This window comes from Emys orbicularis, chromosome 1, assembly GCF_028017835.1.
Source record: "Emys orbicularis isolate rEmyOrb1 chromosome 1, rEmyOrb1.hap1, whole genome shotgun sequence".
Taxonomy (NCBI): Eukaryota; Metazoa; Chordata; order Testudines; family Emydidae; genus Emys; species Emys orbicularis.
The window spans coordinates 329366708-329655065 of record NC_088683.1 but is presented as its reverse complement, the minus strand read 5'-3'; the positions used below and the strand labels follow the sequence as shown (position 1 = coordinate 329655065).

General features: G+C 44.3%; 3 protein-coding genes across 3 annotated transcripts; 2 read left to right on the top strand and 1 right to left on the bottom strand.

The window, feature by feature from the left end:
• Nucleotides 1–65081: 65081 nt before the first annotated feature.
• CRYL1 (crystallin lambda 1) lies at nt 65082–139157 on the bottom strand. Its single transcript, XM_065421525.1, has 8 exons — nt 139038–139157; nt 136212–136319; nt 114012–114138; nt 96352–96513; nt 94543–94737; nt 77166–77271; nt 68218–68324; nt 65082–65195 (listed from the first exon to the last, which is right to left on the bottom strand). Exons 1-8 carry the CDS (start codon nt 139076–139078, stop codon nt 65082–65084), a joined length of 960 nt encoding a protein of 319 aa, XP_065277597.1. The 5' UTR covers nt 139079–139157.
• Nucleotides 139158–160046: 20889 nt separating this feature from the next.
• On the top strand, nt 160047–260635 carry IFT88 (intraflagellar transport 88). Its single transcript, XM_065414192.1, has 26 exons — nt 160047–160088; nt 160798–160893; nt 163681–163743; nt 165746–165802; nt 168774–168827; nt 169920–169983; nt 170071–170140; nt 173055–173145; nt 178179–178283; nt 179823–179925; nt 180825–180939; nt 181061–181292; nt 184175–184245; nt 186554–186640; nt 191847–191946; nt 201720–201806; nt 203303–203489; nt 204549–204657; nt 206669–206819; nt 213244–213359; nt 223037–223089; nt 230493–230558; nt 239168–239274; nt 244501–244561; nt 259571–259669; nt 260514–260635. Exons 2-26 carry the CDS (start codon nt 160804–160806, stop codon nt 260633–260635), a joined length of 2460 nt encoding a protein of 819 aa, XP_065270264.1. The 5' UTR covers nt 160047–160088; nt 160798–160803.
• A 6982-nt stretch (nt 260636–267617) lies between these two features.
• Nucleotides 267618–288085, top strand: IL17D (interleukin 17D). The gene is made up of 3 exons (XM_065423693.1): nt 267618–267632; nt 268217–268515; nt 287767–288085. The coding sequence occupies exons 1-3, from the start codon at nt 267618–267620 to the stop codon at nt 288083–288085; spliced, it is 633 nt and encodes a 210-aa protein (XP_065279765.1).
• The last annotated feature ends 273 nt before the right edge of the window (nt 288086–288358 follow it).

The window sequence follows — 288358 nt, the reverse complement described above, 5'->3', positions numbered from 1 at the left end:
GAAATGAGGAGCAGCTGGAGCTGTCATCACTAATACAAGGTTGTCTCTGTGATATTTTGAATGAAGCAGCCAGCTGTAGCATTCATTCCTTTACTCTGTGGCAGCAAGCCAGTCTTCAAATGTACCCATGGAGGCTCCAAGCTACTGTAATTGGTTAATTGTTCCCCACTTTGATTTAACTGAGACATTGTTACCTGATTTAACTGACGGATTGCTGCCTCCCTGGACTGACTCGACTGACTGTCACTTTAATTCACTGTTCCCCTCCAAATTTGTTGCTAATCACTGCCCCACCATGTTTCTAACATTCCTATCTTGGTGCCTTTCCTCTATCATCCTGCTCCCTTCCCTTATCTCTCTCTATTCCACCAATATTCTCTGCTCTCTTTGTGGTGCTCTGCTTTGCCGCAACAGCTCTCTCCCCACCCCATCCTCCAAGTACTCAGCACATCTCTACCTCTGTCTCATACTTGCCTAGTTCCAATCCTCCCTCTTCCTATAGCTCTCTCCATTTTCTACCATGGCCCACAGTAACGGGTCACATCAGCTTCCTTCCCTTCTCCTGTGCACTCTAGAACTCCCTCTCCAGCTTCAGCAAGCTGTCTTACAGTTCACTCCCCCCATATCGAAACCTAGCTCTCCTCTCTGCTTTGGTGGCTGCCCTCTGCTAGTGGTATCCCCTCCTCTCTCACATTGCAGCAGCACCAGCCTGGTGCTTTCCTGTCCCTCCTGCTTCCAACGCTTCTCTGCAGCCACTCTTTTGCCTCCTTCAAAGCACACTCCACCCAGCTTTTCTCTCCCCTTTCCCACTGTATAGCTGTTAGCTACTATTCTCCAGGCTCCTCTTCTGATTTCAGCTCCTGGCTCCTCTTTCTTCCTTTCCTTCGTGTGCTCCACTCATTCTTTGGGATTTCAACTCCCATGTTAAAGATCCCTCCAACTCTGCTGCCTGGCAATTTTTCTCCCTAACTTACCCATTCAACCTACAGCTCTGAAACAGCTCCCCATCCAAGTCCATGCTTGGGCTTCTGACCTTTAGTTCACACCCCAAAATGCTCTCTGGACGACCCTTCCCGCACTGAATTTCCACTCTTTGGCCATTCCTTATCTCCCTCTGTGTTACATACTCTCCTCTTCCACTTTCCTCCCACCCCATCTCATCTCCTACTTTTGTGATCTCCAAGACACAACATCTCTGATCATCCTGATTCTCTCCACCTCCTACCTTTCTCACTACTCTCCCTCTTCTCTGCTGAGTCCATGGCCTCTGATTACAGCTCAACCCTCTTTCTCTTCTCCACTTGAACTCCTTTTCTTCTCCACTCTCTTAAGCCATATCTAAACTGTAAATAAATGTATGTTGTTACAATAAGATACGTAACATGTTGTAAAGTCTGTCCTCTATGTAGCTGGTCAAGATGAATTCTAGGCTCCGTTCTATGGCTCACCTCAACCAGCTGCATCAAGATAAAAACAAACATCTTGCCCTGTCTACACTATTATTCTACAATGTGCTAGCAATCACTAGCTATGTCTGTGTAAAACCAGATCATTTCTCCTAGTGTGGACATGTCCATTTTATAGTCCTATTGTTCCAACAATCCTGGTTCACACTTTATAGCCTCCTCTTGCTCCATGTTGCTGAGCAACTCTGGAGAAAGTCCAAGAGGCATTGGGACTTCTTGTAGTGCAAGTCTATGCTTACACAGAACCCTATATTGCTCAGAAGGTAGGCTGGTGACTGTCTTCTGTGACCCCTGGAGCGCTTTTAGAGTGTGTGGCTTCATTCCCGATTGCCTCTCCTTCATCTTTGATTCTCTTTAAGCCACTTCCCCCAGTGGTAGCTCTTTCTGCCCAGGATCTTAATTTTTTTCAAATTGAAAATTGACTAGCTGCCCTGTGCTTTCATCTCCCCCTTCCTCTCATTCATTCCTTCATCTATTCTATTCCACCAGCTTCTGATTTGGAAGAACTCCTCCACCTGCTACACAGCCCCAACTCCTCATCTTCCCCTCATCTGCCTCCGACATCTTCACCCACTCCCTTTCATCTGGCTCCTTCCCCACAGTCTTCAAACATACCATTGTCTCCCATCCTCATTAGCTAATGACAATACATGGTCCTTGTCCCTTTTATAATATCCCTTTTTGTATGCATAAACAGTTATCTTCCCTCCCTGCTGTCTTAATTTCCCTTACACTGAGCATGCCCTGTCTTAGTCTTTCCTAAATCAGGATTTCCTAAATCTTTTCAATGCGGGACTTGTGCTCCTAAGTCACTTAGGCACTTTTGAAACTCCCACGCATAGGCCTCATTTTTGCCAAACCTTTTATAATTCTTTTTTTCTCCTCTGAATTCTCTCCAATTTGTCTCTCTTTTTAAAAAATGTGGGGCCCGAACGTGAACACAGTTCTGTAATGGAGGCCTCTCTGATGGTGAGTAAAGCAGAATAATGAACCTCGTTACGCCTAATTAATATAACCTATTATGCCAGCTGCCTGTTTGTGCCAGTATCAGTATACTGACTCCACCCTGTCGTTTGTCATCCATTCTAACACCCAGTCTCTTTCCCACAGTCAGGCTCTGCCTCGACAGTATTTCCCCATTCTCAGGTGTTGCATAATATTCATGCCTATGTGTAGCACTTTGCATTTATCTTTATGGAACCTCACCTTATTGATTTCAGCCCATTTCTTCAATTTATTGGGATCATATGTTAGTCCTCTCCTTTGCAATCCCTCTCACTTCAGTAGTGTTCACAGATATAAGGCTTGATCCTTCACTCATTGAAGGCAAACTTTCATAGACTTTTGTGGGAACAAGATTGGGGCCCATATTCTTCACTCCATTCTCCAAGATACTAATGAAAATAGTAATTAACGCTGGTTCTAGAACTAGCCACTGCTAGACATGACTTGATTTCTTCTCCCAGTTTGATATTGTAGCATTTACATAGTGGTTGCCATTAAAAAGTCACCATTTGCCAACCGTTACTGCACTGTTACAGCTAAGGCAGGGGTTCTCAATAGAGATTGCTGTGTTGACACCTCCTGTCCTAGGCTTGACTGTGTAGACAAGCTCCCTTCACACTTACATAACATCCCTGTTATAGGCAACAACAGCAATTGCTCCCACAGATAAGAAACACTGGAAAAGTATTTATGGCCTGCTAGCTCTATTGAGTGCAATAGGTGTTTTGATGTTTTTTTAAAATGTTAATGACACAGACCACTTTTGTTGTTCATTTCAACTCCTCCTCCCCATGCTCCAGAGACCAGCATGGTACATGGATCACAGTGTGGGAACCTCTCATCTAAGGCCTTATAGATTTATTTCCTGAACTACCACATAAATCTGTGAGAGACAAGGTGGGTGAAGCTTTTAAGCTAACTAGAGCTTTTTTTTTTAAGGTATAAGCCCCACTTCACACCACTGTAATGCCTCTATATTAATGGTTTTCTCTAGAGTAATTAAATCAATTTAATTATACCAGTGCAGATATTCCTAATATAGACAATGCCACAGAAAGGTAGAATAAAAACTGCTAAATCAGGGAGCCTGTTACTCGATAACATGTTATAACAGTTGATCTTGCCAATGTAGATAGGATCATACTGTGTTATAATCATATTAACAAATTGTGTTTCAATTCTGAACATGATTAAGGTAAGACCAACTCATTTTATATCAAAGTTGGAGTCAATGTTCTAAAACATGATCCATCAATGCAGATAGGGCCTTACAGTTGTATGTGTTCCCTGATTGTTAAAACAATATTACAGCAGGGCTGCCCAGAGGGGGTGACAAGTAGGGCAATTTGCCCCAGGCCCCGGGCCCCACAGGGGCCCGCACGAGTATGTCGGAGGCTCCCCCTGCCTCCGTCTTCCCCCATCCCCTGGCGTCTCAGCGCGCCGCGTCCGGGAGCGGCCCTGGCCAGTGCTGCAGCGCCGTGGCTCCAGCGCTGTCCGGGGCCGCTCCTGGACGCAGCGGGGGTAAGCGGCATGGTAAGGGGCCGGGCACCCCCCCACCCCATCCCCCACAGCCCTGACCCCCAGCTCCGAGCCCAGCCCCTCAGAGCCGGACACCCCCCGACCCCAACCTCCCCACAGCCCTGACCCCCAGCTCCGAGCCCAGCCCCTCTGAGCAGGACAACCCCCCGGCCCCATTCCCCCCACAGCCTTGACCCCCAGCTCCGAGCCCAGCCCCTCTGAGCCGGACCCCCCGACCCCATCCCCCCCACAGCCCTGACCCCTAGCTCCGAGCCCAGCTCCTCTGAGCCGGACACCCTCCTGACCCCATCTCCCCACAGCCCTGAGCCCAGCCCCTGTGAGTTGGACACCCCCCTGACCCCATCTCCCCACAGCCCTGAGCCCAGCCCCTCTGAGCCAGACACCCCCCTGACCCCATCCCCCCACAGCCCTGACCCCCAGCTCTGAGCCCAGCCCCTCTGAGCTGGACACCCCCCTGACCCCATCTCCCCACATCCCTGAGCCCAGCCCCTGTGAGCCGGGCACTCCCCAACCCAGAGCCCAGCTCCCCACCCAGCCCTGGGCAACAGCAGCACCACCCCCAGGCAGCAACAGCCCATTGGCACCAACCATCACCATCACCCAGCAACAGCCCATTATGTAATTGCAAATGTATACATACTATTAAAGCATTTAATATTTTTAAATAATGTATTGTGACAGACCCAGACCAGTGGGGTACAGGAGTCTGGTAGAGGGCAAATATACTGGTCACTGGATGAGTAGTTTTCTGTTCCCTGAGTGACCAGAGAAGGGGCTGCACTAGAGGAATCAGGAACCTGCTAGAACCAGTTAAGGCAGGCAGGCTAATTAGGACACCTGGAGCCAATTAAGAAGAAGCTGCTAGAATCAATTAAGGCAGGCTAATCAGGGCACCTGGGTTTTAAAAAGGAGATCACTTCAGTTTGTGGTGCGAGTGTGAGGAGCTGGGAGCAAGAGGCGCAAGGAGCTGAGAGTGAGAGTGAGAGTGAGAGTGAGAGTGAGAGTGAGAGTGAGAGTGAGAGGTGAGGGTGAGGGTGAGGGTGAGGTGTGCTGCTGGAGGACTGAGGAGTTATCAGACACCAGGAGGAAGGTCCTGTGGTGAGACTAAGGAAGGTGTTTGGAGGAGGCCATGGGGACGTAGCCCAGGGAGTTGTAGCTGTCATGCAGTTGTTACAGGAGGCACTATAGACAGCTGCAGTCCACAGGGCCCTGGGCTGGAACCCGGAGTAGAGGGCGGGCCTGGGTTCCCCCCAAACCTCCCAATTTACCTGGACTGTGGGTTCTTCCAGAGGGGAAGGTTTCTGGGCTGTTCCCCAACCCACATGGTGAATCTCTGAGGCAAGAAAATCCGCCAATAAGCGCAGGACCCACCAAGATAGAGGAGGAACTTTGTCACAGTATTTAGTGTATTTTCAAATTATTACAAATTAATTTTTGAATGTATTTCACTAGTTATTTTTTTACATTTCCAAATATTTGTTACTATAGTATTGCAACTTTTTTTTATGGAAGGGGCCCCTGAAATTGCTTTGCCCAAGGCCCCCTGAATCCTCTGGGCAGCCCTGTATTACATAATTGAACTATGCTGCATTTAGGCAATGTTCTACCTTTATTTACTTGTTAATGAAGTTCTATGTAAAGTATGACTCTTCTGTTTTGCATATTTATGAATTTTGCTTATAAGGTTTTGAATGCAAGCTTTAAAAATACAACAAGCTAGAAGGTTAATTTGCTCTGGGACAATGAAGATATTTGAAGTGGACCCAAACATATTAATTTAATTTTAAGAAATTAATTAAACCTGAAGATATGTTGTTTTAGCATAAACAAATACCAGCAAGGAAGAAATGACAATTTTTACCTCAACTTACTTAGGGGCCAGAGGATTATTATTAATACAAAAATGTAATAGGCCAGACTCTCACCTAATTTAAATTGGCATGGTTCCATTGAGTTCAATGGAGCTTTGCTGATTTGCATGAGCTGAGGATCTAAACCAGCATACTCAGTGCTAGTGACCTAACACTCAGTTGTGTATTGGCCTAAGTTCAAGGGATATCATTGTTGTATAAAAGATTTAGAACCCAGATGTTCAAAAGGTAATTAAGTACCTAACTCCATTGAAATCAATGGGAGTTACATGCCTAAATACCTTTGAAGAGCTAGGCCCAGGACCCTATGTAAAGGAGGAGTCCCATTCCCTTTAATGTGCACATAATGCCTAGTGGGGCCTCTTGGGACTAAAATGAAGGGTGCTCTACCATTAGTGGCAGAATCCAGCTGGGAATCATGCCATGTAGCAATCGGTTGTACCCACATTTCTGGACAAGCCTGTGCCATGGGTTTATCCATGACATAGCATCTGATATATGTGAAGGGGGCAAAGAGCTTATAGAAGTTGCGGTAGAGGTTCTACTGAATCCATTTCCAAAGGGGGTGCCAAGTTCTAGTACCAACACTCCAGCCGCTGAAAAACAAAAGTGGCCTTAGCCAGGAGCCAAGCAACATAAATGCCAAGCAGCTCAGCAGTTCAGCACCCAGCTGGAAGTTGGCACCCAGGGCGACAGCCCTCCTTGCCCACTCCTAGAAATGGCCCTGGCTGCACATCTAAGGGAGGACCTCCACTTCCAGTCCCAAACCCCATCTGTGGCCCACAAACCACTCAATGCCAGCTGGCAATAGGCTTACCAGAATATCCTGATATGTACATTTTGCTTCCCCAAAAAATATCATGTGAGGTCTTCAATAAAAGCCAGGGTCACACTGGTCATTAACGTGGTTGTAAAATGTATGTACAGATAGTATGTAAGGAGTTATGTATGAAGTGAAAATATGATCATAAAGTCTGTATCAAGGCAGCGCTGATAAACAGGTTTCTGACAGACAAAAGATGTTTATTCACCTGTCTTTCTCAGTCTGCAGGCAATCAAGCATTCTAAGCCATTTACATACAAAGTCAACAGGGGGGATGTGAAATCAACAGGGAGGCAGCACACTGGAGAATAAGCTCCAGGAGGTTATCCTGACTCTGAAGTACAGACAATGAAGTTTGGGGAAGGAGAACGCAAGGATACACTGATTTATCCTGCAGCTAGGAAGTAATTGAGCAATGTGATTACACTGATGAAAACGAGATCATAACTTGCCCTGATTGGAAACTCTGCAAAGGACATTTGCGTGAGATAAACTTCTTTAGACAGAAGGTTAGTCTGTTAAAATCATAATGATTTCTAGACACTAAACTTATTTTATATGTAACCTTTCTGTTTCTATTATCCCTTCTCACTAGATCTTGAATCTTTGATAATCAGTGTATTGCTATTTTCACTATAAATATATCTCAGTGCTCTGGTATTATACAAAGTGCTGATCCTGAGTTGAATCATTGCACATTGTTCCTTTGTGGATAGCAGACCTGTTATTACTGTGAGTGTTCAGTCGATAAGGACCTGGACTCCACAGGGGGACATTTCAAAGGGGCTCAGGTGCTGTGGTACACCTGTTGTTAACTTGCAAGGCAAAGTAAGGGCTGGCATAGCCCAGAGGAGATTGTTTGGGTGGCTGACAGGCTGGTGATGTCAGGGAGCTAGCACCCAGCTAAGCACAAGTAATTCTCCTTCTCACTGGAAACCAGAAGGGGGGGGGTACACAAGGTGATTCACAGTCCTGGGTACCCCGAGGAGCATCACACCATCACAGTGATCTAATGGTGGTGCTCGCCAGCAGGCAATGGCTGTGGCCATATGTAGATCTTATTTACTGAGCTGCCCTCCAGTGCTTAACTTGTATTCTGTGCCTGTGTCAGAAGGATAAACTTCAGGCTCTTCAATGTATTTTTCCACACATTTCCAATAGGCCTGAATCAGACAATATGGATAGTAAAGAAATGGAAAAAAATCAACCTATAGTCCATCTAAAACTGTAAAACCTAGTTATGGCTATAGTACATCAGAACACTGTCCTTGGAAAATTTAACGTTGTAGAGACCCTCATAAGTATCACTCATTATGGGCTTGAAGCTGCATCCATTGAACAATCTAGTGCAGTGATACTCAGACATCAGCGGTTCAGGAGCCAAATTAGCGATCAACATTACCCAAAAGAGCCACAGTAGTGTGAATTCATTGTTTCATTTACTATAGTACTATATATTCATATTCAAACAGTATGATGGGGAAATATTTAATTTTATATATTATTCTCACAGCAAATAGGTTAATAACTTAGTGCAAGTTGATACCTTAATTGGTTAATAACAGTAAAAGCATCCTGATTAGTTAATAACTTTAATATCATGTGCTGCAAAGAGCCGCATGAGAGACATTAAAGAGCCACTTGCAGCTCATGACTCTCAGCCTGAGTATCACTGATCTAGTGCAATACAGATAAATTTCAAAAATACTAATAATACTGATTGATGTCTGTGACGTTACACCCCATAAGACTTTATGCAAATATGCTTATGAATGTATATATGCTGGAATATGTTTTAAATAGTCTTAGTAAGCCATTTGGTCAGCTTCTTGAGAAAGGAATGTGCAAGTCCATTGTGACGGGTTGGATCACAGAAACCCCCTTGGGGCTGCCAACTGATGTGCCAAGAATACTTCTGCCCCTGATTTCCTGCCCTGGCAGCTTGGGACTTCAGTGCCCTGCCTGGTTTGAGCCAGACCCGCTAGCCTGCTGCAAACCCAGACCCAGGTCTGAACCACTTCCCCTAACAGCTGTAGACTTAATTGAAAGCAGCTTAAGAAGTGTTCCTGTCTTTAACACTCAGATACCCAGCTCCCAATGGGGTCCAAACCCCAAATAAAGCTTCTACAGGGTAAACTCATAAATTGTTCGCCCTCTATAACACTGATAGAGAGATATGCACAGCTGTTTGCCCCCCCCCCCAGGTATTAATACATACTCTGGGTTAATTAATAAGTAAAAAGTGATTTTATTAAATACAGAAAGTAGGATTTAAGTGGTTCCAAGTAACAGCAGACAGAACAAAGTGAATTACCAAGCAAAATAAAATAAAACACACAAGTCTATGCCTAATACAGTAAGAAAACTGAATACAGATAAAACCTCACCCTCAGAGGTGCTCCAGTAAGCTTCCTTTTACAAACTAGTCTCCTTCTAGTCCGGGTCCAGCAATCACTTACACCCCCCTGTAGTTACTGTCCTTTGTTCCAGTTTCTCTCAGGTATCCTTGGGGATGGAGAGGCTATCTCTTGAGCCAGCTGAAGACAAAATGGAGGGGTCTCCCAGGGGTTTAAATAGGCTTTCTCTTGTGGGTGGACACCCCTCCCTCCTCCTGTGTAGAATTCCAGCTACAAGATGGAGTTTTGGAATCACATGGGCAAGTCACATGTCCATGCATGACTCAGAACTTACAGGTAGCAGCCATGGTTCACATGCTACCTTGAACATCCTCATGTAGACTTCTTATGTGGACTGGAGCCTTCCAAGATCCATTGTCCGTTAAGTCCTTCTTGATTGGGCACTTAACTTGCAAATTCCTTTCTAAAGAAGCTGACCAAATGCCTTACTAAAGCTATTTAAAATCAAGCAAGTATACAGCCAATATTCATAACTTTGAATACAACAATGACACATGCATACAAATAGGATGAATATATTCAGTAGATCATAACCTTTACATAGATATGTTACATGGCATATGTAGCATAAAACACATTCCAGTTATGTCATATATACATTCATAAGCATATTTCCATAAAGTCTTATGGGGTGCAACGTCACAATGTCAATGTGAAAAGTTCCACTGACTGCAATGGCTCAGGATCAGTTGTTCTCTGTGAGTACATGGTAGAATTTTGTTGTTAGGGAATGATTATGAAGATTAAAAAACCTGTTCCTTACCGGTGGAAAAGTAGTGTCTAGTTCCCTGTCACTTTTCAAACCTGGCGACAGCTGTAGCACTATCAGCTTTTATTTCTCCAGTCCTAGGTTTTTCTTAGGATCTTATCAATAGACACCTGTTGTCCAGATAACCTACCTTCCAAATTACCAATCTCTAAACACAACTCATTCAAGGAGGCTCTTTCAAAGAGGTTTGTCCTTAGCTTTGGGATATTTTAAGAGTTGAGCAGTACTGAGCAGTATTTTTAAACAAGAGTGTCTCGTAATTTTTATGGGGTTTTACAATATTTAGAGCTTTTCTGCCGAAGCATCACATTCAGAAGTATCACAACTGGGTGATCATTCATGTTTTGAGGCTTAACACTGGAAACCCATGTATCAAAGGGAGAATAGTCCCATAGCTTTCTAAAGCCCCACTATTGATATTTTTCAAACTGCAAAAATTTAACCTGGGGAATCTCCCTGTTTTCACTCTAAGTCTTGTCTTAGGATCAAAAGCAGAGATTTGAGAATTAAAATAATAATACTGGCCTATCTCAGAGGCGTACTGTGAGTATTGGACTCTGAGTAACATGCTAATTGTTAATTAACTTACAAAACAGTTTGAAAATGCCAAATGCTACAAATGTTGTTATTAACAATATAAATAAGCTTGACAGAATTAGATTTTTTTTGGACAAATAATATCAATGTTTATTTGTAAGCTTTATTTTTATCTATTTAAATTTTCACAGTTGTGCAAAATTATGGGTTGTAAGCATTTTTATTTCTATTTTTCTCAATTTAAATGTTCACAGTTGTAGGAAATTGCGGGGGGAGGGTCAGACAATTATTTAATGACAGAAGACATTGAGATTAAAAAGTGAAAGCTTTATAACCATTAATACACAAATTGTCAACGTTACATGTCAACGTATACAAATTAAACAGCCTTAAATCAAACTCTACATTCTCTAGCAGCATTTTTGTTACTTTGCCTGTCTGTAAACTTCAATTATTATCAATGGAAACATTTTGTCAGATTGTGCATGTACGGTGAAATCAATGTTTATTGACATTTACCAATAAAAATCTAATCCTTTCAAAGCTAAGCTGTAACTGGGGAAGCCTGATTCCTCCTATGCATGTGCACTATACCAGGGGTTCTCAACCTTTTTCTTTCTGAGGCCCTCCCAACATGCTATAAAAACTCCACAGCCAACCTGTGCCACAACAATGGGTTTTCTGCATATAAAAGCCAGGGCCGACGTTAGGGGGTAGCAAGCAGGGCAATTGCCATATCACAGGGGCTCCCGTGAAGCTAAGTTGCTCAGGACCCCAGGGTTCAGCCTATCTAACGCTGGCCCTGCTTGGTGGCCCCCCTGAAACCTGCTCGTGGCCTCCCAGGGGGCCCCGGAACCTGGTTGAGAACCGCTGCACTATACCATCTTCAAATGTCACCAGAGTATGTTTATTTTCTGAAACTTTTCCAGGTAATTAGTGCTGGGAAATACCCACTCTGAATCTATCCAGGTGTGATTCAATACCCCCCGTTTGGAATTCATTGCTTTATTCTATTGAAATGGAAGGATTTTTTGTCTTGGCAATTTAAGCCTTCCAGGTTAAATATTAGTTTAAGTATGTTTGCTTCATTATCCACCACAGCACTCAAAGGTAGTTTGCTGTTGGGATCATGGGGACCACAGAACTAAAAAGAAAATGTTACTTTGTACTAACAGTCACAGGACCTGATCGTACAACCCTTCCACACGTGCATAATCCTGACTAGTGCAAATAAGGGTTGTGGGATCAGGCCCATAACTAGTGACCCACATACAAGAGCAATTTTAAAAGAAACAAATGTTATAATAACAAAATAAGGATAAAAACTGTACATCGCACACACACAGAGTCAGTTACGCTAGATTTACCTTGATGTAAGCCAGAGCAGAAATTTGGCCCAAGAACTTTAAACATTTCTATCTGTCAAAAAAAAGACAGCTCTGGTAGAGGAGTTTGATCAAGGACACACACTTCCGATACAGATAGGCTATCTGTTGTCTTCACTGGTTCAGTCAGGTGCAGTTACTATCAGCTTTTTCAAAACTGAAGTGAATGCTTAGCTCTGTGAGTTAGCGAAACTATTTATAGCTTTATTTTGAACATGCTGTTTGTGTTACTGTGATTAGGCTCCATTCTGTGGAGGGAGAAAAATGACTGCTTTAGACTTGATCATATGTAAAAAAAGAAAACAAATTAGTTTAAAATAAATTAAGCCATCTTAAGATATGAAACAAAAGCCATGTTAGGTATGAGAGCCATTTTCCAATGGTCAAGTTTAACAGAACAATTGCTGCATCTTAATTGCAGACATCCCCTATTCAGAACTCCAACCTAATTGTTATCTTAGATTTTATAGCACTCACCACCATAGTATCTAATCACTCTATTAAAAGCAGATCTTTCTTCCAAGGCCTACTAATTTTCATTTTTCTCCCTCCGCAGGGAGCATATTATTAAATGCTCGTCACTGTGCTCATGAGCTATAGTCTGCAGGACAGATGCTATACAAAGCATGGACTGATTGTTAACTCTTAAACAGTTGCTGGATCAAGTCCTAGACTTGGTCAGAAAAAGATGATTATGGTGAGATGTATTGATGACTTGCCCCTGCTCCCCCTGCGTCCATGTTTACTGATGAAACTATAATTTATTCACAACAAAATAATCTTAACTATTACGGGGAGTAGATGGGGCACTAACTCTGTAAGTGATCACTTCTAACTTCTAACTTCCCCAACGTCCTGGAGGACAGATAAGGAAAAAACAAAAGACTAAGAGACAGATCCTCAGCTGGCATCAGTTGTCATTTCTCCTTTGACTTCAAATGGGGCTCTGGTACAATCTACACCAGCTGGGTATCTTCCCCTTAATACCTGAGGGCCTGATCCTGCAAAGTCATGTAGACTTAGGTGAGCAGCCATCGAAACTACTGGTATAAGTAAATGTATTTACATATAGAAGTATTTGCAGAATCGAGCCTTAACTATGGAATGCCACCTATCCTGAGTCATGGTGATTTCATGGTGCATTAACAAAAGTTACAACTGTCCTAATATATGAAATCTTCACTAACATCCACTAAGTGAGCACAAGACAGAGTAGCCAGTAATCTCCCTGTCAGAAAGTGGCTCTAGTAGTCAAGAAAAGAAAATCTAGCTGAGATCCCACTTTTTCTCATTAACTAAAGCAAATATTTACCAGTGCTTAACTTGTTGCTTACTCTTATTTTTTTCAGGATAAAGAGCAAAAAAACTGTCCCGTATCAGTTCCCAGCTTTCCTGCAATGCTCAGGTTGAGTTAGTTCTGTGTTCTATTTCTACTCTTACGGACTGTCAGGATTCCAAAATGTTGCAATAGTAAAGAAAAAACTATCTGTTTTTCAAGGAACAAAAATTACACAATAATCTCACTTTTGGCATCTCACTGGAGGGAACAGTAACAACCCCCAAAGAAAACAATGAACAAAACCTTGAAGATGTGTACATTCCTGAGCTACCACATGGTCTTCTTACTGTCGCCCTTGCTCTTCCTTCTCCACATCACCCCATGTCTGTTTATGCCCATTGTGGTATCATGTCAAATCTAGATAGTGCACTTTTCAGGGCAAGGATCATATTTTTTACTTGTTTTTGTGAAGAATTTGTTAAAATTAGTTACCACTAATTATGATACTAGATTTTTTGATTCCCCAGTTTTACATCAACTGCAAGACTTTGTAACGTGCCACATTTTATCATGAGCTATTTCCAGCATATACACATTGTGCTGCCAACTTCTATTCACAGAAACATCATGGAAGTTTTAAGGGGGGAAAAAAGCACTTTTGTGTGAAAAGTACAGTATAGAAAAGATATGTAAAGAGAGAAAATATTGCAATATATAGCCCAGAATATGCCTTTCTTATTACTACTTCTTATTACTAATTTTTCAGAGAAGTTTTCCCTTGTAAAATAACTCTGAAAAGTACAGATCCATGTTTCCAGGTTCAACTATCACATTTTTTTTTTCAAGTTGGCAAGGTTGAACTCTGTCACAAAACAGAAAATTGAGCCAAAACACCAGCTATATTTTCCAGCTCTTGGAGATATATCGTCCCAATCCTACACATACTGTGCCTAACTTTAAACATGAGTAGTCCTATTGACTCAATGGGATTACTCATCAGATTAAGGTTAAATTTGAAGGATTGGAATTTATATCAGCGGAACAAAAATGAGTTGTAAAAAGATTGCAGTGCAGTCTTGAATACATAGGACTGCATTGTAAAGTGATTGCTATATGCACATTTTTGTGGCCATGTAAGGTGTTATGACTGCATTGCCAAGGAACTTGATTGGCAACCTAAGAAGGATTTTGTCAGTGTGGTAAACAGCATAGATTTTACCCTAAAGCAATAAGTAACACACTATTTCCAGAGAGTAGTATCTTATTCTTGCTAGGATTTGTGTTTTCATTAACTTTTTTTGCTGCCTTTCATCATCAACCTGTGTATATCTGATAGGCATTATTATTATTTTGTTTTTTATATCAATGGTCTTAGTACCAAACAGCCCAAAACAAGGATCAGGGCCCCACTGTACTAGGTACTATACAAACAAATATCATAAAGATAATCCATACTCGAGGGATCACAATCTAGGATTTAGGCTAGCGTTTCTCAGATGTGGCCACCAGGGGCTTTTCTTGTGGCCACAGCCTCCGGGGCTGGGAGGGGAGGGCAAAGTAGCGCCCCCTCCCCCTCTAGGGGTGCCAGGTTTTCGACCGGAACGCCCAGTCATAAAGGGATCCTGGTGGCTCTAGTCAGCACCGGTGACCGGGCCATTAAAAGTCCAGTTGGTGTGGGGCTGGCAGGCTCCCTATCTGGCTCCACACGGCTCCCCAGAAGTGGCGACATGTCCCTTGGATCCTAGGCAGAGGGACAGCCACAGGGGCTTCGTGTGCTGCCCCGTCCCGCCTCGAGCGCTGGCTCCACAGCTCCCATTGGCCGCGGGCAGAGGCAGCATGCAGAACTGTCTGGCCGTGCCTCCACCTATGAGCCAAGGGATATGTCACCGCTTCCCAGGAGTCACATGAGGTAAGCCCCGCCTGGACCTCACACCCCTTCCTATGCCCCAGCCCCCTCCCCTGAGCCCCCTCCCCCACCCCACCCCAAATTCCCTCCCAGAGCCCACACCCCTCACCCCCTCCTGTGCCCCAACCCCCAGCCCTGAGTTCCCTCCTGCACCCAAACACCCTCCCTGAGCCCATACCCCTCACCCCCTCCTGTGCCCCAACCCCCTGCCCCAGCTCAGAACCCCTTTCCGCACCCCAAACACCTCATCCTCGGCCCCACCTGAGTCCACACCCCCAGCCAGAGCCCTCACCCCCCCTTGCACCTCAACACCCTGCCCCAGCCCAGATCCCCCTCATTTCTGGTCCCACCACACAGCCCACACCCCCAGCCCAGAGCCCGTACCTCTTCACACATCCCAACCCCCTGCCTCAGCCTGGAACCCACTTTTTTTTAGGAAAAAGTGTGAGAGCAACCACCAGCAAGAGTTGGTGGCCGCACTCTGAGGCCACCAAAACATGGGTCCTGAGAACCCCTGATTTAGGCACTGCACAAAAAGGCACGGCTCAATCCTGCAAGATGCTGAGCACTCTGTGCAGTTCAGAGAAACACCTAAGCACATGCTTAACTTTAAGCAGATGAGTAATCCCTGACCATCTAAAATTGAGCTAAAGCTGTTATCCAACATCTACAGTAGAAAAGAGTTGAGTAATAATAAAATAATAGGTACAGTATTAACTTTTCCTTGTCATGAAACTTGCTTCCTGATAAAGTGGTCCCCTCAATGAGAAGGCTAGAGCACCCTTGTCCCTAGAACATATGATGAAATGGGGAGGCCAAGAAAACTATCTAATTTTCTGAACAGACTGTTTATATGTCACAACAGTACTGATGAGTGGGAGGAGTCATGTGTCATAATAAAAACAATGAGGCATGCCAACTATGATCTACTCCCATTGTATGTCCTGTGTGAGCTTTATTATACATCAGTGAAGTGGAACCACAGACAGGTCACCAGGGCCACCCAGAGGATTCAGGGGGCCTGGGGCAACGCAATTTCGGAGGCCCCTTCCATAAGAAAAAGTTGCAATACTATAGAATACTATTCTCGTGGGGGCCCCTGCAGGGCCTGGGACAAATTGCCCCACTTGCCCCCCCTCCTCTGGGCGGCCCTGCAGGTCACTAGTACAGTTGAAGAAGTGGGTATTTACCCACGAAAGCTCATGCTCCTATACGTCTGTTAGTCTACTAGTCTATAAAGTGCCACAGGACTCTTTGCTGCTAGTACAGCTGAAGAGGTCATGCAGGAGGGCAGCTAGTGATGGGGGAAACTAAAGATTCAGAGTCTGTTAGGTTTGGGCTGCCAATTTAGCACTATTCACACAAAATATTTTTTAAAAAATCAGGGGGGGGAAGTGTAATAGAAGGGGCTGTAAAACTGGGAGAACAAGGGTTGAGACACTGCCTGAGTCCCATGACAGATACAGAATATGGGTGGCAAAAATGGCAATGACAGAATATTTTATTAAGCTGCTAAAACTGCAGCATGGTTCTGAGGATACAGCACTAGACTGGGAGTCTGGAGACTTGGGTTCGAGGGTTAGCTCCGCCACCAAACTTTTATGTGATCTTGGGCAAGTAACTGTGGCTCAGCTTCCCCATCTGTAAAATGGGTGTGATGGTACTTGCTTCCTTTTATAAAGTGCTTTGAGATCTATGGCTCAAAAGTACTACATAAGAGCTAAGCATGGATACCATTCTTCCCAGATCGCAGGGACACCCGGCTGATGGACACATTGGAAATGGGTTCAAATAAATACACAGACGTACTGAAACTTTCAGAACACCCATGGCTCTCAGTTTAACTCTGTGCTTACCATTTAGAATGGAACCATCAGGCAGCTGGGTGAACTTTGACATTTTTATATTTTTTTTCTTAGTTAAATTGCAGCAGGTTGGACTAATGGAGTATATAGCCACATGTGAACATAAGGAAAGGGATAAGAGAAAATATTAGCTTCTTCTTTAGCACTATATGATACTCTTCCTCCATGAATGGACAATGCTCCTTGTCATGTTACTGTATTGTATAGATTTGCTGTCAGAGCAGGCAATGGCCTCCTTAGAGGAAATGCCAAATTTGAATGCATCTCCTTTATCAATGTCATCGTTCTATGACTAAAAAGACAACAGCATTTTGCATGCACTGTGGAGCAAGGATAATCTGTATTCCGGTTTTTCTAGGTATTAATTTTATAAACGTGGAAGCTCATGCACTATGGTGATGGGAAGGTTGGGGGAGGGAGAGAGAGAGATTCTTCCCTTTGCACAAAACTGCAGAGAGATTTAACAGGATGGAATCGGTAAGTTTCCTCTTTAAAAATTCAGCATTCATTAGCATCTGCTGAACAAAGGCAAAAATGTCAATTGAAAGGGAGTGTCAGTAATAACATACCTGCTCTCCCACTGCTGTGCTTTCACAGAGTTGTAAAGAAAGAAAACTGCAATTTTGCCTGATGTGAGTATAATGCTTAACCCAATGGCTGCAAGAAAACAGTCAGAGAAGAACTCCAGGAAAACTTCTGAGGCTTCATCTTCAGAAGAAGAGACTGGAGACATGGAAGACCAGGAGGACAAATAAGCAGAGAGTAACTTGGGCAGGTTTTGCTCTCAAGAATGTCTACATGGGGCTACTTACATGTCCCTCTTAGGCAGAAGAGTCCTGGTTTTTCAAAAGCTGCATCCTTCACATTCCAACATTATTGAATGCAATTTTTTGCTAAATTTGCTGGGCCTGAACCTGTCTCCTCTGCCCACTCTTTGTTATCTTACAATCCAAACAAAAATAGAGCAGTATTAACAAGGTGTGAGCTAAACTTCACAATTCAGTCAAACTTCCCCTCCCTTTCTTGCATTGGCATCATGTCTGTTCAGACTGTAAGCTCTTAAAGGAAGAGATTTTGTCTTCTTGTCTTTCAGGAGGGTGCCTAATGCACTGTTGGCTTTATACAAAAGATAACTAATAATTATGTAATATTCGATTGCCCTTTTGTTAGAAGGAGAGACTGGTGCAATCCAACTTACTTACAAAGACTGTACACAAAGTCCTGCTTCCTTGAACACAGTAGGAACAAACAACACCAGGTAGTTTCCTTGCTCACAACTTCAAAACCCGCCTTTACAGCCAATCCTGTGCTCCAAGGAACTATGTCTTTTGCTCACCCTCAGGACCACTCTGACAACTACCTCTCTTGCTGTCTGCAGCTAGCTTTCTTTTGGTTTTCTCATTGCTTTTGGCCTCTCACACACACAGCTGCAACCAATCAATCCACAAGCTCCTGCATTTGTAATCAGTCCCCAGGAAAACCCAAGGCTTATCTTCTGCTCAGGACTTGCCATACTGGCCAGTGACTTCTATTGCTTCAGCTATCACTACACTAAAGAAGCTAAATTGTTCCCTCCCTTTAGCCTGAATGAAGGGTACTTAGTACATCCATTGACTTTAACCATGTCTGAGGTAATATATTTTATTGGACCAACTTCTGTTGGTGAGAGGCAAGTTTTCTAGCTACACAGAGCTCTTCTTCAGGTCTGGAGACCAGGGTCTGGAGTCCTGAAGAAGAGCTGTGTGTAGCTCAAAAGCTTCTTTCTTTCATCAGCAGAAGTTGGTCCAATAAAAAGATATTACCTCACCCACTTCGTCTCTCTAATATCCTGGAACTAACACAGCTACAATAACACTGTATTTAACAGGTCTGTAATTTATCTATAGATCAAAGACATGCCTGATGGCAGCCATTAGCACCTTCCAGCATAACAATAATATATTTGCATTTGCCCTTCTCCCGCTTACTTTTGCACTGCACAGTGAAACCCGTACAAGCAATTACCTTTATGAGGCAAATACCTGAATTAAGAGACAGCCCAAAAATCTGAATTCAGTTCGGCTACACCAGGGGTGGCCAAACGTACTGACCCTCTGAGCCGCATCTGACAATCTTCAGAAGTTTGAGAGCTGGGGCACAACTGCAAGGGCTTGGGGCTTCAACCCCACTCCTGCTGAAGCCTCGAGGCCCAGCAGGCACGCCCTGCGGGGCTGAAGCCCCAAGACACCCCCCCCACACACACAAACACTGGGCAGAAGTTACTACCCCACCATCCCCCTGCAAGGCAGAGATCCCAAGCTCTCTTGCCCCTCCCCCCCGGTCTGGTAGGTGGAGAATGGGAGGAATGTGGGGGGCTCTGCAAGCTGAACTTTAACTGTAAAAGAGCCGCATGTGGCTCGCAAGCCACAGTTTGGCCATCCCTGTGCTACACCTTTATTAGGTGGCCACGTTGGTGGAGCAGCCAATTTTTGTTGGTCCCTTGTATGAAATGTAACTATTCCTGCTCTTCCCTTTCTTTCTTCTCACCCCCTCCATTTCATGCCCAAATATTGATGCCAGGGAGGGAGAGGAGGTGTTTAGGGTGGCTCATGAGTGTAGAACTAAAGATCAATGGGATGAAACTGAGCGCAAGAAAATGTGGGCTTGAGAAAGAAGACAGGGAGATCTAACGGTGAGTTTTACGAGGCTCTTACTGAGAGTGGTGGAAGTTCTATAACAAGAGTAATTTAAAACTAGACTTAGCAAAGCCCTGGAGAATATACCACAATAGACCCTTTCCCTGGGAATCAGCAAATTAACAAAATAAGTCCTGGTCTACCCTTAAAAATTAGATTGACCTACCTATGTCACTCAGGGCTGTGAAAAATGTCATGCCTCTAGTGCAGTGGTTAGGTCAACCTAACCCCTGGTGCAGACACAGCTAGGTGGATGGAAGAAATTTCCCCTCAACCTAGCTCCCTTCTTCTCCCAAACTAGCTACCTCCTCTTGGAGAGGTGGATTTACTACATGGGCAGAGCTGGAGCTGAGCCACTGGAGCGCTTGTAGTGTAGACATAACCCCACAGAGCAAACACAATAATACAGACGGTGATACAACATCACAGAACTGTCTCTGTTCATTCAGTAACCATTTATGATAATTCGGCTTGTTCTGTGACCATTAGTAAACTCTTGGTAATATGAGATCTCACTTACATACTTGGCTCTTAAATCTCTGTGGCAGGAGCAAACCTACACCACGGAGGGAATGGACTAGCTGAGCTAACACCTGCAGCAGTACTATGGAGCACAGAAGTGCCGCATCGATGGAAACCCAAAGCTGCTCTGCACAGCAGCATCTTACAGAATAAACTGCCCGTTGTCGTCACATGCAATGGGATTAAACTGATCGCTGATGAATTGTAAAGAGGGGAAAGTTAATGGGTTTGTAAACATTGCTTATTGTGAGCTTGCCAGACTTGAAGGGTCAATGGGAATACTAGCTAGCAAAGACAACCAGCTGATTCGTACTGTACAGTGATTTGGAGGGATTAATCTGAAGCACGTAGCAGCCAACCAGAGTCTGTGCATGAGCATGTGCCCCAAGGAAATGTGTTTGTAAAAAGGGGGGGGTGGCTTTGACAGCCGAGCCTGGTAAAAACCAAACAGTAACAGACAGAAATTATTTCAGAGTAGCTGGCAATGCCAACATGAAAACGTGACAATGCAAACACAGCCAGTCGCTGCCTCAGTTACCTTTGTGACCTAAAACCAAGGCAGTTTAACCTACGCTCACATTCTCACCACTTCCTGGCACCCTGGCCCATCTCATTCTTCCCCTCCCACAACCACTCACCACACACACACACCATCCAATCCGCTCCTCTTCCCCAACCCAACCACAGGGAGGGTGAGAGGGACTTGGCCGCTGGTCCCAGGATTCTTACAGCCTGGGGAGCAGCACTAGGCTCTTCCCTGGCCCCTTCAGGGAATGAGAGGGGCTCCAGCCAGGAAAATCAGCTCAAGCCTTCTCTCCTCTTTCCCACACGAGAAGGTGGCCAAAGCCACAGGCATCTTCTCTTCCTCTCCAAGCCCAGGAAGGCCTCTACGGAAGTAGGCAATCCTTTGTTCTCATTCCCCTTTCGGAGGCCAGAGAACACGAAACTGCTAGGACATTTTCTCACCCCTCATGGCAGGGGCAGGGGTTTTCCAGTACCAGGGAGACAAGTGTACAATGGTTCTGGGGGTTCAGCATAGAACTGTATGCAGGATGAGTAGGAGCACTACTTGGTACTTCCCTCTGCTCAGGCTCACATGCCACTGAGCTGGCCACACATCTGGTCTTGTGGTTCAGAAAAGGGGCTAGCTCATCAGGTGAAGGCCTGGCTGCCCAATCAGTAGGAAAGATGACCTGTTTTCCCTTTCCCTAGTGTCCCCAGTCTGTGACCATGATCAGTCTCAGGAAAACTTGAACACAATAGCTTTGGTTTAGACAGCCAAGCCTTGGGAAAGATCCAGCGCTTTGTGATCACTGAGGGAAGGAAAAGTCTGTCACTACAGAAGACCCTGGTCCTGGGTTCCTCAAGAAGGGGCAAATCCTGCTTCCTCATTCATGGAAGACCCTGAACACAGAGGAAATTGAACAATTCTGCTGCATGGGGGCAAGGAGAGCGGGATGAGGACAGTTTGCCAAGGGGCTTACATGCTTTGGGTCCCATAAAATACACCGCCTGTGTCCCAGTGTGGAGGGCGACGTGAGGGGCAGGCTGGGGGAAAGGTTTGGCTGGTGGATCTGTGACCATACTGATTTCTTGACCCAACTCTCCCATGTCTCTGATGGGGGGAATATCAGGCACAGGGGCTACTATAATTCTGAGGTTGCAGTAGTTACACAAAGTGGCCTGGTAGGGAAGATTCCTCAGGATTTACTTGAGCTGTACAATGGGTCCAGGCCAGTACACTGTGGTTCTAGTCTGAAAAGCGATTCCGTAAGACTGGCAGCTTTTTACTCACCAGATGTGTATGTTCAGAGTCACATCTGCTGACAGCAGCGACTTCAGATAACTCTATACCACTTCTTACTCTTTCTAGCTAACTCTGTAGATCCAAAAGAGCTGACTGCCAGAAGCTGAGCCTGGATGACAGGGGATGGATATCCACTTGATAATGGCCCTGTTCTGGTCATTAGCTCTGACGCATCAGGCACTGGCCACTGTCAGAAGACAGGATACTGGGCTAAATGGACCAGTGGTGTGACCCAATATGGCTGTTCTTATGAGAGAGAGTGTCAGATTCAATTCCTTCTTGTACATCATCATCAGAATTCTAATTACGGGCCCCATCATTTACATCATTTATAGTGCAAGCCCACTATAGGCAATAGAGTTACACAAGTGTCACCAAGGGCATAATCTGGAGACAATGAGGTTACAGAGACACAACAGGAATTCCTATGAAACATTGGAAGAATTTACCAAGAGTTGTGAGGGATTCTCCATCACCAGCAATTTTTAAATCAAGATTGGATGTTTTTCTAAAAGATTTCTTCTAGAAATTATTTGGGTGAAGTCCCATGGCCTGTGTTACACAGGAGGTCAGACTAGATGTTCACAATTGGCCCTTCTGGCGCCTTGAAATCTATGAAATGGAGGGCATAGTGTGGCCTGCAGAACATTTATTACCGTGGTAATGATGACGTACGAATTGGAAAGCTCTCAGACCCCAGATGACATTGCAGGGCTGGGTGTTAGAAAAAACATCCATTTACTTGTCAACTGAGCACATTGTATCTGGAGCCACAATAAACAGAGAACTCCACAGTGCCACTGGGACATGGATCTGAGGACTATCTGTGCGTCATGAGAGAACAAGTGTCAACCTTCATGTAACCTGAGTCTGTTTGGCAATCCTGACGTTCTACTTTCTGGAAGGATTAGATTGCTACACAGAGATGCATGCAAAGGAGCAGAAAAGGTTGGGGAACATTCCCTGTGGGCCAGTAAAGCACATGTTCCCAACTCTTCCTGCTATTTCAACTGCAGCAGAACAACAACAAAAGGTGTGGCTTTCCCATATTGCAAAATGCCTGCCCACTCAGGGGTGTGTTGGTTTGAAGGCTCCGCCCCAAAGGTCTGGGGTCACTTCACTCTTGTGCTAGGGAAAAGACTTCAGGAGTTTTTATTGTGAACAATTACTGCACAGTGGTGATTTTCTACAAGGTGAATTATCTACAAAGCATGTCCCTGGTTTACGTGTATGATTACACTGGCCTACAATTTTTGAGAAGTCGTCTGCTTCAGAGATAAAATGTGCTATTTATTATGTATTTTGATGTGCTGAATTCAAATATGACAATTAAAACAACTGATTGGCTACTGTTTCTAAGATATTTAAGTTTTTACATTTTATGTCTATGTATATTGTGTAGATAGTAGAGTTTTAATCATAAATTGTAAACCTAGGTCTTTTCATGTGTTTATGGTTGCTTTACATGATAATATTTCACCTGTCCTGTTTATGTAACACTTTAAAAATCAGCAAAAGGGTTATATAAATAAAATTTATTATGAAACAAAAGGCAAAAAACTATTCTGTACATAGTTTAGTTCTATTCAGTGTCTACTTGGCGCTTCTTGGCTTGTCTCTTGTATTCATTAAATGGAGCATCTCTTGTCACTGTCCAGCAATAGTCCGCAAGCATTGATGGGCTCCATTTGCCCTGATAGCGTTTCTCCATTGTTGCAATGTCCTGGTGAAATCGCTCGCCGTGCTCGTCGCTCACTGCTCCGCAGTTCGGTGGAAAAAAATCTAGATGAGAGTGCAAAAAATGTATCTTTATTGACATGTTGCAACCAAGGCTTTTGTATGCCTTGAGGAGGTTTTCCACCAACAACCTGTAGTTGTCTGCCTTGTTGTTTCCGAGAAAATTTATTGCCACTAACTGGAAGGCTTTCCATGCCGTCTTTTCCTTGCCACGCAGTGCATGGTCAAATGCATCATCTCGAAGAAGTTCACGAATCTGAGGACCAACAAAGACACCTTCCTTTATCTTAGCTTCACTTAACCTTGGAAATTTTCCACGGAGGTACTTGAAAGCTGCTTGTGTTTTGTCAATGGCCTTGACAAAGTTCTTCATCAGACCCAGCTTGATGTGTAAGGGTGGTAACAAAATCTTCCTTGATTCAACAAGTGGTGGATGCTCAACACTTTTCCTCCCAGGCTCCAATGACTGTCGGAGTGGCCAATCTTTCTTGATGTAGTGGGAATCTCTTGCACGACTATCCCATTCGCAGAGAAACAATACTGACAGGTACATAAGCATTGCAAAACCTTTTCAGACCCGTGATTCATCTAGTCCAGTATCCTCTGTCTGACAGTGACCAACATCGGATGCTTCAGAGGAAGATGCAAGAAACCCTGCAGTAGGCGGTTATGGGATAACTTGCTCATAGGGGTGTGGAGTATGGTATACTCTATTAAAATTGTAAGCTACCTTTTAAATGCTCAGGGATTTCCTGGCCTTGCTTGCAGGCAGGAGGCTCTATGTAGGGAAGCATGCAATCATATCCAGAGTCAGTTTTCAGAAAGCCAGCATAGAGTAAGATGGGGTGCATTGTGCCGCTGGTTTAGGGAGCAGCCTGCTTTGTCTCTTTCTGGTTTGGGGTTCTTGTGTGTTATTGTCCTGAATTCTAAGCAATACAGTAATATTACATTGCAACCTTCCTGCAAGAGTATTTGATATTTGTATCTAATTTCTCTGTTTGACTGCCATGAACATAACAAGGAGATGTGCTGAGGATCAGTTAGAGGTTGGCTATTGCCCTGAAACATGCAGGTTTAACTGAACAAGTTAATAAGAAGACAAGATTTTTGCATTTTTGTATCCAAGGGCTTGTCTACACTACAAAATTAGGTCGGATTTATAGAAGCCGGTTTTATAGAAACCGGTTTTATGCAGCCGACTGTGTGTGTCCCCACATAAAATGCTCTAAGTGCATGAAGTCGGCGGACCGCGTCCACAGTACCGAGGCTAGCGTCGACTTCCGGCGCATTGCACTATGGGTGCCTATGGGTACCTATCCCACAGTTCCCGGAGTCTCCGGCGCCCATTGGAATTATGGGTTGAGATCGCAATGCCCGAATGATGCAAAGCAGTGCCGCGGGGGGTTCTGGGTACATTGCGTCACGCCCCTCCCCCGCCGTCACAGCAACGGCAGACAATAGATTCGCGCCTTTTTACCTGGGTTACCTGTGCAGACAACATACCACGCCAAGCATGGAGCCCGCTCAGCTCAGCTCACCGTCACCATATGTCTTCCGGGTGCCGGCAAACGTGGGACTGCATTGCTAAACAGCAGCAGCAGCTTACTGCCTTTTGGCGGTAGACGGTGCAGCATGAGTAGTAGCCTTCATCGGCGCTCGGGATGCTGGTAGCTGTGGGGCTGGCAGCCGTAGGGCTGCATTGCACCAGCCCCTTGCCTTTTGGCAGTAGATGGTTTATTACGACTGGTAACCGTCCTGTCAGTATTGTCTGCTGAGCATCCAGAAGAGGCCGAGGGCGATCTGGGTGCTCAGCAGATCTGAAAGAAGAGCTTTCCTCAGGTCTGAAAGCAAGTAAATTTACAGGTTGCCTGAAATGCTCATAGATGTCCTCGTTGGACAATGATGGTTACCAGTCGTAGTATACTATTTGCTGCCAAGTATTGTCTGCTAAGCACCCAGAAAAGGCCGAGGGCGATCTGGGTGCTGGCAGACAATACTTGCCTTTAACCGTCCTCGTTGGACAATGATGGTTACCAGTCGTAGTATACTATTTGCTGCCAAGTATTTGCTGCCAAGCACCCAGAAAATGCCGAGGGCTATCAGTCATGCTGCACTGTCGTCTTAAGATGTAAAAAATAGATTTGTTCTGTATTCATTTCCTTCCCCCCTCCCTCCGTCAAATCAACGGCCCGCTAAACCCAGGCTTAGGAGTTCAATCTCTGAGGGGGGGGGGCATTCTGTGTGACAGTTGTTTGTATTCCTCCCTGATGCACAGCCACCTTTCTTGATTTTAATTCCCTGTACCTGTACGCCATGTCGTCAGTCGCCCGCCCCTCCCTCCCTCCCTTCTTCCCCTGGTCTTTAGATACTAGTTTCGCGCCTTTTTTCAGACCAGACGCCATAGCTAGCACTGGGATCATGGAGCCCGCTCAGATCACCGTGGCAATTATGAGCACTATGAACACCACGCGCATTGTCCTGGAGTATATGCAGAGCCTGGACATGCCAAAGCAAAACCAGGAGGACCAGCTGAGGAGGAGGAGGCGATTGCAGCGCGGCGACGATAGTGATGAGGAAATTGACATGGACCTCTCACAAGGCACAGGCCCCAGCAATGTGGAAATCATGGTGTTACTGGGGCAGGTTCATGCCATGGAACGCCGATTCTGGGCCCGGGAAACAAGCACAGACTGGTGGGACCGCATCGTGTTGCAGGTCTGGGACGATTCCCAGTGGCTGCGAAACTTTCGCATGCGAAAGGGCACTTTCATGGAACTTTGTGACTTGCTTTCCCCTGCCCTGAAGCGCCAGAATACCAGGATGAGAGCAGCCCTCACAGTTGAGAAGCGAGTGGCGATAGCCCTGTGGAAGCTTGCAACGCCAGACAGCTACCGGTCAGTCGGGAATCAATTTGGAGTGGGCAAATCTACTGTGGGGGCTGCTGTGATCCAAGTTGCCAGGGCAATGAGAGACCTGGTGATATCAAGGGTAGTGACTCTGGGAAACGTGCAGGACATAGTGGATGGCTTTGCTGCAATGGGATTCCCAAACTGTGGTGGGGCGATAGACGGAACACATATCCCTATCTTGGCACCGGCGCACCAAGCCACCGAGTACATAAACCGCAAGGGGTACTTTTCAATGCTGCTGCAAGCCCTGGTGGATCACAAGGGACGTTTCACCGACATCAACGTGGGCTGGCCGGGAAGGGTACATGATGCTCGCGTCTTCAGGCACTCTCTTCTGTTTCGAAAGCTGGAGGAAGGGACTTTCTTCCCGGACCAGAAAATAACCATTGGGGATGTTGAAATGCCTATCGTGATCCTTGGGGACCCAGCCTACCCCTTAATGCCATGGCTCATGAAGCCATACACAGGCAGCCTGGACAGGAGTCAGGACCTGTTCAACTACAGGCTGAGCAAGTGCCGAATGGTGGTGGAATGTGCATTTGGGCGTTTAAAAGCGCGCTGGCGCAGCTTACTGACTCGCTGTGACCTCAGCGAAAAGAATATCCCCATTGTTATTGCTACTTGCTGTGCGCTCCACAATATCTGTGAGAGTAAGGGGGAGACATTTATGGCGGGGTGGGAGGTAGAGGCAAATCGCCTGGCCGCTGATTACGCGCAGCCAGACACCAGGTCGGTTAGAGCAGCACAGCAGGGCGCGGTGCGCATCAGAGAGGCTTTGAAAACTAGTTTTGTGACTGGGCAGGATATGGTGTGAAACTTCTGTTTGTTTCTCCTTGATGAAATCGCAGCCCCCCCCCCACGCACCCGGTTAACTCTACTACCCTGTAAACCAAGCACCCCAACCTCCCCTACCCTCCCCTCTTCAAGCACCACTTGCAGAGGCAATAAAGTCATTGTTACTTCACATTCATGCATTCTTTATTAATTGAGCACACAACTAGGGCGATAATTGCAAAGGTAGCCCGGGATGGGTGGGGGAGGAGGGAAGCAGCACACAACTAGGGGGATAATTGCAAAGGTAGCCCGGGATGGGTGGGGGAGGAGGGAAGGAAAAGGACACACTGCACTTTAAAACTTTAAAACTTATTGCTGTGGAAATCATCTAGGGTGGAGTGATTGGGTGGCCGGAGGCCCCCCCACCGTGTTCTTGGGCGTCTGGGTGAGGAGGCAATGGGACTTGGGGAGGAGGGCTGGTGGTTACAGAGGGGCTGTAGCGGCGGTCTCTGCTCCTGCTGTTGGTTACAGAGGGGCTGTAGCGGTGGTCTCTGCTCCTGCTGTTGGTTACAGAGGGGCTGCAGCGGCGGTCTCTGCTCCTGCTGTTGGTTACAGAGGGGCTGTAGCGGCGGTCTCTGCTCCTGCTGTTGGTTACAGAGGGGCTGCAGTGGCGGTCTCTGCTCCTGCTGCCTTTCCTGCAGCTCAACCATACGCAGGAGCATATCACTTTGATGCTCCAGCAGCCGGAGCATCGACTCTTGCTTTCTGAGTACAAGTTGACGCCACTTCTCCTCTTCAGCCCGCGTTTCAGCACGCAAACTCTGCTCTTCAGCCCGCCACCTCTCCTCTCGCTCATATTGGGCTTTTTTAAAATCAGTCATTGACTGCCTCCACGCATTCTGCTGTGCTCTGTCAGCGTGGGAGGCAGTCTGTAGTTCAGTGAACATTTTGTCACGCGTCCTTCGCTTCCTTCTTCGAATATTCACTAGCCTCTGTGAAGGTGAAACATTTGCAGCTGGTGGAGGAGAAGGGAGAGTTGTTTAAAAAAGATACATTTTTGAGAACAATGGGTACACTCTTTCACTTTAGATTTTGCCGTGCATCACACAGCACATGTGCTTTCGTTACAAGGTCGCATTTTTCCTCTTATATTGAGGGCCTGCCTGTTTGGTGTGAGAGATCACTCACGCAGTTCCAGGCCACAGATTTCAGCTTGCAGGCAGCCATGGTAAGACACAGTCTTTTGGCTTTTTTAACCTTGTTAACAAGTGGGGATGGTTTAAAACAGTACTGCTCTCATTACCCATACCAAGCACCCGCTGGGTTGGCCATTTAAAATGGGTTTGCAATGTAAAAGGAGGGGCTGCGGTTTCAGGTTTAACATGCAGCACAAACCCAACTAACTCCCCTCCCCCACACACCCAATTCTCTGGGATGGTCACTTCACCCCTCCCCCCCCACCGCGTGGTTAACAGCGGGGAATATTTCTGTTCAGCAGAGCAGGAAGGGGCACCTCTGAATGTCCCCTTAATAAAATCACCCCATTTCAACCAGGTGACCGTGAATGATATCACTCTCCTGAGGATAACAAAGAGAGATAAGGAATGGATGTTGTCTGCATGCCAGCAAACACCGGGACCATACGCTGCCATGCTTTGTTATGCAATGATTCCAGACTACGTGCTACTGGCCTGGCGTGGTAAAGTGTCCTACCATGGCGGACGGGATAAGGCAGCCCTCCCCAGAAACCTTTTGCAAAGGCTTTGGGAGTACATGAAGGAGAGCTTTCTGGAGATGTCCCTGGAGGATTTCCGCTCCATCCCCATACACGTTAACAGACTTTTCCAGTAGCTGTACTGGCCGCGATTGCCAGGGCAAATTAATCATTAATCATTAAACACGCTTGTTTTTAAACCATGTGTAATATTTACAAAGGTACACTCACCAGAGGTCCCCTGTGTGCCCACAGGGTCTTGGGTGAGTTCGGGGGTTACTGGTTCCAGGTCCAGGGTGACAAACATATCCTGGCTGTTGGGGAAACTGGTTTCTCCGCTTCCTTGCTGCTGTGAGCTATCTATGATGTTCTCTCCATCCTCATCTTCCTCGTCCGCCGAACCCGCTTCCCTGTCTCCAGAGAGGGACTGATAGCACACGCTTGGGCTACTGGTGGCTGCACCCCCTAGAATGGCATGCAGCTCCTCGTAGTAGCGGCATGTTTGCGGCTCAGCCCCGGACCTTCCGTTTGCGTCTCTGGCTTTGTGGTAGGCTTGCCTTAGCTCCTTAATTTTCACGCGGCACTGCTGTGCGTCCCTGTTATGGCCTCTGTCCTTCATGGCCTTGGAGATCTTTTCTAATGTTTTGCCATTTCTTTTACTGTTTCGGAGTTCGGCCAGCACTGCTTCATCTCCCCAGATGGCGATCAGATCCCGTACCTCCCGTTCGGTCCAGGCTGGAGCTCTTTTGCGATCCTGGGACTGGGACTGGGACTCCATCACGGTTACCTGTGCTGATGAGCTCTGCGTGGTCACCTGTGCTCTCCACGCTGAGCAAACAGGAAATGAAATTCAAACGTTCGCGGGGCTTTTCCTGTCTACCTGGCCAGTGCATCTGAGATGAGAGTGCTGTCCAGAGCGGTCACAATGAAGCACTGTGGGATAGCTCCCGGAGGCCACTAATGTCGAATTCCGTCCTCACTACCCAATTCCGACCCCCATAAGGCCGATTTTATCGCTAATCCCCTCGTCGAGGTGGTGTAAAGAAACCGGTTTAAAGGGCCCTTTAAGTCGAAAGAAAGGGCTTCGTCGTGTAAACGTGTCCAGGTTTAAGTCGACTTAACGCAGCTAAAGTCGACCTAAACTCGTAGTGTAGACCAGGCCATAGATTCATTTTAACTAAGAATGTTCTCTAGAGTTTCCATCTTTGGGGAGGATTTCAGGAGGGAGGAAAGGTCTCATTCCACATAAAACAGAAAAAAAAGAAAAGCAGCTTTTATCCTTGTGGGTAGAGAGTTCTTCCAGAGAAAGATCAGCATTCTTTGGATCCTCCCCTCCTACTTTCTCACCCTGAAGGACCCACGCTGCAACCGCAACTCCTTTAAGCAGGAGAGAGGGTGGGATGCCCAACACCTCTTTAATCAGTCACTGGGGGGTGACTGTCAAGTGACATCAGTTGGACTGTATCCAGAAGGGCTGAACATGTGACCTCTGGATACAGTGCCAGCTTGAACACTCCTTGGCACTGCAGAACACTAATGAAAACACTATGTTTATGGAGCCCTTTCCACTTAAGGATCTCAAAGCCCTCTACAAACATTAATGAAAGGGCCCTCTCACCCAGGGAAGTGTTCTTTCCTGGAGGCACAATGAAGCCCAGGGAGGTTAGATAACTTGCCTGAGGTCATAGAGGAGATCTGTAACAAGGCCAGGAAAAGACCCTAAGTCTATTGACCCATGGACCTGTGTTTTAACCCAAGACCATCCTGCCTCTAGGCCAATTCCATGTAGTTTTAAACACTCTTTCCTCTGTCTCTCCCAAGTACTGGGGAAGAATGTGATTATGATTAATAGACAGGGCTCATATTCAGCCCTGAGTTGCATGAATGCAGCAAAGCTGTCTTCAGTGGGACTGCATGGATGCAAGTGAGAGCACAGGTCGACCCACTGTGTCTTCTTTACACCAGGACTCTTTGCCTATCATACTAAGATGCCTCTTATAGCGTGGGAGCTGAGGGGAATCAGAATGCAGAGAGAGGCAAACTGAATATAAAAATGCGTTAAACAGCACGAATATTGGTTCTGTTGGCCCATCTCAGGTTCAGCCCAGCAATTTTCAGCTGCATTTGGATGGCTGAGAGTTTGACTGGCCCATCCCATGGCTGCTGACAGTGCATTGCTGGCAGCAGAAGCTGTTTTGCTTTCCCTGGAGGCCAATGATTCCCCCTCTCCCCTCAGCTGTGTGAGGGCAGAGAGAGATTAAAAATGAGACCAGTGATCATGGCCCCCTTTCCCACTTTCCCTGGAATAGAGATAGGAGTGAAGAATCTCCTGCCAATAGTGCCTCTGAGCTAGGGTGACCAGATAGCAAGTGTGAAAAATTGGGACAGGGGGTGGGGGGGGGGGGGTAATAGGTGCCTATATAAGACAAAGCCCCAAATATCAGGACTGTCCCTATAAAATTGGGACATCTGGTCACCCTACTCTGGGCTGGCCTCCTGGAAACAAGAAAGAAAAGAACCCCTCCTCCACCGGCCTCATAGGGGTGAGCTAGGTTAACCCACATGCACACACAGAGCACACACAGAGAGACAATGCTCTCTCTTGTTCCCTCCAATAGACACCTAATTGTTGGTCATTACTTTTGACCACATTCTAGAGAGGGGTATTTCGTGGTCCAATAGGCCAATACTTGGCTGTGAATAGTACTTGAGGGCCTACATACAGGGGCATCCAAATATGCTGTATCATCTGAATATAGCAACTCAAATCCAATTTTCAGTCATTCCCTATTATGGATCTGTAACTAAAACAATGTCCTGTAAGAGATAACCCTATGAAATGTGTAGCGCCAGTTAACACACCACAATGAAAAGGATACCTAACAGCCTAAACTCAACCCTTCATGCCCAGCACCTCCTGCATATAAAATTCTCAACTGTCCTCTCAGAGTGCACAAGCCACTTCCCTTAACATGCAGGGCAGCTGCACATGCACAAAAAGAAGGGAACAGCAAATAGGCAACATCCCTCAAAACAAATAGCTCAGTAAAGTCTGATTCTTACATGCAATGTCCCAGAATACATTGCAGTAGTGATCTTATTCTATATAAACCAGCCAATGTATTTAAAGAAATACAATTTCTTTTTTAATGAACATCAGTGCATTGTTAGAATGAACCTTTATTTACAAGACAGGACATTTCAAGTAAGTAGGTTTCTATTTATTTTTTTTAATAGGGACTCATATTTCTCTCTTCTGTTGCTCAGCTAACCGTATCTGATCATGCAGGCTTAGCCTAATTTATGATGAAAGAGTATCTGAGTGATATTGAAATGCACATGCCATGTGGGTGTGGGCTTAAATCCCTGAAGTATGCCAGCTCTATGGACTGAGTAGTCCGACCTGTAGGGTCAGGATAGGAACTTGCTTTTTTGCTCTACAGTGAGTAAGTCAGCTGGTGAATAAGAGCAAACTACAATCCTGCACTTTAAAAAAAAAAAACTACTCGTAAGACTGCATTTTAGTAAAAATTGAATTGAAATGAGGAGTGAAATTGAAATGTCATGTGGCAATCTCATTACTGAGCACGAACCAGCTTATAAACAGAAATGTTGTGACCCAGGATTGCTATACTGAAAGGAATACATTTTAAGATAGATTAAAGTTTAAAGTAATTGTTATCTTCCTTTAGTTGGCTTTTGTCACACCTGAAAGGACACGTTAAAATACTGTTCTACACTGAAGTCAGTCTTTAAAGTCACCTAAGGCTTCCTCTCTTCTAAATGACATTGCCAGGGCATAAAATCATGGGCAAGGAAAGGGTGTGGTCGCTGCATGCTGGCACCAGCTGCCCCTTCAGAGATATTTTAAATAAGGTGAGTCAAACATGTCTTCAGAGCATAGTTACAAAACAAGGAAACCGCTGATGAGTAATGGCTTCAGACAGACCTAATTAACTTTACTTTTTTTTTTTTCATATGTGCTTCCATTCAGGCAGTAATAATGATGAAATTCCTGCAGGTCTATGCAACACCTGCAGCCACAGTGTATGCAGAGGCTCCATTACAGCTGGTTGGAATGGCCCCCACCCTGCTTGGAGCTCCTGTGGTCTCTAGGATACCAGCCTCAATATCCTCATCACCCCGCATTGGCATAAAACATGAGTATTTTGTATGAGCTGCAGTGGAGAAAGAGGACAGTCAGGTGGGCGTGGCTAGTCCACAGCCATCTGCAGCAAGGGGGGGGGCTGGTGACATGGTCCTCCTTGCAGCCCCCTTTCTCTGGTGCCTGATGGTTTTTGTCTGGTTATTATTTCTGCAGGGCCTTAGGTAGAGGGAAGACAACACAGCACCAGAGAAAAGGGAACTCTGTACTTGGGGAGCATTATTTACCATAATTCAGGCCGTGACTGCTGCTTCACCCTGATTAGGTTTGGTAAATTACAAGTATGCTTTGAGGCAGCAGTTCTTTAAGGTTTGATAGTCTAGGAAATAGCTAATGCTGAGGAATCCATGAAGTCCTACCATTGTGTTTTACCCTGTGTCCAGCCACGGTCCTCTGATAATGCTTCAAGATAAGCACCTGGCGTTGCATCCACGAAGGGACTTAAGTGTTGCAACGCTGACTGTCACAATGCTTAACTTTTAGCCATCTAGAAAAACAGTCACAACGCTGAGATCCACAAAGCCGAGTTAGATGCCTAGGCACCCTATACAATGGATGGGGGGAGAGGCACCTGAGATCATAGAATATCAGGGTTGGAAGGGACCTCAGGAGGTCATCTAGTCCAACCCCCTGCTCAAAGCAGGACCAATCCCCAGACAGATTTTTGCCCCAGATCCCTAAATGGCCCCCTCAAGGATTGAACTCACAATGCTGGGTTTAGCAGGCCGATGCGCAAACCACTGAGCTATTCCTCCCCCAAAATGGGACCTTTAGCATTGAAAGTATCTGCCTCTACTACTTGAGCTAACTCCGTAGCTGGTATTAACTCCATAGCTGGTAGATTGCGATCCACAAAAGCCAGCACGCTAGGTGAGCAGTGGCCGACACTACGTAATGGGATATGCTGATGAGAAGGGTGTGTGCTAGGCCCTGCCCCTGCTTGGGGCATAGATAGGTGCCTAATTCCAGGCTGCAGGGAGGCACCTATCTTTGCTTGAGATCTATGACCATGAACCTGCTGCCTGGAGTCAGGTGGCTGAGACACGTAAGCCACTTCCCTATGGGAATGAGGTAGGTGCCTGCAATACTCCATGCAGAACTCGGGGGTGGGGGTGGTGTCATCTACTTTGTAACTTGTAGCCCAGCAGTTAGAGCACCCACCTAGGATGTGGGAGACCAATTCCCCTCCTCTCTGCCAAAGGAGGAGAAAGCTTTTCAATTGGGGTCTCCCACCTTTCAGGAAAGTTCTGGGACCACTGAGGTGGGGTTTCCTCAGTCTCTGCTCTTGAAGCTGTTCCACTGTGGCTAAATAATGAAAGTGTCACTGGAGCAGGGGGACTGGCCCCATGGTCTCCCCCTTCCCAAGTGGCTGTCCTAACAATAGAGCTAGAGTCATTCCCTCACTCTCTACTTCTCTGGCCCAACAACAGCTCTGTTGTGGATACTTACATAGTCACTGGGCTAGAAATGCCTCTGTAGCTCAAGTGTTAGGACATCTACCTGGGAGGTGGGAGACCGTCGGGCCAATCCCCCTGCTCCAATGACTCTTTCATTATTTAGCCCCATTCTAATCCTTTCTCCCCCTTTTGCAGAGAAGGGGGAATTGAACTTGGGTCTCCCACACCCAGGTGAGGGCTCTAACCACTGGGCTAAAATTTATAATGTGGGTGGCACCACTACCTCCTCTGCCTCAGTTTTGAATGGGACCCAATCCGGCAGGTGTGCTCAGAAGCGCCTACCAGCTCGGGGCCCACATGCGAGCTAAATGGCTGAATGCCTATCTCCCCACAGTTTGAGAGTTGCTTTGTGGTGTAGGCGGGAGATAGATATCCGGACGCCTACAGTGGGGCAGCAGTGTGCATGCCTCACGGGCTAAACTTAGGCAGATAGGGAACTTTTACTGCAGAAAGCCAGGTGCCAGGTGAGTTTAGGCATCAGCCAAGAGGGAGTTTTGTGGATCACAGTGGTGCTGTGCATAGGGACTTAGGCACCTAACTGTGGAATTCAGGCACCTACATTGCTTCATGGACCACCCTTGGCTCTTTGGGGAATGGGGGAATCTCCTTGACTGCTGCTGCTGCCCCTGACCCTCTGTATTTTCAGAGTATCAGCTGATGACGAAACTCAGATGCCATAAAATGAGGCACAACAAAGCAGCAGTGCCCAGGCAGTAGGCAGGGAGGGAATTCTGCATGGTGGGAGGAGCAGCCAAGAGGAGTGTGAGTCTCTGACAGGAATACACAGAGATATGGGACCTCTGATAGCTCCTACCATCACTGCCGAGGATCAAATTGTGAGGAAGGATTACAAGTAAAATGAACAATAATCAGAAAGCAGGGGATTCTGAGCATGCAAAAGGCCCGGGGACACTTACTGGCAAAGTCAAATTGATCCAGAGAATAGCAGGGAGGGAGGTTGTTCAGATTTTGTTTACCAGGCTCAGAGAGAGCACAATAAATACTGTCACTCCTTCCAAGACACTGAGTAAAGATGGCTCCCGCCCACCCTCCTGACAAGGTGGGGTAGGCTCGGCCATTCAGAAGTAACATGTGACTTGTTAATTTTTTACAGAGTCATGGAACAGGATCAGCGGCATGACATGAAAGAAGAGCCAGTTCAACTCATGCCTTTAATTTAACTGAGGGACATGTAACATGCTGCAAAATAGCATCACCATAACTGCAAAATGCTGCAATACATATACACGGCCAAGTATATCACTGCGGTCTAGATATAATTTGCAGTTGCAACAACCACAGATAGGGCATGAAGAATGGAGGCAAGTGTTACATTTACTCTAGTCCTAATCATAGCCAAACATTTCATGTTCACCTCATTCTGATCTCAGGTACTGAGAGCGTCTAGGCTATGCAAATACTGTCTTTGTATTTGCATAGCACTTTCTCTCAAATGATCTCAAACCGATTTACAAACAGCAAGTAAATCACACAACACTATTATGGAACTTTGTTCAGAAATTTGTAGGGCCGATAAAGTTTACAATGTTGCCAACTTTCACATTTTATCAGGAGTCTTGTCATACTTGGTGATTTTCTTAAAGCCACAGTCTCTGGGGTTATGTGACTAGGTGAGAATCTCAGCTTTAATTAAAAAAAAAAAAAAAAAAGTAAATTTATGGCCCTCACAGCTGAGATAAAAGCTGGAAACTGTGACCTGAATATACCACAAAGACTCAAAACCAGAAAGCAAATATAAAGAACCTGACCAGGTCTTTATTTTTAATCTAAGCCAATCACATGATTTTTCAATGCTTGCGGTTGGCATTACTGAAGTTATCGTGGTGCACTGCAAATGGCTTCCTGATTACACAGCTCTTAATAGGAGGAGCCCATTCCTATCACACAAAGGGATTATAAGGAGACAGCTGGAGCTTGGGATTCAATAGATGACCTATGGGGCCTGGAGTAAGAGTCCTGAAGAGGGACCTCAGATGGACTGGTATATTCATACTTATATTTTTAGTACTATTAATACATTTAATAAAGTTTATGGTTTAATTCCTCCTTAAATCCATTCACATGCCCGTCCTCATTCTCTGTCCTGCTAGCATTAATGCCAATTATCCTCACACAAAAAATCCATCCATTATTGATTAGACTGCTTATTATTATTATTAGACTGTAAGCTCTCTGAGGCAGGGACTCTCCTACTCCATGTTTGTACAGTGCTCAGACAATGGTCATTACAACCCAATTCCAACTAGGCTCTTGGGGCAATACAACTAATGATTATTTCTCTTCAGACTACTTCGTTCATTCTTAATGTTGCAACACATCGGCAAAGTCTACACAGTGAATCCTATTGCTTATTAAGTGCCATTTAGGCTCATCAGGGCAGGGACACTCTCTCTCTCTTCTGCCTAGCACAATAATAGAATCATAGCAATGTAGGGCTGGAAGGGACTCCGAGATATCACTAAGTCCAGCCCCCTGTGCTGAGACAGGACCAAGTAAACCTAGACCATCCCTGACAGGTGTTTGTCTAACCAGTTCCTAAAAATCTCCAAGGATGGGGATTCCAAACCTCCCTTGGAAGCCTGTTCCAGAGTTTAAAGAAAATTTTTCCTCATATCGAACCCTTTCTGCAGATTAATTCCATTACTTCTTGTCCTACCTCCAGTTAACATGAGAACAATTGGTCACAGTCCTCTTTATAACAGGCTTTAACATATTTGAAGAAAGTTATCAGGTCCCCCATCAGTCTTTTTTTTCCTCAAGCCTAAAGATGCCCAGGTTTTTTAATCTTTTCTCAGAGGTCAGGTTTTCCAAACCTTTGAGCATTTTTGTTGCTCTCCTCTGGACTCTCTCATTTGGTCACATCTTTTCCAGAGTCTGATACAGCTGCACTGCCCCAAGAGCAAGGCAGGAAGCAGGGTTCCTGCTTCCCCTGCTATGCTGGCTCAGCTGGCCAGCACCTTGTGAATGCCAGCCCAGGCTCTCCCCTGCCCACTCACTCCCTGCTCACCTGCACTGGACAGGGACTAGAACAGGGGTTCTCACAACACAGACACCAACTCTTGCTGGTGACGAATCTGAATTTTTCCTAAAATACTTTATTAACATGAAGAAAAACAAATAAAGATGCACATATACATGTCCAAATCATTGTAATTTATTTATGTAGAGGGTTTTTTTTTTTGCAGACTCAATACTAAAAATAATGTATAGTTGTCTCTATTCTTTACTGAACCTAAACAGAACAGAAACACAAATAAGGTGCTTTGCAGGTTTTGCTTTTTTGGTTGATTTTCCCCCCAGACTTGCTAGCTAGTAAGTCTGCTACTGTGAAAACTGATGGTTGTATGATTGTTAATATCACTTTTCATAGCAGACTTACTCAGCCCCGACAAGCTGGGGGACAAATTAAGCCCTTGATGGGGAGGTAGATAGGGAGGTAGGGGGGGGCAGTAGGGAGGATGGGGGGATGGGTGGAACTCTGGAAGAGGCAGTGGGGTCAGGGGCGGCGTGGGGGTGGGGGTGAGCATGGGGCCAGAGCCTGGTGTCCTGCTGCACAGCTGGGGACTGGAAGAGGCAGTGGGGTCAGGAGCGGCATGGGGTGGGGGTGAGCCGGGGGGCTGGAGCCTGGGATCTTGCTGCATAGCTAGGGCCTGGAGGAGGCAGTGCAGTCGGGGCAACGTGGAGGGGGGTGGGGTCAGGGCCAGAGCCCACTGCTGCACGGCTAGAGCCTGCCGCCCACCACCCCAGCGCTGAAGCCCAAGCCCCATCGCCCATGGGAAGGTGGAGAACTCACACTGGTTGCCTGATGCTACAGTGTTTGGGGCTCCAGAAGGGGGTAGGGACCAACTTCTGCTGGCAGTCCTGGGAGAGGGGCCACTGCTTCCCCCGAACCTGTGGCTGCAAGAAAAGCCCCTGGTGGCCACAAGAAAAGTCGCTGGTGGCCACATGCAGCCACAGTGGCCGCATTTGAGAAATGCTGTACTCATGGGCATCGCGTCGCATAGGCTGGGAGAGGCTGTGCCTCCCCAAACAGCCAGGCATGGCCCCGCCCCCCTGCTCCCTGCGTGCGGCAGCTCCAGTCCAATCCTGCTCCAGCCCCCCAGTGCTCCGGCTTGGGCTGCGTGCTGGTGGGGAGGGGGCGGAGAGCTGGGGGCTAGCCTCCCTCAGCTGGCTGTTCATGCACCGCCCATGGCTGGACTAGAAACAGTAGCTTGCTAGTGCAGGCACAGGCGCCAACTCTGTGGGTGCTCTGGGACTGGAGCACCCACAGGAAAAAAAATGTTGGGGGTTTAGCCATTGGGCTCTGCCAGTCAGCTCCTCCCCCTCCCTCCAAGCACTTACTGACTGCCGCAGATCAGCTGTTTCGCAGCATCAGGAGGTGCTGGGGGTGGGGAGGAGTGAGGGTGCAGTGCGCTCAGGGGAGGGGCAGAACAGGGCAGGAAGAGGCAGGGCGGGGGTGGGAAGAGGTAGGGAAGAGGCAGGGTGGGGAAGAGGTAGGGAAGAGGCAGGGTGGGGGCGGGAGGAAGCAGGGCAGGGGTGGGGCATTGGGGGAAGGGGTGGAGTGGGGGTAGGGCCTGGGCAGAGCCAGGGGAAGCATCCCCCGTCTGATTAGAAACTCGGTGCCTACGAGTGCAGGGTCTGGCAATCCAGAAGGCCTGTGCAGGGGAATAAGGGCCTTCTTATGTTCCCTTAATCCCCTGCACAGGTGCTCAGTGGCACATAATTGAGCCTAATGTGAGTAATTTTGTAAGTTAACTAAAAATCAGTAAGAAACAAACTAGATGAAGACTAGTGTTCTTCTACCTCAAAATGGGATGGCAAGATTGCTTGGTTACAGTCTAATATGAATTAAGGTCTTTGCCATACATGAGATGGAAATTGTGCCTAGGAAAGAACTCTCACAAATGGTTTCTAACTTTGATACAATAAAGTGGTATCACACTTTTGACTGGAAGACCCACTGCAGGTCATGGACTTTTAAATAAATGAGTAATGGCCTACTCCAACACCCATTGAGGTCAATGGAAAGACACTCACATTGGTGAGAGCTGAATCTGGCCTGAAGGAAGTAACACAAGAAAAAAAGTAATTATAATGAATTGTATAATTACGGGAGACTAATTTCCCAGATATGGACTGGAGAACAACTGCTACTAATAATGGTAGGGCCCAGATATTCATGGATGTGATGGCTGACAAATTTCTTCCCTAGTCACTGAATCAGCAAGAGGTGATGCCATTTTAGATTTAGCATTGGTAAGTACTGAGGACCTCATAGATTAACTGGGAACAACCTTGGTTGAGTGATCATGAGGGCCAGAGCCCACTGCTCTTCAGTTTAAACTAAATGGAAGGATAAAAAAAATAGGTCTGAAAGTGAGGTTCTTGATTTCAAAAAGGCAAACTTTAAAAAATTAAGGAAATTAGATAGGGAAGTGGACTGGCCTGAAGAACTCAAAGATCTGAGGAGGCTAGGAACTACTTTAAGTCAAAGTTGCAAAAACGATCTGAAGCCTGCATCCCAAGCAAGGGGGAAAAATTGTAGGGAAGGGTTGCAGACCAAGCTGGATGAACAAGCATCTCAAATAGGTGATTCAGAGAAAGCAGAAAACCTGCAAGGAATGGAAGGTGGGAGGGATCAGCAAGGAAAGCTTCCTCTTGGAGGTCAGAAAGTGCAGGGACAGTGAGAGTTGCCAAAAGCCAAGCAGAGCTGGACTTTGCAAAGGAAATTAAAACCAATAGCAAAAGGTTCTTTAGCCATATAAATAAAAAGAAAACAAGGAAAGAAGAAGTGGGACTGCCAAACTCTGAGGATGGGGTGGAGATTAAATATAACCTAAGTATGGCCCAACACCAAAATGAATACTTTGCCTCAGTTTTTAATAAGGGTACCAAGGAGCTGGGGAGCAGTGGCTAATGGGAACAAGGACATGGAAACAGAAATGACCACATCCGAGGTGGAAGCCAAACTCAAACAGCTTAATGGGACCAAATCAGGGGATCCGGATAATCTCCATCCAAGAATATTAAAGGAACTGGCAATGAAATTGCAAGTCCACTAGCAGGAATTTTTAAGGAATCCATACTTTTGGGGATCATACCATATGACTGGAGAATTACAAATATAGTTCCTATATTTAAGAAAGGGAAAAAAAGGAATCTTGGAAAATACAGACCTATCTGTTGGACCTCAATTGTATGCAAGGTCTTCGAACAAATAAGTAGTTAAGGATATAGAGGTAAATGGTAATTGGGATAAGATACAACATGGTTTTACAAAAGGTAGATCAGGCCAGACCTACCTGATCTCTTTCTTTGAGAAGATACCTGATTTTCTAGACAAAGGAAATGCTGTAGATCTAATCTACTTGGATTTCAGAAGCGCATTTGATACAGTTCCACATGGGAAATTATTAGTTACATTGAAAAACATGGGGATTAATGAGAGAATCAAAAGGTGGGCAAGGAACTGGTTAAAGGGGAAACTACAATGGGTCAGGCTGAAAGGAGGTTACTAGTGAAGTTCCTCAAGGATTGGTCTTGGGACCAATCTTATTTAACATTTTTATTAATGAACAAGGCATGCTAATAAAATTTGTAAACGACACAAAGTTAAGAGGTGTTGCCAATGCAAAGATGACCGGAATATCATACAAGAAGATTTGGATGACCTTGAAAACTAGAGTAATAGAAATGGGATGAAATTTGTTAGTACAAAGGTTATGCATTTAAGGACAAACAGCAAGAAGTTTTGCTATAAGCTAGGGATGTATCAGTTGGAAGTGACAAAGGAGGAAAAAGACTAGGTGTACTGGTCAATCACATGATAACTATGAGGTGCCAATGTGATGCTAACATGAAAAAGGCTAATGCAATCCTAGGATGCATCAGGCGAGGTATTTCCAGTAGAAATAGGGAAGTGTTATCATTATATAAAGGCACTGATGAGACCTCATCTGGAATACTGTGTGCAATTCTGGTCTCCCATGTTTAAGAAAGATGAATTCAATCTGCAACAGGTGCACAGAAGGAGTACTAACATGATCAGAAGACTGAAGAACCTTTCTAACAAGAGAAGACTTAAGGAGCTTGGCTTATTTAGCCTGACAAGATGAAGGCGGCTGAAGGGAGATATGATTGCTCTCTATAAATACATCAGAGGAATAACTCATTCCCCTCCCTAGTGTTTATTTAAGTTAAGGGCCAGTGATGACAAGAACAAATGGATATAAACTGGTCATCAACAAGTTTAGGCTTGAAATTAGACAAAGGTTTTTAACTATCAGAGGAGTGAAGTTCTGGAACTTTCAAGAGGAGTAATGGAGGGGAAAAAACCTAACTTGTTTTAAGATGGAGCTTGATAAGTTTATGGCGGGGATGGCAGGATGAGGTTGCCTACAATGGCATATGGCCCATCTACAACTGCTATTAGCAAATATCTCTACCAGCCAGAGATGGGATATTAGCGGGGAGGGCTGTGAGTTACTAAAGAGAATTATTTCCCAGGTGTCTGGCTGGTAGGTTTTGCTGACATCATGTCTAACCATATTTGGGGTCAGGAAATAATTTTCCACCAGGTCAGATTGGAAGAGACCCTGGTGGATTTTTGTTTTTTTTTGTCTTCCTCTGCAGCATGGGGCACAGGTCACTTGCTGGTTTGAACTAGAATAAATGGCAGATTCTCTGTAACTTGAAGTCTTTAAATTAAGATTTGAGGACTTCAATAACTCAGCCAGAGCTTATGGGCTTACTACAGGCAGGGCCGGATCCAGGCACCAGCACAGGAAGCAGGTGCTTGGGGCAGCCAATGGAAAGGGGCGGCACATCCGGGTCTCATAGACTCATAGACTTTAAGGTCAGAAGGGACCAATATGGTCATCTAGTCTGACCTCCTGCATGATGCAGGCCACAAAAGCTGACCCACCCACAACAGAATCCTCCAGGCTGCGACCCCTGCCCTAAGCTGCGGAGGAAGGCGAAAAACCTCCAGGGCCTCTGCCAATCTACCCTGGAGGAAAATTCCTTCCCGACCCCAAATATGGCGATCAGTAGAACCCCGAGCATACAGGCAAGATTCTACAGCCGGACCCTCATTTTACCCGCGATGGCACATTAATGCCTAATTGACTAAAATCACGTTATCCCGTCAAACCATTCCCTCCATAAACTTATCAAGCCTAATCTTGAAGCCAGAGAGGTCTTTCGCCCCCACCGTTTCCCTCGGAAGGCTGTTCCAAAATTTCACCCCTCTGACGGTTAGAAACCTTCGTCTAATTTCAAGCCTAAACTTCCCCACGGCCAGTTTATATCCATTCGTTCTCGTGTCCACATTAGTACTGAGCTGAAATAATTCCTCTCCCTCCTTGGTATTAATCCCTTTGATATATTTAAAGAGAGCAATCATATCCCCCCTCAGCCTTCTTTTGGTTAGGCTAAACAAACCGAGCTCCGCGAGTCTCCTTTCATAGGAAAGGTTTTCCATTCCTCGGATCATCCTAGTGGCCCTTCTCTGTACCCGTTCCAGTTTGAGTTCATCCTTTTTAAACATAGGAGACCAGAACTGCACACAGTACTCCAAATGAGGTCTCACCAGCGCCTTGTATAACGGAAGCAGCTCCTCCCTGTCCCTACTAGAAATACCTCGCCTAACGCATCCCAAGATCGCATTAGCTTTTTTCACAGCCACGTCACATTGCCGACTCATAGTCATCCTGCGATCAACCAGGACTCCGAGGTCCTTCTCCTCCTCCGTCACTTCCAACCTATGCGTCCCTAACTTATAACTAAAATTCTTGTTAGTCATCCCTAAATGCATCACCTTACACTTCTCACTATTAAATCTCATCCTATTAATGTTACTCCAATTTACAAGGTCATCCAAGTCTCCCTGCAGAATATCCTGATCCTTCTCCGAATTGGCAATACCTCCCAACTTTGTGTCATCCGCAAACTTTATCAGCCCACTTCTACATTCGGTTCCGAGGTCAGTAATGAATAGATTAAATAAAATCGGACCCAAAACCGAACCTTGAGGAACCCCACTGGTGACCTCCCTCCAACCCGACAGTTCACCTTTCAGTACTACCCTCTGCAGTCTCCCCTTTAACCAGTTCTTTATCCACCTCTGGATTTTCATATCGATCCCCATCTTTTCTATTTTAACCAATAATTCCTCGTGCGGCACAGTATCAAACGCTTTACTAAAATCTAGGTAAATTAGATCCACCGCATTTCCTTTATCTAGAAGGTCTGTTACTTTCTCAAAGAAGGAGATCAAGTTGGTTTGGCACGATCTGCCTTTCGTAAACCCATGTTGTAATTTGTCCCAATTCCCATTCACCTCAAGGTCCTTAACTACTTTTTCCCTCAAAATTTTTTCCAAGACCTTGCATACTACAGAAGTTAAACTAACAGGCCTGTAGTTATCCGGGTCACTTTTTTTCCCCTTCTTGAAAATAGGAACCACATTAGCTATTTTCCAGTCCAACGGTACCACCCCCGAGTTAACAGATTCATTAAAAATTATCGCTAAAGGGCTTGCAATTTCTCGCGCCAGCTCCTTCAATATTCTAGGATGAAGATCATCCGGTCCGCCCGATTTAGTCTCATTTAGCTGGTCAAGTTTGGCTTCCACCTCTGATACTGTAATGTCAATCGCCCCTCCTTTATTCCCCTCTGTCCCGCTCCCTCTATTCCTAAGCCCTTCATTAGCCTTATTAAAGACCGACGCAAAATATTCATTTAGATATTGTGCCATGCCTAGATTATCCTTAATCTCCACTCCATCTACATGCTTCAGCGGTCCCACTTCCTCTTTCTTTGTTTTCTTCCTATTTATATGGCTATAAAACCTCTTACTATTGGATTTAATTCCCCTCGCGAGGTCCAACTCTACACAGCTTTTAGCCTTTCTCACTGCATCCCTACATGCTCTGACCTCAATAAGGTAGGTTTCCTTGCCGATCTCTCCCCTCTTCCATTCTTTGTACGCTTTCTGTTTTTTCCTAATCGCCCCTTTGAGACGCCCGCTCATCCAGCTAGGTCTAATTCTCCTGCCTACTAACCGTTTCCCCTTTCTCGGGATACAGGCCTCGGACAGCTCGTGCAACTTCAACTTGAAATAATCCCAGGCCTCATCTACCTTTAGCTCTCTAAGTATGTTAGCCCAATCCACTTCCCTAAGTAGTTGCCTTAATTTATTAAAGTTGGCCTAAAGTTGGGTCTTTGGCGGCAATTCAGCGGCGGGTCCCTCAGTCCCTCTCGGAGGGAAGGACCGGCCGCCAAATTGCTGCCAAAGAATGAAGCTGTGCGGTAGAGCTGCTGCCGAAGTGCCGCTGATCGCGGCTTTATCTTTTTTTTTTTTCTTCGCCGCTTGGGGCGGCAAAAAAGCTGGAGCTGGCCCTGACTACAGGAATGGGTGGGTGAGGTTCTGTGGCCTGCAGTGTGCAGGAGCACAGATTAGATGATCATGAAGGTCCTTAAACACTCTGAGTCTATCACATAATACACTTTGTTTATTTAGACAAATTTAGTTTCATTTGATTGTCTAGGATATTACTTCATAGAATGCTAGAAGCAGCACTTGGTATTTTGAGACCACAGTAGAAGACTCTGTTATGTGAGTGGAGAGAATCCCATGTTTTGTGTGTGAATTATTGAAGTGTTGTTTAGCAAGAATCCACTGTAACGCACACTGTGATTCATAAGACACTACACAGTGGGGGAGCGGGAAATCACAATTTTGCTTGTATAAACATTTGGTAAGATATGAAAAGAAAATCAAGGATTATTGCACAGTCAGAAAACACTGAACATTAAGTAAATACAACTTTATATTTTCTAAACTACATGAATAAATGCAAATATTGTAAATGTAATTTATAATGTATCTGGATCAAGCTATTGCAACAAGCTTGTACGGAGTATCAAATAAAAGATATCAAAATATTGTTGTATCTGTCTTTCTTATGAAATGTTTGTTTCAAAAACCAGCTAGTGTTGTTAAGTGATAACAAACATTCACACAACCCACAAACTTAAAAGAAAGGAATTGATTGGTTAAGGACATCATAAATCTTACATTGCCAACATAACATTCATGCACACTATTATTATCAAGTACAACAAAATGCATGTTTCATCACACATATCCTTTCCGTTGACAAAATATACCATATAAACCATTTCTGTAAAAGGGATATAACAATTGTATATGGACACACACATTGATCAGTCTCAAGCCCACATATATACATGCTGTAATTTTACCATACATTGACAATGTTATTCACTTTTCCTGTTAAAACAGTGTGATACAGAGGCCCATTTGTGGCTCACTATTCTGTGTCAGCAACTCTTGTCAGGTCTGACATACTCACTACACCTCCCGCACGGGTGTCATGACGTTTATTTAAACGGTGACATGTAATAGATCATTTGAAATCTAATAACACATTGGTCATTAATGTCACTGTGTAATGTTTGTAACAACTAGGTACGTGAAATTATGAATACGCTCTGATATTATGTTCTGAAGACTGTAAACAGACAAAAGTGACAAAATGGGTTTCTTCTATATGACGGGGAAAGAAAATACGGTGGCGGATGCCGTCTAGGAAAGAGGGCTCTGACCAGCTGCCTCCGGGTCAGCCAGGGGGTAACCCTCCTGAACCTTTGTGAGGGGAGGGGGCTGTGACCCTAATGCCTGAGGGGAAGGGGCTCACTGGTATCAGGTAGAGAGTTCCAGCTGGCCTGACCAATTCAGTGTGCCCCAACTCACTATGGTCATAATCTGTATTTAAAAGGTGTCATGTAAGAGATCATTGGAAAACTAATAATTCACTGATCATTAATTATGAACATATGCTGGAATTATGACTAAAGTGTGTTTAAACGAGGTATGTCAGGGAGAGCTGGTAAACAGGTCTGTCTTAGACAAAGGAATGTGTACTTGATTCTCTGACCAGCCCAGTCTTCAGGCAAAAACAATTAAGGTCCATTTTTACATATTAGGTAAACAAAGCTATTAAGCAAACAAGTGGGAAAAGAAAGAGCATGGAACTTTCTTCACCACCAAACTCCATGTTGCCTTCCTCAGAGTGTGAATAAGCTTTACTTGGAGGGGTAACCCTCATAAGAATTCATTTCAAAGATGTATTGGTCTATAAAGACAGGGGGACTGAACCTCAAGTGAAACGCAATTGAATCAACTGATTGTATACAATATTACTGCATCATAAAAGTGTAGAGAGTGAGGTCTTTTCTGGAAGCTAACACCACACTGGTGATTAATATCGCTGTGCAATGTATGTACTAACACTATATGAGGAAATATGGATACTTAATGATATTATGCTTTAAAGTATGTGGCCACACAGGGAGAAACAGGTTCCCTCTCAGACAGGAAAGAAGGCAGTTATTTATCCGTCTCCTATGTAAATTAAGCATGATGGAATCAAAACAACAGAAGCTCCATTTACATGATGGGAAGCCCACAGGAAGGGAAAAAGCAGCATGAAGTCATCCTGCCTCTTGAAACAAAAGTCACTGAACATTTGAAGATATAAGCAAAGACAGAAGCCATCTTTGGCATCCATCAATAGACAGACACAAGGGAACAGAGCTCTTGCAAGCTGAGAAAGATAGGTCCTTCCCGAAGTCTCTGGAAACCAAATATAGGTGAGAAAACATCTTGAGCAAACCCTGTAACTTGCTAGATTAAGTTTTATACTCTCAGATACGTGTTTTCACTTTTATTTGCTTGTAACCCTTTCTAACTTTACTCATTTTACTTGGCATCACTTAACCTATGTCCTGTTATTAATACATTTGTTTTATTTTTACTATAAACCAACTCAGTGCTGTGTTTAAATGGAAAGTTATATGTACCCAGTTAAGTTAATAAGCTGTGATGTGTTTTTGTGTCTTTAGGGCAGTGGTTCTCAACCCACAGCTCCTGGCTGCTTGCAGCCCAATCAGCACATGGCTGGGCCCATGTGACATTCTCAGGGCCATACAGGTAGTATATATATTGTGTGGATGTGGCCCACATAACAGATAGAGAGCTGCATATGCAGCCCACAATGGTAAATAGGTTGAGTACCACTGCTTTAGGGGAACAAACAAACCTTATTATTTCTCTGAACTGTCCAGAAATGGGCTGGACACTGCAGAGCACACAGTTTTGGGAAATTCAGGACCAGGAGTGTGCTGGGGTCACCCGGCAAGTAGTAATCGAGTCTGGTGCAAGCCAGAGTGGGGCTGTGGAGCTGTACACAGATTGCTGGGTCAGAGCTGCTGAACCAGGGCCGGCTAGCACACAGACACTCAGGCTGTGACTTGCATGCATGTAGGCTGGTTGTGAGCAACCCAGTTTGGGAACTGCAGCGGCTAAGCATGGTGAGGCACGCTGGGTTGCAGGGCAAGTAACGACACAACCACTCACTGGTCTGGATTGCATACCTCAAACATGGTAACAGACAGCTTTATATCATATATATATAAAAACAGTATTCTCAGAAAACCACAATTACAACTAGCTTGTGTGGCTATTAGGGATAGGTAATTTTATTTATTCATTGTTAAAAAACATGTCAGATTTAAAACCATCAAGTTGTGTAATAAGTCTATGTAAATCCATGTAAGGCCCCAGTGCAGCAAAGCACATGCTGAACTTGAGTTATCTCATTCATAGCCCATCTGAGCAATCTCATTCATATCAAAAAAATTGCTCATGTGCTTAAAGTTAAGTACATACTAACATTCTTTACCAGATCAAAGCCTAATTGTGTGATGTCACTCCTCCATTCCCTAGTCCCTTTTGGTTTTTTAATCACATGTTGCATCCTGGGAACTCTTCAAGGCAGAGTTTTTATATGGGTATTGGTACAATGCCTGCCCTAGCACAATGGGACGCCAATCCTGAGAGAGGACTTGTGTACTACTTCAACATAAATAACTACAATCATAATCAATAATAATAAAAGAACCAAAAATTTTATGATCAGTTGATAAATATATTAATGGATTATTTCCCTTTAACATAAAGTAATAAAAATAATATATAAGAATAATCCAGGGGTCAAAGGTAAGGTTGTGCTGTTGTGATGAAATATGTTTATCTTTGCAGTGGATAAGAATAATGTATTGATGTGGGGACTGTACCATTTATGATGTCCTTAACTATTAATTTCCTTGCCTTTAATAGCTATATTTTGCAAAAGAAGTAATGGGTAACTACATTGTTGTCATTTAGCAACCTTAACTTTTTCAAAATTAATGTTTTAGGTTTTAATATACATATATATATAAAGTCATCCTTAACCACTGATACGTATTGGGGGGTGGAGCTGTTGCTTTTAATTCCTTTTTCCTAATGAAAAAAAATGAAGACATAGTTCTGATTTACAGAATTATGCAATTCTGTTTTACATAACACCATTAACTGCAGAACTCTGGGTTACACATAAACCCTTCCCACAAACCCATGTAGTGTATTTTTCCACAGTATTGTGGGTTTTAAATGACGTTGCACTGTAGATATAGGAAAAACCTAGTTCTGATATGATAACGTGGCAGATACAGAGCTGTGCCGCTCCAGAGAACCGCAGACTATACTGTAATGGAAGCCAAAAGAGAATTTGTTTTTAACAGCACATGAAGATTTTTTAATTATCACTTTAGAATATTTTCTTTCCAACTTAACAAACAGCTATCTATACCTCAAGGAGGATTATCCACATGTGATGTTTTAAAAACTCAGCCATTTGAGCTATCTGTGTGTATAAAAAAAAGTCTTAAAAATACGTGAAATATGGGGAAAGTATGTATGGTTCCTGCTTGCCTAATTCAAAAACAGCTGAATGGACCCAACTTCCCCCACACAAATAACTTTTTAGTGGGGACCAGGTATATAAAGTTTCAGTACAAAAAGAGACATTTAAGAAAAAGTGACAAGAGGAGGTTATAATGAAAGTTGAGTTGTAGCTTTACTATGCAGTTTCTCCCCATTTGGTATCCATGTGCAACGTACAACCTGTGCTTTCACAAGCCAACATGCCCCATATGAAAATGCCCAAGGTTTCCACTGCGTGGGCTGCATGAATGAAGCACAGGGAAACTGTAACACACATTTTCATTAATGCTAACAATTCAAATTCAAGTATTAACAAACAGTTCTTGGGAAACAAAAAATGGATTTGTTCCTTCTTTATAATAACTCTTAATCTTTACCCAGCTCCCTGGAACACCTCACCAAAGGCCAGTCCCATTTCATAAGAAACAAAACCTTATGAGTAATGCAGGACACATGACAAAGCTTTCACTTGGAGGTGGCTCAGTCCCAGAGTGCGTGACTCATCATATCGCTGGGCTGCGAGAAGTGTGACCCACACTATTATTTTTATTTACTCTTTATGGCAGCACTCACAATGTGCTGGTACTTTCCAGACAGACAAGATGGCATGATCCCACATGGCAAACATTTACGGTTATAACTTTGCCAGAAGGCAAACAAAATCTGATGTTAAAGTTTTAACAGATCCCATGATAAAAAATAGGATTATCACCAGGGGATTTACTAAAGCTATGTCTACACTAGAGAGCTTACAGGAGCACAACTGTCAGGGCCAGCTCCAGGCACCAGCTTACCAAGCAGGTGCTTGGGGCGGCCACTTCGGAGAGGAGCGGCACGTCCAGCTGTTCGACGGCAATTCGGCGGACGGTCCCTCACTCCTGCTCAGAGCAAAGGACCTCCCGCCGAATTGCCGCTGCAGATCGCGATCGCGGCTTTTTGTTTTGTTTTGTTTTGTTTTTTGTTTGGCTGCTTGGGGCTGCCAAAACCCTGGAGCCGGCCCTGACAACTGTACTGATGCAGCTGCGCTGCTGTAAGATCGCTGGTGTAGCCACTCTGAGTTGACGGGAGAGAGCTCTCCCATCATCATAATTAATCCACCCCCAACAAGCAGCGGTAGGTGAAGGTGCTGTGGATACACAAGACCTCTGTAAAATCATAACCTAGGTAGCTACAGATGGCCACTCAAAAACCGAGGCGTCCAAAATCAGAGGCCACTTTTGAAAATTTGGTCCCCAGTCACTTGCCCCTGGTCACCAATAAGCTAGTTGAAGAGATGGGAATAGAATCCTGGTATCCCCACTAACCAGAGCAATACTGAGTGCAGGAGCAATACTGAGGTCTTGCTTACACTACACAGGCTCTGCTGATACAACTATATTGGTATAGCGCTACTGGCAGAGCCCTTTAATGTAGACCCAGTGCATGTCAACAGGAGAAGGAACGCTGCCAGTAAAGTAATGCCACCTCCTCCCTGAATGACATAAGCTATGCCGGTAGAAGCCCTGTTATACTGGCATAGCTGGGTCTACACTGGGGGTTTTACTACCACAGCTGTGTCAGCTAGGGGTGTGGCTTTTTCTCACCCCCTGACGGACACAGCGATGCCAACAAAACTTTGTACTGCACACCTGGCCTCAGTGATTGCCACTGCTTGCAATGCAGTCTTACCAATGAGGCACGTAACCACCACAACCTTTCTTGCTCTTTTGAACTATATTGTATAGGCCCAACGTTACACCTCTTCTGAAGCACAGTATGTCACCATCACTGCAGAGGAGAGGGCTTTCTGGGACCGATATTACCAGAATGTGCTCTTCTGTGATGCCACAGCAATATGAAAGGAGGAGGACTGAGAAGGAGGCAACGTTGCAGAGCAATTTTCTGAATTTAAAGGGATATTAAGAAAATGCTTCATACAGATGAACAGCCCCATGTGCAAAACCCCAAAAAAACTAAACTGTTTGATGCATTTGCAGAACAACCCATTGAATCGTACAGAGATGCACCTTTACCCGCAGTGCAAGAGGCAGAATGAGACATGCCTTTCCCACACTATAAAAAGTGTAACCAGCCAATTTTTGGTGTGCTGTATACACTGGGCTGTCAACCCACCTGCATTGGTCAAGGCTTCACCTGCAGCTGCCCTCCAGTCACCCACAATCAGATCAGAGCCAGAAACTGTTTTAAGAGTGGCTCAAGATAACATATCAGAGTATGTAAATCATGAATGCAAAAACAAATTCTTGGTTTCAGCTCATTCAAGGTCATCTTGTTTTGCCTCTAATGTGCCCTGATGCAGGACACCGACATATTTTTCTCCAATTTTTTTGTCAAACTACCAGTGTTGTCCTGTTTTACACTTAATATGCAGATTATTTTCTGATCTCCAGTTTATACAAGAAATCCGGAGTCTCATTCTCCATTGTGCTGTACCTTGTGCATAGTGTGTGTACCTACTCTTCACTATATGCACCCGTGGAAAGTGTGTGTATCTACTTTTCGGATTTGATAGCATTGTACAATACAAGGGACAAGGCAGTGGAGACTCAGGCCTTCGTAACACCTTCCCCAATGGAATTCTGTAGGTAACATTTCATTCCTTACTAATATCAGGATATCCAGCTAAGTCTTGTCTCTGGAGTTTTGCTCTTGTGCAGTTTGGTTATCTACATTTAAGTGCACATACTTGAGTTCAGATTGTTCCTCTCTCTCCTATACATAGACAATCAATTATAAGGATCAATACAAACTCTTCCCATTTGATCCTCACATCTAAAATGAGCTGTCTGTGAGACTTACTAAAGTGTCAGTTTTCCAAATCAGAGAGACATAAAGGAAAACCTCCCTCTTGGAAGGGTGGAGCAAAATTGAATCAATAATTTTCAGGACAAGAAACACTGATCAAGCTAAAACTAGCTTTAATTGGTAGCCTATCAAGCTGTACCATCGTCTAAGTCTTATTAGTGGCCACTCAAAGCTGGGAGGATTTTTTTCCTACCTTTGAAATTACTGAAGAAACCTGAAAGAAATCCTTATCAAATGACTTGATCCAAAACCCACTGAAGTCAATGGGAGCCTTCCCATTGATTCCAGTGTATGTCTTTCCATTGTCTTCAATGGACTTTGGATTAGGACCCACATCTCTACAATGGAAAAACCCACTGAGCAGTATAAATGAGGGGCAAATATGTTAGCACAAAATGTGAACTGGATCTTGTAAAGCAAGAGTTAACCCACACAGCCAAATGACCACTTCAAGTGGTAGGCAGTCAAACCAAATTCCACTGCATATTTATTTAGTTTAGTTAACGGGACTTCTGTAAGGGCTCTGTAGTCCTGGCACTGGTTCATAACAACATATCATAAAGCTTAAATGACATTAGCAAAGACAAATTATTCATGCTTAAATTTCCAGATCTTTGTCCCTATGGAAACTAGTGCATACAACATTATACACCTCTACCCCGATACAACGCTGTCCTTGGGAGCCAAAAAATCTTACCGCGTTATAGGTGAAACTGCGTTATATCGAACTTGCTTTGATCCACCGGAGTGCGCAGCCCCGCCCCCCCAACCCCCCCGGAGCACTGCTTTACCGCATTATATCCAAATTCGTGTTATATCGGGTCACGTTATATCGGGGTAGAGGTGTATCTCCATTTATGTAAGGTTACTGCAATTACATGCACTAGGGAAATTTACGTGATTACATGCCACCATGAAATGTAAGCATGACATGTCCTTGCACACACAACTGGGGTTGACCAGGGCTTCTACCCACTGAAAATCTGAACCTTAAGCATATCTTGTTTTGACTCAAATTATTTTTTAAAAGTTTTATAAACCATAACTATAGTTCTGGTTTCTAATGTATACAGGACATCAGGTACACCACCCCCTGGCCTACAAGAAGAGGTGCATAAGGTAACACATCATTTATTAACATTAGGACAACCAAATTCATCACAATCACCAGGTGCTCATAACATAACTGTCAAATTACAACTATGATGCAACACTAATTACACACATTTACGTTTGTGTGCTTGTTTTTTTAAATAATACTACCCCAAGTTGAATAAGAATCACTCGCCTAGTTTCTTGCACTTACAAAAAAAAGACGTATGGTGGCAATTGGGACATTTATAATAGTTTGTTTGTTTGTTGTGATTGTTCAGAAAAAAGAACTGGGAGTATCATTTTGTTTTGGTGGTAGTAGACTGTAAGTGATTGAGACAATTGTTATCTACTTACATAATACTCACTAATATTACACAGCCATATTAGGTTTGTTAAACATGAATTGTTATGTAGGCATATGGATTACACTCAATACACAGATCGGGTACAATTTATAAACACATCTGTATATTACCTTAATGAAATTGATTCCCTCCACCAGAGTTAATTTCAGAGCCAGGATTCTTACCCCAGACACACAATCCAGGCCTCACCACTTGCTTTTCCTCCAACTGGGGCACCCTGGTGTGCTGTCCCAGCAGGGAATTGCTAGTACTATTAACATTAGATACTAGCAGTTCTATCAACATTTAGTTTTGGAAGCACTTGATGGTGGAGAGAACGGGAAAGAGGGAAAGGAATGGGAAAAAGGAAAAGAAAACAGGGTCAAGAGAAAAATCAGAAGAAAATGTTTCCTGGCAGAGGAAGGAGCTCATCAGCTTGAGCCCTGAAAAGCCACTTCAGACACTGGGAATCGGCAGGGGTGACAAGCGATTTGATTCAAGGTAAGAAAATAAATGGAGCCTGAATGTTACTTTTAGAATTTGTTCCCTACCTTTAGCCACTTATGTGATATAGCCCCATGCTGACAAATCTCTGAAAGGAAAGTAACCCTGCTCTATGATGGAAGTTAGTTTGGTTATTTCCATACAAAAGCCCACCTTTAAACAAAGTTTCCCTAGAAGCAGAGAAGTCCTACCTCATAGAAGATCCTCTCTTCTCCACAGCAGTCTTCGGGTGTCTCTGGAAAGATGCGTCTTCCAATGGGGTAGTGACAATACGATATCTCTTCTCCTTCCTCTGACTTTCTCCCAGTGCTCTGGCTGATAGGGGAAGGGAGGAGAAAGGGGAGATGCTAATCCCAATGTGAATACAGCATTTATCACTTAGCAGCCGGTTGCACTCTCAGGGGATTACCACAGCATGGTGGAGGGGCGCTTACTACAAGGGCTTTCCTTTTGAGAAAAGTTGCAAGAGTTTAACTAACTCAATTCAAAATCTATCTAGTAAATGCTCTTAACCCAGTTTATCCTGTCCCAAAATCAGTTTGTCTTGCATTGATAATTGACCAACTTAAGTAAAACTAGTAAAAGCGAGGGTTAAAATGGTGTAAGTGCATCTACAGGAATGCATCTCAGTTGATTTAGTTAAACCAGTGACACTTTTCTAATATAAACCAGGCCTAAATCAGGTGAAGCTTTGCTATGAGTGGAGTGAAAATCCCAGGGAATGGGAATAGAACAATTCTCAAAATTCATTTCATTCCCCTCTAAGGCAAGTTTCATTAAATCCAGGCTTCTATAAGGGGCTGGAAGAAAATAAAGACCCTAAATGAGATGTACCAGCTTTGTTTTGCAGGCATGTCCTTGCACACAGCTCCATCCTCCCTGAATCACTCCAAGGAGGATTCTTGTGTACTTAAATACCCTGTCTGCACATGAAAACAGAAAAGACAGACAGTTCCTGTCTACAGTAGGCAAAATGGAGGTCAAGCAACGGTTGGCTGTAGCACTGGGCATTTGCATCACTTATAAAACTGTGTCCACACCCCAATGCCATCCTAGGAGTTTTACTAGCATTGGGACCATTGATTGGTAGTGTAAGGGTACGTCACCACTACTGAGGCCATGTCTACTCTACACCCACTAAAGCGGCACAGCTACAGTGCTACAGCTGTGCCACTGTAATGTAAATGCTTCTCTCCCAGAGGCAATAGCTAGGTCGATGGAGGAGTTCTTCCATCGACCTAGCCATGTCTACACCAGTGGTTAGGTCAACCTAACTATGTTGCACAGGGTGTGAACTTTTTTTAACAGCCCTGGGTGATGTGGCTAGGTTATTCTAATTTTTAAGCGTAGATCAGGCCTGGGACTATACCTGCATAGTTATGTCAGTGTAGTTATGCCCAGGGGCACCAAAACAGAGGGGGCCAGGACAGGGCCAGCTCCAAATTTTTTGCGGCCCCAAGCAAAAAAATTTTCTTGCGCCCGCCTCGCCCCAACTCCGCCCCTTCCCTGCCCCATTCCAACCCCTTCCTCAAGGAGGAGGAAGGGGGGGAGGGATAGCTCAGTGGTTTGAGCATTGGCCTGCTAAACCCAGGGTTGTGAGTTCAATCCTTGAGGGGGCCACTTAGGGATCTGGGGCAAAATCAGTACTTGGTCCTGCTAGTGAAGGCAGGGGGCTGGACTCAATGACCTTTCAAGGTCCCTTCCAGTTCTAGGAGATGGGATATCTCCATTAATTTATTTTATTTAATTTAAATCCCTGGCCCCGCCTCCTCCCCCGGGCGCGCCACATTTCCCCTCCTACCCCTCCCTCCCGGGCTTGTAACCCGGGGGGGGGGGCAGAGGAACTGCCCCCTACCGCAGCAGCTCACCTCCGCTCCGCCTGCTCCCCTGAGCGCACCGCCTCCGCTCCGCTTCTCCCCCATCCCTCCCTCCCTCCCAGGCTTGCCGCGTGAATCAGCTGTTTTGCGGCAAGCCTGGGAGGGAGGGGGGAGAAGCGGAGCGGCGGCGCGCTCGGGGGAGGAGGCAGAGGTGAGTTGGGGGGGAGCGGTTCCTCTGCCCCCCCCAGGGTTACTTCCTGCGGCCCTCCCCACATCCCCCACCGCCGCAGCTCTCCTCTGCTCTGCCTGCTTCCCTGAGTGCACCGCTGCCACTCCGCTTCTCCCCCCTCCCTCCCAGGCTTGCTGCAAAACAGCTGATTCGCGCGGCAAGCCTGGGAGGGGGGAGAAGCAGAGCGGCGGCGGTGCGCTCAGGGGAGCAGGCGGAGCGGAGGTGAGCTGCAGCGGTGGGGGGCAGTTCCTCTTCCCCCCCCGGGTTACTTCCTGTGGCCCTCCCTGCACCCCCCACCGCTGCAGCTCACCTCCGCTCAGGGCCGGCTCCCAGTTTTTTGCGCCCCAAGCAAAAAAAAAAAAAAGGAGCCGGAGTGCCGCCCCTTGGAAAGTGCCGCCCCAAGCACATGCTTGGAGCGCTGGTGCCTAGAGCTGGCCCTGGGCCAGGAGGCCATGGTTCCACCACTTTTTACCAGCTATAAGGGCGAGCAATAGGAGGAAAGGGGTGGCGGGATCTTGGGGAAGAGGCAGCGCAGGTGCAGGGCCTTGGGGGAAGGATGAGTGCGGGGGGCAGGGCCACGGTTCAGGTGCCAGTGGCCCCCCTACTTTTAGGGAGCTTCCATCACTCCTGGCTATGCCGTCATAGATCCATTCCATTCTAGGTGAGTGCGCGCCCAAGTGTACAGTTGTCGGAGATTTTTTGCCTTATCAGTATCCGTAGTTCAGCTCTGGTGCCCTCTGGAGTGCTGTGCACTCATGTGTCGGTATATCAGGGTGTAGGGCCGGCAGCGCCTCTCAGTTCCTTCTTACCGGCAACTCCGACAGAGGGGCAGGAGGGCGGGTAATGGAATGGACATGAGCAACACATCCTGAAGAACAACAGTTACAAAAGGCAGGTAACCATTTTTTCTTCTTCCAGTGCTTGCTCATGTCGATTCCATTCTATTCATAATCAATATCCATGGAGATGGATCAGAGTTCAGAAGTGCAGCTTGTAATACTGCTCTACCAAAGCCAGCGTTGTCTCGGGCTTGCTGGATAAGCTGGGTAAGAGCGTAGTGAGATGTGAATGTGTGAATGGATGACCAGGTAGCAGCCCTGCAGATATCTTGAATTGCACCTGGGCCAGGAAGGTCGCAGAGGAGGCTTGCGTCCTAGTCGAGTGGGTGGTTACAATCACCGGTGGAGGCACTTTTGCCTGTTCATAACAAAACCTGATCCATGATGAAATCCTCTGGGTGGACACCAGATGACCTTTCATTCTGTCCATCACCGTGACGAACAGCTGCATTGACTTGCAGAACGGTTTGGTCCTTTCGATGTAAAAGGCTAGCACTCTCCTGACGTCCAGAGAGTGCAATCTATGCTTCCTCCTGAGACTTATGAGGCTTTGGGAAGAAGACAAGCAAAAATATGTCCTGGTTCATGTGAAATTGTGAAACAACCTTGGGCAGGAAAGCTGGGTGTGGTTGCAACTGGACCTTGTCCTTGAAAAACACTGTATAGGGCGGCTCCGAGGTAAGCACCCTAATCTAAGAAACCCTAAGGGCAGACGTTATCGCCACCAGGAAGGACACCTTCCAGGAAAATAGAAGCAGGGAGGAGAAAGACAATGGCTCGAAGGGGGCCCCTCCATGAGCTGCACCAGCACTAGATTCAGGTCCCAAGGAGGGATGGGGTCCTGGACTTAGGGGTAGAGTTGTTCCAGACCTTTTAGAAACCGGACTGTCATGCCGTGAGTGAAGACCAACCTGCCCTGAAATGGAGGGTGAAAGGCGGATATAGCGGCCAAGTGGGCCTTAATTGATGAAAGGGACAAGCCCTGGAGCTTGAGATGCAGTAGGTAGCCCAGAATCGACTGCAATGAGGCCTGTTCAGGCCTAATACCCTGGTCCGATGCCCAGCACGTGAACCGTTTCCATTTGGCCAGGTAGGTTTCCCTGGTGGAAGGCTTCCTGCTGCCCAACAGGACCTAATGGACATGGGCCGAGCATTCCTGCTCTTCCGCATTTAACCATGCAGCAGCCAAGCTGTCAGGTGCAGTGCTGCCAGGTTCAGGTGCAGAAGATTGCCGTGGTTCTGGGACAGCAGATCTGACCAGAGAGGCAGCTGCAGTGGGGCTGCCACTGAGAAGTCCAGCAGCATGCCGAACCAGTGCTGGCGAGGCCAAGCCGGGGCTATCAGGATTACCTTCACCCTGTCCTGTTTGATCTTCATGAGGACTCTGTGGATTATCGGCACTGGCGGGAAGGCATACATCAGAGCCCCCGACCACGGGAGTAAGAAGGCATCTGACAGGGAGTCCCTGTCAAGCCCCTGAATCAAACGGAACACGTGGCATTTCCTGTTCTGACGAGTTGTGAACAAGTCCACTCAGGGAGTTCCTTTGGAAGATCACACTGACCACCTCGGGATGGAGTGACTGTGATGTTCTGTACCTCGGTGGAATACCCTGCACCCCCACGTTCATCCTTATAATAGGATTGTGTGGTATCCAATGCAAAGTTTGTCATGTCGGGTGTCTTCGGAAGGCTCATGATGCACTGTGTATTGTTGTTATAGTAATGTTATAGGTTTTAATTTCATGTATATAGTTATGAGGCTGAAAATGTGTCCTCATTGCTTAAAACAAGCTCAGGCAAAAACTCTTCAAGAGCCGAGGGGCAGTTCACACCTCATCAGGGCATGTATAAGGCAAACCCAGCCCAGCCTCACAGGAACAAAGGACACTGGCCTAGGCAGCAACAAAGGATCTGTTGGACTCTCGAGTGAGTCACCCCTCTTCCCTTGGTCAGTTTAGGACTAATGAGGTAATACTCACCTGTCTCTGAAGGGGGGGGGGGGAAAGCCAAGAGGGAAGAAAGAACATGATAAAAGGGAGAGACGTTTGCCATGCTCTTCCTCTCTCTTCCACCTCCATCTACAGACATCACCACCAAGCGACTGAAGCGCTGATCAAAGGGGAGAGCCTGGCTGAAGGGCAACCAGCCAGCCTATGGTGAGAAGCATCTAAGTTTGTAAGGGCATTGAAAGTGTTAAGATCAGCTTAGAATGCATTTTGCTTTTATTTCATTTGACCAAATCGGACTTGTTGTGCTTTGACTTATAATCACATAAAATCTATCTTTCTAGTTAATAAATTTGTTTGTTTATTCTACCTGAAGCAGTGCGTTTGGTTTGAAGCATGTCAGAGACTCCCCTTGGGATAACAAGCCTGGTACATATCAATTTCTTTGTTAAATTGATGAACTCATATAAGCTTGCAGTGGGCATAACTGGACACTGCAAGACAGAGGTTCCTAGGGTTGTGTCTGGGACCGGAGATATTGGCTAGTGTCATTCGGTTGCACAATCCAAGCAGCTTACATGCCAGAGGCTGTGCGTGAATAGCCCAGGAGTGGGGGTTCTAACAGCAGAGCAGGGTAAGGCTGGCTCCCAGAGTCAAGGATTGGAGTGACCTAGCAGATCACCTGTCCAGATAATACCAGGGGAACATCACAGTGAGCATTAATGGCAAGACGAGAAGGTTCTGCTGAGGCAATCTGCTAGTACAGTTCTAGTCCCCGGAAGATGCACGGCCACGTGATGAATGGCATGCTGCACACAGAAGTCCCAGAGCCAGAGAGCTTACTGGCAAAGGGCCGACGACCTGGCTCTGCCTTGCTTGTTGATATAAAACATCATGGTGGTGTTGTCCATCAGGACTTGTATCACTTTGCCTTTCAAGTGGGACCGGAAAGCCTGGCAGGCCAACCGATCCACTCTGAGCTCCCTGACATTTATGTGGAGTGAGTGATCGTCCCGCAACCAGCGGCCTTGCATACTGAGCTCGCCCAGATGGGCTCCTCAACCCAGGTCTGAGGCGTTGGAAACCAGGGTCAGCGACAGGGATGGGACTGCAATGGGAACTCCCTCCAACACTGACCTGGGGTCCAACCACCATTCCAGTGATGACCGGATGTGGTCCGGTACTCTGACTGCCAGGTCCAGATTGTGCTTGTTTGGGATATAGACAGGTCATGTAGACCGACGCCAATCACGCTTGCAGAGGTTGGAGATGGAGCCGGGCAGGACAGATCATGTAAGTGCAAGCTGCAATGTGCCTAATAACCTTAGGCAGGTGCGTGACATGGTGAGCAGATGGCCTTTTATACAAGCGATCAAGTCCAACGTGGCTTGAAAACGGGCCTCCAAAAGGAAGGCTCTGGCCTGCATAGAGTCGAAGACTGCCCCTATGAATTCTATTCGTTGCACTGGTATGAGGGTCGATTTCTTTTTGTTTACTAATAGGCCAAGGTCATGACAGGTAGAACGCACCAGATCAAGATTCCTCTGGACTTGATCCCGCGATCTGCCTTTGATGAGCCAATTGTCGAGATAAGGATAGACCTGGACCCCTTGATGTTTCCGCGGGGACGACGAGAGACCAAAGGGCAGCACCTTAAATTGAAAGTGGTGCAGGCCCACCATAAAACAAAGGAACCATCTGTGTCCATGGAAGATGGAAATATGAAAATAAGCGTCCTTGAGATCGAGAGCGGTGTACCAGTCTCCTGGATCCAGGGAGGGGTGATGGAGGCCAGGAAGACCATGCAAAACTTCAACTTCTTGAGATATTTGGTGAGTCGCTGCAAGTCCAGAATGGGTCTTAGGCCCCCTTTTGCTTTCGGGATTAGAAAGCAGCAGGAGTAGAACCCTTTCCCCCTCATTTCCCGAGGGACCTCTTCCACCACCCCCAGCTGCAGGTGGTTTTCGACCTCCTGAACAAGGAGTTGCTCATCAGAAGGGTCCCTGAAGAGGGACAGGGAAAGGGGATGGGTGGGGGGCATAGCAGAGAATTGCAGGATGTAGCCCAGAGATATGATTTCTAACACCCAGAGGTCTGATGTGACTCGCAACCAGGCCGGTTGGAAGGGACGTAAATAGTTGAGAAAGGCATAAGGTGGATGCACAGTGACAGGGGCGTCGCTCTCGAGTGCACCATCAAAAAGAGCGTTTCTAGCCCCCCAGGTGTTTTGCCAGGCCAGGCTGAGCTGGTGAGTGGGAGGTGAAGGGACGGCGACGACTGAAACTTGTGTCTCTGTCCTTTCTCCTAGCGGAGCCCTGCAGAGGCGGCCACAAGGTGGGGGGTGGCCTGAATTGTTTCCTCGACAACTGCAGAGTATGCATGCCCAGCTAAAGGAGTGTGGCCCACGTGTCTTTGAGCCCATTCAGCCTCCCATCCGTCTGCTCTGCAAAGAGTCCATTCCCATCAAACAGAGGTCCTGGATGGAAGACTGCATTTCCTGGGACAGGCCTGCGGTTTGAAGCCATGAACTGCGCCTCACAACTACTGCCGACGCGACCACCCTGGCCACCGAATCGGCTGCATCCCAGGCCATCTGGAGGGAACATCTAGCCACTGTCGTACCCTCCTCTACTACTACTACAAACTCTTGGGACAAGTCCTGGGGCAGAGAGTCCTTAAATTTCCTGAGGGAGTCCCATAGATTAAAGTTATATCTCCCCACTAGCTCCTGGTGGTTCCTTCTGGGTTCTCAGATGACAGTTTTTACAAATCCGACACTTGTCCTTCACGTGTGATTCCCCCAAGCACTTCAGGCAGCTGCTATGGGTGTCACTCACAGGCATAGGCCTGTTGCAGGCAGAACAGGGCTTAAAACCTGGAGACCGGGGCATGCCCTGCCTGGGGCAAAGTCCCCGCTGGGACTCTAACTCACTAACTACACTATTTAACAACAACTTGTTAACTAACTGTAAACAAACTATTTACAGGGCATTGAGAAACGAAGACGGGAAGAACTGCTATCCACTTGCCAGGCAAGGGGAAGGTGCTCCGACCAACCGTCACGGGTGGTCAGAAGGAACTGAGAGGGTGTAGGGCCGGTGGTGCCTGATGTAATGGTGCATGAGCGCGGCACTACAGAGGACGCCACAACTAACCCTACGGATACCGCTAAGGCAAAAAATCTCCGACAACTGTGCACGTGAGCACGCACACACTAAGAATGGAATCAACATGAGCAAGCACTTGAAGAATGGTATTTTCAGAGTGGATGGGAATCCGGCAGAGGTATTGGAATCACACTGATACTGTCACTCTCGAGAGCTCTATCCTACAGCATAGTACCTCCCTTTTTGGCCACTATTCTGCACTGTGTCCCTCCTTCCCAGGCTTTCCATGAGGCAATTTGACAGGAAGTCACTCACTGCTATTAAATCCCTCGCACTTGCACTAGGCGACAATAGTGCATACATGGTGACTGGCATCCATATCTGAGAGACTGTGCATTATTTCTTGATGATTTGATTCCAAACTGACCTCGGCAACATTTTTAATCAGCACACTTACACCCCTAACAGAGTGCACCATCTCAAACCAATGTTCAGTGTAACCAGAGCTGTAACTAGACATTTCAGCGCCCAGGGTGAGCAACCATATTTGCACCCCCTAGGCGACGCATGGGGGGACACCAGGACCGGCTCCAGGGTTTTTGCCGCCCCAAGCGGCGGAAAAAAAAAAAAGAAGAAAAAAAAAGCCGCGATCGCAATTGGCACTCCAGCGGCGGCTCCACCGCGCTGCTTTCTTCTTCGGCGGGAATTCAGCGGCAGGTGCTTCCCTCGACGTGCTGTCCCTTCCCCTTGGCCGCCCCAAGCACCTGCTTGCTGGGCTGGTGCCTGGAGCCGGCCCTGGGGGACACGCTGGGTCACGTGCCCCACTGATTTTTTGGTTGTGCCCCCGCCCAACCCAGACAGGATGGGTGGCCCGTTGAGGTGAGTCAGGAGGTGAAGGTGGCATTCCCACCCCGAGCCTCACCATGCAGGGCTAGCCCCACCGAGTCCCGTTGTGGCTGGTGTCGACAGCCCGAGTTGCCCCCTGGCTTTGCGCTTTAGGTGGCTGCCCCACTTGCCCCACCGTGGTTACAGCTCTGAGTGTAACCAGTAAAATATCACACAGGACCTTTGTGGAAGTCAGTATATTTCATTACAACCTTTTATTCATGAGCAAAGAACAGAAATGGAGGCAGATATTTTTGATATATTTTCAAAGATTTCAAACAAGCTAACGCAGAGCAACTAACCAGCTAAGACATAATGAGACTGTTACTGTGGACATGCACATAGCAAAAAGGAACTAATCTTATGTTTAAAAAGAGTTATTAAAACCTTCTATGATCTTGTCTAGAATAGAGAGAAAGGTGTTTTTAAAATTATATTCGCTAACAGGATTTGAAGGACCACGTAGCATAGCCACTGCTTCACACCTTATACATTATGTGGTAACCTAGGTTACAATATGACCAGCTATTGGAATCTGAAAGATGTTAAGCAGTGGCTACATTAAGTTCAAATCATTCTTCTCTATTATTTATATTACACTGGTGCCCAAAGGTTCAAATCAAGATCAGGGCCCTACCATGCCAGGCATTATATAGACCCATAACAAGAGACAGTCCCTGGCCCAAAGAATGAACCATCTAAACAGACAATGGGTGAGAGAAGACACAGAGGCACAGAGAGGAGATGTGACTTGCCCAAGGTCACACAGCATGTCAGTGGCACAGTTGGAAAGAGAACCCAAGTCTCAGATCAAGGCCCTGTCCACTAGACCCTACTGCCTCTTAAGTTAGCTAACTCAATTTAAAAATAACTCTAACCACCTTTTTAGCTCTTCTAGAGAAGGCCTGAATGGGACACACTTATTTTGAGTAGCAATAAACCACTGGTGACATCAAACTGCTCACTTTGGTCAGGACAAAGTCATGGGCTGTCAAGCGCATAGCCTGAAAAACTGGGTGAGGCTCTGATGAATTCTATAGGAGCTGGGGGGCAAGGAGAGATTCTGCTCTAGTCTGTTCAGGTACTTATGCCTTGTCTATCACCATGGTATCTAAGTGCCTAAGGGAGGGGGGGAGGGAAGGAAAAAGTAATTCTCTCACCAAGATTGTGGAACAGCTACAGAGCTGGGTTGCAGCAACCCCTGAAGCTATTGTGCTCCTACTCTGTGGGGAGAATGGCGAGTGGACCCCTCCCCTAGTCTCCCTGGGAGGGGTGCAAGGAGGTTCCCTGTGTGCATTCCACACATTCTCCTCTCACCCCAATGCAGTCGAATTAGTCAGAGCTCACCATGCCCACAGAAGGTTCTGGAGAGCAGAATTTGTCCCATAATGACAAATAGCTGATGTTTGCCTGTTCCTGGACCCCAGCAAATGCAAGCGCTGCTGAGGCTACATATCTCCAAGCAAGATTATAAAATGTATAATTTTAAAAACTATTGTGTGCCTGTCTATTAAACAGTATTAATAATATTGATGCTAGCTAGTATTAAAGAGACAAGGAATGTGAGTTAATATCTTTTATTGGACCAACTTCTGTTGGTGAGAGAGAAGTTTTTTGCGCTTACACAGAGCTCTTCTTCAGGTCTCTCTCACCAACAGAAGTTGGTCCAATAAAAGATATTATATCACTCACTCACCTTGTCTCACTAATATCCTGGGACTGACAGGGCTACAACAAATCTGCATAAGCTAGTATTAAAGCATTTAGAATAATCATATAAAAAGTTTTTCATGCATTAGTTTCTTACGCAGTTCCTGTCACTAATTAATAATGTAATGACAATTGGATTACATTTTGAATCACCCTCTGCATTCGCACATGGGCAAAAATCATTGCTTGCATATTGAGTCACCTGTTCTGCAAATACAGATTTTTGCCTGTGGAAATGGAAGCACCCACTTTTGTGGAGATATGCCGATAATTTGCCCTTGTGTATTACAGAGAATGCAACTCAGTTGGATTTCATTTGTTTTTTCAACTTGGCAAGACCCATAAGACATTCATCTCTCCATGCTCTCCTGGCATTTAGATGTTCTGGATCAGCTGGAGTTTTTTCACTCATGGCCTGAAATAAAGAAAATAGAAAATTAAACCTCATGTTGAATGTTGGAAATTTCTTACCAAAGATTGTTTTTGACGTTTTTCTCCCCTCTTCTGGTTAACATTCATGCTGGTAATTGTCATATGGGTTCTGATTCTGTTGACAACAGACAGTAGGGTCACAAGGACCACTAGTTGCCTGTTTAAATCCCTTGCCTGTTTAAGGCCAACATGCTTCTTTTCCATGGAAAGGAGGATACCATTAATTCACACCTTTTTTTCTTTTTGCAGGCTGTCTGATCCACTAGTTAGAAGTTAGTTAATCTCTACGGTGTACAGTGAGGATCTGTACTTGGAGGTGGGAGCTCTCACCTTTCACAGTAGTTTGGAGAACATTCTGGCCTAACATTGGTAGTGGTATGTCTACACTAGAAATGCTAGAGTGGCACAGCAGCTGCGCCACCATAGTGCTGTAATGTAAACACTTCTTATGGCGATGGAAGAGGTTCTTCCGTTACTCTAGTAAATCCATCTCGCGGAGAGGCGGCAGCGAGGTTGATGGAGGAATTCATCTGGTAACCTAGCGCTGTCTACATCTGGGGCTTAGGTTATATAATTATCTTAACTCCATCTCTCAGGGATTTGACCTTCTCACACCCCTGAGCAACACAGCTAGGTCAACCTAACATTCTAGTGTACACCAGCTCTCACACAGGGTCATGTAAGTCTATCAGCAGCAACTCAGCATTAACCTGTCTGCTTGGTTTGCCCATGAGGCAGCTGTCAAGTCCTTCTGACAAAACTCTTATTATTAACTACGAAGGAGGAGACCCAGCCTTGGCCTTTTAGGCAGCTAGATACGTGCTCTAATCCAAGTACACATGTAGGAGTTTGAAGACTTGATTTTTTTTTTACTCCTCATAAACCATGTTTATGAAGGTGTCATTTTTTAGGAGTGCAGCCTTAGAGAGATAAAATTATAAGGTGAGGCACATCCAAGAAATGAAGCTATCACTTTTTGCAAAGGTGGAGTCTGGCTTTAAGATTAAGCTTGATAAGTTTATGGAGGGGATGGTTTGATGGGATAACGTGATTTTAGTCAATAGGTCAATAACGTGCCATCGCTGGTAATTACTATCAATGGTCAATGTGGGTCTGGCTGGAGAATCTTGCCCGCATGCTCGGGGTTCTGCTGATCGCCATATTTGGGGTCGGGAAGGAATTTTCCTCCAGGGTAGATTGGCAGAGGCACTGGAGGTTTTTCGCCTTCCTCCGCAGCATGGGGCAGGGGTCGCTTGCTGGAGGATTCTCTGCGACTTGAAGTCTTTAAATCATGATTTGGGGACTTCAACAGCTGAGTCAAGGGAGAAAATTATTCCAGGAGTGGGTGGGTCAGCTTTTGTGGCCTGCATCATGCGGGAGGTCAGACTAGATGATCATAATGGTCCCTTCTGACCTTAAAGTCTATGAGTCTATGAGTCTATGAGGAGCAGGCTGAAGTTATTCAATGGGCTTCCAGTGCTAGAAACCATGACAAGGTGGCAGGCTGCATCTAGAGGCAAAAAACAACACCTAAAACAACATGCAGGAAAGTGGACCCTAGTGTTTGAGTGCAAGGATTAAGGACCTGAAGATCTATATGTTAAATGGATCACTGCAAGAAGAGCAACAGTAGGTAACATGCTCATGCCAGTTGCATGTTACTGACTGATGTGCTCTTAGAGAGGGAAGTATTTCTCAAAGTGCAGAGATAGACCCAAGGCCATCTTTGCCAAAAGGAGCAGCCCATAGTGCAGAACTGTAAAAGATAAACAATGAGCAATATAACAAAAGCTGCATAAAACTTGGGCCCATGTCATTTGCAGCACTGTAATAATAATTCACAAGTTGCAGTTATTCTAGAGCAACACAGGGGGCAGAAAGCAGCATAAAAAGTGTTTAAAGTTTTGCCGTTGGGGAAGGTTCCTTGTAAGCCTAGTTTTGTCAATGTCTTTGATGGAGCCCAAGGAAAAAGGAGACAGAATCAGCATGAGGCCAAAAGGGAATATCGCACTCCGAAAAGATCACAAAACTCAGTTGCTATGCTTCCATTTATTGAGGCATTAAGAAGGATGATAGATGGAAAGGCATAGTTTGCTATCTATTGTTGTTTCCTGATTTATATTGATTCAGCAATAAACCCATGTGGTGATTTTATATTTGAACTCACACTGGTGGAGAACTCAGATGCAAGACAAACAACCTGGGCCCAATCCAGCAATGCACATAAGGGGATGCTTTACTTTAAGCATGTGAGTAATCAAGTTAGCCATGTGTCTAAATGCTTTGCAGATTAGGGTTTTAGTTTGTAGAATATATAAATACAGGAGTAAAAAGAAGAAACTGTTATCAAATATTATTCATAACTTGTCACATAGGTATGCCAACAACCAGACCTCCAAGTTCAGCTCATCAGAACAGATAGACAGGAACAAAACATACGAAGGCATATCTCTTACTGTTGTGTACAACCACTAATTGTCTATGAACACTGTGAGATACATCTACACTAGCTCTCAGAGTTCTACCAAGGCATAGTGAAAAGCTTATAATAATGCTACATAGCTCTTAGATAGCATTTAAGGGTAAGCATGTCAGGGTAGTTAAGCACTGGAACAAATTACCTAGAGAGGTTGTGGAATCTCCATTATTGGAGGTTTTTAAGAACATATTAGACAAACACCTGTGAGGGATGGTCCAGAGATAATACTTAGGCCTGCTTCAGTGCAGGGGACTAGACCAGATGACCTATCTAGGTCCCTTCTAGTCCTAAATTTCTATGATTTTTCATCCATAGATCTCAAAGCGCTTTACAAAGGGATTTATGTTATGTCAATTCTATTTTAGCATTTTCAATCAGTCCAAGTGCATACCCTCACTGAGAAATACAGATCAGAGGTACTTCCAAGAGTCACTCAAACAAGTGATCACTGCAAAGAAATTAAAGCCAACATTTGTTATTTTGATGGTCCTTATGAAATCACATCAATCCAGTCTTGTACACTCACCTGGCTGATTTGCTGCTCAATTTCACCTGAAAAATCCGGTACTGGCCCAAAGGTTTTCAGAACATGTATCATTCCTTCACGGTATCTCTCACAATAATTTGTCATTCCTAAAACAGGAGTGAAAAAATGTATTTGGTTTGTTCCAAAATAGAAATTCCCACAGTTTATTTCAATAATATAACCTTGTGCTTAAGGGCTGTCCTGAATAGCTATAAAGTACTTTCAGCACTAGTAGTTTATGAGGCTGTTGCCTGTAGGACCCCGGTGTCATTTGCTACAGAAGTTGACAGGTACGTATGTAGTGAAGGAAACAGGAGAGAACTGATGTACAGTCTTTGCTGTTGCAGTTGAATTGGTTACCAGTAGCTTGTGGATTTCTACAATGTGATTTGCAAAGCTGGAGTTTCAGGAGTAAGTTGGTGGGGGGAGGTTCGGCAGATTGGGGCAAAGCATGGCAGGAAGCCATGAGACAGAGAGACACTGCCACTGGGGAGTGGGGTTGGGAAACAGTGACACTGGACAAAGATGGAAAGGACGGTCTTTTGAAAGCCACCCAGGAGAACTGGATTCTATCCCAGCCACTCTCACTAAATTCCTATATAATGCTGGACAAGTCACTTAGGCTATGTTTTCAGTTTTCACTGCAAAAAAAGGACTATTTTTATACTGAGATAGCTAACTTGAGATGTCTCCACTAGGACTGCACATCGAGAGAGCTAAGGCACTGTAATTTCTACCTCGAGGTAGTTAGTTAAGGTCAACCCTATACCGCCTGCCTCATGAAGGCACCTTACCAAAGGGTGTCCACTACTGGCAGATCAGTTTGCTCCCTTTTCCCAGACACAAACAGGCGAGTGTTTGACTCACAGTGGAGAGATTCATTTGTCCTCCTGTACTTCGTTTATGAAAACCCAGGGAGCTGTGTGGTGTAAACCTGGATATCTATGGTGAAGGTGGAATTGATGCAGGATTGAGGCAGGGGTGTCTGGGAAAGGAATGTCTGACACAGATCTTTAAAACAATTAAAAGGACTTGTACTTTTTTCTTCAGTCACCCCAAAGTGAGATGTTTCACAAAAATATGTATAAACCTGGTTCCTGCCCCAAGAAGCACGGAATCTACAATCATCACAGCACCACGAGTAAGGGTCACAAATAGAGCTGGCCGAAAAGGGGGAACACTTTTCCACAATACTTTTCATTTTTTTTAAGAAAAGGTTAAATCCCAAAAAGAGAAGAAACATTAAAAACATGAAACTTTTTGCAGAAAGGGATTTTAAGAAAAATTCCATTTCAGGAGAGCCTAAACAGAATTTTTCAGCTTTACTGATCCTACTAAAGTGAGAAATAAATGATTGGCCGACGAGAGGATATTTCATGCCATGATCAGATAACATTAGTACTCAAATCATTCATTAGGTACTGCCATAACAGAGGCACAAAGTTCTTCCTCACCCTAGAGTAGACCATATTAAGTTTGGGAAGCTCTCACCTTTTGCTTGCTTGCCTATAGAGCAAACGTCTAGAACTTGATGAAAACTAATTCCCTACATGGTAGCACAAAACACTTCACCATTGAACCAGTGGGCATGACAATATAAATCATCTATACTGTTGAGTGAAATGTATTAATAACAAGCATACGTTTCAACTATAGTTGAGTATATAAAAGCCACACCCAGCTATATTTTATGAAGCCCAGCAAAGAAAGTGACTCTGAATCATTGTTTGTGGTTGATGTCTCTTTCATTTTGATATTTAGTTCTTTTTACATTTCACACCCTGTTCACCACAACCCTGCCCATCTTGGAGAGATTTCTAAAATGAGCAAGAATGCCCACTAGTGGTAGAAAAATCATAAGTTTCACCATAAAAGTAAGGCCATGTGCTGCTCTTAATCTCCATCCAACTCTTGCTGATACCAGTGGAAATCCCCACAGTGGATGGTGGACAGCACGTAACCCTAAAACTGCATATTATTATTTGTACTCTCACACTACACCTCTACCCCGATATAATGCGACCCGATATAACACGAATTCAGATATAACGTGGTAAAGCAGCGCTCCGGGGGGGAGTGGGGCTGTGCGCTCCGGCGGATCAAAGCAAATTCGATATAACGCGGTTTCACCTATAACACGGTAAGGTTTTTTGGCTCCCGAGGACAGCGTTATATCGGGGTAGAGGTGTATTTAGAAGTCCCTCGTAGTCTCAATATCCAGCACATGTGCTAGAGCACTGCTTCCCAAATGATAGGTCCCGACCCACCAGTAGGTTGCGGGAAGGGTCTAGGTGGGTCACACATGCTCTGGAGCTACTCTCTACAGCCCCCTTTCCCACTACTCTTACATCCCCTGGGCAGCAGATAGCACTATGGGGAGCGGGATCTGGGTGGCAGCATCAGCAACATGGAGGAAGCGCCTCTGGGACATAGGTGGGACAGGGAGAGAATGCTGACTGTCTGCTCGCTGCTGCCTGGATCCTGCTCTGACTTTCCCTGGGCAATAGGCAGCAGTGCGGAGAATTGGAGCCAGGCAAGGTTAGCAGCAGCGTGGGCGGAAGCAGCTGGGCCAGCAAGCAGATTAGTCACCAGCCTGTTCTCGCCCCAGAAGAACTCCCACATGCTCTCATGCAGAGGCAGCAGTGTGGGGAGCAGGATCCAGGCAGCAGCTAGAGGAAGATAGGGAGTGGCAGGGGTTGGCAGGGGTAATGGCTGATCCCCCAAAAAGAGAGAAAATGCAGTTGGTGTGTCACCTTCGTAAAAAGTTTGGAAACCACTGTGCGAGAGTTAGCAGTTTTAGGGCCAGATTCTGATTTTGGTTTCACATTTCACTAGTATAAATTTGGAATAACTACACTGAAGCAACTGAGATCAAAAGAGCACATATCCCCTCAAACCCCTTTTACAGATTTAAGCATTTAAAAAATTATATTTATGATCGCTTATTCTCTTGTTTGACAGCTTATTTTTCACAGAGATTGAAGTAACTCTGAAAGCTTAAAAACAAACATATAATCTTACAGAGTCTGGACAAACTTCAACAGATTAACAGATAGTTCATTACACATACAAGGAGGTACTGTGTGTATTAAAAATAATACTGTGATAGATAAATGAGAAAAGACTCTAAAGTACTATATTGATGTTTACTGCCAGGTAAAGGGCTGATGGCATTTCTGTGTGGTGGTACCATGCCAAATCTTAAAATAACCAAGTCAGTGGTAAGGAACTTATTGGATCTGAAATCAACATTCACCATCATCACGTTAAGTTGGATGTCCTTATAGTACTTCCCTTGTTTTTATGGGCTTCCTTTCTGTCTGTTCTCATTCAGTTCTCAAGTTTCTGTCTCAATGCCGTTAGTGACTTGAAATTGGCATTTTGTTCTGTATTCATGACGATTGGCACAGTACTGTATGTTCAAATCTCTTGCTTAAATAATAGGGCAAAGTAACCTAAGCAATACCCTTTGGTCAGTCAATTTGAAAAAATGGGGGAAAAGAAAATAAGAGGCAGAGTAAGGGAGGTTGGGGCATTAGCAGGTGGGTGGTTTATAGGAAGATCTTGGGGTATCCTTCCCAAAACCAAACAACCAAAAGAAACCAACACTGTCCTCCAGGAGTATCCTTATGAGTCAGGTTCTCCTCTCCCAAAAGAGAAGAATATCACTCCCTCCACTTCCAAAATAAACCCATCTCTCCCCACACCCAAAATTTCATCCTTCACCCCCCTCCCAAATAATTCCATTTTTATCCCCACTAATTCCACCTGTATCTCACCTCAGCTTCTCACCTCCCAAATCCTATGTTGACTCCCTCTTTGCTTACTGACCTGAAGCGTGGCTAGGTGTTAGAGGAGCTGCTACGGTGGATTTCTGGCTAAAGAGAGATGCTGACTGGCTCCAGGTAGCTGTTGTTGGGTTGGTAGGATCTGCTGGGCTAGGCAGACTGGAAAGAGGAAGGGAGAGTTCACCTACACCTCACCCTCTCCCCATTTGTTGCAAATTGGAAGGAGAAGCCAGTGCTGTAGGTCCAGAAGAGCTATCCTGGGGAAGGAAGAGGGACCTAACACTGCTAGTCCTCACGCTATCTAAAGCGGCGTTGGAAGAGCAAGGAGAAAGCTGGCACAGAATTGCAGCTGATGTCCATTGGTTGCAATAAGGCATGGTATCCAGCAAACGATGCTGTTAAATTCTCTCTGATGAGAGCAGTCAGTGGCAGTCTGAGGCCTGGTCCACACTAAGGCCCCAGTTCGAACTAAGATACGCAACTTCAGCTACGTGAATAACGTAGCTGAAGTCGAAGTATCTTAGTTCGAACTTAAAAGTACTTACCGCGGGTCCACATGCAGCAGGCAGGCTCCCCCGTCGACTCCACCTACTCCTCTCGCAGAGCAGGATTACCGGCGTCGACGGCGAGCACTTCCGGGATCAATTTATCGCGTCTAGACAAGACGCGATAAATCGATCCCAGAAGATCGATTGCTGGCCGCCGAACCAGCGGGTAAGTATAGACGTACCCTGAGTCTGTCAGCTGGATCCTATATAAGCAGTTGCTTCGCACTCCCAGCCTGCATCAGCAGGACTGGGAGCAGATTGACATTCCAGATGATGAAAGGAAATGAGCAACCAGGCAAATGCCCTGTTGTCTGGTGGCCCAGTCCAGGCCTGTACTGAGTATGTGATTGTATTTTTTTTTAATGGAAGAATTATAAACAATAGATTAACCACCTACAATGCACTCCCTCTCTTTTATCTTGTTCATTAATGTTAAAATATTGTTTTTGCCAAATGCTACTGCAAACCTGTTGCAGCATCTTCTTCTGTACATGGGCTACCAGTCTGCAGGGTCATCCTGTTCTGTTACAAAACCTTTGCCTCACCCAATCTCTATAACACTGGCAGTCACAAAGCAATCTAAGGCCTGATCTACATTGGGGGGGGGGGGAGGAGGAAATCGACCTAAGTTACGCAACTTCAGCTACGTGAATAACATAGCTGAAGTCGATGTACTTAGACCTACTCACCGCAGTATCTTCACTACCGCTCCCCCGTCGACTCTGCCTGCGGCTCTCACAGCGGTGGAGTACAGGAGTCGACGGGAGAGCATTCGGGGTCAATCGCTGCCCGCCGCTCTGGCGGGTAGTATAGACATAACCTTAGTATTAATCTACTAGTGGGATATACTCTGCTTTTACATAGTCAGCTTCTTCAGATAAAAAAAAAAAAACCCAGTCACTTCACTGTGCAAGGTATTAACTAGAGCTGGTTTGAAAAAGGAAAAGTTCACAACACTTTTCATGACAACTGTTATTTCTTGCAGAAAAGACGAGACAAACATGGGTTATGATGAACAGATGCCAAGGCTGGACACTCCGGGAAAATGTAGAAGCCACCCTGTGTGTTATATACTTTTTCCTTTTTTTTAATGTTTACTGAGAGTTAAAACTGCATTGAAGGAATGTGCAGTGTGAGAATGATAGTCTAAAAAGATTAATTACAATTTTTTAATACCAAGAATAAAATTTTATGGATGTCCAGGTATAGTTTGGCTTCTGAGACTAGTCTAAAATCTTCTAGTGCTAACAAGGATTCTTATGACCATCAGCTGTTGAGTGTAACAAATGTGAGTTAAGTGAGAACAGGAAAAGCCAGCTCCTCACAGTACAGATGATGATGGCAAAGGGGAGCCTTCTCTTTCTTAACTTGCTTAAACAGCTCCACAGAAAAGACTATATTCATCTAAACAGTTTCTTAGGGACGGCGTGCCTGATCACCAGGTTACTAGCCAAATGAATACTCACAGACACTTGTCAACTGGCAACACAAACCCAGCTGAGAAAAACAGGCACAAGTGATCTTAATTGCATGATTGAAAGGAAAAGTTAACAAAGATGTAACAGATAAAGATGCACACAGCTTCTGTGCCTTGCCATTTCATTACCTGTCTGCTGTACCAAGCTAAGAGAAAATATCTATGTGATTTATATGCTGAGTTATAAACCCGGAAGAGGATGGAAAAACTGCAAGAAATCAGCAGATCAAAAATGAAAATATCTAGAATGGACCTTGCTCTCCGGAGTGGAGCTTCACAAGAGTACGCAACAGCAGACAATTTAAGTGGTGTTTAAGTTGACTGGTATGCAACTGGATTGGCAAACTGAAGGATCTATATTGAGGATCCATAATTCCATATTGGTACCAAAATTGCCTATTCAGAGAGTAGAGATGTAAGGCAAGTTTCCATCCTGTGACTAATTGAAGATATAGACTTAGGATAAAATTTATAACTGTGCCATTATATTCTGTGATTATTTCACTACTCTGTGATTATATTTCATATATATATTCTTGGTTTGCAGTGATTTGATTTTTATTTCTTGATATTTTCACATTTTGTGTTAACAATTTTTTTAAATTTTGTAACACCACCTTTATTTTCTGTAATTTACCATTTTTTGTTCATTTTATTGTGGTTAATAAAATTAACAAAATTCTAAAGATATCTTAAATCTGTATTTTGGCTAAGCAAGCTCATGCTTCAGGGCTTCAGCCTCCACCTGCAGGGGTCAAAAAAAAATTCCCGCAGAGTATTCTGGGAGGTTTATTTTTTAAAATCTTCTAAAGCATCGAGGATAGTCCTGGCTGCAGATTGGACACTGGGGTGGGCCAGGGCATTCTCTCTTTCTCAGGTACGTGGCTGGCTGGTTCTTGTTCACATGTTCAGGGTCTAACTGATAATCACATGTGGGGTCAGGAAGGAATTTCCCCTCAGGTCAGATTGGCAGTGACCTCGGCGGTTTTCGCCTTCCTATGAAGCATGTGAGTGCGGATCATTTGACAGGATTATCTGGGTATATCTCACTTAACCATTTCCCTTCCATTGCAGGGGCTTCGGGCATTGGTGCACCTCAGTCCCTCCTATTCTCTGCCTGTGGCATGTATTAGTCTAGTCTTCTGTGGGCTGTAATACTTTGGTCTCATTTCAGTTGTTGGGTTTAGTGTGCAAGTGATGGGTAGTGTTGGTGGCCTGTGACATACAGGCGGTCAGACTAGATGATTTGATGGTCCCTTCCGGCCTTAATATCTATCACTATGACCAGGGCCGGCTCTGGCTTTTTGGCTGCCCCAAGCAAAAAAAAAAAAAAAAAAAACGGGGCAGCCAGAACGGCAAAGCAAAAAAAAAACAAACCCTGTGGCGCGGCCGGAGCGCGGGTGCAGGGGGACCGGCTGGGGGGGGAGGGGGAGGGAGCGGGCGGGAAGGGGGCGGCCAGGGCTACAGCAGGGGCGCTGCCACGCGGCCCCTCCCGCTGCGCCGCCTCCTGCCGCGAGGGCTCCGCTCCGGTCGGCGGGGAGGGAAGGAAGAGGACTGCCCTGCAGGGCGCTCTGGTTCTCCGCGCCGCCACCCCCTACAAGGCGGCCGGAGCGGAACAAGAACAAAAAAGCGGCCGTGCCGCCCTAGGATTGGGCAGAATGCCACCTCCAACAATTTGCCGCCCCAAGCACCAGCTTGCTCAGCTGGTGCCTGGAGCCGGCCCTGACTATGACTAACACAATATCTTAAAAACATGTGAGAAATGTCAAGTGGTATTGTTAATTGATCAACTGCAGTGACTTAGGGCATTGCATATACCACTTATTGTACTCACAGCACCTAGACACATTTATCAAATTGGTATCAATGTGAATGAACCTAGAACCCCTGCACCCACCCGAAGAGAGTGAACTTGTATTCGCACCTCAGCCTCTGGTGAACTTTTCTGACTTGTCCTTCAGCTGATGGCCCTAAAACCGGGCTGAATTACACGTACGTGAATGTTTCCAAGGGATTGGGACAAAAATTAGTAACTCAGCCTAAATTAACTGATTTAAAAAACAGAAACTTAATCTGGCCTCAGACAAAGAGTTGCTCAATATCCACCCCCTTCTGTGATAGATATGGCAATCTCCTGCAATATCCCTGAAAGCCCATATTGTGTTATGTTTATGTATTATATCGGCTGGGATTGAATGTAACCTCCCTGGGGGAAGATGAGACAGATCATTGGGGTTCATTGTTTTAAATGGATGATTTATGTATAATTGTGTTCTGCTCCAGGGGACAGGGCTACCACAGCTCATCCAGGAACTAAATAGTAGGTAGCAGTTAAGGCAAATCAGCTAGGTGTAGCCTCCCAGAGAGGTATCACCTCCTGGGAAGAAAAGGCATATACCAGTTCAAACCACATTCTCCAGAGAGCAGCAGACATAAAAAGGACTTTTGGATCAATAGCCTGAGTTTAAACTGACTCAGGGCCTTCTTTCTGATTCAGCAAATGGCCAAGCAGGATTGGGGTTGGGGTAATCCTTGTGGAAGGATTGGAAGGAATTGACTTGCATAAGGTTGATGGGTGACCTCTGGTAAGCTGTTAACGTGTGTATAGGAACTTTTATCAGTTTTTATTATTGGGGTTTATATGTTTTCTCTATAATGCTATTACCTCAAGAATAAATGTGCTTGCTTAGAAACTGTGATAATTTATAACTGCAGAAAATACACTGGCTATAGCCTTCTTAAAGAAAGTAAAATGCAGGCACTGGCCTGTTTAGGCAGTCTGGCTTGTTGAGGATCATAGTATAAATCCAGGGAGCTATGCAGCCTAAAAACCCCAGTCAGGAGAGAGAGAGATGCAGGTCTCTGCCAGAAAGGTGACAACTGGGAGCCAGAAATCTTCAAGTGAGTACCCTTGAGGGACATGAAAGGGGAATACAGGTGCAGTTACCCTGAAACTGTGAAAGCTTTCATATGATTTCAATACTTGAGACCTACCTTATTATGAAAAGAGAAAAGACATTTACAGTCAATTTTACGCTGGTCTGAACTGTTAAGACAATATTAGCAAAGCTTTACGCAAGAAATCTTTGCCTTGAAAAGTATTATATTTAAGTCTTAAGGGAAAAAACTGCATACCTTCTGCATTGAGATGCATCGTTTCAAGCGGCCCTATAAATGCATACCGCATTCCCAATCCATCAGACATCACAAGGTCTAGATCAGCAGGAGATATTACTCCTTCCTAAGTGGCAAAAGGGGGACAGAAAAATCTCAGTGCAAATAATTTTATAGAATTTCGCTTAGTTTCTTTATTTAGAATATAATCTGTTATAGCAAAAGTACAAAATACTACCACTAGAGATAGCGAATAATTTGCAAATAGAAAAACAGATCCCCAGACACATCTCTCTTATGACAGGACTTATTATTGTTTAGCATTTATATGTATTAGCTAATTTAAGAGGTGGATTTTTTGCACATGATTGTCATGTTTTAGCATCAAATTATATTCTTTGTAAATCTGAACAAATGAGTCTCTTCTGTGATCCCAGGGGCTGCTTAGGACAGTATTTATTTTTAAGGGGGAAATAACCAGAAAGAGAGATGAAATTGCTTAGAAGTTCTGTTTAAGTGTATTAATATTTTATTTATTCCCCCCCACCAAAAAAACTCCCAAAATAGGGGAAGACCCAAAAAACACAAGTAGTAAAGGAATGGAAAAGGAAAGTAAGGAAGGGAAGGAGGCAGGAATGGGAAAAGGGAGTGACACCTCAGTTTCCATCCACTAAGGATTAATCAAAAATTTCTAAGAAGTCAAACCAAATCTTTTCAAATTTGTCTAAAGTTCCTCTTCTCCAAAATGTTACCCACTCTTTAGCTGTCAGGGCAGCCAAGTCGCTGAGCCACGCTTCTATCGCGGGAGGCAGTCTGCTCTTCCACCTAAGCAACATGAGTTATTTGGTTACAAGCAGTGCTCTAGAGAACCAAGCTTTCCATGAGTTGGAGAGTTTCCAAGATGATGGGCTATATCCCCGAACACAATTCTGGGAAGTAATTTTTAAGGGGCTATCCATTATCTCTTAATCCTCCTGCCTACTTCTAGCCAAAAGGATTGTATCCAGGGTCAGTCCCAAAACATGTGAGCCAGTGTGGCTCTGAGAGACCCACATCTCCAGCAGCAGTTTGTTCTGACAAGGCCCAGGCACTGTAACCTATCCAAGGACCAATGTGAACAAAATATAATCTTCTGATGGATCAACCTTCATCGCAGAGCAATAGCAGAGTTATTAATATATTGCAAGGCAGCTCCCCATTGGCTAGGGTTCAAGATATACACAAATCTTAGTTCCAGGCCTGGAACAGACAATCTAAATTAGGGCGGTTCTTTTGGACCAGGAAGTTGTAACAGGCTATAGCTGGTTGGCTGACCCTATGGAGCTCTCCCCACATCCACACAATTCTGGAGTCTCTGGTGCTCCCAGGGCATGAGGACCAAATATGTCCTTCAAGAGATGCTTAAGATGCAGGCAATGCCATACAGCTGGATGGTTGTATTGTCGTTGGAGTGACTGGAATGGTAGCCAATACCGCAGGGGACATTTTACAATCAAAACATTAACACACTGAACCCAGTATTCTTGCCAGTGGGAGGGGATGGACCAGCTCCTGTTCCAGAAGCAGCCAGGGAAAGGTCTGTTCTGTTCTGTCCGGAGCCAACTGGCTGCCTGGCTAAAGATATGGGCTGTATGATAATGATCCAGATGAAATTGGGAGTTACAATCTACACAAAGCCAGTCTTGGCCCCCCACCCCCAGACAATTAATGTAAAAATTTTGTTAAGTTTTCCTAAAATAAAACTGAGAACAGTAACTGGGAGATCTCTCAGGACATACAGTATTTGGGGAAGCACATTCACTAACTTGTCAGACCACATTCTATTATTTAGTTACTACATCTGCATATTACCAATTTTAATTCATTTTAGTCATTATGTGCTTTTCTCATGAGGTAGGGAGCAAAGGAGATAGTATTGCTGAGCATATCATCATTGACAGAACCGGGACAAGAGATTATTTTATCAAAATCCAGAGACTGCAGCAGAACTTTTGAATATAGGAATTTCAGCTAGTGTTCATGCCCCCCTTTTATTCTCTAGCATTTATCCCCCCGGTTGCTGGCTCTTACTGCAAAATAATCATTTTGACAGAGGGGGCAGGTTTCTCATTGTCCCTGAAGCCATCCCAAGGAATTAGCTGGAAAAACGATGATTAAAGAGAGACAATGCAGCTGTCACCCATTTAACTGGAAACTGGTTGCATCATGTACAGAACTTTGCTTGGCCTCAACCTGCCTGGGGTTCTCGAGTTCACTGCCAACCTCAAGTCTCAGATCTGGCAGGACACTGAGTCTGTGAAATGGAGAACCTTCTTGTTGAAAGCTCAGCACAGCAGTCACACCCATGGGGTACACTTACAAAGAAGCCATCACACCCTCATAACCAGTTGGGACAGGCACATCATCATTTCTTTTTTACAGGTTACAGCGTATTGCCTCAAAGCTTTTTCTGAGAATAATGTTTCCTTTATAAGGATGTTTCTTGCCCTCTCTCAGATTAGAAAGCTAAGACTGAACTAAGACCATGTTCTATCCCATTCCATCAAGCCAACCCCCTTCACCCCAATGGACACCTAACAAATTATTCTCCTGGCTGCTGGGAAGGTAGAAGAGTTGTCAGGCTTCTTCTACCTTTTTCTCTCCCCTCGTGAGGTTTGAGGGGAAAGGGAGGCTATTCTCCTCCCCTTCTGGTGGCTCTCTATCCCCCTACCTCTTTTCCGTGGCTGATAAGGTTTGGTTGATGGAAGGAATTCCTTTTTGCTACTCCCTCCTATAAAGCCTGAGCCAGTGAGCGCCATCAAATCCCACTGCTTTCAGTGGGAGTTAAGGGCACCCAGTACCTGTTAGGATTAGGCCCAACATGAGGGTCCCACCTGTCCTTTTGCTGAATGCTAGGATTCAATCGCTAACTGAGGTCCAGAAACAAGAACTTAATTGCAAACCCCATAAAGGTATAACAGCAGCAAGCTTTACCTCTCACATCATCTACAAGACTGGGTAAGTACGCACTGAAAAGCAAAGAATTGACAAGCTAATGACACCATAAGCCTTACAGTTGCCTGTGTACTTGATGAGCACATCCTCACCGAGTACAAAGAAATGGAGATTTCATCACCACCGCCATAAAAGGAGCCCTTTAAAGGTCTTAATGTCAAATCTCAATCGGTTAGCAGATGTGATCCTGTTAGAGGATGTAGCACTCAGTTGATTCATTGTTGCAGGTGGCTTGTTATTGTTAACACCACCCTGTATATCAGAGGTGGCCAACCTGTGGCTCCAGAGCCACATGTGGCTCTTCAGAAGTTAATATGCGGCTCCTTGTATAGGCACCAACACCGGGGCTGGAGCTATAGGCGCCAACTTTCCAATGGACCAGGGGGTGCTCCCTGTTCAACCCCTGGCTCTGCCACAAGCCCTGCCCCCACTCCACCCCTTCCCGCCCCCTCCCCTGAGCCTGCCATGCCCTCGCTCCTCTCCCCTCCCCCCCCAACCTCCTGCATGCCACGAAACAGCTGATTGGGAGGTGCGGGGAGGGACGGGGAGGTGCTGAGAGCAGGGTGTGGGAGCTGATGTGGGGCTGCTGACGTATTACTGTGGCTCTTTGGCAATGTACATTGGTAAACTCTGGCTCCTTCTCAGGCTCAGGTTGGCCACCCCTGCTGTATATCAAGGAAAAGGTCATACAATTATTTGTTTTACAGTAATGCCTAGAAGCCCCAGCTAAGAACAGGCCCCTTCTCTGCTAGGCCCTGAAAAGCTTGCAGTCTAATTAGACAAGACAGACAATGGTGGAAGAAGTGTGATCTCCATTTTATAGACAGGGAACTGAGGCACAATGAAGTGACTTGCCCAAGATCACAGAGCAAGTCTGTGGCAAACCTGCGAACTGAACACAGGTCTCCAGAGTCCCAGCCAAGTGCTTCATCCACAAGATCATCCATCTCTAGAGCAGCTTAGAATCACACTTTAAACTGAAACAATTTTTAAGCACTCCCAACTGTTTATGGAATTTTTGCATTTGCAATCTGGGCAGATCAGTGAAGCCATGTTAACCACCCAAAACGGTTTGCAAATGGAAGTAGACTTTGGATGTAAACATAACAAATGACAATGTTCTAACAAAACATGGAGCTTTGATTAATGTTTCATTTAAATTAAAAACTGTAAACATAATGGTATAATATTTCACTCTAGCATCTGGCAGGATTCTCACAATAGCTCTGAATCACTGTAAGATCACTTTCAAATAAGAAATAAATTAGTCTCTCTACTACTGTAGACACACCAGTTTCACAATGCTGAGATATGAAGAGCAATACGCTCAAAACCATTCAACTATGATTCTGCTCTCAGTCAGTATCTTCCACAAACTTTATGGCTTGCTGAACCTGAAGACACTGTCTCGTCCAGTCAAAATGTGAACAACAGAAGTAGATGGCCTTCCAGCTAGATGCATGACAGATTCCTTCAGCTGAGGTTTCACATTACCCTAGTGAAGCGGGCTCAGCTGTTCAAAGAAAAATGTTTGCTTCTCTGCTGCCAGGCAGAGCTCCATAAAAACAAAAGCTTTTGTTTTCTTAGCTTTATGACTTCTTCAGAGATTAAAGACAATCAAATAAGGAACCCACTAAACTAATTCCCTTAGGGAATGTTCCAGCTCCCATTTAAAGTGAAGGAGAGTGTTAGCTGGTGGAATGATTCAGCAAAGGGGAAAAGAAATAAAGCTGTAGTCAGCAAGGTGTTTTCCTCAAGGGTTGGTGCTTATGGGAAGAAAGTAAAGAAAGAAAGACTCCCAATCCACTGTGCTTGGGTGTGGAACCCAACCTTCCTGAAGGCAGTGTCCCCCTCTGCCTCCCAAGCAGTCAGTGATAAGGCTGTCAGCTGAGCTCTTATGCAAATGGCAAGAGGAAGCTGAACTATAGTGAAATGCGTGTTCATCAGGAGGTGGTGGTAACCCTGCACCATGCATTTTCATTGACTTTATTGGCAATAGGATCGGCACCTTAGTTAGATCCTGCTTTCACCACAGTTGTTAATGACCTCTTCCTGGTTATGCTGCAGGGCGTTTGCTCCACCCTTGACCTTTAAGCTGCTTGTGACGCCACTAATCACATCCTCCTTGAAATTTTATTCTCCCTATGCTGCGGCAATTCTGTCCCTTCCCAGTTCTTCTCTGATCTGTCTTGTTGTTCCTTCAGGGTCTCTGACTATTGAAGAGTTCTTCTTCCCTCTCTCACTGTCTGAGGGGAGGGGTATCAAAGGGCTCCACCTCTGGTCCCCAACTTCTCTCTCTGCACCACTTCTCTAGTGAGCTTATTCACTGCATCGCTTTAACCACCATCCATATGCCTGTGACTCACAAGTCTACCTTTACCCCATCTCTTCACCCAATCCCACATCTTGGCCCATCTGACAATGGCGTACCAGCAACATACCTTTTACATGGCCAAAACTGAATCTTACCTTTCCTCTCAAACCCTGCATGCCAGCCTCTTTCTTTGTTGACAGCATCACCATCACTCAGGCCCATACCTGATATTTATCTTTGACTCAGTCCTCTCTCTCTTGCCCCCTTGTCCAAATCCACTGCTTCTTCCCCCACAACATGTTCAAGATCCAGCCGTTTCTCTCCAAACATCACTAAGACTTTCATTCAGGCCCTCATCTCCCAGATTGACTACTGCCACCTCCTCCTCTGGCCTCGCAGACACCTATGTCGTCTTCAACAAGTCCATTCAAAACACAGCTGCTGAGATCACCTTCCTGTCCTGTCATTCTGACTATGTCACACTTCTCCTCGATCCCTCCACCAACTCCCGTTTTCTATTTAATCACATTCAAACTTCTTGTCTTTATCTTTAAGGCCCTACACAGCTCCGCTCCTCCTTCCTTTTCTGCTTATGTACCTCACTTCATTGCCCCTTCATCCACCCCACTTCCCAACATTAGCCTCAGTCATCCATTTGTCCAATTTTTCCCACTGGCATCTTTGAACCTTCTTTCATGCCACCCTTCATGTATGGAACACCCTTCCCAAACTAGCCAGTGAAGCCACTACCTTGTTCTCCTTATTCTGTCTCAAAGGTCCTCCGAGTAACACTGTAATACAAATAAGACAACAGATAATAATGATTAGAGAAATAAAGATCCCTGTCAATATTCAGGGAATGTCAAAGCTATTCAACTGAGAATGGAGAGGTACAGAGGCTAGGGAGTGAAGCCAGTGCACCTCATTGCTATGAAAGCTAACTGAATGGACAGAAAAATGACTGTCTTTGCAAGAGGCTGGTAACAAAGGCCCAAATGACAGGGCTTCCAGTTCTTCCCTTCTCCTCCTTTAGACTAGACGAGCCATGAGTAACCCACTTTTAAACAGAAAATAAATTGAAACTGTCACCGGGTTTCATATAGAGGAAAATTACAGAATCCTAAGATGTACACTCAAGTTCCATCGGGGGGAAAAGGTTCTAACAGGGAGCTCAAGTTTGATGCTGCTTTCAAGAACCTTAGGGTACATCTATACTACTCGCCAGATTGGCGGGTAGTGTTCGATGTATCGGGGATCGATTTATCATGTCTCATCTGGACATGATAAATCAATCCACGAATCGACGCCTGTACTCCACCTCGGCAGGAGGAGTAAGCGGAGTCGACGGGGGAGCCGCGACAATCGACTCGCCGCCATGAGGACGGCCAGGTAAGTCGAACTAAGATACTTCGACTTCAGCTATGCGAATAGCGTAGCTGAAGTTGCGTATCTTAGTTCGAACTGCCCCCCCTCTGCCCCCCGCTAGTGTAGCCCAGGCCAAAGTGTGAGCGGATCATTACCTCCTGAAAAACTGCCTTGTTACTCCTCACAATTTCTGTGGCCATGTCATATGAACCACTCCAAACACCAGCTTGACATTTATAATAAGGTCTTGATCATCAATCAACAAAAGTCCTCAATTTTCGAAACAAGACCAAACTATCTCAAAGCGACTATTGTAATAAATGATCTTGGGTGGCAGGAAGAGTTCCCTACAGCTTTATGGTTATCTTTTGAATAAGATAGAGCCCAGCTGTCTGATTTTACAATATAGTCCCATGCTACTGTACAAAGGTGGAGTAATGATAAGGAACTGCAAACAGATTCCACTGTTATTTATACAATGCTGCGGGTGTGTACAGTGCTTAACAAATAAATTTATAGGTCCCTGCAACAAGGATCTTACAATCAAAGATATAACACAGCGAGGATGATAATGGAAATAAAGTGGAAGGATGAGGATTACAACAACAAAAAGTCTTTGAGATATGCTAATTGTTCCTCCCATTAAAAACAAAAACGTATAATAGCTATAGCTGATCTATATGAAAATCCCAACAATAACATGAAGCTTGTTCCTATGAGCAAGCCTGGAAGAGAGGGATGCTTCTGTGTTAACTTCTCATGGAAGGCACCCCTGGTGATGGGTGACCTTAAAACACAGACACAGGCAGAGACCTGGAGCATGAAACATACTGACCAAGTATGGCAAAAGTAGGACCACTGTGAATCTGGAGTAGGGAGAGGCAAGTGATACTGAAGTGCTATGACTACAAATGCTTGTGCAGTTTGAGTGCTGCTATGACACATAAATCAAAATAGTGTTAGAAAGGGATTTCTGACAGACTTTGAATGGTCTGCCTCTCTTCCGTCAGACAGCATATTACTAAACATCTCATTCCGGTGGTCTTGCCTCACAGTGGCTGATGGCAGTTATTGGATACTCCCTTTAGATCAATTGGTAAAGCTACTAATTTTGAATCTAAGGCCTAGTCTACAGTAGAAAAGGTTTGCTGTTAAACCTATAGGGATAAACTCTCCTAGTCTAGATGCAGCTTATACCAGCAAACGCTTGCTTTTGCCAGTAAAACTTTGTATCAGCTCCCCAAATGAAATAAGCTGTAGTTTAATATATATATATCTCACACCCTTAACCAACATTATTGTACTGGAAAAAGTTTTAAGTTTAGACCTGGCCCAAGGCTCCCTAGCTCAGTGCCCCGCAGAGACAGTCCTCAGCAGACTGAGGAGGCAGCTGTTTGTTTAAAAGGGATAGGTTTAATATTGTTATATGGACCACTAATGTATTCTTCAAGTCGACTCAAGACACTTTCATAAAGACTGCCGGTCTGTCTAGGTACAAGTATGGCCTTCATCATCACAGCATCTGAGTACCTGATAATACCGCCAAGGAACTGTTACAGTACATGGATACTGTAGTACTTCATCAACAATGTATATTTTATTTATGTATTTCTTTAGCGCTCACAACCAAAAGCAAGTCAGTTAAAAAAAAAAAAAAGACTCATTTTGACAGGTGGCTAAGTAAAATTATTGTCCCCAGCCACCATAAAAAGTATCCTTAACCTAACATGCTGATTGTTAGTTCATTGACTGCTTTAAACAGGCAAGTGCTCCGCAGGCTGCCAACAGGCTTTCTGGAAAATGTTAAACTTATAGCTCCTTTGGCGCTTCACAATATAATTGGAAATAGGATTTATTCAGTGAATCATTTTTGTAGATTATGTGCTGTTGCTTTTGGAGTACTACTTTGGCAGAATCAATCTCTGAGCAATAGAGAAACTTGCATGGAAAAACCAGAACACTGCAACTGTAGCCCAATTAACTGTAACCCAGCTAAGGTACTACCTAGAAACAGAGTGACAAAAACTGTGCCCATTTGGTCCCTCAACAAATGCTTCCAGGACTAGTCACTAACCAGGGACGGCTCTATGTTTTTTGCCGCCCCAAGCACGGCAGTCAGGCGGCCTTCGGCGGCACATCTGCGGGCGGTCCGCTGGTCATGCGGCTTCGGTGGCATTTCTGCGGGTGATCTGCCGGTTGCGCTGAAATGCCGCCTAAGCCACGGGACCGGCGGACCTCCCGCAGGCGTGCCACTGAAGGCTGCCTGACTACTGCCCTCACGGCAACTGGCACGCCGCCCCCCCCGGCTTGCCACCCCAGGCACGCGCTTGCTGCGCTGGTGCCTGGAGCTGCCCCTGTCACTAACCATTAAAAACTCTGATGAAATCTTTGAGATCTTTGGAACTGAGGAATTTGGATGGTGGGCTGTGGTTGACAGCGGGTGGGAAGGGGGCGATGTATTTTCAGGATCTAGGTACCAAAAAGAACAAGAATACCCATTTTTTCCCCGGAACATAATTCCCTTGGGGGATGTTTTGCAGCACGCTCCTTAAAAGCAAATCTTACCTAACAATACTAATCTAAGCATATTTCCCTTCCATTGCCCCAAAGCAGAGCAGTATTTAGAAGACTGTGATAAAGTCATCCTTCATGCTGAGAAGCATGCTGAATGGGAGCCGAAAAGAGATTATTAAAAGCAAAATATAATAGAACATGCCTGTTCAAAGTTGCCATGTTACTCATGCCTTTGTGGTTAAATATGTAAATTGCTTGTATACTATCCTTGGATGCAAAACACAAACATTCTTGCTCAGCTGCACATGAGCATGTTGCTGACTAATAATGATGGTGTGTTACTTTTAACTGTTGCATCATAGCCGTAAAACCCCATTTCAGACACACATTTTATTGCTGGGATAGTTTCATGTGAAATATTCCACTAAAACTTAAGTCAAACAGTTTCAAATTGTCTGGATTTTTTAATGGAATATTGTGATGGAGTGTATATACTTCAGAACCATATGAACAGGAAAGGAGCTAGATCTCTTAATGAACCTTCAGGTGTGGCTCATTAAGAGACAACCATAAAGCAGGTGCAGGGAGGAGGAGAGTGTTTTTGGCAGCAAAGATCTGAACTGTCTCTCACATTAAGTAGAAGGCCTACGATGGAATGTTCTAAAAAAAAAAAAAAAAAAAAAAAAGCAAGTAGCTGGGTGGCTACTTTTCTGGGTGCAAAAGGAAGACTTACAGGCTATGTCTTCACTGTACAGTTAGTCTGTGTGATTGGCATCTGGGTCTCAGCACCTGAGTTAACCTGGCCCAAGTATGAGCATTCCCACCACAAAGCTCTATCGGCACAACTGTGTCCTCCCTGTTTCTGCACTCTCACATGTGTGTCTGGGGGCACATCCCAGGAATTTTTGCTGAGATACTCCAGGATTCTTTCCCAGTCAATTGCAGGAGAACCTGTTTGTCCTTCAGGGGGAACTGTGGGAAGGGCACTGGAGTACTATCAGTACTTGAGTGATTTTTGCCTGTGTGTTCACTCTAAAGTGTGTGTGTGTGGGGGGGGGGGGGAAGTGTTGTAGCCCAAGTTAAAGTGAAGCTCTGGCTCTAACCCACTGCCCAAACTGGGTAAGCAAGTCCAGGCTTAAAGCACCACCAAACTCAGGTCAGAAATTTCTCTGTGCGTATGGTGGAGGGGGTGGGCTAAAACCCAGGTAAGAAGCCAGATTAATTGTGCAGTGAAGACATACCCACAGGGTCAGATGCTCAACTAATGTAAATCAGCATAGTTGCATTGATGTTAATAGAGCTCTGCTGATTTACACCATCTGTGGGTTTGGCCCACACTGTTTATCTGATCCTGCTGAGAAAGGAACCCACGTCTTTATTTTTCCCTGCTACAGAGGGAAAATTTAGAGAAAGTCAGATTTTCAGAAGTGCTTGTACCTGATTTGATATAAACTCTGATGTATATAGGCAAACCCTGATTTGTGCACAAGTATGTGTACAAACACACCCTCCCTACCTTCAGGTGCCATGCCTGTGGAAATCTAATCCATACTGTTCTTCTGAGTTTACTGAGAAGAGAAAGGAATAGCCTATTTGCCATGCCAAGAAAGGAGAAAACACATGGGACTCTTACCACCATGAGGTTAGGAACCTGTTAACTAAGTATTCAAGGTACTTTTTTGATCATCAGGGAATAAGAAGCTAAATCAAATAGAACTGATCTCTTCTGGAATAAGGGCATAGCCCACTATTTCTGGGGTGATGATCATCTTAAACAATGTTCTATGTTAAAAACATGCATCTTTTTATATTTATTTCTGAATTCTCCAAGCAAGTTCTCTATTAACTATAAGACACCCACCTAACATTTTATAGTCATAACCACTATGTGCAACTACAAGTGCTGAAGCTGTAGAACTTTCTACTTTCTATGTTTTCTAAGTTCATGGTGGATGCCACACTGTAATGTTCTGAGGCAACAGAAATATGTAAATATTGACCCAGACAATGGGTATAAGAAAAATCAAATGTGAATTGAAACATCTTAGGTTTGGAGAAGAGAATTTTGTCTTATTTGTGTGTACACAAAACTCATACATATTACTGAGAGGTTAAAGTGATGGAAGGCTAGCATTAAAATTGGATCAACAATGCACCTGCTCAAAAGCAATGAAGGTATCACCTCTTTTCTGTGTAATATGCATGTGTTTAAAATATTCAATTTTAACAGGGTATCTAGAATTTTGAGAGGTTTAAGAATTCATAACTCAACTAATTGAAATATATAAAGTCTTCAGAGTTTTGCCCACAAAAATCACGTGCTTGTTTATTCTAGAAATACCATGGCAGATTCTCAGCTGATCTAAACTCTGATATAGCTCTATTGGATTCAACTAAGGATCTGCCCCATCATGTTTAGACTTCCCTCTCTTTGTTGGAGACCTCAGCAAGATCATTCAAAGGCCTGCATGGTGATATCATAAGAGGATGAAACCCGAGCTCTATCTCAACCTAGCCCTAATTAAGGATTCCAGAAGAGAAGAGGCTTGATATTCCTAATGTGGAAAAACAAGCAGGATATTTTTAAAGGCTATCTTCTACATCATAAATGAGGGGAGAAAACTCTACATGAACTCTACTTTTGCTTTGCAGTTCACCTTTAAAAGGTATTAGGAAATGCACAAAGTAAGCAGTTTTCCTTAGCTTCTCATCCCTTTAAAGCAAAGAAACAAAGAAAATGCTAACAGGTTTAATAAACTGTGTTGTCAGTAATTTATTCATACCATCATCTTCTCTTAATCGTAACCTTGGAATCATTGGACAAAATGATTTTTTTTGCATTAAAACTCACCTCTTTTACTTACTTTTAAATATTCTAAATTTCTCTTTAACCCCTGACATTGATTGTACATTGTAGCACTTGATAAGAGATACCATTTGCTTTAGTGTAACATCTCCTAGAGCATGATCTATTGTGGGGATGAACCAGGCTCTGGAAGGCACAGGGGATGGACCACTGACAACATCCTCAGCTCCATAGGAATTCTTTTTAGGACAGTATGATTAAAAAATTCCTGTTTCCCCCTTGCATGCAGTGCATATTTACAGAGGAATACGATTACTTGTTTAATTATGCAGATGTATTTGCATTGTTTCCTTAAGTTTGCTTTAACCATAGCACAATATAAAATGAACAATAAAATGTGCCCTGAACTAAATCTTCTCCTACTTGCCATTTTGCAATTCTGTAGAGAGCAAAATAGTGGGAATTACATCCTTCAAATCACATGCAAGATACATCACCAAATGAAAGCCAAGTGCTGAAGATCAGAACAGGGCGTTAAGCTTAACATATTTGATGGATCTGATATATACAGTAGAACCTCAGTGTTCCGAACACCTCAGGAATGGAGGTTGTTCGTATCTCTGAAATGTTTGTAATTCTGAACAAAACATTATGGTTGTTCTTTCAAAAGAAAAATGTTTCATTTAAATTAAGATGGTGAAAAGCAGCAAGCACAGAAACAGTTTCCTTACCTTGTCAAATCTTTTTTTAAAAATCTCTCTCTTTATTTTGTAGTAGTTTATGTTTAACACAGTACTGTACTGTATTTAGTTTGGAGCTTTTTTGTCTCTCCTGCTGCCTGATTGCATGCTTCCAGTTCCAAATGAGGTGTGTGGTTAACCAGACAGTTCGTAACTTTGGCGTTCGTAACTCTGAGGTTCTACTGTATGTTCATTTCTCCTCTAAAATTTTCTGATACTTCTGAGCTGAATTCTGCACATACACCTCGGTCCTGGAAAGACTTATGCCTGTGACCGTGTATTTTCTGCAGCTGTGTAAGAGTTTGCAGGAACAGAACCAAGGTTACACTGGAGTCCTTTCACTGACAAAAGTGGGATTGCTCCTATATAACTGAACAGAATTTGGCTGTGTAACATAAAAGTGCCATGAATGAGTTCATGCTAAGTAATGATCACCACTGAAAAATAGCATAAAGTGAGAGAAACTGCACCAAATTTAAACAAGTTAAATAACCGTATAGTTTTTAATGATAGCTCTTAAATCAGATTTCACTTTCAAGGATGCGTTGTATCTCTACTAGCCCATTTCCATCAACAATACTTTATGGGCTAAATTATGGATCCCCCTGCCAGGGTGTAGTGGATGAGGAGAGATCACAGGAGGCAACCATATTCTAAACACAACATGCCCTTAAGCACTAGCCTGTTTGACCAGCCAGCATGCCCAGTGATGCCCTTTGCCCCCAAGCAGGCGTGACCACTGCCTTACCTTGCTCGCACACCTGCGGGAGTCAAGACTCCCCTCTCCCAAAATCAAGCCATTGGCACAATATATGTATATATATTTGGGGGTTCTTTTAACTTGTTTTTGAACCTTTAGAGTTCACATTTTCAAGATTTTCTCCTCATCCTTGAGGGCTAGAAAGTGACTTTTTTTTTAAATGAAAGCTGAGATTCTCACATAGCAACATGACTCCAAGAGCTGGGGCGTTTAGAAAAACACCAAGAACTGCAGAACTTGCAATAAAATTGCAAAAGTTGGCAAGAAAGTAGTGGGCAAAGTTAGGAATCACCATGTCCCAATAATACTTGAGTTATTCTATTTGTATAATCTCACAGAACGTAAATTTAGTCATCAAGTGGTTAAAGATTACAACCATAATTATCTGAAATATAGTTATGTTATAAGAGAACAGAATGGCAGGTGGCAGGGATGTGAAACTTGGAGGTTTGGGTAAAACCTAAGCAAGCAAGTTGCATGCCTCTTTGTCAGCACTATCTCCTCAGAGGTCAAAGTTCAACTCTAATTAAAAGCAACCTAGAGAATGCAAAACTGTAAGTTAACATTTTAACAATTAACTAGGATCTTTCAAGTTCTTAACACTTTACGGTCAGTATTTTGTCAAATACGGCCAAAACTTTCAGAGTTAGGCACCTAAATCCATCTTTAGGCACAAAGCTGGAGGCCTGGTTTTCCGAAATTCTGGACAACCATAATTTACAGTGAATTCAAAGGGGATTGGCGTTCTTACCATCTTTGGTAATCAGGCCACTTATTTTGGTGGTTAAATATACTTATTGTAGATGCCCAACTTTACACACCTAAATCTGAAAATTTTGGCCATATATACACAATGCCACGAACAATTAAAGTCCTAGTATCATTATTTCACAGAAACCAGAATTTTGGATATTGAGTGTAGCGAGCAAAAGTTTGCAGCTGTGGGAGCAACATGCGCATAAAAAGTGCACACATGCCTACAATACCCTATATTTGCATGCACAGCCCAATGTGCTTTACTACTGATTTGCATGTGCAGTAATTCACTTTGGAACCACAAAAGAGTATTTGCACTCACAATTACAGATTTTGTGGGAGAAATAGGTAATGTGTACTTTTCTGGGTGCACCAACAACTAAAAAACTGGCCATCCTAAAGGAATCCTTCAAAAAAGGTTCACACATGCTTAAGGAAAAGCTCATTTAACATACCCCAACTCAGTTCGGTTTTGTCCTGACTGCTGCAAAGAACTTCCAGCATAAAGTAATCAAGCTCTGGGAGGGGGATGCAGTTCTTAAAAAATGATCTTTCAAAATACTTTAAAATTGTGCATCATTAAAGGTAATTTTAAATAGGGAGCATTCAGTACTACCCAACTCCATGGTTTTGATGTGATGCTTATGTTACTGGAGACGCTGGGGGGGGGGGGAGAGAGGAATTCATTAGCTTTCCAAGAGCTGTTGGAAGCATCTGGAATAAAAATAGCTCAGAACTGTGGACTCTATATTTTTGATCAAAAGTTCAAAATACGGAGGAAAGTCCATCAAAGCGTAGTCCCTCAGGGAGCCAGATGCTCTCCTGCCCCTCTGAGCACATCCTCTTCCTCCTGAGTCTCTTCAAAGGCTCTACATCTCCTTCCACATTAATTTCGCAAATTCCAGTCGCTCACCTTCAAGGCTCTACATACCACCGCTTTTCCTACATTTTCCTTTTGCACCACTCTGCCACTCAGGATTTATGTTGTGCTAATTCTGCTACCCTTCATGTCCACTTTGCATCCTCTAGCACCTCTGTGATTTCCCTAACTTCTCCTCTCCCCTTGCAATAACATCCTCAATCTCATTTTCCATGCAGCCTCCATCTCCTTCCTCCAAATTCCTCCTCAAAGCTCACCTCTTAATGGACTGATGGATGGGAACTGACAAAGCATAAATAAAACAGATCCATCCACTAACCACAGAGGACGAGATGACAGACTAAAGACTCGTCAATATCTATTTAAAGGTCCACAGTGCACCTGCCCTCCACGTAAAAATGCTGGAGAATCAGGCCAGGGCAAGGCATTTGCAGGTATATAGGTTTTTGGTGGGAGGGGATTTGTCTGTGTCTTAGGTATGTAAAGGAAAGGTACATATCACCAAGGTACCCAAGCACTTATTAATCTACATTGTTCATTAATTGTGTGGACACCAGTAATACAAGCATCTCTATATAGAGAAGAACTATACAATTATACAACAAAGTCAGTGGGGTCTGATCCAAGTGCAGAAATTATGACAAGTATAATGGCAGACAAAAGTGAGACTAGGTGCTGAGAGTAGAAGAAGACAAGCATGATTAACATTTGCCATAGTAAGGTCCTTAACTTTCCAAACCTCAGCCTCACTTGAGACAATTATCCATTGGGGAGACTGCAAAGCTGCAGGCATTATACACTCACTTATGAGGCTGCTGGAAAAAGTGAAGGCTGATAGTCTCCCTGAGGGCTTTGATAATGAAATTCAGGAAAAATAACCAAAAATATACTCCAAACTCTTCCAGCACATAGGGAACACATGAACCAAAGACTCTAAAAATGGCCCCATGAACGTTTGTCCTTAGAAACTTGAGGGCAGCCTGACATTTGTGGATGAGTGTTCTGTTCCTGGAGGTTAAACTATCAACGATTTAAACACTTCACTACATTTCACTCTCTTTTGATTTGAGACAGAGTAATTGTCTTATTATCCCACTTAACACAAATGGAGGCCAACTTAAAACTAACATATCTGAGGGGAACCTATATCATAATACATGGCAATTAGAATCACAGCATTGTTACACTTTCTTCAACTAAAACATTGAAATATCCTATACTTCAGAACTTCAAGCACCATTTTGTTCACTATTTGAACTTATTTGTCAGAATTATTTGTTTATAAAAAAGCAATTCCCATTATACATTCAAGGTCAGTCAATACCCCACAACATAGTACAGTATAAACTGGACGCAGCCTTCTTATTCACTTCCTGATCTAAACTGTTAGATAGTGTTCCTGTGGGACTATGAACAGAGGCTGTGCATCAGTCATGGGTGAACTGAAATATAAATATAAAATTTGTAAAGTGCTTCGGGATCCTTCAGGATGTGTGGTAGATAAACATCTACTTATTATTACTCTAATTCTGATTACATACAAACTTGAGATTCCTGTGCTTTTTTATTTTTAAACAGCTTGAGAAATCAGAACGTTCTTCAAGAAAAAAAACTGCCCCTGTTCAAAACACAATTTAATCTCCCACAGTAATAGTGGGTGCACTACTCATCTCCTCCTGCTGAAAGGTTGTACTTTGTGGCACAGAACATGTAGCTGTGGGAAAAGTTGCAGTGTCACAAACAGATGATTATGAGCTAAAAGTCTGAATGGGAAGGAGGTGGAGAAATCTGTCTTTAAATACCAGTATCAAATAGCTACCCGAGAGAGGAATTCCTGAAAGGTAAATGGGTTTCTATTTAAAATATTATTTTCATTACCCTTTCACTGAGCGCAAAAAGTATGCCAACAACATTCTGAAAGCAGCAGGAAATGAAAAGAGACAACCTGAAAATCAGTATTGTGGTTTCTGACCCTTTAACCTTGCTCTTCTGGCTACGCTGAAAATGACCATATTTTTGAACAGTTCTAGTGTTTCTCGTTTTGCTACCATTTAGCTTTTCTTCCTCCGTCCTCAGTATTTAATAGCATCAAAACGTCTAATTTTTGTAAAATGTACATACCTGTCTTTATTTTCATGTAATCTAAGGGGCTGAATGTTTAATAATGATGAAGACAGAAAGCTAAAGGAAATTTAAATACTACAATATTCTTTGTTTGTTGTGCCTATAAAACTAGAGGCGCATGTAAAGAAAACGAAGTTACACGTACACCCACGAGCCTCCATGCCTCACTAATAACTGCATACTGGAGACGGTTCAGAACAAACCCATCTATCTCTTTGGTTAATTTGACGGGTGACTGTCCAATCTTCTTCATCAGAGCATGGGTTTTATCCACTGTAGAAGGCTCTGTTTCTGGATGGGGAACCAGTTCAACCAGTGGCACGTAATAGGGCGGATTTACCTTGACAAGGACCAACAAAAAAAAATTTGTATTAATTAACATTGTTACATTGAACCAATTAAATTTAAAGCCTATTTCTGCTCGTACAATTTTATAACAGAATGGGCCTTTTCCAATAAACAGGATGGGCCTGATTTTCAGAAGTACAGGGCAGTCACAAAGCCAGTTCACAACAAGAATGGCATGCACTCAACATATCAGAAAATCAGGCCAAGGGGGCCAAATCCACCACGGCTTTAGCTCCACAGAAGTCAATGGAGTTACACCAAGCATGAGTTCACTCCAATATTATCAGTATACTTTATGCCAATTCAATTCAATTCATTCATTTCTAATTTTCAAAACTGTTTGTTATTCAGATGCTGATTATAAATAACATACCTCTTTTCAAGAGAGCATCTCAAAGGAAAGATTTTCTGCAATAATTTTGCTGTTGTCATAAGTGAACTACACTTCCAAGCAGTCTACACAACTTCTTTCAAGATTCATTTATTTTACTTACTAATTTATATTGACCTGCCCCTCTAACATACTCTGGTGCATTAGTGAATGTCACATAAAACACTATTCCAAGAAAGCTACAAGACAGAGCGCCTCCAAAAACTACACCCATTCATTTAACAAAAGAGAAACCTCTCCCAGCCATATCCCAATCCCAAGCAGCATTTCTCACCACAATCAAGAACTTTATTATGTAAACATTAAGGAATAATTAAACAGTTCATTAAAGTTCTGGAATTCTGAAAGAAAGTCCTATAAACAGCTGGAAATTGTACCCACATTCCTTTCCAGCACTCCATGGAGCCACAGGACAACTGGCACCCATGTGAGTTTCAGCAGACAGTTCAAGGACTGCATGGGCATGGACACATTTCTGTCAGTGGCTGGTCCTCATGCCCTGCTCTCAAGTTCTTATACGGGCAGCTCTCATGAACAATAGTATTGTCCGGCAAGAGCACCCAAAATGCTATAAATGGCCACTATACATAGTATTTGCATACACTGGATTGTAACAAAGCATCAATGCTGCCCCCAACCCCTACTGCAATTGTAATCCCATTCACTTTTCCTCAACTGTGCTCATCTAAGTGCAGACTTTGGTGAGCAATGTGCACGTTTCGCCAAATTATCCATCTATGGTACTTCTAAAGCCCTCATTACCACAGCACCTGAGCACCTCACAGTCCAACATTAGGAAAATACAGTTATTTTACAAAGGGGGAAACTGAGGCACAGAGAGACTAAGTGATTTGCCCAAGATCACACAGAAAGATTGTGACCAAGCATGTACTTGAACTCAGGTCTCTCATATTCTAGACTAGTGCTCAGACCACTGGACCATCCTTGTTATGCAGAAGTCTTTCTACACAGATCCTGAGCTAACAGGGGGCTTTATTTTCAGGTACCTGAATCTCCTGCTGACTTCAGCTGGAGCTGTGAACCCTCTACACTTCTGAAAGTCAGATTCTGAGCGCTCGGCATTAGCCCTTGGGCACTCTAGGCTTCTTTCAGGAGCACTCAGCAGCCTGCAGGATACCACCCTGGTATTAAAACTCAGATTAAACATGTAGGATTAAACATAAAGCAATTAACAGAGTTTGTTGGAGTACTTACAGGATGTGCCACAATACACTGCTTCACATGTTTAAGGCCAGTGAACAACTTAGTAGGCAAAAGCGTGGAAGTTGAGCTGCTTAGGATAACATCATTACTGACAATAAGATCTAACTGACCAAAAATCTTCTTTTTTAATTCTAGTTTCTCTGGCGTGCATTCCTGGAATAAAATGTAGTAATAAATAGCATTAGAAATCCTCCAGTTAATACTAGTTATCAATACATTTATTTATTTTTCCAACACATATACTGAAGCTTCCAAAGAGATCTGGGCACCCAGGCAAACAAACAATCTAAAATACGTATGCAAACAGATTTAGATGTACCTGCCAGCCATAATACTCTTCTCAGATCAACTCATCCACTTAGGACAGGTCTACATGAGGAAATTGACAAGCATAGCTATAATGAAATAATTCCTTTGCTATGGATAGGCCAATATAACTTCCCCATGTCGATGCGCTATTCTGGAATAAAAGGGACTTTATTTCAGAACAATTACTATATTCTTCAGCATAATTCTGCTATAGCAATGCCGGTCAATCTCCCTATGTAGGCAAGCCGTAAGTGAACAGATACGCATTGCAGTGTGCCTTAAAAGGTAGACAAACTCAGGATCTGTAGGACCAAGAGGGACGAAGCAAGTTTCAGAGATCAGGACCCTGCACTGGAAATGTCTGCCAGTGGCCCTGAGACATGCAAAGCTAGGGATTGACATCTGAAGTGCCCCAGATGACTTCATCTGTGAAGGAGAGAAGAGGTCTCCAAACCTTAATGGGCACTGTAGGTCAAAATATTCAAAATAACCAGCTGGAAGTCAATGCAGTCTGTGGAGCACATGTACGAAATTTTACTATGTGGGTGGACAGCCATGTTCTTCACTGCCTGAAGTTTTTAAATGGTCTCCCAGTGCAACCCCATGCAGAGCATGCTGCAGTAAGGCAGTCGAAGTAACAAAGGCACAGAGGATGACTACAGTGGAGTCCATATCCAAGAGCAAAAGTTGAAACCTCTTTGTCAAGTGAAGATGGCAAAAATGAAAAACAAAACAAAACAAAAACCACACACAACTCTTTTCTACAGGCTATGGTTGCTCTCTGGACACCCAACAGTAGACAAGGTTCAACTAGGATCCAAATTCATATGTGAATTTCTGTAAGAAAAGGCAGGTCTAGCCCCTCAATAAAAGGGCAGATAACATTTCCATCCTCTCCTGGGGTTAGAGCCCCAACCCATCCATCAGCATTACTCCCCTGTGTTACATTATGGGAAGAGATGGGGGAGGAGGCTTACATTTGGTTTATATAACTTCAGATGGACTCTCTGTGGATGTTTTGGGGTAAGGAATTCCATCAGACTGAATACAAATAGGTAAAAAATCTTTTTAAAAAATATCAGTTTGTGTGGGATTTTACTAAGCTTTAAGTCATAAAATGTCCATGACTCAGAAAGGATAAGTGAGATCATTTAAGAACAGTAGATAGAGTCCATTGTAATAAATGCCATTATCAAAACAAAATGATACTCTGCTTGTAATTCCTGGATCAGTTAAGCTAGCAAGTTGGTTAAATTTAAATAGTTTCTTTTATCAAAGCCACAGATGAAGAGAACTCTGCAGATACTGTTCAAACTAATAAAAGAGTTTCACAATAAGTTCTCACAATAAAGCAATTCAGTGCGACTCTCTACCTGAAATACTATGCCTTCTTTCAGATCATATGATAATCAAAAAGGGAAAGCTCAGAACTGTAGGAAACCCAAACCAGCTATGGTTATGTAAGGTTTCTGAATGGAACATTTGCTTGAAGTTTCTTGTATAGTGACACAATTGTATTCAATTTGTTGGACCAGTGGAATAAAGTTTCTGTCCTTGTGAAGCTTGGAATTATTTTCTCAATCAGGGATACTGACTCCCTGAAGAACAGAGAGAAAATTAAGCCCTAAAAAACCTATTAATCTGGAACTTCACTTGCTGTCAATTAGAAAACTTGGAGAAGTCTGTAGCTATTCTGTTTACCCTGAGAAAAAGGAGATCAAATTATAGGTAGTTAAAATACAGTACTAAGCCTCTCATTTGCTCTCTGGAATAGTCAGTGCAATAAGGTTAGAGTCCATCTGAATGCATTTTAAGTGACACTGTATATATCTGTGCCTCCCCCACACACACATTTTTTTGAGACTATCACACTTCTCTTTTGCTGCAAACAGTACACCCTTATTCCAAGTCTCTAATGCCTGAATAAGGTTACTATAACCCAACTTTCAACTTAATTAAACCTTACAATAAACATATTTTGTAACAGCCTGATGAGAACATGCCAATTTGATGGCTTTCAACAACAATGCCCTGGAGAGGCTGCACTGTACAGAAGTTTGTTTAATACCTTTTAGAGTTTAACCAATTTCCAAACAGTGCAACCTTTCCAGTTAATCTAAAACCTCTCTGTGAATCTAAAATATAAATTCAAACAATTGAGAGTAAATACACGTCCAAGCTGGAAACATTGACTCCACCTGCCAATTAAGAGCCTGATCCTGAGAGATTTGGCAACTCTAAAAGGGTAGCTGTACACTAGAATTTTTTACCTCAAGTTAATTTATTGCTATGCCTCAGCCTTGGGTAAAGTACAAATGTTTGTAACCCAGAACAAAAGGCCTCTAAAAACTTAGCTACCTCCAGTTAATTGGCAATCAATTAACTTGAGGTCAAAAAGTCTAGTGCAGACAAACCCAAAGACTTCAATGTAGTCTGAATTATCTTGCACAACTTCGCTATATTGTGCATTCAACGAACCTTTTAAAAGCCTGCTCCAGCCTTCATAACCTTAACATACTGTACTGCCAAAAGCAAATTCATAGGTACTATGTCAATGTCTGGTAACACAGTGATTCTCAAACTTTTGTACTGGTGACCCCTTCACATAGCAAGCCTCTGAGTGTGACCCCCCCCTTATAAATTAAAAACACTTTTAAATATATTTAACACCATTATAAATACTGGATGCAAAGCAGGGTCTGGGGTGGGGGCTGACAGCTCACGACCCCCCATGTAATAACCTCACGACCCCCTGAGGGGTCCTGACCCCCAGTTTGAGAACCCCTGCTATAACAGCTAGAGGTGTTTATTATTATTATTGATTCGGTCTTCTGATACTAGATCAATTCTTTGTAAGAGAGCAATCAGGACATTCTCCCAGAATCTCATTTTTATTCAAAACTACTAAACATAATTGTTTCAAAAACTCAGTCAGTGGTTTTTTTTGTGGTTAAGTCCTAACGTTAATATACAGTAATACATGACCATCTGCTAAAATAAATGTTTCATGGCTGTTACAATATTTATGGGCCACTTTTATTAAAGATTTTCATGTTTAAATGTGCATGCCTATTCCAAAGTTGCTGTTTCCACCATGTGTATGCAAGTAATTATTATTTAGTATTTGTATTGCAGTATCATCTCATGGCCCCAGTCAGGGACCAGGGCTCTGTTCTTATAGACACTGAACACATATATAATAACAAGAAGTCCCTGCCCCAAAGGGCTTGCAATCTTGGCCTTGATCCTGCAGTGGTGCATTGCAGGATTGTGGCTACAGTAATCCTAAACACAATTTTCACTATTGGCTTGTCTGTACAGATGGGTAATGTGCCCTCTGGGGGTGTGATTTCTAAAGCGGACTAGTGAGTTGCACATTAATTGGTCTGTGAGGACTCTGCCAGTGTGCATTAAAGGTTCCCCCACCTGCTTTCAGAAGCACGTTAGGGAACCTTCAGTGTGCACCCACTGCGTCTACACTGACCAATTAATGTGCAATACATTAGTGTGCTTTAGAAATCACATCTCACAGTGCACATTGCTGCCCTATTTTTCTCTTGGATGGGGTTGAGCAACTCTTATGTAATGGAGAGTTTCAGCTTCTAGCCTCAAAGAGCGGTGTGTCTTTTCTTAATGAAAAAGGGGGGGGGGGACCTCTGAAAGGAAAAGCACAAATCAACATTGCCAGGGACATAATGGCACCTGAGGTCTTCCCTTAACCACTACCTCACTCTTCTGCTTTTCAGCATATAAAGCCTGATTTCAAGAAATGCTGAGCACTCAGAGATGCTCACATTGACTATTACTGGAGTGGTGGGTGCTCAGCACTTCTAAAAATCAAGCCCATAATGTCTTTCCTGTGGCTATGGGAGTAACTGCTGAACCAAGGAAGCTGTGACAAAGAAATCCTGATCACTTTCTTATGATTACAAAGTGTACTCTGGTTATGTGAACTTAGATCGAGGTTTCCCTACACTCAGGACCGGCTCTAACTTTTCTGCCGCCCCAAGCAGCAAAAAAAAAGCGCCGCCCCGCCGTAACACCCCCCCCCAGCGCCGCCCTGCCGAAACACCCCCCCACCGAGTGCCGCGCCGCCGAAACCCCCCCGCCGAGCGCCGCGCCGCCAAACAGCCGCCACCCCCCGCCCCGCTGCCGAACACCCCCCACCCCCCGCCGTGCTGCTGAACCCCCCGCGCGGAGCGCCGCCGAACATCCCCCGCCGAGTGCCGCGCCGCCGAACAGCCCCCGCCCCCCGGCGAAGCACCACACCGCTGAAGCCCCCCCCACGGAGCGCCGCCAAACACCCCCCGCGGAGCGCCGCGCTGCCGAAACACCCCCCGCCGAGCCCCTCCCCACAGAGCGCCGCGCCGCCGAACACCCTCCGCCAAGCGCTGCGCCGCCAGAACCTCCCCCCCGCCGAGCCGCGCTGCCCCCCGCCACCCCAAGATTGGCCGCCCCTTACCAGGTGCCGCCCCAAGCACGTGCTTGGTTGACTGGTGCCTGGAGCCGGCCCTGCCTACACTACAGACCCCGGCAGGATGATTTCTCATACATATACACTTTACAGCAGATCATTAATCTCTCTGTCTACTGCAGCACTATTGTGATAGGAGCCATGTCCAGTCTAGCCCTCAGCTAGTGGGACAGTTGTTGAGATGCAGCAGTGAATGGAAGGATTAAAACACAAGAAGAAACCTTATGGTTCCGAGACAGACTCAATAAACCCCATCAGGGAAATAAAGTGACATCACTTTTTCCAAATACTTTCATCTTCTTGCATAGATAAAATCCACTCAAAAAAAGTGTGAAAAGATAAACAGAGAATTCAAGCATAGTTATTGCTTTATCATCCAACTACTGAAATAGTTAAAAAAGCCACCTGGATTTAAAAACAAAAGGCCTGATAAGTCTCAGCCTACATAAAGAATATGGAGGCAGCTTATCAGTATATCGATAGGCACCACCAAATATTTGGAAAAGATATTTGGAAATTTAGTCAAGAATCCCTTGAAATTCTCTCATTGTGTCACTTAGCTATAAAGCTGGGGGCCATAGTTAGTTAAAGATAATTTTGTAAAAGTGCAGCATATCTTTACTAGAAAGGTGACTCCTGTAGAAAGCCGGCCACTTGGGAAGAAATAATGTGCACGCTCCAAAGTTACTGCCAAGAAACAGTCCAAGCATAGCTCTATGTAAATTGAACATTATAACTTATGAGCAAATTATGGTTTTCTTCCAAAATTTGCATTTAAGATTTTTTTTGGGGGGGAGGAGGGGGGAGAGAAGTATATCTCTAAGTGGCAGTGGCAGTACAGGAGTACATCCATATTTTGACTAGCCCCTCCAGTAGGAAGGATGCATGTGTAAGAGCTGAGATACATGATGAGATAAACTGCAGAATCCGTGCATTCATTATCAAGTGGGTCAGAAAGGTACTGACAAAAATGGATTCAACAGTACAACAAAGAGATGGTAGTACATATGTAGAATCCCTTCTTTACACACACAGTTTCATACATTCCAGTGAGGAAAACAAGATCCATGCAACCAAGCTATGGAGTCCCGATTAGTCAATGTGCTTACTAGAAAAGGGGAGAACAAGCAAAAATGTGGTTAGGCTGCAAATCAGAAAACAGGATGTTCACTGAAACAGAAACCATAATTCTACGGCTGCTGAGCAGTGCGCAGGTTAAGCTCAGCATGAGTCCACCAGAATGCTGAAGAGGTGTAGTCTATGATCAAAGCCACAAGCACAACAGAGATTTGTGTCTGAATGGCACCGATGACCTGCATGATCAGTCATAATAGGTGAACCACACAACAGCAAACCAGTGAAACTGTGCAAGGTACAATAGGACTAACAAAGGTTGTGATTCAGTGCCCCCTGAAACTAATGAAGAGGCTCCTCATTGACTTCAATGGGGTTTGAACGAGTCCCAAAGCAACACACAGTGGGCATGCATACTGGGTAAACGAATAAAGGTAAACTGTGGTAAACCTGGCATATTCATTTTGATGGTGGTATGATCACCAAAAACTCATATTCCCCCAAAAGTTGTTTCACGTCAGAAAGTTTTACATGTAGTTTACTGATCTTGTCTGAAGAAGTTTTAAGTAAAATAGTTTTAAAATATTAGGTCATCCAACCTCGAAGTCTTTTACTTATGATTCTTAGTTCTGCTAGCTCAGGCCTCTGCTGCAGATTGGGACCTATATCGTACTTTTCTTCTAGAAGTCCGAAAATGTAAATTAGAGCTAGGGAACAGGCGGCCATTTTTCTTGCATTCTAGATCATACCCTGATGTGCAGTCTTCTCAGTGAACAATAATTATCGGCCTGAAGCTAGCAATTCACACATTGAAATCCTAGAATTTTAAGAAGATTATTCATACACCAGTGTCTATTGTCTACACAAACAAAAATGGAAATGGTTAGTGCATAAGAAGGATTACAAAATGAAAGTTAGTGGTGCATTTAGACTACAATGTTTTGTTTTGCTGTTTGTTTCAAAGCAGCTTCTGAAACAAGCAGAGAAACAGAATTGCTACTTGTAGTTATTACAGCCAAGATGAAAGCACCAATTTTGTTTCCAATCCCATGATTACGGTTATATGTGCCCATTCCTTTTGCAAAAAAAATCATGAATAAAACTGTAAAAAATATATATATATATATTCTTGACAAATATATTGTTGGCAAATGTAGTTTTGCCATTCTGCCATTCTAATAAACGGTTAAATGACGAATACACCAAAATATATCTAATAACTTAAATAAAGAGAAGAGCACTTCCAAAAAAATATATCTAATAACTTAAATAAAGAGAAGAGCACTTCCAAAGATTTACCCTTATTTAACAAATCAGTTAAAACTTTCAGCATTATGAAAATGGGAATAACTTTGAATTTTTCCACTGATAACTTTTGGGATGGTTTAGTTTTTAATTAAAAAATTGCAGATAAACTTATTTGCATGCATTTTATTAAATCTCCAGGACGCAGAAGATAGTTCAGTGATTGATTTAAATCGGGGTGGCCAACCTGTGGCTCCGGAGCCACACGCGGCTTTTCAGAAGTTAATACGTGGCTCCTTGTATAGGCACAGACTCCAGGGCTGGAGCTACAGGCGCCAACTTTCCAATGTACCGGAGGGTGCTCACTGTTCAACCCCTGGCTCTACTACAGTCCCTGCCCCCACTCCACCCCTTCCCACCCCCTCCCCTGAGCCTGCCGTGCCCTTGCTCCTCCCCCTCCCTCACCCAGAGCCTCCTGCATGCCACGAAACAGCTGATCGGGAGGTGCAGGAAGGGAGGGGGAGGCACTGATTGGCGGGGCTGCCAGTGGGCGGGAGGCGCTGGGACCAGGAGGGGAGCTGATGAGGGGCTGCTGACATATTACTGTGGCTCTTTGGCAATGTACATTAGTAAATTCTGTCTCCTTCTCAGGCTCAGGTTGGCCACCCCTGATTTAAATAAAAAATGGTAGAAAGCTTGCCAAGACTGTAGAATACACCACCACAGACAAGTTGATAGAAATCAGACAGTGGCTTCTGTCTCTAGAGAATGCCAAGCACACATTTTTCCATGCTTCACTGTACAACTGTTAGCAGCTGCATCCTCTTCCTGCAGAGTAACTGTGTTTGTTCCATAACTGTGTTTTGTTTTCTATGCGATACACAATGTGAAAGGGCTGTATACATTTATGGTATGATACAAATAAACTGCTGCATTTCATGTCTGATAAATTTTGACACCTGTCTGTGTCCTGATTATTTTAGAGAGTTTTAAACATTTTACTAAGATTAATATTTTGGATCCCTGCCATCTCTATAGCCAGCTGCCTTGGTTACTCTGGACCACATTCATCACAAGAGGAGAAGCAACTTATCTCTGCTTCAGCCCTGAGGGCTGTCCTATCTCTTGCCCTTGCTGTCGTGGCCCCTAAGGGCTATTGCAGTATGTAGTGTTGCTGGGCCATGGGACCCCCCTGGCTACTCCCCCCCCCCCCCCTAAAAATCTAGAATGCCCCATATAGGAGCATTCCCAGGAGGGCCAGACGGCCCCTATGCACTGATTAAGACAGTGCAATAGGGCTGTAGTACAGGGATGAATTCTCTTGCATTAATCAATCAGCCTGTACAGGTCTGAGACAGACAGACAGAGACAAAGACACAGAAAAATAGAATAAATGCATTAAAAAAATTTAAAAAAATCTTTAAAATGATAAAAAAATGGCTTTTGTACACCTACAATAAAAAAACACCATCTAAAAAAATCCAGTTTCTCAAGACATTCCAGGCCTAGAAGCAAGTGCTGCGTGTTGCACTGGGAAGCTAGCATTCTCATTTCCATTGCCTTAAAGCTCCCATTTCTAACCCTTCAGCATTGTGAGATAACAGACTTTAAACTTCAGGATTGAATATTGCCTGCCCTGGGTATCAGACCCATATCACCTGTCAGGGGGTCAGAACAGTGGAATAATGTAGGGAAAAAGAAGGAAATATTTTTCTGTCACATTGTCAAAAATAAAATAAAATAAAGTAACTCCAAAGTAACTGTTGGAAGCAACTCAGACATTTGTAACGTTGGAAGCAGTCTCAATGGAGATAGATGTGTGTGTTCCAAAGTGCATGATAAACATATGACATTGCAATTTATCTCATGGATATCACCTCCACATATGCGGTATAATACACACATGCAGCTATCTTAGTGAAACTTTTGTTTAGGAATATATTATGGATTCATAGAGTTTCATGCCAACAGGAACCATCATGATTACGTAGTCTGAGCTGCTGCATAACACAGGCCACAGAATTTCTGGACCAGATGCCACTGTGCCATACCAGGATACAATTCAGACTAACGAGTAGCTGTGCTATCCCTGCCCTGTAACAGGGGTTGCACTTTACAATGCCTTGCTGCTGTAGCATCAGCCTGGACTATTCACAAACAGCCTCCAGCCTGTAAGTCACTCCCAACTTTGTCTGTGTGTGCTACAGCCAACCGGCCACACCTTGATTCTTACCAGCCTTAAAGATTACCACAGGGTGACCCCAACACACTCCCAATTCCAGATTTTCCCCAGAAACATATGTCCTGTACCGCCCAGCCCTCTCTTGGACAGTACAAATACACTAAGTCCATTGTTCTTTTAACAGAATAATATGCACACAACTTGTTACCCCAAATGGAGTAACCGAGACACTTCAGCTTGAACACACTGGATTGGATAAAACAATAAAACAAGTTTATTAAATATAAAGAGATAGATTTTAAGTAGGACTGTCAATTAATCGTACTTAACTCACACGATTAACTCAAAAAAATTTCTTGCAATTAATCGCGCTGTTAAACAATAGAATACCAATTGAAACTTCAGCCAATCACTCAGACAAATAAGTTTGATTACAATTTGCAGGAGATAATGCTGCCCGCTTCTTGTTTCAATGTCACCTGAAAGTGAGAACAGGCGTGTGCATGGCACTGTTGTAGTGGGCGTCACAAGATATTTACATGCCAGATGCACTAAAAATTCATATCCCTTCATGCTTCAACCACCATTCCAGAGAACATGCAATCATGCTGATGATGGGTTCTGCTTGATAACGATCCAAAGCAGTGCGGACCGACGCATGTTCATTTTCATCATCTGAGTCAGTTGCCACCAGTGGAAGGTTAATTTTCTTTTTTGGTGGTTTGGGTTTCTACAGCTGAGTGTTTCTCTTTTAAGACTTCTGAAAGCATGCTCCACAGCTCGTCCCTCTCAGATTTTGGAAGGCACTTCAGATTCTTAAACCTTGAGTCAAGTGCTGTAGCTATTTTTAGAAATCTCACATTGGTACCTTCTTTGCGTTTTGTCAAATCTGAAATGAAAGTGTTCTTAAAACAAACATGTGCTGCTATAACATGAAATATATGGCAGGAAGTGGGTAAAATAGAACAGGAGACATACAATTCTCCCCCAAGAAGTTCAGTCACAAATTTAATTAACACATTATTTTTTTAATGAGCATCATCAGCATGGAAGCATGACCTCTGGAATGGTGGCCGAAGCAGGGCCGGCTCCAGGCACCAGCTTAACAAGCAGGTGCTTGGGGCGGCCAAGGGAGAGGGGCGGCACCTGCGGCAATTCGGGGGCGGCAGGTCCCTCACTCCCTCTAGGAATGAAGGACCTGCCGCTGCCGATCGCGGCTTTTTTTTTTTTTTTTTTCCCCAATTGCCGCCGGCGATTGCGATCACGGCTTTTTTTTTTTTTTTTTTTTTTTTGGTTTTTTCGCTTGGGACGGCAGAAATGCTGGAGCCGGCCCTGGACCGAAGCATGAAGGGGCATACGAATGTTTAGCATATCTGGCACATAAATACCTTGCAACGCCGGCTACAAAAGTGCCATTCGAACGCCTGTTCTCACTTACAGGTGACATTGTAAATAAGAAGTAGGCAGCATTATCTCCTGTAAATGTAAACAAGCTTGTTTGTCTTAGCAATTGGCTGAACAAGAAGTAGGACTGAGTGGACTTGTAGGATCTAAAGGTTTACATTGTTTTGTTTTTGAGTGCGGTTATGTAGGATCTAGGGGTTATAGTGGACCACAAGCTAAATATGAGTCAACAGTGTGATGCTGTTGCAAAAAAAGCAAATGTGCTTCTGGGATGTATTAACAGGTGTGTTGTGAGCAAGACACAAGAAGTCATTCTTCCGCTCTACTCTGCGCTGGTTAGGCCTCAACTGGAGTATTGTGTCCAGTTCTGAGCACTGCATTTCAAGAAAGATGTGGAGAAATTGGAGAGGGTCCAGAGAAGAGCAACAAGAATGATTAAAGGTCTTGAGAACATGACCTATGAAGGAAGGCTGAAAGAATTGGGTTTGTTTAGTTTGAAAAAGAGAAGACTGAGAGGGGACATGATAGCAGTTTTCAGGTATCTAAAAGGGTGTCATAAGGAGGAGGGAGAAAACTTGTTCACCTTAGTCTCTAAGGATAGAACAAGAAGCAATGGGCTTAAACTGCAGCAAGGGAGGTTTAGGTTGGACATTAGGAAAAAGTTCCTAACTGTCAGGGTGGTTAAACACTGGAATACATTGCCTAGGGAGGTTGTGGAATCTCCATCTCTGGAGATATTTAAGAGTAGGTTAGATAAATGTCTATCAGGGATGGTCTAGCCAGTATTTGGTCCTGCCATGAGGGCAGGGGACTGGACTCGATGACCTCTCGAGGTCCCTTCCAGTCCTAGAATCTATGAATCTATGTAACAAAAAATATCTACATTTCTAAGTTACACTTTCACAATTGAGAGATTGAACTGAAAAATACTATTTATTTTATCATTTTTACAGTCCAAATATTTGTAATAACAAATAATAATACAAAGTGAGCACTGTACACTTGGTATTCTGTGTTGTAATAGAAATCAATATGTTTGAAAATGTAAAAAAAAATCCAAAAATATTTAATCAATTTCAATTGGTATTCTATTGTTTAACAGTGCAATTAATCGTGATGAATTTTTTTGAGTTAATTGCGTGAATTAACTGCGATTAATCGACAGCCCTAGTTACTTTCTTTTATTATACAGGTATTATAAAGCATCCATTAAAATGTTGGCCAACCTAGCTGTTTTTTAATATAATGACTAACTCCTAACTCAGTTGCTGCAAGTCTTCTCAAGGCTAAAGAAACAAAAACAACTACTCAGATATCCAATATGCTTTAGCTCATACTAATATGAAATTTGATACTTGCTAAATACACTGGCTCTTAAAATGACAGAAAAATTTCTACCCATATGATACTGTACAGATAACCACTAACTCAGTAAGGTGAAATCCAGAATCTTGAAAGAAACATTTTGTACTTTTCTACAGTTCAGAAAACAAATAGGCTATCAGTGTTCTAGTTCCTTCAATTTCAGATTACTGTACTTGAAATCTATTGCATGCTGTTCAGAGCAAGTAACTGCCTTACAAGTGTCTGTTCAACTTTACTCAATATAAAATACAAGACAGGGTACATGGACACTAATTTTCAGAACTATGTTACTCAATTAACCTCCCCCATCTTCCGCTTCGATGTTGTATCCTTTAATATAGCCTATTAACTAGATAGCTGAAGTACTTTACACATGTATAACAGAGACAAGGTGGGTTAAGTAATATCTTTTATTGGACCTTTTATTCTGTTGGTAAATGTAGCGGGGTGGTCACCCGCTCCTGCCCGGAAGGGCTTAAAACAGCCCTGGCAGAGGGCTGAGGAAAAGGGAAAAGCTACTGGGCTGATTGGGGAAGTAACTGCAGCTGGGCCACGCCCCAATCAGGCCCAGCTGGCCCTATAAAGGCTGGGAGCCAGGAGCTCAAGAGTCTCTTTCTGTGTTCAGAGAGAGAAAGGCCTGGCTGCAGGGAGCTTGAGACAGGGTACCCGAGTGGAACAGGGCTGGGGAAAGGCAGAGGAGCTGGGGAGCTCCAGCCTGGAAAGCCCCAGGCTGTGGCCTAGCATTGGGCCAACAGGTACTGGTGGCAGAGGGCACCCCAGGGGTAGGCAAAGGCAGCAGGTCCAAACCCAACCTTGCCAGTGATGAGTAAGCTGATACTGCAGTCTGCCCCAGGGCGTGGGGCTAGACGATGACTGGCAGTAGCCTTATACTGAGTTGAGGTGGGAATAGTGGGTGGGAGGGTCCCCGGGGAGGGGAGACCCTAAGATTGTGGGGTTACTGCCAGGGGGCAGCACCCCAGTCCAGGGAGGGACACGGGGGCCAGAGGACAGGTGGATCACCGGCCTGCAGAGGGCGCTCTGGAGCTGGAATGAGCTAATTCCCGGAAGTCACCAGCAGGAGGCGCCGCAGGGTGAGTCCGCTCCTCTACAGTGAAAGAGACAGGCTTTCGAGCCTCTAATATCCTGAGACCAACACGGTTACAACAACATTGCAAAACACTGCCCCAACCCCGAGAGAGAGAGATCCAGCATGATCTTATGCAGGGAAATCCTCTAGAGGATTTTTGGTTGTATTTATTTATTTTGGGTGGGGGAATCTTGGAAGAGAGGAGATGATGCAATTCCACAGCCCAAAGCCCCTAAAATGCTGAGGCTGCTGTCAAAATGGTATACCAGGCTGAAATCTGCAAACAATTTGATGCTCTAGCCCAGGTGTGAGCAAAGTACAGCCCGTGGGCCGGATCTGGCCCATCAGGGCTTTGGATACGGCCTGCGGGATTGCCACCTCCGTGGTGCCGCGGGTCTCGCGCCACTCCCAGAAGCGGCCAGCACCACGTCCCTGTGGCCCCTGGGGGAGGGGGAACAGAGGGCTCCGGGTGCTGCTCTCACCTGCGGGTACCTCCCCCTGCAGCTCCCTTTGGCCAGGAATGGGGAACGGCAGCCAATGGGGAACGGCAGCCAATGGGAGCTTCGGGGGAGGTACCCGCAGGTGAGCCCTCTGTCCCCCGTCCCCCCCTCCCAGGGGCCGCAGGGACGTGGTCCCGGCCACTTCCAGGAGTGGCGCGGGGCCAGGGCAGGCAGGGAGCCTGCTTTAGCCCCGCTGCGCCCTGCTGCCACCTTGGAGCTGCTCAAGGTAAGCAGCGTTGGGCCGGAGTCCACACCCCAAACCACTCCTGCACCCTGCACCCCAACCCCCTGCCCTGAGCCCCCTCCCTGCACCCCTGCCCTGAGCCCCCTCCTGCACCCCAATCCCCTGCCCTGAGCCCCCTTGTACACCCCACACCCCTCCTCTGCCCCAACCCCTTGCCCTGAGCCCCTTCCTGCACACCGCACTCCCTCCCATGCCCCGCACTCCCTCCCACATCCCAACCCCCTGCCCCAGCCCTACGTGCAATTTCTCCACCCAGATGTGGCCCTCGGGCCAAAAAGTTTGCCCACCCCTGCTCTAGCCCTTGCAGATTAAAGCCTTGAACACAAGCAAATAAACAATTTATAGGACTGTTTCCAGTCTTCTGTTATGGCGGTCACCAACAAAGTGCTGGGGAAAAGGCATCTCAGACCCAAACATCAATGGATTGGCCAACAGACCCTGGATAGCATAGAAAAATGATGTATGACTTGCTTAAACAGGACCAACCAAGAATACCAACTCCTCAATACCTTGCATAACACAGCTTTAAAACAGGACAGTAAGACGTTTTGGGCAAAGAAGGCTCAATTGATGAAAGCTGTATCTGCCAGAAACAACTACAACACTGTCTATAAAGAACTGCACAACTAAAGCCAGTCCATGAAACAAACCTTTGCTTGTCAAAGATGGACATGGTAACATACTGAACCCCAGGGCAGAATGTCTGACTAGACAGAGAGAAAACTTTCATGAGCTTTGTCATAAACAGATAGTTAAGGGTTAATGCCTCTTTTACCTGTAAAGGATTAAGAAATTCACCTAGCCTAGCTGACACCTGACCAGAGGAACCAATGGGGGGATAAGATGTTTCAAAAGGAAGGAGGGAAGTTTCCTTTGTTTAGAGTCAGTTTCAGTTTTGGCCGGAGTGGAAAAGATCAAGGAATCAGCCTCTTATCAGAGTAGCGAGTATTAGAAAAGGAATAAATAGGTTTATGTTTATTTTCTTTTTATAACTTGTCTTGGGCATTAGGGAATAATCAAATTGGGTATTTTTTGTGTAACTAAGTTTTTGCCCAGGGGAACATCCTCTGTGTTTTGAATCTGTTGTCTGTGAGATCAGCTTGTAAGCTATCTCCCAGAGGGTTTTCTTTTACCTTTCTTTTCTTTAATTAAAAGCCTTTTTTAAGAACCTGATTGATTTTTCCTTGTTTTTAGATCCAAGGGGATTGGATCTGGACTCACCAGGGATTGGGGGGGGGGGGACGACACATGAGTAATTCTTCCTTGTTTTAAGATCCAAGGGGTTTAGATCGGTGTTCACCAGGGAATTGGTGGAGGAGTCTCTCAAGACTACCCAGGGAGGGAAAGGTTTTGGGGGAAGACAGAGTTTCCCAAATGACTCAAACTATTTGGGTGGTGGCAGCCAGACCAGATCTAAGCTGGTAATTCAGTTTAGGGGTTCACATGCAGGTCCCCACATCTGTACTCTAAAGTCCAGAGTGGGGGTGAAACCTATGACAAGCTTCTTAACCACATTAGAGCTGCAGATCTGTAGCTGCAGGAGCACCCGAGAGTCCAGTGACTGCCTTTCCATGTAACACAGAGGATGTCCCTGTCAAGGAGGTTCAAAGGGCAGCCTGTAAGCTCAAGAATGGTCATGCTGCCAGTATTTGTCTTATAGCTGCTAAGCTGATCAAGCACGACAGGGATTCCATCTTGGAGTGGCTGACTCATATTAGCAACAAAGTATGGATTCATGAGAAACTACCTGTAACAGGGCCCTGGCTCCTCCCCCATCCAGTTTGCTGCAGAAACTTCACAGACTCCACCAGGGGTGTTCTTAGTGACACGTTATTTCTATTTCTCTTCACTAATATCACCACAGTCCCCTGTGCTCCTGCCTATTTACAATCTTTGCTAAGCTTTAGGCCCTCTCAGCAGGACCGGAGAGGAACAGAAGTCTCCCAACTCTAGCCCCCGGCCCCTTCCCTGCTATCCCTCCTCCCGCAGCCTCAGCTCACTCGCTCCACTGCCGGCGCAATGCTCTGGGCGGCGGGGCTGTGAGCTCCTGGGGCAGCGCAGCAGCAGAGCCTGGCCTGACTCGGTGCTCTGTGCTGCTTGGTGGTGGTGGCAGCGCGGCTGTAGCGCCGCCAGCCACCGGTGCTCTAGACAGCACGGTAAGGGGGCAGGGAGCAGGAGGACTGGATAGAGGGCAGGGGAGTTTGGGGTGGTGGTCAGGGGGCGGGGGTGTGGATGGTGGTCGGGGGGGGGGGGGAAACGGGGTTGAATGGGGGCAGGGGTTCCGGAGGGGGCAGTCAGGAACGAGGGGGGGTTGGATGGGCCGGCGGGGGGCCGTCAGGGGCAGAGGTTCTGGCGGCAGTTAGGGGACAGGGAGAAGGGGTGGTTGATGGGGCAGGGGCCCCGGGGGGGCCGTCAGGAATGAGAGGAGGGGTTGGATGGGGCGGCAGAGGTCCGGGGGTGGTCAGGGGACAAGGAGTGGGGGAGTGTGGATGGGACAGGGGTCCCAGAGGGGCCGTCAGGGAACGGGGGGGTTGGATGGGGCAGGAGTCCCGGGGGGGGGGGGAGGGCAGATAGGAGGTGGGGGCTGGGCCACGACCCCCTCCCCTAACCAGCCCTCCATACAATTTACAAAACCCGATGTGGCCCTCAGGCCAAAAAGTTTGCCCGCCCCTGATCTAGACCATCCCTGACAGGTGTTTGTCTAACCTGCTCTTAAAAACCTCCACGACCTCCCTAGGCAGTTTATTCCAGTGCTTAACCACCCTGACAGTTAGGAATTTTTCCCTAATGTCCAACCTAAACCTCCCTTGCTGCAATTTAAGTCCATTGCTTCTTATCCTATCCTCAGAGGTTAAGAAGAAGAACAATTTTTCTTCCTCCTCCTTGTAACAACCTTTTATGTACTTGAAAACTGTTGTCCCCTCTGAGTCTTCTCTTTTCCAGACTAAACAAACCCAATTTTTTCAATCTTTCCTCATACGTCATGTTATCTAGACCTTTAATCATTTTTGTTGCATGAGACACAAATAACTTAATGTGGCCACTTTTTACAAATTTGTGTACAGTGAAGGGTGCAGACTGACAACCAAGGCTAGGTCTACACTACGGGGCGGGGGAGGAGGTCGACCTAAGATACGCAACTTCAGCTACGTGAATAGCATAGCTGAAGTTGCGTATTTTAGGTCGACTTACCTGGCTGTGAGGACGGCGGCGAGTCGACCGCTGCCGCGCCGCCGCCGACTCCGCTTCCGCCTTTTGCCGCGGTGGATTTCCGGAGTCGACAGCAGAGCCATCGGGGATCGATTTTATCGCGTCTTCACTAGATGCGATAAGTCGATCCCCAATAGATCGATTGCTACCCGCCGATCCGGCGGGTAGTGAAGACGTGCCCCAAGACAAAAGGAATAAAATGGTCTAGTGCAAAGATTCTTAAGTTCTGGCAGAAAGTGAATAAGATGAATTCAAATAATTTTTCACTTTTAGCCAACTGCTATAAGGTTCTAAATGATCAAACTTTGCTAATGGGTTATAACAGAGCTTAGCTTGCAAATATTATGAACCCTGATAAGGCATCAGGATTTTAAGTCTCATATCAGTTGCATGACAATTTTTTCTTCAAATAAAAATGAGTTAAGCAGATAAATGACGATATATATAGGTTTAAAGTTTACTGCTTCGGTGTGTATTCAACAGTTTGCCCCCAACCGAACACCACAAAATATTGCAATAACCTTTGTTTGCTAGAAATGGAAAAATCCTCAGCTCACCTGAATGAACATAGCACCATCTACTGCTGTCTTTAAGTCCGTACAGCCACTAATGAGAGAGAATTGCTTCTCTGCATTCAGAGTTCCTTTCAGCATTCCTGACTTTTCCAGCTCCTTCATTTCTTTGCTAGTGAAAACACAGAATATGCATATAAATTTGTTACATCACATGCTCTTTTTACCAGTTGGCAACCACGTCTAGCCATTCTTTGAAAACTGTATTTTTGTTATTTTGCAATGTCACTTTATGAGTGTGATAAGTTTAAGTGTATGGTTAACAGTTAATGCTTCCCAGTTGGAGGAGAGAAAAGAGATAAGGAAACCATAGGTGAAATCACTGGGGAGGGAGGGGTGAAAGGTACATGACCCCTACACACAGCTTTTTATTACCCTACTTATGTCCTCCTCAATGTGGCTCTAGGATCATTCTTGATTCCATCAACTTTTTAAATAATCAAACTGTGTGATCCTGCACCATTGAAATCAATGAGAGTTTTGCTATTCCCTTCAATGTAAAGAGGATCAGGCCCTTACTGTGGTTGTGCTGGTGGTAAGAGTGAGGGGCAATAAATGGTCCATCCTGAAATGGGACTGTATCACCAAGCCGACTACACATAAAGTGTCTGTATTTTAGGACAGATCAATTTCTACAGAAAGAGGGAACATACTCTGCATTAATGGACTGTAGAGTATCAAGCACTATTTTATGAAAGTGGAGGTCTGTTCTATTGTAAACCTACTATTTCATGTGTTTATAACATGAAGTTAACTATGGTTTGTTTTAAAACAGGGATCGGCACCTTTGGCACGCAGCCTGCCAGGGTAAGCCAAAGGCTGCCGATCCCTGTTTTAGAATTTAGTACATGGTCATAGCCTGGAAAGAAGGCGTTTTCTATTTAACCTTTGCTTTCTTAGGGGAAAAAAAGCCACTGTTAGAGGAATCTCCTACTCTCATATAATTTAGAAATACGTTTTATGTTTTTAAATGCAATTTTGTGGGGCTTGTCCCTATGCTGTCCCTTATGTACCTTCTCCAAATCAATTATCTGAGCCACTACTCTGTCTTCCTTCAAATCTCTTTTTTAAGATTAATCTCTATTGTTTGGTTGTGTTACACTGCAAATTAATACATCTAGGAACAAGGAACGGAGGTCATACCTACTGCATCTGGGGGCTCTGTCCTGGAAGGCAGTGACACTGAAAAGGTTTTAAAGGGTCATAGTGGACAAACAACTCAACATGAAATGTCAGTGTGATGATGTTGGAAGTAGGGTTAATGCGATCCTTGGATATATAAACAGGGGAGCAAGAACAGGGAGGTGTACAGTATCTTTAATCTTTGTACAGTATTGATAAGACTGTGTAGAGTTATGGTGCCCACTTGGACTGAGGTAGAGATGGACATAGGAGATGGAAGTGTTGAGAGTCTCTGGGTTAGGCTAAAAGGGGTAAAAAACAAGGGTGATGTCATGCTAGGAGTCTACTACAGGCCACCTAACCAGGTGGATGAGGCTTTTTTTAAACAACTAACAAAATCATCCAAAGCCCAAGATTTGGTGGTGATGGGGGACTTCAACTATCCGGATATATGTTGGGAAAATAACACAGCGGGGCACAGACTATCCAACAAATTCTTGGACTGCATTGCAGACAACTTTTTATTTCAGAAGGTTGAAAAAGCTACTAGGGGGGAAGCTGTTCTAGACTTGATTTTAACAAATAGGGAGGAACTCGTTGAGAATTTGAAAGTAGAAGGCAGCTTGGGTGAAAGTGATCATGAAATCATAGAGTTTGCAATTCTAAGGAAGGGTAGAAGGGAGAACAGCAAAATAGAGACAATGGATTTCAGGAAGGCAGATTTTGGTAAGCTCAGAGAGCTGATAGGTAAGGTCCCATGGGAATCAAGACTGAGGGGAAAAACAACTGAGGAGAGTTGGCAGTTTTTCAAAGGGACACTATTAAGGGCCCAAAAGCAAGCTATTCCGCTGGTTAGGAAAGATAGAAAATGTGGCAAAAGACCACTTTGGCTTAACCACGAGATCTTGCATGATCTAAAAAATAAAAAGGAGGCATATAAAAAATGGAAACTAGGACAGATTACAAAGGATGAATATAGGCCAACAACACAGGAATGCAGGGGCAAGATTAGAAAGGCAAAGGCACAAAATGAGCTCAAACTAGCTACAGGAATAAAGGGAAACAAGAAAACTTTTTATCAATACATTAGAAGCAAGAGGAAGACCAAAGACAGGGTAGGCCCACTGCTTAGTGAAGAGGGAGAAACAGTAACAGGAAACTTGGAAATGGCAGAGATGCTTAATGACTTCTTTGTTTCGGTCTTCACCGAGAAGTCTGAAGGAATGCCTAACATAGTGAATGCTAATGGGAAGGTAGGTTTAGCAGATAAAATAAAAAAAGAACAAGTTAAAAATCACTTAGAAAAGTCAGATGCCTGCAAGTCACCAGGGCCTGATGAAATGCATCCTAGAATACTCAAGGAGCTAATAGAGGAGGTATCTGAGCCTCTAGCTATTATCTTTGGAAAATCATGGGAGATGGGAGAGATTCCAGAAGACTGGAAAAGGGCAAATATAGTGCCCATCTATAAAAAGGGAAATAAAAACAACCCAGGAAACTACAGACCAGTTAGTTTAACTTCTGTGCCAGGGAAGATAATGGAGCAAGTAATTAAGGAAATCATCTGCAAACACTTGGAAGGTGGTAAGGTGATAGGGAACAGCCAGCATGGATTTGTAGAGAACAAATCATGTCAAACCAATCTGATAGCTTTCTTTGATAGGATAACGAGTCTTGTGGATAAGAGAGAAGCTGTGGATGTGGTATACCTAGACTTTAGTAAGGCATTTGATACGGTCTCGCACGATATTCTTATCGATAAACTAGGCAAATACAATTTAGATGGGGCTACTATAAGGTGGGTGCATAACTGGCTGGATAACCGTACTCAGAGTTGTTATTAATGGTTCCCAATCCTGCTGAAAGGGCATAACGAGTGGGGTTCCGCAGGGGTCTGTTTTGGGACCGGCTCTGTTCAATATCTTCATTAACGACTTAGATATTGGCATAGAAAGTACGCTTATTAAGTTTGCGGATGATACCAAACTGGGAGGGATTGCAACTGCTTTGGAGGACAGGGTCATAATTCAAAATGATCTGGACAAATTGGAGAATTGGTCTGAGTTAAACAGGATGAAGTTTAACAAAGACAAATGCAAAGTGCTCCACTTAGGAAGAAAAAATCAGATTCACACATACAGAATGGGAAGAGACTGTCTAGGAAGGAGTACGGCAGAAAGGGATCTAGGGGTTATAGTGGACCACAAGCTAAATATGAGTCAACAGTGTGATGCTGTTGCAAAAAAAAGCAAACATGATTCTGGGATGTATTAACAGGTGTGTTGTGAGCAAGACGCGAGAAGTCATTCTTCCGCTCTACTCTGCTCTGGTTAGGCCTCAGCTGGAGTATTGTGTCCAGTTCTGGGCACCGCATTTCAAGAAAGATGTGGAGAAATTGGAGAGGGTCCAGAGAAGAGCAACAAGAATGATTAAAGGTCTTGAGAACATGACCTATGAAGGAAGGCTGAAAGAATTGGGTTTGTTTAGTTTGGAAAAGAGAAGACTGAGAGGGGACATGATAGCAGTTTTCAGGTATCTAAAAGGGTGTCATAAGGAGGAGGGAGAAAACTTGTTCACCTTAGCCTCTAAGGATAGAACAAGAAGCAATGGGCTTAAACTGCAGCAAGGGAGGTCTAGGTTGGACATTAGGAAAAAGTTCCTAACTGTCAGGGTGGTTAAACACTGGAATAAATTGCCTAGGGAGGTTGTGGAATCTCCATCTCTGGAGATATTTAAGAGTAGGTTAGATAAATGTCTATCAGGGATGGTCTAGACAGTATTTGGTCCTGCCATGCGGGCAGGGGACTGGACTTGATGACCTCTCGAGGTCCCTTCCAGTCCTAGAATCTATGAATCTATATTTTTAAAAGAATATTGAAAAATTGGAAAAGCCACACAAGTGATTTGAGGGCTGGAGAAAATGCCTTATAGCGAGAGGCTTAGAGTGCTCAATCTGTTTAGCTTATCGAAAAGCAGATTGAGAGGTGACTTGATTTCAAGGTGTAAGTACCTTCCACAGGGAGAAAATACTGGGTACTATAAGATTCTCTATTCTAGTGAAGAAAGACATAAAAGGAACCAATGACTGGAAGCCAGGGTGGATAAAAATCAATGATTTTTTAAAAAATCTGAATTTTTTAATTTAAATCGGATTTTTTGGATAAAATGCTTTTTGAGGAAAAAACCTATCTAAAGATAGTTTTAATTAAGATATCCTTGAGCTATAATGTATCTCATCATGGAATAGGAATTATAAATTCTAATTCTATATGAAACAATATGTTCATGTAATGTTTAAGAAAAGTTTTGTAAATGAGTTCCAATAGTTCATGGATTAGGGACCCAATCTTATGTGGTTCCAGGAGCTTCTATATAGATTATTTAGGTTAATCTTTCTATTTACCCAATGGAACTCAGTGCTCAGTCTAGAACGGGGATAGGCAACCTATGGCACGCGTGCCAAAGGCAGCACACGAGCTGATTTTCAGTGGCACTCACACTGCCCGGGTCCTGGCCACCGGTCCAGGGGGCTCTGCATTTTAATTTAATTTTAAATGAAGCTTCTTAATCATTTTTAAAACCTTATTTACTTTACATACAACAATACTTTCGTTATATGTTATAGACTTATAGAAAGAGACCTTCTAAAAACGTTAAAATGTATTACTGGCATGCGAAACCTTAAATTAGAGTGAATAAATGAAGACTCAGCACACCACTTCTGAAAGGTTGCTGACCCCTGGTCTAGAAGACACCATCAGAGATGCTTAGTTTTGCAGTTCTCAAACTGTGGATTTGTGTCTCCAGAGATAACATGCTTGTTAACCACAAAAATGTTTTAAAATAAAATAAATAAATAAAATATAGAGGTGAGAAATACCAGACCTCAACCCTATTGTCCCTCTGCAAATTTGTGTACGCAGACTCAATCCCTTATCTCTCTCTAAAAGTGCAAAGTTTCAAAAAGTTCAATGAATATAAGATTGTTGCGGGCGGAATAGATCTAGACAAGGAGAAGAAGTCTGGAGATAAATGTGAGAACGGTGGGACGGGCAGTAGAAACAAAAATGAAACTGTTTGAGCAGCATATTCCAGAAGTCTTGAGGTCTTTCTGAGTGTAGCCTTCATTGATTTGAGATCTACCATACCATTCTCTCACTAGAAGGGAAAACCTATAATGGCAGCAGAGAGACCCAGTTTGGGAATATTTTAATGTGGGTAAGACAGGCATGCGTGCAAAATGCAAACAGTGCAACAAAGAAATGCAAGGCCTGGGTGCCCAAATGAAACAACATGAAGAGAAGTGTTCCTTCTCAGGAGGAAGCTATGTTGAAGATGATGAAAGGAACATGTCTGAACATGCAGGATCTTCAGGTTCATAAACTTTTTTATTTCATACTTCTTTCTTAAGGACTGCCTGTCTTCCTTCTGGACTATTCTTGAATTCTCATGTTTGAGCAAAAAAATATAGTTGTTACTCTATGGTACTCTCATTTTAGATGCAGTAGTGATAAAAAATAAATAGCTGAAATAGGCAGATCTTCCTTTCACAATTTCACCTTTAAAGTAGTACTGAGTGTCAGTGAATGCAATGAGTAATACTAAATGAGCAGTATGGTAATAATAATTAATTAACTGCATTGACTTATTTATTTTTTAGGAGAATCCATCCTCAACATACAGGATTCCGAAGACTATCCACCTTCAAGATCACAATCATTTTCTATAGTTTCAGAGTTATCTGCCAATGATAGTGTTTCAGTCACATCATGTGTGTCACATAGCCACAGTATATCACTTGTAGCAAAAACAAAAAAAAATTCCATCATCCAGAATCTATCATCCATAGATAAGTCTGTGATAAGAACCAGCAGATTAAAAAAAGAGGTAATTGATAAAAAAAATTGCCCGGTTTGCTTATGCAACAAACTCTCCTTTCCATATGATTAAGAACCCACACTTTATTAACATGGTTCAGTCATTAAGACCAGGATACAGTCCACCCAACAGAGCAGATGTCGCAGGCAAATTGCGGGATAAAGTGTATGAAAGAGAAATTGAGCAGTGTGCAAAAGGTCTAGAGGGTAAAATTGTTAACCTGAGTCTTGATGGGTGGAGCAATGTCCACAATGATCCTGTTGTATGTACTTGTGTGACAACAGAAGAAGGGAATGTCTTCCTTACAGAAACAATTGATACATCAGGAAATGCACCCAGAGCAGAATACTTACAAAAAGTAGCAGTAAAAGCTATAACAAACTGTGAAAAAAAGTTCAAATGTCTAGTACGCAGCTTGGTCACAGACAATGCTGTAAATGTATCCAAGATGAGAAAAAATTATTTAGAAGAGAGTCCCAAGCTAATAACATACGGTTGCAGTGCTCATTTGATGCACCTCCTAGCCAAAGACTTCAGTGTTCCAGAAATAAAGGGTACGTCTATACTTACCTCCGGGTCCGGCGGTAAGCAATCGATCTTCTGGGATCGATTTATCACGTCTTGTCTAGACGCGATAAATCGATCCCGGATCGATCCCGGAAGTGCTCGCCGTCGACGCCGGTACTCCTGCTTCGCGAGAGGAGTACGCGGAGTCGACGGGGGAGACTGCCTGCCGCGTGTGGACCCGCGGTAAGTTCGAACTAAGATACTTCGACTTCAGCTACATTATTCACATAGCTGAAGTTGCGTATCTTAGTTCGAAGTGGGGGGTTAGTGTGGACCAGCTAAAAGACTAATATTGTTGAAATTGCAAAATACTTCCATAACCACTTTGCAGCAGCTGCGCTGAAAAAAGTGGGAGGAACCAAGCTAACTCTCCCACAAGACATGCAATGGAACTCAGTAGTGGACTGTTTTAAGCACTATATCAAGAACTGGCCTAGTCTGATGACAGTTTGTGAACAAAATCGTGAAAAAATAGACGGCACTGTCACAGCCAAAGTTCTCAACATTGGGCTTAAGAGAAATGTTGAACACATGCCGAGTACCCTGAAGCCTATTTCTGTAGCCTTGAACAAAATGCAGAGAAATAGCAGTTTTATTGCTGACACTGGTGAAATTTGGAAGGAACTGAGTGAGATCTTAAAAAGAGAAATATGCAATGACGGAGTTAAATTACAAGCATTAAAAAAAACTAATGGGACAAGCACTATCTCCAGCTCATTTTCTTGCAAATATTCTCAATCCTCGGTACCAGAGTCAAACCTTAACTGCTGAAGAAGAGGAGTTGGCTATGACATGGACATCCAGAAATCATCCCTCCATAATGCCAACTATAATAAACTTCAGAGCTAAGGGTGAACCATTCAAGAAGTAGATATTTGCTGATCATGTTTTAAAGAAAGTCACACCAGTGAACTGGTGGAAGTCACTTAAGCACTTGGATTCAAAGACTGTTGAAGTGATAATCTCACTTAACAGCAGTAGCTTCTTCTGCCGGTGTAGAAAGAATATTTTCTTCCTTTGGACTAATTCATTCCAAACTGAGAAATCGTTTGGGACCTGAAAAAGCAGGAAAGAAAGCTTGTTTTTCTTTTCCAGATTATGAACAAACAGGAAAATGAAGGTGAAGACGACTGAGTTAGCTGCAGAAGCCAATATTTTAAGTTTCTCATGTTGACCTGGCTGATATAGTCAATTTAATTTTTGGGTTTTTTTTAATATTTCATTTAACTATTTTAGTTAAAAACAATTTTAACAAAAACAAACCTGATTTTAATAAACTTGAATGTTTAACTAAATTCAAAAACTCATATGCTTGTTTTGTTAAAATAGTATATGTTTGCTGTTGAAGACAAAAATCCAGAATACATAATGTTGTTTTAGTTAAATAAAACAAATTAAATGTCTGTCTGGTGATGTTCTCCTCCTAATACAGCATGGCAAGAAAATCCTCCAAATATTAATGATTAACCTATTAAACTGGAGATAGTTCACCTCCCAATGACTTCATAAATATTTGCTTCAATTACCTTTGGTAAATGAAATAACCAAACAGTCATTCATTTTCTGACATTTTTAACAGGGAGGGTGATTAACCATCAGAACAAGCTACCAAGAGAAAGTCTTCCCAATACAGTATCAAAGAGAAACCCCTCAAAACGCCTGATTTTTGTACATCTACATAGAACATAAACTGCTAAAAACAAACCTTGAAAAATAAAGTTAAATAAACCCTAAAGAAGCCCTCATTATGGCCTTTAACTCCAAATGTGCTCAATGGATTATAAAGAAGGTGGAATTGCTATTATACTAGAAAGAACAAGTGAAGCTAGTCATTGTTTGGAACATGCAAGATGTCAGCATGTACTCTGGCTCATGATTTTTAAAATAACTTTTTCCTATTGACTTTGGCCTTTTCTTTAAATAGGTTTTACATTTTTTTTGTAAGTAACTTTGGGTAAGTTTTACTGTGCTGTAGAGTCGACAATGCCAACAAAAACAAAAAGAAAATGGATCAATGACACAATGATCTTTAACTTCCAATCTAAGAAGCGCAAGCCTGGGTGAACAGCCAGAGATACTGCATTCCTATTCTCTCTTGAGCATCTGTACTGAAAAAAAAATCCAGTAATTAATTCTTTGTTAGGGGAATGAAACCAGAAGTCTGAAATGAGAACAAAATTTCTGGGGTCAGTTTGGCTTGCAACTCCCTGCAGTTGCTTAAATCCATAATCGGCATTAGAAGTTACATTTTAGTATATGCACATTTTTAACCTTCTGCTGAGACTTTTATTCTATTCATAAATTCTTGCCTGTTTTGATTGCAAATGCATCTACAATATTGAGAGTTCACCATAACTATGACAGAAAATGGAAGTGACTGACCTGTAACACTGCTCTACAGCCAAAATGCTTCTGAAATAAATGTAGTCAAACTTTACTAATTCTGGGTCACTGAGAACGAAAATGATGCTTAAAATTGTTGATTGGCTCTAGTTTTCAAGATATGCTATTGGGTCAGTATATACGACCCTTGACTTGGGAATGGTGGAGGATAAGTGAGTTATAAAGGGAAGGGATCTCAATTTAAACCAGAAATGACTAAAATACATCTTTGACTGGATCTATGAATAAATCAATGTCTGGGTTTGGACAGTACTTGCTTTTTAGGCAAAACAATGAATGATGCAATCTGAAGCTGGTATTGCGTCATACATGATATGAATTGCATCATGTTATTCCTAGAAGTCATGGATGATGCAATCATAACAAAGCTTACATCACTCTGCTGAACAAATTGCCCTATATCAGCTCTAGAAATCATACAGTGTCGTGCTCTCTTATTTGTCGGTGTTTGATTTTGCAAAGGGACACATTTCTGTTTAGCCAAAGTGAGCAGAGATGCCTCGTACTTGTGTGAACAGTGCAGATAACTTCTGCTATGTTTGTGGTGAAGTGACTTTTGCATCACAAAAGTGCAGTATAACCACTATGGTTAAGAAAGCCTATCACCTTTCTTTTGGCTGCAAAATTGGAGATCAGGACAAGAGGTGGGCCCCACACATATGCTGCAACACTTGTGCAACAAATCTTCACCAGTGGTTGAACAGGAAAAGGAAATCTATGCCTTTTGCAGTGCCAATGATTTGAAGAGAGCCAACAGATCATACGAGCAATTGTTACTTCTGCATGGTGCCTCCAGTTGGGAAAGGTGTGTCAAAGAAGAAAAAGTGGACTGTGCATTATCCAAACATTCCATCAGCTATACGCCCAGTACCCCACGGAGAAGGACTGCTGGTTCCTGATGCACCCCAGAATCATTCTCACTTGAGTCAGACGAGGAAGAGGAAGAGGATGAAACTTCTGGTCCTGAACCATCAATGTCACAGGACCCACATTTTCTCCCATCCTCCTCCTCTGAACCACACCTCATAACACAAGGTGAACTGATTTGGAACTACCCAAGAGTAAGGCAGAGCTGTTGGGCTCCAGACTACACCAGTGGAATCTCCTGGCAGGTGATGTTAGGGTTTCCATGTTCCGTGACCGTCAAAAGGATCTTGTCCCATTCTTCTTCATGGAAGGTGACCTTGTAGCCTGCAACAACATTGATGGTGTGAGGCAGCCCTCAACATCGTTCACGATCCAGATGAGTGGAGACTGTTCATTGATTCATCGAAGATGAGTCTTAAAGCTGTTTTACTGCATAATGGCAATGTTTTGCCATCAATTCCAGTTGGTCATGCAGTCCATATGAAGGAAACCTATGACAACATGAAACAACTTTTGAGGTGCATAAACTATGACCAACATCAGTGGCAGCTTTGTGGCGATTTGAAGGTTGTTGCTCTCTTGCTTGGTCTGCAGACTGGATACACAAAGTACTGCTGTTTTCTCTGCAAATGGGATAGTCGTGCAAGAGATTGCCACTACATCAAGAAAAATTGGCCACTCCAACAGTCATTGGAGCCTGGGAGGAAAAGTGTTCAGCATCCACCACTTGTTGAATCAAGGAAAATTTTGTTACCACCCTTACACATCAAGCTGGGTCTGTTGAAGAACTTTGTCAAGGCCATTGACAAAACACAAGCAGCTTTCAAGTACCTCCGTGGAAAATTTCCAAGGTTAAGTGAAGCTAAGATAAAGGAAGGTGTCTTTGTTGGTCCTCAGATTCGTGAACTTCTTTGAGATGATGCATTTGACCGTGCACTGCGTGGCAAGGAAAAGACGGCATGGAAAGCCTTCCAGTTAGTGGCAATAAATTTTCTCGGAAACAACAAGGCAGACAACTACAGGTCGTTGGTGGAAAACCTCCTCAAGGCATACAAAAGCCTTGGTTGCAACATGTCACTAAAGATACATTTTTTGCACTCTCATCTAGATTTTATTCCACCGAACTGCGGAGCAGTGAGCGACGAGCACGGCGAGCGATTTCACCAGGACATTGCAACAATGGAGAAACGCTATCAGGGCAAATGGAGCCCATCAATGCTTGCAGACTACTGCTGGACAGTGACAAGAGATGCTCCATTTAATGAATACAAGAGACAAGCCAAGAAGCGCCGAGTAGACACTGAATAGGACTAAACTATGTACATAATAGTTTTTTGCCTTTTGTTTCATAATAAATTTGATTTATATAACCCTTTTGCTGATTTTTAAAGTGTTACATAAACAGGACAGGTGAAATATTATCATGTAAAGCAACCATAAACACATGAAAAGACCTAGGTTTACAATTTATGATTAAAACTCTACTATCTACACAATATACATAGACATAAAATGTAAAAACTTAAATATCTTAGAAACAGTAGCCAATCAGTTGTTTTAATTGTCATATTTGAATTCAGCACATCAAAATACATAATAAATAGCACATTTTATCTCTGAAGCAGACGACTTCTCAAAAATTGTAGACCAGTGTAATTGGAGATTTTTCAATATGTGTTGTTCCTATCTATATTCCACAAGTGGGTACGCATGTGCTCCATGCGGCTGAGATTTGTGAAAGTAATGTCTGTTGGTCTGTGCACGTGCAGTTGTTCTTCTTGTGCTCCAAACTGAGGGCACAAAGGGCAGCGGAGACTGACACCTTTCCAGTTCCTTCTCTTACGCGAATCAGATGGGATACCAAGCAGAGGGGAAGGAGGACAGGTAAAGATGGTCTCTTTGGGTGCAGAAATGTTTCTAAGGACTCGGGCCAATAGAAGAGGAGACTGTGGATAGGGCAGAGTGAAAATATCCTCTGGTGAGGTAAAGGTTTCAGTCCAGTCTGAGGAGTCCCTGAGGTGGGAACCAATGAATCAGGGGTGTCCAAAGGTCTGGTACTCAGAGGATCCCACAGGGAATGTGCTGGAACTGTCAAATGGGGGTCCAGCATAGAGCTTCCAGACCGGACTGGTGGGTGCTGATCTTTTTGTCTATGGACAGCGCTAGAATCAGCACTGATACATCTTCTTCTATGGAAGGTAAGACTCAAAGGAAGAAGATGTACGTGCAGGCCTAATTCCTTAGGACCTGTGCTCAAGGACTCACCTGATTTGGACCAAGATAGGAAGGGAATCCTTTTTTCTTAGAGGCAGATCTGAATGAGGATCTGTCCTTATGCTATGGTCATGTCCCCGATTCTCATGAGAGGGTTTCTTAGGCTTAAGTGTTTTGCCTCTACTCTGGACCTTGTGCTCAGAGGAGCACTGCTCACAGTCTATACAGGGGGTGGGATCTTCTCGGCCTTGATCCAACTGGGGCCTCATGGCCTGATCCACGAGGTGCTACTGTCCCTCACAAGACTGAGGAGGGTAGGGAGCCGCAGGTGCTGCACTTGGTGGCAATGTGAGCCCCCCATAGCAGTAAAGGCAGTGCTGGAGCTTGTCACTGATGGATAAGGAACAGGGGCAGGAGACACAGGGCTCTCGGCATAGTCCTCCTTGGGGAGAAGCTCCCACAGATGGGAGACTAAACGAACGATAAAAACACTAAACACTAAGTCTAAACTTACCAAAAACTTTTTACAATATGTATTCACTGTAGAGGAAGATCATAGTGGACACAGTATTCTGACTCAGGACAAACAGAGGTAAGAAGGAACTGGAGAGACATCGGTCCACACCACCCTTTATGCCCTCGGTTTGGAACACAAAAAGAGAAACTGCACACATATGGACCAACGGACACTTCTTGCTATAAATCTCCAGTCTTATGCACATGAGCACATGTGTGCCCATACATACAGGAACCAGCACTCGAAGAAGAATCAGACCTTTTCTGCCTGAAACTTAGAGCTGATTGGAAATTCTCTGATAGACTATTTTTCTGTGGGAGAATACAGATTTATTGAAATCTAAACGTTTCATATAGACTGAGCTTCCAGGCTCTCATCTCCCCTTTAACCCTCCAGGTTCTTTCTTAAACACTGCTCTGTGCACATGAAACACCATCCCTGAACTAACCCATAAGGCCACAGCCCTCTTATCCTTACAGTCCAGCCTCAAGACCCATTTCTACTAAAAAACCCAGCCAATTAACAATGGCTAACTAGAGGTCAGCGTTAAGAGTGCTTTTAATAAATACCAGTTATTATTCAAATACATCCAAAGGTGCACACATAATGATGAAAAGTTATTACTGTCATTTTTGTCTCCTTTTTCCCCCCTTCTCTTGTATGGTTTATAATACTTACTTGTGTCTTGTCTTAAACTGTTAGTTCTTTGGATCATGGGCAGTGTCTTCCTAGACTGGAATCTCTTGGTGGTGGGCAAGGAAGAGAGATTTCCCATGGCCTTTCTTATTCCTTACATTAGTTTTAAATAGTTTGTAATGCACTGGCTTGCTTATGTATAGTATTGTGCACCAATGACCTCTGCTGGACAGAGTGTTAATTCTACTTACAAACTCATCTAGATTCATTGCTTTTAAAAGCCAGAAGGGACCATAATGATTATCTAGTCTGACTTTCTGAATAATACAGGTCACAGAATTTTGCCCAGTAATGTCTGCATCAAGTCCATAACTTTAGCTATTGCATATACCTGTTAGAAAGACATTCAACCTTGAATTAAAGATTTAAAGAGATCGAAAATCCACCACACCCTTAGGTAAATGATTCCAATGGTTAATTACCCTCACTGTTAAAAATACATCTTATGTCTAATTTGAATTTGTCTAGCTTCAGCTTCCAGCAATTGCTTCTTGTTATGCCTTTGTCTGCTAGATTAAAGAGCTCTCTATCATCAGAAATCTTCTCTCCATGTAGGTACTTACAGGTAGTAATGAAGTCACCTCTTAACCCTTTTCTTGGATAAACTAAATCAATTGAGCTTTTTAGTCTCTCACTGTAAGACAGGTTTTCCAGATCTCCAATCATTCTGTAGCTTTTTTCTGAATAATTTCCATTTTTTCCACATCCTATTTGAAAAATGGTACAGTACAATCTCAGAGTTACTCACAACTCAGGAATGGAGGTTGTTCGTAACTCTGAAATGTTCGTAACTCTAAACAAACATTATGGTTGTTCTTTCAAAAGTTGACAACTGAACATTGACTTAATACAGCTTTGAAACGTTACTATGCAGAAGAAAAATGCTGCTTTATTTGTTTAGCAGTTTATGTTTAACACAGTGCTGTACTGTATTTGCCTTTTTTTTTGGTCTTGTATACACACACGTTACCTTTAGTTAAGTTGGTGTAATTTATTTGTAAACTTATTTTGTTAAACTGCTGTAAGCCAGGTTTAAACCAATGTAAGCTTCACCACTCACAAAACTGGACCAGTTTAACTAAATCAATTTAAAAAAAAAAAAAAAAAAAAAAAGCAATACCTTTAGTTAAACCTTTTGTTTGCATCCTCTGGATTTAGACCAGTCCTAAGTGTTTAGGAAATCCCTGTACTAAGCTGAGTGAATCCTGCCTTTTAGAAGCAGAGAACTCCCAGCACTGATATGTACTACATCCAAAGGAAAAGTCTTTACAGCCAAAATTTTGCTACCAATCATTTTTTAAATACAGAAAAGGAGGGGTCACCACTGTGATGCCTGAATCAATTTTGTGTTGGAGCAATATAGTTTTTCCTATTTCTATTACAGTAGCACCAAGAGGCCTCTACCAGGATCAAGGCCCCATTTTGCTAAACAATGTATATATACTGAGCAGGAGACAATTGCAGACCTAAAGAGATTTCAATCTAAACAGACAAGAGAGACAAACAGTTAGAGAGTAACAGAGGCACAAAGAGGTGAAGTAACTTCCCTAAGGTCCCGCAGCAGGTCAGTGGCAGAGCTGGGAACAGACCCTCAGTCTCCTGGGCCCCTGTCTCATGCCATATTTACTACACAATATTGCCTCCACTCAATACGACCATCACCACTAATTATTAATAATTAGCTCTTTACATCTTCAAAGTTCCATAGAAAGATTAACTATTTAATCCTCACAACAACCCCTTGTACACCAGGTAATTAGATATTATTTTCTCCATTTTACAGGTGTGCAAACTAAGACAGAGAGGTTAGTAACTTGCCAAAGGCATTAGGAGTAATATATTAATCCCATGATTACACATTTGCCCCATGCTTCAACTAGCCTAAGCAAAAAGAGATTCCTGAAGTACCCTGAAGGTGAAGGTAAGGAACAAAATACCTCTTGTTAAAACAAAATGTGTTACAAAGGATTAAGAAATGTGATATAGTTTTCTGTACTTTTCCACAAGCATTTAGTATTTTCAACTACTCTCAGAGAGACAAGAATATTTTGGCATTGCGAAGTGCACTGTATTATCACATCTGGAATTCTGTTGCTGATTATTAATATTCATATTACCAATCTGTCAGATGGAGTCCGTTTTGAGGTATGTAACAACATATCCTATTAATTAATAAAACTGTTTTGACTGGACTTTCTCTGCCTTGATTGGCTGTTTGTGCCAACCCTCTCCCCCTCCCCATAGTCTTTTGTCACTACAGGTCAGTCCACACCTGCCCCTCTTACACTCTTCTCCCCTACCCTGTCCCACATACGTCCCTTCCCTTCAACGTGCCCTCTCTCTTTGCTTCTCTTTCCATTTAGCTTATCCCTTCCTAAATAAACCCACACCCCATAAAACTGTGGAACTAACAACTTTGCAGCCATCACATTGTACACTCTGCTTGTGTGTTACACTCCCTCCCCCGACCCTGCATCCATCTTGTCTATTTAGATTGTAAGCTCTTCAGGGCAGGGACCATCTACTACCCTGTATTTGTATAGTGCCTAGCACAATGGGGCCACATTCTTGGTTGGTCCTTAGGCAGTATCATAATAAACAAAATTATAAGAAGATACACTGTCAAGATACTGGCTTTACTGATTATTCATTTTGCACCTTTCCTGATTTCTAGAAGCTTGAAAAATACTATTCCTAGCAATGCTGTCCCTTCCCATTTCATCCCTCTGAAAGCTCTTGAAATTATTACAGTTGTACTGCATACTTTTTGAGATTTGTTAGTTAGCTATTGCTTCTGATCAAATGAGCAAGAGATGAAACAAAATATTGCTGGTTTTGGAGAAGGGCAGTGAAGGGGTTATCTTATGTTAAAAGGGAAGGCTACTCTGACAAAAGTTTCTGTCACAGGAGCCCCAACATGACGCTAAAGCTACCACCATACCCCTCATCAGAGTACTCTGTGGATGGAACCATCCAAAAAATTTACCAGGGTGAGCCGCCAGCATCCTGCATGAAGAAAAGAGCAACAGAAGCAATGTTCAGCAGCGTTAGGGGCAAGGACTAGACAAGCCCAAACAAGGAGTCAGTAGCTACAGCAGTCTGCCTTCCTCCTTCCAGCAGCACCAGGGGGCAGCACATTTACACAGACAAGAGCCATTTCAGTCAGCAATTCCGGATTCTGTGAGCTGTTTTGGGAGACTGATGGCTTGGGTGAGAGGTGTGAGACAGTTGTGTGGAGTTGAAGGGGCGAGTGGAGATAACTGGGAAGAGGGGTAGGTAAGGACAAGCCCCAGTGGCAACTTCACAGCCCCAGACAGTAGTGACATATGAGCTTACATTCCAAAACTGACCTATGAACTTTCTGCCCTCTTCTGTCCAGTGGCTGTAAGGACCCACCCTAGACTCCTGGACTGCAAAAGAGAGCAGGAGATTCCTCCGGGAGAGAGGAGTTAAGATGTTATGTAAAGAAAGAGGGCCCATTGCTCAAAGGAGTTGTGTGGATAGCTGTTTTTAAAAGAAAGAGCAACAAATAATGCTAAGATGAGCGGCAATTGGAGTGGGAAAAATATACATATATACAGTGAGACCATGAACCCTGCCCGGAGATCACATTTTAAAGTGTACAAGATAGTACAAAACAATGCAGGCCTATGAGTAGGGTATGTTATTTGCAACCAGGATACTTCCTTCAAAAAACTTCTGAAAATTCACTTGTTCTGGGAAGAATTTCTTTACATGATTCTTTTGTTAAAAATAAAATTCAAGAATAGACAATGTGGCATTGAGACATGGCAAGATCACAACCCAGAAGCTGGTCTTTCCTCGGTCTATTCCTTCCTGCTGTGACTCAGATTGGAGAGGTGTGCAGATGGATGGTTGGCTTGAACAGCAGTGGCAATAAGGCACTGAATTCAAGCTGTGAGGTTGGGATAGGTAGAACTCACAAAGTCTTGTTCTGGAATAGCATATTGTGGGATCCTATGTGATAGAATATCCTGTAGCTGTGGGGAGGAAGGGAGATGGAGGAACTATCCTAACTTGTCCTATAGATTCAGGCCCTACAGAAAGTAGAAGTCCATGGCCTAGTGATAGAGGGCATCCTGCCCGTGTATCTGAGGGTAGCGGGTGGTTAGGGAGTCTGTTGGTTTAAGCAAGGCTACACACACACAGATACCACAAGATTTCTCTATAGCTGGTAAACCAAAAAGGTAGGTGCAGATTATATTAAAAAAGAAAATACATAGAAAAATACTTATGAATTCATATATGTAACAAAAGAAACTAAGGCCAGAATTTTTAAAGGTAGGTGCCTAAAGCTAGGCTCCTGGTTAAAAGCGGATTGATTTTCAAAGATGTTGAGCTCCTGCATCTCCCACTAACTTCAGTAAGATTTATGGGTGCTCAGCACTACTGAAAATCAGACTATTTATTTAGGTACCTAAATATTGCTTCAGGAACCTAACTTTAGGTTTAAAGCTTCTGGTTTTCATTTCTTTCATACAGTGACTAGTGAAGCTCTCCCTTACTGACTGGGCAGCCACCACAAGCCCCAGGAAGGGCCAAAATTAAACACGTTGCTGGTGCTATGGCTAGGTATTTCCAGATTCTAATACTTAGGTCATTTTTTACTGCATTGTTCTAAATGCTTAACTCAAACACTTAGTTTTTCTTTTGGCGTGTACACTAAATGCATGAGCAAAGAAACAATTTTCAGATAAGCTTACTCAGGACCCCTTCAAAAAGTGACAAACTTCTCAGGGTATCTCAGAAATATCTCTATTTATTTGGTGAATATGAGGGAGAAATGGGGGGACAAAAAAGAACTTTTATAAGATATATATGCTATTTGTTGCCACTTATTTTGCCAATAACTTCCATTGATATAATTAGGAGATGAAAGATTACTGTCCAATGTTTTACCGCTCAGGATTCCATAAGAGTCTGTTCTATTGAATTCAGGCTTTGGAATTCTTTTTAAAAAGTTAATTAATTGGATATAGAGAGAATAGTGTTTTATTTATATAGAATAATGTTATCCAGTCTTGCCTCTGTATCTCTAAGTGTTAGTTGAGGTGCAATTTTGTAAGTGGCATCCTTAAAAATACATACAATAATATATGGGTAAAAGCCGGCCACACACAGCTACAATCAGAATACAATACATTAGTTTCTGCAAGAAGAAAAACTGACCACAAAACTAACACAAGTTCCTTTCCCCCCCCCCTTTTTCCCGGTAATTCACGTTTTCCTTTACATTATTTTCCCTTATAAGTTAAATGTTGATGTGGAACAAAAATTGCTCCATAAAACCTGAATCAGTGACCTAAGGGAAAATACTTGTCATCCTTTTCAGACATTTCTTATCTCAGTTGCATAGTTAAACAGTCCACAGTGGGATGAAACACTTCTAATGTGTAAACATTTTATAGAATAGAATATGAAGCCATATTCATGCAAAGTCTTTTTGGAATCTGACTTCCCATTACTGTATATAGCTTCCTTCTTGCCTTTTCATAAGCAAATGCAATATACATGAGTTCTGTGTTTAGTCTCAGAAATAGGGGACTACTTGGTCTTCTAACCCACTAACTTTCAACTTTAACATGCTGTCCTCAAAGAATATTGTACTCATAAACCAAAGGGACTGCTACTTGCAGGAAAGGAGTTTAATGAATGGCAAAAATGTTACAGTATACACTTTACACAGCAGGTTGCACCATTACTGAACAGAGACCATGAGAATTTAGCAATTGGTGTGGTGTAGAATTCTTCATTAACTTGTCCATTCAAATGACCACTTCTAGGCTGTTCCAATACAGTGAATTCTTGTTAAGAATGCTTCTAGTGTTAGTTCTAGCTGGATGTATGTCACTTTTACAGCATGACCTTCCCCTTTTCCTCTCATTTCCTCTGTGTCAGAGCTCTAACTGCTGTGTGCCTGATAACGATTAGCTAGGCAGGAAATCTGTTTCACTTAGTTATACCTTATACATTCCTGTTTCCTTACCTTATGCTGATGTGCTGGATGTGTGCTCCCGGCTGATACACCTCCATATTTTCAATCTTGCCACAGTGGGCCCAAATTTCATTATTTCATTTGTTATTTCCTAGCATATAACTACTCTATTAGTCAACACACCTGCCACAGGGCATGCTTTAAATTTTCAATACTGACATTATTATGGAGACAGCTTTATTGATATTCTTGTTCCACCTGGATCTCCTCTCCAGTCACAGGGCTATGTATGATGGAAATAATTTAGTCTGTTTTGCAGCTGTATACATGGTAATTAATATCCATTGTGTAAGACTTGCATAAAACCTGAAACACTTGCTTCAGATATGGTTTGCAAACCATTACTCTGGGTTTTCATTTTATAAACCAGGTTTACATCCTAAAAAGTGATGAATACCCAAGTTTTATTCTGTTTCTTTGCACAAGTCATTTGGCATCTGCAGTCATTTATTATTTTTAAACACATTCTCTCTTGGTAAAAAGGGTGATCTTCACATTTTTTTTTTTGGTATACTCAAATTTCTTATGGTTTCAAACAGTTGTATACAATAAATTCAGGGTATGTGAACCATAAAACAGTAGATATTTGATACAAAAGCTAATTATAGTGGAACAAAATTCCCTTTTTTCAGTTCTAAAGGTGTGTAACATGATAGATATGCTGACGTCTTCCCCAATCTTCTTTTAGAGGAGTTAAAAATAAGGAAAACCAATAACACCAAATTCACAAAGGAGTACCTGTCAACTTGTTTTGTAGGAGACACAGTACATGCGTTCAAAAACACCATGTAAAATCATCATTTTACTCAGCATTCACTGCAATTAAATATTTCAGCTTCTGTAGCAGAAACCAGCATCATGGCAGTAGTTCAGAGTGAATTACAGCAGCCTGCTGTAAAGTCACTGTGTTAAGAGTTTTCATGCTAATGTGAATTTGAACTACCAATATAATTTTTATCATCAAAACATCAGCTAATGTAACTGCACAATCTGTTCTTACGCGTATAAATATTGAATGAGTTTCAGAAAATCATTCAGCAATCTACTTCTATTAAAATATGCTGTGTCACTGAGTTTCACCGATTAATTATATTGTGTTAAAGAAGAGTTAAGTCTCTTGACATGTATTGCTTTTTACTACAGAGTGCCTTGAGAGTTATGCATGAAGGAAGAGACTATGTGGAAACATCCAACTAATCTATTTCCTTTTATGCTTTTTTTTCTTAAAATATGTCTACACTCAAAACACTGCAGCTACGCCACTGTAACACTTCAGTGTAGACACACACTACAGCGACGGAAGGGGTTCTCCCATCACTGCAGTTAATCCACCTCCCCAAGAGGCAGTAGCTAAGTTGACAAGAATTCTTCTGTCGACCTAGCACTGTCTACAGCTACATCTCTCAGGGTGTGAATTTTTCACACCCTGAGAGATGTAGCTATACTGATGGGAGTTTTCAGTGTAGTCCAGCCTTTATTTTCCTGTAAATACTCTAACTCCCTCACAGCCACCACAGATTTCTCTAAGTCAGAATGGCACAACCTGTGATATTGTGGTATAAAGGTATTTATATTGAGTTATGGTGTCACCAGAACATATGACGTTATTTGATGTCACAACAAACATCACAAAGCAACAACAAAAGTCATGCCTACAGTAAGTGGAGGACTCATCTCCCATCATTTTGCCCAATTTCCTAGTTTAGTAAAACAGTGGGTAGCTGGACTGCACCACAAAGAACCACAGAAGACATTGTGCCTTTCTGCCCACCCTAGTTCACTGGTGTGTAATCTGTGACAACTCTTTTTGGTTCATATTCCTCTCCCCACAGAGTCAGCTAGCTCTGCCTCCCCACATTCCACCCACCAGAACCAGCTTAGCCTACATGTCACCTCTCCAACTTGGTTCCTTGGGATGTAGTACCTGCCTCTCAGCCTCTGTGCTTCCCCCCAGCACTTGGAGGAAAGATCCACATAGCTCTAACTTGGCAGACAAATTGGAGAAGAAGGAGGGAGAAAAGCTTTACTCCCCCCCCCCCCCAGCATGATCACATAAGGGCTAGATTGTCACTAGCCGTAAAATGGCTTACAGTTCTTTAGAACGCTTCCCCATTTTAATTAACAATAACTGAGCCATCAGTAAAACTTGCTACCTCACTAGTCACCCTTTCTGCCAGAAGAAAGAACAGGAGTACTTGTGGCACCTTAGAGACTAACAAATTTATTTGAGCATAAGCTTTCGTAGCCCACGAAAGCTTATGCTCAAATAAATTTGTTAGTCTACGGTGCCACAAGTACTCCTGTTCTTTTTGCGGATACAGACTAACATGGCTGCTACTCTGAAACCTTTCTGCCAGGTTGTTAATAGATACAGAACACTGAACCCAGTAGTGATCATTGAGGAACACAACCATTGATATCTTGGAAACGATTTAGACTCTGCTTCCTTTTCATTCAAAAGCCTCTATGTGCATATATTTTCAGTTTACAATTGTAGAGTGGTACCAAATTCTCTCTTGCACTCCATTCCTGAATTATGAAGTCACCAAGTTTAGAATTTGTGGGTGACTAAACCCTAAGATCCTGTAGGCTCAAGTTTTCAAAAATAGGAGGTTAAGCTTCATATCCATCTTTAGGCACCTACGGATAGTAATTTTTAAAGCCCCTAAATGACTTAAGAGCACAATCCCACTGAATTCAATGGTACTTGTGTTCCTAAGTCACTTAGGCACTTTTGAAAATTAAAACCCTTAGGAGCCTAAAGATGGATATGGAGAACTTTAGGCTCCTTTTTTAAGAAAGGGGATTGCGGTCAGAATATTTTTATAATTGTAAATGCTAGACCTGAATAGAGATTTACGTTGTAGTGCCAGTTTATCTCAGTCGAAGAAATCAGATGACGTACCTAATGTATTCCAGAGCGCTTGTTATCTGTTGTTGCACCATATCGTAAAGTTTCACTTTGAAGCCTCCACCAGCAAACACCATAGCCCAGCTGCGACCAATCAGTCCGCTAAAGAGAAAATAAATAGAAAATGTTTATGTGTGTAACTACATAGTTCACTTCTGCACCATCAAAAGGATTGTTGATTTAAATGAGTATTGACTTTTCCTACCTGGGAAAAACGTGCATTGAATGCAGTAGACTACAATATGGCCTCTATTTGTTTGAACACCAGTATAATAATTTATATGAGTAATCAACTGCTGCTGCACAGCCACCAAAGGATTTTGTGGGGGCAGGTAGGAGGGAAACTAGAGAAGAGGAAGGAATAGTGAAAGGTTGGAAGAGGGAAGGACAAAGAGGGGGGCACAAATAATTTCTGGTTTTGTTTTTTATTTAAACTGTTAAAATAAGCTCTTAGTGATGTGACAAGTCACTGAGAACATAGTACTCTGTTCTGAGCTATACCTCCTGGACAGTGCAGTTCAGGAGGTACAGCAGGGGATAAGTAGAGGGGCAAACATGGCTTTAAGGCATCTTTGTGTTGTTTGAATTCTGGACACACCCCTAAGCTTGAGTTAGAGCAGCCTAAGAACTCCCACGCTGTGGTGTGCCACCAAGTAGTAGCCTGTGCAGGACAGCTCAGTCAACAGCCTTTAGAGAGGTCATGTCACAGCTTGCAACATGCATGGTGCAAACGAGTGGAGAAGAGCACAATCATAGTTCATATTTCTATAGCACTACTCTCCCAGGATCTCAAAGTAATTCACAAACATTAATAAATTAAGCTTCACAAGACCCATTATCCTCCTTTAACAAATAGGGACACTAATGTACAGAGTGGTTAAATGACTTGGCTTTGTTACAGATTTGCTGTGTGACACTAGTCAAGACTAGAAACCAGATCTCCTTACTTCCATTCACGTGTTTTTTAACTATTACACCATGCTTCCTCTTGTTGCTAAGAGAGGAACTGCTCTTGTATTTTCCTTTGAACTGCATGAGTGCCACAGACTTGGAAAGTTTCATTCTACAAGCCATGTGATCAACAGTGAAGAAGAACACTGGTAATGAAAGAAACAATCAGCAATAGGCCAGGAGGCAAAGGAAAGGCAGAAGAGAAAAGAACACTGGAAAAGTCTTCAGTTAAAAACAAAACAGGAAGCTTTTCAAGGAGACAAGGAAACAATGGGAATAATTGGAACAAAAACAGAATTTAACTTCATGTTAAATGTTGCTGAGCTGGCACAAATCTGTTCTCTCCTCTTTCTCTGAAAAAAGAAACAGGATTCCATTAAAAAAAAAAATAAACCCAGTTCTCATCAATTTCTAAGCTGTGTAGTGAACCCATGCAGATATGGAACATAAGAACATAAGAATGGCCGTACTGGGTCAGACTAAAGGTCCATCTAGGATTAAAACTTGTTAGCCACTGTGGCATCCTTATATCGTGGTTATCACTAAAGTATTTGTCAAGTGCTTCTTAAACTATTATAAGCTTCTTATTATTTTTCACCTTTAATATTAAGGAGAAATCCATATATTGTGGTGTCTTGATCCCAAGAAAGGAGTCAAGTTTTGGCATACTTTTTAAAATCTCCATTCCATACTTTGACTAACACATTCAGAGAGCACAGCACTTGTAAGATGTCAACACAACACTGGTGCAATAAGGACCCAGGCCTTAGTTTCAGGTAGCTATAGCTGCCCACCTCTCACAACATTCCCACACTTTGTCTTGGCTAGGCTATGTCGTGTGGTGGCGTTACACATTATGTACAGACAGAACAAGCCTTCTGACCCTCAGCATACCAATGGCAAATGACGGGTAACTAAGTATGACCACTAGCTATTAGTCTGGTCACTGTCATGTGACAGCATAAAGACACATGCCTGAAAATATAATTCACACCTCAAATGGTCTTTCAAGGCAGGCGGCAGAGTACTTTAGCCAGTCAGTAGCAGGTGTGCATTTACAGTGGTTACTCAGAGCCATTGATAAATCTGAAGTAACTGGAAAAAGCTATTTTTTAAATAAAAAAGCTAATCAGTTTTATCTCAAAAACAAATTGAAATGAGACTTGTATTAATACCTCAGTCTCAAAATGCTACTTCTTCATATCTTGCTTCAAATAAGTACCATTGTGTTACTGTATCTTATCTCTAAGTTTCTCTACATGCTTTATGACCTTTACATAAACCTGAACACAACTTTATTCACCCACACATAACACAGACAAATACATGGAAGGTTGTGCTTCACAATAAATGAATATGGAGAAAATGAGCACATGCTCACAGAGCTATAAAAAGGGGTAACAAAAGAGACTCTACACCGGACTGCAGCACAAAGTTTTCAGAAGGATCCAAATTTATCACAAACAGAATGACACATGAACGTATAGTACACCAATCGCACTAGAGCAAAAGTTTTCACAGTTGATGCCTTTTGTACTAATTCTGAGTAATTTTCACTGTTGCACAATTTAGATACATTATTCTCAGTTAACACCTTGCGGTGGTATCTGGCTGCTGTTACAGCAGCAAAAACTAAGGCAACATTTTGTGCCTGCACCTATTGGCAGCATATAGACATCATCAGGAATCAATACCAACAGCCCAAAGTCCAGTGCTGTGGTTTCACTGGCAGGGTTGAGGTGAAATGCCCAAACCCTTCGCACTTCCCTGTGGCATTTGTCACCAGAGCCCCTGGTATCTGCTGCTCCCTCTGGCCACTGCATCTAGCCTCTAGACCCTGCCTCCAAACAAGAGACCGCTGGAGCTTACCTGCCAATCACCACAACCTGTCCCGCCTGGGTAGGCTCCATGTCCTGCAGGGACCCCTGCCGCTGCAGGAGAGGCGCTAGAGCTGCGGGAGCGGGTCGCACCACCAGAGCAGTAACCTCCTGGGGCACCTCCTGCTTAGGGACGCTCTCTCCCCATCCCTCACAGGATGTCACAGCCTCTCTGATTGGCTCCCTGTACAAGCGTTCCGATTGGCTCCCCGAAGGGCCCCTAAGCAGCTGCTCCTATAGAGTCCCTGTGCCGAGATGTTTCACTTACCCGACGGGTTGAAAAAAAAGGGGCGGGCGGGCACGACAACCAAGTTCACCCGTCAACCCGTAATTACCAGGCGTTAGGAGAGTAATTCTCTTCCTGGCTCATTGTGAGAACGACTGGGGAGGGTGGAATTTGGAGGCAAAGAGTCTTCAGCAAGGTTATCTTTGGGGAGCCCCATCTCCCAGCCCCCACCACAAGTCCCCAAACACCCCCATACAAAGTCCCCTAGTCTCAACTCCTTCCCCCTTGCAACCCTCCCCCCAATACAGCTCACTCCCATCTCTCCTCCCTTGCCCCAAACTCCTCCTCAAAGCTCCCCCCACAGGAATGTCCCCTCTCTTGCTTGCCCTGGCCTTCACATCAGCTCCCCCTGGTGGTGTCTCTTCTCCCTACCCTTCCGTGGGCAGCAGGAGGATGCACTGGAAACGTCCCTTTCCCCTCCCCACCAGGCAGTGCAGTCACTGCTGAGGCCGCTGTGGAGGGTGGACGTGGAATTCCAGCTATTGCCCATAATCAAGAACAAAGGAGCACATGCTTCCCCAGTTGTTCTGCCATGATTGATGTGCCTGTCGTTCAGGCAATCTAACACCTCTTCCCTCTCTACCCCACCACTGTTTTACCTACAAAAATGACAAACTCCTACCCTTTCGCCATGCCATCTATAATGTCCATGCAATCAGGGCCGGCTCTAGGTTTTTTGCCGCCCCAAGCAAAAAAAATGTTGGCTGCCCCCCGTCCCAGCCCTGGGCTCCTCGCCACACCCCCCGCCGCCTCAGCCCTGGGCTGTCCCCCACCACCCGCACCTCCCTGCTGCCCCAGCCCTGGGCTCTCCCCGCGCCCCCACCTGCACCCTCCTTCCGCCGCAGCCCTGGGTCACTGCTAACTCGCTCCCAGGGCAGGTCATTCAGCAGGAATTTTTGATGTGCACAGAACACAGACAGGATTGGTTCCCATATGGTTACAGAACTGCAGTAAAGTGGAACAATTTTCAGCTTGTGTGATTGGAGGATATCTGGACGCATATTATAAGACTGTCCTCCATAAATTAGGAAAAGTTGAGGTGCCTTTATTATTCTTTTGTTCCACTCTTTCTTTCTATGGGGAATTTGCCAATGCAATATCACTGTCTTCCTTTTAAACAAACAAACAAACAAACAAACAAACAAACAAACAAACAAAAAGCAACGGCTGTTGAAAATAGCAATTCCAGTCCTAATAACCACTGGGAAGCATTTCTTGCTCAATTTTATCCTACTTTTTCTATAGCAAGTTACAGTGGATCAGTATATTTGATTTGGGAGAAATGAAGTAACAGCCGCCCAAACTGAGCTTGAGCACTCCTGAATTTTGAGGTGTTCAAATCTGGAAGGCAGGTGCTGGGAGGGGTTGGGGGGGACCTGTGGCTCCGCAGGGGAGCACGGCAGCATGTATGCAGCAGCGTGTCTGGCGCTGAGCGAAGCTAGACACGCCGGTCTGAGTGGCACGGTAAGGGGGCTGGGGGGTTGGAGAAGGGGTAAGGGGTTCCGGGGGGGCAGTCAAGGGACAGGGAGCAAGGGGGGTTGGATGGGGCGGAGGTTTGGGGGGGCGGTCGGGAGCAGGGAGAAGGGGGGGTTAGATGGGTCAGGGGTTTGGGGGGGCAGTCGGGGGACAGGCAGCAGTTGGATAGGCATGGGAGTCCCAGGGGTTTGTCAGGGGACAGATAGGGGGTGGGATCCTAGGGGGGAAGTTGGGGGGGGTCTCAGGAGGGGGCAGTTGGGGACAAGGAAAAGGGAGGCTTGGAGGGGGGTGGGATCTCAGGAGGGGGCAATCAGGGGACAAGGACCAGTGGGGCTTAGATAGGGGGTGGGGTCCTGGGGGGCAGTTGGGGCAGGGGTCCCAGGAGGGGGTGATCAGGGGACAGGGAGCAGGGGGTTGGATGGGTTGGGGTTTCTGTGGGGGGCAGTCGGAGGGAGTGGATGGTGGCAGGGTGGGGCTACCCTCCCTCCCCATGGAGTGTCCTATTTTTTGAATGTTAAAATATGGTATCCCTGCCCTTCCCCGTGCAGCTCTCCATTCACAGCAGGCTGCAGCATGAGGTCTCAGCTTCCTCCCTCCCTCCCCCTCTTTCCTGTTGGTAGTGGCCAAGGGAATTCTGGGAAATGTAGTTCTTTCCCTGCTCCAGGGCTGGCTCTATAGGCAGGGAGCTAACCAAGGAACTACAGCTCCCAGGGCCCCCTGTTGGTTCTCAGCTCCCAGGCTGGATCCCTGCCGCCCCTGCAAATGGGCTGCCCCAAGCACGTGCTTGCTTTGCTGGTGCCTAGAGCCGCCCCTGCATGCAATACAGACAGAACTCGGGTGTTTAAGGTCCTTTGAAAGAGCTACACACATTAAACTGCAGGGTACTCAGTGTATTTACCTCAGAAAGAGGAATTGCTGAGCTGATCCTCTTTGTTTAAATTAAAAGCTCCCAATAATGAGATTGGCAGGTCTTTTCTGAACACAGTGTCTGGACAGAAAGAAATACTGTAGTTTGTCAGACTACGGTTGTCCTCATTTCCACATGAACTATTTGTCTTAAGCCTAACCAGTGATGTGCCTTGATAGCAGTTCCATACTGAAGTTGAGACCTTCAAAATCCATTCTGTGCATTTGTATGGCACTAAGAAAAAATAATGGAAATATTTCTGTTGATCTGATTTTGTAAAAACTTATTTCTTTAAAAAACAAAATGTTGTGCCACATTTGACTTGATAATATTCATTTAATGCCTTCAGTTGGTTTACAATATCCTCTGTTCCTACTGTAGTGCTGCATCTCCTATTACTGTGCACTAATCCTATGGATTTGCTACTTGTCTAAGCATTCACTCTTGTAATCTTATGCTGGATTTCCCTGAAAATGAACCATTAAAAGGTTAATATTTTAAATTCATAGGTTATAAGGACAGGAGGGACCACTGTGATCACAGAGCATGGTCTTCTGAATAACACAGACCTTAGGACTTACCTCAATTCATTTTTGTTTGAACTGGAGCCTCTTTTTTAGAAAAAAAAATCCATTCTTGATTTTAACAGTGCCGATGATGGAGAATCCACCACAATTAACAATTTGCACCTCATTTCTAGTCTGAATTTGTCTAGCTTCAATTTCTTGCCATTGGATCATGATATACCTTTGCCTGCTAAATTGAAGAGCCTATTATCAAATATTTGTTCCCTATGTGTGTACTTATAGACTGTGATCACATCACCCTTAACCTTCTTTTGCCACACCTGCTCTTAAAAGCTATAGCATTGTGGTATTAGCATTACAGTAGTGGTTGAAAAGACACTTACATTCTAAGCACCTATTTTCAGGAGCTTATAAATTTCAGAAAAATTTGGGTTAAAAATTATTATACTCGGACCAAATGTGAATGTTTGTTGTTTTCTTGGTAGAGTCTGGTGAACCTCTGTTGGGATAATTCACAAATGGCCTAGCATTTTTAAAGTATTTTTCACATATACTTTTTAATTCTCCAATAAATTAATTTAAAATGTCATTTTCTACTCCATCTGGGGGTGCGGGCCCTGGGGTGGGGCCGGTGATGAGGGGCTTGGGGTGCAGGTGGAGGCTCTGGGCTGGGGCCGAGGGGTTCAGAGTGCAGGAGGGGGCTCAGGGCTGGGGCAGGGGGTTGAGGTGTGGGAGGAGGTTTGGGGTGCAGGTTCCGGGCAGCGTTTACCTCAGGCGGCTCCCAGGAAGCCGTCGGCATTTCCCTCTGTTTCCTAGGCAGAGGCGTGGCCAGGCAGTTCTGCACGCTGCCCCTGCCTGCAGGCGCCGCCCCTGCAGCTCCCATTGGCCACGGTTCCCAGCCAATAGGAGCTGCGGAGACGGTGCTAGGTGTGGGGAGCAGCGCACAGGGCCCTCGTGGCCACCCCTAAGCCTATGAACCAGAGAAAGGTGCCGGCAGCTTTCTGGGAGCCGCACGGAGACAGTCAGGCACCTTGCCTTCCCCGTTGCAGGCAGCCAACTGGACTTTTAATGGCGTGGTCAGCAGTGCTGACCAGAGCTGCCAGGGTCCCCTTTCAACTGGGCATTCCAGTCGAAAACCAGATGCCTTGCAACCCTATACTGGAGCCTGACCCCATTAGCCATTACCCAGGCAAAACTTCCACAAAAGACAATAATAGATTCTTCTGTGTAAGAACAAGACAACAGGCATATTCCCTGCTGTCACTGATGATCAGACAGTCTAATGCTTCCATGTCGCCAGTGAATAGATAGATGGGCAAGAACAGGAAAAAGAAGAACAATGAAAAGATTAGAAAAGGAAAAGGGGAGGACATAGGAGATGAGATTTTCAAGGTCAAAATGACAGGAGAGAGAGTGGAATAAGGAAAGAAGCGTTCCCTTGCCTATCACAGCATAAATATTTGCAGGCCCGTTAATTTGAGTAGATGGTTGGTGACTCTTCTCTTTCCTGTGATCCCTGTGGAAAGATCAGAAACTGTAAGCCTATTTAGCAAAGATGTGATGCAAGATTCTGGGCTTAATTAGAAAAAGAAAGCAAAGTTTATCTTGACATATGAGATGTCCAAGTGGAGCAAACATGCACTCACCAAACTGGGCATTCTTTTCTTCTCTCAATACAGAGATTCTTTCTCCTTATTCTAGAAGCAGAAGGAGCAGCCTTTCACAGTTTCATTGACAGCAGCAAAAATGACCACTCCATTATTTTTTGGTATGTGTTCTCTGTTGAACATGCTCCACTTCTATACCATATAAGGGCAAAAAACCTGCTATTGGCTGAAGACAGTAGGCAGGATCTTACTGTAGGGGGAGGAGCTAGGGCTCTATAAGAGTAGCTTGGACGAAGCAAAGCAGGGCAGAGCAAAGTATTACTTTAAACAGGCTGAAATGGAAATATGCAGGAAAGTAAATGTTTGTTTTCTCCCAGGAAAGCAAGGAATCATGTATTTCTGAAATACAAAGTGTTTCTTGAGTTAGGAAAAATTTACCAAACCCACTGGAATGGAATGAAAACAGAGGAATAGTTCACATCTGTTAAATATTAAATGCATTACTTGGTCACTAAAGCAATCAGAAATAGCGTGTTTCAGTTGAAGCAAACTAAGGTATGTTGCTAGTTACAATACTAAAAGCTCAGACAAATCATGCTGATCATGCTGAAGAATGGAAAGTTAGTTAAAATGCTTTTGTTTTAGTAACGTTTATCCATCTTTTGTAGAGTTAAATGTATCCGGTAATGTTCAATGCAAATTATGTGATTCTAACTTATTTCCAATATTATATGTAAAAATACTATGATCCTGTAAAAAGCTGTCTACATGAGGCAAAAGAGCAAGTGTAGTAGGAAGGTAGATGTTACAAAGGACATGCTATAAATGTGATTTAACAGAAAATTGTCTTAAAGATGGATTTCCTTGTTAGATAACATCTGCTTTACACACAAACTACAACGCAAGCACTGTTCATAATCAAGGTTTTTTTCACTATATATTTTAGACTCATTTATTTATTTTCAAATTCCATATTGGATCAGTTTATGTATTTAGATAAAGTGAGACTACACTGAATTGCTGTTTGGAATAAAATACTATATATATACACTAGATCACCTAGGCTCATTACTATATTACTGTGATTAATTTTGCTTTTGTGCTGTATATTTTACTTTTCTAGATCAGTTTTAAAAAATATCTGCTGCTGCCTATTTTTAGTGTAATATGGAAGACAAGAAAATTCTGAAAACATTATTGGGCCTAGTGCTTACTGCTGGTACCATGAGTAGCCTTATGGACTCCAGTACTATTTTCTGACATTTATTCTCTTAAACCAAAAAACACAATAATATCAATACACTTTATAAATAAACCTTTTAGAAAGTCAGGCATGCAAATACTTCCTACCATTATTTTCATTGGGCCACATTGCACATACTCAGAGACAAAAAAAAGCTTTCTTAAGTTAAAGTTGCTATAGTAAGTACTATGCTTTGGAAGAAATGAATATCAACAATGGTGAAAAAAATTGAGTATGGATAATGAGTTTATGTATATAGATTTGAATATCCATATTGTTCATGTACTCAAAGGGCTGGTCTACACTAACCCCCCCACTTCGGACTAAGGTACGCAAATTCAGCTACGTTAATAACGTAGCTGAATTCGAAGTACCTTAGTCCGACGTTACCGCGGTCCAGACGCGGCAGGAAGGCTCCCCCGTCGATGCTGCGTACTCCGCTCGCCGAGCTGGAGTACCAGCGTCGAAGGCGAGCACTTCCGGGATCGATCCGGGGCACTTCCGGGATCGATCCGGGATCGATTTATCGCGTCTTAACCAGACGCGATAAATCGAACTCAGAAAATCGATTGCTTACATCCGGACCCGGATGTAAGTGAAGACGTACCCTAACAAAAAACATACACATATAACAGTCAACATAAGACACATCTTGCAAGCTCTTTCCCCCAAGATATAGCAATCAAGATAAAGTGAGACTACACTGAATTGCTGTTTGGAATAGAATACTATATATATACACTAGATCACCTAGGCCCATTATCTTCAATATCTTCATTAATGATCTGGAGGATGGCGTGGACTGCACCCTCAGCAAGGTTGCAGATGACACTAAACTGAGAAGAGTGGTAGATATGCTGGAGGGTAGGGATAGGATACAGAGGGACCTAGACAAATTAGAGGATTGGGCCAAAAGAAAGCTGATGAGGTTCAACAAGGACAAGTGAAGAGTCCTGCACTTAGGACGGAAGAATCCCATGCACTGCTACAGACTAGGGACCAAATGGCTAGGCTGCAGTCCTGCAGAAAAGGACCTAGGGGTTACAGTGGATGAGAAGCTGGATATGAGTAAACAGTGTGCCCGTGTTGCCAAGAAGGCTAACGGTATTTTGGGCTGTATAAGTAGGGGCATTGCCAGCAGATCGAAAGACGTGATCATTCCCCTCTATTCAGCATTGGTGAGGCCTCATCTGGAGTACTGTGTCCAGTTTTGGGCCCCACACTACAAGAAGGATGTGGAAAAATTGGAAAGAACCCAGCGGAGGGCAACAAAAATGATTAGGGGGAGGCTGAGGGAACTGGGATTGTTTAGTCTGCAGAAGAGAAGAATGAGGGCGGATTTGATAGCTGCTTTCAACTACCTGAAAGGGAGTTCCAAAGAGGATGGATCTAGACTGTTCTCAGTGGTAGCAGATGACAGAACAAGGAGTAATGGTCTCAAGTTGCAGTGGGGGAGGTTTAGGTTGGATATTAGGAAAAACTTTTTCACTAGGAGGGTGGTGAAGCACTGGAATGTGTTACCTAGGGAGGTGGTGGAATCTCCTTCCTTAGAGGTTTTTAAGGTCAGGCTTGACAAAGCCCTGGCTGGGATGATTTAGTTGGGGATTGGTCCTGCTTTGAGCAAGGGTTTGGACTAGATGACCTCCTGAGGTCCCTTCCAACCCTGATATTCTATGATTCTATGATAATATAATTAAATGTAACATTCCTGTGGCAGGGAAAACACCACAGCAGTCCAACACAGTAGCATTTAATTTCAGAAAGGGGAACTACACGAAAATGAGGAAGTTAGTTAAAAAGAAATTAAAAGGCACAGTGCCAAAAGTGAAATCCCTGCAAGCTGCATGGAGACTTTTTAAAGACACCATAATAGAGGCTCAACTTAAATGTATACCCCAAATTAAAACCAAAAAAGTGCCACCGTGGCTAAACAACAAAGTAAAAGAAGCAGTGAGAGTCAAAAAGGCATTCTTTAAAAAGTGGAAGTTAAATCCTAGTGAGGAAAATAGGAGCATAAACTCTGGCAAGTGAAGTATAAAAATATAATTAGGAAGGCCAAAAAAGAATTTAAAGAACAGTTAGCCAAAGATTCAAAAGGTAATAGCAAAAAAACTTTTAAGTACATCAGAAGCAGGAAGCCTGCTAAACAACCAGTGGGGCCACTGGATGATCGAGATGCTAGGGCCATTGCAGAGAAACTAAATGAATTCTTTGCATCGGTCTTCATGGCTGAGGATGTGAGGGAGATTCCCAAACCTGAGCCTTTCTTTTTAGGTGACAAATCTGAGGAACCGTCCCAGATTGAGGTGTCAGAGGAAGTTTTGGAACAAATTGATAAATTAAACAGTAAGAAGTCACCAGGTCCAGATAGTATTCACCCAAGAGTTCTGAAGGAACTCAAATGTGAAATTGCAGAACTACTAACTGTAGTCCATAACCTATCATTAAATGAGCTTCTGCACCAAATGACTGGAGGATAGCTAATGTGACGCCAATTTTTAAAAAGGGCTCCAGAGGTGATCCTGGCAATTACAGGTCAGTAACCCTGACTTCAGTATCAGGCAAACTGGTTGAAGCTATAGTAAAGAACAGAATTGTCAGACACGTAGATGAAGATAATTTGTTGGGGAAGAGTCAACATAGTTTTTGTAAAGGGAAATCATGCCTCACCAATCTACTAGAATTCTTTGAGGGGGTCAACAAGCATGTGGACCAGGGGGATCCAGTGGATATAGTGTACTTAGATTTTCAGGATGCCTTTGACAAGATCCCTCACCAAAGGCTCTTAAGCAAAGTAAACTATCATGGGATAAGAGGGAAGGTCCTCTCATGGATTGGTAACTGGTTAAAAGATAGGAAACAAAGGATAGGAATAAATGGTCAGTTTTCAGAAGGGAGAGAGGTAAACAGTGGTGTCCCCCAGGGGTTCTGTACTGGCACCAGTACTATTCAACATATTTATAAATGATCTGGAAAAAGGGGTAAACAGGGAGGTGGCAAAATTTGCAGATGATACAAAACTACTCAAGATAGTTAAGTCCAAAGCAGACTGTGAAGAGCTACAAATGGATCTCATAAAACTGGGTGATTAGGCAAGAAAATAGCAGATGAAATTCACTGTTGATAAATGCAAAGTAACATAATCCCAAATATACATACAAAATGATGGGTCTAAATTAGCTGTTATCACTCAAGAAAGAGATCTTGGAGTCATTGTGATAGTTCTCTGAAAACATCCACTCAATGTGCAGTGGCAGTCAAAAAAGCTAACAGAATGTTGGGGATCAGTAAGAAAGGGATAGATAAGAAGACAGAAAATATCAGATTGTCTCTATATAAATCCATGGTATGCCCACATCTTGAATACTGCATGCAGGTGTGGTCACCACATCTCAAAAAAGATATATTGGAATTGGAAAAGGTTCAGAAAAGGACAACAAAAATGATTAGATGACTGTGGGGGGATATGATAGTGGTCTATAAAATCATGACTGGTGTGGAGAAAGTAAATAAGGAAGTGTTATTTACTCCTCATAACACAAGAACTAGGGTACCAAATGAAATTAAGAGGCAGCAGGTTTAAAACAAACAAAAGGAAGTATTTCTTCACACAACACCCAATCAATCTGTGGAACTCGTTGCCAGGGAATGTTGTGAATGACAAAAAGTATAACTGGGTTCAAAAGAGAATTAGATAAATTCATGAAAGATAGGTCTATCAATGGCAATTAGCCAAGAGCATGCAACCCCATGCTCTAGGTGTCTCTAAGCCTCGGACTGCCAGATGTTGGGCCTGGACGACAGGGGATGGATCACTTGATAATTGCCCTCTTCTGTTCATTCCCTTTGAAGGAGTTGTTATAAACATTGGGATTAGGCCTTGTCTATACAACAAAGATAACCATGTTTAAACATGGTTGTAGACAAATCACATTATAACTTTTTAAAAAACTGCCTCTGTAGAGAAAAAAATAAAAACAATACCAGAAATCTATAAGAAAACTATATTTTAACCCTGTTAGCTACCTAGGCTAAAATATGATTCCTTAACATAGCCATAACAGTGGAGGGAGCAGTTCTTTCCACGTGGGAAAGAATAAGCATGTTATAACATGGCTTAGCTATAACCATATTAAACATGTTTATTTCTGTTGTATATATGGGGCTGTAGAATGCAGAAGTCCCTTGTTCTCAGCCCAGTGCTTAGTCCACTAGATCACGCTTCCTCTCGCTATTTTTGGCTTCCTCTTGCTGATGCTACAGTGGCTATCAACAGCTGAGTCAGCTCAGTTACCAGCAGACAGCTTAGAAGGGAACTGTGGCAGCTGTACTACTAGCAACAGAATCCTGAAAGGCAGTGCCTCATAAAAAGCCATGAACTGAATGGGCATTCTGCCAAAAATCAAAGTACCTTTGGCTCTGGTTTACATGGACACGAGGGGCCAGCTACAGGGAGGGACCATGAATACTATGATCTTTAGAAAGACAATAATCTGGTGACAAACTTTCAATCATAGCAAACAGTTTATATCAGGATATCTTTGCTAGGAAAGGGGACAGAAAACTACATTTTTTTAAAATGAAGTAGTGGGGTAAGGGGGAGGGGGAAGAGTTGCCTTGGGCTTTGCAGGGCCTAGAAACCAGCTCCCAATTGGGCCATATTTTTACAAAATTGTATCAACTTAAATGTCTAAATCCTAGATTGCAAACTCTCTAGGACAGGGTTTCTCAACTTGTGGGTCATGAGTCGTGACCCAAAATTGAATCACCAGAATGTGTCAAAGGGACATGGAGGCCCTTGAGGGGAGGAGAGTAGTTGGGTCCTGTCGCCATGGAGGTGTGGGAGGCTTGGGGTGGAAGGGGTTCAGAGCCTGCACCTATGTCACAGCAGAAGCTCCTGCGGCTCCAATCCTGGGGCTGGCTGACGGGGCTTGGCTTCCCACTCTGGGAGTTGCTACCTCTTGCAGGGATCATAGCACCACTCAGGTTTGGCCCTCCATCATTATGATGGCGGGCCAGCCATGCCAAATTTGAGTGATTGGCATTGTGATCCCAGGTGCCAGTTTGCAATGCCACTTATACAAATTTGGCCTGGCTGGCCCCCCTGAGTGATGCTAAGACACTGTATGTCACAACACCCAGAGCAGGAAGCCAAGTCCAGCCAGACCTGTGGGGCAGGAGCTCCTGCTATGGTACACATAGTGTACTTATTATATTAATGTGTATATCATATACTGTGGGTAAGAATATTAAGTAAACAAGGTTCATTTATTTGTTTTGCTCTATCTAAAGCTATTTATTGGGTTGTGACAGGCCATCGAGTTTACAAATTGTTCCTGAGCCCAAAAAGGTTGAGAACCACTTTTCTAGGGCAGGTATTTTCTTCTGTTATTTATTTGTATAAGGTATAGTACAAGAAGGCCTTAATTCCTGTCTGGGGTCCTGAGCCACTATTGCTATGGAAAGACTAAAAGGTACAATTCCTATAAGTTTGTGTCATTAATTAACCTGAGTGTCCAATACCTTCACAGTATAGCCTCTCCCAACCTCACGACACCCAGACAAGTACAGCTGACCTATGTTCATCTATTAAGTAAACATGGTACAACTTGTTCCCTGCTATAATCTAAACTAGGTTAAACTGTACCATAACCATTTAAAAACATGTTATCAGTCAACAATCTGGAGATGATTAGTTTGTTTCATTAAAGATAACTTGCTATCAAGAAGCACCTTTGGCCCAGCTACTTAAGGGTTTTTAGGCTCCTAACTTCCATTGAAATCAATAGAAGCAAAACAGGAATGTTTGCCTCACTAAGATCCCCCTATTCATGAACAATTGCCAGTGTCCTTTCAATCTGCCACATGCACATTCAACAGTTATCCTGCACCTGCTCAGAAAGTAATTAAATCGTTCCTTGATGCTGTCCAGTATCTGGTATATGGTTTCATGAGCCAGGGATACAAAGCGTAGGGCAGCTTCCCCAGAATCACTAGTGGCATTTGTCACAGTCTGTACCCTGGTGTTCATCCTTTTTACAAAACTATGATAAATCCTGTACAAAGTATGCCTTGTGACATATCATTTGAAACCTCATAATTTGCTGATCATTGTTGTCATGGTAAAATGTGTATGGCAACACTGTATGTAAAGTTATAAGATTAAACTGTATGACATTGTTGAGACATGCTCCAAGTTTAGAAAAGCAGACAGACACCAGTTCCTCAGAGACAAAAGGCAAACTGATGCCTCAGCCAAGTGTCAACAAAATCAAATGGACTATCACCTGGTTAAGTGGCCATTTTTTGGCAGAAAGAAGAGTGTGAGTGAGAAATTTACATCTTGGCTAACAGACTTGCTGTCACCTGAACCCCAGCTGAAGATAATTCTCAAATAAGAGAAATGCTATAAGAAGGGAGAACAGAGGACACAAAACACATCTCACCCCTCATTTTGACTCATGGTATCAACAACGTTTGAAAGACAAGTGAAGCATCATTGAACTGGGGGAGTGGTCCCGGCTGAAGGAATCCAGCCAAACTGCTGTGAGCATGTGGTGAGAAAAAACTTTTTGCTTCAGGTTCACTTAGCTTGTTAAGTTAGGTATTAGTTTGTGTTTTACCTTTTATTTCTTTGTAACCAATTGTGACTTTTATGCATCATTATTTGTAATCACTTAAAATTTATCTTTCTGTATTTAATAATCTTGTTTGTGTGTGTTTGGAATCTCCATGTGAGATAAGAGGGTTTGTGCATATCATTTTCTGTTAGTCTGTCATTTCATTTTCTATGAGCTTGATTTATCCCAGAGGGTGCGGGGCAGTACAAGATGCACATTTCTGGGGACAAGTCTGGTACTGAGAATTTGCTGGTATTGTTCTGCAATATAATTCTGGAATGGCTGGCTAGGAACACTCCTATAACTCAGCTGGGAGTAATTTACATACTAGAGGCTGCCTGTGAGCAGGCCAGGAGAGGTTCTCTCAAAGCAAAGCAGTGTAAAAGGCACCCCGGCTTGGAGAATTGAGGGAACACAGCTGTCCAGCAGTCCAGATTGTACTCTGGAGAATGTCACAGCATTCCAGCAGTGCTAATGTGATTGTGCTGGTACAGGATAAGTATCCCTGCTTACATCTTTTCAAAAAGTCCTGTATTCCTAAAGATGTGAGCGTCATGAGTCTTCCCTGACCAGCCATCATTAATGTCAGTGAAACATCCTCCGGTAATATACAAGTGCTTGCATAACCAGGCACAAGTACCCCTTTCTGTTTATGTACTAAGCACTAAGGTCGGGGGGAGCAGGCAGCAGAATCAGGCTATGTAGTCTATTACCCCACCACAGTTCAGGAAGTCCATTGCTTCAAGTCCCTTTATTATTTCCTGCACATTGCCCAGAATCACAATACTATGCAGCAGGACACGCTTAATAGCCACGTACACCTGGATGACAACCACCCCCACCATGGACTGATAACAGCCTGGGATTGCAAACTTCTAGAGCACAATCACCACCCTCTTTTCTACGGTCAAAGCAGCTCTCATTCTGATGTCGCTGCAATGGAGGGCTAAGGCGAGCTAAACAAAAAAACCCCAGGAAAGTGGCCTTTGTATTTGAAAGTTCTACAGCAACTACTGCTCATCTCAGATCTGCCTCACAATATAGCCCCACCACTTCATCCTCATTTCATGGGCCCAGAAGTGCCACTCGACCACGTGGAGCTGGTCAGCGAATGCCGGCAGCACCTTGCAATTTTTATGCACTTTCTGCATCATCCATTCTTCCTTCTTGTTTGTCTCATCTTCATCACAGCATCACCAGCTACTGTGGCAGTGGCAGTCATTGAAGCTCTGCAAATATAGAAGGATCATGAGACCTGTCTTTAAAACAAACACAATAACTCCAATCTGTGCAAGGTGATCCTGGATGGCAAGATAGCAGACACTGAAAGAGCAGCACAAAGAACTGTGCAAATTTTTAAAAAGTCACAAAAGTTATGGGCTGAAAGAAAGGGAATTGCAGGAATTTAACCCCGAGCTCCCATAATTTCCTGAATGTATTGCTGGTATTCCACAATGAACTGCAAAAATTTCCCACAAAGCTGTGGACCGGATGGTGGTGTGATGTTGTGCAGTCTATATGGTTTTATAAAAATATGATAATAAGTGAATATAATGTAACTGGGATATGCTTCATGCAAAAGGTCTCTTGTAAGGTATCATTACAAAACTTATAATCTACTGAGTGTGATCATCCTATTTGTATAAATGTACCACTCTTATATCTAAAACTAGAAATATAAAATATAACTCTGAACTTGAACCTGAACTCTGAACTTGAACCCAAACTCTGGTTTGGAATCTTGATGACTCCCATTAACCAGGACCATTGTCTGCAGATGGCTGTGTTTACCTGTGAGTCTTCCTGTATATGTGTGTGCTGGCAAGTGGGTATTGAAGTCTTGCAGTGACATGTGATCATGTCATTTGAACTGAAATCCATCTTTAACCTGGAGCTTTTCCAGTGAGGGGGGGTGGAAACCCAGATGGACAAAGGATTCCCGCCTTATGCAAAAGATATATAAAGGCGTGGAACAGAACAGAGGGAGGAGAGCCATCATGAAGAATCCCCTAGCTACCACCTAAGCTGGAACAAGAGCTGTACCAGGGGAAAGAATTGTGCCCAGGCCTGAAAGGTGTCCAGTCTGAGGAAAAATCTTAATGAAGCATCTCTAAGGGTGAGATTATCTGTATTTAGTTTGATTAGACATAGATTTGCGCATTTTATTTTATTTTGCTTGGTGACTTACTTTGTTCTGTCTGTTACTACTTGGAACCACTTAAATCTTACTTTCTGTATTTAATAAAATCACTTTTTACTTATTAATTAACTCAGAGTATGTATTAATACCTGGGGGAGCAAACAGCTGTGCATCTCTCTCTATCAGTGTTATAGAGGGTGAACAATTTATGAGTTTACCCTGCATAAGCTTTATACAGGGTAAAACGGATTTATTTGGGTTTAGACCCCATTGGGAGTTGGGCATCTGAGTGCTAAAGACAAGCACACTTCTGTGAGCTGTTTTCAGGTAAACCTGCAGCTTTGGGGCAAGTAATTCAGACCCTGGGTCTTTGTTGGAGCAGACGGGAGTGACTGGCTCAGCAAGACAGGGTGCTGGAGTCCTGAGCTGGCAGGGAAAACAGGGATAGAAGTAGTCTTGGCACATCGGGTGGCAGCTCCCAAGGGGGTTTCTGTGATCCAACTCGTCACAGGTGGTATTGGGTACACTAGGATACGTAAACATACTGCACCACATCTTTTGCTGACAGAACCTCTGACAGTGAGGAAGCATAGCAACAAAGGCTGCTAAGTGTGCACATGCTCCACTGACATAGAAATGTCAGTAATGTTCTACCAGGAAAACTTTCTAATTTAGACCTGGCTTTAGATTGCAAAATCTTTGGTATAGGCTCGTGACCATCTCTCTGTGTTTGTACAATGCCTACCAAAATGGGGTTCTGGTCCATGACTAGGGCTCCTAGTCACTACGGCAATACAAATAATAAACAAGTTATAAATGTTATGACTTTCTATTATATGCAATATAGAGCAACATAGCAAAAGAGTTTCCAGAATGTGTTACCCTCACACTCTAGGGCACCCCACCTTTACCTTTCCATGGGCTCAAGGCATAACCCAGTTAATTTAAGAACCCCAACCCTTACCCAGTTCCTAGGGCTCAGGGCGAAAGGAAACTACCCTTACTCAGTTCCTAGAGCTTAGGGCCACCCTTACCCAATTCCTAGGACTCAGGGCATAATCTTCTGCAGGTTTGAAGGGCCTTTCACCAGTGAAAGAACCTTACACAGTAATATCCTTAACCTCCATTTATTAAGAATTACCAAAACATAATACACATGCTAAGCATGCAATGCTCATCACTCCCAATAAAGCAGACAAACTTTTCTCAGCGGGCAGTCAAGATTAGATCGTCCGGGACTCCAGCCTCTGCACTGTATGATTGGCAGGATGCTGAGAGCGGGAGTCAGAAAACACTTCCCATATTGAGGGCATCTCATTTTTTGCCTCCCTATCAAAATGCTTATCTTTCTTCTCAGGTACAATTGTAGCAAATACCGACAGATGAGCATCTGTCAGAATTTGCTATCCTGGACCAGGGGATGAGGAAAGGTGAGTGAGGGGAAGCATATTCTGACAGGATTACCATCATCCGTCCTAATTTTCTGGTCTAAAGGATGAGGAAAGATGAGCAGAAGACTATGCTGCCCCTTGGTAAGCACATAGGCTACAATTTGTAAACATGCTTAACGTAACCCATAAAGTACTCACATAGAATCATAGAATCGTGGGACTGGAAGGGACCTCAATAGGTCATGCATAACGTTAGGAACATGCATAAGTGTTTGAAGGATTGGTGTCTCAGATGGTATGATGATGGATGCTACACAGAATTCTAGAAGGATCAAACAGGAATAGTCATAAGAACATAAGAACATAAGAAAGGCCGTACCGGGTCAGACCAAAGGTCCATCTAGCCCAGTATCCTGTCTACCAACAGTGGCCAATGCCAGGTGCCCCAGAGGGAGTGAACCTAACAGGCAATGATCAAGTGATCTCTCTCCTGCCATCCATCTCCACCCTCTGACAGACAGAGGCTAGGGACACCATTCCTTACCCGTCCTGGCTAATAGCCATTAATGGACTCAACCACCATGAATTTATCCAGTTCTCTTTTAAACTCTGTTATAGTCCTAGCCTTCACAACCTCCTCAGGTAAGGAGTTCCACAAGTTGACTGTGCGCTGCGTGAAGAAGAACTTCCTTTTATTTGTTTTAAACCTGCTGCCTATTAATTTCATTTGATGACCCCTAGTTCTTGTATTATGGGAATAAGTAAATAACTTTTCCTTATCCACTTTCTCCACATCACTCATGATTTTATATACCTCTATCATATCCCCCCTTAGTCTCCTCTTTTCCAAGCTGAAGAGTCCTAGCCTCTTTAATCTCTCCTCATATGGGACCCGTTCCAAACCCTTAATCATTTTAGTTGCCCTTTTCTGAACCTTTTCTAGTGCCAGTATATCTTTTTTGAGATGAGGAGACCACATCTGTACGCAGTATTCGAGATGAGGGCGTACCATCGATTTATATAAGGGCAATAATATATTCTCAGTCTTATTCTCTATCCCCTTTTTAATGATTCCTAACATCCTGTTTGCTTTTTTGACCGCCTCTGCACACTGTGTGGACATTTTCAGAGAACTATCCACGATGACTCCAAGATCTTTTTCCTGACTTGTTGTAGCTAAATTAGCCCCCATCATATTGTATGTATAGTTGGGGTTATTTTTTCCAATGCGCATTACTTTACATTTATCCACATTAAATTTCATTTGCCATTTTGTTGCCCAATCACTTAGTTTTGTGAGATCTTTTTGAAGTTCTTCACAGTCTGCTTTGGACTTAACTATCTTTAGCAGTTTAGTATCATCTGCAAACTTTGCCACCTCACTGTTTACCCCTTTCTCCAGATCATTTATGAATAAGTTGAATAGGATCGGTCCGAGGACTGACCCTTGGGGAACACCACTAGTTACCCCTCTCCATTCTGAGAATTTACCATTAATTCCTACCCTTTGTTCCCTGTCTTTTAACCAGTTCTCAATCCATGAAAGGACCTTCCCTTTTATCCCATGGCAGCTTAATTTACATAAGAGCCTTTGGTGAGGGACCTTGTCAAAGGCTTTCTGGAAATCTAAGTACACTATGTCCACTGGATCCCCCTTGTCCACATGTTTGTTGACCCCTTCAAAGAATTCTAATAGATTAGTAAGACACGATTTCCCTTTACAGAAACCATGTTGACTATTGCTCAACAGTTTATGTTTTTCTATGTGTCGGACAATTTTATTCTTAACTATTGTTTCGACTAATTTGCCCGGTACAGACGTTAGACTTACCCGTCTGTAATTGCCGGGATCACCTCTAGAGCCCTTTTTAAATATTGGCGTTACATTAGCTAACTTCCAGTCATTGGGTACAGAAGCTGATTTAAAGGACAGGTTACAAACCTTAGTTAACAGTTCCGCAACTTCACATTTGAGCTCTTTCAGAACTCTTGGGTGAATGCCATCTGGTCCCGGAGACTTGTTAATGTTAAGTTTATCAATTAATTCCAAAACCTCCTCTCGTGACACTTCAATCCATGACAGTTCCTCAGATTTGTCACCTACAAAAGCCAGCTCAGGTTTGGGAATCTCCCTAACATCCTCAGCCGTGAAGACTAAAGCAAAGAATCCATTTAGTTTCTCCGCAATGACTTTATCGTCTTTAAGCGCTCCTTTTGTATCTCGATCATCAAGGGGCCCCACTGGTTGTTTAGCAGGCTTCCTGCTTCTGATGTACTTAAAAAACATTTTGTTATTACCTTTGGAGTTTTTGGCTAGCCGTTCTTCAAACTCCTCTTTCGCTTTTCTTATTACATTCTTGCACTTAATTTGGCAGCGTTTATGCTCCTTTCTATTTGCCTCACTAGGATTTGACTTCCACTTTTTAAAGGAAGTCTTTTTATCTCTCACTGCTTCTTTTACATGGTTGTTAAGCCACAGTGGCTCTTTTTTAGTTCTTTTACTGTGTTTCTTAACTTGGGGTATACATTGAAGTTGGGCCTCTATTATGGTGTCTTTAAAAAGCACCCATGCAGCTTGCAGGGATTTCACTTTAGTCACTGTACCTTTTAACTTCTGTTTAACTAACCCCCTCATTTTTGCATAGTTCCCCCTTTTGAAATTAAATGCCACAGTGTTGGGCTGTTGAGATGTTCTTCCCACCACAGGGATGTTGAATGCTATTGTATTATGGTCACTATTTCCAAGCGGTCCTGCTATAGTTACCTCTTGGACCAGCTCCTGCGCTCCACTCAGGACTAAATCTAGAGTTGCCTCTCCCCTTGTGGGTTCCCGTACCAGCTGCTCCATGAAGCAGTCATTTAAAGTATCGAGAAATTTTATCTCTGCATTTCGTCCTGAAGTGAAATGTTCCCAGTCAATATGGGCATAATTGAAATCCCCCACTATTATTGAGTTCTTAATTTTGATAGCCTCTCTAATTTCCCTTAGCATTTCATCATCACTATCACCATCCTGGTCAGGTGGTTGATAATAGATCCCTAATGTTATATTCTTATTAGAGCATGAAATTTCTATCCATAGAGATTCTATGGAACATGCGGATTTGCTTAAGATTTTTACTTCATTTGATTGTACATTGTCTTTCACATATAGTGCCACTCCCCCCCCCCTCCCTGCACGACCTGTTCTGTCCTTCCGATATATTTTGTACCCCGGAATGATTGTGTCCCATTGATTGCTCTCAGTCCACCAGGTTTCTGTGATGCCTGTTATATCAATATCCTCCTTTATCACAAGGCACTCTAGTTCACCCATCTTATTATTTAGACTTCTAGCATTTGTGTACAAGCACTTTAAAAACTTGTCACTGTTTATTTGTCTGCCCTTTTCTGATGTATCAACCTACATCAACCAAAATATTTAGGTGCCTGATCTATCCCAGTGGTCCACACAGTTCTCTTGAAGGATCAGGGCCTAAAAGTTTTCACTAATCTTTTTTCCCATTGATTCATAGATTCCAAGGCCAGAAGGGACCATTGTGATCATCTAGTCTGACCTCCTGTATAACATAGGTCATAGAAATCCCCCCAAATCATCCAATCTTGATTTAAAAATTGTCAGTGATGGAGAATCCACCATGACCCTTGAGAAATTATTCCAATGGTTAATTACTCTCCCCATTACAAATGTATGCCTTATTTCTGGTCTGAATTTGTTTAGCTTCAATTTCCAGTCATTGGATTGTGATATACCTTTCTCTGATAGATTAGATATTTGTTCCCCATTTAGGTAATTGTAGACTAATCAAGTCAGTCCTTAACCTTCTCTTTGTTAAACTAAATACATTTTGCTCCTTGAGTCAATCACTTAAAGCCAAGTTTTCTAACTCTCTAATCATTCTTGTGGCTTTTCTCTGAGCCCTCTACAACTTAGCAACATCATTCTTTAGTTTTGGGCACCAGTACTGGCCATAGTATTCCAGCAGCAATTGCACCAGTGTCAAATACAGAAGTATACATAATCTCTTGACTCTTACTCGAGATTCCCATTTATGCATCCCAGGATTGCATTAGCTCTCTTGGCCATAGCCTGGCACTGGGCGCTCATGTTCAGCTGATTATCCACCCCCCACCTCCAAATCTTTTTCTTTGCGAACTGTGGGTCATGAAGGAGCGTCTCCTTTTTGTGCGCGTTGCTCCCTCCACCTTTCTCTGTTCCACATTCAGCAAGGCCAAGGTTGCCTGTTTGGTGTGTTTTGGGGCGGGGGTTGGCTTTGCTGAAACTGACTGGGTTTCACGTCTGAACCTGCCTACCCTAGCAGGGAAAAGGAAGACCTGCCTCAGAATCAAGTCTCCAGCAGGCAGGTATCTATAGCTTCCCTGACGCACGTGGCACAGCTAGAGCCCGGGGCACTGGGGTAGAGGAGGCCTCTAACAGCACAGCCCAGTATAGGGCGCTGCGGAGCAGAACAAACCCCGTGGACCTTTCGCCTCCGCTTTTTGGCCCCGCTCTTCTCCCGCCCTTCGCTCAGGGAGCAGAAACTGAGGGTCAGGGCAGAGTGTGAGCCACGGCTTCCAGACTTGCTACGGAGCATGCGCCAATCGCTGGCGCACGTTCAGCAAGTGCAGAGCCTCGCAGGAGGCTGTTTCTGACGCGACAAGGACCTGGGCCCGCACGAGTCGCTCTCGTCTCCTAGCAACCGGACGCACTGCTCCCTCCCGCTCCGCTCGCCGCGGTGCATTATGGGATGGGATCGTGTGAGCGACCACTGCCCGGAGCCCGTGCGGTGCGGGCCTGTTAACGGCTCCCCTGCTAGCGGGGCCGCAGGGCGGGCTCCCGGACAAGGTAGAGGGCGGAGCGGGAAGATAACGGGGCTGGAGTCGATGCAGGAGCAGCTGCGGAGCGGGCTTTGGGCGGGGGCCGTACTGGGGAACCGGGGGCGAACGGCGCATTGCGCCGTTACAGTCTAACGGTTTCCTTCCCCTCCCCTCCCCGTGCCGTGGTCAGTCGCCCTGGCTCTTTGGGAAGGAGCCCATGTCTCCCGCGGTGTCTGTGCGCGACGTACCGCAGTGGGGCCCCTCGCCCTCCGGCTGGGGTAGGGGCGGGGGCTCCACCAGCCCGCGGCTCTCTGTCCAGCATTGTGTAGCGCTGGCGAGGGGCGAGCGTTCAGAGACAGGCGTGTGCGGGCTTCAGTTCTGTCTCTCTGCCCTAGATACAGGCATGGCCAGACTAGAGCATCGGGCCAGTTATTAGTCCCTTCTCCTTACCCCGGGTACTTCAGATCTGCTCAGAAGCTCTTTGACTGCAGCGGGGCTGGTTACTTTGTCAGACAGACTAGATTTCAAGGGGACGGTGTCCCTTTAAGTCTGTGTTGAAGCTTTTTGTCAGGGTTTAATTTGAAACCCGCTGAAGTCAGGGTTCGATTTCAGTGAGGTTTGGATTAGGTCTGAAGTTTTAGTTCTTGTGAACGAAAAAAGCTTAGTACTATTCATAATTTTACAATTGTAAGGAGATTTATGCTGAGAAAATATTTGGCATAATTAATGTTTCTCAGGTAAAAATGATGCAAAATGTCCACCTGGCACCTAAAGCAGATGAAGATGATCTTTATTCTGGCTACAATGACTATAACCCCACCTTTGACACAGAGGTAAAACTACTTACCATTTCTCAGTTATATATGTGTATGATATAAGGCAATCTTCACTGGAGTTGGCATTCTGATAGTGCTTTAGATATGATCAGAAACAAACCAACAAGCATTGCTGCTTTGAAGTTAGTTTTCCTCCACCCATCCATCAAGATTTATCAAAAGTCTCAGAGATCATTTTGAGTGGTTATAATTTCATTGCTGGTTTTCTATTCTGAGATAGTTTTGTTATGCACCTTCAACCAGTGTCTATTTGCTGTGAAGATTAGAATTTATGAAATATTAAATTGTAACTGTTTTTAAAAGCAGAGGTTTAGTAGGTTTGTGTTTTGGCATCTGGGGTGAAATCCTAGCCCCATTGAATTCTATGGGAGTTTTGACATCACCTTCAATGGGACCACATTGTGATTTTCTTTGAATCAAAATTACATATTAAATTGAATAAAATCACTAATTTATCAAAATAAAATTATATTTGGAAAACTACTGTTGCATAAAATCATTTTAACCCAATTAAATAAGAATGCAGACTAAGCATTCAGTTAATAGCTTCTATTCAGTGTTGAACTATTTGAACTTCTTAGGTCCAGTATTCTAGAACTCATTTCTTTTGCCCTAAAGCTGTCCCTCACCACATGTACCTATATATTTTTATGATTCCATGATTTCATAAGTGATGTAAAATAGGGCTTTGGAGCAGAGCCCGGAGCTGGAGCGTGGAGCAGCTCCGGAGCAGTGGAGCTGCAGGTTTTTGCCTGGAGCTGGAGCGGAGCCGGAAAAAGACATAATAGGTCATCTAGTTCATTGATCATTATAGTGTATTTTCAATATACTATGTCCTCCTCCATAAGCTAGTAAGATTTATACTACATCCTGCATGTTTAAATATATAAATAGTGGAATACCCAATATATGTTTATGGAATAGCAATATGAGATGCACACTAGGATCAGTTAAGCATTCAAATTAGTGCCTGTACAGCCCTTTAGACAGAAATAAAAATGCTGTGTATGGTAACTACTATTATAAATCAAGCTCAATTTCCTCCCAATGTTTTACTATTCTTCAGTGGTTACTCTGTTTTGACATTGTTCTGTGTAAACTAAAAGTTCTTTAAGTGGTATATGTGACGGGTTGGATCACAGAAACCCCCTTGGGAGCTGCCACCCAATGTGCAAAGACTACCTCTGCTTCTGTTTTCCCTGCCAGCTCAGGACTCCAGCACCCTGTCTTGCTGAGCCAGACACTCCCGTCTGGCTCCAGACACAGTCCCAGGGTCTGAATCACTTGTCCCAAAGCTGCAAGTTTACCTGAAAACAGCTCACAGTAGTGTGCTTGTCTTTAGCACTCAGATGCCCAACTCCCAATGGGGTCTAAACCCAGATAAATCCGTTTTGCCCTGCATAAAGCTTATGCAGGGCAAACTCATAAATGTTCGCCCTCTATAACACTGATAGAGAGATATGCACAGTTGTTTGCTCCCCCAGGTATTAATACATACTCTGAGTAAATTACTAAATAAAGAGTGATTTTATTAAATACAGACAGTAGGATTTAAGGGGTTCCAAGTAGTAACAGACAGAACAAAGTAAGTCACCAAGCAAAATAAAATAAAATGCGCAAATCTATGTCTAATCAAGCTAAATACAGATAATCTCACCCTCAGAGATGCTTCAGTAAGTTTTTCTCAGACTGGACACCTTCCAGGCCTGGGCACAATTCTTTCCCCTGGTACAGCTCTTGTTCCAGCTCAGGTGGTAGCTAGGGGATTCTTCATGATGGCTCCTCTCCCCCCTTTGTTCTGTTCCACCCCTTTATATATCTTTTGCATAAGGGGGGAACCCTTTGTCCCTCTGGGTTTCCCCCCCACCCCACCCCACCCCACCCCACCCCTACCCCCACCCCCCTCACTGGAAAAGCACCAGGTTAAAGATGGATTCCAGTTCAGGTAACATGATCACATGTCACTGCAAGACTTCATTGCCCACTTGCCAGCACACATATATACAGGAAGACTAACAGGTAAACACAACCATCTGCAGACAATGGTCCTGGTTAATGGGAGTCATCAAGATTCCAAACCATCATTAATGGCCCACACTTTACATAATTACAATAGGCCCTCAGAGTTACATTTTATATTTCTAGTTTTAGATACAAGAGTGGTATATTTATACAAATCAGATGATCATACTCAGTAGATTATAAGCTTTGTAATGATACCTTACAAGAGACCTTTTGCATGAAGCATATCCCAGTTACGTTATATTCACTTATTACCATATTTTCTCTAAAACTATCCCAGTTACATTATATTGACTTATTATCAAGTTTTTATAAAACCATATAGACTGCACAACGTCACAGTATAATCATAGCTTATTGACACTACAAACTGTAATTTGGCAATATCCAAGGGCATCCGAACACCGGGGCTAGTCCCCCACAGTGGAAATATTGTGGGGTCTCCACCCTCACATATACTTGTGCATGCCTGGTGGGGATGAAGGGGAGGCAGAGGTGAGGGTGGGACCAAGAGGGGCTGAAGGGACTGCCGCAGGGCCCAAAATCAGGCCTGGGAGCAGATAGGAACCCCCAAGCTCCCTTTCCAGCCTGGAACTGGCTTGCCCTCCCCCCTCCCCCCCGCCCACCAGCCAAGTCTCAGTACCTCCCCTCACTCCCTCTCCTATTCCTCATCTCCCAGGCAATAGTAAAGCACTGTAGGAGCAAATTACTTATTTTTATTTGTCGTCTTTGGATAGTTCTTACATTTTTGTTTTGTTTCAGGATTTAGAAAATGACACAGCTTTTCAGCAGGCTGTGAGAACTAGTCATGGTAGAAGACCCCCAGTAAGTACATTTTAAAATATATTGCAATATTTCTAAACATTCTCAGGAGATCTGGATTCTAATCTTGGCTCTGCCACCCACTGCCTTTGGGCAAGTCTCCGTCTCAGTGCATTTCTAAAATGATGATAGAATGTTTAGCCATTTATGTGAGATACAAGGCCAAAATTATTAGAGCTACAGCATGAGATTTTAAACTTCCACCATACAGTAAGTATGGTTCTTATACATAATTATTTCTTAAATATTTGGATGGGGAAAAGTCAGCCTGTGGAACCTTTGCCAGAGGATGTTGTGAAGGCCAAGACTAACAGGGTTCAAAAAAGAATTAAATAAATTAATGGAGGATAGGTCCATCAATAGCTATTAGCCAGGATGGCCAGGGATGGCGTCCCTAGCCTCTGCTTGCCAGAAGCTGGGAACGGGCGACAGCGGATGGATCACTTGATGATTACCTGTTCTGTTCATTCCCTCTGGGGAACCTGGCATTTGCCACTGTCGGAAGACAGGATACTGGGCTTTGGTCTGACCCAGTGAGCCTCTCCAACACACCCCTATGTGCCTTCCCCCTTGGGTTCTTTCAATCAATTACCAGATTTACATTGACTCAAGAGCATGCACCCCTCTGTGGGGTCTGATTTATTAAGTTTCTACAAAGTGTGACTTACCTGGCGGAACTAACAAAGTCACCTTGCTCTGGCTCCTTATAAGACTCCTCGTCAGCTCTTTGTCCCATTTCAGGAGACCTCCTCCTGGAGCTGAGGTTATGCTTCAGACAGTCCCTCCTGGGGCAGCAGGGTATACATTAATGAAACAGCCAGCCAGTCAGTCTCCTCATAGCAAGAGCCTCAGACCTCTTTCTTGGGGCTGGGTTATAATTTAGCCAGCTGTAGGGCCTTAGCCAGCTTCTGCCTCAACTAGCCCCTTTTTCATCAGTTAATCCGGATGCTAGCAGGATCCAGCAGGCAGCCTTCTTACTCTCTTCAGTGTTTGCAGGCAGCTCCCTGAGATGACAGAGGAGACAGCATTTATGCTGGTCCCCTTCTCCCAGCTCATTCCCAATTGGTGGGGGAATGGTGGAGCCTTGCTCCGCCCTCTCTGCAAGGATCCTGCCCCAGGCCCTTAAAGATACAATGACAGGATTTCCTTCCAGGCATTGTTCATTCCCAGGACCCCTTCCTCTACATATCCCATCTAGGTCTTTATGTTGGATCCTTCAAATCCTTAAAAGGGACATGGCAGAGTGGCCTGACCACTAAGTACTACTGCCTTATTCCTATATGATAAAATGAGCCAGATATTGATTAGAATGAAATGACAGATTCTAAATAGTCCCCACATAATGCATCCATTCAGAAGGAAGTTGGCCTTGACATACCTCAAGGGTGGAATGGAGTATAATATACCAAACTCTGGAGTGTTGTTGCAATTTAATTTTATTCAAATAATGTTGGTTACTTTTATTTAGTTATGACTTCAAAACTCTTACATCCTTTTTCAAAATAAATGGAAAATTGACATGTAGACCCTACTTTTGAAATTTATATTCTGTTGTAAGGACTGTATGCTTCTAAACAAGAGCTGAAACCATTAAGAATCATGTGCAATTTAATCACCAGAAAGGTACATACACCTCTACCTCGATATAACGCTGTCCTCGGGAGCCAAAAAATCTTACCGTGTTATAGGTGAAACCGCGTTATATCGAACTTGCTTTGATCCACCGGAGTGCGCAGCCCTGCCCCCCCCCGGAGTACTGCTTTAACGCGTTATATCCGAATTCGTGTTATATCGGGTCGCGTTATATCGGGGTAGAGGTGTATTTTAAAGAGGGAGCTATGATTTATACAAATAAAACTGAACATAGAGACATCAATATAGAACTTTCTGTACTTTTTTTAATGCATGATCATTTCTGTGAACTTGTTTTATTAACCAATGTAAAAAAGACTGAGTAATCACATTTGGATTAATTATGTTTTGTTTGGTTTTTTTTTTTACCAAGATAACAGCCAAAATTCCAGGCACATCAGCTTCACGACCTTTAGCTACTGGGTTTGGGGTAAGTTTTAGTTCTGTGTTTTAAACTTAATCAAAGAGAGGCTCTACCTGGAGTCTTGAGTCTGTCTATACAACCCTCTAAAGCCTATGTACAGTGTTGTCTCTTTTTGTCTCAATCCTTTCCTCCAGTGAGCCACACTCATTGCTTAACTTTGAATATCAGCAGCTGTGCACTTGGATAAGGCACAGTTACTGATTTTTCAAGATACACGACAGTGCTTCCTAGGTACTGTATTAGAGGGCAGAATCCAACATTAAAGGTTTGATTGAACTTGCTTTGAAATTGATGGGAAGGCTTCCATCGACTGCAGTGGGAATTGGACTGTACCCTTTGTGTTTATGTGGTGGACAGTTTTGGAGTATGCTATAGAAATTGCATGATGCTAAGGTAAATATTAAATTTTAAAGAATTTTCAAATTACATTTAATTTTATACAGACTTCTTTCTAGTTCTTAAACCCTAAATATAGACAAGATCATTTGAATAACTAATTATTAATTACTTTAATTATAGCTATATTTGATGCCTAATTTCTCTTCGGTCATCCTGTGGCTCCCACTGCCATTGCAAGATTAAATTGGAAGGAACATTCTTGAGTGCTTTTTATCCAGTCCTATTTAAATAACTCAAGCAATGGAACTACCCTTATGAACTATTCCACAGTGCACTGGACTTCAGTTAGGAAATTATTCCCAATAGTCATAATTTTCCTGTTATCTAATTTGATGTCATTACTACTAGTTACACTCTCTCGGAACACCTTAAAATTCCTCATCCTCCTCAGTGTTTAGATCCTTTAAGTATGTGCTTCTCTAGACAGGTATATTGCTTTAGCTATCTCTTAGGCAAGCTCGCTGGTTAGAATTTTCAAAAGCGCCTCAGTCCCATTGAAAGTCACTGAACTGTAGGCTTTCCTTTGTCCCTGCCCTTTGATCTGGGCACACCCCTTTACCAGATTATTCCCCCCCCCCCCAACACTCATAGTTGTGGATATTTGGTGTAGTAATTAGTGGTGTTTGGAGAAATTAGTTTGGTAAAGGGCTGTGTGCAGAGGGGCAGTTCCCATGGTAATGGAAGGCTGGCATTATTATTATTTGTATTATAGCAGGTAAGGGCTCCAGTCATAAACCAGGACCCCATTGTGCTAGGCACTGTACAAACATGGAACAAAAAGACACTCCCTGCCCCAAGAGTTTACAGTCCAAGTATAAGACAAGAGAAAAAAGATACATATAAACAGACCAATGGGGAAGTATAAGGAAGCAATGAGACAAAATGGTCAGACTGGTACGCTGTGGTCTCAGCACTCCAACAGTCTAACTGTTGTCAATGTTTTTGTAGGCCTCACTGAAAAGGAGGATTCTGAAGGGGGATAATGAGTTAGTTTTCAGATGTTTACAGGGAGCTTGTCCCAAGCATGAGGGGAGAAATCATGAAGGTGCTTGAAAATTTAACAAGTGTTCAATAAAGGCTGACATAATGAGGTGATTGGAGGCAGGAGTCAACCTTTCAATACTGGAAGAGAGATGATAGGTAGCACGGGAGATGTGTCATGAAAGGCCTTGAAAGCGAAGACAAGCAGCTTATGTTTGATACAGTTGAGAAGAGGAAGCCAGTGAAGGGAATCAACAAGATGAGTGACATGGTCAAAGCAGTGGGCTTGGAAAAATGATCTTTGCTGCAGTATTATGAATAGATATGAGCGGGGCAAGATTTCTTTCTGGTCTTAACAAATGCAGAATGATGCAGTAATCAAGATGCAATATAGTGAGAGTACAAGTTTTAACTGTGTGGCTAGATAGGAAAGGATGTATCTTAAATATCTTATTCAGAAAGAATCTCTAGTGGGACAGAGTTTAAACTGTGGTGCGTGGTCTACGGTATACAGTAGTTATCACAACAGTAAGGTGGGGGCCTGTGGGTGGAGAAGTAGATGGTCTTTACTGTTAGGTGGCTTAACTTTTCATTCACTTGCTGTTGTGTGTTATGCATGCAGCAGCCGTTACTGTTTATAAATGAAGATGCTTAAGTGGCAGGGAAGGGGGTAGAAGTGTATCTGCTGATGGAGAACATATCATCAATTAGCTGTTGCAAATTAACCCTTATATATCTTCTCTGTTGTAGGCTAAAATCTGACAGAAAAGCATAGCTCACAGTGAAGAAGCTTTTATGGGCACCTGGCCCCATTTTATCAGGTTTAGGTTAGGGATATAAAATGTTAACTGGTTAACTGGCCCTCAGCTGACCCCAGCCCCATGGCTGGCTCAACGGCCAGAACAACCCCAGCTCCTCCCCCCTTTAATTGATTAACCCTTTAACCAATAGAATTTTAATCGTTTAAATGGTTAACTTTTTAAACAATATTTACATCTCTAGTTTAGGTATAAAGCATATAACTTACAGTTATAACATGAACAACAGCCAAAGTCCTCCTAAATCTAATTAAAAAATAAAAACTACCTATTGTACCAGGTCTATCAGGATGCACCTGTCTACTAATTTTTGTGTTGATTGACAATTAAAAAAAAGTCAATAATGAAATGTACAACTGCCATGGACAAATTTCAACCAGAGCCCATTAAAAACTGGTGAACAGAGACTAAACAAAAAGTATACAGAAAATTCAAAGGGCGTAAAATCTGTGAAATTTTACAAGGCTTGTCTCTTACTTCTAGAGAAAAACAGGAATTTATTTAAATTTTAAATCCATTTTATAACTCAACCATAACTATGGAGTTGCTACCATGTACCTTCATAATATTTATGCCCTACAATAGAAGCATATCCTGACTCAATGAAGTCAATGAGAGTTTTGCTATTGATTTCAAGGGTAGCAGGATCATATCCTAAAGTTGTACATTCATGAGACAGAAACGACTACATATTTAAGTATTTATAGTTTTGGTTCTAAACTTCTAAAGTAGAAAAAGAGCTTATGATTCTTAATTTTAATCTTTTTTTATTTTGGTAGTCAAAAACCGCATTATCGTCATCAATGGGAAGACCAATGACAGGAGCTATACAGGTAATATTTTATTATTTACTTTGAGTGTGGGCTCAGTATGCTGAAGTTATACTCAAAAATAACAGGAGTACTTGTGGCACCTTAGAGACTAACAAATTTATTAGAGCATAAGCTTTCGTGGGCTACAACCCACTTCTTCGGATGCATATAGAGTGAAACATATATTGAGGAGATATATATACACACATACAGAGAGCATGAACAGGTGGGAGTTGTCTTACCAAGTCTGAGAGGCCAATTAAGTTCATGCTCTCTGTATGTGTGTATATATATCTCCTCAATATATGTTTCACTCTATATGCATCCGAAGAAGTGGGTTGTAGCCCACGAAAGCTTATGCTCTAATAAATTTGTTAGTCTCTAAGGTGCCACAAGTACTCCTGTTATTTTTGAGGATACAGACTAACACGGCTGCTACTCTGAAACCTGAAGTTATACTGTGAACGTTCTCTTTTTCATGCAAATGTTCCAGGAGGTGGATATGCTGTCTCTTTGCCAGCTGTGAACTCTCCCAAGCTTGGGGATTTCTCAGCTACTGAATTACAGCTGGTTTCTAGACAGCTTGTGCCTCTTTGTCTTGTCCAGTTCTACTCAATCTGACCCATAATTTCTCATGGCTCTCAATCCTTGCTGCCCAGGAAAAAAAGAACTCTGACACTCAGCGTGGCAGCATGTGACAGCACATTACAGAGCCACTAGTTTAACAGGCCAAGAATATTTTAAAAATCAGAGACAATTATATGGCATATGTTAAAATTATCGGCAACAAAAACAAAAAGGATTAGGGTTATCTATGTAAAAAGGCATTTGGAATAAGATATGTGAATAAAACAGTTTGTTTGTAACTTTTATTACTTAGAAATAATTCAATTATGTATTTTGTTACTGTAGAGTCTGTTATAATATACCTAAGGGTTGTGAAAGACACTGGTCAGCATAAACGGGGCTTACTAATGCTAGGTCGGTCTGTATCAACCGTAAAGCATGCTTCCCACTTATGTTCCAATATGTAACTTATCCCCCTGCTTTTTCCCAATTTTTGGTTTTCAGAATATTTTCAATTATAAACATGTCTTTTTCTTTTAATTTAAGGATGGAGTTGCTCGACCTCTGACAGCAGTTCATGCAGCAGGTTACACTAAAGCAGCTTTGAGAGGTAGGATGGATAGAATTCACTGTCTGTCATGGAATTCACTGTCTGTCATAGAATTTACTGTTCTCAGTGCCATGTGTTAATTTGCAGGTTCTGTATTTGATCCCCTTGGTCAAGCAAGAGGTCCTGCTCCTCCTTTAGAAATGAAAAATGAAGATACGTATGTAGCCACATTTTTGTTGTACTGTTTTGCAACAAATGCTTTCAGTGTTCTTAAAAAAATCACAACAACATGGTACTCGGGAAGCCTAGGGGCCAGATTCTCTTTCTGCAGGAAGAGGCCCAGATCCTGCAAACATGCACAAGCTTAACTTTACTAGATTTCATAGAGTTCAAGGCCAGAAGGGACCATTAGATCATCTACGCTGTCTTCCCTATTAATTGTCACCCAGATATCCTTATGTTCAGTCTAGTTATTTTAGATCGACTAAAGTATTTCGGTCCTTGGGAAGCTAAACTGTTATGTACCCCAGGCAAAGAACAAGAGAGACCGAGGTGCCGCCAATGCCTGAGGCCCCTGCAGTGGCAGGGAATTGATTATGCCCAGGTAATCGTAGCAGGCGATCCACGCTCCATGCTACGGAGAAAGGTGAAAACCCCCTAAGTTTCCTGCCAGTCTTACCTAGGGGAAAAAATTCCATCCCAATCCAAAATCTAGCCATCAGTTTGACCTTAAGTATGTCAGCAAGAAACTCCAGCCAGGCATCTAAGACGATTTTCTGTACCATCTCAGAGCACTGGTCCAATCTCTGATGGTTCAGAAGAAAGTGAACCCCATCCCCACCCTAAGAATACATTTGACCAGTAGTGCATCAGGTCAGGAGATTCCTTCCTGTTCCCTGCAGGTGACCAGCTGACGTCCTGAAACATGGGATTTGATTATTTTCATTGTCCTAATGTGGAGCAGCAAGTATTAAGAGCAGGGGTGGGCAAACTTTTTGGCCCAAGGGCCACATCTGGGTGGGGAAATTGCATGCAGGGCCATGAATGTAGGGCTGGGGCAGGCAGTTGGGGTGCGGGAAGGAGTGCGGTGTGTGTGGGAGGGGGTGCGGTGTGCAGGAAGGGGCTCAGGACAAAGGGGGGTGCAGGGAGAGGTGTGGAGTGTGGGAGGGGGCTCAGGGCAGGAGGTTAGGGTGCAGGAGTGGTTCGGGGTGCGGCCTCCAGCCCGGTGTGTCGTACCTTGAGTGGCTCCGGGGTGGCAGCGGCGCGCAGTGGGGCTAAGGCAGGCTCCCTGCCTGCCCTGGCCCCGCACCGCTCCTGGAAGTGGCCGGCACCAAGTCCCTGCGGCCCCTGGGGAGTGGGCAGAGGGCTCCATGCGCAGCCCTTGCCTATGGGTACCTCTCCCGAAGCTCCCGTTGGCCGCAGTTCCCCGTTCCTGGCCAATGGGAGCTGCGGGGGGGGGGGGTGCCTGCAGGTGAGGGTAGCGTGTGGAGCCCTCTGCCCCCACCTCCCCTAGGGGCTGCAGGGACGTGGTGCTGGCTGCTTCCAGGAGCAGCGTGGGGCCAGGGCAGGCAGGGAGCCTGCCTTAGCCTTGCTGCGCCACAGGGGTGGGGTGGCAATCCCGTGGGCTGGATCCAAAGCCCTGACGAGCCAGATCCGGCCCGCAGGCCGTAGTTTGCCCACCCCTGATTAAGAGCACGCTCAGGGCAATGCAGGGATCCTATTCTTTCCATGGCCCATGTAGGAAGGGGATGACCCGGGGAATTCACAGATTCCAAGGTAACCAAGTAATTCAGATTATTCTGTAACAGTAACCTATCCCTCTTATTATTTACTACCCCAGCAATCTGTGTCATCTGTAGACTTTACCACAAAAGATTTTATGTAATCGTCTAGATTGTTGATAAAAATATTAAATAATATTGGACCAATGTGATACCACCATAAATAGTACCATTGATTTCAATGAAACTACTTACGGTACTAAAGTTAAGTGTGTCCTTAGGTTTTTGCAGGCTTGGGGTGTGATTCCTGTTGAAGTCATGGTTGTTCATATCCTGCAGAAAGAGAATAGAGCCTCTGGTGGTTTAAAAAAAAAAACTAGCTTTCCTCCCACCCCACTCTTGTATTTTGTGCTCTGTCCGTGGCTCGGGATTCTGAATATAGGTGTGGCCTTTGTCATCACTGAGTGCTGTGGTACAGAAGAGGATCAGATCCGTTAGAGGACTGGAAGAGTACTTGCTTGGCAAGGGATGCTAGTGGTGCTTGTAGACTGATACCCTGAAATTCCTGCTATCTTCCCACTAGGAAAGACACAGGAAATGTTACCACTTCTTCCCTCTGTTCCTTCTTTCCAGGATCTCATAACCCAAACAGACTTCACATATGCCAGAACTGAGGTGGTGAATGTTACTAGTCGAGTGTAAATGTTGGATGGTGCAAGAGACTTGGCACAAAACAGATTGGGGAGGAGGGATTCATGCAGGGCCACTGGGCTTCCTGAACGCCAGGGGTAGTGGGACATGCTGCAAGTGGAGAAAGAAGGGAAATAATCAGATTATTATGCAGCTAATTTTTTGTCACAGATTAAATAATTCTGGATCAATCACAGCTTTTGATAAAATCTGTAATTTTGATGAAAAGTTGTGCTGACACTGTTTAAAAAATTATCATTACAAATTGAATTTCTACTTTTGATTAAACTAGCTCTTTAAAATAGTACATATGCATTATTGGATTTCCAGTGGGTTCTTGAAAGTTTCACCCTATGCATGTATCTATACTATCTTTACCCAAACAGCTCAAGTTGAGGCTTGTTACATTAAGAGGATCAGAGCCCAATAACCCAAACCTCTTTTCTGTCATTAAATGGATCGCTCGCTGAACATGGTAAAACTGCAGGATCTTCTCTTTTTCTTCACTAGCTTACATTATTGATAGAACTTCTGATAGTGCAGTAACAAAGGGCCACTTTTACAGTTGTATTGTCCATTAAGAAATGTCAGATGCTATGGCATGTTAATGAGATCCAAGACAGCTATAATACATTATTTTTAATACACTATATTCAAAAATCTTTATATTATTACTGGTATTTGCATAAGACAAATGATCCATTATTTACCCAATTTTAGTCCAGAAGAAAAGATTAGACAGTTAGAAAAAAAAGTGAATGAGTTGGTTGAAGAAAGCTGCATTGCCAACAGCTGTGGAGACTTAAAATTGGTAAGTTATCTGGGTTTCATTTGTCTTTTAATATTATTATATGCAGGGACATTTCATACATGCAAATATGCTTTTTAAATGCTAAATTGACTTTTGGTTGGTCATAAAATTTCCAGTTGTTAAAGTTAGGTTGTCTTAATTTTGATATTGTTATGGCTGACCTTGTGGTCGTGGTCTGCATTGCCACAAAGGAGACAGAAGCTTGATGCTTAGTGTGTGTGTGTGTCTCTCTTTCTCCTCTCCACCCAAGTCAGTGATATTTGGAAATGCTGAGATAATGTGCCTAATATTATATAATGATAATCACGCTGCTGTCACATAGGGTATGTCTACACAGGCAGAGTTACAGTGCTGCTCAGAGAACACTGAAGGGAAACCACTGCAGTGTGTTCACAGTGTCAGCTGCCTGCACAATAGCATCTTCACACTTGCGGCACTTGCAGCGGTATTTGGAGTGGTGCACTCTGAGCAGCTATCCCACAGAGCATCTCTTCCTCTTTTGCTGAGTTGTCGGAAGGTGGAGGGGGTCGTGGGGTATCCTGGGTCCTGTCCCAATGCCTCATGATGCATTGCTTCGCATCCCAGCAATCCCTTCCGTCCGCATTTGGTGCCATCTTTCAATGGTTTGTGTACTGCGCGCTCTGCTCTGCCTCTTTGGTCTGCAGGAATGGATCCCGCACTGTTGACCAATATGCTGCTTGTTCTCACTAACACGTCACGAGTGGCAGTGGAGTTATTCCTTAAACTACAAAGGCAAGAGGAGTTTGACATTGATCTCGCCACGCGTAGTAGCTACGACACAAGATTGCTTGTGGCATTCACGGAGGTGCTGACCACAGTGGAACGCCGCTTTTGGGCTCAGGAAATAAGCACTGAGTGGTGGGATCACATCGTCATGCATGTCTGGGATGACTAGCAGTGGCTGCAGAACTTTCGGATGAGGAAAACCACATTCATGGGACTGTGTGATGAGCTCGCCACAGTCGTGCAGTGCAAGGACACGAGAATGAGAGCTACCCTGCCGTTGGAAAAGCGCGTGGCGATTGCACGGTGGAAGCTGGCTACTCCAGACTGCTACCAATCAGTCGCTAACCAGTTCGGAGTGGGAAAGTCGACCGTTGTCTTCTTGTTGACAGAAGTGTGCAAGGCCATTAATCGCATCCTGCTCCGAAAGACTGTGACTCTGGGCAACGTGCGTGACATTGTGGATGGCTTTGCACAAATGGGCTTCCCTAGCTGCAGACCCCCCTCTGGACCTCCCCTCATGGCATGCATATTCCAATTCTGGCACCAGACCACCTAGCCACCTAGTACATTAATCGGAAGGGGTATTTCTCTATGGTTCTCCAGGCGCTTGTGGATCACCGTGGGAGTTTCACAGACATTAACGTAGGCTGGTCTGGAAAGGTGCATGACACACGCATCTTTTGGAACACTGGCCTGTTCAGGAAGCTGTTCAGGGACTTCCTTCCCGGACCAGAAGGTGACTATAGGGGAAGTCGAAATGCCCATTAGGATCCTGGGACACCCTGCCTATTCCTTAATGTCGTGGCTTATGAAGCCATACACAGGTCACCTTGACAGCAGCAAGGAACAGTTTTACAACAGGCTAAGCAAGTACAGAATGACTGTTGAGTGTGCTTTTGGCCGTTTAAAGGCCCGATGTCACTGCCTATATGGGAGGCTGGACCTGGCTGATGACAATATTCCTATGCTTATAGCCACATGCTGTACGCCCCATAATATTTGTGAAGGGAAGGGTGAAAGCTTCACTCAAGGCTGGACTGCTGAGGCTGAATTTGAACAGCCAGAGACCAGGGCTATTAGAGGAGTGCAGTGCGGCGCGGGGCCATAAGGATTAGGGATGCCATGAGGCAGCAATTTGAAGCTTAAAGCCACTAATATTTGTTGCTATGCTTGGGAGTGCAGTGCTTGTAATGCTAGGAGGTGATTGGTGCAGACGATGCACTATGAAGGTTTAAGAAAATTTTCTGTTGATTTGCAGGGCTCTGCTTTCAATTAATAAAATAAAGATTGCTTTCAAACCAAAACAATTCTTTTATTAAAAAACAACAACTTGAGAGAGACAAACAAAAAAAACATCAGCACTGAGGGGGAAGGTAGGGTCCCAGGAGGAGGTGGGGTCCTGGGACGGTTAAAGATTTGTGTATGTCCAGGTATCATATCCAACCTTCTCTTTTGGAGTACAGTGCCTCAGGTACTGTACTTCAGCAGGGCTAAATTGCAAAGGGGTGGGTGTTGAGTGCAGTGGGTACTGGGAATCTGCAGTGCTGGACTGTGATGAGGCAGGAGTGGAATGCAGCAGGTACAGACTGGAGCCAGGAGGTTGATAAGAGTGTGTTGGCGGTGTCTAGGGTGCGCGTGGGAAAGAGTTTTGCGACAGCAGCTGCAGGGGAGAGTGGGCGCAGAGATGCTTGATTTGCAGTGCTAGTAGCGCTTAGAGCGTGTCTGCTTGGTGCTTCATAACGTTTAAATGCTGCTTTGTGGCTTCGTTTTGGTGTGCCGCATTCTCCTTTTGGTCCCTCTTCTCGCTGTCCTACCACTCCTTCAATTCTTGTTTTTCGGCTGCGGAATGCATCATGACATCATCCAGAAAGTCCTCTTCAGTTCTTCATGGCCGCTTTCTAATTTTGTGCAGCCGTTCAGCCGGCGATAACAAAGAGGGAGGCTGGGCTCCCACGGTCATATCTGTGAAGTCAAAATGCAACATTTTACAGGAGCAGTATTGTTTGCAACACACAGACCACTGATTCGGTGATTTAAAACACAGCCACTATTCACATACCTCTCACTAACTGGCTGACCCCAGGCAAGCACACATGAGCCACAAGACCCCCAAAATGGTGAGTAATCGCAGGGGCTGGGTAAATCAGTGTTCCAGGACTGTACTGTACACTGAGCACGTGGCTCTTGGGGAGAGCCAGCACTGTAGGGGGGGGCCTTATAATCATTCCTGTCCCCACATTTTCCACAGGCTGTGTTTATTATGGAAGATATCTCACTGCTGAGGGTGAGCAGGGAATCAAGGGAGGGTCTTCTCCAAGACTGTGACTTCCGCCCTGGCCCTTATGCAGCTCGCCTGTGTGCAGCAATGTCCCCCTCCATCTCCCCACCCCATGATGGCAGAGTGGCATGGGAAAATTACCCTTAATGGGGCAAGAAACAAAGCAGCTCTGCCAAAGAACCTGCAGCAGCGGATTGCCCAGTATCTTCATGAGGCAGATTCCTGTGAAGTGAGGGAGTCAATCAACACCCTGTTCCGCCGCTCAGACTAGGCATGTGGTGGTACGCGCATCATACAGACACAAGCCTGCTTTCTGCAACCCTCCTGCCCCCAACAACTCACTTCAGTAATTCCCAAAATCAAAGCCACTTACCAGGTGCCTCCTCTCCTGTTTGTGCTTCGCCAAGATTCGACAGCTGTGACTGGCTAGCCTCCTCCGGGGTAGAGAAGAGCTCCTGGCTGCATGCATCTCTGACCTCCAAGTCATCCTCTGCCTCTGGGTCCCTCTCCCACCTCCACATCCTCGTTCCAAGATTTCCTCCTCTTGGCTCGGTCCACTCTCGACTTGCACATGAGTCACTGAAGTATCTATAGTGGCCTTCACAGTGGAGGTGGGGTCACCACCGAGTACCACGTCCAGCACTTTGTAGAACCGGCAGCTCGTGGGTGCAGCACGTGGCAGTTTGCCTCCTGCGCCTTGTGGTAGGCGTTCCGCAATTCCTTCACTTTGACCCTGTACTGCAGTGTATCCCGCCCAAGCCTCCTTTCTGTCATGCATCGTGAAATCTGTCCGTAGGTATCATAATTCTTACGTCTGGAGCGCAGCTGGGACTGGACAGCCTCCTCTCCCCAAATGCTGATAAGGTCCAACAGCTCGGCATTGCTCCAAGCGGGGGATCACCTGGTGCGTGGAGCAGGCATGATCACCTGGAAAGATGGGCTGAGACCACTGCACACGTCACCGAGCCAACAAGAAGGGGACTTTCAAAATTCTCAAGGAATTTAAGGGGCGGAGCTCATGGTTGGTCACCTGAGGGCAGGGCAGTAGAGTTCAAACTAATGACCAGAGAGGTGAGAACAGGCATTGTGGGACACCTCCCAGAGGCCAATCGCAGTACTGTAATCGACCAGGGTGTCCACACTGGAACCGTGGCACTGTAGCCACAGTGCCAAAAGCTGTACGCATCTCATTGGGGTGGCTTTTTTACAGCGCTGCCACTGCGCATTTTCTGCACACTAAGTGGCGTGGCAGTGTGTACACCTCAGGAGTTACAATGCAGAAAGCTGCTTTACTGCGCAGAAACTTGCCAGTGTAGACAAGGCCATAGTGTTTTAAGGCTAGATTTTTTTTTTTTTTAAGTTATTAGGCCTAAATACTTTTAAAAATCTGGCCCTAAGTAAAATGGTGTGACTGTTTTTTGTTTTCATATTTTGTTTATGACATTACTTCTCATGCTCTTTTTGAGATCCTGCATTAACTGTAGGGTGACTAGTGTATTATGGAGGTTGCTTTGCTGAATTTTCTTTCAGAATATTGTTTTAATCTAAACATGCTTTTTTGTGTAATATTACTGCTTATCCAGGGCCGGCTCCAGCGTTTTTGCCACCCCAAGTGGCGGGGGGTGGGGGGGAAGCCACGATCGGTGGCACTTCGGCGGCAGCTCCACCGCTGCCGCTTCATTCTTCGGCGACAATTCGGCGGCAGGTCCTTCCCTCCAATGGACTGAGGGACCTGCCACCAAAGAGCCATACATGCCGCCCCTTTCCATTGGCCGCCCCAAGCACCTGCTTGCTGCGCTGGTGCCTGGAACCGGCCCTGTGCTTATCTGCTGTAAGGTGTGTGTGTGTGTGTGTGTGTGTGTGTGTGTGTGTGTGTGTGCATATATGCTCTGTGTGCATAAAGGAAATATGTATGAAAATAATGTATTAATTTCTATTTTAAATATATGGGAGTGGGTCTTGAGAGGGAAGACAGAAGGCAAGACTAAACTGTAATATTTGCTTTAAGGCTCTGGAAAAGGCAAAAGATGCTGGAAGAAAGGAAAGAGTGTTGGTGAGGCAACGTGAACAAATTGCATCTCCAGAAAACATCAACTTAGATCTCACTTACTCAGTAAGTGCTGAAATGTCTGTGTGCCTGAATAAGATCTGGGTGTAAAGTGTGCTTTTCAGTAACATACCTTTTTAATGAAATTGAGTTTGCTGTAATGCACGTATTTTCTGAGAGTTCCCAGAACAAATTTCCAGATCAGATACACTGTATATTTAGAAATGTTTTTGAAAATAGTTACTGTAATTCTGGAAAATAGCAATTAAAGGGTACTTTTGTTGTTGTTAATATTCCTAAAGCTTAATGATAATTTTAAAATTAAGGGTTTGTCTTCAACTCTTAAAATTGATAGTAGGCTTTAAGAAAAGATTATGTAGGGTCTATGCCCTAATATTTAAGGAGAATTTAAAGTTGTACATTAGTTAATACTGTACTGGAAGTATTTCACTAAGAATATGTCAAGCCAGGCTAAACTGATAATATATATTGAAGGTAAGTTAAAAAATAAAAATAAGAAAGTGATGGATATAATTTATCTGGATACAGACAAGGATTTTCTGTTTTTCTTAATAGCATCTTGCAGAAGTCTCCCTTCATGAGCAGATAGACCACAAACAGGGGCGTACGCCTTGTTGAACTACGCTAAAAGTTACACACATTCTATGAGTTACAAATAAAAAAACATTTTAATAACAACCTCACCTCATAATTTACTCATATTTAGGCCTAAAAAGTAACATTAACCGTGAAGAGAGTTCTTTTGCCAAGGGATAGCTTCCTCTGAATAGGTGGATATCATGAGGCTCATGATAGAAGTATACAAAATAACAAACAGTATAAGCAGGGATGGCCAAACTTACTGATCTTCTGAGCCCCGTGTCTGCTGAAGTCCTGAGCCCCGGCAGGTGCCTCCTGCAGGGCCGAAGCCCCACCAGCTTGCCGTAGGGAAGAAGCCCCACGTTCCCCCCGCAAGTCTGGTAGGCGGAGAATGGGGGGAGGGGCATATGGTTTTCTGCAAGCTGCACTTTAACTGTAAAAGAGTTAACATGCAGCTTGGGAGCCATGGTTTGGCCACCCCTGGTATAGAACAAGTAGATAGGGAACTTCTGTTCATTCTGTCTCATAATACAAGAACAAGGGGCATTCAGTTCAATTGAAAGTCCAAAATTGTTCAAAGCTGATAAAAGGAAATACTTTTTCACCCAACACACAATTAGACCATGGAACACATTACTACAAGATACATTTGCAGATAAATAAATTCCATTTTATGTTTGTCCTGTGTGTTCTCCACAGCTTATGTACCGACATATTTAGGATGCAAAATGTTTGCTACCTCTTCCTTAGATAATTGGGAAAATGGGAAGTATGAGAAAGGCAAGGTGGGTCCAATAAAAATATATTTTATTGGACCAACTTCTGTTGGTGAAAGAGCTACACAGTCAACAAATATATTAAAGCATCTTTCTATCTACTTTGTGTATTGAAATTTTTCTAATGGCTGCTTTGATTCATATTGGTTACTTTTTGAGAGAGAGATGTGGTTATGTTACGTATTCTCTCTTTTTTTTTCTTTTCTTTTTTTCCTTCTTTTTTCTACAGGTTCTTTTCAACTTGGCCAGCCAATATTCTGCTAATGAAATGTATGCTGAAGCACTAAATACATATCAAGTCATAGTGAAAAATAAGATGTTCAGCAACGGAGGTAAGTTACACACCAAAATGCCTGATACTGATGGCAACGCATTCACTAACCAGCTGTTTGACTTCACGTGTGAGATGCTGAGCACCTCCTGAGTGCCCTCAGCTCCCATGGAAGCCAGTCAGAGTTAACAGCAAACACCACCTTGTAATGTCAGACCTCATGTCCTTGGATGATTTGATGTGGTTTAGTCCTCCAGCTAATCCAAAAAGTGTTCTCTTTCCAGGCTAAGTATAAGTCCAGATTAAAAAAAATACATTCTTTGCCCTCCTTCATCACTGCTGATGCGCAGGGTTGGTCATTACCAACAGTAGTTTTCCCTTCCTAGCCTGAACAGTTCAATAGTCCTTTCCATCATTGTCTGCCCTGGTTTTCCCCTGTTGATTCTGAAGTGAAGGGGAGGTTCCTTCTCGTTCTATGGAAGCCCCAGCCATGGGCCCCAAATTAGGAAGCTAACACTTCCCATCTTGAACCTTCTGTGCCACTTTCTTCATTCCCTTCTCCCACCCTCTCGAGTTTCCTTCTGTATCTTGCCTGTCTCTAGGTCTCTTCCCAGACCCTCTCCTGGTCTGCTTCCCCAAGCTTTCTCAGCAGAGAACACCACAGCAAATCCTGTCTCATCCCTGATCTCCTAGACTCAGTAAGAAGCTTGTTTTATATAGTCCTTTCTTTCCTAGAATTCCTTGCTGTCTCTCCCTGAATTCTCTCCATTCTGAGTGGAAGTCAGGAACAGGCTGTTTTGGACCATGCTTTAGCTTAAAGGGCCAGTAGACCTGATACAGGTACTGATACATGAAAAAGGTGCTTCTGCAGTCTCACTGGTTCAAAGTTTGCACGAGGAGGGATGATATGAATATTTTTAAAGGTTGGCACATAGTTCATTCACTTTATTTTTGTGATAGGCAGACTGAAGGTGAATATGGCAAACATTTATTTAAAACAACGAAACTATTCAAAAGCTATCAAATTCTACCGCATGGCTCTAGATCAGATTCCAAATGTCCATAAAGAAATGAGGTGAGTTTATACTGTAAAAGTTTTGAAATTCCTTTTGTTTTGTATATACAGTAGAACATTTGACCATATTAAAATAAAAAAAATAATATAAATATTACTTAACAATTATTTCTTTAATTAGGATTAAAATAATGCAGAACATTGGAGTTGCATTTATTAAAACTGGCCAGTACACTGATGGCATTAGTTCCTTTGAACACATAATGAGCACATCTCCAAACCTGAAAGCAGGCTTCAACCTGATCCTTTGTTATTTTGCCATTGGAGACCGTGAACAAATGAAAAAAGCTTTCCAAAAACTGATCACTGTTCCACTGGAAATTGATTATGATGACAAATATATTTCACCAAATGTAAGTATGAACTAAGCAAAATCTACAAATTTTATTTGCAGAGGGAAAATTTTGAATGTTGAGGAAAAAAAATCTGTTCTATATAATGTGTACATACATGTCTGTGTACACATACACACAATGGTCTGATGTTTTACCAGCATGAGTTGAGGATGGCAGTACTACTCACTAGTGATAGTACTCTTGAAAACATTTCCAAAATAGTTTTTCTAGAAAACGTGACATACATAAAATATGTATTTGTGTGTTGTAGTGTAGAGTTGGCACTCATTTGGGATGACTTACTGCTTTGCCACTTTTATTTATAAAACATTTACATAAAATACTTGTGTTAAAATAATAAAAATGACAAATCAGTGAGTAAGTTATGCAAGTCATCTCAAATGAGTGCCAGTAAAACCTATAATATCATAGCACACATATTATACAGAAAAACAATTTTATTAAAGTTTTACAGAGGATTTGGTTTTGGTTCATTTTAGTTTATTGGAACTATTTTTTTAATATCCCTCCACCAATAAAGCTAGGCTCCCTTGTACCATGAGACCAACTGTTCATGACTCTGAGGTAAGAAAAAATAACAAATAAACTTAAAAAGCAACAGAGGGTCCTGTGGCACCTTTAAGACTAACAGATGTATTGGAGCATAAGCTTTCGTGGGTGAATGCCCACTTCGTCAGACGCATGTAATGGAAATTTCCAGAGGCAGGTATAAATATGCAGGCAAGAATCAGTATGGAGATAACGAGGTTAGTTCAATCAAGGAGGGTGAGGTCCTCTGCTAGCAGTTGAGGTATGAACACCAAGGGAGGAGAAACTGCTTCTGTAGTTGGATAGCCATTCACAGTCTTTGTTTAATCCTGATCTGATGGTGTCAAATTTGCAAATGAACTGAAGCTCAGCAGTTTCTCTTTGGAGTCTGGTCCTGAAGTTTTTTTGCTGTAAGATGGCTACCTTTACATCTGCTATTGTGAAATAAACTTAAGACACCTCTTAAAATAGTCTAAAATAGTTTTTCTATCCAAGGTCATGATTTACTAGGGCTATAAGCAAGTCCTCTATATCCTGTGGGAAAGCTGTGAATCCCTTTTTCCGGAGTAAAGCTCCATTTCTAGCCCTACATCATGACGATGTAATGGACCTTAAAGATGTTGTTATTGATGTAGGGCTAAATATTGTTTGTCCTGCACTGCCCCTCAGCATAATTTGGAATAAAATTCCACATTTGGTAGAAAAAAAGAAACTTTTTGTGACAGGTCAATTTATGGGGAAAGGGGATCTTTTCTAATCCACTCAGAAGTTTGACGTTTTAGAAGTAATCCTAGACAGCTGGATTAATGGGCAGAATGCAAATGAATGCTCAAAGGCAAATCAAATTCATTTATCACACACAGTGATGTGGATTACTTGGTAAACTGGGCATAAGCAAACCATGTGTGTTTCAATGTGGCCAAAACGTTAAGTCATTTCTGGGAATAAAGAATGTAGGCCATATTAAGAGGATGGAAGGGAGCTATCCTGGGAAGCAGTGACTCTGAAAAACACTTGAGGATCACAGTAAATAATCAGCTGAACATGAGCTCCCATTGTGATGCTATGTCCAAAAGAGCTAATGCAACATTTGGATGTGTAAATAGGAGAATATCAAGGAGGAGGAGGGGGGAGATTATATTCCTTCTGCATTTGGCACTGGTGTGACTGCCCCTGGAATAGTGTGTCCAGTTCTGGCATACACAATTCAAGGAGCTCTATCTATTTAGCTTATCAAAGAGAAGGTTAAGGGATGATCAAATCACTGTCTATAAGCACCTACATGAGGAGCAGAAATTTGATGATAAAAGACGCTTCAGTCTGTCAGACAAAGGTGGATAGCAAGATCCCATGTCTGGAAGCTGAAGCTAGACAAGTTCAGACTAGAAATAAGTGCAGATTTTTAACAATGAGGGTAATTAGTCACTGCAACAACTTATCCAGGGTTGTGGTGGATTCTCCCTCTCTAGAAATTTTTAAATCAAGATTGGATGTTTTTCTAAAAGATATACTGTAGTTCAAACAGGAATTAATTCTAGGAAATCCTATGGCCTGTGTTATACTGGAGGTCAGACTAGATGATCGCAGTGGTCTCTTCTGGTTTTATAATCTATGTGTTGATGAGAGATCCTCCACAAATACATGGAGTGTGTGTGTCTGTGTGTACACATGCGCGCGCGCGCACACACTTGTTTTTAGATATGCTGTGTGTGAGACTGACACAAGAGACTGACTTCATGATTTAATAGACTCTAGAGATGGAAAAGACCTATGATTATGTATAATCATAGAACCTGAAGACAGAAAAGATCTATTACGTGATGTAGTCAGACTCCCTGTCTACCTTGCTGAATTGGGGCCTCAGTGCAGCACTAAGCATGTGCCTAACTTTAAGCATGAGCGTCGTCCCATTGCTGTCAATGGGACGACTCACATGCTTATATGCCTTGCTGAATCAGGGCCATAGATATGATACACAGAGTACAGTAGTTGGTAACCTATGTGGTTAACATGAAATGTGATCCACATATAGTAGCAGACTAGTATAAGGCTACTAGTCACAAATGTAATTATTTTTAATTTTGTAATTAGAATTTGTTAACCACAACCAATAGTTCATTATTCCAAAGGTCAGAGGATGTCAACCTATAAAATGGTAAAAAAAAAAAAATATTTTGTACATAAGTTCTTTGAAAAATGACAGTCTAATTGTTCAATTGAAATATGCCTTTTAAAAAATGTATAGTGTATAATATGTAAGTTGTGTCTTATACTCTGTGTTAATGTACATATATGGCTTACCTTATATATAAATATACATTTCCATAACTTATTTTGTTTTGATTTTTTAGGATGATCCACATACTAACCTATTGATTGAAGCCATTAAAAATGATCAATTACGGCAAATGGAACGTGAAAGGTAATACTGGAAACATAGGTCCCTATCCATTCCATATATGCCTCCGTGGTTGCTAACGTATGGAAATTGACACCAGCTTTCCAAGCTGCAAAGCCTGAGAGCTATTCCTTATTCTGGATGGGATGGCTTTAAAGTACTACATAAATTCCCTAGTAATGACTGTTGGGCTTGTGAAAGTGTCAGGAGAAATACTAGATATGCTAAAACAGGTGGGCAATTTTTGGCCTGGTTGGCTGAAAAATAGCCAGGGAATAAGATTTTAAGGGACCTTCAGAAACCAATCTCGTGTCCTTGGCTAACAGCTCCATTTTGAAGCTCAGCCAAGTAGAACAAAGGGCTCCATTATTCTGAACATTTCTTCTACTTCCTAACTGTTAGTTAGGAACTAGGGAAGTATTTGGTTTAAAATAAAGAAGCAAAAGGAGAAAAATCTGGCCCTTGGTCACAGTCCTGTGTATCCCTAGGGAGTGGGATAGGGAAGACGAACAAATGGAGGAGAATAAGTTACAAAACACTTATTGATGTGAGTTCCCCATCAGTGAAGTACACTGCTCAGGGGTGGGGGGGGGAGGGCTTTTTTAATTTTCTGAGCCCTGTGCAAAAGCCACACTGGATTGTATATGAGTATGTTAGACCACTGCAAAGCATCCAGCATATGTGGCCTGCTGGCACTGGAAGGTAATATAAATGTTAGACTGTAGGGATATTGTACAGTGCAGCTGGGAGTAACCTCCCAACCCGAGTAAGACTGACTTGTACCAGCAGGGATGAAGCTAGTGTGCTAAAAATAGCAGCAGAGACTCAGGCGGTTCTGAGGTCAGGTGGCTAACCTGACCTCAAAACTGGGGGCTCGGTGGGCTTGGGAGCCCAAGCTGTCACCCGAACTACAAAGTCCACACTGCTATTTTTAGCATGCTACCGCAAGCCCCGCTAGCATGAGTCTACCTGGATAGAAGGCTCACTGTCAACTGCAATATAAACATACCCTATGGGGCCTTTATTATTTTGAGATACTGTATTATCAGATCTTCTTTCTGTATTATAAATTATTATGCTCCTATTCATATGCTGGGATAGGATTGTTGTGTAATGATATAGTTTAGTGACTAACCTCTCTCTTGGATTTATGCAAGTCTCACAAAACTTCTGGCCTTAAGAAATACTGTAGCATTACTAGCTACCCAATCTATATATTACGCATTGAAAGATGTAATATTATCCTTAAATCATACTATTATTTTACTGATGTCCTGATTAAACAATAATACAATAACTCCTCATTTAAAGTCGTCCCGGTTAACGTTGTTTCGTTGTTACGTTGCTGATCAATTAGGGAACATGCTCATTTAAAGTTATGTAATGCTCCCTTCTAACGTCGTTTGGCAGCTGCCTGCTTTGTCTACTGCTTGCAGGAAGAGCAGCCCGTTGCAGCTAGCTGGTGGGGGCTTGGAACCAGGGTGGACTGGCAGCCCCCCTAATCAGCTCCCCGCTCTCCTAAGTTCCCTGTGCAGCAGCTGCCCAGCAGGCTAGCAATTGCAGCTGTCCTTCCCCTCCCCCCCCCCCCCCCCCGCCATGAGCTGCTCCCCAAGACTCCTGCTTGCTGTGCAGGGGGGAGGAAGGAAGAGGGGGGCTAATGTCAGGGTGTCCCCCTCCCCCCTGCTCCCCGCTTCCCTCTGCTCTATGGAAGATGGGGTAACACACCAGGGCTCAGGACGGAGGGAGCTTGCAGCAGCTGCGGTCTCAGCAAGTTGATCTAATTAACAAGGCAGTGTACTTAAAGGGGAAATGCGCATATCTCCCTCCATTCCTGCTGCCTTGCAGAGTGAGAGAGTTAGCCCTTGAGGGCTCAGCCAATTGCTAGTTCATCATTTAGCAGTAAGGGAAATATCCCACCCTCTGACTCCTCCACCTCAACCCAGCTTCACAATCATCATCACTGTGTACCAGTATTAAATGGTTTGTTTAAAACTTATACTCTGTGTGTGTGTGTGTGTTTATATTTTTATATATAGATAGATAGATAGATATAGATATAGTCTTTTGTCTGGTGAAAAAAATGTCCCTGGAACCTAACCCCCTCATTTACATTAATTCTTATGGGAAAATTGGATTCGCTTAACATTGTTTCGCTTAAAGTTGCATTTTTCAGGAACATAACTACAACGTTAAGTGAGGAGTTACTGTATAGATGTTGCTTAGACTTAGTTGGTGAATAGCGATTCAAGGCACAGGATAAGGTAACTAAGTTTTTGATGTTTTCATATATACTTTCTCTAAATACTGATATATATCTATTTTAATTCCTAAGGAAAGGCATGGCAGAAAAATATATCATGACAGCTGCAAAATTGATTGCACCAGCGATTGAAACCTCCTTTGCCATAGGCTATGACTGGTAGGAGACAGTTTTCTTCAGTTTAACTGCATGCCAGTTTCTTTCCATAATCAAAAAACCAAGTTCACAAATGTAGAAACCTGGGAAATGTAGCATTTGAGTTGTGCTTCTCGAACAAAGCACCCAAAGTACTTTTCAGTCAGCTTTGATAGCAATGCCCTGAAAAAAAAAATCAGAAATATTGTGCTTTATCCATCTACAAAACAATTTAATTGCATCACAGATCATAGAAACTCAAATGTCAGTCATATAGTTATTGAGCTGCTTTACGACTGTTTACATTCATACAAAGTACTCATACAAGAATCTTACAAATTCCTGATTAGACAAATCACATACAGAAGACAATCATTCTGTACTCTTCACTAAAGGTCTGAATGTGACATGCTGAAGATATACAGTGTCTTAGGGCAGGTCTTCACTACGGGGGAGGGGTCGATTTAAGATACGCAAATTCAGCTACGCGAATAGCGTAGCTGAATTCGACGTATCGCAGCCGACTTACCCCGCTGTAAGGACGGCAGCAAAATCGACCTCCGCGGCTTCCCGTCGACGGCGCTTACTCCCACCTCCGCTGGTGGAGTAAGAGCGTCGATTCGGGGGTCAATTGTCGCGTCCCAACGAGACACGATAATTCGATCCCCGAGAGGTCGATTTCTACCCGCCGATTCAGGCGGGTAGTGTAGACCTAGCCTTATTCTTCTGATGCTAATGACTTCACACAAGATCAGGGCCTCTGGTTCCATGTGCAAACCAATTGTTTAAATGTTATGTAACTGTTCTGCCAGTCAGAGTTGGCAGCAACAAAGGCTGTGTTCAGAATCCTAGGGGTTCCTTTTCAACAATACAACACAAAACCGGCTCGAGCCCCCACCCAGTGTCCTGGAACAATTACACACCACCTCTGGGCGCCTCTAAGAGGCAGTACTTCCCCTCTTGCAAGCACAGAGTCTGAGTGTAGCAAAAAAACTTTTAATAAAAGGGGGAAAGTAACTGCATTAATTTGGGAAAACACCACAAACAGGGTTCATAAACACTAACCATGAGCAAAAGACCCACCCCCCAAGTAAGTTGGGCAGTGTCCTTTTCCCTGAGGTTCTTAAGTCCAGCAACCAAAAGTCCCTTTAACGTACCCGTCCCTTCTCTGCAACCCACTGTGCAGTTGTCGTCCTTGGTCAATGCAGACCCAGAGTTCACAGGTGCATCTGCAGGATTCACCTCTCACCCTGGTTGGAGGGGGAGGATAAGAAGGCACCTTTCTTGCTCTGTTGCCCGGGCACTCGCTCGCCCCTCCTCTTCACCAGCAACCATGCCTCTCCACCAGCTGCGGTCTTCAGGCCACCACACAGCTCTCAATGAATTCAGCTGTTAGTGCAGGAGCCTCACTGCTGGTGCACACTGGGCAGTCTCTTGCATCAGAGACACTGTCCCAAAGCAGGTCTAAGTATTAGACCTAGATACCAGTGATTTCAGCTCCGTGTGCGCAACAAGACTCTCACTTGAGTCTAAATTAGCTCTTGTATTACACAGTGGAGAGAGGAAGGGTCAAATGGTGTGTAAGTGTCTACGTAGGGCCCACACAACCTGGTACAAGTACTTGTTCTCCCCCCCCAACTCATTGGGCTTGGAACCCATGTCCCCTGCCTGGCGAGTGCCGTTTAGTTGAGGATGAGTCCCTCAATGAGTGTATGCCTAGTACAGTTCTGCTGCCCTTGATTCACACAATAAGGATAACAACCTTTTATTACTCCTGCCCCAATAACAAGGAGACTGGGGATCCAACACCAGCCAAAAGTGATCATTTGAGCAAGCAATCCTATCATGCTGAACACCTAGGCAGGGTGGGTGTGCCCAAGCAAATGAGATCAGCTCCTGAAGTCCTCTTCTGAAGCTCATCACTAGATGTCAGGGGAGAGCTCATTCAGACTCCGCTTACATCATTAGACAGAGCTATCTTGGCTCCATTTATAAACCTTATGTGCCTAGCACATTCTATTAGAACATTTGCACGACAAGTGTAAAAGTTAACATGGTCATAAAGCAGCTCATTAGCATCAGAGATGTATATGTATTAATATATTAAACTAAAGTTTTCTGGTACACATAATACTGTCTTCTTGTCTTGAGTATATAAATGCTCTACATGGAGAGAGTAAAGTATTAGGGTGCCTTCTCAAAATGCAATTTGAATTCTAGGTTTCTGATGTTTGAACGGCTTATTGTTTGTTTTTTTAACTGTTTTTTTTTTAATATTCGTGAAAGATAATATGCTCTCAAACCACTGATATATGCCTACAGCTTCAGCTTCACCAGAGGAAGTTTTTGTGTTGAATTTCCTTAGTATTTGAAATAGTTGTAACATGGAAGTGAAGGAAACTTGTTGAGGAAAAAGGGCTTTTCCCTACTCATTTCTCCTGCCCCTAAAAATGAAAATAAGTTACCACTCTTAATGATTTATGAATATACACAAGCAAAGGAACATTTTCAAGACTTGCAGATCCTACAATTACATTTTGTTAGTACACCTATCTATAGATCACTCTTTTACTGTAAGAGGTTATTTTAAGTTTTTAGTCCACTGAAGCCCACAATGTGGTTTTTGATGATTAAATAATAGATAGAATCATGTTATTTCCCTAGTATAGCTGCTCTGGCTTCTTAGATTCTAAACAAATATGTTTGGTGAGGAGTGGCTTCTCGTTAGCAAGTCAGATTTGCTTCCTGTGGATCTGGTGTTGTGTTCAAAGGAAGCAAAAGAATAGATTCATTTATTCATTATGCATTGTCTGTGCATACATGTAGGTGTGTATAAATACATATACAGTTATCTTTTAGTTTTCATTCAACTTTCCTTGTGCTGCCTCTATTCACTAAATACTTGCCATGAAATACTGAAAAAAAGTTATTCTTTATATCTAATAACTTACGACAAAGTTATGGACGTTCACTTAATGGTTAATTAAATGATTAGACACATTAGATGGGTTTGTGTATATAGGGGCAGATCAACTCATATGCTCTAGCTGCCTTGCACAACTCTAGCCACACAAAGATGTTGAAAATCTAGCTTAACCAGACAGTTGAATTTTCAGCTACTTTCCATTGAGTTCATGGCATATTACAGGTATCTGTGCTTAATCAGATTAATTTTCTTTAGAGAAATGAAGTAGGCATGGATATTATGTAGATTTCTTATGTAACTGAGGTGTCTCAAACTTCAGTTAAAAAGAAGTACATGCAACTTACTCATGAGACTATTGTCTGATCTTCCTCCCATGAGGGATTGATGGAGTATTCAGGTCTGACCTATATCTTTTGGTTAAAAAGGTTTTAACACTGGCCATCAAAGTATCTCTGGCCTCTTCTCTCATAGCAGACTGTTTTGTAATGTTTTCAGTACAATCCTTTTCCTCTGATGCCAAGAGGTGTCAAGAGACTTTGGCAGTGGAGAGGTGATTCACATGCCAAACAGATTATAGCTAAGGCTACGTTTTAGTCACAGGTATTTTTAGTAAAAGTCATGGACAGGTCACGGGCAGTAAACAAAATTCACAGCCCGTGACCTGTCCATAACTTGTACTATATACCCCTAACTAAAACTTGGGCCGCAGGTGCTCTAATGGGGTAGTCCAGGGGCACGCGGGTGCTGGAGGGGAAGCGGGTGGCAGTGTGTGGCCCGAGACCCTCGCTGATGCTGGGCGGGGGGAGGGTTGGCAGGGCTGGAAGGCTCTCTACCAGGTTCCACGCAGCTCCCTGGAAGTGGCCAGCATGTCCCTGCAGCTCCTAGGGGGAGGGAAGGCCGGGGGGCTCCACACCTGCCCCCGCCATGAGCGCCAGCTCAACAGCTCCCATTAGCCAGGAACCGCAGCCAATGGGAACTGCGGGGCCGGTGCCTGCAGGAAGGGGCAATGCACAGAGCCCCCTGGCCCCTTGGCCTAGGATCTGCAGGGACATGCCAGCCGCTTCCGGGGAGCCCCCCTGAGGAAAGTGCTGCCCTGCACCCCAAACCCCTACCCCAGCCCTGAGCCCCCTCCCACACCCAAACTGCTGCTGCTACTGGCCTGGGGCGGGCCGAGCCTGAGCCAGCCACACCGGACTCTGCAGAAGTCATGGAGGTCACAGAAAGCCACGGAATCCTTGACTTCCATGATAGATACGCAGCCTTAATTATAGCATCTGCTGGTTTTGATGGTGAAAAGTTATTTAACAAGGCCCTAAAAAGGCAGTAGCCAAAGCTGCAGTATTAAAAAAGCATTCACTTCCAGCTCCTAAGGAAAATGAGAGATTCCAGAGACATACCAGAGAGGGGTTTCTTTAATTAATTTAAGTCCAGACCGTCTAGAAGATCAGATTGTCAATATAATAAAGATCCTGGCCCATATCACCAGTTCTTTCCAGAACATACCACCCTAATAAAGCCCAAAGAAGTGCTGACTGGAAGAGAGTGCCTCAATGGATGGGAAGCCAAGAATGTTCAATTCCATGTCAGCTTTCTTTTCCTGGTACCACTGCATAATGAAAGACTGCCCTAAAGGGGATGAACAGGAAGAGGGATGATTGTTTAGCAACATGCAGTTGGAGGCTTGGGCTAAATAAGTTGGGTTCTAGAGATGATGGTGTCACACACACACGAGGGGTTGAGCTGAGGTCAGGCATGAATAATTTATAACTAAAAAGAACCTTCTGAGAGTTGTTCTGAGAGATGTTTGAAAAATGAACTTTACATGTGTTGCCAGACTCCAGCTCTACTGTAGTGTGGCTGGTGCTATATTATAATGTCTGAGAGTATCCTTAGAGATTTTTTTGTAATTCACTTTCTCATACAGTACACATTTACTACACAACTTCTGGGACATATATACCATTTCTAATTAATTTATTGAATCAATACATATTTATTTTTAGGGGTTATGTCATTGTAGTACCCAGGGACCAAACTATAGATGTGGCCCGAGCTTTGTACAGTTTTACCATTACCAATTCTTTCATAGAATCCAAAAAGCCAAATTTGATTAAATTTGAACTGTTCTTTAAAACACTTTTAATGTATGGAAACACTGTATGTGTCTGCAAACATGGGAGTACCTAACATAGCAGAGAAACTTCGTCTAGATAACTAATTAGCAGCACACATGAGTTGAAGTGACATTAATGCAGATACTTATTATTTATAGTAATTATTTCTGTGGATTCCTTTTTGTTGTAGGTGTGTTGAAGTAGTAAAAGCTTCCCACTATGTAGAGTTAGCCAATGACCTGGAAATAAATAAAGCAATTACATATTTGAGGCAAAAGGACTTCTATCAGGTACCGTACTTTTAAAAAAACATTTTTATGAATATTGTATTGGCAGAGGCATCTGAGGGTATGTCTACAATGTGGCTGGGAGTAGACAAACTCGTGCTGGTTAGTGCATAAAATAGTACTATGGATGTTGTGACACAGGCAGTGACTCAAGCTAACCAGCCAAGCTCGGGCCCAGAAGTTTCTGACAGCCTTGGACGCAAGTTGCTAGCCGGTACCCCGCCTATGCTGCAATGTCCACACTTCTATTTTTAATGTACTAGCTCTGTTCAAGATAGTGTGAGTTTGTCTACCTGGACTGGGAGGCACACTCTCAACTCCAGTGTAATGTAGACATACCTTTATAAAGCAGCAAGGCCATATTTTTCCAGCAAGAGCTTCCTCTTTAATAGTCGCTCAGAACCTTGATAAAAGTGTTGATATTGGTCTTTATTAGAATAATTCTACAAAAAACATTGATTGGGGAGGGCTTTACCTACATTAAATTTGTCTGTTGTCACAGGAGGGAGTTAATAGGAGACCAGAGTATGAGCAGATGCACTTGCTGTTGTATTATTGCTTGTGGTATTGTAACAGTGATACCTTTCCTCCATTCCTGCATATGTACTATTGCACCCCATTAGGGTACTGTAATCTGTGTTAGAACTGCAGTCCATCTTCTTGTCCTTCCATGCAGGCACAAACTTAGGAAATAGAGGTAAGGCAGTGGCCCCAAGAATTAAACACTGTAACGTGTTTATAAAGGAAGAGCATGAGTATAGTCTTTCCATACTTAAAGTAGACTTTCTGTGGTAGGGAGAGAGAGGGGGGTCTATCTTACTATGATATTTTTAAATTAATTCTACTAGGACAAAAAAAGTGAACCTAAAAATACATATATTTTAACAATAAAGGGCTTTAGGGGTCAACTTCTGTTTGTTTGGTATTCTGAGGCCTTATCCATCCTCAAAGTAGCTCTGGTTTAAAAACTGGTTTCAGTTAAATGATTTAGTTAAACCAGTGCAAATGCTTGTGTGGACTCTCAGATTTAAACCTGGCTTATTGTTAGCATAATTCAGTTAGGAATTAATATAAACTAAATAGAAGCCAGTTTTAAATTACCGTATATACTCATTCATAAGCCAGATTTTTTTAGTAAAAATGGGAAGCACCAGAGAAGGAGGTCAGCTTATGAACGGGTATAGAGAGGGAGAGGTGGGACACAGCCCCTCCCGCCAACAGAGGGAGCAAGGAGAGGCAGCACAGCCAGCACAGCCAAAAGGGAAGAGGCGGGGCCAGAGTCTCTCCGCTTCTGGCCACGCTGCTCTCCCCCCAGCCTCCGAAGCAGCTACAGCTTCGGGGCTGGCAGGCTGCAGCTGTGCCACTCGGCCCCGCCCCCCAGAGCAGGCTGTGGCCATGCTGCCTAGCCCGCCGGAGCACGCTGCGGCCGTGCTGCCCGGCCCAGCCCGCTGGAACATGCTGCGGCCACGCCGCCCGGTCTGGCCCGCCGGAGCAGTTCCAGCCAGGTGAGAGGCATCCTCCCCTGGCCCTCCCCAGATAAGGTGGGAAGGGATGGGATGGGGAGAGTGTGGGGGTCGCGGACTAGGGGTGGGGTCACGTGGGGGGTGGTCACAGGGGTTACTCCCCTGACTCCCAGATTCTCCGCCCCCCAAAAAAAAATTTCCCGACCAGTTGCTGTCCTGGCCCATCAGGATAAGCAGCCTGCGCGCCGGGACACTTTGTTTACTTTGGTTTACCTCTGTGCGTGCGGACGCTCGAGGTAAACAAACCATCTCGGCCCACCAGCAGCTTATCCTGATGGCCCGGGAGCCAAAGTTTGCTGACCCCTGAATTATAATGTCGGCTTATGAATGGGTTATAAAAATTTTCCATTTTTACTTATCCATCTTGGGGTGGGGGGATCGGCTTATAAACGAACCGGCTTATGATCGAGTATATAAGGTAATATAAAAGTCTCCACTAGGGAGTTTGCACTGATTTAACTAAATCAATTTAAAAACTCACCTTTAGTTAAACCCTTGCAACTTTGTATGTACACAACTACTAATTAAACTATAGGAAAAGTATATAGAAAGAGTACAGCTCCTGACTGGCTAAGAATTGTTATCTTTGTTACCCTGTCTTCTCTGCCCGCACTCAGACCCACTTGTCTCTTCTACCTAGTATGTCTTGTATTTTAGACTGTAAGGTAGGGTAAGGGTTGTCATTTAATATGTGTTTGTACAGCACCTAGCACAATGGGGCCCTGGTCTGACTGGCTTCTAGGTTCTACTACAATAGAACTTTTAAATAATAATATAGGAACCTCTAAAAACATACTACTTTTTTAAATAGAAAGTGTTCCCCAAAGCACTTAGGTACTTTTGATTCTGGGGCTATGTTAGTACCTACACAGATACTTCTATGGCCTCCATCACCATAGTGTCTGAGCATCTCACAAATATTAATGACTTTATCATAGCAACGTCTCTGTGAGGTACGGAAGTAGCATTATCTCAATTTTATAGATGGGGAACTGAGGCATAGAGGTATTAAATGACTTGTCCAAGGTCACACAGGTTGATGGTAGAACTGGGATTTGAACCCCATTGTCTTGAGTCTGGTGTGTTAACCACAAGACCACCCTTTCTGCAGACCATCTCCTGTAAAAAAAACAGTTGTGATTAATTTTGGGTGGGCAGTGCCTTGCATCTATGTTCTAAGCCTGTCCTTCCAGTGGAACTACCAGGGAGGGGTAGGATAAGCCACCGTTGTTCTAGTGCTGACACTAGAGCTGACATGGATGTGTAGGAGCCAATAGGGAGGATCATCTAATGGGGCATGTGCACAAATTGTCTTGAATATATAGATACAGCCAGATAAAGTTATACTCACTCAGAACATTAATATATTAATATGCAATATTTCACAATAGAGGTATATTCAAATGCTTCATCATCCCATTTGATTTTACAGTATGCTTTGTACTATTTTGTAGTATAGAACAGGATCATTTTAAAATGTTGAAAGACAAATATACTCTGTTTTGTTTGGAAGTTCAAGGAATTGACAAAAGAGGCAAAAGTATTCCTACTTTTTCCTTCATAGACACATTGCAAACCTTTCTTTTCGTTTCTGCCTGTTAGGATAGGTTTCTATCTTTATATTGGCTTTTCTCCCATTAGAATTTGACAACTGACTCAATGTCTAATGTGTAATGACAGCAGCTGTGCAATGATTTGTGGTTTTAGATTAGTGACCAGGACTAAACCCTGAAATTTCAAATTTGGTTGAATTTGAACAATTTCTTAGTGGAGCACAAAAGTCTCACATGTTGATTGATGCTTTAGTAGATATTTTCATCTTATATGTCTCCATTAACACATTCAGTGTCTTGATGGTAAGATTAGTTTAACTGTGTTTTTAGAAATGTAATTTTTGCTTTCCTTTCACTATTGCTACTTTCGTTGTGTGTCTCGCATTTTATTTGATACTGTAAGTATGAAGAGGTAGGTACATTATTAAAATATGGCCCTTAATTAGCTTTAGTCTTCTAGAATAGTTTGTAACTTGGCAAAGTTTCCTTGCTACACCCATAATAAAAGAGTAAGTAAAACAGTACTTCTAGTGGAAATATTATGAAGGTTTTGTGTTTCACTTACAAACCCAGTTTTACCTTCCCATTTCCTGACACACAAATGGATTGACCCTAGAGGAACTATTTCAGGAAAGCAGTATTTTATCATTCAGATTCTAGACCATTTTCTTGTATTCTTATATTCTTTCTTGTATTCAAATAATAATGTCCAGTTGCTGATTCCTATGATACCCATTTTTAGGAAAAAAAACTTAATGAAAGAGCTGCATTTTACTGTATATCATACCCTAAACCTCACAAATCTCAAACTCTGCTGGGTTTCTGTTGGAAGTTAATTTCAGAATTGAGTGTCCTATACTGAGAACACCACTTTCCTAGTCCTTCACAGTTAAGTGTTTGGCGTCAAATAGCTGACACATTTCAAACTGGCTGCAGCTGCCATAATGGGGTACTGGAAGAAGAAAACAGGGGTGAAAAAACCTCTGGAGTCACCTGGTCTAACCATTTTTGTGGAGCAGGAGTTTCCTCTACCTTGGCCTCTCAGGTGTATGTATTTACCTACTCTTAAATACCCAAATGGTGGTGCCTTACCTCCCTATGCAGCTCATCTTAGTCCCTAGTCTCTAACAATTCTTCTTTAAAAGAAGGTGCTTTTAGTCTCTATCATTCCCATTCCCTCCATACTGCATTCACTAGTACGCATTCTTACAGTTGATGTGGTGAAAGTGTTTGCAGAGCAGTGCAATACTGTCCTGTGATAGATCATGGCCTGTGTGATGTTACCCAGTTCTGATGAGCCACAATACACAAGTCTTCAGATTCTAGACCATTTTCTTGTATTCTTATATTCTTTCTTGTATTCAAATAATAATGTCCAGTTGCTGATTCCTATGATACCCATTTTTAGGAAAAAAAACTTAATGAAAGAGCTGCATTTTACTGTATATCATACCCTAAACCTCACAAATCTCAAACTCTGCTGGGTTTCTGTTGGAAGTTAATTTCAGAATTGAGTGTCCTATACTGAGAACACCACTTTCCTAGTCCTTCACAGTTAAGTGTTTGGCGTCAAATAGCTGACACATTTCAAACTGGCTGCAGCTGCCATAATGGGGTACTGGAAGAAGAAAACAGGGGTGAAAAAACCTCTGGAGTCACCTGGTCTAACCATTTTTGTGGAGCAGGAGTTTCCTCTACCTTGGCCTCTCAGGTGTATGTATTTACCTACTCTTAAATACCCAAATGGTGGTGCCTTACCTCCCTATGCAGCTCATCTTAGTCCCTAGTCTCTAACAATTCTTCTTTAAAAGAAGGTGCTTTTAGTCTCTATCATTCCCATTCCCTCCATACTGCATTCACTAGTACGCATTCTTACAGTTGATGTGGTGAAAGTGTTTGCAGAGCAGTGCAATACTGTCCTGTGATAGATCATGGCCTGTGTGATGTTACCCAGTTCTGATGAGCCACAATACACAAGTCTTGAGAGAGATTTTGGATCTGAGTCTCTTCTGTGCTGCCCACATCTACATGTGCTATTGGCTGGGGTACTGGAATAGCTGTCCATTGTGTTTCTTAACTCAATATTAACATTTTTTTTATTTTTTTTTATTTCTGAAATAAACTTTCACCTAATAAATGAAGTGGTGTAGAATTATATTGAAGATCTGAGGCAAATGCTTGACATAGATGGAAGATGTTAGTGTATTGTGCCCCATCAGAGTGATAGAATGAGAAAGTAGAATGTTGACTATCATGGTTTAACTGTAGAAGATTCACTGCCTAAAAAGAAACATCAAGAATTGAATAGTAGCATGTTTTAAAGCAGAAACCCTACTGTCTTGGTTTCCTACTGAATTATTAAAATTGTTGGAAGCATAAAGAATGAGAGAAAGGCATCAACATGAAAAATAAGCAAGTTTGGAAATAGTATGTTGGAGGATCTTGTCTTTTCCAACCTGTTCTGCAATATGCAAACATCTACTTACTCTTTCCATTAAATAAGTTCTATGCTTCTTTCATACTTTTGAGTCCAATGAATTGCCTGCACAAATTCTATCTGTGAATATAAAAGATTGGGTGCCTTGATGATGTAAACTCAGCCAAGAAGTCCCTTTTTTCAATTTTTCTTTTGACACACCTATATTAACAAGATAACCAGGAGGCATCCTGTGACCTGACTGCTGCTTCCATGACACTGTCACTATTCTCAGTGCCTTGGTATTGGGGCTTAGCCTAGGCAAAGCAAGTAAGAACCTCAGACAAGAAAGCTGCATTTTTTTTGAGTGCCTCATTCCTGATCATAATATACCTTTTGCTCCTCCATATTCACATAAGTGTAATGTACATAATACATAAGTGAATCGTTTTCTTAAACTGGATACCCCTTACAAATGCAAACACATGGTAGCTTTGCATTCTTTATGCTGCACTCCACATTCAGAAGACTGGAAATGTGAAAGTTAAGATACAGTGCACTACCTTAACACTGCATGCATGTATTTACTTATGTGATCATACAATTTCTCAAATATATAATGAAAAATGCATTTCTGTAACCTTAAATACAACCCGTAACCATGTATAGTAAAGAGAATGTACACAGAGACAGCATACACATAATATGCTCTTCCCTAACTTTCACATGTCATAGATTTCCAATTTTACCTTTGCATTACTCTAGCATCTTATTCAAAGAAAAATATAGAAGAGAGTTCCTGTTCCGTGGGTAAAGGCTTGGACAGAATATGATAAAATTGAAAAAAATTGCTTCATCTGAACAACCGCAAACTCAAGAACAATTGATGGGATTTTTGCTCAAACTTCCAAAAATATCACCACCAACAACAAAACCACCTTACACCACCATTCACCTTTGGCTAAAGAACAAACATGGAAAATTTCAGTCCCCAAAGTAAACTTTTCAAAAAGTTTTTTAAGTGTATAAAAAGAGAGGTCACAATGAAAATCTTCTGCTACTGTAACTATAATGGGTGTAACGGAGCACTCACTATAGCATACATTGATACAAGCATTAAAACTTTAAAAATAAGAGGAAAAATAATAATTTTGAATTCACCTTAAAATAACACAAAATTTGCTGTTCCATATTTTGGATCTTTTTAAAGCAGCAAAAATGTAATTATAAAATATGACCTAAAGCTGCTGTGGGAACTTCCCTTTTGAATTTCTTGATCTTATGCAGTGTTAGAACTGTTTGCATCTAATTCAAGTATATTTTTATCTAAAATTACATATATAACACCTTCTAGCACAGTGTCTTGAAGATCTTTGTGAAAATTCATTAATTAAACCTCACAACAGCATCCCTCTAAGGTAGGAGAGTAGGTAAAAGGAGGCATCTTGAGGTTACATGACTTGCTCATGGTTATACAGTGAATCTGTGGCAGACACAGGCATAAAACCCAGGACTCCTGGCTCCCTGTCACCTATTCTAACTATCCTCTCTATTCAGTAGTTATCAATTAGAGTTTCAACTTCTTTGCCCCAATTCCATGCTTCATTGTATCCAACAGTTTTTCCATAAATTGTACTGGAAACTACAAGAGAAATAAAACAGGAGTACTTGTGGCACCTTAGAGACTAACAAATTTATTAGAGCATAATAAATTTGTTAGTCTCTAAGGTGCCACAAGTACTCCTGTTCTTTTTGCGGATACAGACTAACACGGCTGCTACTCTGAAAAGAGAAATAAAATTACAGATGTGAGATTTAAATGGTATTTCTGTTCTGCGGGGCTAGTACAGGAACTGGTGAACTTCTGGAATGCTGAATTGAAACCTTATACAGAGTTTGAGATTGGAATGTTGTACTGTGAAACAGTAGCATCAATCTGAAGTCAGAGGACAGTTAAATCATGAAATAATATGAAGGACCCACATTCTGAGGAGCATTATTAATGTTAGTATGGTAGCAATGGGAGGTCCCTGGGTAGGATTGGGGCCTCACCATTCTAGGCATTGTACGAACACATAGTAAGGGTGTATCTGCCCAGAAGACTTTATAATCTAATTTAACAAAAGATTTTAACACGTGAGAGTAGCAGTGACATGAGCATATGGTTATGTGGACTAGATAGGTACACAATTAGATGGTTTCAGGTCAATGATACAAATAAATTCATAAGTAAAATAGATATCAAATCTCTACTGACCATCTACCTGGCCATTTTCAGACTTGCATATTGTTTTAAAATAATCTTTGTGTGTTAGTGGTGTTTTGAATCTCTCTTAATTTACAAGATGGTTTTGGTATAAAATTTTAAAGCAGAGCACTGGGATTTAGCCTTGCGAGTTCTACTACCGTTACTGGGAATCCACAGCTTAGGCCAGGTGCATTACATTTAAACTTGGCCCTTGTACATATATAATGTGTACATCGGAATCCAGTTATAAGGATTGGTTTTGACAATGTGTTTTGATGGTTGTGTCCGATTGACCATTACCCTCATGATACATAAAAAGTAAACTTCCCAAATTGAGATGTGTACATAGAATCAACATTTCCACCTTCCACCATGATAAAATGAGTACCGCTAAGGCATTTTAATACCAAGGCATGTCATGGCTTCATCTAGCTCACACAGTCTATTTACTTCCGCTTTAATCTTTATAACCAAAAGTGCCACCATATCAGTAGAAAGAAAGGGCAAACAAATCAGCAACAATAGGAAATTGACTTTAGGAAAGCAACTCGATATATAGCTGAAAGGTCACTAAACCAAAATTCAATTGTAACTGAGATGTGCAGCCTGAATTTGAAGAAACAATTTGATGGCAGAATACCTCAGACATAACAGTACTGTACTTGTAGATCTGTGGGACCAGTTCTTTCTTGATTCAGTCAAATACATAATGAGAACCAAAATCCTTATAGCTAAAGTCTTGAGTTTCAAAGCCCATAAAATCTGAAGTCATGCATTTTGAAACTATTTCCTTGACTCTCAAATTGGTGCTTTTCTTCAGAGACTTCTATATAATTAAAAAATGTTCGGCTTTGTAGTAGTTTGTACTTCCTATGTAGTTTGCTAGGGAGCAATAAACTTCAGCTAACTGTGTAAACTTCACATGTCCTCTTACGCCACACTAAGTCATGCGTTTTGAGTAATGTAAAAATAGCATGTTCGTGGATCATTTTAAAACCTTGTATTTTTTCCCCTGCCTTGACACACCACCAGAGAGCATTATGCATTCACATTACTATGATAAGCAAATTCAAGATTTTAACTTGTGTAGAGAAAAAGGAGGAGTTTTAACTGCAAATAGTGGGTAACCTGAAGTCATTACATTTGCATTGATGTAATGGAGAATGGAACTGAGGCAAAAGTATCATTAAACAGTTTTTTATGTACCTAATGTAAATATTTAGTAGAAACTAGCCAAAGATTTTGTTATATTTGGTCTATAGATATAAATCTTTCTTATATTGCTGAAAAAATTACCCTCTATTTTTAAATTTGTTAGTTAATTATATCATTTTTGTTACTCTTTTCACATATCAGTATCACCTCGCCAAAGTTTATGAAGTTAATTTCTAATGTACAAAGGGATCTATAAAACTCCTTAGATTTGCATATGTATTGTCCTCAAGCCTCACTTCTCTGAGCACGTTGTGTAATATGAGAAGTGAAAGTGATTAGCCATTTCTGTTCGAAATTTTGCTTTGTGTATTTATATTTGTACTCCAAACGTACTGTTACATACTTTTTGTATTGTTACATTTATATCTTTGTTTGTGAGTCTTTAAGAAAAAAATCTTATGTAAAGATACAGAAAAAGTGAAAATATTTACACAATACAGGTAGTTGACAAAATGAAAACGTCAGTGAAGCTTGCTTTTTTATTATTATTATTTTTTTTTATTAATGAATGGAATTTCTATGGAAAAGTGTGGATATCTGAACAGAAAATTCTAAATCTTCTAAATCTAATCCATACGCTGGATAACAAAACTGCCAGTACTGTGGGAATTTTAAAAGTACGAAATATCAAATATTTTGCAGTAGAAAAGGTTATGTATAATTGTTGTCTAAGTAGTAATTAATAAATTACTAACTAGTAATATAAGTCAAGTAGTAATTTCAGTTGTTTATTCCTTCACAAAAACATAGGATTGACCTGCACAGTAATAGTTTGAGTAAGTTTGTTACAGTTTAGTAACTTGCTTGTAAATTAATTCCAGGCTGTGGAGACTTTAAAAATGTTTGAAAAAAAGGATAGCAGAGTAAAAAGTGCAGCTGCAACAAACCTTTCATTTCTTTATTATTTGGTAAGTATGCCTTTTTTGTTGTTGTTGTTAACTATGAGCTCAGAAGAGCCTACGCTTCCGTAGCAATTTTTGTATCTATCTACATGTTCTGTCTCAGCATTGAGACAATGCTCATGAAAACAAGAGGTAAGAAAAGACACCATTTTAACTAGTCAATGTCTATTCAATGTTTTGAACTGTTAAGTGCTATGCAAGAGCAAAGTACTTTATTATTTTTTATTATAAATGTTAAATATTTAAATTTCAATTGTTGCCTTCACTTCCTATTTGAAAGTAGAGGCTGTGGGAGCAGAGGCGCCAACTTCATGAGTTCCCAGAGGGTGCTCGACCCCTGCTTTGACCCAGGCCCTGCCCCTTCTCCACCCCATCCCCCAAGCCTCTGCCCCGCTTCTTCCCACCCCCTCTCCGACCCCTACCCCGCCTCTTCCTGGCCCATACCGCACCCCCTCCCCGCATCTCTTCCTGCCCCTGCTCTTCTCCCAGCGCCTCCTGCATGCTGCTGAACAGCTGATCACTGGCAGGTGAGAGCCACTGGGGTGGAAGAGGAGGAGCTGATTGGCAGGACTGCCAGTGGGTGCTGAACACTTTTTTCCATGGGTGCTCCAGCTCCAGAGCACGCATGGAATCAGCGCCTATGTGTGGGAGTGCTCTGCTTTTATAGAGGTACAAGAAGCAGAGCAGACAGAAAGGAGTGTTCCAACTGCTATGCCATTACCCCCTTTCCTGGCTGCAGCAGCAATTAGAAAGTGGGTGAAGAATTCTGGCTGTGCTGCCAGGAGGAGTGAGACTGAGCCCCTACTGGTGTATAAGAGACTCTTCCCTCATGTGGATGTTGTGAAGGTGAATTAGTTAATGTTCATGAAGCTCTTCTTATATCTATGTTCTAATTATTTGTTCCCTGGCTTCCTACTGCCATTGTGCTCTCTGAATGTATGTATTCAGCTGCCTGGCCTGTCACCCATTCCTTGTCTCCTGCTGGGCTCACCAGCACTTTTACTTCCCTCCATCTCTAACAGGGTTCTGTTCACCTGCACATCAGTAATAGGGCTGTGATCCCACCCTTAACTCCCATAACTAGACTTGGGGAGGAGTGGAGACAACAACATTTAGAATACTGTTCTGTGCTGTCTTCTCTGCCTCTCTGATTAATATTAATTTTCAAGTAGAATATAAAATAAGTTCATTTCGGAGGCTTAAATGATTCTACAGTGTTTCTCCCACCTTTACTACCAATATAAGGAGCAAGCCAGCATTGGGAGGGAGATGGACAAGATGACAATATAGATCTCACTCTCTAATTTTCAGGTTTCTATGACCTGAAAAATATGTGATCAGTCTGTTTTCTACAAGCTCATAAAGAACAGTATTAGGATTGAAGAGTATTAAATATTTTTTCAGACTGCTATTATATAAACCATAAACAGACTAAGGTTAGCTCCAAAGAAAATTACTGATTGACAAGTTGTTAATATACTATATATATCTTGTTTACACAGGAGAATGAATTAGCACAAGCAGCCAACTATGCAGATTTAGCTGTGAATTCTGATAGATACAACCCATCAGCTCTCACTAATAAAGGAAATACTGTGTTTGCAAATGGAGACTATGAAAAAGCAGCAGAGTTTTATAAGGAAGCTCTACGGAATGATTCCTCATGCACTGAAGCACTTTACAATATAGGTAATGTAGAGGTGTTTGCATGGCTTAGAGTTTAGATAAGGCTACTAATGTGTTTGAGATTCTAGTTTTCAAACTTGTCCTTTTTAGAAATGTTAATTGAAATTAAAATATGTTCTGTCATTTCCATTAAACTGTTAATTCTTTTACCTCATGATTTAAGATGTAAAGTGAGATAATATCCTTTGCTTCAAACCTCTTCCACAGAAACTCTGCACCAATATTACTCATCTGTTCTTAGACTAATTGATGTTGGTAAATCACTTTGAAGATGAAAATTGCTAAGCACTATTTTCTATTCAAAATGTAGGTTTTGACTAGAACTACTCAACCAAATTATCTCCCCTTCCCTTTCTGATGCCCCTTGTTAAAGGGATGGTATTATGTATGGCTGTGGGTCTTGACTGGAATAATGACCATTGCCCTAATCAGCTTTGCTTCATTCAGGTCACACTGCCTGAAAGGACTGTCAGGATGGTTCTTAAGCAAACAGCACAGCAAATCTACTGAGATGCAGTTGAGATGAGAGAGCGATCATCGGGGAAAGCGCAGTTATTTTGCATTTACCTCTAAGCAGTGATGCAGCTTGCTTTTTAAAAAAAAAAACTCCATCAACTTTAAAAAAAAAAAAAAAAAAGTTAAAGGTAGTTTCAAATACCACATCTGCCTTGAGTATCCTTGTGGCTTTACAATCATGTTTTCCTATTTTTTTTAAAAAAAAGTTTTTTCTATCTGTTGTTGCTTTATGAAAACCCAATATAAACAAGGAAAACTGACCGACTATCAAAACAGTGAAATTGACTATCCGAAAAGGGCTGCCAAATGTACAAATTAAACAAACTGAAAACTGAGAAAAATATTTTTTTCAGTCTCTTTCATGTGTTCCCTATTACAATAATACAGGAATAAAAAATTCAGACAAAAATATGATTTTTAAGTTAATAGCATCCCTCTAAATATTGCATTTCTGCTTCATTCTCCTTTGCTATTCTGCTAAATTACTGTGCCTGTACTGATGTTTTGTTTTGCTTGTTGAATTCATTTTGTAATTTTTATTTTTAGGTTTAACATATAAAAAGTTAAACAGAATAGACGAGGCTTTGGATTGTTTTCTGAAACTTCAGGCAATCCTTCGAAACAGTGCCCAAGTTCTCTACCAAATAGCAAGCTTGTATCTTTTGCTGGGTCCTGATGCCAAATATTGAATTTAGTCTATATTAGAGGATTAGACGAGACTAGTCTTAATCAAGACATAAAAGTTGTTTTTGTATGGCTAAAAAAAATTTACATTTAATCAAGAGACATTCATGTGGGGTTAAAATATATGTGGTGTGTAAAAATAAGGCCTGATTCTGCAGCCCTTTATTTTGGTGAACAATGTCACTGAAGCCAGTAGACCAGGGGTCGGCAACGTTTGGCACGCGTCTCGCCAGGGTAAGCACCCTGGCGGGCCGGGCCAGTTTATTTACCTGTTGACACGGCAGGTTCGGCCGATCGCGGCCCCCACTGGCCACGGTTCGCCGTCCCGGGCCAATGGGGGCGGCGGGAAGCAGCGCGGGCGAGGGATGTGCTGGCCGCGGCTTCCCGCCGCCCCCATTGGCCCGGGACAGCGAACCGCGGCCAGTGGGGGCCGCGATCGGCCGAACCTGCCGCGTCAGCAGGTAAATAAACTGGCCCGGCCCGCCAGGGTGCTTACCCTGGCGAGCCGCGTGCCAAACGTTGCTGACCCCTGCAGTAGACTAACACACAAGAGGAAGGCCTATTCGTATAAGGATAATTAAAGCTAAGGAGAGCCCTGTAACTCTTTAAATATACAAGTGATGTTATTTTGAAAAGAATATAACACATAAGTATAATGGATGTAAAACCTTAAACAAAATATTATAGTTCATTACAGTGAAGTTCTACTCTGACAAGGGAATTTGTAAAAATAGCTCCATAGGGTTCCTTGTTTATTGTGTCAGTGGCTTCCAGACCAGATGTGCTCAGTTTACATGTAAAAGCATAATCATCTATCAATCCTGCAAACTCAGCCTGGGATCTGAAAGCCAAGTTGGGGTCTTTCTTGGCTCTATGCCTCATCAGCAGTAAAGATTCTGCAGCCAGAACTTAGTTAAGCATTCTGTTGATGATGTGCAAACCACAATAGAATCCCTTCCAAGGCATAATAGAATCCCGTTGCAGTATTGGCTCAGCATTTTTAAAAGTAGTGAAAGTCATAAAACTTATTATAGTCAGAAAAGTAAGTAGATATGAATCTAACTATACACAAGGGGAGAGGTCCTCTTCCTGCTCCCACCTCTTTACAATGGGTTAAAGCACTGGAGTGGCATAAAGGGGTTCTAAAGCTCTGGTTCTGGCTGGGGGAGTATTCCCTTGTATTGACACTGGGTAACTCTGCCTTCAGAGGACCCCCTTGCAAGCTCTGGCATAGGGGGCATTCTGGGGACAGGGTTGAGAGTCGGAGGAGTGAGTGTACATCATTCTGTGGGGATTATGAACAGGGCTAGCACCCGTAGGGCAGCCCAGGGAGGCTGCTGTAACTAAACAAGCCCCTTACAGCTGTCTAATTACAGTGGGGACTGCTCCAGCCCTCAGAGCTGCTCAGAAGTGGAAGAGGGCAAAGGTGGCTTAAAGCCCTCTTCTCCTGAGCCACAAATTCTGTGCTGTGCTTCTTAGAGATGCAGCACAGAGTGGCACATAAGGAACAGATGTACTGCATAAGGTGGTGGCAATTTTGCCTTGTCATTTTGTTTAGCACAGATCCACACTAAGAAAACGTAGGAAGTTTGTGGGGCATAGAAATAGGGTGCCTAATTCTCCTTTCAGTTGCACTGTTATAAATCAGGAGCAACTCCATTGAAGTTAATGAATTATGCCAATGTAAAATTAGTGAGAGAGAGAAGAACCAGGCCGAAAGTGTTTTTAAGGCTGAAAGCGAAGCCTAGACTGTTAACACTTAATTATGTTATTTAAAGTAAACTAAAGTACTTCTGAGTGGGAAGAAATTGTTAAGTAAATTTGCAAAAAAAACAAAATATATGTCACATTGCTATGTCTGGCAAATCTTTTCAACATGCAACTTTTGGATTATATTTACATTATATAACATGATAAGAATTCCTCTTGATAAACCAAAATATGATCACCATTTGAATTGTCCTTAACTGAAGATACCTCAGATATGAAATAATGGAGGATCCCAACCAAGCCATAGAGTGGCTCATGCAGCTTATCAGTGTAGTTCCAACTGATTCACATGCACTGTCGAAACTAGGGGAATTGTATGATAACGAAGGCGATAAATCCCAAGCTTTTCAGTATTACTATGAGGTATGTGACCTATGCATTTTCTAATATTTATAGAAATAAAAGGGTGCAATAGGCACATGTGACAAGGCAATGTTTATTTTGCCTTGTCACATGTAGTATTTAAATTGCCAAAAGTATGTACAGAAAGTAAGGAGAATCAGATTCTTTCCTTAGGAAAGTATAATTATTTGTAAATCAAGCTTTTATTGTCAGATCTTTATAATAAGGAGCACACCAAAAAAGGCTATGGGATATTCTGATGTGGGGCTCCCTCAATCTCTCCTATTGAAGTTTTTGCTCTTTAATTAAATAATTTAATAATTAAATATTAACTGGGCCAGTGAAAAGAGTTGGAGTGGCTCAATAGCCTAATGGTTAGGTCACTCATCTGAGGGCTTGTCTACACTACCCGCCGGATCTAGTATAGACGTGATACATCAACTGCTGAGCGCTCTCACGTCAACTCTGGTACTCCACCAGAACGAGAAGCGTAAGCGGAGTCGACGGGAAAGCGTCAGCTGTCAACTTACCACAGTGAAGACAACGCGGTAAGTAGATCTAAGTACGTCGACTTCAGCTACGCTATTCACATAGCTGAAGTTGCGTATCTTAGATCGACTCTACGCGGTAGTGTAGTCAAGCCCTGAGAGATCGCAGATCCCTGTTCAGATCACTTCTCCTCATTCCCTTCTCATCAGGGAAAAGGGAGGACTTGAATTGGGGATTTCCCACATTCCAGGTGAGTATACCCTAACCGCTTCTATAAAAGAGTGCCTCCCTCCCCTTCCGCCTCCTGGGCCTGATATGGTAGGTGGTCTCTGAGCACACCTACCAGATCAGACCCTGCACGTGACTTAGGTGGCTGAATGCTTATCTTCCCTTGGTTTGTGAATCACAAGCAAAGATAGGTGCCTGCCTGTAGCCTGGGTTTAGGCACCAAAGACTCCAAGGGGCGGGGGGGCATTAGTGCACGCACCCCTCTGGTTGGCATCTCCCATTGGCTAGATTAGCTGGCTCCCTGTCTAGCATGCTGGTTTTGTGGGTTTCATTCTAAGCCTATGCCCCTAACTCGGGCTTTGTAGATAATAGTGCTGTTCCTGAGATTTTTTTCAGCACCTAAGGGCTTGTCTACACTTACAGCGCTGCAGTGGCACAGCTGTACCAATGCAGCTGTGTCACTGTAGCACTTAGTAAAGATGCTACCTACACCGATGGGAGAGTTTCTCCCATCGGCGTAGGTACTCCACCTCCCCGAGAGGTAGCAGCTATGTCAACAGGAGAATCCCTACCATTGACGTAGTCCTGGTCTACACTATAGACTTATGTTGGTATAACTAAATCGCTCAGAGGTGTGGATTTTCCATACTCCCAAGTGATTTAGTTGTACTGACTGACATAAGTCTGTAGTGTAGACCAGGACTAAAAGTTAGGTGCTGGGATGCTCAGCATCACAACGCCTAAGGCCATGTCTACACGAGCGCGTATGTCGGCAAAATTTTTGTCACTCAGTGGTGTAAAAAAACAACAACAACACACTCTTGAGCAACATAAGTTTTGCTGGCATAAGCGTTCATGTGCACAGCACTATGTCAGCAGGAGACACTCTCCTGTCAACATAGCTGCTGCCACTCGGTGAGCTGGTTTTATTATGTCGACAGGGGAGCTCTCTCACATCAGCATAATGAGGTTACACGAGCGCTAGCTTGTAAGTGTAGACATGGCCTTAGTCCCGACATGGATCAGGGCCCCTCTCTGTAAATCAGAAGTGAACCAAAGCCTCAGCAATGCTGATAGGAGAAAAAGTAAAGTATATGATATTCTTTCCATGGAAACTTACTAATGTGAAACTTGATTAAAGTGACCAGTGTCTGGTTATTTGGCTACCTTTTCTTATTTGTGCTAATACCTAATTCACTAAGCTAATTAATGTTTGTACAATACAGCCTCTTCTGCTATATTGGTTGTGCATTCTGTTTACCTTTATTATTCAATCAATTTGCAACAATATTTCTATTGTTACCTAAGCATATCTAAGCTTTTTTTTTTAGTACTCAGAAATAAAATTTCTGAAGTTCTGACCACCTATGGTCATTAAAAAATGCCATAGCATTTTCTCCAGGAGAGTAGGAGTGTTAACCCTGGTAAAATTCCAACTCTTGTATTTACATCCTGGCCTACTGTACCTAAATCTCTCCCATAGTGACAATTAGATAAATTATTCTTCATTTCTTGTCCTAAATTGTTTTGTAGTTTGACTGGCACTGGTAAACATGCCACATTCTTCCCCATAGTTGGCTTTATTTTAGAAGTAGGTAAAATTATTATTTATACTTATACATACACACGCACCCCTTCCTAACCCCCCCAGATCAATGTTAAAAAGAAGCATTTGCCTTATTGTATAAGCCCTGATTCAGCAAAACACTCAAGTGATTTGGAAGCCTACTTTGGCCATCTCCGACTCAAGGAATATTTTCCACACACCGCTGAACAGAGCATTGACCCACAGGAACCCTCCTACCAATGCTACAAGAAGAAGAATTCTGCGTGGACTCCTCCTGATGGTCGAAATGACAGACTGGACTTCTACATAGAGTGCTTCCGCAGACGTGCACAGGCTGAAATTGTGAACAAACAGCATCACTTGCCCCATAACCTCAGCTGTACAGAACTCAACGCCATCCACAGCCTCAGAAACAACTCTGGCATTATAATCAAAAGGACTGACAGAGGAGGTGCTGTAGTCATCATGAACAGGTCATATTATGAACAGGAGGCTGCCAGACAACTCTCCAACACCACATTCTACAGACCACTATCCTCTGATCCCACTGAGGAGTACCAAAAGAAACTACACCATCTGCTCAAGAAACTCCTTGCTACAGCACGGGAACAAATCTGCACAGACACACCCCTAAAGCTTCGACCCAGGGGTATTCTATCTGCTACCCAAGATCTATAAACCTCGAAATCCTGGACACCCCAGCATCTCAGGCACTGGCACTCTTACAGCAGGATTATCTGGCTATTTGGACTGTCTCCTCAGACCCTACGCTACCAGCACTCCTAGCTATCTTCGAGACACCACTGACTTCCTGAGGAAACTACAATGCATTGGTGATCTTCCTGAAAACACCATCCTGGCCACCATGGATGTAGAAGCCCTTTACACCAATATTCCACACGAGGATGGACTGCAAGCTGTCAGGAACAGTATCCCTGATGAGGCCACGGCACACCTGGTGGTTGAGCTTTATGACTTTGTCCTCACCCACAACCATTTCAGATTTGGAGACAACTTATACCTTCAAGTCAGCGGCACTGCTATGGGTACCCGCATGGCCCCACCGTATGCCAACATTTTTATGGCTGACTTAGAACAACGCTTCCTCAGCTCTCGTCCCCTAACGCCCCCTCCTCTACTTACACTACATTGATGACATCTTCATCATATGGACCCACGGGAAGGGAGGCCCTTGAAGAATTCCACCTGGATTTCAACAATATCCACCCCACCATCAACCTATGCCTGGACCAGTCCACACAAGAGATCCACTTCCTGGACACTACAGTGAAAATAAGTGATGGTCATATAAACACCACCCTATACCGGAAACCTATTGACCGCTATACATACCTACATACCTCCAGCTTCCATCCAGGACACATCACACGATCCATTATCTACAGCCAAGCCCTAAGATACAACTGCATTTGCTCCAATCCCTCAGACAGAGACAAACACCTACAAGATCTCTATCAAGCATTCTTAAAACTACAATACACACCTGGGGAAGTGAGGAAACAGATTGACAGAGCAAGACTGGTACCCAGAAGTCACCTACTACAGCACAGGCCCAACAAGGAAAATAACAGAACACCACTGGCCATCACATACAGTCCCCAGCTAAAACCTCTCCAGCGCATCATCAACGATCTACAACCTATCCTGGAAAACGATCCCCCACTCTCACAGGCCTTGGGAGGCAGGCCGGCCAATCCTTGCTTACAGACAGCCCCCCAACCTGAAGCAAATACTCACCAGCAACTACACACCACACCACAGAAACACTAACGCAGGAACCAATCCCTGTAACAAACCCCATTGCCTACTCTGTCCCCATATCTACTCTAGTGACACCATCATAGGAACCAACCACACCAGCCACACCATCAGAGGCTCATTCATCTGCACATCAACTAATGTGATATATGCCATCATGTGCCAGCAATGTCCCTCTGCCATGTACATTGGCCAAACCGGACAGTCTCTACATAAAAGGATAAATGGACACAAATCAGACATCAGGAATGATAACATACAAAAATCAGTAGGAGAACACTTCAGTCTCCCTGGACACTCAATAACAGATTTAAAAGTAGCCATTCTTCAACAAAAAAACTTCAAAAACAGACTTCAAAGAGAAACTGCTGAGCTACAATTCATTTGCAAACTTAACACCATCAATATGGTGGCTTGAATAGGGACTGGGAGTGGCTGGCTCACTACAAAAGCAATTTTTCCTCTCTTGGTATTGACACCTCCTCATCAATTATTGGGAGTGGACCACATCGACCCTGACTAAATTGGCCTTCAACATTGGTTTTCCACTTGTAAGGTGGAAATCCCTTCTCTTCGTGTGCCAATATATATTTATGCTTGTATCTGTAATTTTTACTCTATGCATCTGAAGTAGTGGGTTTTTTACCCACGAAAGCTTCTGCCCAAATAAATCTGTTAGTCTTTAAGGTGCCACCGGACTCCTCATTGTTTTTGTGGATACAGACTAACACGGCTACCCCTCTGATATTTGTTGGAATGAAGTTTAAAAGTCTAAATGCCTCACTACTTTTTTTTTTTTTTTTGGTCTAGTTTAAATTTGCCTTTTTCCAAACCCCAGGTTTTCTACTTACTGGTGCCAATTTTAACCCAGACCACCTGGTCTCTCTCTCTCTCTCTCTCTCTCTCTCTCTCTCACACACACACACACACACACACACACACACACACACACACACACACACACACACAGTTATATCGAACTTGCTTTGATCCGCCGGAGTGCGCAGCCCCGCCCCCTTCCCCCCCCCCCCCCCCCCAGAGCACTGCTTTACCACGTTATATCCGAATTCGTGTTATATCGGGTCGCGTTATATCGGGGTAGAGGTATATATATAAAATGTACACTTCCAGATTTATTAGCATTGTTCCCTTAGTATTAATTCCCTTGGAATTGTTAACATTTTGTACAGAGTTTATAGGAAATTTCCACTTGATGTCAATAGAACACTTGTAACAAATTTTGTTTCTAGTAAATCCAGAGATTAGTCCTATTTATAATACCCAAGACCCGCTCCCCCATCAGTAAAACTAAAATCTATAGTCAATACAAAAGTTTTGCTTATTTATATGTCATTAATCCCAAGATTAATTAAAAACAGATTAGAAGTATTCCACTGAAATAAAGTGGATATGTGCATACACTTGACTCTCTTTTTCAGATGTTTAGTGTTAGTTTATTGCTTGTCCAAGTGTAGGACTGACAGCTCTGTAGACTGGCCTCTTTATCCACAGAACACGTAAAGCAAGGGCACTCCGCACTAGCTTCTTTGCGCTATTCTGACTGGGTGTCTCACTCCTGTTCTGAAAGGGGCCAGCTATACAGGTGACATAGTAGTAGTTCACTCACCATGCTTACTTTTTTCCTCGGTATCTTTTCTGAGACTGCCCACAAAGGTGCCAATTGAGAGGGTATTTTGAGTGATGTAGGCAGATGCCTTTCCCTTAGGAACAGGAATGAGACTATCAACCCATCTCTCATATGTCATGCAGTCCTCAGGTTGTAAAGTCAGTGGGCCACAACCATCGCTGGTGTAATTCTGAAAGTCAGTGGAACTATGTTATTTTGGGGATTAATTTGGCCCAGTATTTTTCTCAGAAATAGCTATTTTTAATGAAAGTCTCAAATTTTATTTGTACAAACATAAATGAAAACTTTTATAGTAAAAAAAGTTTTTCAGTGAGTTTTCCAGCAGACTACTTGGATATCTGAAACTGATTAGTGTAATTTGTTATAGAAACAACTTGCTTAGCCTTTTAATTAACTTATTTACATACAGTAGTAATCTAAGAAAGCAAACTTTTTTGTGTGGAAAAATGCTCTTTTGCTGCTGCTAACTATGCTAAAATAATAATTCTAGTAAGGATTGATGGAAAATGTGAAACTCATCTCAGGTAACTTTTCTAAAAAGTATTTTGTAATTACAAAACCTGACAAGTTCTCTTTAGGGATTAGTTGGTATAGTACAGTGCTTTCATTCATGTATTACATATTTTTGGCATCTGGAGAATTAAACACTTAAGTGAGTAAGATATTCCAGAAGTAAAATAAAGATGTTGTTTATCACTAAAATTATGTTTCTTTCACCTTCCTTATTTTGTCAGTCATATCGGTATTTCCCTTCGAACATTGAGGTCATTGAATGGCTTGGAGCCTATTACATTGATACCCAGTTTTGTGAAAAAGCCATTCAGTACTTTGAGAGAGCAGCGCTTATTCAGTAAGTAATGATTGTTATTGCATGTTTAGTCAAATATCTTGTATTGAGGGTTTTTCTTCTTGTAATTATATCTCGGAGACATGATACGTTAATTGCCATAAGCTATGTCAGCATTAAATACAGCTTTAGGTATTGTTTCATCAGGTTCCTCACCTTGTATTTGTTTGGAGAGGTGTTTTTGTTTCTGTTAGGCAGCTCTAATTCAAACAAAAGTAAAAGACTTCCTTTCCATGCTTTCCTCATCTGGTAAAGACTGTTGATTCAACCTCATAAACAAAAGCATCTTTCAGCAATTAACTTTTTTTCCTTGTTCATATTGTTCCTATTCTTATAAAAAGAGTGGCATTGCAGAAAACACTAAATAAAACCACGAACAGTACAATATTAACAGCTAACAATGGATATATGTTGACAAATCTAATTTATTCTGAATTTTATATTTGACCTTAGTAAAACTGTGTTTGTGACGTTTGGCCTTAGTAAAACTGTGTTTGTGCACTTCACAGAATGAGCTTCTTAAGGTAGTCTGCATATTTTATTCTAGACTTACAAAGGGAGTTTAACATACAAGTGACCTACATGTAAAAATTTGGCCAAATTTGAAACTGGAACTCAGAGTTCAACCAAAATTATTTATAGCTATAGAAAAATACGTATTTCCTCATAATATTTCCATGTGGAATTTGTATCAACAGACAAGTTAAAATTCACATAACCCCGTGAAACCCAGAGGTAGCATTTCTCTTTTTGTGTGTTTTGGGAATCCTATCCAAAATCAGACTGAGCCAAACTCAGTTATTACTTGGCTTGTTTATGATGATCTAAAATTTGACCTACTGTCTGATTCATGTATGGCACTAAGGTTAAAATACCCCTGAAAGTACAAGGAACTATTTATGTGTTTGGGCAATCCAGACACCATTCAAGAAAAGACTATACTGCAGAAAGGTTATTAAAAATGCAGCAGAAATTAATATTTTAATTGAATGGGAGAGGTTGTGTGTGTGTGTGTGTTTGTGTGTGTGTGTGTATATAAAATTATAAACAAAAAACGGTTTAAAATAATTTAAAACAAATAAGGCTAGGGTTAAATGTAATAAAAAGGGAAAAAAGGCAAGAGTTAAACTCAAATGTTTGAGTAAATTGTAAACAAAAATAGAAAGACTAGGGCTAAATGCAAAATATATATAGAATAAACTCAAGAGTTCACATAATTAAAAAAAAAATAGGCAAAGGGATAAGCATAAATAACCAAACAAAAAAATGAAAATAAAACTGGAATTAACAGGACTTTTGCCTATCACCACCCTGGCAAAATTGCCTGTATTTTTGGATTCTTTCTCCCACCTTTTGTCTGCATTGTCTTTGTAGATTGTAAATTCTTTGGGGCAGAGATTTCTCTGTGTGTTTGTACATCACATGTACATTGGGGCCTCAAATACTGGCACTAACCACAGAACAAATAAATTATTATTATTAATAATAATACTAAAAGCACAAGTTTGATCCAAAATATGACAGCCTACCTGCCAAGCAACATTGGTAAGCAGGACTATATAACCTTTATGTTGAGACATTGGCTCCCCATTGATTATCTGATCCAATTCAAGATCATGTTCCTGATCTCCAACACACTCAGGCCTGGTCTACACTACGGGGTTAAGTCGAATTTAGCCACGTTAGATCGATTTAAAAATGACCGCATCCACACAACCAACCCCGTTCCGTCGATCTAAAGGGCTCTTAAAATAGACTTCTGTACTCCTCCCCGGCGAGGGGAGTAGCGCTAAAATTGACCTTGCTGGGTCAAATTTGGGGTAGTGCGGATGCAAATTGACAGTATTGGCCTCTGGGAGCTATCCCAGAGTGCTCCATTGTGACTGCTCTGGACAGCACTTTGAACTCCGATGCATTAGCCAGGTACACAGGAAAAGCCGCGGGAACTTTTGAATTTCATTTCCTGTTTGGTCAGCGTGGCGAGCTCAGCAGCACAGGTGACCATGCAGTCCCAGAATCACAAACGAGCTCCAGCATGGACCGAAAGGGAGACACTGGATCTGATTGCTGTATGGGGAGAAGGATCTGTGCAGGCAGAACTCCGATCCAAAAGAAGAAATGCAAATATATTTGCCAAAATCTCACAGGACATGTTGGACAGAGGCTACACCAGGGACACACAGCAGTGCTGCGTGAAAGTTAAGGAGCTCAGCAAGCCTACCAAAAGACAAAGGAGGCAAATGGTCGCTCCGGGTCACAGCCCCACACATGCCGCTTCTGTGAACAGCTGCATGCCATTCTAGGGGGGGACCCTACCACTATCCCACCACTGTCCGTGGACACCTGCAAGGGGGGAGTCTCACGGACAACGGAGGAGGATTTTGCAGATGAGGAAGAGGAGGAGGAGAATGCGCAGCAGGCAAGCGGTGAATCCGTTCTCCCCAGCAGCCAGGAACTTTTCATCACCCTGGAGCCAATACCCTCCCAAGGCGGGATCCCTGACCCGGAAGCCAGAGAAGGCACCTCTGGTGAGTGCACATTTGTAACTACAGTACAGGGTTTAAAAGCAATAGTGTTCATGGTCACCTGGTTGAAATAGGGGAATTTTTGTAAGGGAACAGTAAAAGGACCCCATTCATGCTGGGCTGTTTGCGCTTGGCTAAAAGGGATCATCCCGGAGAATAGCCACGCGGCGGGGGAGGGGAGAAGGGATCATCCCGGAGAATAGCCACATGGTGGGGTGTGGGGAGAAGGGATCATCCCAGAGAATAGCTGTGGGGTGGGGGTAGGTGTGTGCTGCACATCTACCCGAATACTGCAGCCCCTCCTTTTAAATGTGAAACCCAACCCATTGCTTGCTCTGGGAAAGGGGGGCGCTGCAGTTTGAAAACATTCCCACGTTATGAAGGCGTAAGAAGCCAACCCAATTTTACTCTCCCTTTTTATCTTCCCCCGGGTGCAAATGTTTCTACGCTCCCCCTATCATCTCCGTCTCTGCGGTTATCGCAGATTAGAAGGCGAAAAAAATGCACTCACGATGACATGTTTTCCGAGCTGATGCAGTCCTCCCACACTGATAGGGCACAGCTCAATGCATGAAGGCATTCAGCGGCAGAGGCCAGGAAAGAATTGAGTGAGCGCGAAGAGCGGAGGCAGGATGCAATGCTGAGGCTAATGGGGGAGCAAATGGACATGCTGAAGCGTCTGTTGGGGTAGCAAACGGACATGATGAAGCATGTGTTGGAGCTGCAGGAAAGCCAACAAGAGCACAGACCCCAGCTGCATCCACTGTATAACCGCCTACCCTCCTCCCCATGTTCCATAGCCTCCTCACCCAGACACCCAAGAACACGGGGAGAGGGGAGGCTCCAGGCACCCAGCCACTCCACTCCAGAGGATGGCCCAAGCAACAGAAGATTGTCATTCAAGCAGTTTGATTTGTAGTGTGGCTACAATAAACAATGTGGCCTTGTCCTTCCCTCCGGTCCCACCCCATCTTGTCAGTTATCTAATTTTTTAAAAAAATTATTAAAGAAAGAATGCATGGTTTCAAAACAATAGCTACTTTATTTCGATGGGGGGAGGGTGGTTGGCTTACAGGGAATTAAAATCAACAAAGGGGGCGGTTTTGCATCAAGGAGAAACACACACAACTGTCACACTGAAGCCTGGCCAGTCATGAAACTGGTTTTCAAAGCCTCTCTGATGCGCAGCGCGCCTAGCTGTGCTCTTCTAATTGCCCTGGTGTCTGGCTGCTCATAATCGGACGCCAGGCAATTTGCCTCAACCTCCCACCCCGTCATAAACGTCTCCCCCTTACTCTCACAGATATTATGGAGCACACAGCAAGCAGCAATAACAATGGGAATGTTGGTTGCGCTGAGGTCTGACCTAGTCAGCAAACAGCGCCAGCGGCTTTTAAACGTCCAAAGGCACAGTCTACCACCATTCGGCACTTGCTCAGCCTATAGTTGAACTGCTCCTTACTACTGTCCAGGCTGCCGGTGTAAGGCTTCATGAGCCGTGGGAGCAAGGAGTAGGCAGGGTCCCCAAGGGTAAGTATTGGCATTTCAACATCCCCAATGGTAATTTTCTGGTCTGGGAAGTAAGTCCCTTCTTGCAGCTGCTCGAACAGCCCGGAGTTCCTAAAGATGCGAGCGTCATGCACCTTTCCCGGCCATCCCACGTTGATGTCGGTGAAACGTCCCTTGTGATCCACCAGTGCTTGCAGCACCATTGAGAAGTACCCCTTGCGGTTTATGTACTGGTTGGCAAGGTGGTCTGGTGCCAAGATGGGGATGTGCATTCCGTCTATCGCCCCACTACAGTTAGGGAACCCCATTGCAGCAATGGGGGGGGGAGGGATAGCTCAGTGGTTTGAGCATTGACCTGCTAAACCCAGGGTTGTGAGTTCAGCCCTTGAGGGGGCCATTTAGGGATCTGGGGCAAAAATCTGTCTGGGGATTGGTCCTGCTTTGAGCAGGGGGTTGGACTAGATGACCTCCTGAGGTCCCTTCCAACCCTGATATTCTATGATTCATCCACTATGACCTGCACACTTCCCAGAGTCACTACCCTTGATAACAGAACGTCAGCGATTTCATTGGCTACTTGGATCACAGCAGCCCCCACAGTAGATTTGCCCACTCCAAATTGATTCCTGACTGACCGGTAGCAGTCAGGTGTTGCAAGCTTCCACAGGGCTATCGCCACTCGCTTCTCAACTGTCAGGGCAGCTCTCATCTTGGTATTCCTGCACTTCAGGGTGGGGGAAAGCAACTCACAGAGTTCCAGGAAAGTGGCCTTATGCATGTGAAAGTTTCGCAGCCACTGTGAATCATCCCATACCTGCAACACTATGCGGTCCCACCAGTCTGTGCTTGTTTGCCTGGCCCAGAATCGGCGTTCCACTGTATCAACCAGCCCCAGTGCTGCCATGATGTCCCAATTGCCACAGCCCGTGCTTTCAGGAACATCTGTGTCCATGTCCTCATCAAAATCCTCCTCATGCTGGCGTCTCTTAGCCCGGTTCTGCATATACTCAAGGATAATGCACGAGGTGTTTACAATGCTCACAACAGCAGCGGTGATGGTGAGCTGAGTGGGCTCCATGCTTGCCGTGGTATGGCATCTGCAGGAAAGCAGGAGAGCAGAGTTGCAGCGGAAGTGGTGGATGATGACGGTTAGCACCGCACAGATTTCTGACAATTTGGAGAAATTTGCTATTGAGACTGAGCTCATTTACAAGAGCAGGAGAGCAGAGTTGCAGCAGAAGCGGTGTATGACGACGGTTAGCAGTCCTACTGCACCATCTGCTGACAGCAGCACCCAGGACACAACAGCAGCGGTGACAGTGAGCTGAGCTGAGCGGGCTCCATGCTTGCCACGGTATGGTGTCTGCACAGGAAAAAAGGGGTGAAACGATTGTCTGACGTTGCTTTCATGGAGGGAGGGGCTACTGACGACATGTACCCAGAACCACCCGCGACAATGTTTTTGCCCCATCAGGCATTGGGAGCTTAACCCAGTATTCCAATGGGCGGCGGAGACTGCGGGAACTGTGGGATAGCTACCCACAGTGCACCGCTCCGTAAGTCAATGCTAGCCACTGACTTAATGTGCTTAGTGTGGATATACGCAATCAACTGTATAAAATCGATTTGTAAAAATTGACTTCTATAAAATCAGCCTAATTTCACAGTGTAGACATACCCTCAGCTACCTAACAACCACCTTTATCCCCATGACTAGAACGTCCACCATAGCTCCACAATTCATGAGAAATGGAGACAGCTTTCTTGGCTGGCCCACTACTGTTGGGTACTTCCTTCCTCATGAGACCAGAATAACCTGAAATCTCACCATCTCCAGGATGACATACAAGAACCATCTGTCAACTTTTCCTTTACAAATAATAATGAAAGTCATCAGCAAAAACCTTTCATCTTGTAGTTGATTGAGACAGTATATTTATATGACTCTTCTACAAACTTTATAACAAGAAAATTACAATTACAAAAGAATCCCAAACATTAAATATAGAAATGAATAGTTAAAGTAATTTATAGAAATATTCCATTATCCCCTTTGTCCTTGCAGTCAGGTCCACATGGGAAGTTCCTTGTATTTAAAGCCCCATTTACTAACATATACTACTATATAGAAAGTCTAAAAATAATTGAAATTAAATTCTAGTAAAATGCTCAAAATGAAGTTCTGCTTTCCCACTGGTTACTGTGCTTGTTATTAATTGTAAGGAAAGGATTGGTACTGTAAACAAAAACAAATGCAGCAGCAGCATGCAGCTCTAGACACAACAGACACAGAAAGGGGAAGGAAACAATGTTAATCAAAATGGCATCTTCAGCATTGGACATTGCTTGGTAACTGAAGTCTTGTTGTTTGCCTCAGGCCTCAATTTCTCCAACTAGTCATTTACTACCAGGAAATTCCCAACCCATTGGCTTCTTTTATAAAATAAATAGCTTTAAAAAATGGAGACAAACCAGTGAAAATATTTGTGAAACACTGATTTAAAGACTTGCTATCATGCTGTTCAGTGAAGCTGCCAACCCCTTAAAAATTTGTAATGCAGTCAGGCTCTTGGATCACGTATGTTGGCACTCTTAGCCCATTTTAAAACACTGGAAAGAACACAGCTGAAACTAGAAAAAAATCATACTGATTTCATAATCTTCTTCTGGCACAGACCTAAACATTTAAGGCCTAATTCTCTAACCACTCAATGCATGAAACTTTGTGTATTGCATATGGATTGAAAAGTATCTGTGAATTATTAACCTCTGAAATTCTTGATTTTTCTGTGTAATTACAGTATCTGTGAGAATTCATTTTCCAGGAGAGGAGATTGTTAATTATAGCTAACAGAACATAAATATTTGGGAGCTTGTTTGGCGCTAAAACTTGTACATGCTATTTGCAAGTTGTTAATCCTAAAAATATGCCACAATAATTAAACAGCTGTTATTATGCTGATTGTAAATAAAATGACATTTAAATGATAACTTAGCCTCAACCCCGATCCCCAGTTCTCAATTCTGTTTTAGTGGAATATTAATTCCAATCATTCAGTGATATTTTATATTTAAATCACCCCCTTTAACTTGCATTTTAAGATGTATTTTGAAATGAATTGAGAATTGTGTTTTTGAGAAGCTTGCATGGGCAAATTTTAGCAACATATGCAATTCAAACAGTAGTAGGAGTTGTGGAGCTTAATTCTTTGCCCTAAAAATGTAGGATTTTCATACCAAGTTGCCTAGGGTTACCATTCGTCCGGATTCCCCCGGACATGTCCAGCTTTTCTCAGTTAAAAATAGCATCTGGGGGGAATTTGTAAATGTTCGGCCTTCCCCCCCCATGCAGAGTGCGCGCGGCTGACAGGGCAGCCGGCTGGATGGTGCCACTTGCATGGGGCTTTGACAGCCAGAGAGAGCCCCTCCTCTGCTTCCCCCTCCTCTCCCCTGCAGCTGAGATCACTCCCCTCCTCTCTCTCCCTCCCTCCCCCTCCCTGCATTCGCAGCCGGCTGGCTGCTCACAACGGGCCTCCGGCAGTCTGGAGCTCCTCCCCCTGCCCAGCAGCACTCTGCGAGGGCGGGAACCAGGCTATGCGCTCCGTGGGGGAGCGTGGCAGCGTGTCGGGCTGCGCGTGGAGCCCAACACGCTGTTCTGAGCGGCACGGTAAGGGGGCCAGAGGGTCGGAGAAGGGGCAGGGAGGTTCTGAAGGGGGCAGTCAAGAGACAGGGAGCAGGGGGAGGGTTGGATGGGTCGGGAGTTCAGGGGGGGCTGTCTGGGGGTTGGGGGTGTAAGGTTTGGGGCAGTCAGGGTGCAGGTAGGGGGTAGGGTCCTAGGGGGGCAGTTAGGGTGGGGGGGGTCCTCAGGAGGGGGCAGTTAGGGGACAAGAAACAGGGAGGCTTAGGTAGGGGGTGGCGTTCTGGAGGGCAGTTAGGAGCAGGGGTCCCAGGAGGGGGCAGTCAGGGGACAGGGAGCAGAGGGGTTTAGATGGGTCGGGAGTTCTGGGTGGGGTGGGGAGTGGTTGGATGGGGCGTGGGAGTCCCTGGTGTCTGTCTGGGGGTGGGGGTGTGGATAAGGGTTGGGGCAGTCAGGGGACAGGTAGGGGATAGGGTCCTAGGGGGCCAGTTAGGATGGTGCTTCCCCTCCCGGGCTCCGGCTGTGCTGGGGAAGCGCCCAGCTGGGGGCAGGGTCTGGAGGTCTGGGGGCTGCCCGGCAAACCGTGAAGCCGGTAGTGCTCGGGCAGCTCCTCTCTTCAGCTGCACAGAGCTGAGGTGTCTGGGGGGAGCAGCAGCAGCCGCCGCCGCAGGGGAATCCGCCTGCAGCTCCCCCCAGACACCTCAGCTCTGTGCAGCTGAAGAGAGGAGCTGCCCCAGCGCTACCGGCTTCACGGTTTGCCGGGCAGCCCCCAGACCTCCAGACCCTGCGCCCCCGGCCGGGCGCTTCCCCAGCACAGCTGGAGCCCGGGAGGGGATGCGCCCGGCGGGGGGCGCAGGGTCTGGAGGTCTGGGGGCTGCCCAGCAAACCGTGAAGCTGGTAGCGCTCGGGCAGCTGTTTCGTGGCTGGGAGGAAGGAGGGGGAATGTGGGGCGCTCAGGGGAGGGGGCGGAGTTGGGGCGGGGACTTTGGGGAAGGGGCGGAGTTGGGGCGGAGTTGGGGCGTGGCCAGGGCCCTGTGGAGTGTCCTCTTTTTTTAATGAGGAAATATGGTAACCCTAAAGTTGCCTACTAATAATTTTTATTACAATCGAGGTGTGTTAGGTGCTCACTTGGATTCCATTGCTGTGTGCAGCAGGCACACGTGCTGCAACTGAGAAATATGCAGCAGACTTGTCTTACATAAGCTTATTTTGCAGAACACTAGACTGCAAACAAATAGAGAAATTATTTGGAGATCAAATTGGCTTGACCTGTGGTTGAATAAAATAAATAAATAAATAATGGATGAACAGTACAGCCAGGAAGGTAAAGAAAAATGCTAGATTTCCACTAGAGAAGCCTCCCTACAAATTGTTAGAATGCAATATCTTCTTGGCAGGGGCGGCGCTATGTTTTTTGCCACCCCAAGCACGGCAGTCAGGCAGCCTTCAGCGGCATGCCTGCGGTCAGTCCGCGGTCACGCGGATTCGGTGGCGTTTCTGTGGGTGATCTGAGGGTCCCGCGGCTTCCGCCGAAACCGCAGGACCGGCAGACCTCCCGCAGGCACGCTGCCGAAGGCCACCTGACTGCTGCTGCACTCTCAGCAACCGGCAGGCTGCCCCCTGCGGCTTGCCGCCCCAGACACGTGCTTGCTGGGCTGGTGCCTGGAGCCGCCCCTGCTTCTAGGACATATTAACAATCAGACAGGACTATACAGTCCAAAGAGCTTTCCACATATGGTTTCGGTCAGCTTTGAAGAATTGACATGGCAACTTACCAGCCCACACATAGCTATATCTTTATTATCTTTTAACTTGCTAATAATGAAAAAATGCTGTTAGTTTATGTGCCCTTCCTAGAAAGGATTCACCCTGAGTGAGCGACAAGTAGAATTTTGTGAGACTGGTTTAATAGTGGATTTACACCAGTACTTTGAACTTCACAGAACAATTAGTCTATTTCATCATTTGCTAGTACTGTATACTAAATGTTTTTATTTATTTATACATAGACCAACACAAGTGAAATGGCAATTGATGGTTGCTAGTTGTTACAGAAGAAGTGGTAAGTGTTTCTACTTGTTCTGTGATTTCTTTTTTATAATTGGTATTTTTTTTACTTTATATATTTTGAATTTTTAATCTACTGATCCTTTGTACATCTGCTCGATGAGTTCTTCTTCGAGTGCTTGCTCATATCGATTCCAATTAGGTGTGCGCGCGCCGCGTGCACGATCGTCGGAGAATTTTCTACCCTAGCAACACCCGGTGGGTCGGCTCTGGAGCCCCCTGGAGTGGCGCCTTCATGGCGCTGGATATATACCCCAGCCGACCCAGCGCCCCCTCAGTTCCTTCTTACCGCCCATGACGGTCGTTGGAACTGTGGAGCGCAGCATAGCTGTTCTCCACTCTCCCTAGCTTTACTCGTTAGTTCTTGTAGATAGTAGTTTTGTTGTTAATAGTTTTATAGAGTAGTTATAAATAGTTAGCGGGGGTAAAGGGGGCTTTTATCCCCCCCTTTTTTCCCCTGGTGCGCAGCCGGGCTCATGCCCAAGGCTCCTGGCTTTAAGCCATGCGTGACCTGTGCTAAGCCTATGCCAACGGGAGACCCTCACGACTCTTATCTGAAGTGTCTAGGGGAGTCTCACCAGACAGACAAGTGTAAGATCTGCAAGGCTTTCAGGCCCAGGACCAAAAAGGAGCGGGACTTTAGACTTAAGCAGCTCCTTATGGAGGCGGCACTTAGCCCAGATCCTCCTTTCGCGCGCCAAGTTCCGGCACCGAGCACCTCGGTGCGCAGCGCCCCGGTGGTGCCCTCGGGTACTGCACCACGAGGAGACGCGGCTAAGGCCCCACGGCACCGTCCTCCGTCGGCACCGCGTCCGCCGCAAGCCCCTCTGCGCCGTTCCCCGTCTCCGGGACATAAAAGACCCCGTAAGACCCAGGACACTGCCGTACAACAGGCACTGGCTCCCCCTGAACCGTTGGTGGAGTCGCGTCCGGCTTCGGAGCACCAGAGGGTGCAGGCAGCGTTGACTCCAGCACCGGTTGTAGGGCCGTTGAGTCCGGTGCAGACTGGCTCCCCGCCTCGTCCTGTGGTTGAGCCCTGTCTCCCCTCTACGCCGGAGACATTTGCGACGGCGAAGGACCTCATCGCCCTCACTGAGCCGGCGCCATCTCAGACCGCGGCACCGCATCTGCTCTGCACGGTGCAATCCAGGGGCAAGCCTGCCCTGATACGCCCTCCATCTCCGAGCGTGGACTCGCGGCACCGCTCCCGGTCTAGGAGCAGGTCCTGACGCCGCTCGCAGTCCCGGCACCGGTCTTCATCTCGGCGCCGGTCGTACTCGCGGCCCAGATCTTCCTCCCGGCACCGGTCCACTTCTCGGCACCGACCCGAGCATTGGTACCGGTCAGAGTCCAGACGCAGTTCCCGGCACCGGTATGAGCGGCGCTCCCGTTCGCGAGGCCGCTCCCGGCACCGAGTCTACAGACGGTCTTCATCTTCGCGATCCAGATCGGGATCCTGGTACCGGCATGGCCATCGGCACCGTTCTCGATCCCGGTTCCGCTCCCCGGCACCGCGCAGAGACTGCTCGCCTGTGGACTGGCACCGCTCGGCACCGTTCCAGGATGAGCCTCTGCAGTCACGCTCAGCACCACCCTGGCCCTCAAGATTGGCATCTCATTCGTCGGAAGGGGCCTCCCAATCAGCATACCCTGCTCAGGGTCAGGCTGCGGACGACTTGGGCCATTGGCAGGAGGGGGCAGAGGACCCTAGACAGGACCCTGCACATTGGTCTTTCTGGACCCCATGGGCATATCACCAGGCACAAGGGGCTCCACCAGCGTCCTCTCGCTCGGCACACTCTGAGTCCAGGGTACCTGAGGCCACCATCACCCGTCCTCCCCCAGGGGGCATGGAGGCTCCTGTGCCAACACCCACGCAGGTCCCAGACCCTGGTGCAGGGGATCCTGCACATCAGGGACCCTTGCAGCCGGACCCACCTCTGGATCCTTTACCCCCTGAGGCGTCCTCCTCATCTTCCCCAGATGAGGCGGTGGCGGGCACAACAACCTCAGGCCCACCTCCAATAGACCTCCGTGCCCACCAAGACCTGCTACGTAGGGTGGCACAGAACATGGACCTACAGGCAGAGGAGATAGTGGAGGTGGGGGACCCGATGGTGAGCATCCTCTCAGCTGATGCCCCATCCCGGGTGGCGTTGCCCATTATTCGCACGATCCAGGCTAACGCTAATGCCATATGGCAAACCCCGGCCTCCATCCCTCCCACTGCCAGAGGTGTAGAGAGGAAGTACTTTGTCCCCTCTAAAGACCATGAGTACCTCTACACACACCCTCCGCCGTGTTCACTAGTAGTCTCCTCAGTGAACGCAAGAGAGCACCATGGTCAGCAGGCGGCAGCACCCAAATCGAAGGACGCCAAACGCTTCGATTTGTTTGGACGTAAGGTTTACTCAGCGGGAGGTCTGCAGCTCAGAGCCGCAAACCAACAGGCGCTCTTGAGTCGGTACAATTACAACTCATGGAATTCCATGGGTAAATTTAAAGAGTTGGTCCCACAGGACTCGAGAGAGGAGTTTGGGGCCCTAGTGGAGGAAGGTAAAAAGGTGGCTAGGACCTCCTTACAGGCCTCCCTGGACATAGCGGACTCTGCCGCCAGGACACTAGCGTCTGGGATAGCCATGAGACGCGTCTCCTGGCTTCAGGTATCGGGGTTACCGCCAGAACTGCAGCAGACCCTGCAAGATCTGCCATTCGAGGGCCAAGGGTTGTTCTCGGACAAGACGGACTCTCAATTGCAGAGTCTCAAGGACTCCAGAACCATCATGCGCTCCCTGGGGATGCATGTCCCAGGACCCCAGCGCAGGCCCTTTAGGCCCCAGCCACAGAGGTTCTACCCTCCTGCTCCTCGTCCAAGACAGGACTTCCCCAGAAGGCGGGGGTGAGGTGGTAGAAGGAGGTCGACCGGCCCCCAACCCGGTCAGAACCAAGGCCCTCCTAGACCACCTTCAGGGCCTAGGCAAAATTTTTGAAGGTGCGCTCGAGGACGGCGTACTAGCCACTACCCAGGATCCATTCCCTTTATTTCGGGATCGCCTCTCCCGTTTCCACCATGCTTGGTCCCTTATAACCTCGGACCGTTGGGTCCTTCGCACGGTGGAGAGGGGATACGCTCTCCAGTTTTCTTCGTCCCCCCCTCCCACCCCACCCCCCATCCCTCTTCAGGGACCCTTCTTACGAGCATCTCCTTACACAGGAGGTTTTTGGGCTCCTTTCTATGGGGGCCATAGAGGAGGTTCCATCAGAGTTAAGGGGCAGGGGGTTTTACTCCCGCTACTTCCTGATCCCCAAGGCAAAAGGGGGTCTGCGACCCATTTTAGATTTACGCAGACTCCACAAATTCATAGTAAAGTTGAAGTTCCGCATGGTCTCCTTGGGGACCATCATCCCTTCCCTGGATCCTGGAGACTGGTACGCCGCCCTCGACATGAAGGACGCATATTTTCATATAGCAATCTACCCTCCACACAGGCGCTTCCTTCGATTTGTAGTAAACAACGTGCAGTACCAATTTGCCGTCCTTCCCTTCGGCTTGTCCACGGCTCCGAGAGTGTTCACCAAATGTCTGGCTGTCGTGGCAGCATACCTTCGTCGACAAAGGATACCGGTGTTCCCGTATCTAGACGACTGGCTGGTGCACGGCCACACCAGGGAGCAAGTTCAAGCCCACGTCCAGATAACACTACAAACATTCCACGAGTTAGGCATGTTACTCAACAAAGAAAAGTCCACTCTGGAGCCAACCCAGAGAATAGAGTTTATTGGGGCAGTCTTAGACTCCAGACTCGCCCGAGCTCTTCTGCCAGACACTCGGTTTCACACCATCACAAACATCATCCACGGACTCCAGGTCTTGCCAATTACCACGATAAGGACGTGCCTCGGCCTGTTGGGACACATGGCCTCTTGCACTTACGTAACCAGGCATGCCAGACTTCGGCTTCGCCCACTTCAGGCCTGGGTGTCATCGGTGTACCGTCCTTATCGGGACAACCTGAACATGGTGGTCACGGTTCCGAACTCGGTCTTGACCTCTCTCACCTGGTGGCTGGACCACAAGGCGGTTTGCGCAGGAGTGCCATTTCACGCCCCACAACCCTCCCTGTACCTGGTCACGGACGCTTCATCTCTAGGTTGGGGCGCTCACCTCGGGGAGCACCATACACAGGGCCTGTGGACCGCATCCCAACTAGCTCTGCACATCAATGTTCGAGAGCTGATGGCGGTGCGCCTAGCCTGTCAGGCATTTCTCGGTCTCCTACATGGCCGTTGCGTGTCAGTCCTCACAGACAACACCACGGCCATGTTCTACATCAACAAGCAAGGAGGAGCCCGGTCGTCTCTCCTATGCCAAGAGGCCATTCACTTGTGGGAGTTCTGCATTGCCCACTCGATACATCTCATGGCATCGTTCCTCCCTGGAGTCCAGAACGCTCTAGCGGACCGTCTCAGCAGATCCTTCCAGACGCACGAGTGGTCGATTCGTCCGGATATCATCCATTCCATCTTCCAGAGGTGGGGATTTCCCCAGGTTGACCTGTTCGCCTCACGCGCCAACAGGAAGTGCCACGTGTTCTGCTCCCTCCAAGGGCGATCTCCAGGCTCCCTGTCGGACGCTTTCCTGCTATCGTGGAAAGACCAGCTGTTCTACACTTTCCCTCCATTTCCACTGGTCCACAGGGTACTGCTCAAGCTACGCAGAGACAAGGCATGTATGATTCTAGTCGCTCCAGCTTGGCCAAGACAGCACTGGTACACCACGCTTCTGGAGCTATCGGTACAGACTCCGATCACGCTTCCATTGTGCCAGAACTTGATCTCTCAGGACCACGGCCGACTCTGTCACCCCGACCTACAATCGCTCCACCTTACAGCGTGGATGCTCCATGGCTGAATCAGACAGAGCTACGATGCTCACATCCCGTGCAACAGATTCTGCTGGGAAGTAGGAAACCCTCTACACGGACCACTTACTTGGCCAAGTGGAAGCGTTTCTCCTGTTGGTGCGAGCAGCGGGCCACGCCCCCCTTGCAGGTGTCAATTCCGCTTATACTTGAATATCTCCTATCCCTAAAACAGCAGGGCTTGGCGATATCTTCGGTCAGCGTTCACCGGGCTGCTATATTGGCGTTCCACCCAGGAGAACACGCTTCCTTGGTCTTCTCTAACCTGATGGTCGTCAGATTCCTCAAGGGCTTAGACCGTCTATACCCACAGCAATGTCAACCGGTTCCGGCGTGGGATCTTAACCTGGTTCTCTCCAAGCTCACGGGGGCCCCGTTCGAGCCATTGGCTACCTGCTCACTCCTTTACCTATCTTGGAAGACAGCCTTCCTTGTAGCCATCACTTCAGCAAGGCGTGTTTCTGAAATCAGGGCGCTCACATCTGAGCCTCCATACACAGTCTTCCATAAAGACAAGGTGCAGCTTCGCCCCCACCCTGCCTTTCTTCCCAAGGTGGTATCAGCTTTTCATGTGAACCAGGATATATTTCTCCCGGTCTTCCATCCTAAGCCGCACGCCGCGCGTCAAGACCAGCGTATGCACTCCTTGGACGTACGCAGGGCCCTTGCTTTCTATATTGAGTGTACGAAGTCGTTTAGAAGACGACGCAACTCTTCGTTGCAGTGGCCGACCGGCTGAAAGGCTTACCGGTCTCCTCGCAACGTCTCTCCTCTTGGATCACGTCTTGCATTCGTGCTTGCTACGACCTGGCCGGTGCCCCGACGCCGCACCTCACCGCCCACTCCACGAGCGCCCAAGCCTCCTCAACTGCCTTCCTGGCTCACGTCCCGATCCAGGACATTTGTAGAGCGGCGGTTTGGTCATCGGTCCACACCTTCGCCGCTCACTATGCGCTTGTACAGCAGTCCAGAGACGATGCTGCATTTGGATCAGCGGTTCTGCACTCAGCGATGTCTCACTCCGACCCCACCGCCTAGGTAAGGCTTGGTAGTCACCTAATTGGAATCGATATGAGCAAGCACTCGAAGAAAAAAAAACGGTTACTCACCTTTGTAACTGTTGTTCTTCGAGATGTGTTGCTCATATCCATTCCAAACCTGCCCCCCTTCCCCACTGTCGGAGTAGCCGGCAAGAAAGAACTGAGGGGGTGCTGGGTCAGCTGGGGTATATATCCAGCGCCATGAAGGCGCCACTCCAGGGAGCTCCACAGCCGACCCACCGGGTGTTGCTAGGGTAGAAAATTCTCCGACGATCATGCACGCAGCTCGCGCACACCTAATTGGAATGGATATGAGCAATACATCTCGAAGAACAACAGTTACAAAGGTGAGTAACCGTTTTTTCTTGGTTCTAAAATCTCCTTAGCCTGTAGCATTCTTCTGCTTTGTGAATTTTCTGTGTAACAAAGCATTACCTTCCTTGAAGTTCTGGATTTAATTACTCCTTTTTGTACTGTCTTGTACTTATGAGTGGAGCAGTCCTGTGCAAGTAAAGAGAAGAGGCCAAACTAGTGTAAATAGTCATATTGTATTTGATTTATGTCAGAGCACCATATGATGTCACAATAGCCAAGTAGGAAGTTTCTAGAGTTGCTCAGCTGAACCGACCACATTTACAATATATGTAGTGGGTACAATTTCTAGATATTAAAAAAAAATTGAAAATTTAAATTGTACAAACAGAATACACACTGCCACTTCGAGACTGAGCTCTCACCTGCTGAATTTTATAACTGGGATTCTATAATCTGAATCTGCTATTGATCATAACCACACTGGGACAGAGACCGTGTCTTCCTCTTTGTATTGTTCAGCACCAAAACACACTTAAGATATTTTAATAAATAATACTTTTCTTTCATGCTGTCCCATTGTTCCCACTCTTTCCCTTGCTCCTTTAGAGCTTCACAGAGAAGAACCGAATGACAAATTTGCAGATTTTCTTATGTTGTTTGCCCAGTTACCTGTTTCTATGGGATGGGGGAGTAGAAGCTGGGTGACTATGTGAATTGAAAGATAAAGTCAGCACCCAACCAAAATCCAGCACAGAAGAGCTTTCCCAGCAAAGGAGCAAGACAACTTGGCCACCATTATATTCATTAGATATGCTGGGAAAATCCCCGGTATGAATTGGAATGTGCTGGTAGGACAGTTTGAGCCCCACCCATCATATAAAAAAAATACATTTGAATTTTTTTTCAGCTGTTCACAACCAGCCTTAATTATTATAGTCGGGTAATAATTAAAGAATGCCAACTTTAACTGTATCAGTTGTGATCTAGGATTATTAAACCACATACTCTTAAAAATAAAGCAGCTGAAAAAAGCTGGAAGTTACCGAGTCACATCAGTTTCTGGTCTGATACTGTGCCATTGTACATGCGTGTGTGTGTGATGTTGTTTATTTTGTTTGCAGGTAACTACCAAAAAGCTCTAGATACATATAAGGAGATACACAGAAAATTTCCAGAGAATGTTGAATGTAAGTTGTTTCATTGAGTGATGCAGCTTTCAAGGTAAAGGAAACTCTACGCCAGTGGTCTCCAACCTTTTTTGTCTGGCAGGCGCCAGACGACGAGCCACGGAGGACCGTGGCAGCGGACGAGTATCCGCCGAAATGCCGCCGACAGCGGCAATGTCAATAGGCGTTGCCGCTGAAATGCCGCTGACAAGCAGCGTCATCCAGAGGCGTCGGCGGCATTTCGGCGGCAACGCCTCTGGATGACGCTGCTTCTCAAGCGGCATTTCGGCGGATGCTCGTCCGCCGGCCAGTACGCGGGCGCACTTAGACGCCCCGGCGGGCGCCGTGTTGGGGACCCCTACTCTACGCTATATTGAATATATCTATTAGTAATCCATATTATGTAAGTATTTTAAAAATAGAAAATATTCTCACAGACTACCTTCTTTCCCAATACTAATTCTGAACATTCCTTGTGACAACTCGAGGGCTCGACTAAAGTAATACTAGGGCAATATTGAGGAAAGAAGATGAAAATAAACTTGCTTACTGACTTCCTTCCTCCTATCTTCTTCCTGCAATTTTATAACTGTGCTGTTTATTTACTCTTCCAGGTACGTCTACACTTAAACCGCTACAGTGGCACAGCTGCAGCTGTTCTGCTGTAGTGCTTGAGTGTAGACACTACCTATGCTGATGGGAGGAGTTCTCCTATCAGCATAGGTTATCCACCTCCCTTATGGCCATTGTAGCGCTTCTGGTGAAGATGCTCTAATAACTCCACCTCCATGAGAGGCGATAGCTATGTCAGCGGGAGAAGCTCTCCTGCTGACATAGCGCTGTCTACCTGGGGATTATGGTCAGTATAATTACATTGCTCAGGGGGGTGGATTTTTCATACCCCTGAGTGACATAGTTATACTGAAGGAAGTGTGTAGTGTAGCCCTTAGCCTGAGAGTCAGTAGTTAGGTCGCCAGAATTCTTCCATCAACCTAGTGCTGTCTACACCAGGGGTCAGGTCAGCATAGCTGTGTATCTCAGGGGAGTGGATTTGCCACCCCTGAGAGATGTAGCTAAGCCGATGTAAGTTCCCAGTGTAGACCAGCCCTTTAAGTTCTGTGTGTGTACTTACAGAAACATCCGTTGTTACCTGTAGACCCTACTACTGTCATCTCCCCAGACCAGATTGTTTCTCTTCTTGTGTTTGCCATTCTTCCATTTTATAGTCTACAAATCTTACTGTGGTTAAAAGTTTTACCAAAACCAAGTATCCCAAAAAGGCATGAAGCATTTTTTTAAACTTTAGTTGTTCAAGTAGTCTCTGGAAACCCTTAGAGAGTGCCAGACTGGGGATACATGGTAGCAGGAAACATCACTTTGTGAAGACTGATAGATGCTTCACCACTGGCAGAAGCAGCTCTGTGGGTGAATGGAAGAGCATCACAGAGCATGGTTTGGGAACCATTGCTCTATGTTGCCGTAGCAGCCTCCTTACCTCACTTATTGTTTAAAACCTCAGTACTACAACAGTCAGTTTGCCACTTACCAGAATTACATTTTTAAACAGTTCAAGGCAGAACAGTTACTATATTTTAAAAGTAGACTTGCAGCATTTTTTTCAGCTACTACACCTCTACCCTGATATAACGCGACCCGATATAACACGGGTTCCCATATAGCACGGTAACCCCGGGGCTCAGGCAGCGGGGCTCGTGCGGCGCTTTAAAGGGCCCAGGGCTCCGGCTGCTGCGGGGAGCCCAGGACCCTTTAAATCACCGCTGGAGCCCTGCCGCCGCTACCCCGATATAACGGGGTTTCACCTATAACGCGGTAGGGATTTTTGGCTCCTGAGGACCGCGTTATATCGGGGTAGAGGTGTAGTAATTTTACCAAGTTTCCTAAATTCTCTTGAAGAGCAGGCTTTACGGAGGTCTACTGCAGTAGAAAAACAAAACTTTTGCCTTAGTTAAGTCAACAATGGCAACACAAGTTTTGCAAAATGGTTTCTCACTTTAAGATCTATAGGTAATGTGACAAAGTTCCTCCTTTATCTTGGTGGGTCCTGCGTTTATTGGCGGATTTTCTTGCCTCAGAGATTCACCATGTGGGTTGGGGAACAGCCCAGAGACCTTCCCCTCTGGAAGAACCCACAATCCAGGTCAATTGGGAGGTTTGGGGGGAACCCGGGCCCGCCCTCTACTCCGGGTTCCAGCCCAGGGCCCTGTGGACTGCAGCTGTCTATAGTGCCTCCTGTAACAGCTGCATGACAGCTACAACTCCCTGGGCTACTTCCCCATGGCCGCCTCCAAACACCTTCCTTATTCTCACCACAGGACCTTCCTCCTGGTGTCTGATAACGCTTGTGCTCCTCAGTCCTCCAGCAGCACACCCTCTCACCCTCAGCTCCTTGCGCCACTTGCTCCCAGCTCCTCACACTCGCACCACAAACTGAAGTGAGCTCCTTTTTAAAACCCAGGTGCCCTGATTAGCCTGCCTTAATTGATTCTAGCAGCTTCTTCTTAATTGGCTCCAGGTGTCCTAATTAGCCAGCCTGCCTGCCTTAACTGGTTCTAGCAGGTTCCTGATTACTCTAGTGCAGCCCCTGCTCTGGTCACTCAGGGAACAGAAAACTACTCATCCAGTGACCAGTATATTTGCCCTCTACCAGACTCCTGTACCCCACTGGTCTGGGTCTGTCACATATCCCTCCCCCCTGCTCAACGCCAAGGGGTTGGGCAGCTTGGGACGCCAGACAGTGCACACGTGACAAGCCATCGGCGTTGCCATGACGGCTCCCTGCTCTGTGTTGCACACGGAACTGGAAAGGTTGGAGGGATAAGAACCATCTGGTCACCCTTGTGTTCTTCTCCTTGTTCCGCTGCATCCATTGAAGAGGGGCATGGTCGGTCACGAGGACAAATCTGCGCCCGAGCAGGTAGTAGCGCAATGTTTCCATGGCCCATTTTACAGCGAGGCATTCTCTCTCCACCACTGCATATTTTTGTTCCCTTGGAAGGAGTTTCCGACTGAGGTATAGAATTGGGTGTTCCTCCTCCCCGACCATCTGTGATAGAATGGCCCCCAACCCTACTTCCGATGCATCCGTCTGCAGGATAAACTCCTTGGTGAAATCAGGGGCTATCAGTACGGGGTTACTGCAGAGGGCAGTCCGTAGGTCTGTGAATGCTTCCTCTGCTGCGTCAGACCATCTCACCAGATCAGGTCCACGGGCTTTCACTAGGTCTGTCAGGGGGCTTGCCCTTGTGGCAAAGTGGGGGATAAATCGTCGGTAATACCCCACCACACCTAGGAACGCCCGGACTTGTTTCTTGCGACTTGGTCGGGGCCAATTTTGGATGGCCTCTAACTTGTTCACTTGGGGTTTTACCAAACCTTTTCCCACAATGTAGCCAAGATATTTGGCCTCTGTAAACCCTACAGCGCACTTGGCAGGGTTTGCTGTAAGGCCAGCTCGCCTGAAGGTATCGAGGACTGCCTCCACCTTCTCCAGGTGGGTTTCCCAGTCTGGGGTATGAATGACCACATCGTCCAAGTAGGCAGCAGCATAACTGTTATGCGGGCGTAATAGCTTGTCCATGAGGCGCTGGAAGGTAGCTGGGGCCCCATGTAGTCCAAAAGGGAGGACAGTATATTGAAAAAGACCCTCTGGTGTAGAGAACGCAGTCTTTTCCTTTGCGTGTTCTGCAAGGGGAATCTGCCAGTACCCCTTTGTCAAGTCTAGGGTAGTCAAGTACCGGGCATTACCCAGACGGTCCACTAGCTCATCTATGCGAGGTGTGGGGTACGCGTCGAACTGGGACACTTAGTTTAGTCGCTGGAAGTCGTTGCAAAATCTTGTGGTGCCATCAGGTTTGGGCACCAGCACGATTGGGCTGGGCCACTGACTGTGGGATTCTTTGATGATCCCCAACTCCAGCATTTTTTTTACTTCTGCTTTTATTTCCTCCCTTTTTGCCGCTGGCACCCGATAGGGCCTCATTGTTACTCTGGCCCCAGGGTTCGTGACGACGTGGTGATATGTCTCGGTTGTTCGACCCGGTTTTGTCGAGAACACATCTTGGTTCCGGAAGATCATCTCAGACACCTCATTCTTCTGGTTTGGTGTTAAATCGGGAGACACTCTCACCTGTTTGGAAGGCTTGTTTTCCTGGGTTAGGTCTTTTTGGACCGTTGTGCATGCCTCTTGTGCATGCCAGGGTTTCAGAAGGTTAACGTGATAAATCTGTTCTTGTTTTCTGTGTCCTGGCTGCCGCACCTTGTAGGTTACTTCCCCCACGGGTTCAACCACCTCATAGGGCCCCTGCCATTGGGCCAGAAGCTTGCCGTGGGTACCAACACCATAACCCGATCCCCTGGTTGGAACTGTCGCACTTTTGCCTGGCGATTGTAATGGGTTCGCTGGGCCTCCTGTGCCTTCTCCAAATGTTCCCGTACAATAGGGGTAACCCGGGCTATCCGGTCTCGCATCTGCATTACATGCTCTATTATATTTCTCCCCTCATTGGGTTCCTCTTCCCAGATCTCTTTGGCGATATCTAGTATGCCACGGGGGTGACGCCCGTATAATAACTCGAAGGGGGAAAACCCAGTTGAGGCCTGAGGTACCTCCCAGATAGCGAACATAAGGTAGGGTAGTAGGGTGTCCCAATCCTTCCCGTCCCGACTTAGCACCTTCCTTATCATAGCCTTGAGGGTTCGGTTAAACCTTTCTACCAACCCATCAGTCTGCGGATGATAGACCGAAGTTCTCAGGGTATGTATATGGAGCAGCGTACAGAGGTCCTTCATTAGCTTCGACATAAATGGGGTTCCTTGGTCGGTTAATATCTCCTTCGGTAGCCCCATTCGGGCAAAGATCCCCACCAGCTCTTTGGCTATAGTTTTAGAGGCCGTGTTCCGCAGGGGGACGGCTTCTGGGTAGCGAGTAGCATAGTCCAAAACAACAAGTATATATTGGTGGCCCCGAGCCATCTTCTCCAGGGGTCCCACTAGGTCCATGGCTATTCGCTCGAAGGGGACCTCTATGATGGGAAGGGGTACTAAAGGTGCCCTCAAGTGGGGACAGGGACTGTGCAGCTGACACTCCGGGCAGGAGGCACAGTACCACCGCACTTCTTCATGTACTCCGGGCCAGAAGAACCGTCGTAGGACTCGTGCCAGGGTCTTCTCTACCCCCAAATGCCCCCCAAAAAGATGACTATGAGCCAGACTTAATACAGCGTTCTGGTGTTTTTGAGGTACTTAGGATCTGCTGTACCTTCTGCCCCTGTACTGATGCAACCCGGATAAGAGATAAGAGATCCTTCTTCATTATGAAGTAGGGTCCTGGTCCCTGGGTTTTCCCTTCCATGGGGACCCCATCTATTTCAGTCACCTCCTTCCTAATGTTGTCATACCTTGGGTCTTCTGCCTGGTCCCGTCCAAAATTTCCTCTCCCAGGGCTAATCTACCCAAGATCTAGGGGCCCAGTCTCTGTTGCCTCTACTGGTTCAGAAGCATTAGGGTGGAGGTCAGACTCAGGTGCTTCTCCCTCCTGCGTGGCCTCCTTTTCAGCGGCGCGGGTCCACCTACCTACAAGAGCGACCCTCTGGCTTTGGGTCAGTATTCGGGTTCCCAAGGCCTTAGCTGCCCTTCTTTCCCTTTTTGTCTTTCTACCCTGTCTGGGAGTGGAGAACAAATCTGGGGATATTTCAGAGAAGATTGGGGGTTGACAGTCTGCTGTGGATGCCTCACCAATTTTAGGGTCCCCATCTTTCTCCAATCCCCCTACTGGGAGTAAGTTTCCAAACCCTGGGAAGTCCCTCCCTATGAGCACCGGGTATGGGAGTTTAGGGACTACACCTGCTGCTACCTCAGTAGTGTTCCCTTGGATCTCGATTTTTACTGGGATGGTGGGGTAGTAACTAACTGTCCCATGGACACGTTATCCCCGTACGTTTAGCCTGCAGCAGCTGACTACGCTTCATGAGCTTCCCTGAGATAAGCGTGATAGCACTCCCCGAATCAACCAGTGCCGTGGTCTCTACCCCATTTAATTTCACTGGTCTGGTATACATATGTGGGGTTAGTGACACCCCCACAAGGTGGATTAGGGAGCATGGATCTGCCCAGTTCCCCAGGTTACACTGCATAGGCTCCTCAGCATTGGGACACTGTGCAGCTATGTGTCCCCACTCCCCGCAGGCATAACATCTGTATGGAGCCCTAGGCGTTCCCCAGTCTCTTGGTTTGGGCAGTCTAACATCACGATCCTCTTCTCCCTCAGTGCTCCGACTCTTTGTGGCCTCTGATGGGCCTTCAGCCTCTCTCTTTTTCCACCTGGGCCCTCCTGGTGGCCCAGTCACCCGAACTTTAGGGCTTGGTGCTGCTAGTTTAACCCGGGGTGCCTCTTCCTTAACTGGTCGGGTCAGCTCCCTCGCTGTCCTTCGCCTCTCTACCAGGGCGACAACCTCGTCATAGGTGGAGGGTTCGTTCTGGCTTACCCAGGCACGAAGGTCTGGTGGTAGTCCCCTCATGTATCGGTCGATGACCAGAACCGCTAGTATCTCTTCTGGATTCCGGGACTCTGTTTGCAACCACTTTCGTGCGAGATGGATGAGGTCATACAATTGGGACCGCGGGGTTTTGTCTTCCCGATACCTCCAACCGTGATACTGCTGGGCCCGCACTGCTGTCGTTACCCCAGATCTGGCCAGGATCTCTGCTTTCAGCTGGGGGTAGTCTGCCGCAGCCTCTTCAGGCAGATCATGGTAGGCCTTCTGGGCCTCCCCACACAGGAATGGGGCAAGGATGCCAGACCACTGATCTCGAGGCCAGGCCTCCCGTAGGGCTGTCCTCTCAAAGGCCAGAAGGTATGCCTCTACATCATCCTCCCGTGTCATTTTCTGCAGCCAATGGCTGGCCCGTATGAGCTGCGTCCCATCATGGCCGCGATTCAGCTCTGTAAGGGACTTTACCTGGTTTACCAGTTCCCGCAACATAGCTCGGTCTTGAGCAGCCTGGTCCATCAGCAGGCGATTAGTCTCTTGCTGCAGCCACACTGCCTCCTGTTGGGCGGCTGCCTGGACACGGGTAGACTCCTGCTGGGCCGCCGTAGCTTGTATCAGTGCCCGCACTACGTCATCCATTGTGGTGGGGGGGAAAATAAACCCTCTCCCGTTTTGTTTTGTTTTGTTGTTGTTTGTTTTGTTTTGTTTTGTTTTTTAAATCACCCTCCTTCTTCCGCCGCGCTGTGCACCCCAAGATCCCACCCCTGACACCAGTGTGACAAAGTTCCTCCTCTATCTTGGTGGGTCCTGCGCTTATTGGCGGATTTTCTTGCCTCAGAGATTCACCATGTGGGTTGGGGAACAGCCCAGAGACCTTCCCCTCTGGAAGAACCCACAGTCCAGGTCAATTGGGAGGTTTGGGGGGAACCCGGGCCCGCCCTCTACTCCGGGTTCCAGCCCAGGGCCCTGTGGACTGCAGCTGTCTATAGTGCCTCCTGTAACAGCTGCATGACAGCTACAACTCCCTGGGCTACTTCCCCATGGCCTCCTCCAAACACCTTCCTTATTCTCACCACAGGACCTTCCTCCTGGTGTCTGATAACGCTTGTGCTCCTCGGTCCTCCAGCAGCACACCCTCTCACTCTCAGCTCCTTGCGCCTCTTGCTCCCAGCTCCTCACACTCACACCACAAACTGAAGTGAGCTCCTTTTTAAAACCCAGGTGCCCTGATTAGCCTGCCTTAATTGATTCTAGAAGCTTCTTCTTAATTGGCTCCAGGTGTCCTGATTAGCCTGCCTGCCTTAACTGGTTCTAGCAGGTTCCTGATTACTCTAGTATAGCTCCTGCTCTGGTCACTCAGGGAACAGAAAACTACTCATCCAGTGACCAGTATATTTGCCCTCTACCAGACTCCTGTACCCCACTGGTCTGGGTCTGTCACAGTAAAAAAAATATAAGGCATGTTAATATTTGTAGTGTGTGAATCAAAGAAGTGGACTATTTTGAAAATCTTTCAGTAATTCTAACATTCTTTGAACATTGCTGGCACAAATCCATGACACTGAGGATGCAGTACAGAACTACTAGGAAAGTAGTCACTGTTCTTCATTCCACTGTTCTATTAATTTCTAAAGGCAATGAGTCAGAAGCTCTCTCATCTCCCTGTGCTTCATCAGCTGTTGTTAAATCACCTTTTAACTAGTTGTTGAGGTTTTCTTCTGTAACTATGCTAGTGTCCATTCTTTTCAGCTCATTTGGCATTGATGACTTATTTTCAATAAAATGCTATTGGGGAATGGTTTTGCGATAGCAGTTTAGCATATGTATAATGCTTTTTATTTTCAAAGCATTTCACAAGCACTAAGTAACTAAATTTCACAACACCCCTTGGGTATTATTAACCATTCTACAGTCAATCACAGAAAAGTTAAAATTGCTTGCATAAGATTCCAATCTGAGTTGCTGGTATTAGAAAGCAGGAACCCCTGATCCCCAGTCCTTTGCTATGTCCAGAAGACCATGCTGCTACTCTATAAATTCAGTTTTACTAGGTTAAACACACTGCTATTTTTTCACCTGCTTTCAAGCCCTTTTCTAAATATATTTTTAATGTACAATTAGGTCTACGGTTCTTAGTTCGTCTCTGCACAGATATGGGGCTGAAAGAAGTTCAAGAATATGTGACAAAGCTCAAGAGAGTGGAAAAACTAAAAGAAATAAGGGAACAGGTATGTTTGTTTTCTCCTATGAAAAGTGGATTATTTTTTCATTTTCATTATGTATCTTCACTGCCTAGCACAATGAACAGTAAAATAATATTTGCTATAATACTTTAGCCTAGCTAGAGTGTACCTTTACTTCCTGGTTTACAGACATTTAAGTTGGTTTTGCCATAACTCTTGGATTCTTTGGTTTTCAGAGGTTTAAATATAGGTGCATTCTGTAAGGGTACAAGGCACATCTAGTCAACGTAAACATTCTGCCTTAATGAAGTTTTTGGGCAGTGAATTTCCCTTGGCTTTGAGGAAGCGGTAGTAGTGAAGGGGGCGTGACGGGGGGCACAAGACAGCTTACTGGGACTACCTCACTGTCACTTAGCTACCAGCTCTGCCCTCCATCGTGCCCCCCAGTAGGATCAAGGGCAGGTAGGAAGGTAATAAACAAAAGCCTGTGAAGAGCACATCTACCAGATGGTGGTAGCAAGGGTGAGAGGGAGCCCCAAAATCTGTACTCCACTTTTGGGACTAGCATAGGGAGAAGGGGTTCTGCACAACCCTCTGCAGCATAGGAGGATTGCAAAGATGTGAAGTGACTCATTCATCTCAAGGGGATGTTTTCAGGTGAATCCAAACACCTCATGGAGATGAATACAGCCTGACAACAGCTCTTAAGTGGTGTGATCTGACCCATTCATTTCAATATGTATTCTCCTCCCCTCCCCCTTCTACCTCAAAATCTAACTCAAGCCCAGTCATGAAATACCAGGTTTCAAGACAATCTTATTATGCACATGGACTTTAGAGCAATTTGAATACTAAAATCAGCTCCTTATTGGGGGAGAGGGCTGTATCTGAGAAACATCTTGATAAATGACTCCAAATTTACCCCAAGAAATATTTCCTGGCCCCTCGTGTCATACCAGTATTCAAGATAATCTCACTAGCTACATATATTTCACTGCATATTGAAAATGTAAAGAAGCTCATAATGTGGGGAATGGTTATTGATAGAGCTCACAGTCAATTTTAGTAAATTTAATGGTCATAGGATTTTAAAAATCGTAAATTTCATGATTACAGCTATTTAAATCTGAAATGTCAAAGTATCGTTATTGTAAGGGTCCTGACCCAAAAAGGAATTTTGGAGGGTCACAAGGTTATTGTAGGGGGTGTTGCAGTACTCCTACCCTTTCTTCTGTGCTGCTGCTGGTGGAGGAGCTGCCTTCAGAGTGAGCAGCTGGAGAGCTGCGCCTGCTGGCTGGAAGCCCAGCTCTGAAGGCAGAGCCACCGCCAGCAGCAGCACAGAAGTAAGGGTGGCATGGTATAGTATTGCCACCCTTACTTCTGCACTGCTGCGGGCGCAGCGCTGCCTTCAGAGCTGAGCGCCTGGCCAACAGCTGCCGCTCTCCAGCCACCCAGCTCTGAAGGCAGTGCAGAAGTAAGGGTGGCAATACCGCAACTCACCCTAAAATAATCTTGTGACCCCCCTGCAACTCCCGTTTGGGTCAGGATCCCCAATTTGAGAAACGCTGGTCTCCCCATGAAATCTGTATAGTATAGGGTAAAAGTCCAGATTTCACTGTCTGTGACGCGTTTTTCTTGGACATGAACTTGGTAGGGCCCTAGTTATTGGGAACTCCTCAATCAAATGACCCCATATTTGCACCACAAACTCTACCGCAACCCCTGTTGCAACATAACAGTTTTGAAGACAATTTCCCAAAGCATGTGGGACTTAGTGCATTTAGAAAAATTGACTGCTAAACAGTAAGCAAGGCTTAGCCTTAACTTTGGTGGTGCTGCCACCCCACTATGACATAAGTAACGAAACAGCTAAGCAGATAAAACATTACCTTTTCAGATTACAACTCCAAGAGGGTCTCACTGAAATGAGTTAAATTGGTTCTGCTTTATCTTTAGTGGGTAATGGTCCACATTACAAACACAGTCACTTTGCCACAACATAAAATAACTGGTAAACTCTACTCAGGAAAGGTCAGAAACTAAACTTGTATAAAAACTGGATTAATTTTTAATTGGAGGGCGGAGGTCCCTGGGGTTGGAGAGGTAATTACTCACTTGTATACAATATCAGCACTACTTTTTCCTGAGTTCTTAATTATGCAGCATAGGCCTGCAAATATTAAGAAATGTAAGAAAAGCACCTTTTTCCTTTTTTAAAAAAATATTCACACTTTTTATACAAATACTGTTTTTGTTTGGTTGGGTGTTTTTGTTTGTTTTTAACATCTTTACTTGATGTGAACCTGAGTTTTCTGGGCACTTTTGAACACTTACTACTTCTGTGCATTAAACTACTAGTGAAAATATTTAAACAATTAAATTGTTTAACTTAGTTGTTTAAGATTATAGTAATATCTCAGTGATGTTAAAAATGTAATATTTCATTTTGACTTGATACATTAATCACTGAAAGTCCAGGGACTAGCTGCTGAATACTACCCTTCTCCATTTAATCACGACACAGGTATATAGAAGCACAAACTCTAATACAATCATTTTCTACTGCTATGGTAAATTAACCATAATTTGGAGAGGCTAATTTGCAGATGACTGGAATGTTGTGTTAATCACAACAATGCATCATTCCTACCTGTTCTTTCATAACACCAGCATTGCAATGCAAAATAAGAGTCTCATACTATGATTCACTTTGTGCCTCTCCAGTTGTTAGAGGTTGAGTTCTGTAGCTCAGAAATTATAAAATTCACCCCTTATGTTTCCCTGCCAAATACTGATTTCAGTCCGCAAAGAAAGGCACAGGTCAGTTATTGCTCTCTGTTTTCATCAGCAATTTAAACTCAGTTTCCCTTCCTCAATATTTCAGGCCAAGCCATGATCTCTTTACTACTGTGCCAAGTGGTGAGGCAGTAAATAGATAATTAAATATTTGTGGAATATGCCCTGCTTTTCAATGAGTCTTACTAAGGTCTTATCTGCATTTGGAAATTTACCAAAATAGCTATTCTGGAAAACTCCTATGTGACCACTCTTATTCTGTAATAAGAGTGTCCACACAGGGGCTTATATCAAAATAACTATTCTAGAATAACTATTTCTGTAAATTTCCAAGTGTAGACAAGCGCTTAAAGGTGTCCAGCCAGAGATCTGGAAACATCTGTGGGGTAGGTGAATATTCACCTGAATATTCCTTAGTGCATTAACATTTCCCTGGTATTTCATTTAAAAGAGATGCACACACACTGGTACTGGTACACAAATTCACAAAACCTTATTGGCATTGGTTCAAATACAGGTAGTAGCATTGTATATTTATTTCTCTACGTAAATTTAATGACTGAAAATGAGTGCCTGATAAGCTGTGATGTGAACCAGGGATAATATGTACAGACACCATATGATTTTCCTCAGTGCATCTCAGTTCTAATGTGCAACACATTTCTGCTCTTCCAGTCCTGGGCCTCTCTTGACCAGAGGCTGCCAGTTGTGCCAAAAACGATTCTGTCATCCACGTGGGAATAGGATGTAAAGCAAACTCATTTCCACTTGTGACCCATTTGAGAATTTGATCTTGCGTTTTCACAAATGAAACGCCAACACATAAAACCTACTTGTTCCACATTAGACCCACTACCTTCATTTTCAGTTTTTCCTTTTAAATTTGCCCTTATGTTTGAAATACTCAAGAGCTTTACACAGTGCTGTGGGTATGAAGTTGGAATGCATGTGCCCGCACTTTGTGTGTTATACAGTACATACTGTTTAGAGACTGTTAGGATCATTTTGCAGCTGCTCAGTCTCCAGAATTTTTTAAGTGCCTTTTTGTTTTCAGTTATACATGATGCAACCATTAACTGGAGGTCAAGATAAATTAAAATCAAATAATAAAAACCATGCACAAAGTAAAACTAGACCCTTTGCATGTGAATTTACATACATCTTTAGGGTACTTTGAGAAGATTGGTTGTGATGGAGGTAATAAATAATCCACCAGACACTGTTGTATTTATAGCGTAGATGATGGCAAAGGCCTCAATCCTGCAAACAGTCATGCAGATGCTTAACTTCATGTGTGTAGTCACACTGAGTTCAAAGGGATTACTCCCTTCACTGGAACTTAACTAGATTATGCTTCATGCTTTCAAGTTAAATATGTACATCATGTTTCCAGGATGAGGTCCTAAAATGTTAAGGCTTTAAAGAACCTCAGCTAACTTGTTATTACTGAATCTCCACTCAGCTAAACGATTTCAACTAATATTAAAATAAACTGCTTAGGAAAGTCATTTTATGTCACATGATCTAGGTTTTCAACCAAAGGCCTACGTAGTCCACACATCTTTTTTAAACAGGCTCTTAATTTTATACACTGAATTTAGATAGAGCTTTTTTTTAAATAAATTAACAGATGGAGACTCTAAATATTGAATCTTTGCAACTATCCATCAAAAAGCTCCTTATTAAGATGTATATTTTCTGTAATTGACAAGATGTATGCATCTGAATATTGGGATTTCGAAATCAGAGGCCCAGTCAATCGTGCAATACAGAGGTATTGCTTGGACAAAATAACAGTAACATTTTTAAATAATCCTAAAAATAACACAGCTGGAAGGTGTTTGTGGTCCTTTCCTCATTCCGAGAAACTTGACTTTTTAAACATAGTTTTTATAATATTTAAGATTACCTTCATGTTAGATTTAGCACTCAACAACAAATTAAATTAACTTTTTTCCTGACATACAGTGCTGTGCCAAATATTAGAAATTTAAGACCTGTGGGGTAAATATTTCTCTTTCTAAATTTTCTTCCTCCCCACTTGAATCTTTACAATAATAAAACACTTCTTGGATTTACAAGATGTTAGTAGGCAAATACTACTTTGAAGTCATGTAGAGGGGAATACCTTGAGAATTTTTTCAGCTGTACTAATCAAAACTTCATGTAAGGTATTTTTATTCTTATATAAATGTTATCTGAAAGAACAGATTTTATTGAATTTTTTTTATTTGAACTTCATTAGTTCTATGTAAACATTGTATTTAACTCTGATTTTAAATGCAACTTTTTGTACTGAAGAAATAAGATTTTAGTTGCACAATACAATATTACTGTAATTTAAGTCCAATTTAGTGTTCTCTACTGTTTATAGCAGTAAATTGAATTTTGAGCTTCAGCAGTTCTATCTAATATAATTATGCTAAATAGGGTTTTTGTGTTTATTCCTTCAAATTTATTTCACTGTTGTTCTAGCGTGTTAAATCTGGCAGAGATGGCAGTGCGCGTAGCCGCAGAGAAGGGAGTGGTAGTGGGGGTAAGTACTTGGAATAACAACTTTGCTTAAGTGTTGGAGTTGTCAACGTTCTAAAAGAAGAGTTTTTCTTAAAGTGTTGTAAACCCTTTTATATTTATACAAGTACATATTGAGTAATGCATAAATATTATTTTGCAAACTTCACTTACATTTTTTAGCTCCTTTGGTCTTAGTATTGTGAATATTAATCTTTGCTCTGTAAAATCTCCACTAATACGGTAGCTTTTTTGTTTTGTTTTAGGGTTTATATAGCACATACAGGTCTCACAGTTTTCCTAAAAATAAATTTGTGACCTGTTTATAAAATAGTTTAACTGAACACTCTTTGAATGTTAAATTTTGGATAAACAACACATTTTAAAGAGTCATTGTCAAGTGCCCTGAGAAAGAGAAAAAAATAGCTATAAGAACACGTTTGTAAAATGCTTCTGTGAATTGTTTTTAATTGGGGAGATTTTTGCAATGACTTGTAGACACTTCCTCACAATCCTAAAACTCGGAACTGGTTCTCTGGTCAACAGTACTGGGACAAATTCAGATTTACAGTTCAGCATAACCACCTTGATTTACAGATGCAACAGAAAATCAGCTTTTCAAAAATCTAGCAGGGATAAGAGGATTTTATAAACAAAGGTGATCACTATAATGTGTAAGTGGCCCAAGAGAAATTTAGCATAGTGCCATAAAATAGGAAATACAGGGGTTTTTCCATAGATGCTATAAAAAAGACATTTTGGACTGATCACACACAAAAGTGAATGTCACTGTGCGTGTGTGAATGGTCACATCACATTGCTCATGAATGGCAAAGCCATGAGTGACTTAAGCAGGTACCAAATACATGCTTAGAAAGCCTTCATACCACCTATCGTACATTCTGCTTACATTTCCTGTTACAGAAAACCAATGTGTGGAATGGTTCAGGACGTTTGTTTTTTTTTACTAAAAATTGGACTATTTTTCTTGTCCTTCCACCTGCAAAGCCAGATGTCTTAATTACCACTTATCCAACTGTACAAGGCTCATAAAAAGCCATGAAAACCACTAACATAACCCAGAATAGCTTTTCATTACTTAAATAATTTACATCTATTAAGTCTCCTATCTTAGGATCTTATGGGGCTAGAACGGAGTCCTGGGGTGCCTTAGGAAAGAGGTTATCTTTCTATTTTGCAGTGGTATGAAGCCCCCATTTTTAGCTCTGCAGTCCTACGAGATAGACTTTGAATTAATTACATTTTTATATAGAGAAACCCCATCACTTGTCAGGGATTGTCGTTTTGGGCCTCAGGCTAAGATAATTTTAAGGGGAAATTCCTCATGTTGGTAGGAGGGAGAGAAGAAAACATTTCTGGGACAGTTTTTTGAATCTGCTCAGGGATTTGAAATATTAGAATAAATCCTACAGAGATCGATTAGTGAGCAAAGAGCTGGTCAGGCAGTCAAAAGTGCATGATGAACAATACATAGTTCTGCAATTTATTGCATAGATATGACCGCCACACGTGTATGTATGTGGATGTTTTAGTCAGCTTTATCACACACACACCTGTACTGTCACCTAAACATTTATTCACATTAATTAAATCTGAAGTTATAGGAAACTGTTATACCTAGAAAACATACCATAATATCATTTCAGATTGCCTCTTTTTCTGATAACTGATTTTTGGGTTCTTGTCACCTATATGAATCTTGGAGAATCATGATCCTTATGAATAGGGCCCTACCAAATTCATGGTTGTGAAAAACACGTCATGGATCATGAAATCTGCTCTTGACCATAAAATCTGCTCTCCCCTGTGAAATCTGGCTGTTGTAGGGGGCTCGCAGTATTGCAACCCTTACTTCTTTGCTGCCTTCAGAGCTGGGTGGCTGGAGAATGTAGAGTGGTGGCTGCTAACGGGCACCCAGTTCTGAAGGCAGCGCCACCGCCAGCAGCAGAACAGAAGTGAGGGTGGCATGGTATGCGGGGGGAAGGGCCAGCCTTACGGGTGGGTGATGGCTGAGCTGGGGAGAGTTGGAACTTCCTCTTTCCCTGCATGATCCGCTCCCGGGGCCAGGTCAGACCCACCTCCAGGAACCTCCCCTGGCTGCAGGAAGCTCCACAGCTGCTGTCTGGGGGTCCAGCTCTGAAGGCAGTGCTGCCGCCAGCAGCAGCATAGAAGTAAGGGTGGCAATACCACATCCCCTCGACAGTATCCATGCAACCACCCCACACAACCCCCTTTTGGGTCAGGACCCCCATGGTTACAACACCGTGAAATTTCAGGTTTTTAAAATCCTATGATTGTGAAATTTACCAAAATGGCCCATGAATTTGGTAGGGACCTACTTATGAACCCTAAGGAAGAAATTCACTATAGTGGGCTGGGCCCAAACAAAGTCCTCTGCACCTATGGTCTGGTCACAAAGTAGTCATGCAGGATGACCTGTGGACCCCATGCTTGTTTAGGTAGAAATGGAGGGCAGCGTTGGGCTCAAACCAAAGGATTCAGACTTGTGCAAAACAATGGCCCTGATATCCATGTAAGTGTTGCAAAGGGGCCCTTTCCTCTTTCACAGCTACATTCTGTCATCGTATGCACCCTTGTTAGTGAAAGAGTGGAACATTACCTGAGGCTACGTCCTCACTACGGGGGGGGTCGATTTAAGATGCACAAATTCAGCTACGCGAAAAGCGTAGCTGAATTTGACGTATCCGAGCCGACTTACCCCGCTGTGAGGACGGTGGCAAATCGACCTCCGCGGCTCCCCCATCGATGGCGCTTACTCCTACCTTCGCTGGTAGAGTACAAGCGTCAATTCGGGGATCGATTGTCGCGTCCCGACGAGACACGATAATTCAATCCCCGAGAGATCGATTTCTACCCGCCGATTCAGGTGGGTAGTGTAGACGTAGCCTGAGAGAGAAAGGGATGTTTGGTAGCTTAATAAATAAGGATGTAAATGCAAGAGGACAGCTAATAGGGGAAATAAGAAAGATCCTAGCTGAGAAGAAGTTAATACAGCTTTAAAGACCCTGAGCTAGCATTTTGTCAATACTTAAGGACAAAAAATATATGTGGAAAATGGAAAGAGAGTTGAACTCATTAGGAACTTCTACCACAAGCTCTAGTCATTCTAAGGCACTGAGTTTTTTCAACTCCACAGATTCATACATTCGCCATAGACCACATGTAGAGAAACGTATGGACACTTGGAACGCTAATGTAGGAGATCAAATCTCATAAGAGCAATGGGTCCGAGTTGAGCTATAGCTGTGCACTCTTCCATATTGATTTCGATTTTTGTGCAGAGTTCTGCAGTTATTGTATTTAACTCCTATGAGACTGAAAAGAATTTAGGCTTTGGGAACAAACTTTTGTAGGAAAAGATTCTAAGGATGCTCATTTATGCAAATTTGGTGCAACTGACGAAAAATCAAACAGTTTTTGAAACAGCTCAACAAATAAGCAGTATTACAAAGGAGGCTCTGTACTGAGCCTGAAGGTATTTCTACGGGGGCTCCCAATTAAAAGTTGAGGCAAGATGTACTACTTAAACTTTTCAGAAGCAGTCAAAGGCACCACAGATTGATAACTGGGTATGCTAGCCCTGGGAAACACTATCGGTGAAGAAGTTGGCACACAAGAGGCAATAGACATAAGGACTGTATTGTAGTATAGCTCCCATTTACAAACTTGCAGTAAGATCCAGTGGGACCAGAAGCCCTAAATACTCATTTTTTCTGTGCTTGGCATAGCTTAACAGGATTGCAAGTCTGTGTTTCACAGTTTAAAAATGCTATGTACGCAATCTTCCTGAGGCACACAAATAACATAAATATGGGTTACTTTATTCAAGATTTTTGGATATGTTTATTGCTAAAAAAAAATTTAAATTCACAAATTTGGGGATTCGTTTCCTTGCAAAGACCAGTGGGGATCATTTTCCTGAACTTTTTTAGAGATTTGATGTCATTCGCTGATCCAGGAGAAATGTGGAATCCTGAACTCAGTTCTTGTCTGCTGAGTAAAAGGGGATTGTTTTTACATACTATTTTTTATAATTTTTAACTTTTCTCTCTTGCAGCCAAACATGCCTATGTTTCTTTGTTTATTAGTTTTCATAGACTTTTTCAAATGTTTTATCCATATCTACTTACTTATTGTTAAGGTTAAGATTCTGTCACAGGTATTTTTATTAAAAGTCAGTGATAGGTCACAGGCAATAAACAAAAATTCACAGAAACCCGCAACCCATCCCTGACTTTTACTAAAATATCCTGTGGGGGGACAAACAGAGCACTTCTGGGGCTTGCAGCTGCTCCAGCCCCACTGCTGCTCCTGCGGCAGGGGCTGATTACTGCTGCTCCAGCCCGCTGACCCAACACCAGCCACTGTTCTGGCATGCCCCTAGGCTGGCCGCCATTCTGGGGGCTGCTGCCCTGGGGCTGGCTGCCACCCTGGGGCTGACATCTGCTCCAGTTCTGCCCCAGAAGAAGTCACGGAGGTCCTGGAATCTGTGACAGAAATGTATGCTTACTTATAATAGAATCAATAATAGTACAAGGCTCCCTTGTTTTGGACAGTGACACTGAAAACACATGCAGAGGGGAGACTACTGGGAGAATTAAGTGGGCTAGGTTTGCCCATAAAACTTAAAAATAATTTACTACTTTTCAGAAATAAAACTATACAGAAGACGCAGGAGAAATATTACAGCATAATCCTAAGAATTCAACTCTTGTCTGCATATATATGGTAGATAGAGTACAAAAAGGGGAGACCAGAAAAACAGAGATCTGCAAGAGTGTTCAGTGGAGGACTCAGGGCCGTCCTTAGGCATACGCAGCATATGCAGCTGTGTAGGGCACCATGAAATTTGCGGCACGAAATTGCCCCAAATTTCATGGTGCCCTAGGCAGCTGTGTGCTGCATACATGGCAGCACCAGCCCCAGTGACCAGCCCTATCCCTCGGCCGCCCCCCCACCCCTGCAACGGGCAGGGCCATCCCTGGGGGGGGGGGGCCCGGACAACTCCCTCCACCCTGCCTCTTACCCTTTCCCCCTGCTCCGCCCCCGGCCCGCTCCCATTCCACTTCTTCCCCCAGCGACCCCGCACTCACCGGCAGTGGCGGGAAGCAGAGCAACCCAGCCCCAGTCCACTCCACTCTGCCAGCTCCCAGCCACATCGCTCTGCTTCCCGCCGCCGGTGAGTGTGGGGAAAGGATCGCGGAAGCGGAGAGACACAGCCCCAGCCCACTCCGCTTCCCTTGCCCCGGCCCCAGCCATGTGGCTCAGGTTGGGGAAAGGACTGCTCCCGGCTCTCACCGGCAGCAGGAACCGGAGAGCTGCGGCTGGGAGCTGGTGGAGTAGAGCAGGCTGGGGCCGGGCTGCTCCGCTTCCTGCTGCTGCCAGTGAGTGGTGGGGGGATCCCTTCCCCAAAGCCCCTTCCCCCAAGCGACACGGCTGGGGCCAGGGCGAGGGAAGCGGAGCGGGCTGCTCCCGGCCCCCCGCTAATCCCCCAGGCCACTCTGGGCCTGTGGGGCCCCCAAAAGTGACTCCCCACAGCTCCTGCCTCCCAGACCCTGGGCAGGGGGAGGCCTGGGGCTGCGTAGGGCACCCAAATGGCTAGGGACGGCCCTGGGAGGACTGTACCTCTATCATAACAAAGAAAAGCAGTTAAAAGTTATCCAGTCTCGGTTGCTTTTGAAGGTTTAATTTGTTCAAATTTCAAAAAAGGGAACCGAGTTGTGTTGCAATCACTACGATTTATTTTTGTATTGTTGGCAAGCTTTTCCAGAAGAAATATGTTCCTGACCCTTTAAATAGTTTCAGCGTTCTTTCTTTTTTGAATGCACAGCTAAGGAGCATTTTGCTACAACAGAGAGATGAGAAATAAGCTTGGAATTATTTCTTTCTTTTACAGGAAGACCAAGAAGTATCACTAGAAGATCTAGACACAGTCTGGATCTGGCAATTTCAAAGATTATAACTAAAATGAACATCCAAAATTTGACCACTTTGGGGTTCTCCTAAACTTATCTTTCCTCAGCAAGCATCAGATTTGCATTTTGAAATCTTTTAATTTTTTTTTGGTGACGGGATGAGATATCATTGGTACCTCACCTTACAATGCTTTTCTGTAATAAAAAAAAATACAGAGAGGAGGTAGTGGCCCAGAGAGGCAGTTTAGCGTGAGCGAGTTGTCTGAGGGTGGGTTGGTCCCCTTCTCCATCCATCTCCAGAATCCATGGGATTGAAAGGCTGCACTGCTTGCCTTCTCCATGACTCCGCAGGCCCCAACCGGGAAAAAAGTGAAGGAAACTCCACAAGGAAAATCTGAGTTTCTTTGCCCTCTCCATCCCTCCTGCAGTTATCTCAGAGGGTGGAATAGGGTTGACTCTTCATATTTGTACACACTCAGTAGAGCCTACAGGAAGCTCCTTGTGTAACAAAGGGACATGTGGATTTTAGAGCAGTGAAGGGCAATAGGAAGTGCAGTTCAGGTCTGCACTCTAAGGCAAGAGATTTGCAGAAAGTCCTCTCACTATCTTAAGGCAAGAGCTTCACAATCAGTTGCATTTTCAGTTGGCTTTCGCAGGGGGGTTTGCAGGACTATTTCCCCCTTTGTGCTCCATTAACTCCAAATTCTCACATTAGAATAAATTGAACATGTTTTCTGCGTATTAACACACTCTATTGGTTAGCTTAACTTCCATGCTAGAAATGGTTTACACTTAAGCAGATTTTTAGATAAAAGACTTTGTATTAGCTGGGCAGAGTGCTGAATTCATGGGTTTTGGCCAAACCAAACCAAGCTCCCTTTTCTCTATGGACCCCCCTCACCACCACCATCACCCAAAGTGTAAATGCATCTCTCTATGTCCTTCAAACACATTTTGGGTTGGTGAAGCATCCTGATTCTCTGTTAAGAACTTTAGCCCACTATGCACTTTATTTCAGACACTTTAATTTTTTAAGGTGACTTAGATCTAATTAAATGATTTCACCCTTAATATCCTGAGAAAAGAAAGTATTTCATGCATGTTCCGTGCCCCATATACATTGTGTAAAATAGTACTAAAAATAGAATTAAATGTATTCTGTGATATTAGAGGAATTGCTTGTGTTGTAATTGTTCTTCCCACCTCTCTAACTTATGACCAGTGAAAGTTTGCTTAGAAATACCAGCTGTAAATCTGTACAATTTGACTGATGTGGTATACATGTGTAACCCACACACCTCCTGGGTGTGCATACCTCCTGGGTGTGGTGTTCTGTCCCATCTAGTGGCACTGAGAGTCTGAGACCACTTAGAGAGAGTTAAATGAGTCTGCTCTATAGCCTTAGCTAAGAGCCAGTTGGTTTTTAGCTCATGTGGTAGAGCAGGGGTGGGCAAACTACAGCCCGTGGGTTGGGGGCTGCACCACGTGGCTTGGCCCCGCTCCAGCTGGGGCCGCTCCAGCGCTCCGGCTGGGTCACAGGCCTCACCACGTGGCTCGGCCCTGCTCCGGCACTCCAGCCAGGGCCCTGGGTCAGGGGCTGCACTACGCGGTTTCCGTGGCATTGCCCCGCTCTAGCACTCAGTCAACCTGTGGAACTCCTTGCCTGAGGAGGTTGTGAAGGCTAGGACTATAACAGGGTTTAAAAAAGAACTAGTTACATTCATGGAGGTTAAGTTCATTAATGGCTGTTAGCCAGGATGGGTAAGGAATGGTGTCCCTAGCCTCTGTTTGTCAGAGGGTGGAGATGGATGGCAGGAGAGAGATCACTTGATCATTACCTGTTAGGTTCACTCCCTCTGGAACACCTGGCATTGGCCACTGTCGGTAGACAGGATACTGGGCTGGATGGACCTTTGGTCTGACCCAGCATGGCCATTCTTATGCTCTAGCCAGAGCACAGGGTCGGGGGCCGGACCGCACGGCTCCCGGAAGACGTGGCATGGACCCGCTCCGGCTCCTACATGCTCCAATGGCCCCCTCCAGCGCTCCAATGGGAGCTGCAGGAGCGGTACCTGCGGATGGTGCAGCGTGCGGAGCCGCCTGGCCGTGCCTCCGCGTAGGAGCCAGAGAAGGGACATGCCACTGCTTCTGGGAGCCGCTTGAGGTAAGCACCGCTCAGAGCCTGCACCCCTGAGCCTCTCCCCATGCCCCAACCCCTTGCCCCACCCCTGATCCTCCTCCTGCTCTCCAAACCCCTCGATCCAGGCCCAGAGCACCCTCCTGCACCCCAAACCTCTCATCTGCCCCACCCCAGAGCCCGCACTCCCAGCCTGAAACTGCTCCCCTTCCCACACCCCTGCTCCAGCCCTGATTCCCCTCCCACCCTACGAACCCCTTGGTCCCAGCCTAGAGCACCCTCCTACACCCCAAACTCCTCATCCCCAGTCCAACCCCAGAGCCTGCACCCCCATCCAGAGCCCTCACCCCCTTCCACACCCCAACCCCAATTTTGTGAGCATTCATGGGCTGCCATACAATTTCTATTCCCCGATGGGGCCCTCGGGCCAAAAAGTTTGCCCACCACTGTGGTAGAGGCTCATGCACTAAGCTCCAGAGGTCCCAGGTTTGATCCTGCCTGCTGACATCCAGGGTCTGTTGGTGTAACAAGTGGGGGCTCGTCCGGGATTTCAACTGGGAAGTCTCTGAAGCTCGGGACACGCTTCCTCAGCTAGGGGAAGTATGTAACCCCGCCCATCAACAACCGGGGTCTGTCGGCATTACACATGTAACTAATCTGCCGACTAAGAAGTACAAAAACATTTGCAGAGAAATGAGAACCTTTTCAGCTGGATATAGCAGTGCCAAAACCTTTAAGTATTTCAAAGTAGAACTACGTATACAAGATTTTGCTGTACTAATCATTCTTCCACATAAAAATTACCAGTGATTTTGTTTTACATGTTCATTCTTTTTAGTTTAATTTTCCCTTCTAGCAATCTGCACCATCTGTATGTACAATAATCAACAGTAGCTTTTAAAGTGCAGCTGAAAGTATATGAGTGAACATTAATAAATGTGCACATTTATGCATAATATGTAATTACACTAAATTTTACATTAAGCATATGACATAAGTAGCTAGGAAAAGCAGAGACACAAGGTGTTTTAGGTAATATCTTTTATTGAATCAGCTTCTGTTGGAGAGAGAGAGAGAAGCTTTCAGCTCTTCTTCTGTGTTAGCTCAAAAACTTGTCTCTTTCACCAAAAGAAGTTGGTTCAGTAAAAGATATTAACTAACTCACCTTGTCTCGCTAATATCCTGTGACCAACACAGTTACAACAATACTGCATATTGGAAAATCAGAGTTAAGGCTGCTACTCTACCCTTAATCCACCTTGTTTTGTGTATTGCAAAGGTCAGATAAAAGCATATATGATTTATTTATTTTAATGCTTTATTTAGGAAGTTTTAACAGGTTTACAAATGCATGCCATGTAGATATAAAAACAAAACAATAATCATTACAACAGTGAGCTCTTGTGTAGAGATACATAGGAATACAGTCATCAGATCCCTCTATTTAGCAGGGTGTTACGATCTTACTGAGTGAGCATGATTACAATGTCCATGACTTGTCTTTTCTAGGGATTTTATGAACTCAAGTGAAATCTCTGATTTCATATTTAACAGACTAGTCATGTCAATCAAATGTTAATTTTAAAAATTGGTTAGGTGTGCTAGTGTTTTCACAGGGGAATGTACTTCGTCTGAGTATTGAATAAATTGTCTCCAAATCTATTTTGCTGTGAATGTAATTGGTGCATTGACTTTTCCATAACAACCTCCGATTTTTTTGTTGACCTTTCCTCTAGAGTTAGCCTCACACTTGAAAATGACAACTAGTCTATCAGTAGCCTAGCAGCTACTAGCAGATGAGAGGTTAATTCTTTATTTTCTTGTGTGTGACCATTTGTGCTAGGAAACCCCAGGAGGACTGGCACAGGATTTTGTGCAGAGTAATAAATGCCAGGATTCGGAGTGTATTATCCATCTCTATGCATGTATAAATCCGATTAACCATTATGCACACAGATTGAGAGGAGAAGCAAGGGAGATTATGAGTGTGGTAGCAATAATTCCAAGTTTACTTGCTTTTCGTGATTAAATATAATTTTTAAATCAAATTTATAAAATATCTTAACTTGCTTTTTGTACTCAAATTCTTTTAAAGGTTTTTTATTTTTTGGTTCTTTAAACCAAAGAAAAACATTCCTTCAATTAATATTGTATTGGTCTATTGGCATTTTGGATGGACCAAAAATCAATACAGTGTGAATGGCCCTGCTAGACTAATTACGGTGATGATGTAGTAATGGCTTTTTAATAGAGAATGATAAATTGCTCCTTTGCAAATTAAAGTCACTTTACTTTCACTGGAAGTTAGTCACTGACACAAAGAGCTAGTTCGACTCCTCACTATATGTGCCATTGTTAAATAAATAAAGTGTAATTGACTAAAATTTTGTGACTGCATAGAATATTGTTTTCATTATGGACAGTAACTCTTATTATATTAAAAGTAAATGATAAAATTGCTCTTCTTACTATTTGTACTGTTTCTAGAATAATGTAGGCAGAACTTCTTTGCGGTCTGAGAAATGTTTGCAGTGGATCTTTACTGCAAGTGCTTGTTTAGTCTTTCCAACAATTACTATAACTCAGAATCTATACCGTAGCAGATAAAACCTCTACAGAAATTCCTTGCTTCCATAGAGTTTCCATTGTCATCCTTTGTCTTAACGTTATCTTTATATTTTTCTTTCTTTATACGTGCCTCCTGCCAACCCAGCGGTTATAACAGGTGTGTGAACTTGTCCTGCTTTCAGTTTCTTTTGACTTTCTCTGCGTGATCTCTGTCTTTCCTCCCATTTTGGCAGCTGTCTTTTCCCTGAAAATAGGTGCAGTCCTTTCGCAGACGTGTTCAAAGCTCTGTGTAAATTATTCTTTAATCACAGGTGATGCATTTTTAATAACACATTTTTATTTAATTTTACAGCCGTTTCCTTTTTTCCTTGGCTAGACAGGCAGACAATCAGTGGCCATTTTGGGTGAAATTTGGTGTTATTTCTATAACCCACAAGTGAGGAATGCATATTAAAGCAAACCAGATTTTCTGTTCACTACAGACTAGAAATCTCACCTCTGTAAAGTATGCACATTTGTGCTAAAATGCATTAAAAGCCAGGTCTTCCTTTGAAATTCTTCCGTCCAGTGTGGGGTCCCAAGATCCTACAGTCTACGTTGCAAAATTAAGTTCCATGGAGTTGGCCAAATTACACATTTAGAGAGAGTAAAAAAATATATAAAATATTTATATGCAAAGAGAACTGCAAAATGTAGAATTTTATGACAGAAGTTTTCACTACTTACCAATTGTATTATAAAGCTCTCAGTCAGCAAGATTATTAATTACTACCCAGTGACGGCCAAGTCATGCATCCCTTGCTAGGGTTTAACACCTCCCAAAAGCAAAGATTACCTTAGTGATAAGTAGGAGCGGCTTTTCCTCTCAATCTCTATTCATAACCCCCAAGGATATGGGAATTTTGCTTGAGCAAAAGCAAAAGGATCAGTTTGTTGGTTGGTTTGACTCTGGTAGCTCACTAAATATGATGTTTTTAAGACTGAAAAAAATCAATGAGAGGTGAACACTGTTATTTTGTGTTGTACTACTTATATAGAAGATACAAAAAAGTGTTCTACATTGTTTTATGGGTTTTACAGCCAGGCTTATTCCATCTTGTGGGATTTTTTTTTTTTTTAATGTTTTGAACGTGGATATGCACCCCATTAGCATAGAGATCTAAATCCTCAGGTCCTTACTCAGTTTTTTCCAGAAAAAAACCCAACCCAGCAGAGTTTTTGGGAAGTGTTCTTTTTCTGAACTTGTATGTCACTCTAAAGTATTTATATAAATATAGCATTCATTTGAAAGTTTTTAAATCAAGCTCTAATTTCAATCTCTGAGTGAAAACTTTATTTTAAATAGTTAAAAGGGAAGTGATGAAAACAAAAGAATGGGTCTTTTTATGCCTATTAAGAAACAAACGGGGGAAAAAATGTCTAGAAGCCCAGAAGGGAAAAAGAATGGGTGGAGTCATTGCTAATTGGGAGGTTGTTGGTTTGGAAGGTGAGCATCTTAGTTATGGAAGTAAACTTATGGAAGACAGGACAGTTGATTTCAGAATTATATCAATGATTAACAGACCTCCACTTCTGTCCAGCCAGCTCAGCATCAACAGAGCACATCTTTAGCAAATTCAGATTGGTTTGGTTGAAACTTGGTAATAGGCTAGGTCAGAGATCGGCAACCTTTGGCACACAGCTCACCAGGGTAACCACCCTGGCGGGCTGGGCCGGTTTGTTTACCTGCCGCGTCCGCAGGTTCGGCCGATTGCGGCTCCCACTGGCCGTGGTTCGTCGCTTCAGGCCAATGGGGGTGACGGGTAGCAGCAGCCAGCACATCCCTCGGCCCGCGCCGCTTCCCGCAGCCTCCATTGGCCTGGAGCGGTGAACCGCAGCCAGTGGGAGCCGCGATCGGCCAAACCTGTGGACACGGCAGGTAAACAATCCGGCCCGGCCCGCCAGGGTGCTTACCCTGGCGAGCCGCATGCCAAAGGTTGCCGATCCCTGGGCTAGGTGCTGAAAAAGCAAATAACTTGGTAAAAGTGTATCAGTATTTAAAGGCAGATACAAAAGAGTGGTAGGTCTAACTAGTTAGTAGAATGAACTGTATTTTATATGGGTGCTGTTTTATGTGTAAGGAGTAAATATGCAGACAAAGCAAATCACATCTATTTCACTTCAGAAAAACCTTCATTTTTTTCCAGTCTGCTAGTTTTGTTTTGTCAGAAAAAAGTGGTTTCTTGTGTTAGAGTAGATGTGGATTTCCCAATTTTTTTTATTCAGTCACAAGTCCCATTAACTTAATGTCATGAGAATTTTGCCTGAGTAAGGACTAAGTAAAAGCTACGTAAGGACCTTAGGATTCAGTCCAAGAGGCCTCATAGTTAAAATTGCTCAATTTAGGGTACGAAAGTACAGTGGATGGTTTATTTATGAGAGACACAAGGTATGTGAGGTAATATCTTTCATTAGACAACTTCTGCTGGTGAAAGAGACAAGTTTTTGAGTGACACAGAGCTCTTCAAGTCTTCAGTTTATTTATAGTCTGTTTGTCTGCATTTCTGGTTTTCCTATTTATGTTCAGCTCTTCTCCTGCTTTTCTGTTTATGTCAAACCCTGCTGCTGCTTCTTTGCAATATCTCTAAATTACGTGCTTCTCTCTTCCTTATAACTGTCAGAACCCTTTCACATGCTACCTTGATTTTCTTTATCTTGGTTTCAGGAACCTCCTTCTCTCTGAAACTAACCTATTAAATCTATACAATTGCTGCCATTAGTAGTCTTCCTCTCTGGCAATCCCAGCCATGTGATTCCCCTCTTCATATCCCTTCAAATCCCTTCCTTTCCTGTCACTTTCATCATCAAGTGCAAACTTACTGTCTTCAGAGTCCTAAGGTTTTATTATTTGTATTATTGTAACACCTACGTGCACAGATCCTACCTATTCTCTCACTCTCCCTGCAGACCCTTTTTAATCCTCCTCCGATTCTCATCTTCACACCTTCTTCCATACTTCTTCCAGCTTGCTACTCGCTTCCTGGCCCCTGGGTCTTGTCCAAAGCACATTGTAGTTAATAAGAGACTTCACTGAGTTTTGGATCAGGCCCCTTGTCTCCCAATTGATTTCTGTTTATTCAAATCCCTCCTTAAAACACATTTCATCCATGAAGCTTTCTGATAATAATCCACCAAAGATAGATAAATAATAAACCCTTCTCCTCACCCTATACCCAAAACTATATTTTCTCTGTCTGACTTAGATTATATGTTCCTTGGAGCAGAAGCAATGTCCTCCTGTAAGGCTTGTGAATGGCTGAGCATGCTGCAGTCAGCAATAATATTAGAGTAAAATAAATATTTGTCTTCCTTGGGGAAGAATACATTTGTAAAAATTATAACAATTTATTAACAATATTTGTAATAAATATGGGAATTACAATTTGTAGCCATCTCCTGACTTCATACCCTTTGCCTGTTCCCTTTCAGCTGGGAACATTTCTAATAACAGCATTGTTGCATGTTGCAAAGAAGTATATTTATGTTTGGCTGCATGGCATAAGATGCTCTGTAAATACACCAATCCAAAACAAGGGACATTTTCCCCTGGAAGCAAAATATTAAATCACAAATTGTTCCAGCAGACAAAATTGAAAGCTTCCTATAAACTGTGAAAAAGATTCAAGGCTGCCCTGTGAATGGACCATTTAGAGGGTCTGGAATACTGCTGTGGCAATAGAATGTTAATCTGACAGTGTCTGGATACTAGGCAGCCATCAGAACAGTCACATTCCAGGGGGCCCATTGCAAACTGAGCTGTGAATAGAATGTTTACAGCAAGATGCAGAGCCAAGATGTACTGTATGTATGAACTGTGCCTCACTGCCATGCCAACAGCACGTGCCACTCAGACTTTTCTAATGAAAGGCTAAGTAAGTGTTCTGGATTTAAGACTGATACTGTCTGACAGGTGGATCACACCAATATATGAATAGATATACATGTCTGAAATGTTTGTATGCATTGTAAAACAGGCATTGTTTGTAGGAACCACATGTTGTAATCTATTTAAACCCTCAAATATTACTTTTCCTTAATTTTAATAGAGGTTTTAAGATGTTCGAATTTGAAGCTAAAAAGATGTAAAATAAAAGTTTAATTATCCCAGAGCATGAGTGGCACTGTGTATTTTGACACACATACACAGATCACAGAGGTCATATTTTTTAGAAATCTGTATTAAAATTCAATATGATGACCATCAGGAAAATAATGGCATAAGATATAAAAAAATTATTTAATGCAAATTAGTCCAATTTCAATTGCCTATCTTGCTTTCATGAAGTATGCGACAGTGTTTTATTGTGGGTTTTCTCTTTTTTTTTTTCTCCAGATAGTGGCGGTAGTGCTAAGGGGGAACGACTAAGTGCCAAACTAAGGGCTTTGCCTGGAACAAATGAGCCTTATGAAAGCAGCGGTAATAAAGAAATAGGCAAGTGGACTGTGGTACCTTCTGAGTTGCTCCATCTTGCCTAGACAAATGGAATGAGAAAAATAATTGCTGAAAATCATATTGAATTGCACAAATTGTGGAAGCATTTTCATCATGAAACATGGATGAAAAATAGTTATAGCTTCTTTGTTCCCAGGTCTACCATAAAATCATTAACTTATGCTTGTATGTTGTCAAAGGGACATATCCATTTTAAAAAGTGATTTAAACTACCGAATCTGCTCACTGCAATCCTCTGCCAGTTTTTGAACTTTTACAATCACACATTCTTATTTTATTAAGGGGAGCTTTTCAAAAGAGCCTAAGGGAGATAGGCACCTCAATCCCATTGAAATTCATTAATGCCTGGAATTCTCTTACTGAACCCATCCACCATTCCTCCTCTGCCAAGCTCCTTCCTAAAACCTATTTCTCTAAGTCTTGCATATTAACTATATAGTTGTAATAAATCAATAGAAATAATTTTGAAAAGGAAACTCTAGCCACCAGAACATATGCATGACCACTATTGTTCTCTTCCTCCTGTTCTGTAATGGGGTAATGTAGAACCCAAACCTGCATAGACTCTTACACCCATGCAGAATCTCATTGACTTCAGTGAGACTGCACTTGGGTATAATGGTTTTAGCTAGTAAATCCCAATGCGGTAAACTTTCCAGGGCACGAAATCAGTGTCATTCATGTGTCCTGTAAAGCATCATGCGCATCATGCACATCTATAGCATGCTCCACATAATTCTTGATTTTAGTATTGTGTGATTGATACAAGCTAAATTGCTTTAAAATAAAGTTTATGTTTCAACTCTTTTCTTTTGAATCCTAGATGCTTCCTATGTAGATCCACTTGGACCACAAACAGAGAGACCAAAAACTGCAGCAAGAAAAAGAATGGATGAAGATGAGTTTGCTGATGAAGAATTAGGAGAGGATTTGCTTCCAGAATAATGTGCAGTACAGGATAACCTTTATGTGTTTTGAAAGTTTTGGCAGAAAAATATTCAGAAATGATAATTTTGTATTAGAATTTGATAAAATGTTTGAGAAAAATTTATGTTGTATTTATGGTAATGTATATATAAAATTGTGAATTTGGAGTCAAGAATTTCTATTATAATCAATAAAAACAGTAAAAAGAGTTTTTTGTTTTGATCGTGCATATAAGCAGTGCTCAGGCACTTTTCTAACAAACTGGTTGTGAATTGTAGCAAATTTAGAAAGCTTTTGTTTGCACAGATATTACACATTGTAACAGTATCAAGCATAGATGTCTCTTGAGTGGTTTACATTTTTATAGCATCTTTCAGCCCCAAATACCTCAAAGATCATGCAAGAAGGATGGGAATTTCACAGGCCTAATGAGAGAGCAGAATTTATTTCATAATCAATATGAACTGATTTACTTTAATAGTGTCACACATTACACTGTGATCTCCGAGGCCCAATTCAGCAAAGCACATAAGCAAATGCTTAATTGAATGAGACTTAATCACATACTTAAGATCAGGCTTAAATTATTTGCTGAATCTGAGCCAAAATGCGGCTACACTCAGACTTCAAAATTGGCACCTACTTCCTCACTCGAGGTCAGCCCTTTGGGTGTTTAAAAGCAAAGTATCATATTTTTGTCATTTTACTTCTGTTAGCCCAGTGTGTGGTCAGAGGGCGCTGGATTTTATTCTAGCATGTGCATCATCAACAGAATTGGTAACTCGATTTCAGTTGCAGAATCTTAGTTATTGAGAACTGAGCTTGATTTTCAGATCCCAGGTTGTGTGCAGAACTGACAGAAAAAACATCATTTTACTTGTGAACCAAACAAGTCTGATATGGAGATATTTACAGGGTGACCATATTTCCCAAAGAGAAAACGGGACACCCCAGCCGCTTACCCAAGGCGTCCCCCATCGCTGGAACCCTGAGGAGGGCCCCTCAGGAATCTGTCATCTATCACTGGAACTTTGCAGGGGGCCCCTTGTCGTTTGTCACTGCTGTTGCCTGTTGCTGGAACCCTGCCAGGGCCCCGCTGGCTGTCTGCTCCAGAGTCCTGCAGCCCCTAGGGCTGAAGCAGAGACTGTAGGGAGGTCTCTGGAAGTCACAAAATCCATGACTTCCATGACCTCCGTGACATAAACATAGCCTTAATTATTTGACACTGATAACCACAAGTGACCGATTTATATTAACCACAAAATCAACCAGGCACTTGAACCAACTTCCAAACCCAAGAGGTGGAATCAAATCGCTTGACGTCATCAACCCTTGGCTGATGGATCGTCTATTGGAGAAGTCTTTGGGGTAGAACCCTGCATCAAAGACAGTTGCATGGCCAGGAATTAGGGTCCAGAGATCCTCAAAGATAGTTAGCTGTTGACGAGCTGAGCCTAGCTGCCCCATATGGGTTCCATCCAGCCATAATAGTTTTCATTAAATATAAACCTGTTTCAAATTTTTGAAGTTTGGGACATGACAAAGGAAGTAACTCTGGGGCCTCAGCTGCCTCCATCAGCAATTCCTGTAGTCCTGGACCTGCAGCATCAGAAGGGATTGGAAGCCTTGCCTAGGGCACGCACTGCACCAGCAGCTTAGCAACTTGCTCATACATGGGGCCATTACACAATGGTCAGGTCAGAATTTTGCATTTCTCTGTCCCTCTCATGATGTAGAAAACTGGACATGCAATGCAGCTGCTATTGTGGGCCTCATCCAAAGCCCATTGAAGTCAAACTACACTAGTACATATTAAACATATTGATACACTTTATTGTTCACCCTCTTGAAACATGAGCTCTTATTAGTAAATAGGGGTGAAAGAGCTAGGTACAGTGACAAATCTCCACACTCAGGCAAAACTTTCATTAGCTGCAAAGTTACAAGAGAATTCAATGGGAATTTTGATTGAATAAAGACCAGAAGATTGGGCCTTTAATTAACAGTTGTGGTCCTGAGCGACATAATTTGGATCTACACCTGAAATTTCCCAAAGTGTGTGCAGATGATCCACAGCTCTACCTATCCTTCAGTACATACAGACAAACCACTGCCACCAAGAAGGCCCAGTGCTTGGATGGGATCAGCTCATCAGTAAAGAACAGCTGGCTGAAGCGGAACCTGAGAAAGATAGTGGTGATGCTGGTGGTCAGAGGAAAGTATTTTGAAGATTTGCAACTATGAGGCAGTCTTCTGTGGTTGCAGGTACACCTCCACAATTGGTCAAGTCAGCCTGTAGTTTAGGAGCACTCTTACATGCCTCATTGAAACTAAGCTTTCACATAGCAGCATCTGCAAGCAATGCTTTCTATCGTCTCTGGTTAGCAAAGAGACTCTGTCCCAGCCTGGTGGACAATGAACTGGCCTCAGTTATCCAAGCCTTAGTCACCTCTCAGCTGGATTACAGCAATGCAATATACCTGGGCATGAAACCTTCAGCACTGAGGAAACGTCAAGTAATATTGAACACTGCAGCACTTCCTCTCAGCCACATTGAGGTACGACCTGTTGCCAAGCCTGTCCTCTGCTCTCTACACTGGCTTCCCACAGAATGTCAAATCAAGTTCAAAGTCTCAGTCCTTGTCTAAAAGAGGCTCCATAGCATCTAAAAGATTAGCTAAAGCTCCAGGATGAAGATTGTGGTAACAACTTCACTCCTCCGGCACAAGGGAACGCCCTCCAATAAGGGTAAATCTTGTCTGTGCAAGAGACTACAGTCATGACTGTGGTATAAAATGCATATAGAATAGATCCAGGGTTTGTTACAATCATTAAAGGCAAGGGCAAGCAGCAAAGCTCAGATCCCGTTCTAAGGTGTTTGGCTCTGAAGTGCTGATCCTAGTCTATGGTCGCTAAGAATTATTTCAGCCATTTGCAACCAGGCTTGTACTCATTGCTTAGAATCTCCACCATCCATACCCTGAAGGTAGCACTGACACAATCTTTCTATTCTGACCTGTAGAGCTGCACGTGTATAAACTACCTGTTCCTTTCATTTCTCCCGTATGAATGTAGACTGAAAGCAATTCCAAAGTGCTTTTCTGATAATCTTTTTGGGAAAAGATAAAAGCTGGATCTGTCTGAATCCTGCCATTCTTTGGCCCAACTTCCCAAATTATACCATCCAAATAAAGAGCAATTCTAAATGGCTCTGCACCAAAACAATCCTTACCTCAATGGAGGCTAGTGCAGGAGGGTTACAAAAACCTAGATCCAGCCACATTTTCAGCATCAAGCCCCCAAATTCAAATGCCTAAATAGAGAATTAGCCTTGCTGCTCCTAGTGCACATATATATTCTGGAATTTAGAGCATGTGCACTGCAAAACCCCAGTTGGGCAATTTTGGGTCCCAAGGCAAAATAGATAGAAAGTGAACATAGCCACTTCTGCTTCACTAGGAAAATCTGGATGCTGATGCCTCCCAGCCCAACAGGAATGGTAAAACATGGACATATACCTATCTCATAGAACTGGAAGGGACCCCAAAAGGTCTTTGAGTCCAGCCCCCTGCCTTCACTAGCAGGACCAAGTACTGATTTTGCCCCAGATCCCTAAGTGGCCCCCTCAAGGATTGAGCTCACAACCCTGGGTTTAGCAGGCCAATGCTCAAACCACTGAGGTATCCCTCCCCCCTTGGATACTGTACATATCCTGCCAAACTTTCAACCCTATGTCCCCCAATTCTACAGGCTAAATGCAAGAAAAATGAAGCAGCCCTTAGTGCACCAAAAATCCAGACCATTCAGCAAAGTGGTACAGCAGCACAACAAACAAGATAGATCTGCTGCCTACAGCCAGCTAGTTTTATAAATTCCAATCCCAGTTACATAGAGACGTGCAACCGCTCCAAATTTACTGGGGAAAAAAAATCCAGACCCCCCCCCCAATGCACCCCTCTTGAGTGGTTCTGCAAAGATACATAGCCAGCACCTGGAGCCTGCTGGGTCCTACTATTTTGGGGCATCAATCCCCCCAAACTTTACCATCAAAATAGATAATAGAAAGCGCAGGTTCTGGCACAACTCCATGCAAGAGCAATGCAGAAACATATGATACCCCTGGACCATGCCAAATGCAGACTTTTGGGGGCCACAAACCTCTAAATTCTACTACATAGAGACCAAGCCCAGCGGCTCCTGGCCCCATATGAAATGAGCCTGCTGCCACACTTGAAAAGCCCGCATATGGGCCTGGACCCAGGAGAGCTGTACCTATTTTTCCATTTAGGCCCACAAAGTGTTACCTTCTGGTTAGACCAGGATCTTGTATATTAAAGGACTCTATTCCAAGCTACTGTGTTCCAGGGAAGCGATAGCAGCCCAGAGTTCCTATCTTGATCTTTCTAGATACAGCTAAATTGCAAACCCTCACACACATATTTTGCAGAGGGACTGATCACATTATGTGTGGTAGCTACAGTAGTTGGCTCTTGAGTGAACTTTTCAAAGCAGTGCCGGGGACTGAGACATCTTTCAGATTCATTTTAAACACGTTTCAATTGAATGTTAGAATCAGCAGGATCCATGCGGTACATGTGCGGTGCACCATGATGCAGCCGCGCCCAGGTGAAGTAGGAGTGGCTCGGTTTGTTTTCCATGTCCATGATTGTACAGATTGTGATTTGGGGCCCAAAAGCGCCAAATCCATCTGGATCCAGGGGCCATCACTGATTTTTTTGTGGTGCTCGCGCCTGTTTCCAAACTACTACGTGCAGTAGGAGCAGCTGGACATGTTCCCTATTCAAGCATTAGAATTTGCAGGTTAGGGCCCAAAATATGGCGGGATCCAAGGGCGGCTCTAGGCACCAGAAAAGCAAGCACGTGCTTGGGGCAGCCCATTTGCAGGGGTGGCAGGGATCCAGCATGGGAGCTGAGAACCAACAGGGGGCCCTGGGAGTTGTAGTTCCTTGGTTAGCTCCCTGCCTATAGAGCCAGCCCTGGAGCAGGGAAAGAACTACATTTCCCAGCATTCCCTTGGCCACTACCAACAGGAAAGAGGGGGAGGGAGTGAGGAAGCTGAGACCTCATTCTACAGCCTGCTTTGAATGGAGAGCTGCATTGGGAAGGGTAGGGATACCATATTTTAATATTCAAAAAATAGGACACTCCATGGTGGGGGAGGGAGGGTAGCCCCACCCTGCCACCATCCACTCCCTCCGACTGCCCCCCACAGAAACCCCAACCCATCCAACCCCCTGCTCCCTGTCCCCTAATCACCCCCTCCCGGGACCCCACCCCCAACTGCCCCCCAGGACCCCACCCCCTATCTAAGCCCCACTTGTCCTTGTCCCCTGATTGCCCCCTCCTGAGACCCCACCCCCTATCTAAGCCTCCCTTCTCCTTGTCCCCAACTGCCCCCTCCTGAGACACCCCCCCAAGTTCCCCCCTAGGACCCCACCCCCCACCTGTCCCCTGACAAACCCCTGGGACTCCCATGCCTATCCAACTGCTGCCTGTCCCCTGAGTGCCCCCCCAAACCCCTGACCCATCTACCCCCCCTTCTCCCTGCCCCTGACTGCCCCCCTAACCTCCGCCCCATCCAACCCCCCCTGCTCCCTGTCCCTTGACTGCCCCCCCCCCCGGAACCCCCTACCCCTTCTCCAACCTCCCAGCCCCCTTACCGTGCCACTCAGACCAGCGTGTCTGGCTTCGTGCAGTGCCAGACACGCTGCTGCATACATGCTGCCGTGCTCCCCTGCGGAGCCACAGCCCCCTCCCCCCCCCCCAGCACCTGCCTTCCAGATTTGAACACCTCAAAATTCAGGAGTGCTCAAGCTCAGTTACTTCATTTCTCCCAAATCAAATATACTGATCCACTGTAACTTGCTGTAGAAAAAGTAGAATAAAATTGAGCAAGAAATGCTTCCCAGTGGTTATTAGGACTGGAATTGCTATTTTCAACAGCCATTGCCTTGTTTGTTTGTTTGTTTAAAAGGAAGACAGTGATATCGCATTGGCAAATTCCCCATAGAAAGAAAGAGTGAAACAAAAGAATAATAAAGGCACCTCAACTTTTCCTCATTTATGGAGGACAGTCTTATAATATGCATCCAGATATCCTCCAATCACACAAGCTGAAAATTGTTCCACTTTACCGCAGTTCTGTAACCATATGGGAACCAATCCTGTCTGTGTTCTGTGCACATCCAAAATTCCTGCTGAATGACCTGCCCGGGGAGCGAGATACCAGTGACCCAGGGCTGCGGCGGAAGGAGGGTGCAGGTCGGGGGGAGGGGGGAGAGCCCAGGGCTGGGGCGGCAGGAGGTGTGTGGGGGGGGCAATGGGGGGAGTAAGGGGGAGCCCAGGGCTGGGACGGCAGGGGGTTGGGGGGTGAGAGCCCAGGGTTTGAGCGGCGGGGGGGGGGGGGCGGCAAGGAGCCCAGGGCTGGGACGGGGGGGGCAGCCAAATTTTTTTTTGCTTGGGGCAGCAAAAAACCTAGAGCCGGCCCTGGTGGGATCCAGCAGATCCAGGTGCCGGATCCGGGTTTTTGCAGTGCTTATGCTCCGGATGCAGTGGGGCGCGGGTTTGGGAGCATCGGGGGCAATTAAGCCGGGTCTCTATTTTGATGGTACAATTTAGGGGCTTGGCTTTTGACATGGGCAGCATCTGGCAGGATCCAGGTAGAGCCAGCTGTTCCCTTCTCCTGGCACTGCTCAGCGCAGCGTCCTTGGGTGCTTGCCATATTCGGACAGGGGCTCATTGACCCTCCCCACTCCTCCCCAGACGCCGGGACAGGCGAGCTCGAGGCTTTGAAAATTAGCCTCCGCTGTGAGCGTCTAAAATGTTCTTGGCACCCGGGGCCCGGGGCGCTGCAGCGAGCCGCGGGGCACTTGTCCAACATTCGCTCCAGCTCCTCCACCGAGCGAGTCCGGGTCTCTAACACCCCGGCGCTGTCATCGGCGAGCTCCCGCGGCCAGGCTCGCCTGAGCCCAGTCCCACCATGCAGCAAGGCCAGGTAAGGGCGGGGGGAGGGCAACGGGTCGGCTCCGTTATACGGTGCCAGGGGAAGCAGACGATCGGGCAGACACTTGTGGTTCTGTCTTGCGATCAACGCCCCCCCCCCCCCCCGACACACACACACACACACACACACACACACACACACACATATACACACTCTCTTTTGCCAGCTGATGCGTTGGGGCTCGTTCCCGTTTGGCGCGGGCTGATTCAGAGCCAGAGTTACGGGGCGGGGGGGGGGGGTGAAGGGGGCAGTAAAAGCTGCAGCGCTACAGATCAGATGCGTTTCCAAAGGGCTGGGATGAGCTGAAACCGGCAGGGGGATTTGGAGGCAGCGGAGCTGCGATCTCGGTCGGCGCCAGGGGAGCGGAGAGCGCTGTGCAGTGGGGGCTCCTCTAGGAGGGAGGGGGCCGCTGGATTCGGGGACAGAGACGTGCCCCCAACTCCCACGAATCGCCCGGCGCCGGCCCCGGGGATTACAGGGGCGGCCGCTGGGCAGGGGCCATAGGAACGCGCGGCCGTGGCGGGCAGGAGGCAGCAGCCCACGAGGAAGCGTCGTTTCTCGCTGTGTTGTTATAGGGCTGGGTGCTGCTGGCAGCTCTTCTCCTCGCTGGGCTGGGTCACCCCACATCCGAGGCCTTCAAGGTGAACAGGCGCCCGGTGCGGACTCGAACCTGCGCCGACCGGCCGGAGGAGCTGCTGGAACAGCTGTATGGGAGGCTCACCGCGGGCATGCTCAGCGCCTTCCACCACACCCTGCAGCTGGAACCGCTGGAGAAAGACCATAACGTGAGCTGTCCGGCAGGGGGCAGAGCAGCCAGTGAGAAAAAGTACCGCCTCCCTATCAACCTGCACAGCGTCTCCCCCTGGTCTTACAGGTGACTAGAGCCCTTATTTACTTTGCTACATTCGCAAGGGTGGCACAAGCCAAGTGTGGGGATTATGGGGCCACCGCTGCCATGGTCTTCTTCACAGGCTGAGTTTCTTGTCAGATCAGAGCTGTTCCCCTGGCACAGAGCACAACAAAGGCAGGTAGAGAAGGAAGGCTGGAATTAAGACAGGATGTCTTTCTGGGAGATAAGTGCTAGCTCAGTAGGAAGTTATGGGCTTGATGCAGAAGTTGCTGCGGTGAGGCTCTATGGGTCCATATTATGCAGGTGGTCAGACTAGATGATCATAACGGTCCCTTGTGGGCTTAAAATCTACGCCTCTGAAAACCTGAGATTCCTTAATTAACATGCATAAAGGTTTCTGTACCTTTGTGGCATGATTCTACTTTTCATGTAAGGACCTAGCTCCGTTCAGACAAGCCTCCCGGAACAGAGATGTGTTGAGCATCAGTCTCTAAGAGAATGTCTCACAATAATTTGCACATGGACTAGTGATGCTGGAACACACAAGAGTGTAAACTCTTGGAGTGAAATACTGGCCCTATGGACGCTTTGCCATGGGCTTCAATGGGGCCAGGATTTTACTCCTAACATTGACAATAATGTCAAGGTCCCGTGTTTCCCCCCCCCCCCCCAAGAAAAAGGCTGAAGCCCACTCACTTCCCCACCTGCTGTCAGTGCTGACTCAGGAGTCACTTTGACTTTCCTTTGATGTTGCAGTTGGGTGTGAATGGCCTGGCCTGCTGCTCTGCAGTGACGGAAGAACAAAGTGTCGGGCCGAAGGCTGGGTTCAGTAGCATTGATCCTGAGGTGTGAGGAATCATCTTGGGGAGCGCAGTGGTTAAAAGATATTAGAAAAAAAACAGACAAAGAGATTTAAAGAATTAAAATATGCTATAAAATAGTGCAGTGTGAGGTAAAAATATAAAGCTACAAGAGAAATACATAAAACAGGCTAGAAAGAGAAGTGAACAAGTGCCACAAGTACTCCTGTTCTTTTTACGGATACAGACTAACACGGCTGCTACTCTGAAACAGGAAAATAGAGTTGACATTAAGCTTTTTTCTTAAATAGAAAGTTTTTCACCACCATCCGAAAGGTGGCACATGGTACAACTGCCCCATGCAGAATCAACTCTCTCCTGTAAAACTGCCACCAAGAATCCCCCATAATTTTGCAGCTGTTCCATGGAGGTACACACCCACAATTGGTCAAGTCAGCCTGTAGTTTAGGAGCACTCTTACACTCCTCATTGAAACGAAGCTTTATACCAGGTCGGACATGATATAGATGCCGTTTGGAAAGGGAACGTTAGTTACAAATTACACAATCTTTCCTGTTTAATAAACTGCACCTTGTGAAAAGAAGCATCTGACTGGCAGTCAGAGCCTAGGACAGTGCAGGAATCTGATATAACGACATAGACTGGGACTAAGGGACAGTAACCTCTTCAGTGAAGAGCTCTGAATTTTCAGTACATTTATTTTTTCAGTTACAGCAGGAAATAACAGATACGTGCATGAGAGAAATGTGGGTGGAAACATGACTCGATTACCTAACATTTCACTGAAAATAAATAAAGGAAATCCAATCCAAGGTAAAGTTAAACATTTAGGAGGCATTTGGCCTTTAGCAGAAAAAATAAACTATGAAGAAAGCAGGAGCAGAACACCAACAATGGTGGGAACCATTAATATTTTAAAATGATTTCCTCAAAGAGAGAGACATTACTGTACACTTAAAAAAAATCTGTTACTAAATAAAGAAAAGCTACCATATCCTAAAGTGCAGTTATACTCTAAATGATGACTTAGGCCTTGTCTACACTAACGAGATAAGTTGATCTAAGTTACACTAGTTAAGTTATGTAAGTTATGTAACTGAAGTCGATGTAACTTAGATCGACTACACCGCACTAGATCGGTGGGAGACACTCCCCTGTTGACACAGCTTCGGCCTCTCAGGGAGGTGGAGTACTGAAGTCAACAGGAGAGCACTCTCCCATCGACTTATCACGTCTTCACCAGACCCGCTGAATTGACGCCGCTGCATCGATTGCAGCAGTGCCAATTTAGCTGGTAGTGGAGACAAACCCTCAGTATCAGCAATACCATGGGGCTTCATGCTTGACTCTTAAGATCCTCCGTACCATATCTGAAACTCAGAAATAAAAAGGTATTTTTCCTGACTGCTGGCCCTGAAGACAGCCTGGAATCTGAAAGTTAAACTGAAATTTAGGTCCACATTGTCTTCTGTGTAGATTACTCCAGTGTAGGGGTTTGGTAATGCTATCTGATCCTTCCTTTTGGGGCAGCCACTCTCACTCTGACAGAAGGGGTTTTCCCACTGAAACTCGGTGATTTTGAGAAATCCAGAAAAGATCAGGATGAGGAGGCAGGAGGCCCTGTGCTTTCACAATGCCTTGATTTAGGTCAGAAACCCCCATGGGGCTATGGGTGATAATCCTGTTGAGTAACAAAGATATTTTTTAAAAACTAGTAGTGAAAGTGTGTGTGTGGACACAGCATAACAGTGAGATCCATGGATTTCATAGCAGTTAGTATCCTTAAGCCAGACCCTGTCCTGGGATCTAAAATGCATCCAAGAGCAATGTGTGCCATGTGTACAGTTATGATGTTCCAAGGAGGTACCTTCACATTCCCCACTGCAAAGGAGTTGGCTTCTCTCTCTCAGGATGCCAGGCCACACACAAGGAAGTAAAATAAAATGAGTTTTTTAAAGCATTGAAAACAAGCTATGATCCTGTCCCCTGTACTTCTCTGGGCATTGTGCCTGAAGAAGGAATGGAGGACTGGGTCCTTTATTTTCAATCTTCTAAAAGGAGACTGTGAACAATAGAGAGTTAAAAACAAGCCCAAACCCAAAAGAACTTGTATTTCTCTTTAAATTTCATACGTGCTCCTGTTATGATGCTCTGAGTAAAGGACAAAGTCACAGTCGGGCAGCAGGCTTGAAGATAAAAATACCACCTCATTAAGGACCTCCAATAAATATTTACTTTGTGGCATGTTCCCTGCTTGTTTTTAGCTCAAAAAATAATCCCATGTGAGATAAAAACAGTTCATTTGCTCAATGAGGCCTTTATAGACAAACTCATATTTAGGAATATTACATTTTCTTGTAAACATTGAGGATTTTTTTTATAGCTACATAAAAAATACACAGAAACCCCAAATATGTTGAAATGCTGAGAATAGCATATACCAATAACTTAACTAACTCACACCCATTTGTTCTGCCATATATTGGTCCTCTCAGGATGTTGTTCTACCTGGGATAACAACAACAAAGCAAGGCCTCAATTCCGCCATCGTGTCTGTGTGGACAGACTTCTTTGACTTCAGTGGAGCTCAGCACAGGTACAGCCGTCTGTTCACCCAGCACCAATCACAGGAATGGGGCCAGTCTTAGGAAAACGGGGATCATAAAGCCATAAATCCACTGCCCTCTCCTCCAGACATCTCAGACTGTGCCAGTCAGACAGCTCCAACCTCTCTCTCTAGCCATTCAAGTAACCCTAGACTTTTAATATTTATTTACAGTATTGTATTCCTGTGTCACCTAGGAGCCCCAGTCAGGGGCCAGGACCCCAGCGTGCTAGGCACTGTACAAACACAGAACAAAAAGACACTCCCCGCCCCCAAGAGTTTACAAGCTATTCTTGGTATAAGACAAGAGACAACAGATGGATACAGTCAGACAGGGAGCACAAGGAAACAGTGAGATAGTATTGGTTAGTGAGAGAGGCAGTGGTCTCTGCATGTCATTGGCCTTACACTTTTTGTCGGCATCACGGCAAAGGAGAATTTTGAAGAGGGTTTTGAAGGAAGACAAAGAGGTGGCTTTGGGGAGCACCTCCCAACCTTGAGGGGCAGCTTGGGAGAAAGTGTTGAACAACAGAGAAGCCCCCCATGTTTTATAACAACTGTTTTTTTATTTTTAGTTTAAATTTTCAGTTGGAGCTCAGAATGAAGGCAAAAGAATGTTTGAAAATAATACATGATTGGAGGGGAATCCTGGGGCTGTGCTGCAAACTACTGGCCCAGTGATGCAGAGACCTAGCATTCACTGCCTAAAACTAGATCTAGTTGGCAGGAAAATTTGCCTGATATTCAGTCTTTTATTAGATCATTACTATAATGGGGCTCCAGGAGCCATCATAAGATAAACAATAAAAATGTATTATCTTATTTAAGACATGTATTCTCTTGTCCTCTACTGTCTATGGTACTGTAAATTCTTAATGTCAGCCTATGATTTCATAGACGTCTGAGGCCAGAAGGGATTATTAGCTCATCTAGTCTGGCCTTCTGTGTATCACAGGCCATAGAATTTAACCCCGTAATGCCTGAATCCAGCCCGTAACTGTTTGAGCAACAGCATATCTTTTAAAAGGATATGCAGTCTTGATTTAAAGATTTCAAGTGATGGAGAATCCACCACACCCCTGGGTAAGTTGTTGCAGTGGTTATCTAGCTTCGCAAGTGCCACCCTAAATATTTCCTCTCCCTCCTTGATATTTTTCATTCTTTGAGTCATTGTAGACCAGGGGTGGGCAAACTACAGCCTGCAGGCCGAATCCGGCCTGCAAGCAGTTTTAAGCTGGCCCGCGAGCTGCACCAACGGCTCGACTTCTCTCCAGCACTCTGGCCGGGGCACTGCGTTGGCGGCCAGACCACGTGGCTCCTGGACCCAGCGTGGCCCCGCTCCAGCGCCTATGCACGCCAATGGGAGCTGTGGGGGCAGCGCTTGCGGACGGGGCAGCGTGCAGAGCTGGAGAAGGGACATGCCGCTGCTTCCGAAGCCGCTTGAGGTAAGCACCGCTCACAGCCTGCATCCCCTGAGCCTCTCCCCATGGCCCAACCCTCTGCCCCAGACCCAATCCCCCTCCTGCTCTCCAAACCCCTTGATCCCAGCCCAGAGCACCCTCCCCAGCCCTACCCCAGAGACCGCACCCCCAGCCAGAACCTGCACCCCTTACTGCACCCCCGCCCCAGCCCTTATCCCCCCCCCTCCAAACTCCTCGGTCCTAGCCCAGAGCACCCTCCTAAACCCCAAACCCCTCATCCCCAGCTCCACCCCAGAGCCCGCACCCCCAGCCGGAGCCCTCACCCCCTCACACACCCCTCACCTCCCCCCCTCCCCAGCCCGGAGCCTCCTCCCGCACCCTGAACTCCCCATTTCTGGCTCCACCCCAGAGCCCTCACCCCCAGCCAGATCCCTCACCCCCCCCCCACCCCAACCCCAATTTTCTGAGCATTTATGGCCCACCATACAATTTCTATTCCCCAATGTGGCCCTTGGGCCAAAAAGTTTGCCCGCCCCTGTTGTAGATAATGATCATCCCCACTTTAGCAGCCTCTTAGCCTAGCTTCTCTCTAACTTTCCTTGCAAGCCACTGCCCACCATCAATCTGATCATCATTTGTTGCTCTAATTTCCGCTAAGTTGCCAGTGTTTTTCTGGTGGCAGGGTGCCCTGAAGTGAGTGTAGAGTCCAAGGTATGATCACACTGGCGCTGCATGCAGAGGGATTGTCCCTTCCCCTACTCTATGACATGATACCACTGAACATGCAGGTCTAAAAACGCTCAGATTTTGCTACAAACACACTGTCACCCTGACGTCTAGCAGCCTTAGTGCTCTCCAGTTTTCTCTCTGCCATTCAAGAGCTACATTATAGATTGTTTTTTTCTTTCCGGATGCATTAGCTTAGTTTTTCCCAAACTTATGTTTCTGCCCCTGATTTTAATCTGTCTGGGATCTTTGGTATTATTTCTCTGTCTTCATTTGGTATTTGCAGCAGCTCTCAATGCAGCAGCATCTGCAGATTTCATTATCATTAACATCCTGTTTATACCCCCATCCTTAATTCTATCCCCCATCATGAATAATGAAGAGGTTAAGTCAGTCCAGGCCTAGCTCCAAGCCCTGCAGTACCTCCCAGGACACCTGCCCCCAGCTCAGCACACTGACATTTATCACAGTTCCTTATTTAATCTCTCAGTTCACATGACAGCATTCCAAGCCAAACCACCTGGGATTTGTCATATAAGAGTTCCTGAGAAAGAATCAAATGCTGCACTGAAATCCTAGTGTCTGACACTCACCTACCACATCCCCTCATCCAAGTGTGTAATTCTATATCCATCTACACAGATATATTTTCAAAGCAATCAACTTAGGCTGTAAGGATGCATGCATGATCCATCTGCAGCCTCTTCCCTGGTCTTTGTTCTGCATTTATTACTGCTTTCCTATCCTTTGGTCCTTCATTTGCTTATACAAACATCAAGACTTACATCATTTTTGGCTTGCTACCCCTCCGAAACACATGAGTTGCCATATGGATCAGACCATAGGCCCATCTGGTCCAGGATCTCGCTGCTGGCAGTACCTAACCCGTGGTGCTTCAGGGGGAGGTTGTTGGAGGAGGGATGCATAAAAGTACATCTGCCTAATATTGAAATCCCATCCTGCTGGCCAAAGAAGATCAGTATACGACCTGTCGCATGAAATTTAATTACCCATATCACTGTTACTTTGCAGAGCTATAAAGAGCCAGTAAACTGAAGTCACTAAATTAAAGTCAATGGGAATTGAGCACGCTCAGGATCTCACTGGATTTGCTGAGCACTTCACAAGATGGGGCCCAGAATTATCCATGCTTACCGCAAGAGCTCCTGTGAACAGTGAGCCCTGCAGGTTGCCTATGCTCTGGAGGGTCATATGTCTACTCAAGGAACTGCTCTTCCTTTCTAAGGCTATTACATGAATATGCATTGGGGTCAACTGACATCTGCTTTTAGGAGGAGCTGGCAAGGCCTGTGCTTCTTGGTCATTGCTCAAGTTTAGCACTGCTTCAGTAACATTGGTACTAGTGCTTGGTTTGCCACCTGCAAAGTGCTGCTTGCCCTGAACAGAAGGGGCTGCGCTCACTTAAAGTAAGAGAAGCCCCACACACTAAACTTGTATCGACAGACACATGAGCAGCTTTCTTCATGTGAGCAGAGCCACTCAATGAGTAAAGTTACACACAACTAAATGTTTGCAGGATCTGATCTTCAGTCTAGGAATCATGGTATATCCTGGTCCCCCTGACATCCATGGCAAAACGTCCACCCAATAGTTAGTTGTGGGTGCATGAGGCATTCCAATAAGGCAGGTGTATTAATCAGATTTGTTTTTATCCTCCAGTATATAAATAGTGTAATAATCATTTATAGCTGATTGGTAGGAATGTATTCAAGTCTCTCCAAAAAATCCATTTCTCCGAGTCCCACAAGAAGTGGCTAGATACATTACACAAAAACAACCATGAAGTCCCTCTCACCTCTGGATTCCCCTGTATAGCCTCTTCTGTGTCTGTCTCTTAGGACCCAATCCTGCATCAGGATCAGCTTCTGCAGCCCCCAGGCCTGGGGGAAAGTGTCCCCACTAGTGGATCCTGAAGCAGGTTTGAGGCCTTAGACTGCCTTTATTTTTGTGTTCTGTACAATATCAGGCTCATTATCATTGCTAATTAAATAATCACCATCTCCTTTTTACAACATACTTCAGGTTATTACTTCAGCAGTGGGTTACATAGTAAGATATACCCTAAGATGAATATATTAACAAACATCTCCAAAATTTCCTAAACAGGAGCTAAATTGCTGGGTTCCTCTTGGCCATCCTAGTCCCCCGCTGAGTCCTGCTGAATAACACTTAGTACCACAAAATATTTAAGGTAGGAGTCAGATGGAATTTTGCTACAGCAGCACCAATTGTGATTTGATCTCCTCTTGGAGTCTTCTCCTGCTTCCCGCTTTCCATACAGAGAAGGTGATGAATATCCTTTACTTTCTAATACCATCTTCTTCATACACTTATTATAATCTAATGTTCAGTCATCCCTCTCCCAAGTGATAATGGTTTTTGTTAGTGTGTTTGTTTTGTTTTTTACAAATGATTTTTCTCTCTATAAAAATGCCAGTTTTAGTGCTCATGTATTTAAAATTCTAGTAAAGAATTACAGGAGGAAATCCATCTTCATCTTTGCTAACTCAGGCTCAGGCTGGCTTAAAAAACTGCAGTATTTTAAAAAAAAATTATACAAGGGAAGGGATTTTTCTTGTGAGTAAACTTCCATTGACTTTTTCAAGCACCATATCCAGGATATTTTACAGAGTTCAGCATTATCGTATGATACAGTGAAATAGCACAGAGGCGCCGCAGAACACAAATCTGCTATTAATCAGATCCTTACTTTAATGCATCTGTGTAATGATCAGCTGGACCTTATCAGAGTTCTAGAATGCAGAGCATCCTCCCATTACTGAACATTCTGAACAATTTACAGGATGGAGATTTCAATGGTGCTAGTTTTGTTATGGAGAGATACCTACTTCTCTACTGGAGGTGTTGCTAGGGTTCTTTAGTTAATTCACTTTACACTTAATTTGTTTTACATATATATTGGGCAATTGACTGCTGGTGTGAATGGACACACTGACACTGACTTTGCAATTCAGCGGGGTTGCAGGTGCTCATCCCAGCACTGAATCTGACCGAGTGCATGTAAAGCGCTCGGAAATTGTAAAGTGCAATATAAAGTGATAAAGTATGATTATGAAGATCACCTACAGGCACAGCACTATAGGACAACCAAATCTTTAGACAAGTCAATGCTTTGCAAGTGTTGCCCCTTCTGACAAAGTGGCCTTTCAAAGTTTGCAATCATACTAAGCAAACAGCAGGAAGTTTGCTTTTCATTGGGAGCTCTCAAAGCACTCAACAGGGTCACAAGAAAGAGCAAAGCCAAAAACTAGTCACATTTCACCAGCTGCTTCAGTTCAGTAGGGAATTTAAATTTATTTAGAACAAACTTTAAACACAGCATCTGTGTACAGCTGACTGCCAGAAGATCATTTCTGTATGTTTGAACTGCTGTCTAAAGGCCAGTTAGCATTAACCACCAATAACACAGTGATTACATGGTCACATCTTTAGTCACATGTGGGAAAGCGTTCATGTGAAATTAGAGCATGCCCCAACCTATTCAGTACTGATACTTCTTATAAACAAAACATTTTTAGTCCTTTTCTAGGGAAAGAAACAAGTATGTTATGAATTGCAATCCTATGAGCGATGGAGCTACACTGATTTGCCACAGTTGAGGATGTAGATGGACCCTGTACGTGAACATTCAGGTTCTACACATGAATACAGGAACAGGTGTGCAGTGGCACAGATTGTATGAAAGGAAGACATTAAAGCTGACGGACTTTTCATGACAGCAGCCCTGGTGATCTCTGAGCAATTCAAACCAAAGGAGACAAAGCACAGAAAGACAATGAGGCTTTAGAGTAAAGGTTTCCTATTAAGATTTGGGCTGAAGCCTCAGAAGCTTGGATCCAGATTCAAAGTTCAGGGACATTTGGGTGCAGAGTTTAGCTTCAGCCTATTTTATGGAGAGAAACCAGCCGTGAAGTTCTGGTCTGGCTCCAAAACCTTTCCAGAATTTGGATTCAGGCTTTGGCTCAGAATCAGCTCAGATTTCTTCCATTCCTTTTATTACTATGGAGTTAAGGTAGCAACCCCACAGTTCAGATTGTAAGACACTTTCCATACAACACCCATTTTGATCCAATCTATCTTTCCCAAGTGCCCTTCCCCCACACCATGCAATTGAGAATATATACCCCTCTGCTTAGAGGATATTTTTGGGGAAAGTTCAGGGTGGATCAGTGAAGGTAAAAAACAACTAAAAACTCATATCTTTGCATGGGGCAAGAAGCCTCTATTAGCCAGTGAAGAAGTAGGGAGGAGGGATAGCTCAGTGGTTTGAGCATTGGCCTGCTAAACCCAGGGTTGTGAGTTTAATCCTTGAGGGAACCGTTGGGGATTGGTCCTGCTTTGAGCAGGGGGTTGGACTAGATGACCTCCTGAGGTCCCTTCCAACCCTGATATTCTATGAAGTGCTTTCATGGGGTCCAATAACAGCCTAAATCGTGTGGCATAGAAATTACTGGTCATAGTTCAGTGTGAGGTGAGGGTTTTACATATATCAATGTAAAAGATGAAGATTATTCATCATCCCCATTTTGCTGGCCCCAAATCTGACTTGTGGTAATCTTGAAACACAGATATTACCTAGAGAAAGAGAGCAGGCATAGTGGAGAAAGAGGAAGGTTGCAAAAGGCCTGTAACATTGTTGACATTTGAGTTTAAAGGAGTTATTTATGTTCTGTGGGAAAAGCCAACATTTAAGAGACAACAACATACCATATGGTATAACCCAAAGTATGCATCGATTGCCAAAATTTACCTTATTATGGGGCTGTTGAAATCAGTTGTGTTTCTGTCTGAGGGGGATCCCTGTAGTCTACCCACAACAGCATACTCCTTAAAATAAAGATACACCAACAGGCTGCGGCTTTTATATCTGGGAAGTGGGTGTGACCCTTGACCCTAGGCCTGTGGCATTCTGGGAAATGTAGTTCAGGAAACCAATGTGAAGTCCAGCATGTCAGCTTACAACTAGTTAATTTAGAGAATGTAAGGAGGTAATGAGTTACCTGATTAGTTTGCATTACACATGAGTAAATGTCTTCATTCTTTTCAATGAAGAGGGAAATTTTAACTCTCTTATAGGAACACAGGAGTTGCCAGACTGGATCAGATTCGTGGTCCATCTAGTTTTGCACCCTGTCTCCAACAGTGGCCAGCACCTGGTATTTCAGACAAAGGGACAAGAACCCCAGAGTAAGCAGATGTAAGGTAACCTGCCCTCCATGAAGGTCTAATCATGATCCCTTTTAGTTAGAGATTGGCTTAAATCCTGAAGCATGAGATTTTACCTCCCTTCCAATACTCTATTTTTACCATTAACTATTATAACTGGATATTCTTATTATCTGAATAAACATCCTACCCGTCTTTGACTCTTCCTAAGTTCTTATTCATAGATTCATAAATTCCAAGGCCAGAAGGGACCATTGTGATTATCTAGTCTGACCTTCTGTATAACACAGGCCAATGAACTTCCCAAAATGATTCCTAGCACAGATCTTTTAGAAAACATCCAATCTTGATTTAAAAATTGTCAGTAATGGAGAATCCACCATGACCCTTGGTAAATTGTTCCAATGGTTAATTACTCTCATAGTTGAAAATGTGTGCCTTATTTCCAGTCTGAACTGGGCTAGCTTCAACTTCCAGCCATTGGATTGTGTTATACCTTTCTCTGCTAGATTGAGGAGCCCATTATCACATATTTGTTCCCCGTGTAGATACTTACAGACTAATCACGTCATGCCTTCACCTTTTCTTTGTTAAGCTAAATATAGTGATTGACTCAAGGAGCTCAATCTTAGGGTATGTCTACACTGCCAGAGTTACAGCACCAGCAGTTACAACGCCGCTCAGAGAGAGCTGAAGGGAAACCACTGTTGTGTGTCAGCTGCCTGCACAATAGCATGTTCACACTTGCGGCACTTGCAGCAGTATTCGGAGTGGTGCACTCTGGGCAGCTATCCCACAGAGCACCTCTGTCTCTTTTTCTCTTCTGCTAAGAGTTGTAGGAAGGCGGAGGGGGTCGCGTGATGCATTGCTTCGCATCTCAGCAATCCCTGTGCTTCCGTCAGCATTTGGCGCCCATCTTTCAACGGTTTGTGTACTGCGCGCTCTGCCTCTTCAGTGTGCAGAAATGGATCCCGCACTGTTGACCAATATGCTGCTCGCTCTGACTAACACGTCACGAGTGGCAGTGGAGTTAGTCCTTAAACTACAAAGGCAAGAGGAGTGTGCCATTGATCTCGCCACGTGTAGTAGCTACAACACGAGATTGCTTGTGGCATTCACGGAGGTGCTGACCACAGTGGAACGCCGCTTTTGGGCTCAGGAAACAAGCACTGAGTGGTGGAATCACATTGTGATGCACGTCTGGGATGACTAGCAGTGGGTGCAGAACTTTTGGATGAGGAAAGCCACATTCATGGGACTGTCTGATGAGCTCACCCCAGCCCTGCGGCACAAGGACACAAGAATGAGAGCTGCCCTGTCACTGGAGAATCATGTGGCAATTGCACTGTGGAAGCTGGCTACTCCAGACTGCTACTGATCGGTCACTAACCAGTTCGGAGTGGGAAAGTCTACCCATTGGACTTGTGTTGACGGAAGTGTGCAGGGCCATTAATCACATCCTGCTCCAAAAGACCGTGACTCTGGGAAATGTGCATGACATTGTGGATGGCTTTGCACAAATGAGCTTCCCTAACTACGGAGGGGCGGTAGATGGAACGCATATTCCAATTCTGGCACCAGACCACCTAGCCACCGAGTACATTAATCAGAAGGGGTATTTCTCAATGGTTCTCCAGGTACTTGTGGATCACCGTGAGTGTTTCACGGACATTAACACAGGCTGGTCTGGAAAGGTGCATGCCGCACGCATCTTTCAGAACACTGGCCTGTTCAGGAAGCTGCAAGCAGGGACTTCCTTCCCGGACCAGAAGATCACCATAGGGGAAGTCGAAATGTCCATTGTGATCTTGGGAGACCCTGCCTATCCCTTAATGTCGTGGCTTATGAAGCCATACACGGGGCACCTTGACAGCAGCAAGGCGTGGTTCAACAACAGACTGAGCAAGTGGAGAATGACTGTGCATGCTGGCGCTGCCTATATGGGAGGCTGGACCTGGCCAATGACAATATTCCTATGCTTATAGCCGTGTGGTGTATGCTCCATAATATTTGTGAAGGGAAGGGTGAAAGCTTCACTCAGGGCTGGACCGCAGAGGCTCAGGACCTGGAGGCTGAGTTTGAACAGCCAGAGACCAGGGCTATTAGAGGGGCACAGCACGGGGCCATAAGGATCAGGGAGGTCTTGAGGCAGCAATTTGAAGCTGAAAGACACTAATAGTGTAGTGTTTGTAATGCTAGGAGGTGATTGTGATTGGTGCAGACGATGCACTATGAAGATTTAAGAAAATTGCCTGTTGCTTTGCAAGGCTCTGTTTGCTTTCAATTAATAGAATAAAGATTGCTTTCAAACCAAAACAATTATTTTATTAAAAAACAACAACCAGAGGAGAGAGACAAACAAAAAAACACATCAGCACTGAGGGGGAAGGGGGAGGGGAGGGTCCCAGGAGGAGGTGGGGTCCCGGGACAGTTAAAGATTTGTGTATGTCCAAGTATCATATCCAATCTTCTCCTTTGGAGTACAGTGCAGCAGGTACTGTACTTCAGCAGGGCTAAACTGCAGAGGGACGGGTTTTGAGTGCAGTGGGTACTGGGAGTCCGCAGGGCTGGACTGTGACGGGGGAGGAGTGGAATGCAGCGGGTACAGACTGGAGCCAGGAGGTTGATAAGAGTGTGTTGGCGGTGTCTGGAGGGCGCATGGAAAAGAGTTTTGCGACACCGGCTGGGACGGGAGGGTGGGCGTGGAGCTGCTCAGTTTGCAGTGCTGGTATCTCCTGGAGCATGTCCGCTTGGAGCTCCATAACATTTAAGAGCCGCTCCGTGGCTTCGTTCTGGCGCACCGCATTCTCCTTTTGGTCCCTCTTCTCGCTATCCTACCACTCCTTCAATTCTTATTTTTCAGCCATGGACTGCATCATGACATCACGAAGAAAGTCCTCTTTAGTTCTTCATGGCCACTTTCTAATTCTGCTCAGCCGTTCAGCTGGCAATAATAAAGAGGGAGGCTGGGCTCCCACGGTCATATCTGTGAAGCCAAAATGCAACATTTTACAGGAGCAGTATTGTTTGAAACACAGAGACCACTGATTCGGTGATTTAAAACACTGTTACTAACTGGCTGACCCCAGGCAAGCACACATGAGCCACAAGACCCCCAAAATGGTGAGTAATCGCAGGGGCTGGGTAAATCAGTGTTCCAGGACTGTACTGTACACTGAGCACGTGGCTCTTGGGGAGAGCCAGCACTGTAGGGGGGGGCCTTATAATCATTTCTGTCCCCACATTTTCCACAGGCTGTGTTTATTATGGAAGATATCTCACTGCTGAGGGTGAACAGGGAATCAAGGGACGGTCTTCTTCAAGACTGCGACTTCCGCACTGGACCTTATGCAGCTCGCCTGTGTGCAGCAATAGTCGCCTCACCCCCGCCCCACCCCGTGACGGCAGAGCGGCGTGGGAAGGTTATCCTTAATGGGGCAAGAAACAAAGCAGCTCTGCCAAAGAACCTGCAGCAGCAGATTGCCCAGTATCTCCTTGAGAGTTTCATGGAGATCTCAGATTCCTGTGAAGTGAGGGAGTCAATCAACACCCTGTTCCACCGCTCAGACTAGGCATGTGGTGGTACGCGCATCATACAGACACAAGCCTGCTTTCTGCAACCCTCCTGCCCCCAACAACTCACTTCAGTAATTCCCAAAATCAAATCCACTTACCAGGAGCCTCCTCTCCTGTTTGCACTTCGCCAAGCTCTGACAGCTGTGACTGGCTAGCCTCCTCCGGGGTAGAGAAGAGCTCCTGGCTGCACGCATTTCTGACCTCCGAGTCTTCCTCTGCCTCTGGGTCCCCCTCCCATTCCACATCCTCATCCAAGATTTCCTCCTCCTGGCTTGGTCCACTCTTGACTGATAAGTGAGCCACGGAAGTAGCTACAGTGGCCTTTGCATTGGAGGTGGGGTTGCCATTGAGTATCGCATCCAGCAATTTGTAGAACCGGCAGCTCATGGGTGCAGCACCGGAGCGGCGGTTTGCCTCCTGTGCCTTGTGGTAGGCATTCCGCAGCTCCTTCACTTTGACCCTGCATTGCAGTGTGTCCCAGTCATGGCCCCTTTCTGTCATACATTATAAAATCTGACCATAGCTATCATAATTCCTGGAGTGCAGCTGGAACTGAACAGCCTCCTTTCCCCAAATGCTGATGAGGTCCAGCACCTCGGAATTGCTCCAAGCGGGGGATCGCCTGGTGCGTGGAGCAGGCATGGTCACCTGGAAAGATGCGCTGAGACCACCGCACACAAGAAAACAGGAAGGGGACTGTAGTGGGGCAGTTAGCCTGCTCCAGCCCCGAAGGGGTTAAAACAGCCCTGGGAAAGGGCTGCTCCGGGGAGCCAATAGGGTAGGCTGATTGGGGAAGCAGCCACAGCTGGGGCCACGCCCCAATCAGGCCACAGCTGGCCCTATAAACAGGGCCGGCTTTAGGTTGATTCCCCCAATTCCCCGGAATCGGGCCTCGCACCTAAGAGGGCCCCGCGCCCAAGAGGGCCCCACGCCTAAGGTGCCTTTTTAATTTTTTTTACTCACCCGGCGGCGGTCCGGGTCTTCGGCGGCGGGTCCTTCACTCGCTATGGGTCTTCAGCAGCATTTCGGCGGCGGGAGGTCCTTCAGTGCCGCGGAAGACCCGGAGCGAGTGAAGGACCCGCCGAAGACCCGGACCGCCGCCGGGTATTCGAATCAGGCCCCGCAGTTCCTAAAGCCGGCCCTGCCTATAAAAGGGCTGTGAGTCAGAGGCTGAAAAAGAGTCTCTCTCTCTTGTTGGAGAGAGAAGAACCGGGCTGCCTGGGAGAAAAGGGTACCTGGAGTGGAGCAGGGCTGGGGGAAGGCCAGAGGAGTTGGGGAGCTCCAGCCTGGCAACTCCCCAGGCTGAGGCCTTGCTGAAGGCCCAAAGCAGGTACAGGGGTTGCAGAGGTGCAGCCCAGGGTAGGCAAAGGCAGCTGGTCCAAACCCCCCCTTGCCAATGATGAGTGGTTTATAGACTGCCGTCTGCCCCAGTGAGTGGGGGCTAAATGGAGACTGGCAGTAGCCCCTGAGACAAGATGGGATAGAGGGTTGGGGGTTCCCCTGGGAGAGGTGACCCAGAGACTGTGGGGGTACTGCAGAGGGCAGAACCCCAAGGGAAGGGGCACCGGGGTCCGGGAGGGACATGGGGGCCAGCGGCAAGCGGGACATCGGCCAACAGATGGCGTTCCAGAGCTGGAGAGCTAATTCCCAGGACGACCAGCAGGAGGCGCCGAACTGGTGGGTCTTCACATCGCTACAGGGACTTTCAAAATTCCCAAGGAATTTAAGGGGCAGGGCTCACGGTTGGTCACCTGAGGGCAGAGCAGTAGAGTCCAAACCGATGACCAGAGAGGCAAAAACAGGCATTGTGGGACACCTCCCGGAGGCCAATCACAGCGCTGTAATCGACCAGGGTATCTTCACTGGCACCGCAGCACTGTAGCCCCGGTGCAGAAAGCTCTACGCCTCTCATCGGGGTGGATTGTTACAATGCTGTAACTGTGCAGGTTCTGAACATGAAGTGGCTGGCAGTGTGTAGACCTCAGGAGTTACACCACAGAAAGCTGCTTTACTGTGCAGAAACTTGCCAGTGTAGACAAGGTCTAAGGCATGTTTTCTAATCCTCTAATCATTCTTGTGGCTCTTCTCTGAAGCCTCTCCAATTTATCAACGGCCTTCTTGAATGGTGGGCACCAAAACTGGAGATAGTATTTCAGCAGCAGTTGGACCAGTGCCAAATATAGAGATAAAATAACCTCCCTGCTCTTAATCAAGATTCCCCTGTTCATGCATCCCAGGGTCAAATTAGCTCTTTTGGCCACAGTGTAACACTGGGAGCTCATGTACAGCTGATTATCCACCATGACCCTCAAGTCTTTTTCAGAGTCACAAATCAGACCTATGAGGAAAGATTGAAAAAATTGGGTTTTTGTGTAGTCTGGAGAAGAGAAGACTGAGGGGGGACATGATAACAGTTTTAAAGTACATAAAAGGTTGTTACAAGGAGGAGGGAGAAAAATTGTTCTTCTTAACCTGAGGATAGGACAAGAAGCAATGGGCTTAAATTGCAGCAAGGGCGGTTTAGGTTGGACATTAGGAAAAAATTCCTAACTGTCAGGGTGGTTAAGCACTGGAATAAATTGCCTAGGGAGCAGGGCCGGCTCCAGGCACCAGCGTAGGAAGCAGGTGCTTGGGGTGGCCAATTCAAAGGGGCGGCACTCCGTCTGGTATCAGGGCGGCACGTCCGGGTCTTCGGAGGCAATTCGGTGACAGGTCCCTCATTCCCTCTCTTCCTCTTTGAGCTGCCACCGAATTGCCACCGAAGGGGAAGAGAGGGAGGACCCACCGCCGAAGAAGCGGCGCGATTTAGCTGCCGCCAAAGTGCTGCCGCTCTTCTTCTTTTTTTTTTTTTTTTTTTTTTTTTTTCGTTTGGAGCAGCAGAAAAGCTGGAGCTGGCCCTGCTAGGAAGGTTGTGGAATCTCCATCATTGGGGCTTTTTAAGAGCAGGTTAGACAAACACCTGTCAGGGATGGGCTAGATAATACTTAGTCCTGACATGAGTGCAGGGGACTGGACTAGATGACCTCTCGAGGTCCCTTCCAGTACCATGATTTTGTGATTTCCCCCATCCTGTAATCATGGCCTACCTTCTTTATTTCTAGAGGTATACATTCACACTTAGCCATATTAAAACACATATAGTTTCCTTGCCCCCAGTTTACCAAGCAATCCAGATGGCTCTGAATCAGTGACTTGTCCTCTTCATTATTTATCACTCTCTCAATTTTTGTGTCACCTGCAAACTTTATTAGTGATGATTTTTTGTTTTCTTGGTCTTAATAACATCCTGTAACAATGAGTTCCACAGTCTAATTCTGCATATTCATTTTCCTTTTAGATGAGGGATGAGTAAGGTCCTCTGATAAAACAGTCTAAGCCAACTCAGCAGAGATCAGGTCCTGCCAGAGGGAACAGGGCAAGCACAGGGTCTGACTAGGAGTTCTGGGCTATGGACTTTTCTTATAGTTTAAGTAGTCAGTTCTCCCTGAATCTACAACTAACCCATCATTGCGTGGCTGATTTCTTGTAGGTGGCAGAGCAGAAGTGGCTCTTGAGGAAGGATTTGGAGGCGAGGGTAGTTGGCCTGTGGCTTAATCTTTATTTACAAGCTGCCCTCAATCTAACAATTTTTTCCTCAGAAAAATTATTCTATGAAAATAATACACAACTGCTACCTCATAAAATAGCAGGAGAGGGCAAAAAATAAAATTGGTTTTGCAGTTCACCTCTAAGTGGGGCAGTTGGGCAGTTGGGACTAGAGTCACATAGGGACTTAGCCAACTGCCTATTTAGATGCCACTGAAATTCACAAAATGCCTGCTCAGCTGCCAGGTAATGCTGAAGGCACCTAAATCCCCATAATCATCCAACTTTCCACCAGTGGGCAAATCTGCCTAATTCCTGACACTGTCCCAGAGCTAACAAAGCTGCTCCATGCCCTGTGCTCACGTCTAAGCCCTGCAGGATTCTCATGTCCCTTCCTATCACACTAGCAGGGCCTGCTGCAGCAGGTGTGCTCAGAGCAAACCTAACTCACACACTCCCCAGCCAGGGGGCAGCAGCTTGGGAATTTCTGTGGCTGGCTGGCTGGCAGGCACATGCCATAGACTACCCAAGAGCCTGGGATCTCCACTCTGCCTGATTTGGAGCAGGGACTTGACCCCAAGTCTTCCACATCCCTGGAGAGTGCCCTAGTCACCAAGCTATTGGGCAGTCTGGGGTGCAGCTTTTGCAGTCTCTCCTATTGAAGCCGTTCCCTTTGTATAAATAATGGGAACGGCTTCATCAGGCACTAGCGAGAGCTAGCATCCCAGAATGCCCAATAGCCTAGTGGTTCGGTCACTCCCCTACCCTGCAGGAGACCTGGGTTCAAATGCCTGCACCAACTCAGGCAGAGCAGCAGCCCTCTCACAGCCCAGGTGAGTACCCTAACCACTGGGGGAGGCTCTCTAATTGGTTATGGAAAACAGCTGACCTGGCTAAGGTGCCTAACTCCAGGGGTGGGTTCAGCAGTAATAAAGGATATTTCTACCGCAAAGCTGTGGCTGCAGCAAACCCCCGTGAAAGACAGCCTGAAGCTTTGAATATGTTAGAGTCTCCTGTTGGTGGCCCCCTTACTTTTCTGCTGAGTTCAAGATTCAAAACAGTTCTGTGTCTGACTGTCTCGATCTGACAGTTTTAGAAACTGAGGCAAGTCAGATCTCCGTGTCCCAGACCCTGATCCGGTCAGTGAGCTGCCCAGCACTTTTTCTTTCCACTTTACAACTAAGCAGCATGACAGCAATAGCTACAGCTATTTTGCCTGGCAAAAACCCCAACACATTATCTAATGTGATTTGATGTCAACATTTGTTATACTAGTTTCCAGCTGGCTCACATAAAAGCATGAAATGAATATTTATTATTTACTTCCATGCAGAATTTCCTACGATCCCACAAGGTATCCCAAATACATTCCTGAAGCGTACTGTCTGTGCAAGGGCTGTCTCACTGGGATTTATGGCGAGGAGAATTTCCACTTCCGCAGCACCCCAGTGTACATGCCAACCGTCATCTTGCGCCGCACTTCAGCTTGTGCTGGGGGTCGCTACGTGTACACAGAGGATTACGTCACTATCCCTGTGGGGTGCACTTGTGTACCGGAGCAGGAAAAAGAGGCAGACAGTGTCAATTCCAGCATAGATAAGCAAGAAATGAAGTTGTTGGTAAACCAGAATGACAAGCCAGCATCTGAATGAGACCCATTCAAGGAACCCTGTGTACAACATTGGCTTCACGTTACTATTTCACTGACTCAGGAGATTATATAGCAATAGGGGGGGAAACAATTTTGTCTTTCTAACTACAACTGTTGCAGTTATAAGGCGAAGGCTGTGTTCAGTAGATTGTTACTCAGCCATGGCAGACAAGACACATCAAGTAAGAAGGATCTTTTCAAAGTTTAGCTGCTTTAAGTTTGTATTGTTTAGAGTTAAACGCAATTTTATTCTATCCTTGCTTATTTTGGATGA

What these genes read in the sequence shown, in the direction of transcription:
- CRYL1 (XM_065421525.1), bottom strand. Translation starts at nt 139,078, where the DNA reads ATGGAGCCTACCCAGGCGGGACAGGTTGTGGTGATTGGCAG. An exon ending in CAGGTTGTGGTGATTGGCAG is followed by an intron (nt 136,320 to 139,037) that starts GTAAGCTCCAGC and finishes TTTTCTCTTTAG; the next exon opens with CGGACTGATTGGTCGCAGCT. An exon ending in ATGGTGCTATGTTCATTCAG is followed by an intron (nt 96,514 to 114,011) that starts GTGAGCTGAGGA and finishes ATTTTATTCCAG; the next exon opens with GAATGCACGCCAGAGAAACT.
- IFT88 (XM_065414192.1), top strand. Translation starts at nt 160,804, where the DNA reads ATGATGCAAAATGTCCACCTGGCACCTAAAGCAGATGAAGATGATCTT. An exon ending in CGGCAAATGGAACGTGAAAG is followed by an intron (nt 184,246 to 186,553) that starts GTAATACTGGAA and finishes TTAATTCCTAAG; the next exon opens with GAAAGGCATGGCAGAAAAAT. An exon ending in CTTTTCAGTATTACTATGAG is followed by an intron (nt 206,820 to 213,243) that starts GTATGTGACCTA and finishes TTATTTTGTCAG; the next exon opens with TCATATCGGTATTTCCCTTC.
- IL17D (XM_065423693.1), top strand. An exon ending in GTCTCCCCCTGGTCTTACAG is followed by an intron (nt 268,516 to 287,766) that starts GTGACTAGAGCC and finishes ACTTCCATGCAG; the next exon opens with AATTTCCTACGATCCCACAA.